This window comes from Triturus cristatus, chromosome 1_2 (assembly GCF_964204655.1).
Source record: "Triturus cristatus chromosome 1_2, aTriCri1.1, whole genome shotgun sequence".
NCBI classification, from domain to species: domain Eukaryota; kingdom Metazoa; phylum Chordata; class Amphibia; order Caudata; family Salamandridae; genus Triturus; species Triturus cristatus.
In genome coordinates, this window is record NC_140580.1 from 46,452,372 (window position 1) to 46,657,077 (window position 204,706).

Sequence of the window (204,706 nt, forward strand, 5' to 3'; positions counted from 1 at the left end):
TTCAAAGGCCGGGTTTAGAGCGGGCCCGTACATGCCGTGATTAATCGCAGCCAGCTGGGAGGCCCAATAATACCGTTTGATATCCGGGAGGGCAATCCCCCCGTCATACCACGGGAGCGTCAGCTTCGCCAGAGCGATACACGGTCTCCCCTCCCAGAACAGGCGGCGCTGCAAACTCTCTACTTCGCGGAAGTAGCGCGCCGGGACGACGTCCATTGTGTTCTGCAAAGCGTACAGGAAACGCGGTAGCGACATCATCTTAAACAATGCCGCCCGGCCGAGCGGCGAGAGCGGCAAGCGCCTCCAACGTGCGACATCCTCCTTCAGGCGCTGGAGGGGGGGGAGCAAGTTCTGACTATATCGGGCCTCCGCATCCAGGGTAATGAAGACCCCCAGGTACCGAAATCCCCGCGGGGCGATCTGGATAGGACAGCCCCGCGGAAGGATAGGATCCTCCCCAGAGAGAACATAGACGCACGATTTAGCCCAGTTGATGACAAGGCCGGAGTTAAGACCAAATGAATGCAATACATCAACCAGTACTATCAATGACTTACGTGGGGAAGCCAGGTATAGGAGAATATCGTCAGCGTATAGAGATACGCGGTCCTCATACTCGGGGGTCCAGCGGAGACCACGAATAGAAGGTTCCCACCGCAGCCACTCCGCCAGGGGCTCCAAGGCGAGCGCAAAAAGAAGCGGCGATAACGGGCAGCCCTGCCGCGTGCCTCTGCCCAGCTCGAACGGAGCCGATACTCTACCGTTCACGACCACCTGTGCCAGCGGGCCAGAGTACAACAATTTAACCCAACTGATAAACCCAGGGCCAAACCCAAATTTCGCGAGCGCTGCCCAAATATATGGCCATTCCAGTGTGTCAAACGCCATAGTGGCGTCCAAGGACGCCAAGATGGCCGGCTCCCGTATGTACGGGACACGTGCGAGCACCCCATGCAAACGCCGCAGGTTAAGCGCTGTGTTGCGATGGGGGATGAAGCCGGACTGATCCTGGTGAATCAAGTCGCACACTACGCCGACCAGCCGATTGGCCAACACTTTGGCAAGAATTTTGGGCTCCGCATTCAATAGCGAAATGGGCCGATAGGATGTGACCCGGTCCCGCGGCCTCCCCTCCTTGTGGATAACCACAATTGTAGCCAGACGCTGGTCTAGCGGGAGGGAACCCATCGAGTGGGCCGCAAGGAACATAGCACGGAGATGTGGTGCCAGCGTATCCGGTCGCAGTTTATACAACTCGATGGGAAGACCATTAGGACCCATGGCCTTGCCGGAAGCGACCGAACGTATGGCGAGGGCAATTTCTTCAGAAGTTGGAGCAGCGTCCAACGACACCCTGTCCGCCTCCGAAAGGGAAGGCAGCGCGATATTTCTGAGAAGGGCATGGGAATCCTCTTCAGACCGGGAGGACACCGGGGAATACACCCCACGGAAGTAGTCTGCAAAGCAAGAAACAATTTCTTCCGGTTCAGTGACACACACACCATTCTGTTTCTCAATCAAAGGGACAACTCGACTCGCTCTCTCCTTTTTGTCCAGCCACGCAAGCAATTTACCAGCCTTATCACCCACATCATACAGTCTCCCCTGTTGCTCTCTACTGAGGCCCCTGGCCGCCTCCGTGACGAGGGCCTTATAGGCCGCTTGCTTGAGTCGGAGAACATGTAATTTGTTATCCGTCACCCCACTTTCTAGATCACCCTCCAACTCGGTTATCTCAGCTTCAACATGGGTCACCTCCTCCTGCTCGCGCCTCCGGGAGTGGGAAATAAGGGATAGGGCCTCCCCCCGGAGTACCGTCTTGAACGCCTCCCACAGTGAGACCGCCGATGACACAGACCCCACATTCTCGTCAAAGTAGCGCTTAAGGGATTTAACCAACTCCGCGCGAATGGTGGGGTCACGCAGGTACCAGGGATTAATCGGGACCACCCTACCCTCTCCCCTCGGAAGAATATCAAAGCGCAACAAGAGCGGGGAGTGGTCCGAGATACCCCGTGCCAAATGGCTCACCTCTCCCACCCTCCCCACATGGGCCGCCGGAACCAGGACATAATCTAGCCGTGAGAGACTACCATGAGCCCCGGAATGGAAGGTATACTGAAGCTGCGTGGGATGCTTCAAACGCCAACAATCCACCAGCCCCAAGGTATCCAAGAGGCCAGGCAACCACGCCTGGGCCCGGGGGAGATCCCTAGGGGGGTGACGGTCCACAGTTCCGGAAACCACAGCATTAAAATCCCCCCCCACCACGAGAATCCCCTCCGGAAGGCCAAGGAGGAGGCGCCCCAGGTCCGCAAAGGTGGTCGTCTGCAGCCCCGGCGGGACATATACTGACACAAAAACGACCACTCTGCCCTCCATTCTGCCCACCAACACCGTGTAGCGTCCCCTGTCGTCATGGAGCACCTCATCAATCTCCAACGGGAGTGAGTTCTTAACCATAATGCCCACACCCCTTGAACCAGACGTGAAGCCCGAATGGGCCACAAGGCGGTAGCCCCGTCGATTCATAGCACGAAAGGAGTTGCCAATGAGGTGTGTCTCCTGCAGAAAAACTATATCGGGCAAAATTCGTTTCAAGAACTGCAGGACCACACCTCGTTTTATCCTGTCCCCCAGTCCATTAACATTCCAGGACAACAAACTCAGTCCCCTACCCCCCATCATAAACAGAAGCCATCACTCGTCCCCCAGAGAGCACTTTAAAGATAACACAATGATACATTTGCCTTGTGGTGTAAACGAAGAACACCCCACCCCAACCCACCCACCCCAACAAAACTCCCCCCTTCCTGCACCCCTGCATGAGCCCGGACAGCCCCCCCAACTTGCAGTGTGCCTGTCGCCCCTATATAGTGAAACTAGCTAGACCCCCTAGAGGAGGAAAGAGTACCCCTTCCAGACCCCATACAACCTCCATGGGAGAGGAAAGAACAATGACAGAAGCTTAGTCGAAAGTGGCATCATAATCGTCCAGAGTGAGGACCAATATCAACCCCTCAGTCCCGATCCAGTGGGCCATCTCCTCCCGCCGCCCCCCCCCCGCCATCCCGACCATGAACCCCAGACAGAGTATCCAGCCAGTCCCCGGCCGCTTCGGGACGATCAAAAAAGTGCGTGCGACCATCCACCTCCACTCGCAACTTGGCCGGGAAGAGCATGGCATATTTTAGGTTCATGTCCCGAAGTCGGCGCTTGACGCCCAGGAAGCTCAGTCTCTGTTTTTGGACCGCTTGGGTAAAATCAGGGTAAAAGTTCACCTCCATATTTTCCAGCTTAATCGGCCCTTGCAGTCTGGAGGCTTGCAAGATCGCGTCCCTGTCCCGAAAGTTAAAAATCCGGGCAATGCGAGGTCGCGGAGGGGCTCCGACCTTCGGCCTTCCCCCGGGAACTCTGTGGGCCCTCTCCACGGCAAAAAATTTACTCAGTCCCCGAGGCTGGAGATGGGTAGCGATCAGGTCTTCCACAAATAGATCCGCCGCCGCTTCCTCCCGTCCCTCGGGCACCCCGATGATGCGGATGTTGTTCCTCCGGGCCCGACTCTCGGAATCCTCAAGGCGCCGATCCATAAGCGCACTCGCCTGACGAAGTCGGCGCACCTCCGTTTGTAGGGCCGCCACCTCAGTCGTGAGGCCCGATGCGGTTTGGGCCAAAGAATCAACCCGGTCGTTGGTCTTGGAGAGATCAGCCCTCACCAGGCCAACATCCACGAGGACCGCGTCGATCTTATGTGCCAGGGTATCGAACCGCTGGCCCACCGAGGCCTTCATCTCGGCAATGGCGCCCATGACATCCCGCAGAGTCAGATCCGTGGGCAAGTCCGGAGCATCAGAAGGGCCCTCAGAGGACTTGTGTGGTCCGCCAGGAGATCCCCTCTGGAGGGTATAGCGGTCCATGATGTTAGCCTGGTGTACGGCGCCACGCCGGGTAGACTTGGTCTTTGATCGATCTCCATCTTGTTTCGTGGCCATCGCCACAGTTCTCACACTCGCACCAGCGACGCCGTAGAGGGCAGGCAATCGGGGCCACAAGCTCCGAGGGGGGCCACCCCAGATCGGCGGGGTGGATCACAGCCGGCAGGCAGGCAGGGTCCCCCAGCGAGGCCACGCCAACGCAAAGAGCTCCGCGATCTCACTCGCAGAGAAGGCGAGGGGGTGCAAAAGTGAAAGCGAAAGTGCGGGGTACGCGACCCACCAGGCCCAGCCCGCCGTTGTTGTTCGCTTTGCCACCAGGTCACCCCCCAGCGCAAATCCGGGGTTCGGCGAGGAGAAGGCCGCAAACTTCAATCGGTGCTCACTCCGGCACCCAAGGTCCGATTTGAGAACGGGAAACGGGTACCACCTCAGCTCAGGCTCACCAACACAGTCCCCTCAACCGAGGCAGGATGAATACAGGATAAATGTAGGAGGTTGCGGAGGTCCTCGGGAGCCTCGCACCTACGCGGCCATCTTGGTTGCGCGCTAGGCTCCTCCCCCCTCGAAATATACAATCTTAATGCAACCACAAAGGCAGTATAGAATTTACAGAAACATCTCGATCAAAATGCTGTTAACAGACAGAAGGGTGTGGGAAATCTTTACTAAAAAGTAACAGACGGGGCTTTCACTGTTGTATCGAAGCATTTATCTAGCTCTTACAACCATGATGTGGGGCGATGAAGTGCTTGTCTACATGAGTAGCATGCTACACTATGTAGGGTGTGTGGTTGGTTGTTGTGTTTCTTTTGATCCTTTGTTGGAAGAATTTCTATGTCGTGCAAGATGACCACAGAGGTGCAGTTATCATGTTATGGGACACATCGTGTTGGACAGTGGCGGCTGGCACGGATCGGAGGTGGCAGGGCGCGGGACGAGGAGGGGGAAGGGGTTAAAGTAAAGGAAAAAAATAAATTACCTTACCTCCTCCCTGCTCCTAGTCGTCCCTCCGCAGGAACCAGGAAGCACCCCAAGGCTCTCCTGGCCAATCACAATGCTGACTGACCTGTGATTGGTCTGAGCGCCGTGGTTCGGCGCTCAGCCAGGGAATGGGGGCCTAGGCATGTTCTCCACGCAGGCTGTAAAGCAGCCTGCATGGAGAACATGCAAAGTGTGTATTCCTGTTCAGCCAGCCAAACAGTCATTGTGCACTTAGGAGGGTGCCACTACTCCTCCCCTGCTCCGGGAGCAGAGCAGTGCCGCCCATAAACCACAGCAGGAACAAACAAAATGATGATAAAACCAGTTATTATCATTTTATTTTTCCATTATTTCCACTGCCAGAAGCAGTGGGGCGACGCTCCTCCGCCTTAGCGGAGGAGCCGCCACTGGTGTTGGATGGTGAAGTGTAAGAGACCGAAATGCTTCATTGTTTTCAGCATGCTGGGAGGTTTGAACAGCTGTGCAGGTCCCTTTGTGGTATTTCATATGATATTGTTTGTTTAACTGGTTGTCCAATCTGAGACTTTGTGTTTATTTGTGATCTTGAGCTGGCATGGTTGGGGCGAGAGAAAAGTGGAGAGATCTTTTGGGAAGAATTTGCACTACAAAGGGTCAGAGCTTGACAGATCCAGCACTAAACGTTTATATTAGTCCGAGCCTATCTTATTTCAGTCACTGTGCGTTGGGTCTGGGATGTTACCCATATGCATCCCACAAGGTAATTATGAATCACCACTTAACAAAAAAAAAAAGTGACCCCGCACCCGAGCACAAAAGCATATATGTATCTCTCTATGATTTTACTCAATATCCTAGTATGTGATAACAACAAAGTTCATAGTATCTAAATTGCTTTTAGCCCTGAAGAAGTCCCATGAGGGATGAAACACGTTGGCGGCAAGCAATTTCATGATGTTTTAAAAGAATAAAATGTCTTCAAATGAAAGACTAAAAAGAATAAATTTCTTTTTTTATAATCAAGTCGTGCGATTGTCAAACTTGTTTTTTTGGGAAGCAATCTATTTAGATACTATGAACTTTGTTGTTATGACATACTAGGATATTGAGTAATATCATAGAGGGATACATATATGCTTTTGTGCTCGGGTGTGGGGTCACTTTTGTTTTTTGAGATCTTTTGGGATGGACATTTTTATTAATATCCCATATTGGAGTGTCTTTGTGAGATGCAAAGAAGTGGTTAGATTGTATAGATATTTGGGACCTACGGTGAATAGACTATATTAATGTCCTCCAAATCGTCCAGTAGTGTGTAACAGATTTCTTCAGTTATTCCATGCCTTTTCATTTGGTGATGTTTGGTTTTCCAGCTGTACCGTGCTGGTGATGGAGAACCTTCATAGCAAATACGTCTTATGTGAATGTAAGAGGTGCAAGGTACAAATTGTTGCAGACCACTGCATATTATGGTTCTAGTATTATTGAGAGCCATGACTGTTATAAGTGGAATAACTATATAATGCAATGGTGAACCACGGATCAGCCCTTTTTTATTTACTTGCATAATGAGTTGCTGATAGAGATGTTTGCAAAGCGGAGGATTGTGCTACAGGGTGTGACTTTTTTCTGAGCTTTGTTGCCAGGTTGCTGGTGGTGCAGTTATCTAGGAAATAGCAGGTTTTCAACTGTCTTTGGAAGTGTATATGTGCCTGGGGGCTTCTAATGCTCGCTGGTAGTGAGTTGCAGAGCTTGGTGGCTTGTACTGAGAAAAGCAGTGCCTCCTACATATTTCTTATGGTAAGGTGGAACACTGTGCGCTAGACTTGCACCTAAGTGGTGCAAGTCTGGCGCGCAGAGTTCTGTTTGTATTGCTTGCATTTAACCTATAGAAATAGAGGTACTTGTCCTTGAGAGGCTCTGTGGACAATGTAAAGTGCCTTAAACATTGCCCTTCTAGCTATAGGTAGCCACTGGAGGTCTTGCAGGACTATGTGTTCTTTTGGATGAAGCCGGAGAAGAAGCGTTGCAGCAGCATTTTGGATGAGTTGTGTTATGCGAAAAATGAATGGGGATGCAACAAAGTATAGGCAGTTGATATAGTCAAGCTTGGAGATTACGAGTGTGAGGATGGTTTTCAGTTTATATTGGTATGGGAAGAGCAGACGTAGTGTTTTCATTGAGTAGAAGGCAATCTTTGTGATGTTGTTAGCCTCCGGTTTCAAGGATGGGTTCTAACTTCTCTCGATGTTGTCAGAGGGGCTCCAAGTTAGTTGTTACTTTAACTAAAACTATTCAAATATTCTTATGAAAAAGGATAATTCCTTACTTCGCTCCATCCTACTGTTGCAGGGATTCTGCTTATGCACAGAACTATGCACAGGAAACCAGGACCTCAGTGAATTGTGGTGTACCAAAAACTCACCTCAGAACCCAGAACCCCTTATCCGACCAGCATCAGTATCCCATTCGTTATCCGAGGTTTATCTTGGCGGTCCCAATGTATAGACAACCCAGAACAAGCGACTTAGGGTATTCTCAGGAATGGTGGGAATCAGAAATACCTGTTCGTAATTATTCTCAAATCAGTCCACAACATAATAAACAGAGACACGGTAAAGTTTAAAGAGTTTATTTTATAAACCTCGTGTCCTAAGATGCAGTACTTTGGCTAACATAAGCAGACAAATGATTAAGATCAAAACCAACAGCATAGTTACAATACCATAGAAAATGAAAGGAGCAATCATACTAAAATGACAGTGGATATCAGCCACCTTCCTTTCACTAGTAAACTAATATTATTAGACTAATAAAAGGTCTCTAGACTTGAATGGGAAAATCCCATACCGTAAAGATCAGCTCAGTGAGATCACATCACAGGATCAGCTAGACTCTGCTCCTGGGAAAGCTCTTCTTCCGAATGTAATGTAAAACATGCAACACTGCAATATTAAAAGCACCCGACTTTCAGGAATTTGCAGCTGCGTGCGTGTTATGGCTAAATAGTGGGCCGATCAACCTGAACCCAACAACATGCACCGTCTAGCGACCCAGACTGTTTCTTTACACGATGTCCAGACCAAGGTTGCAGCTCACTGTTTGGGATGTGAACAACAGACAGTTCTCATGTGAAGCAAAGTCGAGCAAGCATTTCTCAATTAATAACATGCAACTACAGTGTCGTGTGCAAAAGCGGCAAAAGCGGCAAGATGGCTTTCTAACATCTAACGCGGCTGTGCTAACTTAGCATTGTACGTATATAGATAGCAATCTTCACTACACCCCCCCTTGATCGGACTACTAACCAGTAGGGGCGCACTTGCAAGAACGCAGAGTTCAAGTTTGATAGAACGGAACCAAGGGAATGAATTATAAGTCCATATAAGGTAAGTGAAAAAGTTCAAAGAGAAAAAACAAAGAAGAGAGAGAAAAAAAATAAAAAGGATTGAAAAAAACCATTTAAAAGATAAAAAAACATCATTGAAGGACGTGTGACGAAATGAAGGTGTACAAAAGTCAATCCATCAATGTATAAGCACAATAAGTTGCAACAGCTTCCAAGAGGAAATCATTGGAACGTTCTGCAAAATTATCTGCCATCCAGTTCAGCAAGGGGAAGGAACACACATGCTCCTCGACAACCGGAGCCTCCAGCACCAATCGAGGACAACTGGCGTGCTCTTCAAGATAACTTCTCGCCAAGAATTCAGTTGCAGCCGTTCCGATGTCCCAATTCCCAAGGACTCCATGTGCTGCTCCACAGGCCATAATCCTGACGCCAGAACAGTCCAACTCATGAGCCACTAAGAGGTTCATTAGCCGATCATAATCCGGGGCAGGAGACACTGAGTTCGACAGGCACAAATCCAGAGCCCATTGGAATGGAAAATCTAGGCAATGAAAGACAGGCTGTACACAAGTAAAGTAGGGAAACCGGAAGGACAATCCATAGGCTATGCTTAAGGTTGCCAGTGGTAAAGTGCCATAGTATTCAAGCATCCGGTTACAAAGATGGAGCAGCCGGGACCTGCTGTCGTGAGACGTAAGTTGTGCATCCATAGCGTAGTACGCAGATCAACAAAAGTACCCCAGCTACGAGGGCGAGAAGCAAAGGGAGACCTCCGAAGATGCTGGAAAAAATAGAATGAAAAAATGCCGGGATGACATCAAAAATAGTTTGAAAGGAGGTCACGAGGCCGGAGTACACAATTTTAAAAAAATGAGCCAGGCCACTTGTTGACGAGGCATTAAAGATAGTCTGAATCAGGGCCCCAAAATGAAGTGGGAGATCAGTATTCAAAAGCGCTTGCACCTCAGTGCGCGTGTTTGCTATGTGAAGGACAAATGTTTCCCGGGATGAAGTCCACGCGACTTCTTTTTGAGACAATAGAGCCCTTATTCTGCTCATCTTATTGAACTCTGCTTTCAAGGTTGGAATGGAAGGCCAGATGGATACATCGAGCCGTCCATGCGGGGGTGGGAAAAGGACGTTATTACAGCAAACTACTCTCTGTGATACAGTCACTATGTAGGGAATTCCCACTAACATCCCACAGCAAGCTTCATTATTTAATAGCAAATAACTACCGTTAGCAAGCAGCGTAAAAGACGGTGTTATAACTGGCACAGGGATCCCTTTCAGGACGCAAGCTAAATTAGGAGCGTGCACATTACATGCACCATGCAATTGAATGTGCCTACACACTTCAGAGTGATCCGGAGTGGAAGTGCACTCTTCACCTTTTAAGTATACTTCTTTTCCGTCTCTCACACATCTATACGTGAATGGGAGTGACCAAACTTCGTGTAGGAAGGCAGTACCAAGTTTTTCATATCTGCCAAGGGCATAATGTTTCATGCACGAACTGAACTTAAACAGGGGGAACGGTAATGTGATCAACCCGTGGATAAGCCACACAGCGGAGTTTAATTCGGCAACAGAGAAAGGTAAAGGTTCTAACTTTTCAATGTGCAGCAATGAATATGTTGCATCTTTCATGGACATAAATTGTTGTTTCGCAGTTAAATTAAAAGGGAGGAACAAAGATGAAGTATTCATGTAATCCCAAGGGACTTTCCCGGCCTTTAACGTTTGCAATGTCCATGCAAACTGCATAATGGAACGCAATTGATTCTGACCATGATACAAAACAGACAAATCATCCTCCACAATGTCTACCACAGATGAAACAATATTATCTAAGGTATAAATTCTGGAAGACAGGGTGTTAATGCTATTATCTATTACACCCAATACCTTTTCCATCTTGGCTTGATCAATAGCACGTAATCTGGATGCAGCCTCAATCTGTGATAGCTTCCAAACTTCGTTGTAAACAGCATATACCCATCTTTTGGACCTGCCAACCGCAGGACCCTTAACAAAATCATTCAAATCTATTTTGTTGTTTAATTGTGATAAATGAAGTTTAACAGATGCTAAGGTGGAATGTTGCAGCCAAGATTGGCATAACTTCCCTACTGAGTAGGTAGTTACAGTGTGAGAAGACTCAAAACAGGGGTCTACACGAACTTCTGTATACCCCGGTGCTAAATCCAGAAACCGATGTTGACAGGAATCTGAACTCGTCTGCCATACCAACCACCCTTCCGGATTCAATTCAGAAATATTGAAGGATGTGTTTGAAATGTATGACTGCAACGTAGCAAGGGACAGATCCGTATGATTACCCCAATTAGGATAAGCACCCAGACCCGGAATGGAGGGAGAATTTAATTTTTTAGAAGTAGCCAATCCAAAACAGGTGGTCTGAAAAATTGACGAATTTAAAAATAACATGTGGTTCGGGATGAGGCAGGCACGATGCAAAGCTTCTGTTCCCTGTACCTGCCACGGTTTAGAACCCCAAACCAATTTAAGATCGATAGTAGCTTTCCACAGATCATATCCTCTAATTGCCAACTTGTCCATAAAGGACTTGGAATACAACAATTTGGTGTGTGTCAGTCTAACTTTAGAAGCAGACTCAGCCGCAACCTTAAAATAAAAGGAGGCCGGATTTGACACACTGAAGTCCGAAAAATATGTGAATTTGTCCACTAATGTGGTGGAGCTGCCAAGCCTAGGGGTGGGACAGTGTTCCCATTGTGTATAATTTACGAAATTTCTAAACGTATTTGCTTTGTGTAGGAAATGTGTGCCATAATGTTGATAGCAGAATTGCTCATCATATTTGCTTGTACATCCCAATCATCCGAGTGGATGTTCTGCTTAACTACATCACCCATAGAAACACGAAATACATTTGGCACATTGATTACTTCAGTGGGGCCATGAATTTCAAACTTTACAGCATCCCAAGCGATCCCATCACGTACAGGCCAGGCAATAATGTTCACAAAAGTCTGGTCCCTTTTCATGATATGTGATGAGGAGTGGGGGGCCAAAGTTCCATCAATTAGTCGAATTGTAGATCTTTCTTTCAGGTAGTGTCCATTGATAAGTCTAAAAAACACTACCACAAAGCCAATGGACATAAACAAAAAAATACATATGACCACCAGCCAAATGTAAGTCCAAGGGGGAATTAAAAAGTGTCTTTTGAACCAGGCCACAAAAATCGAAACTTTGGACGGGGCAATGGAAGTCATTGAATTGGAGTCAAAAGAGTATCGTGACTGGGTAACTGTGGTGGATTGTAAAACAGGCAATGGAACATCCGCAGGATAAGCATACTCAAAATCTTCAGGTAGACCACCAGGTGTCGGTGGCAATAAAGGACCAGTAACTGTATGCATCTCGACGGCAACATCAGGCAAGGTGTTAGAAGCTGGGGCCACAACAGAATTTCTCAGCATCGAAGGGCAAGAAACTGCCGGTGTCATACTAAGAAGAATCGGCCACTCGCTGTAGCTTGACATTGTCAATAGAGATGTACATGTTATCCTTTCGACCAGGAAGTGGAGGTAAAATGACTGTACGTGTACCCTGTACTCCAAGCACTGGAACTGGTGTACGATAAGAGGGGCCAAACTCCTTCTTGTTCTCCACCTTCTCACGGACCAGATCACCAACTCGAGGTAGCCAGCCGACTACTGGAATCTGAAGCGCAGCATCAGATGAGGAGGGTACGTGTTCCTTCGCTAGACTGTCTCTGGCTTCTTGAAGATTCTGCAATACAGCACAGCGATCATCTACGTCAAAGGGTGCGGCCGATGCCGCCATGTCTAGACCATCAAGGTCCGGGACAAACATTCGTATGCCAAAGAGCATCATGTATGGGGTCCGCCCACCCAGAGACCTTCTAGGGAGATTATTAAGTGCACGTTGCACGTCATATAAGTAGGCTAGCCAGTTCCGGCCAGTACCTACAACCCTGGCTGTCAAAGATTGCTTTAAGTCACGGTTCATTCGCTCCACTACACTATTACCCTCAGGTCGGTATGGAGACGAAAATTTGACTTGGACCCCCAAATTTCTCATGGCTTCTTTGTACGCCTTAGAGGCGAACGCAGGGCCCTGATCAGAATGAAAGGTACCACATGCAAAACTTCCAACAAAGACACGCAAATCCTTAATGACAGTACGGGCATCAGCACTCCTTTGTGGCAACACCCACAGAAAACGTGTGCACGAATCCACTGCAACCAAGATGTATTTGTACGCAGTATCAGATGTAAATGGACCGCAATGATCTAAATAAACACAACCCAGTGGTTTATTAGATATGTACAACTGAGTTTGTGGTGGGCGCGCCGCAGTTGAAGGTTTTATCTGCTGGCAAATGTCACAATTAAGGACATAAGCACAGGCTTGTTTATATATACCGCACCACCAGTAACGTTGTTGTAACAGAGATACAGTAGCTGCAACGCCGGCATGCGCGGACGCCATGCCCTCGTGAGCTGCTAATATCAAAGATGATCTGCAGTCCGCGTTGGGAATCAATCTGTCACCAACGTCATTAATTCTCACTAATGGGACGTTTTCAGGACTTAAGCGATAATGGTAACAAGAAGGGAAACCTCTTGGATATTTTGTTCCCTTCTCTGTAGCAGCAATAGCTGCCAAGATGTCATCATCGATCTTACTTTTGGATCTTGTAACTGCTGCTACTAAGTATGTTGCCACTGCTGTTTTTGCTGCCTCGTCAGCTAGGCTGTTGCTGACAGCATGGACACCAACTCGTTGGTGACCAAGAGTGTGAATAACATTCACGAGAGGCAGATGTTCTTTAAGTTCTGCCACTCGAACCCAAAGCGTTTTATGCTTAATCGTGCTACCTTTGGAATCATGGTAGTCATTCTGAGACCAAAAATGTAGATTGTCGTTGTATGATTGGACACAATAAAATGAGTCACTCACTATAAGAGTAGTGACTCGGGGATCAGCAAACTCCAGTGCAAGCACCAGAGCACGAAGCTCCGCCAACTGTGCGGTACAATCACCCAATGTCTGCGTATGCACGACATCGGATTGGAATTCACCATTCACGAAAGTACCGACTACAATTGCGCAGGCCGCTGAATAGGCATGCTTCGATCCAGTTGCCGGTTGCGCAGAACCGTCAGTGTAAATGACACAATGGTAATCCTCGAGCGGGCGCAAAGACAGAGGAGCTGGATGAACGAATTCATACTGCAAAAACTCCTAAGTCTGAAGTGCCGCGCCAAAGATATATGTGACGTCAGGCGATGTCAAGGAAGTGACCCATTGTATCCACCTTGGATGCAAAGCCTTAGAATTTGGTACACTTGCTTTTGTCACCGCCTCAAGGGCAGGATATGGTGTTACCACCAACATGCGTTTACCTTGCGATAGCGCTCGCTCTTTCAGAATCGCCATCTGTACAGCCGTCAGAACTTTCTCGACAGCAGACAATCGCAGTTCAGCCGAAGTGTACAAGTGTGATTTGTAGGCAATGGGGACGGTGTCGCCCTCATTGAACGTTAAGTATGTGAAACCCACTGCGCCTGGCACAATTCTTATTACCAGGTTAGTGTGGTTATCACGCGTCAGTAAGTATTTTGAAGCAAGAAGGTCAGCTTGCAATGATTGCAATATAGCTGAATGCTCCGGCAGCCAACATGATTTGGAAAAAGTAGGTTGTATCAAGGCATAAAGCGGCTTGATACGCTGGGCATAATCTGGACTGTAAGTTCGACCGAAATTCAGAAAACCCAGCAGAGATTGTAATTTCTTCAGTGTCGTGGGAGCACGTAGGCATGCGCATTTCTCTAGGAAGTGCGGAGCCAATCCTCGACCTTCATTGTTGAGTTCGTATCCCAAGAACAACACTGTATATTCCGCAATGTGAGACTTCGCAAAGTTGAATTTATAACCGAAGTCTGCAAACAAAACAATAATGCGATCAACGCGACTGAGATGCGGTCCCAACTCGTCATCTGTGAGATAAATATCATCCACATATGAGTACGCATCAGGGTCTATGCTCTCTATCAGAGAGACCACGCGAGCGGCGAAGACACCAGGGCTGTTTTTATAGCCCATCAGTAATCTTTTGAAAAATGTTTTTGTTTGCCACCCGAGGTAAATGCCGTCCACTCACTACTAAGAGAGGACAGATTATGGCTGTAAAAGCCATTGGAAATGTCAAGTGTGGTTTTAAACCGTTTTCTCACGAGACTATCGACGGCAATGAGAGTTTAAATGCCGGTAATCCAAAACGAGGCTGTACGACCCGTCAGGCTTCGTCACAGTGGATAAAGGATTATTCATTGGTGACACACAAGTTTCAATTACCCCTTGATATTCCAATTGTTCAAGGATAGCCGCGACATGAGGTCTTGCTTCGCGACGCATGGGATATTGGGGTTGTGGCTGGGGCGTGGACCGCAACGGAATGGGGGACAATTTATCCCAGCCCACCTGATTACGATACAGCGCAGGTGCAAGCACTAGAGCCCACTCCTCGGCAAACTTTTTAGCTTGGTCCCTTGGCACTGTGTGCGCAAAGGACGGGAGGATTACCTCCTCCCCTCTAGGAGCATCTAAAACGAAAGCCGGGGGCCAATCTGCCTCTGCCAATAGAATATCATATGAAGTGGTCAGATGATCCCAAAAAATCCCTTTAATCGTGCCTTGTATGTCACCTTCAATTAAAAGGACTATGTTATATAGTCTGTCAGGGGGAGCCACTCTAGTGTCAGCTGTTTCTACAGATATGAACGTATCAGTTGCTGTCGCCACCGGATATGGACGCAGTGCTTGTCGCACTACTGTAACTTCCGCCGCGCTGTCGAGCAGCGTTAGTGCCCATGTCAGGTTCTGAAGCTGCGTCCGCACCATCTGTGGCATACCTCACTGTTAGTGCAGCAACTTTCTTCTTCTGAAACGGGGGTCGTTGACATGCAGACTCGTCCTGCTTGCCTTTGCCGTCAGTCTGACGGGGTTGCTCACGACTTTGGGCACCCCTTCCTTTCCCACGGTCTCCGCCACCGGATTGTGAAGCCGATGTTTCCTGTGAAGAACGAGTAGAGCGTTGTTCAGAAACCTGAAATCTATCAGGTGACTTAATACGAGATCGATCGCGCAGTTGGTCAAATTTCTCAGCAAGCCAATAAGGAAAATCATCCTTACTCTGTGGGCGCTTGCCCATTACCGAATTAACCATAACAGGACTAATAACCACCGCGTGGTGGTCCGTTGGTTGTCCCGCAACAGCAGGTGTCCCCACCTGCACGTTGCGTGACACGTACTGCACTAAAGCCCTATGAATTGTAATCAGGGCTGTGTTGCTTTGAGCGGCATTTTAAATCTGCCTGGTTTTGTATCTTTGTTCATTATTTGTTCATTGTACCCTTGATTTTAATGACCTGCCCCTCACTTGCACCATAAAAACATTTTAAACTCACCGCTGTTTTGCGGACCCCTTCACGGAGACGCGGAGTTAATCGAGCGGCCATATTGAGTGTGTATTGGGGTGGACTGTGACGCCTGGCGGCGCCATTTTGGAGGCTTGACGTTCTAGTCGTCATAAGGACGCTAGACGTCTACATAAGGGGGTCATGCTTACGCGCAGCGGTATCGCGCAGCGGGGTCGCCGGACTGACGCCGGAGTTACGCCTGAGTTCAGCCCGTCTGCGCCCGTCCGCGCTGTGGACGTGCTGCAGGGCGGGCTGGACTCAACGGGTCAGGTAAAGCTTGCGTATTCACATTTTGATATGCGTGCTCTGAAACCTCGGCCTGAGCCCTGTCATCACCGATTTTCGCCTAATGGTATTCGACATGCCATAGCATGTCACTCGTGTAAGGTATGTCTGAAATTCTGCCGCCCCAACTATGAGGTTAACCATATCCCTCGCACCTCGCCAAATACACTACCATTGGGTAGTGGGTTCCTAATTAATGCAAGATCCCTAATTAAAAATAACGTTGCTTTCCATGACTTCGTGACTGCTAGGGATCCCTCTTGGGTGTTTGTCACCGAAACATGGGCCTCGGATTCTTCGGGCCATGATCTGTTGTTGGCAATTCCTGATGGTTATGCTTTCCAGAGACTGGATAGAACTAGATGTAGAGGGGGTGGGCTGGCCATTCTCTACAAAAACTCACTCACCTGTAATATAAAGGCCTTATCCGAGTCCTTGGATTCCTTTGAAGCTTTATATTTTTCTATTTCTTGTTCTGCGTCGGTCTCCTTTACTGGCATCCTCATATATAGGCCTCCGGGACCTAGATCCAATTTCAGTAATGAGTTGCTCAGGATCTTAGAACCTTACTTTGGCAGGCCCTCTTTTACCATACTCGGGGACCTGAATTTTCATCTTGAGGATAAGGGCTGTAATGATACTCACGCCTTGCTGGATTCGCTTAACGCATGTGGCTTCTCCCAAATGGTCAGTAGCCCTACTCATCAGGCCGGTCATATTCTTGATGGAGTATTTACCAGTGATCTGAGACTGTCGGTCGATCTACCTATTCGCCTGGCCTGGTCTGATCATCTGGCAGTACCCCTGGAGTTGAAAGCCCCTCTAGCATGTGTAGCTTTACGGAATACCTGTAACAAACAACTTAAAAGGAATTTCAAGAATATTACTAATGAATCCTTATCCCCTTTTATAAGGGCTGGGCCGTCTTCCTCTTGTGGGGAAGCTGAGGAAGCTGCACAAGTACTTGCTAACTCTATTTCTAGAGCAGTAGAAGCATTGGCACCTGCTTCTTTCCGGTACATAGCAAGGCGCAGCCCCTCGGCCCCCTGGTACACTGACACACTAAGACTCCTGAGGCAGTCCTGTAGGAGGCAGGAGAGAAGATGGCGAAAGACATGGGATCCTTCTGAAGGCGAGGCTCATAAGCGTTTGCTACGAGATTATAAGGCTAGGCTAATAAGTGAAAAGCAGGAGTTTTTCACCAACCTCACTGCCTCCCTTACTTCATCTAGGGAGCTTTTTAAAATTGTGGACTCCCTTTGTTCTCTACAAATGCCTGATCCGGTGGTTGGATCTCAGGAGCTCTGTAATAACATCTCAGACTTCTTTCATAATAAAATTGAGGACATATTCACTGCCCTGGAAGTTCAGAGGAGCACTTTGGGTCTCCAACCTCCTTCGGCCCATTTAAGCTCTGAAGCCTGGACGAGAGATCCTTCTAAGACTCTCTCCTGTTTTCCGCTACTATCCTCTGAGGAGATGGATCTTCTCTTAAATAGAATAAAATCGGCCTTTCCTTTGGATCCCTGTCCTTTGAAAGTGCTGAAAGCATGTAAGGATACCTTAGCACCCCCTTTGATGGAGGTGATGAATAGTGCGTTAACACAGGGAGTCTTTCCGGCGGTCTGGAAAAAGGCAATTGTGAAGCCCTTGCTTAAAAAGCCCACCCTGGATCCGGAAACGCTTAAGAACTTTCGTCCGATATCTTTGCTTCCAGCACCGGCGAAAATGCTAGAACTCCATCTTAATGTGCATTTGTCGGCCTTTCTAGATCTTTCTGGATATCTGGATGACTCCCAGCATGGTTTTAGGAAGTGTCACAGCACTGAGTCAGCACTCACTATGGTGACGGACTATATTCGAGGAAAGGTGGATCAGGGTCAGACCACTCTTTTGGTCCTCTTAGACCTCACTGCAGCATTTGATACTCTTTCTCCCTCGACGTTAACATCTCGTCTGAGGGAGTTAGGAGTGACGGGTACTGCCTTGAGTCTTTTGTCCTCCTTCTTAGAGCAAAGAGAACAAAGGGTTAAGCTCGGCGAGTTTCTCTCCCCTGCTAAAGCCTTGCAATGCGGGGTCCCACAGGGTTCGGCTCTTAGCCCGACCCTGTTTAATATCTATATAGCTCCTCTGGCAAGGCTTGTGAAATCGCAGGGGATGGAGGTTGTGTCATACGCCGATGACACCCAAATTATGGTGTCCCTGACCCACTCGAAGAATATCTCAGCGTTCAACTTTAGGAGCTGCATGCAGGCAGTCTCCGAATGGATGATTTTAAACTCTCTGAAGTTGAACGGTGATAAGACCGAAGTCCTGATTTTTGGGAACAATCAGGATTGTTGGTCTGATGAGTGGTGGCCCCCTTCTCTGGGTTCTTGTCCTATTCCATCTCAGTCCGCCAGGAACCTGGGCGTCATATTTGACACTTCACTGTCAATGACCCTCCAGGTTAACAGAACGGTTTCTACTTGCTGGGGGATCATTAAGATTCTGAGGAGAATTGTTCACTATCTCTCTCCTCAATCACGTATGCAGATTGTGGTGGCATTGGTTGGATCAAGACTAGATTACTGCAACTCCTTATATGCTGAAATTAATAGGGGCTTGATCCATCGCCTTCAGGTGATACAAAATGCGGCAGCGCGATTTGTTCTATCTGCTCCTGCTGCATCTTCGGCCACCTTAGCCAGGAAAAGCCTCCACTGGCTCCCCATCCAATACAGGATTTCTTTTAAACTTCTGACTCTGGTTTTTGGAGCCTTAAGGGCAGATCCTCCTAATGCTCTGGGCTCTCTCTTGACTTGCTACGCTCCTAGCAGGGCTCTTCGTTCTGCAAATATGCACTTGTTAGTAATTCCTCGTTTTAAGAAAGTCAGATGGGGAAGTAGGGCTTTTTCTGTTGTGGCCCCACGGCTGTGGAATGCTCTCCCCTTTGATATCAAGGTTCAACCCTCTATGACCATGTTCAAAAAAGCACTCAAAACCTGGTATTTCTCTAAGGCCTACCAGTAAGCAACTGTGACTGAAGATCCTATATTTGGTTAGGCGCCTTGACGCCCATTGGGCTAAGTTGCGCGTTATAAATTAATTTTCATTTCATTTTCATTTCATTTCATTTCATGTGTAGTACCCGCAACTCAGCCACCGCCACCGTGAGATAGCGGGATGAGGCGTAAAACCGGCCAGCACCGGCCATGTGGCCCCTGCAATAGACAACGGGCCCATTTTTGCCGGTGCAACCGCATGGGGAAGGGCGCCATTAAACCAAATGGTATGCTGCCAGGCAGGGATTGGAATTTCTTGTGTCCTATACGGGGTATAGACCGCAGGTAGCTGTGTGGCAGTAAAGGAATGAAACGTATCATCGTCATCCACCGCCGGAAAAGTCACCCAAGAGTAAAACAACTCATACAGGTAAGAAGCATCAGCGCTCACCACAAAAATAACAGCCATCCCATCATCTGGCACCCCATACGTCGTCAAATGACGGCGTAGAGGTGCATGACTATGCGCGGCTATCTCGACCGCCATAAGGACACACTAAAGAATATCAACGATATCAACAGTAGCACTGGCCTGAACATTCCTAATTTGCTATGTTATGAGTATGATACAGTTTGACTTTTCCTCTGCTCCCGGGCCCCCCCCCCTCCTCTGTCACAGACCATTCATGATTATTATATAAAGTGGAATTTCCTGCCCCGGGGAGCACGTACTGATACTTAGAATTCTTATTGCCTTGTTTGTGTGAAATGTTTATAAGTTTAAAAAAAAACAAAAAAAAAAACAGTAGCACTGGGGTTCAGTAAAAATAACCTTTTTAATGATCAAGCTTGAATGAACCTATTAGTCGAAACACAGGTAGGTTAAACCGTCACTCCCGTCAACCGGAAACTAGAGTGAGGGTGTTGTGGACTAATATAAGCACTACTAAGGCGTTTCAAATCAATAGACCAAACGTTAGGTGCGCCATGTTGCAGGGATTCTGCTTATGCACAGAACTATGCAAGGAAACCAGGACCTCAGTGAATTGTGGTGTACCAAACACTCACCTCAGAACCCCTTATCCGACCAGCATCAGTGTCCCATTCGTTATCCGAGGTTTATCTCGGCGGTCCCAATGTATAGACAACCCAGAACAAGCGACTTAGGGTATTCTCAGGAATGGTGGGAATCAGAAATACCTGTTCGTAATTATTCACATATCAGTCCACAACAGAATAAACAGAGACACGGTAAAGTTTAAAGAGTTTATTTTATAAACCTCATGTCCTAAGATGCAGTACTTTGGCTAACATAAGCAGACAAATGATTAAGATCGAAACCATCAGCATAGTTACAATACCATAGAAAATGAAAGGAGTAATCATACTAAAATGACAGTGGATATCAGCCACCTTCCTTTCACTAGTAAACTAATATTATTAGACTAATAAAAGGTCTCTAGGCTTGAATGGGGAACCCCATACCGTAAAGATCAGCTCAGTGAGATCACATCACAGGATCAGCTAGACTCTACTCCTGGGAAAGCTCTTCTTCCGAATGTAGTGTAAAACATGCAACACTGCAATATTAAAAGCACCCGACTTTCAGGTATTTGCAGCTGCGTGCGTGTTATGGCTAAATAGTGGGCCGATCAATCTGAACCCAACAACATGCACCGTCTAGCGACCCAGACGGTTTCTTTACACTATGTTCAGACCAAGGTCGCAGCTCACTGTTTGGGATGTGAACAACAGACAGTTCTCATGTGAAGCAAAGTCGAGCAAGCATTTCTCAGTTAATAACATGTAACTACAGTGTCGTGGGCAAAAGCAGCAAAAGCGTCAAGATGGCTTTCTAACATCTAACACGGTTGTGCTAACTTAGCATTGTACGTATATAGATAGCAATCTTCACTACACTACCATTTACCATGGAGAGACCAGGTATGGAGCAGTTACATGCATGTAGCATGCTTTTCTGTAACTAAAACATTTGGTGCAATGTTTCAAACGATCGCAGAAAGGGAGACGGACATCTTCTGTAAACCCACAAACTGGCACAATATTTTACATTACCAATCGTTTCATCAACTAACATTAGGAAACAAACCTTCCCTACTCATAGTTCATAAGAATCAAAAGACTAACACCTCAATCAGAACCATTAGAAAAAGAAAAAAATATATAGCAGTTTGAACAGGGAGACTATCCCAAAGCACGCCTCAATAGAGCCACTAAAAGAATGAACAAAGTTGACCAGAAATATCTCCTAAGTGAAAATGCCAAAATCAAAACTATCAAATGCTCCCAACAAATAAAAAATAGGTAGTATTATCCTCAAGAATCAGAAAGTCCTAGAGACATACACCTATCTAAGAACAGCATTATGAGTCTGACCCATGTTTGCCTATGGAAGAAGTAAAAATGGGAAAGAAATATGCACCAGCAGAAAATGAACAAGAGAGGCAAACAAAGATAAAGGGACCATGCCATGTTACACCTGCACATATTGCAACAGCATTATCAAGGCAAATATTGTACACCATACCTCTACAGGCCCAAAAATTAAACTAAAAGTTTATGCAACACTTCCTTTTGCTTATACTTTACCAAGTGTCCTTGCAGATTACAGTCCATGGAGAAAACGGAACAAAAGATTAAAACACAGATACATTTTTTTTAAAAAAGAGTACAAATACAGTCGTCTCAAACAACTTCAAAGAAAAGGGCCTTTGAGTGTCTCAATTACATACATACACATCAGCATGGAGCCAATATCAACTAGCTACTTATTAACACATACACCTTCACTCTTTTTACTTTTTCTTTTATTGAAAAACAATTTTCAATTAAAAATCCTCTTTCACACTTTTTACTTGGGTTCTGGTGTACAGGAGGGCTAAGAAATTCACTCTCCCCAATGGCTTTGATGAAGCAGTGCTGCTTCCTTTACAACTTAAAGGAACAGCTACACAAGAGTATAAGTAAGGTCCATACTGGACTTTGTATGCCCAGAAGGCCTAAATTAATCATCATCATAATCTTTATTTCGGTCACTTGGACCATAAAAGATGCAAACAAATACAGTTACTTATTTGTACAGCAATGAAATAGACAAAAAGATTACATATAGATGAATTTAAAAATAAGCTAAAAAAAGCCTAAAACATTCAATTAAAAACATTCAAGATGTACATGTAGTCATATTAAACTTGATAAAATGATTACGAATAGACCACATTACTGTAAGAAATCTAGCGACTACAAATACAGTTAGGGCAGATAGATCTGTTTTTAAGATTCTATACGCAGAGGGATAGTTCCTGAAACCAGAATTTTTAAGAAAATGGATGAGCCAATATTTCCGCGCTGCTTTATAAGCTGGGCAAAAAAATATAATATGTAGGTCATTCTCTTTGGGATAAGCACATGCTGGGCAATGAGCCGTAGTTTGTGTTTTTGTCCAGCATTCAGTGTGTGCCCTCAAAGCGAGAGTGCCGTATCTCCACTGCATATATAGCTTCCTTGTTATTTGAGGGGCCATGTCGTCAAAGACGGACTCTAGCCGGTAAGAATCTTTAATCGCAAGGAAGTTATTAGATAGAGATCCCTTATGCATCGTCTCAATAGTAATCTGCAGTTTGTACTCAAAATAGACTTTTGCCAAAGATTTGCGGGAGATTCTGGGGCATGCATTTTCCGGGTTAGACCACAAATCTGGTCTTCCCAGGGCTTGAAAAGTGAGCCTAATATATTTAAGCCACGGTATTTGTGAGGCCTTGGGTATACACAAGATCTCCGCAAGTTCAGCCCTATAACTTGCTAACTCAGGTACACTCCATATCTTACGCCAAAAGGTCAAAGGTTTCAGGCCCAACTCCTCCTTAATAGATCTTAGGCCTAAGTCAAATCTTAAGGGGGGAAGTGGTGTACTGAGTGGTAGTGCTGTCAGTTGTCTTATAAAACTATTCTCAGTAATCTGGAGTTTCTGATCAGCAGTGTGCCCCCAAATCTCACCCCCGTACATTGCTGCCCCTCTGGCCTGCGTTCTATAAATTTGGAGTGGTGGGCCCAGTGGTTTATAAGTCGACCTGGTTAGCATCCTGCATATCCCACCCGTACTCTGCACTAACTTCAAATTTGCCTTAATTCTGTGTGTGTCCCAGGTCATGGATTGGTTTAGGGTTACCCCCAGATAATCAAACGTGGTAACCCGCTCCAGTCTGACAGACCCTAGGATTGGGTTTGGGCGGGTTGAGGGATGCGGATTGAAGACCATATATTTGGTTTTGGACACATTGATTTCCAATCCGCGCCCCTCACAAAAATTCGTAAATCCGTCCAACACCCGTTGTATGCCTGTGGGTGATTTGGATAGCAGTAGGGTGTCATCGGCAAACATAATTGCCGGCACCCTACTGCCATTCAACTTGGGGGCATCAATGTTATTTATCCTTGTAAGGTGATTGATTACCCCGTCCACGAAGAGGCAAAACAGGGTTGGTGCGAGCACACAACCCTGTCTGACCCCAGTTTCTATGGGAAAGCTATCCGAAAGGGTGCCCCCTCTGCCGCACCTTACCTTGGCAAAATTGCCCTCATGTAGTCTCCTTAACATAGATAAAATATCTGGAGGGACACCTAGATCCTTTAAAACATTCCATAATTTGTCCCATAAAACTAAATCAAATGCCGCTCGTAAGTCGACGAATACCGCATATAGAGTGCCTCCCTCAATTACCACCGTCTTCCAATATAAAAGGTTAAGACGGAAGATCTGGTCCAGAGTTGAGACACCTTCTCTAAAACCAGCTTGATAGTTGCTCAATATGTCCCGTTCCTCAATCCAATCTTGAAGGCGGTTTAATATCAGTCTTCCAAATAACCTTTGGGGAACATCTATAAGACTGATTGGTCTATAGTTGGCTGGGAGCAGAGGCGATCCCTTTTTAAATATTGGGACGATCTCCGCGCCCAGCCAAGTATTTGGCACCTCCATACCGCCGAGTATGGAATTAAATAATGTGTGTAAATAGGGGGCCCAGACATCAGGTTCTTGTTTGAATAGGTCTCCTGGCAATCCATCTAAGCCAGGTGCCTTGCCTGTTGCGAGTCTTGCTATAGCCTCACGTACCTCAGTAAGTGTGAATGGGGCCCCTATTATTGCATTCTTATCAGGACTAATGGGATTGGATCGGGCTTCATTGGGTAGTGTATATAGAGACTGGAAATGATTTTGCCAAACGTTAGCGGCAATGTTGGGTTCGATTGCATTAGGCAGGTCCTCAGTTCCCGTATTCACAAGACGCCAGAATAAACGGGAGTCTTTACGTGCCAAGGTTGTTGTAAGTTTCTCCCATTTGCCCTGTTCCCATTCCTTTTTAGCATGACTGATTAATGACCTGTAGGTCGATCTTTTTGCCCTGATTACTTCAGTCCCCTTACCCTCCTTGGTCGCGATCAGGAGATCGGTTTTAGCCTTGCGGCAAGTAGGGTTGTACCAGGAGGGACTGAAAGCACATCCACTCCCCCCATTTGATTTTGGACAATACTTGAATAAGGTCCTCATGTAGCAAGCCCCTTAATTTATATATATCCTGTGTACTCTCTTTTTCTGATAATGCAAAGACCGTTGAGAGAATAGGGATAATCTGGGAATAGAGTCCGGGTAACTTCTCTGGGTCGGAAACTAGTCTTTCCCACTTCACCGACGTCTATTGTTTGTGAGGGTTAATCCCCTCGCGGGTGGTACCCTCAATGTACTCCTTGCTACTTAATCAGGCAAGTTATAATCCAATTCCAAGGCGTTGTGGTCACTATCTGATCTCGGAAATACCCGGAAGTCATTGATAAGTGGCCACAAAGCCAAAGGAACCAGGATATAATCTAGTTTAGATTCTCGACCCTCTCTATTATATGTATTTTTTGGGGGAATGTCAGATTTAATCCTACCATTACAAGCACGGAGTCCATATTTTAGAGTTAAAGATGTAATTTGGACAGCGAGAGGCGTCCAGGTTTTTGGACCCGGTGCCTCCAGGGATGGTATGGCCCAAGACTCATCCTCTTCTAAAGCTAATCCATCCAGTGAGCTAAATAACGGCTCATAGTGGCAATTTAAATCGCCTCCAATTAAGAATGGAATTCCATCGGGGATTTCGCTTAGAACGTCAGCAAGGTCCTCGATGGTGCGGGACTCTTTGGTAATATTTGTTGGCCTAGAATAGATGTTTACCAACATAAGGTTGATTGAGTTAGGCCATTCGAGCAGGACTACAAGAATATCCTCCCTACTAGATGGTAATAGAGTAGCCTCACATCCCAGGTCAATGGCCACCCACGTAGCAAGTCCTCCCAAGGGGCGTCCCTTGCCCCCCCATTTCGCATTTATAGAAAACGTTGCATAGCCCTTGTGTGTTAGTTCTTGGCGTGCCCAAGTTTCCTGGAAGAGGCATATGTCTTTGCCCTGGATGTATGAATTCCATTCCGGGCAATGCAATTTATTAAAAAGACCCGCCACATTCCAGGAAAGTAACTTAAGTGGAAGGGTAATGTCACCTTTTTTTGATACATTTATAGGCAATCCCCTACTTGGTTGCGGCCTCCACGATGTGTTAGTTCGAGTATTACTGTTATGGTGTAGCATGACCTTACTTCTACTAGTTGAGGAAGGAGCAATCCCGGTAACTAACTCATCGTTAATATAGTTCTCCTCATGATTAATTTCTATGGTGGGACTGGGTAAACAGGGTTTGATAATCTGAGGGCCATAGTGGCCACGCACCTCCTCATTTATCGCCTTGGTCAGTCAATCGACCATATCAAGACTGCTATATCGATTGAAGATTGGGAGGTAGTCATAATGTTGTCTTCTAATTGAGTAGGGGATCCTAGGTTCTCTGTTTCCCCATTTACCCCTTGTTCTCCGTACTAATTCCCAACCTTCCTCAGCACACTCTTGTATTGGAGGTGGATAAAAGAAGGATAATGGTAGGGCCTGAATAGAGGTCCCCTTATCACGGTAAGGCCAATTACATATATGGGAAACAGTCCGGGGATCTCTAAAATTGACCAAAACACAATCCCCAGCAATAGATTTCCTGGTGTCGCCAAGCCATGGAGCTCTTCTTACCATTAAGACTTCACTATTTATTCCATCAGGAAGAGGTCTATTTGTGGAAAGCCAATTGATGACCTTGTTTTTAAGTGCATCCACAGGTTCCCGCGAAGATTGCTTTAATTCGGGAATACCTGCCAGGATAATTGTGTACGGACTTGCCTCTGGTGGTAGGTTCACTGTCCTAATTTTAATATCATTGCCGTTGTTTTTGGCCTTACTTTCGATCATAGACAGATTCCCCTGTGTGTTTGTGCTAGCTAAATGATCTAAGAGTGGCTGATTGGAGTGTGATGAAGGGAATTGTGATTGTGCAAGGTTTAACTCAGGGGCCCTTTCTTTAACTGGAGGTGCCATTTTAATTTTCTCACCACTAGTGGTCAGACCTGTTCCTGGCATCTCAGTATTTTTCATAAGGGCGACTGACTGTTGTAGAAATCCCTTTTCAATATTAATTAGGGAAATTTCCATCTTAATTAGTCGCTCCTCCAAGGGTTTAAGCATTGTCCTCAGGAGGGTGCGAATATCAAGGAGAGTAATATCATCCTCCCCAGAATCTATATTAATGCTGGGGGATTTCTGCCTAGATGGATTTGGTGATATTGTGCCTTTATATAGTGACACTTTTTGCCTATAATTTTGTGTGACATTTTTATTTCCCTCGTTCAAGGAAGAAACCCTAGTAGTTTTCGTCTTCCTTCCACGAGAATTCTGGGCCTTCCTCTTGTTTTTTGGAATGGCTCCCTCCCTCACTCCCTGTCTTTGCAGCGTGAGCTGGTTTGCCTCCGTGGTAGTTGCTTTTGGGGCTGGCATATTACAGTTAGGAACGGTGTGAGATGGAGGGGGCTCTGGATGGGGTAAAGATAATATGCTTGAGTCTAACAATGCCGAAATATCACAGTCAGTATCGAGCGCGGTAGGCCCATTTGAGCCTAAAGTAGGGTGCATGTCATCAGTTCCCTTTCCCCCAACTGACATTGATGTACATTCCAATCGTTGCACAGGGGAAATTGCATGTGCAAGGGGGCCCATAGATGATCTCCGTACCCAATCAATTTCCTGTGAAATACGACGTTCTAATGTAGTTATATCCTCGATCAACAGGGAACCAGCCTTTGCAAAGTAAATATCCAAAGTACCTTTGGGCTTCCCCGCAGCCTGCGAGGTCTTGCTTCTTGTCTCTCTCGCAGTCATGGTTCGGATGGGCAGGCGGGGGATTGAGAACCAAAGGGGGGGGGGGGGGGCGGACCGGGCCCTGCCTCGCCCATCCTCGAACGGCCTCAAACGGCCCACTCTTTGCCCGGTCTTCGCACCGCGCTTCGTTCCGCGCGCGAATCAAGTGGGCAGTATTTGTAAGGAGAGAGAGACAGGGGAGTGGCTGGGAAGAGGACCCAGCTGCGCCGATGGTGCTCAGGGCACTGGGGAAGCTGGTCCTCGCAGTCCCACCCTCCGGTGATTAACAGTCTCTATCCGGCGTGCAAGTGCAGGGCACAATCAGGACACCAACAGTTCGTAGACAGAGCAGGTATTTAAGTCCGAGCAGCTCCCGCGAAGCGGGGGCCGCGAGTCGTTGCTTGCCGATCAGGGGAGTGGCTGGGAAGAGGACCCAGCTGCGCCGATGGTGCTCAGGGCGCTGGGGAAGCTGGTCCTCGCAGTCCCACCCTCCGGTGATTAACAGTCTCTATCCGGCGTGCAAGTACGGGGCAAAATCAGGACACCAAATTAATATGTATACCAGCTACGATTCCAGAGGTGGTACTCTGTTTGTAAAAATAGTACAGAGGTTCAGATCCCTCCCCGTTCTGCCTTCTAGGCAATCAGAAACTGCACTCTGTTATTATATCAGTGGCCCAATGCAGAACTAAGAATCCAATCAAGTTAGTTACAGTATCTCCAGACAGCTGTTGGTTAGATAATTTGGTTCGTAGAGTTTGTTTGTTGGTGTCAACCTCAATCAAAACCGCAAATGCGTAGGTAACATTGGGCCTTTATGACTGCCAAAAGTGGCATAACATTTCGCCAGTAGTCAACATCATGCCTGAAGATAACTCAGACTGCTAAGGCAATCATCAAGGAGGGAGTAAGAACATGTGCAGCCTCAATGCTGCAATAGATATATCCAATCGATCAATCATGGGTTTGTTAAGAGCAACTACTCATCCGTAAGGGTCTCAAGGCGCTGGGGGGTAGGTAGGAGGCGTAAGGTCCTGTCGATCGAGGAGGAGCTCTATTGAAGAGCCATGTTTTGAGGTCCCTTGTGAAGTTGGGGAGTGATGTTGTCTGTCTGAGGTGGTGTGGGAGGGAGTTCCAGGCCCTGGCCGCGAGGAAGGAGAAGGAGCCTCCTCCTGATCTGGACTTCCCGGTGCAAGGGACCACAGCGTAGGAGAGCTGGGCTGATCGTAGGGTCCTTTGGGGTGTGTGGAATGTGAGTCGCTATTCAGGTATGCTGGTCCGGTGTTGTGGAGGGCTTTGTGTGTTTAGGTGAGAATCTTGAAGGGGATTCTTGCCTCGATGGGGAGCCAGTGGAGTGTGCCCAGGTGCAGGGTGATGTGGCAGTGTCGTGGCAGGTTGAGGATTAGTCTGGCGGCAGTGTTCCGGATGTTTTGAAGTTTGAGGGTGAGGTTTTGTTGATTCTGGCGTAGAGCACGTTGTGACGAGGGCGTGTGTGACGGTCTTTCTGTGTTCGAGGGGGATCCATTTGAAGGTGTTGCGTAGGGGGCGGAGGTTATGGAGGCAGGAGGATGCAGCGGAGGTGATCTGGTGGTCCATTTTGAGTTCAGAGTCCAGGATGATTCCAAGGTTGCGTGCATGGTCCGTGGGGGTGGGTGGGCGGGCTTCCGAGGGCGGGGGGCCACCAGGTGTCGTTCCAGGCATCGGGTGTGGGCCCATGAGGAGTACTTCTGTTTTGTCCAGGTTGAGTTGTAGACAGCTGCTCTTCATCAATTTGGCGACTGCTTCCATGCCTTCTTAAAAGTTGTGTTTGGCTGCGTTGGGTTCGTTGGATAGGGAGAGGATGAGTTGGGTGTCATCTGCGTATGAAACAATGTTGAGTCCGTGTGTTCTGATGATGGGGGCAAGCGGAGCCATGTAGATGTTGAACAACGTGGGGTGAGGGAGGATCCTTGGGGGACTCCGCAGGTGGTTGGTGTGGGGTCCGAGAGGAAGGGAGGGAGTCTGACCTGCTGCGTTCTGCCGGACAGGAATGAGCGAATCCAGTCGAGGGCCTTGTCCCGGATCCCTGCGTCGTGAAGTCTGCATGTTAGGGTGGGGTGAGAGACTATGTCGAAGACCGCTGAAAGGTCGAGGAGGATGAGGGCTACTGTCTCTCCTCTGTCCAGGAGGGAACGTTTGTCGTCTGTTGTGGCAAAGAGGGCGGTTTTCGTGCTGTGGTTCTTTCTGAAGCCGGATTGGGAGGAGTCGAGGATGTTGTGCTCTCCGATGAAGGTGGCGAGTTGGCTGTTGATGGCTTTCTCCATGACTTTCACTGGGAAACGGAGCAGGGAGATGGGTCTGTAGTTTATGCGGTGGGTGGGGTCTGCTGAGGGTTTTTTCAGGAGGGGGATGATCTCAGCGTGCTTCCATTTGTAGGGGAAGGAGGCGTTTGTGAGGGAGCGGTTGATTGGGTGGCGAGGCATGGGGTGATGGTGTCAGTGGCTCTGTTGAAGATGTGGTGGGGGTAGGGGTCTGTGGGGGCCCGGGAGTGGATTGACTTCATCGTTTTCAGTGTGTATTTCGTGGTGAGGGCTATCCAGCTGTCGATCGTTGGCTTCAAGGTGTCGGGGGAGGTTGGTGAGGGTTCTGTGTGTTGGCTGTCTTCGTCGAAGTTGTCGTAAATGTTCTTGATTTTGTGGTGGAAGAAGGTGCTGAGTTTGTCGCAGAGGTCTTGTGAGGGAGGGATGTCTGTAGACTCGCTGATGGGTTGGGCAAACTCCTTGATGATGCTGAAGAGTTCTTTGCTGTTGTTCGCATGCATGGAGATTCTGTCTTTGATCGCTTTCTTTCTTGTATTTCTGATGAGTTTGTGGTGGGCTTTGGTGGCGGCTCTGAAGTTGTTGTGGGCTTCTGTAGATTTGGAGTTAACCAGGCCTTTTCGAGGCGGCGGCATGTGCGTCTGGACTCTCGGATTTCGGTGGTGAACCAGCTGGGTGTTGTTCTTCTTGAGGGGGGCTATGGTGTTGGCGCAGTCGGAAATCCATCTGTGCAAGGTTCGGGCTGCGGTGTTGGGGTCGTCATTGTCCGCGATGGTTGGGGTGGAGTTGCCAAGTGAGGTGGTGAGCTGGTCGTCGGTGATTTTAGTCCAATTTCTGAGCGGAAGCAGGTGCTGGGTTCTGTGGATAGTGGGTGTTCTTAAGGTGAAATGGATTCAAACCCAATTTCTTTCTATAGAATAGCACAAGTGCTGTACTAGGAAAATACACTATATATAAAAGTGTTTATTTTAACAGTTTAATACTGATGTTTAGTACATGAGTAATAAACACACAGAATATAATTAAAACAGCACAAATACATGTAACTAACAGCGGGATAATATGAACAGTTCTAACATGATTAGAATGTTTCGAGCATGCTGACACACTAAAGACTACGTCCTTGCGCTAAACTTACAGCATAGAGTGCACTGCATACCTGTTCACAGCAGATCGGCTGTAGCTATCAGATTTCAGCCGGGAAAACACAGATTAGCTGTCTCAGCTCCTCTCCTCTCCTCTCTGTATCGGCTCTTGCCATAAGAATGGATGATGCGGTAATCTGACAGGACCTCTCATGATTTTCAGGGTGAAGGCCTCCCTAATTTAGAGGTCTATCATGAGGTTTATTGGGTTGACCACTGTCATTTACCCTACATCAGCAGAGTTTCCACTAATCCGAGACATAATTGGTATGAACCAGCATGATGAAAATACGTCAAATCGGACCAGATGCTTATTTTGTACATCCAATGTGAGACCTTGAAATGTAGATATCATGTAGTTTGTAGCAGACTTGAGTCGTCTTGTATATTACCAAAGTTTAGATGAATTTACATTTTCACAAGTTCTGCGAGAGATGCTGAATGTGGACCAAAGGCAGACAGGCTCAATATGCTCAAAATAGAGTCTGGCTTAAGGAGCTTACAATAATTGGTATGTCAGATCTTCTGCATGGAAGAGGAGTGCCTCTGCCAGGCTCCCAGGACAACCAAGAGAAACTTAATCTTTACAACTGCCCTCATACCATCTCAGCAAATCGACCAATCAGGTTTTCAGGGAATGTCCAAGTGTCCCTCAGAGACATGTCTCTTGATGGCTCTAGACTGTTTAGAGAGGAGGCCGATTTTGTGCTTAAACGATTTAAACACAGTGAATCCACAGCCTGATCCTTGGGACTCCTGTCTCCCACCAAGCACTTCCACCAACAGTACAGGAAGTTTAGGGATTATCCAGGGGGTTAGTTTACAGACAGCAACAACTCGCCCAACCTGTGCAGCAATGACAGGGCTGCTATTTTCTGGGTAGGGTTCATGGTGGCAGCCGACGCTTATCGCACCAGCAGAGACAGCTCTCCTTTAACTTTTTTTCCCCTGCTGCAACGGCTGCCAAGTTGCTTTAACTTCCACTTGCAGGCCCATAAGCAGCCGATATGAGGCAGAATAAGACACTTCCTCTCTGGGTGGAGATCCATCATGTTGGACAGATGGGTCTTGCAAATCATTCAAACGGCATATGCGCTGCCTTTCAATTCCTCCTTGCTCCATTTTCGTTCAACTTGAGAGCAACTGTCAGCAGACCATTCCGCAATATTGCTGCAAGAAATCAACCTTCTGCTAGCCATGAGTGCCATCATGCATGTGCACCCTTACAAGAAAGGAGATGGGATATATCCATGCTACGTCCTTGCACTGAAGGACGGAGGCTTTAGACATATACTGTACCTCTGCACACTGAATGCCTTTCTACAGAAGATAAATTCAAAATGGTAATTTACTCCATTGGGGCTGTCCTGGAGATGGTGGCATTCAAGGTCTTTCCTTAACCGCAGGGAGTCCAGGACATGATCGCTATGTTTAAGGCTCAATGCTGGGTTTTTAGTGAGGTCAGCCCTGAGGCTACTTGGACTCCTAACCTAGTACATCTTCTTCATTCTGAACGCAAGATGGCATATGTGCGCCCTAGAGTGAAACCTCTGGTTTCGGTAGGTTGCCAGGGCTGCCTCTCTGACTTTATCCAGATCTTGGAGAAAACAGCTTGGGATCTTCTGAGCTGGTAGACATGAGCCAAACCTGATTGATTACTGTTGTCCTGCTCCCTAGCAGTCAGATAGTCTCTCAGTGGTTGCCAAATGTCTTTAGGCCTGTATACAATCGGCTGTAGCTCTGCAAACAGCTCTCTGTAGGTATCACAGTGCATTAAGCTTTTAAGCCAGTGTTCTATAGCTGATACACTGCTGCGCCCCCAGTGGATAGCTAGCTCTCTTTTAGCAATGAGGAGTGCTATGCCTACCAGTCTACGCTTTGCCTTGGGGATCTCCGCTGTGTAACCCAGTAACGCCAACAGAGGAAGTGGCCTGATTGTGAGACTTGTCATTTGCTGCAGTTTCTTCAATATGTGTGTCCAGTACCCCATCACCTTAACACAGGACTAAGTCGTATGTATATAATCTGCCTCCGGACCCTGACATTTGGTCCCCTCTCTTTATACCATAACTTTCTCCACTTCACACCTCTCTCTGCTTCATCTCAGTATCCTCACCAATCATAAAAAGTCCCACTTTGCAATTGCTGGGGGTACTCTTCACTGTGCAGCAAGAGGGGATGGACTGTTTGGCAAATCCCTGGTAGGATGATCAAGGAGTACATGTGTGGAATTGTTTCCCCTTTCCGGGATGTGCCCCTTTTCTACCACTCCTACATGATTGTCAGTTTGGTGTCCAATGGAGGGCGAGGCAGGCCAGAGGCAGTCATTCAACATGTTTTAGCTAGCAGATGGTGAATAAGCCACTTACCTCAATGTTTCCAAAGATTTTTTGCCATGGGTTTTAAAACATTTTGAATCATAATCAAAATTTCGCTGTTACTTCTGTCCAAGAAAGATGGGTAGAGTCTGATAGGAATGATGCCCTTGATACTTCAAAAGCATCAGTTTGCGATTGAACAAGGACGTAATGCACCACATGAATGTAATATGCCTAGAGGCCATAAAATACAGATCACAGTGAATACATTATGCAATATATAGTAAATAAATCCACTGGTAAAGTAGCGGGCAGGCCTTTTTAGAAGAGTCTGCAAAATTGACCTTTTGTCCTGAACTTTTGTTATGAATTTTGATAATTTGTCCTGCATTAATACAGTCAATGCCCAGATTGGGTTTCTTTGCCAGGGTGGTCACCTCATCTCCTTCCTACACTAGCTGTGGCAGTCCAGTTTCAGTCAGTCAGTCAAAAAACAACTTTATTTGGTTAATCACAACCATAAAACATGCAATAAAAAATGTATGACAGTCAAAATTTAAAAGCATAGTGTTTCCAATAAAAAAAATAGTTTGAAATATTTACAAATTTTATAAAATTTCCAGTCCTGTTCCAACCCCAATCATTTCTTCTTTGACCGCTTTCAGTAGGAGGTTGTCCACCAGTGTCATGAATTTTACACCACGGCGAATTAAAATGTTTGATGAGCCCCCCATCCAGCTTGTTACGGCCTGCCTGCAGGTGCGGATATTTAATTCATTTAAGAGTTGCTTTTAGCAACTTCCTTCTTTCATCTTTTAAAGTGGCGCAAACACACATCAAGTGGCATATGGATTCTATGCAGTAGCCACATAGACAATTTTCAACTTGGTGTTTGCTTTTCCAGGTGGGGACCAAGTCCTTTGAGTTATAATCTCCTAATCGGTACAGTATAAACCTCTTTTTTAATGTTAGTCAAAAGTGAGCCGCTAAGTAGGCTTGCGGTTTTGTATATGAGTTTATTACAGCCCAGGCGTGTCGACGTTTGGTTAATCTTCTTTTATCTTACATAAAGGATAATTTCTTGGCCGTGGCATTGCACGCTCTGTTAAATGCAAAATCCAGTGTGTTGGATTAAGGACTGTATAGACCAGTGTCGGGCACCTTATCCATATACTTCTGAAGTTATGGGCATTGTGTGCTGGATGGCGGGCCAGGGAGGAAATATGGGTACTGGGGGTAAAAGCTGAGGATTGGGCTTGTCGGAAACATTTTGTATCAGAAGCCACAGGGAAAGAAACTGGTTATGACAATGAAAATGTATTGCTTGTCGAAACCCATGAACATAACTTTAAATTTCAACGCTGTTATTTATATGAAAATGCTTTAATGATGTTGTACAGAATAATGTGACAATGGTACTACCGCACTGTTGCTTGTGCTCCTAATGTTACAAAAAAATAATAATAATAAAGTTACAAAAAATAAATAAAAGGTACAAAGAGAGGGGAGAGAAGAGGTTAGGTAGGGAAAGAGAAGACTGCAACAGGAAGGAACATAACTAGGAGAGGAGACAAAGAGAAGGATATAAAAGAAAAGAGTGTTGATATACGGACAGGTAGAGAGAGACAGACACAGATGTGGAGGTAGGGCACAGCGTGGTTGAGGAAGAGAAATTGCGGTGAGAAAGTTCACTTTACCGGGGGTCCCTTAAAAGTTTGAGACTTGGCCAATTTTCCACTTTCCACATCCGTTAAAACAGCTCTGCGGATGATCCAAAGACAAACCAGGGGTCTGAGTCACCTCTAACAGCCAAAAACAGAATATTTGTGCTGTAAATTACATAACAAATAGGTAAAACATGAAAACGCGGATGAGGTTATCAGGACCATCAAGAGAATGAGGAACGATGGAGCACCAGGGCCTAACGGGTTACCAGCACCAGTATTTAAAACAGTGCCTGAGTTCTGAGCAGCAATCTTAACCCCCGCTTTTCAATAACATATTTTCAACAGCAAAGACACCGGATTCCTGGAGGGGTACTATACTCTTCCCCATCTTCAAGAAAGCGACTGTTCCAAGCCATCAAACTATAGGATTGTCACCCTCCTTGACCTCGAAGCAAAGTCCTATGCTCGACTTCTTTTGAAGGATCAGGAGTCCTGGGCTCACGAAAAAGGTATTATACCCTTCTACCAAACAGGCTTCAGGCCACACTCTTCAACTATGAACAATATAATGGTGTTAGTCCATTTAACAACCAAGGCGGTGAAGAAAAAGAGCCTCCCATTGTTCTGCTGCTGCGTCGATTACAGCACAGCTTTTGACAAAGTGGACCGCAAAAGGCTATGGTGGAAATTAAGAAGTTGGGGAATTCCACCCAAACTACTAAAAGCAATAATATGGCTATACGAAGACACCTGGGTTCGGGTCAAAACAAGTGCCAACACGGTGACCTCTAGAATCTAACAAATAACAGGCTCAAACAGGACCATGTGTTGGCCCCCCTATTGTTCAACCTTTAAACAGCAGACTTAGGGGACGCTCTGAAAGGCTCCAGCCTAGTTTCATAATGGACCACACTAGAGTGGGCCTACAGAGAGCCCTACTTGCGCTGGATTGCTTCAACCAGGACAACTATCTACTGGCTAATCAGGGGAAGACCAAGGTAGTAGTGTTTGGGAAACATCAGCACAAAAGGCAGGCTCACAATTACCTTGGGGTTTGGCTTTCTGAAAGGACCAACATTCATCGAAAACATTTCAACTTTAAGGCCAATAACATCACTCATTTAATAAGGCAACTGAGTCACCATTTGCAAAGTCCATCAACCGAGCCGAAACTGACAGTTTTAAAAACAAAACTGCTACCTGCCATCAGTTACGGTCATCAGGCCTTTCTCAGAGCACTGAACAAGTTCTTAAACACAATCCAAGCCAAGGCATATAAAACTGTGCTGCTTTTCCCGTGGGCAGAAAGGAGATAAAGGCTGAGACAGGAGCTAGGCCTTGGGAGGCCGGACTTGACATGCCAGGGGAACCTGATAAAGCTGTATCTTAGGATCCTGAGGCCACCAGCAGAATCACTAAGATACCAGTTGAGGTCAGTTTTTGAGGTGGCAGGTTCAGCCTGGCACGCCACCCTTGGCCAGGCCATAACTACCCTGAGGATTGAGGTGGAAAGTGTACAACTACTAGAAATTCCTCTTCACGTCTGGAAGAAAGCAGTGAACAAGCAAGTTCTTGTAATATAATTTGCTTAAGACACAAAATCTCTTCGCCCTAGTTTGATAACGGAACCCTTGGATAAATCATACATTTCGGGCAAAGCTCAACATTATATTTATGAGGCATTGACGTTACAAGTCTGCAGGAAAATTCTCTACATGAGATTTATTACGCTTCCTATCACTGATTTCAATCCAGCATGGGCATGCAAGGGGGAAAACACAGAGTGCAGGCTATGCTCCTTTTACAGGGAAGTCTGGCTGCACTTCCTGTTCTGTTGCCCCAATCTGAACAAAGAGCGTCAAACCTGATTTTAAATTTTAGTTTTTATTTATCTTATTTATCACACTACCACAAGCAGAGCTGCAAATCTGTAAGAACTTGTAAAGGGCAAAAGACTGAGCATAAGGACAAAGACAGGGAGGGTGCAGGGGGTACTGGGGGATTGTTATTAATATTGTTTGATTTCTTCGACTACTGTAATGATTTTATTTAATCGAAAAGTTAATAAATAACTAAACTGTAAACATGAAAAAAACTTCAAAATATGTTTTTGGGGAAGTATTTCAATTTGGTAAATTAGCTAACGTTGCGGTATGGACACGTATTCAAAGTGAAACTTTCTTCACATGAGCTCAGAAACTTTAAAAAAAAAAAAACCATTATTTGTAATTTTGCCTAACAAAAGACATAACAATACACAAAAGACAATAAGCGGCCATAACGCTAATGACACTCAAATCGACATAGAGCAGGTCACGTAAGTACATATGCCGAGCAGGAGTCCCTTACAGTGCAAGTAATTGAAAATTGCATAATTCCAATTAACATAAACAGTCTGCATAATCATGATCTTCCCTTTCCATGAGCAAGTGTACACAAAAGTACCACAAGTAACCGCTGTTATCATAGCTGTATACATCACATGAAAATAAAACACGTTACAAACCTCCTGATCATACCCGCTCATCCCACTCCCTCCCGATCCTGCTCTACTTGGGAGTCCCCCGTAGCTGCGTTATCTAGCAAATATTGACTGAAAGGCCCCCATATGTCTTTGGTCGTACATTTTATCGGCATAAAAGCATTGTAATTCTCAGATTGTGTTGAGCAATACGCTAAGTCAGTGTGCCATTCGACTATAATGGGTAAGGGGCCTCTCATCCATCTCATCGCTACTCTGTGTTTAGCTAGAAGAAGGCCTACAGCAGCAAGTTTCTGCACACCCTTGGGTATCTGTTTATCAAACCCCAGCAAGGCCACAATTGGCGAATCTGGAATGGTAGAGCGCTAATTATCTCAGTCCAGAACTTCCGTATACCTGGGTAGTCCCAAGCCAAGTGTGTGAAGTTAGCGTCTGTCCCGGAACATCTTAGGCATTTACTGTCTTCCCTCAAACCATACCTGCACATCCTCGCTGGAGTATAGTAGGTTCGGTGTAAAGATTTAAAATGCAGCAACCAGTGTCGGCCATTTAAAGAGATTGATTTGGTTTAGTTAAAACATCATGTCCATTGGGCGAGCTAAAGTTCTGTGCCTAACTCCTCCTCCCATTCCAGCTGGAACTTACCCTGGACTCTAAAGAGTGTATATAATATAGTTATTCCATGTTGCGGGGTCTGTGATTGCAGCAAGTATGTTAGCGATTGTAAACCCATTGGTTCGTGCAATTCTGGGCCCAACAATTCGCGCAAAGCGCTGCGAAATCTAAAATACTGAAAAGCATCCAGCTGTGTGACTTCCCGTTCCGGGACAGCTACCTGATCCCATGATTTAACCTTCTCTTCCTGAAAAATATCTCCCAACACTTGCAAACCTAATTTAGCCAAGGTGGCCAGGACAGCCCCGCAATCCTTAAGGAGCTCAGCAACATTTATGAACCCTCTCTCCAGCCTAACAATGATGCCATGATTGAACCAATTTTCATGTGCACCTTACATCATGGCCAATATTTTTATAAATGAAGCAATATTACAATCTATTAAAGCAGAAAGTGAGGTTTTGAATAGCACCCATATTGAACTGAATTGCTTGACTTTACTCTCAAATGTGACCATCAAGGAAAAGGCGATGTAGTGAAGAAAAGTAATTTTGCTAAAAGAACACAATTAGGTCATGCTGGAATGCTGGGATTCAAATCCTGTTTTCTAGTTGCACATCGTACAGTTAACTACTGACTTGATTGGTTTTGTTTTTCTAGACCTTTAACAGCAAAGAGCACTTTGTATACAGTTCTTGCAGGCGCCAAATAGCACACCTGTTATAAAGACGCCTGGAACAAGTAGGTGAAGTTCAAGTTACTCTTTTATTACGGCCTCCACTCTGGAACCTCTAACACGTCGCTATCAAGGCACAGCTCACGAACTCTGCCAGTCAGGCTGCACTTGTCAACATTCCAAGGCAGCCTCTGGCTCAACTGTAGGAACATTCCAAATGGTAGAATGAGGAAGGGGGCACAGAAAGAGAGAGGGAGAGACCAAAGAAGGAACTTTATTGTGGAGGAGTGGACCAGTAAAATGGGAAATTCATATGTTTCAAAATTTTCTGAAAAATCTAAAGGTGCCCTCGAAAGGAAGTCAGCTGCGGTGTTGAGGTCACCCGCGACATATTCAAGTTTAAAAACAAAGCTTTCCAGGCCTAATACCCATCTAGCTACCCTAGGTGTACTATTAGCTGAGCCTTTAGAACTGAACATGTAAATAAGGGGCTACGAACTTTAGACACGCAAAATGGTGTGCGCGTCACCGGTGGAGTGAATAACAGGATGGCAGCTGAGCAAAATAAAAGAAATAAAGAGCCAAGATAAGAGCTGTGCCAGTCAGCGAACCGGCAAAAAATACCCATATAGACTGCACGTCCAGCACAGGATGAACAAGGAAGATGAAAACCCTAGTGAAAGCTGTGCCTGTCAGCGTGGAAGAGGCTGGCAGGCAAATAATTAAGAGGAAGAATAAAATGCAATCCACAGAAAGGCTCCACACACCGCTGTGAAGATAAGACACTGAGCACTATGTTCCTTGAAACAGCAGTGAGGAAGGCAGAGGAAAGGTCATGGCACCTTACATCAGATGAGGGAGTAAAGTAAATTAGCAGATAGCAGCAATGCTTTAAACTAACAAAAATGACTGAATATAGTCATTCCCACGATGATCGAAAAGCAGCAGCTGTGCTTGTCAGCGGTAATACCGATGAAAGACAGTAGGTGGCAGTGGAGACCTATGAATGCTCCCAGGAGACTGCAAATGCTGAGATCTTCATGCAGTTCGTGATGCAGTGAACAAAAATGAAGAGATTTATCACATCCGATGAAGGCTGCCCAGCGCTTCCAGTTACGTGCCTTCCCACAGCTGAGGGAGAACAAAGTCAAACTGAATTCCTCACAGGGACGTGTGCTTCAGTACTCTTAATGGGTGCTGGCACAGAGGCAGTTTCCACACACGGCTGAGGAGATCAGTTATTGTGCATGACTGAATCTTCCATAACACCGCTGGGAACTTGAAGCAGGAAATATGACACTGCGCCCTTTCTGTCAGCTGGGAGCTGAGTCACCACGCACAGGATTCCACATACAGCTTAATGCTTATTGACACCTGGCTCTACCGCCAGCTGGGAGCTGATTGACCACACACCGGCTATTCTGAGGGAAGTTTCAACTGTGAGGGCTGAACACAGGAGAGAAAGTGCCCAGAATCTTCAGATGGAAGGCAAAGAGCTGTGCCTGTCAGCGCAGAAGACAGCTGGTAGGCGACACCATCCATATCCACACGCCCACAGCACAGAAGAAACAAGGCTCCAGGACTGATTTAAATGTGCAGAAAGCTGGTTGCGGAAACCTTTGGCAAGAGGAGAGCTGGTCACGCAAAACGCTGGAAAACAGTACCTTAACCTTGTGGGCCACAAGGTAGAAAATACACTGGAAGTAGAGGATGAAGACAGAAGGGAAGGAGAGCCGTCCTGCTCCCTTACACAGACCAGTCGTCGCCAGTGTTATAAAGACGCCTGGAACAAGTAGGTGAAGTTCAAGTTACTCTTTTATTACAGCCTCTACTCTGGAACCTCTAACACGTCGCTATCAAGGCACAGCTCACGAACTCTGCCAGTCAGGCTGCACTTGTCAACATTCCAAGGCAGCCTCTGGCTCAACTGTAGGAACATTCCAAATGGTAGAATGAGGAAGGGGGGCACAGAAAGAGAGAGGGAGAGACCAAAGAAGGAACATGGAAATACAATAGTGCAAATAGTAAGAGTGGATGAATTATAACAACACCGATTTAAATAAATACACAGTTCACATGTAGATCAATCTGACACATCTACAAAGCAAGCATTTACAAAGGAATAGGTCTCGCAATTACATTGTTTTGAGCTATTGGCATTGAAAATGTTATCGTTTTTTTTTCTCCCTTCGTGAAGCATTAATCAAGTAATGGTGTTGTATATGACAATGTCTTTTACCCCCTGTTGACCCCCGCATACAGGCATACATAGAAACCGCACTACAAACGGGCACACATGCATGCACATACTGAGAAACACACGCACCCCGTGAGACAGACACACTAATACATAGAGACACACGGGTGCACCGAAGCACCTGCGTGGCTTCTCTAACCGTTTGCAACAGAAAACTGATATATTCGTTCATTAATACGGCCTTGTGCGCGTGGCATGCACAGCACGATTTCAAACAGAAAGTGCACTTTGCTAATCCTTGTATTCTAATCCTCACCCGGTGGTCAGGGGCACTCCATTCAGTAGCGACGTTTTCCCCCTTTACAAACGCCTGTGATCCTGTGTAAACGACTGCATTTCCCCATGCCCCATTTCCTACATCTACAATGATGGAGGCACTGCTAAATGCTGGGACATATACATTTTGCATAAATGCAAATCACTCCTTTTTGAGAGGCAAAATCATGGCTATTCACTGAAATTGATAACAGTGCTTAGGAAACAGCAACATCTGCGAGCACTTAAAAAAGCAAGTTATGTTATGATCATTTTTACTGTTTTAATATATTTGGGGGGTTTCGGGGCTCATACTGGAAGCTGGATCGTTAACCCTTTATGTGCTCACCTTGAAAAAGTCTCAATAGCGCATCTATGCGGAAGCTTGCGCTCTGGGTGGTAAAGCGGATATAGGCCGGGGGCTTGGCGCTAGTCGTCACAGTGGACCCCACGCAGCTTCCCTCGAGGGCAGCCTGGCTCCACCAGGGTCAGGGTGTGCAGTGTACGTGCATCTGCGGCAGCCGTTACAGTGCTCCAAAAGGCGCACCTGTCTGCTGGAGGCGGGCGCACCTGCAGCCAGGAGCATCTGTGCGTCTATGGGAGTGGCCTGAGTGACAGGTGCGCGCCTCAAGTGTCTTCAAGAAGAGCCTTATTCCAAATGCGGGACCCACTCAGAGAAGGAGCTTCGCGAGCCGGGCCGACACCGCACCCGAAGCCCGACTCTTGGCGCCAAGCCAGATCTCCCCTATGTAAATGACTTTCATTTAAAAATCTAGGCAAATCTAGTGCCTGGTAAGATTCTGGAAATGTGCAGTGGCTTCCTCCATCTCAAACAAATGCAGGACGAAGGCAGCACAGACGGCAAAGACTTCAAATTCAGATGTGATTGCTTCAAAAAACGGAGAAGCTACGCAAAAATCCAAAAGCGCCAACTCACAAGCGAGCTTGGCTACCCAGAGGAGTTCAGCGCAGACACATCCGTAAAATACCACTGCTTCTCCCCAATCAATGACCATGTATGAAATCAGATCATGTGACATGCATAACACAAACTCCATAACACACGTAGTGTCGAATGCATTACACAATGTGCAGAAACCTAACCTAACATTTATAAACGATCACACATAAAATAACATTAGAATACAATAATATACACAAATGTGTGTAAAATTACATGCAAACGGAGCATAACACTAGTTGCTAACATGCCTTCATAATGTAGCATGCATAGAATAACCAGCATATCATGTATAGCCTGCCTGAGACAAAGTACCCTGCGTAATGTATTCTGCTTGAGGGAGAGCACATCACATAACATAATAAGACAAGCGCTCGCCATCTGTTTTCACTCAGCCACTTGTTTATATTTGCATCGCGTTTTCACTTTAAGTGAAAGCGCGATGCAAAAATAAACACGCGGCAGAGTGAAAACAGATGGCCCCCTAAAGATAACAAATTGCTTTGCGACAGCAGACGATCCTGTCCGAATGGGCCGAACGAAAAGGAGAAAGGGCGGCAACAAAAAAAACTCATTTCAAATGGCAGGCCACCGTTTAGCATAAAAGGTGACGCCAGCCAATAAAAAAGAGGGGAGGGACTTCAAGTCCCCTTCTGAAATTTCATCCTTAATGTCTCACCGAGCGAGCAGCACATGTGCTGCAACGCTAGGCGAGACCTAAAAAGTAGATAGTAAAGTAAAGAGAAGGCAGAAAACTCTACGCTAATATCAGTGACTTTCTTCAACTTAACATAGTGGCACAACACTTCAATAAAGGCAATTAAACGCATTAGTCGATGGATGAAAAATGACATTAAAGGAAAGGAAACAGTTTGTTTTCCTGTACAGCTATTCGCCTGAAAGCCAAAAGTCAAAATTGCTGGTTGCAGACCCACAACCGCCTACGCGACAGTGGCGTAGCGTAAAATGATGGGGCCCCCTGCAGAATGTGAAAAGGAGCCACCGAGTCTCCAATATCTCACAGATATTCATTGTTCTTGGGCGGAATGGGCAGCCTCTAAAGCATTTGGGAGCCCGAAGGGTTTCGGGGGGCACCCTGTGGCAGATCTGAGTCAGTGTCAGAGTAGCCCGAGTGACAGACCGTCTCTAAATCAGACTGTTGCATAAGCACGCGGCTTCTAGAAGTGCCTTGCTTTCAAAATGTATACAATTTCAGACAAATGTCTTTTGTTGACACAACAGTGATGGAAAACGGACTTTAAGCTACAAATAGTACATGTAAAGAGTAAATGAGTTCTGATGGACCAATCTCTGCTACCTAAGCACCTACCACTAACACTCTCCTCTTTACATAGTCTCTTCCTCACTTTCCTCAAAAGGACAGTAGTGCCTTAAAAGTAAGTAGCCTTACACTCCGGAATGGACGTCATACACTACTGTGTAGAAAATAGGTTGCATGCTTCTTTTTCGGAGCTGTGCTTCCCGAGTATAGACCTAGGAGTACAGAAGGTGCTGTAGGTGGAGGGGGAGAAAATGATGGTCCAGGAGGCAACCAGATTTTGTGACATCATATGAGGATGTCAGGGTCTGTAGACTACCTGGGGTAGCTAATCAACTTTCCTAGAAGCTGTGGTGCAGGAACAAAACCTACACAAGTTGGCTCCATACTGAACCTGGGTGGAACTTCGAGACTAAAAGGACATTATGTTATGTGTATTTGTAAAACGCACAATCACCTACAAGGGTATCCTGGCGCTGAGTAGGCGTTTGTCTAGTCCTACCTATGGTAGGTTGGTTAATTGAGAAAAGCCAGGTCTTCAGCTTCTTGCAGAATTCAATAAGAGAAGAGGAGGTTCTGATGGAGGGGAGGTTGTTCCACGCTTTAGGAGCGATGTAAGAGAACACTCATAATCCTGGTCTGGATCTGATTATGCATGGGATGTTAGTCAATAGGAGTCCTGCAGAGCAGATGTGTCTTGAAGGAGATGGGACTGTTGAGGTAGGTGGCGCTTGAGTTGGAAAGGGCCGTTAATGCCTGTGTGAGGAGTTTGAATTGAGCATGTTTGTGTATTGGAAGCCACTGTAGTTCCCTGAAGTGTGGTGCCACGTGAGTTCTGTGTAGGAGGTTGAGGGTGAGTTTGGCAGCCGACTTCTGATGGTCTGTAGACATCTAGTGAGTTTCTTGGTGATCCTGTCATAGAGGGTGTTCCTAAAGTCCAACTTGCTGGTGACTAGGGTATGAGTATACGTTTTTCTTGTGTTGCTTGGGAGCAATTTGAAGATATTCCTCAGCATCTTAAGGGTGTGAAAACAGGATGCAGCACCATCCCTCTAACTCAGGTACTGAGTTTCGGTGATTCACACCAACGAAAAAGCAAAGTAAACCCACAGGCTGCAACTTGAGAGCTGTCTTTCCTTGGGACACCTTAATGTTGTGGGCTAACCTCTAGAAAACTAGTCAGACCTGACCTCTGCTTGCAGAAGTGCACCTCTTTGGACACAACTGTCATCCTCTCACAGCCCATACAGAAAACAGGTGGTGATTAAAGGCACCAAAGTGCACATACAAACACCTAGAATGAAGGCCTCACCAGCCCCCTCCCCACTTCTTTCCCCTCCTTCTTCTTGTCATTAACACTGCCCACTTCACTTACTTCTGACACATTCCCACCACACTTTCACATCTATGCACTACTGCTCCTCCATCACCTTTTCACAACCCTACACATCCCATTGTCTTCACTAGGACCATCCTTTCTCTAGAGGGCACTGCACTCCTATCCACACAGATGAAGTCAACACTGAAAGAAGCATCCCAGAATTGCATACAACTCACAGTGAACCTTCGTAGTCAAGGGAGATCAAGAAAAGGTAAGGCTTGGCTGATGCCGTCCCTTGGATATACAAGTATGAAAGAGTCTTAGCACAATGTTTTAAATGTGTTGTAACCTGCATTTTCTTGAAGAAAGTGAATGGGTCTGGATCAGCTGGTAATTGTGCATTGTGGCTGGAGTTGATTAGGTCTGAAAAATTTACCAGTAGGAACAAAGAACGGTGGAGACAGGAGGAGACGTGGTAGCACATGAGTTGTGCTGGAAGTTGTCTAATCTTCAAATTTTTCCAGGAATTCAAGTAAAGCACCTTTTTTTTCAAAGCGGTTATCCACCTTGTTGCAAAAGAAAGTGTTTTAATATGATGGATTCAGATGTGAATTCTTTCTTCTGGGTTGTGGCAGTCAGACAGGCTCTCAAGCAGTTCCTTGGTCGTGTGGATGTTTGATCTTATCTTCATCTGGTGGGGGCATGGACATATGTTCCCTGGGGGAAACGCTGTCCAATTCCATGTAACGCACAATGGTCAGTGCATACGACCTTGAAAAAACATGTAGCACTGGGCGTATGTAGTTCCTTTGTTGTATATATAGGAGAAATTATGCAATTGCTTTTTTAACCTGCAAACCAGACATTCAGGTGAACCGAGGTAGAAAGCTTTTGTATAATCCAGGCACAATAACACAACACACTGAAACCAGGAGAGGAAAGCCCATGTATCGTTGATTTGGGTGAATGCAGCAATTTCTATGAGTTTACCAATGGCAGTTGGGTATACCGTTTTCCAGGTTGTTTGCATGGCACAAAGACCTCTTCATAATTGGTTAGATCACCCCTGCCCCCGTTTATCATGGAGGGAGTCAGGATGTTTCCTATCATGGAGGAAACTGTGGAAAATGGGAGGCACTTTCTTGGGAAAAAACGCACTGTAAAGGCCAACTGGTAATCCTGGTTTGTGGCTAGATTTGATTAGGTCCTGGAAATCGGTACCTAAAAGTAGCAGAAGGAACTTCGTACAGGGGAGGCAAGAGGGGCTTCTAGTTTTCTAGTCTTTTCATTGTTTCAGCAAAGTGAGATTTAAGAAAAGCAGGGTTTTTGTCGAAGTTGCTATCCAACTTGCTGGAAGATTGTTGTGATATGATGGATTAAGCGGTGTCCTTTTTGAACAGCTCCATAGTGGAGCATCAAGTTTGAGTCTCTGTCACATAATTATTCTTTTTTGCATATGGCGTGTTATTGATTTAGTTGTCTTTCGTATAGCAATTTGTCTTTTTGTTCAGTGCTGTTCTTCCATCTGTATTCCAGGATATAATATTTAGATTTTGACTACAGAAAGCTGTTTGAAAACCTACTTCAAGCATTGGTCGTGGGGGCACTTGTCTGATCCAAGGGATGAGTTTTTCAACAGTGCTTCCAAGTCCTAGGGAGGCGTTCTAGGCGGGAGTAGTCCAGGAAATTCCAACATCGAGTCAGGCTTATCGTGGAGATATTTCTATTTATAATCTTCGAGAAATCATAGCGTAGAGGTTAGTCCAGACAAGTGACTGGGGCTGGTGAATCTCTAAAGCCTTTCTGCCTGGAAAAGGTGGTAAGAATGTTGTTTATCATAGAACAGTGCTTCTATGCAGTGGACAGGGTCCACAGTGATATTGGGAGCCGGGGTAGTGAGGGTCTTTTTCAGAGCTTGCTAAAACCCTGTCTCCCATTAGCTTAGGTTCAGATAAACAAGGATTTAAACAATACCACCAAAGAAGCTGCTTATTCTCAGCAAAATTATTCAATTCTCTTAACATCCTTGCTCTCCTGCCTCTGCGTTGGCCATTTTCCCCATCAGACTTGTACTTTATTTATTGTATTTGTGGAAAAAGTACACTAATTATTTGTGGAGAGGGTGTACTGGAACTAAAGAACAAACACTGAGGCCGAGGCTCGGGGGGGGGTGGGGGGGCGGGGGGAGGTAGAGATACAATCCTAATTGGCAAGAGAAGAGACGAGGTAGTTTTTAAACTGCTTCTTAAAAATAATCAGATTGGTGTTAGATCGCATAGCAGATAGAAGGAACCTCCAGGCAAAGATCTACCGTCCAGATGTGATCGTCAAGAACATGGAACAGTGATAAGGCATTGGTTGAGCAATTGGATCTACTAGCAAGCCTCTAAAACAGCCTGCAGAAATACAGCAGAGATGTTCCATGGCGTGCTCAAAGAACTTTCAGAAGGCGTCATTTGCAAAAGGGCAGCCAGTGAAGGAAGCCAAATGTGAAGACATCCACACTCTCTTGTTCAGCCCGAGAAGGAAGCCGATGCAGCCTGTATGCGCTTGAGTCAAGCTGAGAGAGAAGGGCAGGTCAGTAGTCCAGCTTCCGAACATCAATGAGTATGAGAGAAGGCCAGAGATTAACAATTATTTTGGTGATGCATATCATGAAAAAAACAGGTGCTAGACAGCTTATCTATTTGAGCTGTTAAAGAAAGATACAACTGGACCAGAATACCCAAAAGCAGGCACCCCTGGCAGGGGCTGGAGGACGACCAAGCTCGAGGATCAACCATCTGGGGGTTCGTGGAGATTGTTTCCCAAAGACTACTAATTCAGTCTTGTCAGTGTTTAATGTTCGGGAATTTCAGTTCACTTAGTTGACAATAGACTCTCGGAAGTTTATTTGAATACATTTGGTGCTCGTCCACTGCAGGGGCAGCTTCCTTCCTGTGCCCCGCTGGTTTTCGATCTCCAGAGGCTGATGCTGAGGGATGTTAGGAGACTTGCATTTCAGGGTGGATTGTTTCAAACAGGATAGCGCGTTGGAGCTTCTGAATATGTGATCTTTATTGGGAGATGGATCAATTTGTGATTACCAACACATATTCCTGGGCATTCACTATACCTTCCCTTTATATTCCTGCCGATGGCATGGACGGACCATTATGTAATATATTTTTCCTAGTTTATAGGGTTTGTGCGTCCTAACAACACCGACAAAGGCCCATACCTGGAAGAGCGTTACATTAGACTCGCTATCAGCGGCCTTAGAAAACGGGGCTCCCGACCTCAATCTTGAGATCAATAATATGGTAATGGAGGATCCGAACAACATGTTCAATCGATAGTTCACTAAAGCTCAGGATGTAGTAGCGCCAGTGAGAATACTAAGACGCCACCCACATAAGCCATCCGCCACCTTGCTTTCGAATGACACCTGCTACGGATACAAAAAAAGCTGTAGTACTTTGGAAAGAGTCTGGAGAGAGAAAGCACTAGGATGACAGCAAAGTAGCCTTTTTGACATGGCTAACAAATTATAACAAACAGATCAAAGTGGCAAAAAGAGAATATCTTAGAGGGCAAATTCAGGCCTCATATAATTTTACTAAGGAGATATTCAATATTTTTAATCTCATTAATCAATCCTACCTGTCAGTAAGGTCTGTCAGTCATTTGACACCTCTTCCATTCACCCAACTAGTTACAAACAAGAAATTGAAGGATTAGGCAATTCATCTCTATGATAGGGAAATAAACATATTAGCATATTAATATAGTGTTGCAGAGACTATAATAGAGCTATTGCTCTAAATCAAATCAAGGTCCTTATGTGACCCATGTCTGACTAAAATTTGACATTTGGATTCTAGCAAACTATCTTCATTGATAACTAGGGTATGTAATGCCTCACCTAGCCAAGCCCCAATTCTGATAGCCTGAAAGCATGTGATTATCTATTGGTGGATCCAAAGGTCCTGGTTAATGTTATGCCACTTTCAATACTTCCGATACCTATTAAATATTGGCAAAAACATGTAAAATCGCGTACTATCTTCTCTCCTACATTGGAATGCCATACTAGTCCTACCTTGGTCTCGGTTTAAAGCTATATACAGTACTGAATCTGCTTAAGTATCAACAGTAGACAAGGTTAGGTGGACACTGGATGAAGGGGGAGCACATCTCCATTGCTCTAAGATCTATCAGCCTCCATCGACACAATCTCTCCTGAAGTGCTTTTAGCTCAGTTAGGCGTGATTGGTACTGGGGGTCGAGTTTTTAGATGCATGCGTTGCTCCCTTCATAATTGCGCTAATAGAGTATAATTTGATTCAGTGATATCTGTAGTCTTCCCAATCAAGCATAGAGTTCCCCAAGGGTCCTCTTAAGCCTGATAAATAAACAATATATATCATCCAAAGATTCTCTGCATTGGCAGACTAATTCACTCTCAGAAGCGGATTGTTCTGAACTGCAAATTTGGATCTGTGTCCTGAGAGTGCATTATTCCGCCACTGCTGAGAAACTTTGGATGATTTGCGAGCTGGGCGCTCTTCCGGCATATGCACCACCTCTCATGGAGTTTGGAGTGGAGCGTTCGTGGCATTAAGATTATATATATATATATATATATATATATATAAATAATCCACATTTGTAAAGCGCAAACAATCACCCGTAAGGGTCTGTAGGCGCTGGGGGCCGTCGGGAAGATTAAGCAAGCTATTGCCCAGAGTCACATGGTGCTGGGTTAATCTACCCCGCCGGCGATCGACCGTGATCCCCAGGTTCCGAAGTCAGTCGCCCTGGCCGCGGCGCCACACCATATATGTATATATATATATATATATATATCCAAAAAACAGTTTTCCGTTTCTGGAGCCCAAGACCCTTCAGGGCGGCCTCATTGGCAGTACACGTACACGGAGACGGTCGCATTGACGAAGTGCGTACCCCCGGAATCTTTCAATTAATTTTCACGTTTTTGGCATGGAATTGCAGCAAGTATTTTGACGCCACGGGGCAGATCCAATTCATTATCTTTAAGATTACGCTGGAGAAACGTATCCCTTTTCTGTTGGATTCTTTAACAGGAACCACGGACCCCATTCCTTCCCTTTAAATAATGGGTTGCCCCGCACAGTCCTGATGAAGATCTGCAAGGCCAAGGAATTAACGCCCCTTTTGGCTACAACTCGGATCGAAACGTCGACGCCCTTTTAATTCTGCCTGGACCCTGAGCCCTAATCCCACGTGCCATCTTGGAATTTATTTTCAGTCTGAAATTAAATACATTACTGTGTTATCTTGGCCAAGCAACTCTAGGACGGTGATTTACAACCAGTACTCCTGTGTTATGCTTTGACATATTAAGTCTCTTACGTATTTCTGTGGAAATATCTACCTCTATCACTTCACTCTTGAGCACCCTGTCTTCTGCACGTCTCCTCCTGGAGCAACCCCTTTCCATTTGAATTGAATACTGTTTTGGGTCTCACCAATTGATTCTAATAAATATATGCTGATCCAGAATGTTGTCTGTCTTGCACTTTTTTAATTTCATGTTGTGTACTTAATTTATAAACATGCTAAGTCATAATCATTGATTGAGTTGAAATATAGGTCCAGGACCACTGTTTTTTGTATCGAACATTACCCAGGTCCTTGACCAATTTTGTGTTACCCCGTTCTTTGTAATGGCTCATTGAAAATGGGCACGGAACATCCCACAAAAGCACTTGCCATGCAAAACAACATCATGAGGCCCGATACTGCAACTCAAGCTCCTGCACAGTCCTGCAGCGCCATCTTCCCTTTTCCTAACGTTTCGGCTGTGTAGCCTTGATCACAGGAGGAAGGAGACACTGAAGTGCGCTTAGGTGTGCTATTTCAAAAGTTATTCATTAATGCTCAATGTCTGCACTGATGTTCAAGTGGTTTAAAATATAAAAGCAGTCAGGTGAAAATGCCGCAGTTTTAATTCTGCGTGCGACCAGCAGAAACCATCTGTTGCAGCACGATCTTCACAGGAATCATCCTGCTCGAATCCCTTCCATACGCATCACATTTTTGCTCATTAGCATAACCTGTATATATATACACAGACGCACAGACACACACACACACACATACACACATTTAGTTGGGTCAGCATTTCCATAGGAAATGCATTTTTTGTGTTGCTAATAACTTTAACCCCGTTTGGCGAATCTCCGCTAAACTTCCAAAAAGTTGATACTTTTTGACTTATTTGTGCATGGAAAGTTTCAGGGTGATCTGTCACGTGGGGCTGAGAAAAAATGGGGGGCCCCGAAACGCACACTCTCCATGCATTTTCCAAAATCGTCTTTGAAAAGCGCTACCCGAAATACTGCTGTATGGAATTACACCAAATTTGGCAGGAAGCTAGATCTTGGTCAGCAGATTGTTCTTTTTGTGATTAGGTGTAAATCCGTTCAGTAGTTTTTGACAAATTAAGGTTTAAAAATATTGGATGGTTGGGTTCACACGAGGCTTGAAGGAGCCTCAATTTAAAATGAGATCACTCGGATTGGCCCAGGGAGCTTTTTTTCCCCATGGGCCTTCTCGCGAGAAAAATGTTGAAGGCTGCCAGAACAGGACTCGAGGACTTAGAGCCCTGTCCTGAAGTGAAGAAAAAAAACATAAAGAAGCAGGGTAGGGATACCAAAGGGACACCCCCGGGGCCAAAATACAAATCAAATCTGCCATTTTGTGCTGCAATCATGTGGAACTTCAGTGGGATTGTGACAATATTTTGTTTTTAAATGGCGGCCCAGGGCCACATTGTTTATTTAAGGGAAGGGGCGCATATACCCCCCATCTTCGAGCCATTAGAAGGCTCCCCGGGCGATTTATTTATTTAAGGGGAGGGAGCCATAAGGCTCCCACCCCACCCTGAGTCTTCAATGGCCCAGGGACCCCATCCCCTGGAGTTGGCGCTCTTGTGTGTCTCATGGAAACCACCCCAGGACACAATTCTTTCCTTGCCCGCACCTGTGCTGGAAGGGAAACATGTTTGCTCTCGTCTCGTGGAAGCATTTTTAAATCTCCTGCCAAATGGGAGCAAGCACAAAGTCTGCTCCCAGTAGTCAGGAGCTTTAAAAATGCTCCCACCAGCTGGGAGCAGACTTGAGATGTGTTTCCCTGCCCGCACAGATGCAGGCAGGGTAACAGATCAACAGATTGCTCCCACCTGAAGGAAGCAGTATTAATAACTGTTCCCTCTGGATGGAGCAATACCGGCTCCCGCAGCATGTGAGGAGCAGACTGGGGCCGTGGGGAGCAGACTGGGCCATAGGGGCCCTGGGGCTCCACCCATGTCCCTCAACATTGTACATGGTGGGTGCCCTGGTTGGGCACCCAGCTTTAAATAATGCGGGCCCTGGAGGATGGGGTCCATAGGGCCTGATGAGGCTCGGGAAGGGGGTCCATGCGGCCACCTTTAAAATAAAAAAACTACCCTGGGACATGGGGTCCTAGGGCCTGATGAAGCTCGGGGAGGGGAGGTCAGGCTGCCCTCCTCCCCTTAAGTTCACTGGACCCCAGGGGATGGGATCCCTGAGGCCTGAGAGAGCGCTGGGAGGGGAGCCACACGGCCCTCCTCCCCTTATAATGGAAAAATCGCATGGCCCTAGGGGATGGAGTCCTCAGGGCATAATAGGGCTCCGAGAGTTGGGCCACATGCCCCCCCCCCCCTTTTTGGGTTTGGCCCCGGGAGATAGATCTCCCGCGGCCTCAGAAGGCTAAGGGAGAGGGGGGGGCCTCTCTTTTTAAGTGAAGTGTATGGCATAGGGTCAATGCTGCATATAACACTTGCTTGCCACACCTAAGGGAGTTGTATCTGTAATAGCATTAATGATGCTTCATATTATTCTGAGCTATTTTGTACTTACTTTCAGGCCTCTAGTGCCATACTAGTTTATAGAGTAATGTGTACAAAAGAAGCAATGTCATTAGTGATGTCATCATTGATGTCATCATTGATGTCATACATGATGCCATAGAACATGTCATGAGTGATGTGATATGTGAGGTCATAAACAGTGCATGGCGGGGTGCAAGTTATAATTAGGTCTTCCAACTAGAACTGGTGAAGTTCTGTTTTTTTAGTTAAAAGAATGAATCTTGTCACTGACATAGTCACCTAATAATAATGCTTTCGAAGAAGAAAACCCAGTTCTTTTTATGACACCCAACTATAATGTTACTGAAAGCTTTGGTTTTCTCAGTGAATATATATATATATATATATATATATATATATATATATGTCCCAAGGTTGCCTCTGGATAAAGGACGCACTCCATGGAAAGGTGGGTTAACAAACCATTTATTTGTGAAAAGATGCACAATTCGGCTTTTAATTTCCAAATCCCCTACGCGTTTCGAAGCCGCAGGCTCCTTCCTCATGGGGTGACAAATCAGGAAATGGCAGAAACACCACAGCCATCTTTCTCCATTATTTACGTGCTCTCTCCTGTGAGAGCATGCTGGTAGCTGTAGTCCAATCCTTCTCCACCAGTGGAGTCCGTTCATTTCCCCCAAATTGTCTTTGCCTAATTAGTTCATTTATTTCATTGCCCTCCAGTGGGCTACAGACGTAATGTGCACCTTTGAAATGTTGAAACCTTCCCGCGCCGATTCCGCTTGTACAATGACAGCGTCCAGACCCGTTACCACATTTCAAACGGGCGGTGCATCCTTCGCGGCTGAGGCCGCCGCTTAACACATGTCCCAAGGTTGCCTCTGGATAAAGGACGCACTCCATGGAAAGGTGGGTTAACAAACCATTTATTTGTGAAAAGATGCACAATTCGGCTTTTAATTTCCAAATCCCCTACGCGTTTCGAAGCCGCAGGCTCCTTCCTCATGGGGTGACAAATCAGGAAATGGCAGAAACACCACAGCCATCTTTCTCCATTATTTACGTGCTCTCTCCTGTGAGAGCATGCTGGTAGCTGTAGTCCAATCCTTCTCCACCAGTGGAGTCCGTTCATTTCCCCCAAATTGTCTTTGCCTAATTAGTTCATTTATTTCATTGCCCTCCAGTGGGCTACAGACGTAATGTGCACCTTTGAAATGTTGAAACCTTCCCGCGCCGATTCCGCTTGTACAATGACAGCGTCCAGACCCGTTACCACATTTCAAACGGGCGGTGCATCCTTCGCGGCTGAGGCCGCCGCTTAACACATGTCCCAAGGTTGCCTCTGGATAAAGGACGCACTCCATGGAAAGGTGGGTTAACAAACCATTTATTTGTGAAAAGATGCACAATTCGGCTTTTAATTTCCAAATCCCCTACGCGTTTCGAAGCCGCAGGCTCCTTCCTCATGGGGTGACAAATCAGGAAATGGCAGAAACACCACAGCCATCTTTCTCCATTATTTACGTGCTCTCTCCTGTGAGAGCATGCTGGTAGCTGTAGTCCAATCCTTCTCCACCAGTGGAGTCCGTTCATTTCCCCCAAATTGTCTTTGCCTAATTAGTTCATTTATTTCATTGCCCTCCAGTGGGCTACAGACGTAATGTGCACCTTTGAAATGTTGAAACCTTCCCGCGCCGATTCCGCTTGTACAATGACAGCGTCCAGACCCGTTACCACATTTCAAACGGGCGGTGCATCCTTCGCGGCTGAGGCCGCCGCTTAACACATGTCCCAAGGTTGCCTCTGGATAAAGGACGCACTCCATGGAAAGGTGGGTTAACAAACCATTTATTTGTGAAAAGATGCACAATTCGGCTTTTAATTTCCAAATCCCCTACGCGTTTCGAAGCCGCAGGCTCCTTCCTCATGGGGTGACAAATCAGGAAATGGCAGAAACACCACAGCCATCTTTCTCCATTATTTACGTGCTCTCTCCTGTGAGAGCATGCTGGTAGCTGTAGTCCAATCCTTCTCCACCAGTGGAGTCCGTTCATTTCCCCCAAATTGTCTTTGCCTAATTAGTTCATTTATTTCATTGCCCTCCAGTGGGCTACAGACGTAATGTGCACCTTTGAAATGTTGAAACCTTCCCGCGCCGATTCCGCTTGTACAATGACAGCGTCCAGACCCGTTACCACATTTCAAACGGGCGGTGCATCCTTCGCGGCTGAGGCCGCCGCTTAACACATGTCCCAAGGTTGCCTCTGGATAAAGGACGCACTCCATGGAAAGGTGGGTTAACAAACCATTTATTTGTGAAAAGATGCACAATTCGGCTTTTAATTTCCAAATCCCCTACGCGTTTCGAAGCCGCAGGCTCCTTCCTCATGGGGTGACAAATCAGGAAATGGCAGAAACACCACAGCCATCTTTCTCCATTATTTACGTGCTCTCTCCTGTGAGAGCATGCTGGTAGCTGTAGTCCAATCCTTCTCCACCAGTGGAGTCCGTTCATTTCCCCCAAATTGTCTTTGCCTAATTAGTTCATTTATTTCATTGCCCTCCAGTGGGCTACAGACGTAATGTGCACCTTTGAAATGTTGAAACCTTCCCGCGCCGATTCCGCTTGTACAATGACAGCGTCCAGACCCGTTACCACATTTCAAACGGGCGGTGCATCCTTCGCGGCTGAGGCCGCCGCTTAACACATGTCCCAAGGTTGCCTCTGGATAAAGGACGCACTCCATGGAAAGGTGGGTTAACAAACCATTTATTTGTGAAAAGATGCACAATTCGGCTTTTAATTTCCAAATCCCCTACGCGTTTCGAAGCCGCAGGCTCCTTCCTCATGGGGTGACAAATCAGGAAATGGCAGAAACACCACAGCCATCTTTCTCCATTATTTACGTGCTCTCTCCTGTGAGAGCATGCTGGTAGCTGTAGTCCAATCCTTCTCCACCAGTGGAGTCCGTTCATTTCCCCCAAATTGTCTTTGCCTAATTAGTTCATTTATTTCATTGCCCTCCAGTGGGCTACAGACGTAATGTGCACCTTTGAAATGTTGAAACCTTCCCGCGCCGATTCCGCTTGTACAATGACAGCGTCCAGACCCGTTACCACATTTCAAACGGGCGGTGCATCCTTCGCGGCTGAGGCCGCCGCTTAACACATGTCCCAAGGTTGCCTCTGGATAAAGGACGCACTCCATGGAAAGGTGGGTTAACAAACCATTTATTTGTGAAAAGATGCACAATTCGGCTTTTAATTTCCAAATCCCCTACGCGTTTCGAAGCCGCAGGCTCCTTCCTCATGGGGTGACAAATCAGGAAATGGCAGAAACACCACAGCCATCTTTCTCCATTATTTACGTGCTCTCTCCTGTGAGAGCATGCTGGTAGCTGTAGTCCAATCCTTCTCCACCAGTGGAGTCCGTTCATTTCCCCCAAATTGTCTTTGCCTAATTAGTTCATTTATTTCATTGCCCTCCAGTGGGCTACAGACGTAATGTGCACCTTTGAAATGTTGAAACCTTCCCGCGCCGATTCCGCTTGTACAATGACAGCGTCCAGACCCGTTACCACATTTCAAACGGGCGGTGCATCCTTCGCGGCTGAGGCCGCCGCTTAACACATGTCCCAAGGTTGCCTCTGGATAAAGGACGCACTCCATGGAAAGGTGGGTTAACAAACCATTTATTTGTGAAAAGATGCACAATTCGGCTTTTAATTTCCAAATCCCCTACGCGTTTCGAAGCCGCAGGCTCCTTCCTCATGGGGTGACAAATCAGGAAATGGCAGAAACACCACAGCCATCTTTCTCCATTATTTACGTGCTCTCTCCTGTGAGAGCATGCTGGTAGCTGTAGTCCAATCCTTCTCCACCAGTGGAGTCCGTTCATTTCCCCCAAATTGTCTTTGCCTAATTAGTTCATTTATTTCATTGCCCTCCAGTGGGCTACAGACGTAATGTGCACCTTTGAAATGTTGAAACCTTCCCGCGCCGATTCCGCTTGTACAATGACAGCGTCCAGACCCGTTACCACATTTCAAACGGGCGGTGCATCCTTCGCGGCTGAGGCCGCCGCTTAACACATGTCCCAAGGTTGCCTCTGGATAAAGGACGCACTCCATGGAAAGGTGGGTTAACAAACCATTTATTTGTGAAAAGATGCACAATTCGGCTTTTAATGTGCATCTTTTCACAAATAAATGGTTTGTTAACCCACCTTTCCATGGAGTGCGTCCTTTATCCAGAGGCAACCTTGGGACATGTGTTAAGCGGCGGCCTCAGCCGCGAAGGATGCACCGCCCGTTTGAAATGTGGTAACGGGTCTGGACGCTGTCATTGTACAAGCGGAATCGGCGCGGGAAGGTTTCAACATTTCAAAGGTGCACATTACGTCTGTAGCCCACTGGAGGGCAATGAAATAAATGAACTAATTAGGCAAAGACAATTTGGGGGAAATGAACGGACTCCATTGGTGGAGAAGGATTGGACTACAGCTACCAGCATGCTCTCACAGGAGAGAGCACGTAAATAATGGAGAAAGATGGCTGTGGTGTTTCTGCCATTTCCTGATTTGTCACCCCATGAGGAAGGAGCCTGCGGCTTCGAAACGCGTAGGGGATTTGGAAATTAAAAGCCGAATTGTGCATCTTTTCACAAATAAATGGTTTGTTAACCCACCTTTCCATGGAGTGCGTCCTTTATCCAGAGGCAACCTTGGGACATGTGTTAAGCGGCGGCCTCAGCCGCGAAGGATGCACCGCCCGTTTGAAATGTGGTAACGGGTCTGGACGCTGTCATTGTACAAGCGGAATCGGCGCGGGAAGGTTTCAACATTTCAAAGGTGCACATTACGTCTGTAGCCCACTGGAGGGCAATGAAATAAATGAACTAATTAGGCAAAGACAATTTGGGGGAAATGAACGGACTCCATTGGTGGAGAAGGATTGGACTACAGCTACCAGCATGCTCTCACAGGAGAGAGCACGTAAATAATGGAGAAAGATGGCTGTGGTGTTTCTGCCATTTCCTGATTTGTCACCCCATGAGGAAGGAGCCTGCGGCTTCGAAACGCGTAGGGGATTTGGAAATTAAAAGCCGAATTGTGCATCTTTTCACAAATAAATGGTTTGTTAACCCACCTTTCCATGGAGTGCGTCCTTTATCCAGAGGCAACCTTGGGACATGTGTTAAGCGGCGGCCTCAGCCGCGAAGGATGCACCGCCCGTTTGAAATGTGGTAACGGGTCTGGACGCTGTCATTGTACAAGCGGAATCGGCGCGGGAAGGTTTCAACATTTCAAAGGTGCACATTACGTCTGTAGCCCACTGGAGGGCAATGAAATAAATGAACTAATTAGGCAAAGACAATTTGGGGGAAATGAACGGACTCCATTGGTGGAGAAGGATTGGACTACAGCTACCAGCATGCTCTCACAGGAGAGAGCACGTAAATAATGGAGAAAGATGGCTGTGGTGTTTCTGCCATTTCCTGATTTGTCACCCCATGAGGAAGGAGCCTGCGGCTTCGAAACGCGTAGGGGATTTGGAAATTAAAAGCCGAATTGTGCATCTTTTCACAAATAAATGGTTTGTTAACCCACCTTTCCATGGAGTGCGTCCTTTATCCAGAGGCAACCTTGGGACATGTGTTAAGCGGCGGCCTCAGCCGCGAAGGATGCACCGCCCGTTTGAAATGTGGTAACGGGTCTGGACGCTGTCATTGTACAAGCGGAATCGGCGCGGGAAGGTTTCAACATTTCAAAGGTGCACATTACGTCTGTAGCCCACTGGAGGGCAATGAAATAAATGAACTAATTAGGCAAAGACAATTTGGGGGAAATGAACGGACTCCATTGGTGGAGAAGGATTGGACTACAGCTACCAGCATGCTCTCACAGGAGAGAGCACGTAAATAATGGAGAAAGATGGCTGTGGTGTTTCTGCCATTTCCTGATTTGTCACCCCATGAGGAAGGAGCCTGCGGCTTCGAAACGCGTAGGGGATTTGGAAATTAAAAGCCGAATTGTGCATCTTTTCACAAATAAATGGTTTGTTAACCCACCTTTCCATGGAGTGCGTCCTTTATCCAGAGGCAACCTTGGGACATATATATATATATATATATATTCAATGAAAAAACCAAAGGTTTCACACATGTTATAGTTAGCTGGACATTTCACTCGTAAAAAACCATTGAAATTCCCCCGTTATAGTTAGTTCAGCTAACTATAACTCGCGCGCCCGCAATGCACTACTGATGACGTCACATATTACATCACTCATGACATGGTCACTGACATCACTCATGACATCACTGATGACATCTCAAATGACATCACTGATGACATCACTGATGACATCATCCTTGTGATAGAGTGGCAGACCTCCTCTCCCCCTAATATAACCATTGAAACACACATTCAAAAATAGAAACTAAAATGTTCAAAATAATGAACATATCAATATCAGTTACAACAACCTATTCAGTAATTCTAAGAACCACATACACATACAGTAATTCACCAACAGTCCTCTACAGTCACTCATACATGTACTCACTCATCATATGTACTCATACACCTGTACATCCCGTTACACAATGCCACTCATCCATAGAGTAACTCACACATAGTCACTCATGCTAATAAAGAATCAATCATCCATTTACTTGCATATACAGTTATACACACACCACCACACTTACTTCTACAGAAACTTACATATACTTACTCTTTTAAACAATCACTTATAGAAACACATACTTATTCATACAGGAACTCTTCCAATCTTTCACTCTCACATATACTCACTTATATACACCAATAGTCACATATACTAGTTTAAAACATATGTAGTTACTCATAAAGACACTATTGAGACAGTCATTCACTCACTAACACACCCATGCACACACTCATCCACCCATACAGTCCTGCACACATGCTGTATTCAACACATACAAACAGTGAGTCACTCATTCATGCACCTATGCACTAAGTAATACCCCCCACCGAACCATACAGAAACTCAGACACTCATAGTGATAAAAAACCAACTAATAACCTATATAGACACTCATGTAGCTACTCACCAACCCATGCAGCCACTTATACACAACGTAAGAAACTGATACAGATATTTAAATATTTAAAGATTACTCAGTAAGCCATGTATTCACTATGATACACTTAAACAGTCAGTTACACAAAAAAAATTCCAAAAAAGTATCCATTTAGACACCATTTATTCTTCCTTTGACCTTGAGATATACATAAATATAAAAAATATATAATTTTCATAAAAACACACAATCACTGGATGATGTCATCAGTGATGTCATCAGTGATGTCATTTGAGATGTCATCAGTGATGTCATGAGTGATGTCATGAGTGATGTCAGTGACCATGTCATGAGTGATGTAATATGTGACGTCATCAGTAGTGCATTGCGGGCGCGCGAGTTATAGTTAGCTGAACTAACTATAACGGGGGAATTTCAATGGTTTTTTACGAGTGAAATGTCCAGCTAACTATAACATGTGTGAAACCTTTGGTTTTTTCATTGAATTTCTAAGGTTTTTTAAATGCTAATTCCTAACTATAACGTGTGTGAAACCCATGGTTTTTTCAGTGAATTTCAAAGGTTTTTTAAATGCTAATTTCTAACTATGCCTACAGAGATAGGACATGTGAAGAAAGAAGAAAAAATGCACAGAAAGAAACAAAAGAAGTGCAGAAAGAAGCAACAGAAGTCCTCAAATACGAAGATAAGTGCAGGAAGAAGGATAACGTGCAGAAAGAACAAAAAGAAGAGCAGAAAGAAGCCTTGTTGCAAAATCATCCTGTACCCTCAACTTTTTCAGACGGATACTGGTGGTAACTGAGTCTGACTAACCAGTCCTAGAGCCAGTGCTATGTTAAAAGACACTTAGAATACAGTGAAAACACCTACATACACTAGGGAACATTATGCGTTGGGGTCCCCCTGTGATTAGCATGACCTCCTCTGTAAGCCCCTAGTGTATAATAGGGCATGGGGATTAAAACTACCTCTTAAAACAGGCCACAGGGCGTTTTTGCACACATTAACTCAGGCCCCGTCCCCTCCCTTCACCACTGTGTAAACACGCCCTGTGTCCATTTTTAGTTGGGAGATTAAGTTCATTTGAATCCTGAGGGTCCCTAGGGTCCAACTAGCCCACTAGGTACCTCCAGTAAGTGCCACAGAGCTGCGTTGCAGAGAGGTGTAAAAAGTGGCACGGCCTGGACCACCTCTCTGCAATGCAGCTCAGTGGCGCTTACTGGAAGCACTTGGTGGGCTAGTTAGCCCCCAGGGGCCCTCAGTATTGAAGGGAAATTATATCCCCAATTTAAAACATGCCATAGTGCGTGTTTGCACACGTCACCTCAGGCCCCGTCCCCTCCCTTCACCACTGTGTAAACGCGCCCTGTTGCTGTTCTAAGTTGAGAGTCCCCCTGAATCCTAAGGGTCCCTAGGGTCAAACTAGACCACTAGGTACCTCCAGTAAGCGCCACAGAGCTGCGTTGCAGAGAGGTGTAAAAAGGGGCTTGGCCTCAGAACACCTGGCTGCAGCGCAGCTCCCTGGCGCATACTGGAGATGCCTGTTGGGGGCGCGTTTGCAGAGTGCTGCACGGAGGGGGCATGGCCTCCGGCACGATGCCAGTCTTTTATTTATTTTAGTTTTTTAAGAAGGGGGGCTGTTTGGTTCCCCTTCTTATTCTAATTTATTGGCCCTGATGACCCCATCCCCCAGGGCCAGTCTCCTAATTATATTTTTTTGACCCCAATCCCCAGGGCCGGCCACTGTTTTTTATTATTTTTAAAAAATATATATTTATAGACACACCTAGGACATGCTGGACAAACCGTACGTACCTATCACCATGACGATTTGCGTGATATTCATTAAATGGCGACTATGCATGCAATGAATCCACGTGGAATGTATTTACACCACTAGTGAAGCTCTGACATGTCTGATGCCCTACCGTGCCTAATCCTGGTAGACACCCTTGTCGTTTATTTATACAAACATGGGTAGCTATTGACGGGCACATTTAATACACATGCACACCAAGCCATTCAAAGGGGATTCGACAAAAAAAATCGACCAAAACTATGCAAGAAACCCCCCTCACGGTTAATAAAACACACATCCACTGCCGGATGTGTAATACTTTTTATTTTACTCTCTGGAAAGGGGACGAACATCACTTGAGAGTCGCAGCGTGCTCCTGACAGAGCCCAATGCTGTGTTACACCCACCATTGCCTGCCGAGTGCCACACACCTCTGTGTTGTATTCCACTAGCTAGTGCATATGCTATGACACTCTCTAGCCCATGTGCACTGTAACACCACCCCGTGAATATGTCATGCCACACTTGTCTTCGCACGGGTTATATTGCCCCATCTAACGTGCCTTTCTCGATGCCTATGTTATAACGCACAGTGCTATGCCATACATATTACAATCTGGGATCCATATATTTGTCACAGTGCATATGCAACGTTACACTCCCCAGCACATATTTTATATTACAACTTTAGAGACTAGTTAGGTTACACAACACTGCCCTGTGCATATTACACTCCAAGGCGCATATCGCATAGCACGCGCTAGTGCCTGTGCTATCTCGCGCTCTCCAATGAATCTGTCATTGCGCACAATGTATTGCAAATTATATTTCACGCCCGGTTCATCTTATATCACACTTTTTGGTGCATAGTTTATACCATACACTATATCTAGTTTTCATTTTCAATCGTGCTCTCAGGACTATGTTCTATATAACACTGTGTTCACCTACCCTTTTCACGGGCATTACATTTTGCGATAGGGGGTGGAGGGTCAGGGGGTGTTTCTGCCAAGTGAGCCCGGAGTCACAGTCACAAACGCCCTCTTCTTCCTGAATAAAAGTGAGATTATGCTGCATACTTGTTCATATTTTAAGTAGTTGGCACAGACACAATGTTTTAAAAACAATAAAGTTCCTAATACCCGCCTTCTCTGAACAGTTAGCTTGCTGCCCCATCCCCTTCCTCCCTATCCTCTGTTGTGTGAATCCATGGACTAGCCTCCTCCCTCCTGCCATGCATGGTCTGATGTGCTGCCACTGCCCTCAATTTAGTATGATGTACCAGTCCAGTCCTCCTGCCCTCCATTGCCCAATTCTATGCCCCATCATTGACCTCCTGCTTAAACTCTGTGCTTAGCTTGCTGCCCCTATTCTCCTTCCCCCTGCCCTCCGATGTCTTTGTGCATGCCCCTGCTCCATCCTTTTTGCCCACCATGTCCCATGGACCTGCCACTCCTATCTACTCTGAGTGTTCTGTTGAGCTGCCACTCCCCTCCCACCTGCCTAGCATTGTCAGATGACTGTAACCTGTCCCTGCCACCTCCACCCTGCCTGTCCACATGCCATGCCCCTATCCTCTTCCTCCTGTCCTACATGGTCCATTGTACTGCCACACCCTTCTGCCCTCCCTGGTCTGTTGTGCTGCAACTGCTCCTCCTGCCTGCCCCGTGTGGTCTGTTGTGAGGTCCCTTCCCCTGAACTTTCTTGTCTGTGCACAGGTCCTGATCCTCCCTTCTATCCTCCATTGTCCTTTGTGCATGCCCCTCCACCCTCCTTCTTGCCCATCATAGCCATTGTGCTGCCACTAACCCTCCCACTTGCCATGCATGGTCTTCTGTGCTGCCATGGCCCCTCCCACCTTCCCTGTGTGGTCAGTTAGCTGCCCCTGACCCCCTCCCACCTTCCCTCCATGGTCTGTGTGTATGCCATCACAGTCTCACTGTTGCTCTTCATGGTGTGTCTTGCTTCTAGTGCCCATCCTGCCTCACCTCCATGGCTATCTTGCTGCTCCTGCCCTGCCCCCTTGCCCCCAGCCCTACTCCCTCCCTCCTGGCTTGTCTGTTCCATTGTAATGCCCCTGATCCGTCCCTCCTGCCCTTTATGGTCTGTTATGCTGCAGCTTTCTCTCCTGTCTGTCCATTATGGTCAGCTAGCTACCATTGCCTCTTGCCCCTCTGTTCTCTGTTGTCCATGTGCATGGTCCTGTCCCCTCCCTCTTGCTTTCTATGGATTGTTGTGCTGCACTCCCGTCCTGCATGCCCTGTGTGGTGTATTGTGCTGCTGCAAACCCTGATGCCTGCCCTGCAGGGTCAGTTTGGTGCACCTCTCCATGTCCCTCCTGTCCTCTGTTATCCAAGTCCATGTCCCTATCCCATTTCCTTCCATGATCCAATGTACCATACTTGCGAACATTTTGAACTTGGTAAGAGGGAGATTTTGAAAAAAAACTGGGGTATTGATTTTCCCCTTTGAGTTACATTGAAAAAGAGGATATTGTAGACAGGAGACAGATCAAATAAAGCCCATTTGAGCTTAAAAACATTGGACGTTTCCTGGCTGAATCGGGTCTGTTGGCATGTATGGTTGTACTACCATTGCCTCTTCCTTCTGCCCACAATGGTCTATTACATTGCCACAGCCTTGAAGGAGGGTAGATTTTGTATCACAGGGGGCCCCTGGCCCGTTCTGTCCACACCTGAAGTATGAGACCCTTGTCCTTGCCCTGCCAGCTGCATTTGTAGGCCGTATTAAATTGACCAGCGGGTCCTGTATTGCTATATAATTATCCTGAGACATCCTTACCACTCAGCCAGCATAAAACCCCTGTGTAGGCCCTTCTGTTCAATATGTAGGCCTCTTTGTTAAATTGACCATAGCTCTGCAATTTTAGTGTATAGCAGTCTGAAGGCAGGTCTGCGAGGCCTTCTGATCCAAACTAGTAGCCCCCACCCTACCCGAGTGCTCAGTGCTCGGTATCAAAGTTCAACATCCCCCTGAAGCTGTCGACATACAGTAGGCTGCATCCTGGACTGGTACTTGCTTCCTGGGCAGGTTTCCCGCTTTTAAGGAAGTGGCAACCGCAGAGCGTCAAGTTAGGAGAACTGAGGAGATTTTATACATGAATATATTTAATTCCCGTACAATACCCATTATTTTCTGCTTGCTCTATGGAACTTACGATAAGCGATTGGCCTGAGAGACTGACCTTTTCACCCAGTCCATTGTCAGCATTAAGTGGGTAAATGACGAAATGTCTGGTAAAATCTGCAGTCGAAGCTTTTGGGTAGCATACGTAGGTAGATGTAGCGTGCAAAGGAGCCGACAAAATGATATAAAAAGGGAGCACCCACAGATATCGACGGACTACCTCGCCGTCTGTATGTAGGTTAACAGGCAGTGCAGGTTTTCCCCAAGAGCTGGGAGCTCTTGTCTTCCTTTGCTTAAAATGTCTTGCTCTGCTTTGCTTGAAGTATCTTATTCTATTTTACCTATATGAAATGTCATGTTATGTTTAACCATTGTTCTCTTTACTTTTGCATTTAAAAGATTTTGTATTGTAATTGCAGGAATGCTTGCTCTAAGAGTAAACGTGAGTGTTCCTAGGTAACATTTTCCTTGGTGTAACTTGTTTCTCATGATGCATTTATAGATGTGTTTTCTCTCTCTCTCTCTGTCAGTACATTAATTGAGATACAGAGAATATTATGACAGCTGTATGATTATCTGGATTCTGTTTTTTGTACTTTATGTCTCTATTCTGCGGTTTCTTTGAAGTTGCATCTTCTCATTAAACTGCCATTGTATTCTGCCTCCAATTCCATGTCTCATATGTCTGTTTTCTTCATTTTTGGAGCAAGCGTTCCTAGGCACCCCGGCTCAAATTAAGGTGCCCCTTTTGTCCCTGACTCACTCTCCTGCTCAGTTCTGTGGTGGCTCCCGGGGATCTGGGGACCGCCCCTAGCTTCCTTGACCCGTAATAGATCTTCCCTCCAACAGCCTCTCTTGCAAGTCCTGTATTGTTGGTTTGTTGCCCCTGCCCCCCTTTCCACTGCCCTCCATAGTCTGTTGTGCTTCCACGGCCCTTCCTGCCTGCTCAGTGTGGTTAAATTGTTGCCTTTGCACCCTCCTACCTGCCTTCAATTTTCAGAGTCCGTGCCCCTGGCCTCTGCCTCTCAACAGTATCCTAATGAACAACTAGATTGCTAACATTCTATATTTATTACAAAAGTGTGGAACGCCTGACATCATCTTGATGTAATCAAAACTGTAATAACTAGAGCATTTCCTTTAGAAATTACATATATGAGAGGGTCTTATTGGCATCAAAATTATGGTTAGTGCTCTAAAAGACTAAAATAAGGACATATTTTCTGAGTTTTCAAATAGCGACAAAGCACTTTTAAATTATTTGTTATCTTTATGTTTTTTTATCCAGTTGACCACTTGATTAAATGTTGCACTTAGGGGAGAGGATGTGGTGTTACTTCCAGAACTGCAGACTTTGCAACTGGGGAACCAGGTTGAAGTTTCTGCTTCAGCTCGACATACTGTGATTCTGGTCAAATCACTTAGTCTCCCCATGTCTACAACCAAAATGAATTTGTTCTTGTGTGATGTAACCAATGCTCATGTAAAGCACTCCAATACCTGACAAGTCTGCACTATATAACACTGCAAAAACACAAAATAATAAGTGTTTTGCACACTTCTGTCATTGGGCTATATTTGGGCTACATCTGGTTGATTTTGGGCTACATTTGGGCTCTTTTGTCTCCGGTGGCCATCTTGGGAGATTTGTTATGAAGTTTCCTAATTTCCTCATGTACTGCAGTCTCCTCAGTAGGAAATGCTTTCAGTTTTTTACTTTGATTCCATCATGAAGGTATTCAGATATGTCACACATTTGCCATAAATTCTGAATGTTAGCACTCTAGTTGCTCATTAGATCACTGTAGTAAAACTACTCCACCATGGAAGTCTGCTCCTGGTATTAAAAGTGCATGTTTCAGTCTGCATGTCAGAATTTTTTAATGAAATAGAAGAGGATTTGAGAAGTCACTCAAAATGTGCCCTCATTTTCTTTCTTCAGTATTAATCATAATTTCTATGGCAAAATGAACCTCCTCATTGTGTTCCTTTTTAAATTAAATGTTTTAAGTGTTACCAGTTTATTCCAATCAAGATGGCTTCAGGTGTGCCATACTTTTGTCATAATGAAGACAGTAAGCGCTCTAGTTGTTTTTAAGAACATTCTGGGACATTCTGTCATTGGGCTATACTTGGGCTACATCTGGGTGATATTTGGGCTACATTTGGGCTCTTTTGTCTCTGGTGGCCATCTTGGGAGACTTTTTGTTATGAAGTTTCCTAATTTCCTCATTTACTGCAGTCTCCTCAGTAGGAAATACTTTCAGTTTTTTACTTTGATTCCATCAAGAAGGCATTCAGATGTGTCACACATTTGCCATAAATTCAGAATGTTAGCACTCTTTTTGCTCATTAGATCACTGTAGTAAAGCTACTGCTCACCAGGGAAAACTGCTGCTGGTATTGAAAGGGCATGTTTCAGTCTGCATGTCAGAATTTTTTAATGAAATAGAAGAGGATTTGAGAAGTCACTCAAAATGTGCCCTAATTTTTCTTTCTGCAGCACTAATCATACTTTTTATGGAAAAATGAAGCCCCTAATTTTGTTCCTTTTTAAATTAAATGTTTTAAGAGTTACCACTTTAATCCAAGCAAGATGGCTTCAGGTGTGCCATACGTTTATCATAAGTAGGACTGTTAGCGCTCTAGTAGTTCTTTGGAACACTCTGGGAAGCTGCAGTAGAACACAAAGGAATCAACTGACAGTCTCTGCCCTTGTTGGATGTACATGTTTTACTGAGAATATCAGACTTCATTCTCACATGACTGAGAAAGATAATGTGAATTTACAGAAAATAAGCTCTCAGTTTAGCCTATAGATCACCTTCCAAACCTCTGTGGGAAAAGCATGAGAAAATATTTTTCTCTCAATCATGATATCCCAGCAGAAGGCTTTTTCACATGGTGAAATCACCTTAGAACATACCACAATTCCTAAAATGAGTATGGTACCATCAACAAATGATTTATAATGTAACTAAAGTCTTAAAACCTTCTATTAACTGCAATGCTTTTTAATGAGGTGCTATCATGTATATTTGTCCCAAGATGGCTGCCAACACTTCTTGGATGAAGTGCTGACAGCCAATCAGATCTCAGGATGAGATGTGTGGTTAGGCTCCGCCCACATATATATATGCTTTTAAATGCTATTTACTCAGGAAATACTGAACAGATTTACACCAGACCTGCAAAAGGCACTTCCTTGACCTTATGGCTACCTCTCTGCCAAATTTCTAGTAATTCTGTTCAGCCGTTCGGGCTGTAGCTCGTTCTAAAGGTCCTATGGAAAAATGCATGGGAAAAACGCGTTTTGGGACCCCCCTTTTATCTCAGCCCCCGCTTGACGAATCCCCCCGAGACTTTCAGGGTAGGAGCGGAGCGTAGCGCCCCACCTATTTTGAGAAATTCGCGAGGATTCATCGACCGGCGCCAAAGTTATTCAAAATAGAATGTTGCGGATTTCCTATGGAAAAGGGGTCCTAACTATAACTACCTACTGGCGACCGCCAGTAGGTAATATATATATATATATATATATATATATTACCTACTGGCGGTCGCCAGTAGGTAGTTATAGTTAGGACCTAGTTACCATAGGAAAATCATAACATTGTTTTCCCAATAACTTTGGAGCCGGTTGACGAATCTTCGCGAAAGTTTCAAAACTGGTGTGGCGCTATGGTCAGCTCGTATCCTGAAAGTTTGGGGGTGATTAGTCAAGCAGGAGCCGAGAAAAAAGGGGTCCCAACATGTGTTTTCCCCATGGGATTTCCCATAGGAAATTTTAGACACGGCTACAGCCCGAACTGCTGAACGGAATTACACCAGATTTGGCAAAAAGGTAGCTCTTGGTTCAGAAAGCAACCTTTTTTTAAATGGTGTAAATCCGTTCAGTAGTTCCTGAGAAATTAAATAAATAGAGGTAAAAAAATCCATTTACCATAGGAATTTTTAGACACGGTTATAGCAAAAACTGCTGAACGGAATTACACCAAATTTGGCAAAAAGGTAGTGCTTGGCTCAGAAAGCGACATTTTTAAAAAAGGTGTAAATCCGTTCAGTAGTTTTTGAGAAATGTAAGAAATAAAGATAGTGATATCTAGAGGCACGGAGGATCCGCGCACCCTCCCAATCACGAGCTTAATGCTAATTGGCTGTCAACTCTAAAACCAGGAAGTTTTGGCAGCCATCTTGTGCCTCGGTAGAACCGAGGGACCAAAAAACAGAAAAAAAGCGAAAAACAAGAAAAGGGGGCAGGGTACAAACCCCCTAGGCCTGCTCAGGGGGTCCCACAAGGACCCCCAGGGCCAAAAAAAGCATTTAAAAAAAAAAAAAATCGTCGAGATTCGCGCTCCCAGCGTGAATTTCGGCCAAAAAAAAAAAGAAAAAAAACGCGGGCTCCCGTGCTTTGTTTAATTAAGCCCCAGGGTGGGCCAGGTCCTGGGGGCAGTTAAACAATGTGTGAGGGGGCCCCAGTCCCTGCCACACTGCCCCGGGGACCGCCACCCCCGGGGCTTTTCAAAAATAATTGTGGGGGGGCACATGGCCCCCCCGCAGCCCCGGGGACCACCACCTCCCAGGGACACTAATATGTAAATTTGGGGGTCCGTTAAGGACCCCCGAGCCCCGGGGACCACCACCTCCCCGGGGCTTTGTACAGATTTGGAGGGGGCCGCGTGGCCCCCCTCCTGGAGCCTGTGGTGGCCCTGGGGGCCGCCACCCCCCGGGGCCGGCTCCTGCAGTGTCCTGGGGTGCCCACCCCCGGGACACTGCTGTTTGCAATGACAGGGTGGGAGCCGCTCGGCTCCCGCCCTGTCATTGCAAACTGCTTTGCTTCATTGAAGCGAGAGCAGGGAAGCCTGCTCTCTTCAATGAAGCAAAGCAGATTGCTTTTCCCATGGGGAGCTGCATGTTAGCAGCTCCCCATGTGGAAAAGCAATGCCGGCTCCCGCAGGACGCGGGGAGCCGGCAGGGACCGCGGGGGCATTGGGGCTCCCCCCACGGTCCCTAAAGGAGAGGGCCAGCCCCAGGGGATGGGGTCCCTGGGGCTAGGAGTGGCCGGGGAGGGGGGACACGCGGCCCCCCTCCCCTCAGTATTTTTTATATTTAAAAAAAATGAGAGGGCAGGCCCCGGGGTATGGGGTCCCCGGGGCCATATTTGGCCTGATGAGGTGGCCCACGCAGCCCCCTCACAAAAAAATAAAAAAGGATGGCCAAGCCCCCACCCCCAAAAGGATACTGCGGCATGGATCAGGACATTTTGTGGCATAAAAATGGAAAACTTTGCGACAGACTTTTGTGTTTTTTGCAGCACCTTAGTTTAGTGACATTTCAGTTATGACCTAATAAAATGGGAATATGCATGAAGAAAAAAAAACATGGCATATGCCCTCCTAATCACACATGTTGTCTGTCACCTACGCTGTAATCTCATCCTGCAAGATTTAATGACAAAGTATTAATCTTGGATGTCAGAAAGAGATACCCATCTACTCGCTGATTTGTACAGTGTGAAACTGGAAAAGAAATCAGGGATCAATCCTGGTTTCTTGTTTGACCAAACTGTGTGACCTTATGCAAATGCTTTATTTCACTTTTTCAATGAATCTCATTTATATTCACTACAGATATGAGAGCACCGTCAAACATGCAAATTAAGGATGTGCATTATACCAAAACCTCTCTTGTTTATGGATTGATTGATTATAATGTGGTCCTATCTTAAATAACTATATAGATCACATGTAGTGGGCACATGACAGCTGGCTAGTCTCTTGGTTCACTGATGGTATCATTGTAAGGAGACGGTGGGTTCATAAATGTTTCTGAAACTACTACTTTTGATAAATGTTACTCATAGCAGTAAAATAATTGAATGCACTTAAGTGAAAAACATCAAAATATTCAAGAAATACCACAGTGTTGACTGGCCTCAATCTATTAATTTCCTGGCCCCCCCTCTATAAGCAGTACAGCTACAGAGCAAATACTTCATGTTTGTAGAAAAGGAAGGAAAGGTAAATGCTTTGTAAATGAACAAGTGCAGTTTATACAGCACTACCATTAGGGAGAGCATTTAATTTCCATTCCTGTTACACTAATGCAAATTAAATGGTTTACAAAAGGTACTCCTCTTAAATAAATCAGCACTGTTGATGACTTTACATGTAATGCCACTGTATTTTCAAATATGTGTGTGTAATTGTTATTGACAATGGTGTTTTTAAAACAAAATAGGTGACTCTTCATTCACCCGACAGTCTTTCTTTGGACACTGCCAGTAGGGCATTCCACCACGGACAATATTATTTTCCTTGGTGGTGGGGGGGGGGGGGGGGGGGGTGATGATGGCTATAAACAAGCTAAGCATCACATGCCTCCGTGCCCTAGGCAGTCAAATGCTAGGGCATATTTCAGCAAGGAATTTGCTTTCTTCCATGCCTCGATCCGCATAGCTCCTCTAGGGACAGGCAGGGGGTATTCCTGCTGACAATGAAACTTTCAGCACAGCTAGCTCATCAACAAGTAAAAGCCAAGTTTAGATTGCGGTTTTCCTGATCCAGGAGGCCATAAAACTGTACATAAATCAGGGAAGCAACACTTTTATTTTTTGTGACACCCTGGTATGAATTTGTGGGCATTGTGCACTTTGGTCAATTTTGAAGTAAATATGCGGTTTGGGAAATCGCGAAAAGTTGGGGGGGGTCTGACTCAGAAGTCTTTCATTTATCTTCAGGTGTAAGCGGTCACTTTAACAACTTTTAAGATTGGGAAAATGCCGGCCCCTGAACAAGGCTTATACTTAGGAGCCGAAACGCATTTGGGGATGATGGCTCCCTGCCACATATTGTGGATTAAGAATAAATCGCTTTGACTGCGCACAAATGGTTTTCTTTTGCTGAGGAAAGTGCAATTGATATAGAGATATAAATATTAATTAAAAAACAAAGGTTAACGATAAGTTATAGATAGGAAAACTTTCTTTATGTTTGGTATACAAACCCAATTTAAACTACACAAACATTAGAAATTCTACAGTTATAGTAATATTTTTAATTTATCATGTAAGCACCACTCACAAAGTTCTATAAGTCATATTTATAACTCACATTTATACTTACGCACCACCTTAAAATTCAGATAATTCGCGGACATCCGTACACAGTCTTATCAACTAACTTGCCACACTACATTAACTATAACTCGCTACTGTACCATGCAGTCTGTTCAGGCAAATTATGTCATTTGAGATACCATAAGGATTGCTATGAATGCAGTGATTTCACATGCTCTAACCTTCATAATTTGCAAGGGTATAGGTAGTACATGGAGAAGGGGCGAGTTATGTCCTATAAATATTGTAGAGTGTATTAGTGTAGACTGAAAAGGCATAGAGTGGAGTGTATAGGACGAAGTGTTGTATAGTGTAGGGGCATATATTGGAATATCATATATGAAATTAGCGTATGGTCCAGTGGAGTAGCATAAACTGGAATAGCGTACACCTGATTGGGGTACAGAGAAGTACCATACAGTGGAGTGGTGTACAGTTGAGTGGTTTACAGCGGGCTTACATAAAGTGGAGTGTCATACAGTGTAGTTTTGTAAAGTACAATTGTACTGCATCCGCAGAACCACTGCTGGAGGAAGGTCCTTCTCCTACCTGGCCGCCAAGACCTGGAACTCCCTCCCGGCCGACCTGCGCCTGACCCAAGACCACCTCTCCTTCAGGAAGAAGCTCAAGACCTGGCTGTTCGAGCAGTAGCGGCACCCCCCCCCCCCCCCCCCCCCCCCCCCCCCAAGCACCTCGAGACCCTACGGGTAGGTAGTGCGCTCTATAAATTTCTTTGATTGATTGATTGATTGTAAAGTGGAGTGGCATATATTGAAGTGCCGAACAGTGCAGTGGTGCAGAGTGGAACAGCATACACTACAGTAGTGTACAGTGTAATGGGGTACAGTGCAATGGCATATACTGGAATAGCCTAAAGCAGGGGTCTTCAAACTGTGGGGCGCGACCCCCAGGGGGGCCGTGGAGTGATGCAAAGGGGGTCGCGCCTTCCCAGTCACACTTCTGCCCAGGCCCAAGGGCTTCAGCCCCCCCCCCCCCACACTTCCCCCGTCCTGTGTCTCAGCCCGGGCTGCTGCAGTGAAACTTGAGCTGCTGGGGGCTCAGCTGGGCAGTGTCTGGATTCCTATCTCCGGCACCCCCGTGTTTTTTCACAGGTCTTTAAAGACCATTTGCATTTTAACATGCCTTTGTAAACTGGTTACAGAGGCTTAGGTTTTTTTGCTGGTTCCACTGTGCCTATTCCTTACATTTGGATTTTACATTCACTGCCGTAGTGTGAGCATGCATTTCATGGAAAGGAATACAAAGTTGGCTTCCTGGGGGCCCATGTGTGAAAGTTTATTGTGCTTTTGAAGCACCTGCTGCAGCATTTCTTTCCCCGGCAATTACCAGGCCTCACATAAATGTCAAGATAACTTGTGTGATTAATTATCTTCCTGGAGAGAGATCAGAATTTTGTATAGTTGAGGTTTTGACTTAGGTGAAGTTAGTGCAGAGGGTTAATATGCCTGCTGCAAAGAACGTGTACCAAGTAGATTACAGTGTGTATGATGTGAAGAGATCAGCAGGTTACTGCTTTCAAAAGAGACATCCTTTTGTTACTTGCAATTTATAACTTAAAGTCCTAATATAGAATAGTGAGCTATTAACTTTCATCCTAGAACAGCATGCACACTACAAAAAATACATCATTAGACCATTGATTAATGTTGCAAAAAGGGTTAATTTGGCTAGAAATCAATTCTTATTATTAAAGGAAACTCCCAACTATGCTGTTTCTTTTTCGACTCTGAGTTTGTGCTTCTCCACACCAAGCACTCTTGAACTATACTGCCTACCAGTATGGATGACATGTGACTCCTATACTTTTAGTCCTTTGGCTTATGTAACATTTCCTATACACTGATTTACACACTTATGATTGATTGTCTCTGTGTAATGTGTGTGTGTGATGCAAAGTGCTCGGACACCCTACACTGGTATGAGTGGCACTATATAACTAATTCAATGCATCTGAGAGTGTGGGGTTATGGAGACTTGGTCACTGTTAAAGGGTGCTAGTGAGAGAATCCGTGGTGGGGGTGGTCATTGGGGGGGCACCAACAAACATTGTCGCACAGGGCACCACCAGCACTAAAGCCGGCCCTGGGAAGTATGCACAGATAAGCGCTGAAAATACCGCTTTAGGTGACTGCTTTTTTTTGTACCGACTGGGCCATCAAAATAATCTGCTGGTAACCCTAACCGTAGGACTGGAAGTTTGTTGCAGGATCAGCACATTATTTATTTCCTTCACCCTCGATCCCCGATTAATGCCGCAATAGTTTAACTTAGATCTTAAAGTCTACGCCCCCGTCAATAACATGCTGAGTTACTTCATGGGTCTGGGAATGCACCCTGCATTCAGACAACTCATTCCTCATTCTCGCCCTTTATTGTCACGCTCACCTTGCACTCACAGTGATCACAATGCACTCACACTGATCACCATGCACTTGCACCATTCACCCGCTCACCTTGCACTCACAGTGATCACTCAAAATGCACTTGTCCTGCTCACACTATACCTCAAACTGCAGTCACACGAGTACACTACTCATCCTGCACTCATGTGACACTTCACTCACCTGTCCCCCTCACTACTCAATATGCAACTCACTCAAACAAGCCCATCAGTAATCATACATTCATTCATCCCATTCTGAACTTGCATCCGCACCCAAAATGAGAGAGGACAGCAAGGGAGTGAGAGAATTTGATTGAAGAGGTCCGGGATGAGGAGAAATGTGAATTGCCGAAGAGAAGTGTGGACACGCATGAAGTGAGTGTGATCCAAAGGTGAGGGCTTCTGTTAGAACAAAGGGGAGATGTGAAAGAGGAATGGGGGGACTGGAGAGGTGTAAGATACAAATAGACAAAAATTTGAATGAAGAGACGAGGTGAATGAGAAGTGCTGAGGGGCACGGGAGGTGACAGGGCCAGAGAGGCCATGAGATAAATGTGAGAGACTGTTAGAGATGAGGGCAGTGAAAGGACAGAATGGCAAGAGGTGATTAAAGGTGAAGTGAGAGGTTGAATGGGGAGAGTTCAGAAGTTGTAAAAAGGGGTGAAAGAAAATGACCTGCAAAGTGAGAGAGGGATCCGGGGTTAGGAGAGGAGAGAGGGATGGAAGGGAGGGGGTGAGAGGAAAGCTGCATGGGTAAACGGCTTAACTCTACACAAAACCACCAGGGTTTTAAGGGACCCCTGCTTCTTCCGGTCAGGGCCAGGTGAGCTTCTAATGTGGCAGCACGTATTGCTGCAGAGTGGAAGGCCCTTCACAAAGGTTGACTTGAAATCTTTCTGATGATAATTGCTGTATTTTGGTTATAAATGGGTACTGATTGGGTGAAATCTTTTCTCAGCGTTACTGTGTGTAACAAATATCAAAATAATGAAGCAATGCTATCCCAAAATACGCGGCATCACATAACCTCATTTACATTTTCATCCCACGCAATTTAGTCAACAGGTTTAGACATTTTTGTCAGGAGGGGGTCCTTACGCCTCAAAATGTTGACAGGGGGGTCTCGGCATCCAAAAGTTTGAAGACCTCTGGCCTAAAGTGTAGTGCCATACAGTTGAGTAGAGTACAATTAACTAGTGTTTATTGTAATAACGTAGAGTTTAGTGGTGCTAAGTCTTGAAGCATATTTTGGAATGGCATATAAAAGTAGCGTACAGAAGAGTGTCATACAATTTAATAGGGTAATTATAGAAGCGTAGAATCTAATAACATACACTGAAGTGTTGTTTAGTGGAGTGGCGCTGAATTTATGAAATAGCATGGAGTACATTGTGCTATACTGCATTTTAGTAAGACTGAGTGCTATAGAGTGGAGTAGCGTACACTCAAAAAATGCACCATAAAGGGGTGAATAGTGGAACACCATATAGTGGAGTAGCGTACAGTAGAATAGTGTACAGTTGTGAGCAGTACAGTGAAGGGTCGACCAGTAAACTGGTATACATGAAAGTGTAATAGAATACAGTGATGAACAGTATATTAGCATAGAATATAGTGGTGTAGACTGGAATAGCATACAGTGTAGATGGGTGGCGTATAGTGGAGTAACATACAGTGGATTAGCATAGAATGTAATGACGTATACTGAAGTGTCATAAAGGGGAGCATATAGGGGAGTGCTATAAAGTCAAATCTTATACACCAGAGTGGCGTAGAGCGTGTAATTAAAATGTCACTGTAAAATGATGTAAAAACATGTGAATGTTATATCTGAAAAATATGTATTTTATTATCTAAATGTTAATTTTCCAGCTGTATATATAGTGTAAGTAATTGTAAATGTATACGTTGTATGAAGCATACTTGTATATTGTGGTATGATATACCGTGCAGTACCCTTAAGTCAAATCTTATACACCAGAGTGACGTAGAGTGTGTAATTACAATGAAAGTTACCATAAAATGATGTGAAAACATGTGAATGTAATATCTGAAAAATAGGAATTTTATAATCTAAATGTAAATTTTCTGGCTGTATATATTACTGTGAATATGTAAATGTATAAATTGTATGAAGCGGGAGGATACATTGTGGTATGGTATACCGTGCAAAGTTCACGATATACCACAGTACATGGGGGTTAGAACTGGTGATATCATTGGTTGATGGCTATGTTTACGAAAGGGAGAAATCAGCCATGTTATTTTTATAACAATTTAGCATTATTGCACAGTCAGCGTTTCGCTAAGTTGTGGGTTAGGATGTTACATATATTGAATTATTACGTTTTATTTTTGTTACCAACCTATTACCACTTTAATGAAATAGTAATAGGTCAACATTCTTGTTTTGAAAATTATATATATTATAGACCTATGAATTATTGAAATTTTATATCTTTACTGTGCACCCGTTTGAGGAATGTCCGCACATTTTAGCAGACTTATTCCACTGGTTTAATTGTGAAAGGAGTAAAAGTTTTGCGGGGTTGGCTGAAGTAGTGTAAAGAAAAAATGGGGGGGGGGGGGTCGAAGAATGTGCATAAATCAAACATATTTAAGATACACTTTTATATTTTGCGTTGTGCGAAACCAGGAGTTGTATTTTGTTTACATCTGGCAGGATGACATATTATGGTGCACACATGTTTATTTTGTGTAGTGCAGGAAAGTAATGAATCTTTTTTTAAAGTTTTAATTTATTTAAAGTTAGTAATATTGGTTATTGCAGTATTTTGCTTAATGTACATAGTTATCACAAGTCATTAGCTCATTAGGTGTTCATCGGCCTTACAAAGGTTAAAGGTAGACATGTTGTTTTTAGGTACACTTTTCCTGATTTGTACTTTACACCTTCAGATGTAGAGAAGTATTACATTTGTTTTTTTTTGCCCAAACTATTACCAGTTTAGTAAAGTTGTAATCGGTAGAGCAAAATATTTACAAGTTTCTAGATATTTGTGTCAAAAACTACAGAGTATTGTGGGAGTTCTGCAGTAGCCCAAACATTTTTTGTATGTTTAAAATGTTTGTTTATAAATTTCTCTATATTTTTATACTGGAGTGGAGTGATCTGCCTTTATTATTTTAAAGTAGTGTGGTAATTATTACTAATTAACATGCTACCATGCACACTTTTTTGTGCATATTTAAATATGTAAAAAATTGAAGAAACACTTAAGCACATTATAATATTAAAGTGTCTTTTAGTGTATTCCCAATTTCTCTCTTTCTTTCAGGTACCATGGTACTCTCAATTTGAGAAACAAATATATATAAGCTATACAAACTTATAAATATTTTTCCCTACCTAATAAGTGTAGAAAATATACCAAACTGAATACTTCCTTACATAGCGTAATGCAGGTCACAGGGAAACTTGAGGTTTAAACAAGATGACTGCCTTTAACTTTTGTAAGGGCAGTTATTAGCCAATCAGCTAATGGCATGTCATCACTATATACCTCTGGAGTACTAATATATAATCCTTCCAAATTTAGTCAAAATACGACCGACTGTTTTCGTGCCACGTGACATACAAAAGTCTATTCAAAATGCATTGGATTTTATGTCGTTTTGGGACTCCCATTTTCTCTTTCCACCCCTTAAATGATATGTCGCAAAGCTTTCAGGACTCCAAGAATAAAACGGGGGCACCAGGCCTGCACAGCTTAGCGGACATTCGTCAAATTGTTGCAAAGTTATTAAGGGACAAATATATTTTACCCTCCCTCTGGTCACCCTAACTAGAACTACAGAGTGGCTACTGCCACTATGTAAGTTATACATACATAGATACACACACACACACACACACACACGTTACTCCACTTGCTCAAGTAATACAGTCTTATGGTTACTGGTTTATGATGTATGCTGATGATACATAGTTGGGGCTTCGACTAGATGGAGATAATAAGCAGAACAGTTCCGCCTTCAAAGAGTGCATCTCTGCCACTGCAAACTGGATGCACAAATGTTCATGGAAATTCAATAAAAAGGAGGCATTGATTTTCAGCCCAAATATAGATTTCTAGTCAGATAACTGGTGGCCCATTGACCTTGGTTCTCCATCAGTTCTTCGTTCGGAGGTGTGAAATCGGGCTATCCAGTCTGATGAGACATTCACTTTTAAAGACCAAGTAAACATCAGATTTTTCCATCGTAAAGCATTAGAAGAAAACCTTTGCCTTTGTGTCTCAGGAATATAGGATTATAGTAATACAGGCTCTGATTTCATCAAGATTAGATTACTGCAATACCCTATATCTAAGCATGTCAAAAGGCTACCTAGCAAAGTTCAGCTCCTTCACAATTTGGGGCACCTTTTGATATGTGGGCTGAGGAGAAATGTTCAGGTGTCTACATATAGGAAGAACTTATACTGGCTACCCGTTATAAAGAGAATCCGGTTCAAGGTCTTTTGCTTGGTACACCATGCAGCATACAAAAGAGGTCATATATCAGTGGCGGCTGGCACAGATGGGGAGGGGGGGGAGTAAGGAAAAGAAATTACACTTATTTCCTCACCGCATCTCTCCTCCGTCATCCCTCTGCTCTGGCCGAAACAAGAAGCACTTAGGCTCCCCTAAGCCAATCACAACGCTGCAATGCAGTGTTGTGATTGGTCTGAATGCTGTGGTTTGGCGCTTGGACTGGGAGCATGGGCATGTCCTCCAACCAGGCTGTAACACAGCCTGGGTGGAGAACATGCAAAGTGCGCATGACTGTTTGGCCTGCCTGAGACGTCTGGTCAAACATTCATGCGCACTATCAGAGTGCTCACCACTCCTTCCCCGGCTCCTCTGTCAGCAAAGCAGTCCTGCTCTGCCCACAAAGTTGCCTAAGCAGAAAAAAATTAATGATGATTAGTTATTATCATTTTATTTTTCCTTTATTTACACTGCTAAAAAGCAGACGGGGCGAAGTACCTCCACCTCAGCAGAAAAGCTGCCACTGTCATATATTCTGACAGAATTTTTTTTGAAGGTACACTCCTTGTCGTACACTGGTCGGGTTGATGCCAGCACCAGGATGCAATTTCTTGGTAGAAGTTATGCTTTAGAAGTCACTTTAACATAACATCACATTACCTCATATATGTTTTTCAAGGCAGCCTTTTCATGATTTTACTTTGTCTGTGTTCAGCATCAGCATGATTCTTTCACTAATATATGGCGTGGGGTCTTTGCTGCTTTAGCAGCAGGGATACATGGAAGGGTCAGGGTTCCCTGAACATGGCCAACTTAAAGAAACAGCCAAATAGTGGCAGGTGGTGCTTAATATCATAAAAGAATAAGCGCTGCGCCTCAAACATTTGCTCAGAAGCCTGCGGCCAGCACTGTTAAAAGTTGGTGGTGCAAAATACCAAGGCTAGGTAGGCTTCATTCTACCTCATGCCTCTTTCATCCACCACCAGACACTCCCTCCCCTATATCTCACTCTTAGAGGATCGTTTTCAACACTGCTTTCTTTCTTTTTTGATGTTGTTCCATATTTCTCTTCCTCCTTATTTTCCCTTTCTTATGTTTTGTCTCTTGCTCCAGCTCAAAGTCTCATTGGGAACAGCAAGTTCCAGTTCCCAAAACTGAGTGGCCTACCTGCAACCACTAGCTCAAATTAAGCAGTGGAGGCAGGTAAAGGTGAGCAAATATATCTAGAGCCATCCTTCCCCACCCTTTATAGACCAATCGAAACGAGATCAGGGTAAATACTCTTTGTTCCTCTCATCTTCGTTTTTTTTTAACCAAGTTAGGAGAAGAAGGGGAGGGTTGCACAGGACTGAGCTGTGCAAATAATGTCAACATTAGGCATAGTGAGTAGACTCACAAGTAGGTCATGCTAGTTGTATACAGTTGCCTTCTGAGACATAAATCCAACCTCTCAGGTGAGGAATAAATGCAACCACAGTCAGTAGAATTGAGATTGAATGATATGCAGGTACATATTCCCCACCTTAAAAATGAGCAGGCAACTAAATATCAGATACTGGTATTGACATTACCATAAACTTAGATTGCTCACCAACGTCCCATCTGTGATTTGTTTCCTCCTACTGATTCTGTTTTTCCTAAATCTTCAGCTCCTATGTGTTCCCACTTGCACACCAGATAAATGGAACTGACCTCGTAATAGTTCTAAATATTACCCAACATCATGCTTTAGCTCATTACTAACCGCACTCTCCTATTACTCTTCAGTCTTGGACTTTAGTTGCCTTATCAATTGCCCCACTATACACTCATTACTGCCGCTGTCTCGCTCAATCTACCCTCCGCAATTAAATTTAAAGCAGACATGTGCGTAAAAAGACCACAGCTCAGAACAGTGCCCTATAATATTCTGTCTTTGAAATACTGAATTCCTCTGTAACAAATCTACCTACATTACTGGTAACTTTCACTCTCTCCCCGGGCTCCCCCACTAAATATCGCTGAGACCTGTATCATTCCAAAAGACACTGCAACATCACCGGCCCTTCATATGGAATTTTAACATTCTCCTAAACGCCACACAACAATAATAGGAGCGGAGAGGAGTCTCCTTCTCAACAGCTCCCTCTCAAACACACCCACCCCAACAGTAGCCTCCCCCAGGGCCATAGCCTGGTGAATGTGTTTCGGGGGGCATGCCACCCAGGACTGACAGCATGAACAGCCAGTTTGGATCCTTGGGCCTGGGGGGTCTCTCTCCTTGTGAGAGAAGGGACATTTACATTTGCACACTTTACTGCATCTGTATCTCTTGGCCTGCAGTCCTAACAATACTAAGAGGTTGACGAGGCTTTAAGGGCCCCTTGGGTACTAATCTGTAGGAACATTGGTAGGTATAAAACTAGACGGAGCTTTGATTTTAAATGACCCTTTAAGAAGATGACCACAAGATGCATAATAATCTACAACTAAGTGACTTCTCCAGGAGACAGTTCAAAACGGTTTATGACATTGCTTCTTTGCCTATTCTAGTCTACACCTAGTTTCACTACAAATCAGCTTTCATGATGACTTGTATAGGATGCTGGGCGCATCATTAATCACTGTATTAATAGTAGAATGTATCCCAGATGCCACACACTGTGCATCATGATGGACAGGACAAACTCTTCCTTGGTTCTCTACGCATGCCTGACACAGGTTATTTCAATACAACATTACACTTTGTATAAGGAATGTGATTCTCACATCTTCTGATGTTCCGTATGAATTTATGCCAGCACAAACCGAAGCTGCATACATATACATCTGCACTCACTTTGTTTGTAGGCATCACAACAACTGCGCTGCCCACCTGCAGGTGGAGGAAAGTGTGCAACTTTCTATCCACCTCCCTGAGGTACTGAAAAAGTCAGGCACAATGGTTTTACTCAGAGCTGAATCTTCTGCAGCAAATTTGCTACTTTTGGTTCAGAGACACCATAAAAAAATAGTTCACTGTTGAATCCTTTATCCTTCTGTATATGGAACAAAATAAAGTACTGCACACAAAACAGAGGGCAGAGTGTAGAAGTCCGATGTTGGACTACAAAACAAGAATGCCATTTTTCTTATGTTGGGATGGATTAAATATCCAGAACTCTAAAACAGGATCCTTTTGTGATGTAGCTGTCCGTAATGTTATAGCCTTATGCCAACCTGTGATACTTTCTGTGTGTGATTCATTTGGAGGCCTAAGCTCTTAATTAGAGATTAGCGGATAGGATACTCCATCACAAACATGGTCCCGTCTGTCCTCCATATTGTGTGTTATAGCCTATGGCACTTGTAATATGGTGGACTGGATAAATGGCACACGTTGACGGAGTATTCCATCTGCCAAACTCTAAATATGGGCCAAAGAATCCACAGCTGTCTTTAGATTAGGTTTTTTCTCAAAGTTAGTAAATTGTAACTTTTAATGAGATTGTTTGAAATTGTATTGCATGCCCAGAGAAAGCACTGGGACAAGGCAAATTATTCTGATAATTTTGAGCAGTTGATTTCTTGTCAAATCTTTACTGGACTCAAAGTTTTGGAGCAGGCTGGGGTTGGCCAGTTGGTATCTGTTGTAGCAGCCTAGCATCTTAACAATCTAGACCAAATCAGGGCAGACTGACTGCCAACAGGCTAATGTGTCTTTCCCTGATTGCACAGCGACAAATCCCCCAAAGTAGAAGCTGGAGTATCATGCAAAGGGGGCTGCGGCACTCTTTGCTGCTGCTGCTGCTGCCTCTGCCCAGTGGTGCTCAAGGGACAGGTGAATACATATGTAGCAGTATGAATGATTCTGGGTGCTCTGCTCCTCCTGAATGGCTTTCTGGCAAAAGGGCCTGTTGTAGGACAGCCTGTGGCTGGCTTTGCAGGTGTCTAGCAGTTGGTGGCACATGATGCCACTACCTGTCAAGCTGAGTGAGTGCATGTGTGTATGAGTGAGTGTGTGTATGCGTGTGGTGCGTGCGTGTGTCAGATGAGGGCAGGAAAAGAGTCCCACGCAGTTATAGTACACTACGCAGCAGTGTGACAAAACAAAGGTTGAAGTGTAGCAGGATGTTTTGCTAATCATCTTCCACACTTTAATTTTGTACTAAAACGGCATTGAGTTGCCTTGGGCTTAAAGGAAATTAGAGAGTCCCTGTATTCTGAAGCAAAAGTAGGAACAGACAGCTAAAGAAACAAGCCTTCTCTCCAGGGTGCTGTGCTACCTGGAAAAATGTACATGCGAAAAATGTACATGTGTGCAATTGGGCAAACAGCAAATCTAAAAGGCTGCGTGGTGCCAGTGTAGGCTTTTATTGATGGCGTCATTTATCCTTCCAGTGCATAACCTATCCTAGACATCATACACATTCCCTTGCACTATGGTACAAAGGTATGTGAATGGTGCAAGGCAGGTAATAATGCATCAACGCTGGGGAATAGAGGTGCAACATCAAATGTAAGTAGATATGATGCTGTTCTACTTTCTTTATGCAATGCATTTCAGCTACTTCAGTTGCTGCGCTGCGTTCAGTCAAATCTTATTAAATTTGGCAACACATCTTTTTGTGCATTTTGCACCAGCCTATCCTATACTGTGTGCAATATTTTTTTAATGCAGCAGCTTATATTATACTGTGTGTAATTCTTTTGTTAAACTATTGACTTACATACTCACAGTTCTTTCTGTCACAGGCAGGAGCATCATAGCACTGTAAATATACATGTCACTACAGTGCATCAACCAGTACTCAAATCAGTGACCCTCTAATTTGACAAATTGACATCAGAACGCATTAGTTCAATTTGCATTTAATTTTCTGTTAAGGCGTGTGCATTACATTAGATTTTCTTCTATTAAGCCCTGGTTGACACGACTCTTATCCAGCTCAAACAGTTGCCACAGTATATAGCAGAACTGAACACAGTTCTAAAAATGAAGGCCAAAATAAAAATACAAATCTGAGGCCAATTATTTCACGGAGGGCAGAAACAAATATAGACTGGAAGTGCCCTGAGGGGCTCCTGTAGCTATGGTCCAGGCCACCCTCTTCTATTCTTTGATTACCACTCGGTTGCTTCTATTGCACCATTTAATGCCCATATTGTAGGAATTTACCACCTTCCAGTTAACAATGGCGCTTTCTTTAATAACTCAATGATGTACTACAATCACTCTTCTCTTCTCTGTTCCTCACCATTCTAGGGGACCTCAGTCTTCATCCAAGCCAACTCCAACAGAACACACCTTTTGCCAAATTCCCCTTAGACAAGATTGCAAATCACCTACTCTTACTCTATACACTCACATGTGACCCCTTCTCGAGCTAACTTTAATCTCTACAGAACTCATTTCTCAATCATTATCAGATCATCTTCATTTTCATTTTGTTGGGTTTTATATAGCGCAAACTAGACCCGAAGGTATCGTAGTGCTTTACATGAGCACCAGTTACATTACAGACGGACAAATTCATTTTTGTTAGGCACAGGGAGATGAAGTGATTTTGCCTAAAATCACAGAATGTTGAGCGTCCCTGCCGAGATCCGAACCTGGTTCCCCAGCTCCGAGGTCGACCGCCCTAGCCCTTAGGCCACATTCTCACATAAACCTGCCAACCACAATCGTTCCGTCTCATGCCCACTACAAAAGACTCACTTCACCACTCCTCAAATGCCCAGCCAACATTCTTAAATCACATTCATCCTGACGCCCATATTGAACACACTAAAAATAACATTTGGCTCACATTATCCACTCCAAACTTTGACCATGCAACTCCCAGGATTACTCCTGAAAACCAACATGCATTAATACTCCTCAGTAAGTAGACAAAATACTACTATGAAACTTCTTGAGATCCTCCCCACATCTCATACATGCCTAAGTGAGTTAATTTCTATTTTCCCAAAGGACATCAGCATGCTCACCACCTGAACCTTTCTGCCCCCACATAAGCAAACCAGCAGTGGTTCAATAGGAAACAAGACTGCTCCCTAATTGCTTGCTTACTAGTGCCATGTTGTAGGAAAGTGCCTCTTTTGGACCTGGTTAGCCCCCACTTCATGCCTGGAAAATGATGTAATTTCGACTGGCAGTGCCTAGAGTTCCTGCCAACGAGGTCCCCTTTGCCAGAACCTCTTTCCCTAAACTGTACCTTTTGTTTCCCAATTGGCACAACTTCAGTGCCCCTTGTACGCCCCCACTAAATGGTACCCCTGGTACCTAGGTCATTGGCACTGAAGAGGAACCCCAAGGGTAGCAGCACAAATTCTGCCACCCTAGGGTCCCCTCACCAAGGCCATGACCGCTGCCATTGGAGACTGTGCCTTGGTGCAGACAAAACCGAAGAGTCGACCTGGCACACAGCCCTGTGTGCCATACCCACAGACACTGCATGGGACATAGGTAAGATACCCTTCTAGCAGGCCTTTAGCCATAAGGCAGGGTACACTATATCCCCTGTGATGACATATCTGCATGAGCAGATATGGCCGTGCAATATCCATGTTGATTCCTGGATATTGAAAGTGTGCAGGGAAGCCATGAGGAGTACATGGGCTGGGCACTCGTCATTACAAGTTCCCCAGCTCCATGATGGCTTCACTGAATTAAGGTATGTTTGGTACCTAACCTCTCCTCTTAATAAACCTGCACGGATTCCAGTGTCAGATTTATTAACAATTGCACACAGAGGACCCCTGCCCCCTGAAACCTACCAACCCTTAGTGTGGTCACCCGCTGGTCTAAGCCAGCCTGTCACCACCGGACTGAGTTCTGACTTCATGGGACGAGCGCCAGCATGCTCAGAGGTCGAGAGCAGAGCCTGTCCTGGGCAGAAGGTGTTCACACCTCCCCCGCCTCAGGAAGAGCCATCTGTGACAGGAAGCTTCAAAGGCATTGCCACCTTTGAAACACGACGTGTCTCTCCTTTTAGAAGGAGGTGTGCCCCCCTCTGCTAACTCCACCCCTCAAGTGTTGAGTCGCACATTTTTCAGTATCCACCTTCTTGAAGAAGGTGGGGCTTCACCAATCAGAGCTAGGGCTATGTCCCCCTCCCAAAGGAGGTGGGCCTAATAGAGGGTGTAGAAACCCCAGGTAAGGGGCCCATTGGCCGCTACCTGTCACTCCCTCGTAAACGCCCCTAAATTTTGTATTTAGGTGGCATCCCCAGGCTCTGAACTTAGATTCCACAGACACAAGAAGATGACTAAAGAAAACGCTGTTGGACCGAGAACAGCAGACCTCGTGGTGGACTTTTGGGCATGAACTCCTGCCTTCCACACAGAACTCAACTATCTCCATCCTGCAGTTTGTCTCATTGCTGTGTGGCCTCCACAAACCCCAGAGGGTCATCAGCACTTCGCAAATTGCCAAAGAACTTCCTCGAAATAGAGGTACTACCTCCCTGCAGCCATAGGCACCAAAGACAGCAAAGTCTGGTCCAGCGTCGTCCTGCTCCCCACCCCAACCGATGTCTCTGAGTGCCATCTGAAAGTACGCCTGCTCTGGAGGGTCAGCTGCGCCTCTGCACCAAACTGTGAGGACCCCAGGATCCACTGGAGCTTCGAAGCCCAAATACTTGGGGCACTGGACCCCGTGCTGCAGAAACCTCTAGAACCGATTCCAGGGGGACTCCAACTTAAAGCGAGCCAGCACCCAACGATGGACTTCAGCACTCCAGAGATCCACCTCAGTAATGGCTCAGCAGCTCCTGAATCGTCGCTCCAAGGTGCCAGCCTCAAATGCGAGGATCAACTTAGCACGCCTTTGCCCATCTGCATATCTTCACTGTGCCCAGCCCGCCTGGCAGGGCATCTTCAAACCAGCTGTGCTCCTGAGGCCCCAGAGCCCTTGCGACCTCTATTCTCCCTTGAGAGCCATCGGACTTGCCTGCAAGTCCCCCTTTGCTTTGCTTTCACAGGTGGCCCTCTCGCTTCGTAGCGCACCAGATACCAAGTCCCCTTTTTCCTTGTTTCCTGGGAAACCCGGGAAGCTCCAGAGAACTTGGCCATGGCACTTTGGACCTTGGCCCCAAATCTTCCGATTTCTGTCAGGGTAACCGCACCACAACTGTATTGAATTGCTTTTTCTACTTGCCTTTTTCCTCCAATAGGAAATGTATTGTGCATAATTGCGCAAAACTGTGATTATTGCATTTTACAGTTATTCATCGTATTGCGAAAAGTATTTACCTTGTACCCGAAGTTCTTGGTCTAATAAAAAAAGAAGTGCTATTTTTCTAATTCTGTCTCGACTTCATTCATTGAGTGAGTGTCTCATTTATTACCTTGGTGTGTACAACAAATGCTTAGCACTACCCTCTGAAACTCCTAACTGCTTGCCCACACACAAAATATAGCGTTAGTATTATCTACTTTTGCCTCTGTAGACCAATAAAAGTCTCTTTGACCTCTCTGCATAGTGTACCCCATTTTGGTGCCTAATATAGAGAGGTGGGTTTCCTACACATGTCCTGCTACTTCCATCCAGGATCTCCCCTAAAGTGGTTTGCAATGCGTCGGCTTCCACTATATAGGGACAGTTCGAATCTGGATGCGCCACGATGGGTGCGGAAGTGAATTGTAATTTTAGTTCTTTAAATGTTTGTTCAGCATCTGTATTTCACCCCTTTTCAGAGCAGATGTTTGATTGTAGCAATGATTCCAGAGAATTTTTGCATGAATTGCGTATAAAAATTTGCGCATCCCTCAATCTGTGAATTTGTTTCTCATTAGTGTGGAAAGGCCAATTCAGAATGGATTACACATTTTTATGGTCCATACAAACTCCTTCAGGACTGATGATATAACCCAGAAATTCCACCATGGTTGTGTGGAATACCGTTTTCTCTAGTTTGACATACAGGTTATATCTCCTGAGTTGTTGAAGGATGGCACATGCTTGCTGTCCATGTGGTGACACTGAGTATAAATACATTAAGATGTCATCAATATACCCTACAGAGCAAATATCAATGAGTTCTCAAAGGCCTTAGTCAATAAAGAACTGAAAGGTGACAGTGTTGCAGAGCCTGAAAGGCATGACTTGGTACTCTAACAATGCGAACTTAGGGGCATATTTACAAGCCCTAACTGCCAAAGGAGCGACACTTGTTTTGACCCTCCGGTGGCACAGCACTATCTTCCATATGTACAAGATGGTGGTAAGCCACGTAGTGTGGCTTAACGCCACCTTGTAAATATATCCCTTTCTGCCATAGTCCTCTGTGGCAAAGGGGCGTGAAATGGGTGTTGCTGTGGGTGTTCCACCGCAACACCCATTGCTTTTTGACACTGCCCCAGATTTACAAGGATGTGTAAATCGGAGGCAGGGCCAAAAACGAACGCAATGGTATACAAGGCATTAGAATTGTGATTGGTATGCAAAAGAATAGGTTGAGTTTAAATTGTTCTTTTTTGCACTGCTACTGGGAGACAACTAGTTGTGCAAAACTCGAAAGACAAAGTGATTTTCCACTCTCCCCAGTTTATATGGGGATTGTGTTTGACAAGCCACGGGAATCCCAGAAAATTGCAAAGGATGAGAATCAATAATACCAAAAGTAATATTTTCCACCTCATATTTAATTTCTACGGTTTTAGTTCTGAACTGAATTAGACCTGAAGTCAACCTCTTGCCATCTACGGCCTTGACTACTTCAAGTTTGTCTTGTCATACTGTAGCTATACCTAAGGAGGGAAGGAAAATGTAGTGTCAATAAAATTGGCTGTGGCACCTGCGTGTATCGGAGCCTGAACCTCTCAAAATGTTCCCGAAATGGAGTGTAGAGTTATCTGAACACTTAGATGATGGTAACCGGCACAGGTAGAACTTTAAAGTTCAAACTTAACGACAAGGTTGGCCTCTTCTTCTACTAAAGGCATCGATTTAACTTTCTTCTCTTTCTCCTCTTTTGCTAGAGGACCTCTGATACTGCCTACTTACATAGGTGCTGGTGTCTGATGATTTCAAGGGGGGTTTCTGCTCTGACTATTACAAAATAGTATGACCCTGGTATCTGCACCTTTGCCTTTTTCAGTCTTCCGTTCAAGCAACTGGGGATTTAGGTTTACCACTAGATTGATAAAATCAGCACAATCATTTGGGGGGGATCTTTAATTTGGGACAACAGGTTCTTCACCCATCCTGTAATCCTCTATAAAACAATAAGGCTCTTTTGGATTGAAGCAAGTTGGTTTCGATTATTAGTCAGCAGAATGTGGAAATGTACTGTATCAAATCTGAAGACCCTTGCTTAAATTCAGCAGCTCATTAACTGCGGCTTGTATGAGAGTTTGATGAGCAAACAATTTGCTCATGGCTTCTTTGAAATTCAGCAAATTTGTACAACAAAGGATCATCTTGATCCACCAAGGAAATGGACCGGAAGGCCGCATATCCATCTAAATAGGAAAGGATGAATATGCCACCTTTGTGGCATCATCTGAAAAGGTTGCTGGCCTGACCATGAAATGTGACATTGATTCATAAAAATATTAAGTGTACTACAATCTCCTAGCCATCGTTCTGGAGGAGCCAACAGAATCGGAACAAGTGTAACCACCTGAATCTAGGCAGGTTCCACAAGTAACGTGGTAACAGGGATAGCAGTTGCTTCCTCAGGACCTTGGAATACTGGCTTCTCAAACTAGGGTTTTCCTTACTTGGTTTGGAAGGGGTCGTCACCCACGTTGCCTTGGGGTCTAGTAGATACCTGCACCTGTTGGGCAGTCACATCTTGTCTCAGAATACTATTCCCGGCTTGCATGGCCACCAATATGTTGGTGATATCTTGCAAAGATTGAGCGTCCATGTAGTCTAGCAGAAGTGTTATTCATGGGCTTTGCCTTCCGTCTGGGGGAAATGACAGACTTACCTTGAGTCTGTATCGTGGCTTTGCAGAGATGATATGGGCCCTATGCCCGATGTCCAATATTTCTTACTCAGGATTTTGTTACACCAAGGAAGAGTGATCAGACCTAGGGAAGTTTCTCAGGTTTATTTGTTCTGGTGGTCCAGGGTGTGTTCAGGTGATACTTGGAATCAAATTACTCAGTTCTACATGGAATCTTCTCCGCTATGAACAGCAGATACACACTCTGTTACTTCACATAAAAAAAATTTCATCTGACATTATGCTGTACAATTCTTAATTTTACAATGCAGTTATGAAGTTACAATCAGCTGAATAATTCTATATTATGCTTCAATCTTGATTATACTGTCCAAGGTGTTGCTCCTTACTTCATGTGAAATACTATCCGCGCATATTCCTACAAGTTTTAGGGTCTTCTGAGTCTATTCAGTGTCAATGTTGCAGTTTTAGGTATTACTTTGACTTCTGCACAATGTTCATTAATTTAATGTTTTGCAGTAATGTGTTTGGTAATTGCTGGTTGTAGCGCTGTTCTGTTAACATTCACTTATCTGTTATCTTTCTTATTTCAGAATAGCACCTTGAGACGCATGCAGTTGATTAGTTGTGCTTTACAAACCCCTGATTGGTTGATTGTGGATCATCGGAGACGATAAGATGCCAAAGGATGTTGACCGAAGGAAGCTACTAAAGCAGCAGAACCGTTTCCAGGTAAGTTATTCTCAGGACAAAATACACAGAGCTCTTTTTTCTTGTGTTGGTCTCGAGGTAAAGCAGGATTTCGAATGTGGTTGTAGTTTAAATAGATGTATTTATAATATTAAATTGTATTGCTTTTAGTATATATTCAGGTGCAAGAGTTGTTTATAAACTTGCTAATAAATTTCTTTACAAAAAGCTTTTTGAGAAGTGAAGTTTTTTTTTTTGTTCCTTGTATAGAATAAGAAAAAGTGACACAATCACAACAAAAAGTATATACAGAGAAACAGAAAAACGGGTGTATATAAAAAATAATTTTATCTTTTGAAATTCATCAAGGGTACTACACAATTACATACACAATGTAACAAGAGGGAAGCAAATGCGATTATACAGTCCTTCAATGTCACTATTGTAAACACTTTTTCTATCGAAAATGATTTGCCAGAAAGAAGTATTAAGGTCGACGTTTCGGTCTCTACGCTTTCGTCCATGAGACCATCTTCAGGACTATCATGTAAAACAGTTGACCCCTGCACAGTGCTTCAGGCGATTCAAAAAGTCAAATGTATGTTTTATCGGCGACTTCTGAACCTAGGCAAGGTCGATCGTAACTCTGCTTTATTTAAAAGGACAAACGCCTCCGAAAAAGGGATATTCAAGTTATGGCACTTCACGGGCGGTGTTTCTCAATTTACTGTCCGCAGAGCCTTTTCAATCATAAAGATTTAATCTGTTATATCGACGTGTGCGAGCAAGATTCTCAATCGGTTGTAGGATTTGCTGCAAATCCGACAAACGATGTAGACAGGAAACAGAACAGAAGGAAAACAGAACTCTTGATACTGAAGTTCCTCTACATAACACACAGACAGCTGATCACATCAACTAAAGCAAAGTCCTATACCAATACCATTAATAAAGCCACCGTGGTTGGTTGGCAGTGTCAGCCACCCCAACTCCCCTCTTTAGAGATAGAGTACTCTTACGCCTTCCAGGTTCTGGGAATGTACGTTTATTTATGTCACTTCCTTTCTTGGAGGGTACCAACAGTTTGTGGGGCATAAGCACTGGTTAGCTTCTCAGTCTCTTCAGGAGGACAACAAAGTAAAAAGAATAGTCTCAAAACGAAAGAGGGGTGCTTTGCAGGCGTCTTCACTCTTCGCCTTGTCCCAGGATTTTCCTCAGCGCAGGGCTTCTCCTCAAGAGGGAAACAAAACAAATAAAGGGGGTCAGGTTGATGTCCCAGTATGTCAAAGTGGACTAGTGCTTCCTTCACCACACCAGTGTCCTACCTAAGTGAGGTGCCTAATGCAGGGGTATCGAGAATCAGGTTGGTGCAGCCGCAAACCCGCCCACCAACCTTTAAATGGAAAAACATGTGAGCAAAGCACTTGCCTGAACCCACAACCCTCCTGGGCCAAGGGGAGTCCCAGCGTCTGCGTCCTTACTTGGAGCACTGAACTCGTTCGCATTGCTCCAAGAGCGTTCTCTTGATCTTCGGGCGTCCTCCGTTCCAAGCGGTCCTTCAGGCAGTCATGACTTCTCGGCTCCCTCCTGCGGCGTCTCGTCTTTTCCCATTGCGTTGCTCCTCTTCAGCTGTTACTCCAGCTCCGTCTTCTCCGGGATTTCCTCCTCTTCGCGGGATTCAGTCTTCGGCGGTTTTACGTCATCCTAGGCTGCACCTCTCAGATCCTGGGATGCAGTTTGCAGACTTCCAGGTTCCAAGTGCTAAACTAGAGCGGGAAGTCTATTTACTGTGTGGAAAACCATGGCAGCCATGTTGGGGTTGGTGGGACCTTCGCCAAGCTCCCCTTGAGATTGGTTACAGCCACCAACAGAAGCAAAATGCTTTTCAAGATAATCAAGAACAGCATCAAGCCCCTGTCAGACCCATCTATTTCTCACTCCACAGAAAAGTTCAATACCATCAACCTCTTCTTCAGAGGAAAAAATAAAGATCAGACAGCACATCAACACCACCAAACCCGCTTCATCTCTTATGCACACCCCTTCCTGTAGAATCTCACAATCAGCCTTCAATGCTCTCACAGATCTCACTGACATTCTCAATTCCCTAAAAGCCACTTCTTATGAAGAAAGCTTCAATAAAGCTCTCTTTGGGGATGGTCTCTCACCCCTACTCACCATTGTCAATGCCTCCCTCACTCCAGGCATCTTACCAGAAGCTTGCGAGACAGGCTAGATCCTCCGATTTCTAAAGAAACTCTACATTAGATCCTGATGACCTCACCAATAACCAGCCAATCCATGACCTACCATTCATCAGCAAGATCACTGAAAAAGCAGTTAATGTTCAGCTCCAGGATCAATGCTAACCATCTCCTGCATGATCAGCCAGGCTTCAAATCACATTGCAGCATGAACTCTGCTACTTTACACACTGTAGACAATTCCCTCTTGACCACAGCTGAAGATGACCCCTGCCACCTGATATTGATGAACTTCTCAGCTGCCTTTGAAACAGTAGACCATCCCTCCCTCAAACGCACCCTGGAGTTTCAAATGCCATTTACTAGAAATGTCCTTCACTGATTCTCCTCCTACCTTTACAACCGACCCCAGATAGTTCACACTCCCCTCCAGGAGTCCCTCAGTGTTCCAAACATATTCCTCTCATCTTTAACCTCTACATGGAGTTGCTTGGTGCTCTACTCTACTGATAATAGGATCAAGATTCACTAATATGTACACATATTATGGGAGTGTCCTGAGGTGTCCACATTCTGGCAGAGGGTCACAGGCGTAATGTTGGAGGTGGTGGGAGAGCCTGTTCCACTAGATCCAAAATAGCTGTTATTACTGATTTGTGGTGATGCAGATTGGTCCAGATACGTGGGTATATGGCTGGCCCTATCAGCGGGGGTGGCAAAGTGCAACATCGCCAGAAGCTGGGGGGCATTTGCACCCCGCAGGTGGAGGAGTGGAACCAAGAACTCGATTGGTGCCAGAGGGCCGAGGAGACTGTGTACAAAAGTAGAGGGTGCGCAAAGAAATGGGAGAGGGTGTGGATGCCATGGAGAAGGTATAGAGGGCTGGGGACGGCGGAATAGAGGCAAGCTGGGGGGCAATAGGCGGGCCTGCGCTGTCCATGAATACGACTTCATTGATTCTCTGTATATGACAACTGATGTACTTATGATACTGTTTTTGAATGATGTGGTCTCTCGAGCTTTGTTAATAAAAAGTTTGGGGGAGAAAAAGTAGCTTCACCGATATGCCGATGATACATAAATCTACTTGAAAATTTGCTCTGCTTCAGACATCTAGCATCAGTTGCTACCTGCACATTATCCATATCTAGTTGTCGAGACCCATCCTGGAGCTCAATCCAACCAAAACAGAATTCTTGTCATGTGCCAAGAACTAGAAACAGTATAAACCTTGCTCAATGACGCAAACCTTAATGGTTTCAACCTCATTTGTGACCAAAAATCAAGTCATTAGGATTTACCCTGGACAACAACCTCACCAGAACAAAAACATTGCCAAAAAACACAAAGATAGGTTGGTACCAGCTTTATCTTCTTGTTGGACTTGTTCCTTTTAGCAGGGCTATCCCCTAACGCTTTGCCTTCGTCCTCTTATTTTTCTGACCTGTTTTTGTTGGTTTTGGGACTCTGGGCACTTTATTACTGCTAACCGGGGTTAAAGTGCAAATACTCTGTGTAAATTGTATTGGTGATTTGTTAAGCCACGATTGGCATTTGATTTACTAGGTAGTCCCTAGTAAAGCGCACCAGGTAAGCCAAGAGCCTGTAAATCAAATGTTACTAGTGGGCCTGCAGCACAGATTGTGCCACCCACATGAGTAGCTCTGCAAACATGTCTCAGACCTGCCACCGCAGGGGCTGTATGTGCAGTTTAAAACCGCCATTTTGACCTGTCAGGCACAAACCTTCCCTTTTACTACATATAAGTCATCCCTAAGGTAGGCCCAAGGAAGCCCCTTGGGCAGGGTGCAGTGTATTTAAAAGGTAGGACATGTGCTGTTGTGTTTTACATGTTCTATTAGTGAAATACTGCTAATTTAGTTTTTCACTATTGCAAGCACTATTTCTCCCAAAGGGTAACATGGGGATTGCCGTGAAATATATATTTTTTTTACATGACCAATGTTATTGTGTTTATACAGCAAGTACATCCATCATCGTAAGCAGTAAGAGCTGTGCATTGAGAAACATACCCATACATGTCATATTCTCAGTAAAAAGAATCAGTTACTTTACATCGACAAGCCACTTCCCCCCACACCGTATCATGTTTGTGAGGAGGCCCACGAGTAGCGTAAATAGATTTATATAGTTGTGCACACCAGTCTACTCCTCAGCACCAGTGCTGGATCGGGGAAGGTATGGGTTGTTTCCACGTGCTGGCCACATGTCTCTTGGCCACTAGGCATGCAACCCCGACAAGGCAATTCCTCCACCATCACTAGTAGGGCAGTACGCAGGGTCAACGCAGTCCCAAACCATATGAAAGAAGTCAGTGGCGGGAACTGCGCACTGCATACAAGCAGCCTGGGTATCAGGTGATATTTGATGTGGGGGAGATTTCGCTTATACACTTTGCACTTTCTAGTGGCATTCACGCGTCAAATAGGGTGGGCTAATAAGCTCATGTCGGGGAAAAGGGTCCACAGGTGCTCATACAAATTTACACCAGTTACTGTAGTATTGGGTTATTACACATATCCTGCGGTGCATTCAAAGAGGGGGAACATCCACCCTAATTCCCTAAAGTTTCAATCTAAGATTGAATAAACAATTTACAATTTCTGAAGCACACGCAAATTATAACATCAGGTCAATACAATAATATAAAGGAATAAGAAAGTAGTATGTTGGGCTTTTTTCGTTCTTTTATTTAACAAGGTCTTCCACTCCCTTCTACCAATGCGTTTCGTCATCTATGGGTATGAACCCTACGACTTCCTCAGGGCTGGAAGTAATACAAATATTGAAGTTGTAATATACGGTCAATTGAACAAACATTTGCTTTACATAGTGTAAGCCCAAAACACAACCTCTGTGCATCAAGGGACTAATCACTTCACAGATTAGGATGATCACAGACTACACTCATATCAGTACTGCATTACGTAAAAGTCTGAACAAACATTGGCACATTTTGCAGGCAGATAGGACATTGCAGGAATTTTTAACAGAAAAACCCCGGATTACATTTAGAAGGGGAAGAACACTGCGTACATTATTAAGCCCCAGTTATCCAATCAAAACAGAGTTGGAACCATGGCTAACACAATTTTCTAAAGGCTTTTTCAAATGTGGTCATTGTGGGATGTGCAGATTTGCCGTACACAAGATTAAGCAATTTAAAGACAAGGTTGGTAAAGTGTATACTATATTGACTAACATTAATTGTGGTACAAAATATGTTGTTTATATAATTACTTGTAAGTGTGATAGAATCTACTTAGGGAGCACCATAAGAACACTAAAGGACCGTGTCAGTGAAGATATGCGAGCGATAAAAAACAATGATATGAGATACCCTATTGCTGAACATGTTTATAACTGTACTGCACAAGGCCCTAATAAGACATTTATGTTTTATGGAATAGAACATATAAAATTAGACCCACGTGGTGGTAACAGGGAGCTGAAATTACGTAGGCACGAAGCGAGGTGGATCATGCGTCTGAGGGCCGTGGAGGATGGGCTCAACTATGATCAGGAGCTGCAATATTTTTTCGGGGATTAAAGGCTGTAGTATTAATGGCATATATTCATTTACATTGACCTTATGTGGTGGATACAGTTTACTAGTTGGAACTGCAATTAATATGCAGTATATTAATGGGCGAGAATTGTAGAGAATGAGTCAAGAGCAGTATGAGATTGACAAGAATTTACACAAATATTGGCAGTCAAGTGACTATAAACGAGTGTTGAACATTTATTTTGGTTAAGATTCATGATAGTGACTCATCTGATTCAGGTAGGTCACTATGCAAATGGGCCGTTTATTCCTGCAACCTGATATTTGGAGTTATTGTTGCTATAGTATAAGTAAGAAAGTTACCTTTATTGTCCTACTGATGTACGTTAAACAGAGGTTCTATTCTTTGAAGGTTAACCATTCCGAGATAGCGCTGATGTTTTTATTTTCACCTTTTTACTTTCCACGAATACAAATGTTTTTTTTTTAATCCTGCACTTGATATTTGGAGTTGTCTTTGATGTAGTATAGTTGGAAAGTTGCCTTCATTGCCCTAATGATTCACGTTAAATACAGGTTTTATTCTTTTTAAACTAACCATTCCAAGATGGCGCTGATGATTTTATCTAATGTAGTCCCCTTTTCACTTTCTACGAATAGTATTTGAGCAACTGACGAGGCCAGTTGAGTGCCTTCGTGCTATCCGGGTGCAGCACTGAACGCTGTGTGGTAACAGGTATGTTAAGCGATACTTACCTGATCTATTCGTTCGAGGAGATGCTATTTCTGGTCGGTACTAAACTCGGCCATTCTTTAACCATTTTCGCAGGTTGCCCCGTACTTCAGGGACCTGTCTCGTTCATCGGAAATATTGCTTCCGGTTTTGCCCACAGTTTGCTTACACTTGAAAAGGACTTGCTGTGATATTACACAAGGGGTAAGATCGGAGGATTTTGTGAGCTTATTAAAGGCTAGTAATTTGATATAATAGTAACGCTGACAATATTTTATTTATTTTTGCATTTAACAGAGTGTCCCGTACTTCAGGGACCTGTCGTTTCAATTTGGAGTTGGTCTTTCTATAAATTTTGAATACGGTGATTGGATATAATAGTATTCTAGGATATTGACACCTCGTAGAAATTGGATACTGCGCAGTACTCACTGGTAAGATTTATTATTGATAGTGCGCTATTGTAGGATTTGTAAATACAATGGAATGGTTACATGAATATTTGGCGTTTCTTCACAGAGTCCCGATTTGATTTCTTTTATAAGAGGATCAATACATGAAATCACAAGTCTCAAAATAAAGGGTACTTTATTTTGGAATTATTGTTGAATAGTGAGGTAAGCTTTACCTTATCCTAAAGTAAGAGTACTATTAGGATTAACAGTGGAACCTTCTATCTGACAGCACCTGTTCTAATGTCACCCTTTAATGTGTTCTCCCCAATAGAGTGTTATCACACATAAATTAAGGAAGTGTGTGCATTCTGGATAGCACCCACTGTTACAATGCTAGTTCCCTAGGGAACTTAATCAAACATGTCAAATAGAAGCCAAGATGCACCACACATTTGTGAAAAGCAATCAAATAAGAACAATATATGTAGTTCAAATCCAATTCAAAAGCCAGAAAAATGTTCCTTGATTTAGTCTTTTTATTCCAAGTTCATTAGGCAATGGACATTACAATGCGACACAGCCGACGCGTTTCGTCCTGAAACAGGACTTCTTCAGGGCAAGTTGTATGAAAGATCCTTTGTATACGTTATGATTGTTGTTAATACGATGAGGAAAAGATTTTCTATGTAGGTTCTTTTCTTCCATATAAGGTTGTCTTCTCTATATCGAGTATGTCCTGGACCGTGGATTTTTCATCAGTTTGATAGCAGGCTTTTTTAGAATCATATATTTAGGGAAAGTATTTATCAAACCGCAATATGCTAGTCGCGACTAGTAACGAGAGAAGTATGCTCACAAAACGGGTCCTCCATTTGATAAAGGTTTCATGTTTATCTAATCTTTACAGCAATGGATCTAGATTAATTCATCAGGATACTACATTCTTCCAAGGTATCAGTGTCGTAGGGGAGCGTAGGGAAGCGTGGAACTCACATGGGTTCATTAATATAAACTGCACATGGGTTGTTTTTATTGAATGTGCAGATTCACATTCACAAAGGTGATAGCATGGAATTGGATGTTTGTGTAGATACTGAATTTAAGTTTTAATTGCGATATTCTGCAACAATCAATGTTGAATGAAATTTATATATACGTCTTGTATACTTTTGTTTAAGCATAATTATTGTCTCACATGGATGATGCGCACAATTGTTTGTTTTGATTAGTCCCTCGATGCACAGAGGCTGTGTTTTGGGCTTACACTATGTAAAGCAAATGTTTGTTCAATTGACCGTATATTACAACTTCAATATTTGTATTACTTCCCGCCCTGAGGAAGTCGTAGGGCTCATACCCATAGACGACGAAACGCGTTGGCATAAGGGAGTGGAAGACCTTGTTGAATAAAAGAACGGACAAAGCCCAACATACTACTTTCTTGTTCCTTTATATTATTGTATTGACCTGATGTTATAATTTGCGTGTGCTTCAGAAATTGTAAATAATAAACTCATGCCTTGCTGGTGTGATAATTCGGCAAACCAGAGCATTATGCACTTTATCTTATTCTGCCCCCTATATAAAAATGCAAGGAAACATTTTTTAGCCCCACTTTTAAGGGAAATCCGCCCCTGTACATATATATTGACACACTTTGGCCACTCCTGTTATTTGCACTGCGGGATCCAATTATATAAAAGTTACTATGGCGATCAGAAAGCGTTATGAGCTTTGGAGACTGAAAAAGAATGTCGGAATTGCTCATTGTCCATATTTACATTGTTGGAATTTTTTACAATATGTGTAATACTATGGTGTCCTAAACCTTTTCACTGTATGTACTGAAATTTTAAACCATGGAATATTATGATTTTTTTCTTTCTTATTCTATTTCCTGTGATGTTTTACAAAGGTGTTACAATTCTTTTTTTTACCTGTGATATTTTTATTTGTCAAACTTTTATGGTTCGTGGAAACAAAATAAGGAAAATGCTACTTACCAGTATGCATCTGTTCCTGGCATGTAGTGCTGCAGGTTCACAGACTGTGCATAGATCGCCATCTGGTGTTGGGCCCAGATGTTTGCACTTTGTTGTTGTATTGGACTAAGTCTTTGGAAGTCACAAGATAGGTGACTCCTCCTTTGGACAGTAGTGCGCATGGGCATTGACTCCATCTTCAGATTGTTTTTTCGCCAAGAAGGGAAATGATGGAGTTTTGTGAGAAACGGAAATAGATGTCCATGTATGTTGTATCTAATTAAGATAATACTGAAACAGATAAAGGTAGCTGGGGAGGTGGGTGGGCGTGTGTGAATCTGCAGCTCTACATGCCAAGAACAGATGCATACTGGTAAGTAGCATTTTCCATTCGAGGCATATGAGCTGCAGATCACACACTGTGCTTAGATTGCATAGCCGTACTCTTCTTTAGCGGCGACCACCAGTATCTGTTGCAGTAGTTTGAAATAGTGTTTTGAGTACAGCCTGGCCCACACTAGCTTGTTGCTTTGCCTGCACATCTACACAGTAGTGTTTATGAATGTGTGCTGTGTAGACCATGTAGCTGCTTTGCAGATAACATCTAAGGGAATGTTCCCTAGAAATGCCTTTGAAGCCACTATTTTGCGGGTAGAGTGGGCTTTAGGGGGAATAGACAGTGTACGTTTTGCTTTGTGATAGCAAATTTGTTTACATTTGACAATCCACTTTGCACTCCCAGACTTTGATATGGGATTGCCTTTATTTGGTGGTGAGAAGGATACAAAAAGTTTTTTTGTTTTGCGAAAAGGTATTGTTCTGTCAATATAGTAAAGGAGTGCTCTTTTTATGTCTGTTGTATGAAGAGCTCTTTCTGCTACTGTTTGTGGTTGCGAGAAGAACACTGGCAACTCAACAAATTGGTTGAGATGGAAGGGAGAAATACCTTAGGAAAGAATTTGGGATTTGTCCTGAGAACCACTTTGTTATGATGGATTTGTAAAAATGGTTCTTGAATGGATAGTGCCTGTAGCTCACTGACTCTTCTGAGAGATGTAATGGCCACAAGGAAAGCGACTTTTCATGTAAGAAATTGTGGCTCGCATTTATGTAGAGGTTCGAATGGAGGACCCATTAGTCTAGTGAGGACGATGTTTAGATTCCACACTGGCGAGGGTGGTACCCTGAGAGGAATTATTCTTTTGAGGCCTTCCATAAATGCTTTAATGGCAGGTACCTTGAACAATGACATATGTTGTCTATTTTGTAGGTAAACTGCTATGACGGCGAGATATAATCTAATTGATGTGTATGCTAGATTACATCTTTGAAGATGCAGCAGGTAACATATGATGTGTTGAATGGACACATCTAGAGGATTGATGGTGTTACAGTATATAACAAATCTTTTCCACTTGGCTGCATAGCAGGCTCTAATGGTGGGGCGCCTAGCCTCTTTGATAACATTCATACAATCAGGTGGAAGATTGAGGTAACAAAATTCTAGGACTTCAGGAGCCAGATTGCTAGGTTGTGCTGTGCTGGATCTGGGTGTCTGATCTCTCCATGGTTCTGTGTTAAGAGCTGTGGGGAGAGGTGTAGTTTTTGGTGTGGGACTACTGATAGTTCCAGCAATGTTGTGTACCATGGTTGTCTGGCCCATGTTGGAGCAACTAGGATCAGTGTTAGTGACTGTTGTTGCAGCTTGCGCACCACTAATGGTGTGAGTGGGAGAGGCGGAAAAGCGTACGCAAATCTGCTTGACCAATTCATCCATATTGCATTGCCTTCGGACAATGGGTGTGGATATCTGGCGGCGAAGCTTGGGCATTTTGTGTTGTAATGTGTGGCGAAGAGATCTATCTCTGGCTGCCCCCACATTTGGAAAAACGGTTGAAGAACTTGTGGATGAAGTTCCTACTCGTGAATCTGTTGTGTCTGACGACTTAACAGATCTGCCATGTGATTCTGAATTCCTGGAAGATGTTGGGCTAAAAGGAATATGTTTTGAGGAATAGCCCACCTCCATATGCTCTGTGCTAGTTGAGAGAGCTGCAGAGAGTATGTCCCCCCCCTGTTTTTGTAAATAGTACATTGCTGTCATACGGTCAGTGCGGACTAACAGCTTTGCCTGATATCTGTTTCTGGAATGTTTTTAATGTTAGAAAGATTGCTAGTAACTCCGAATGATTGATGTGGAGTAGCTTTTGCTGAGGTGTCTATAAGCCCGGTATAGTGTGATGTAGTAGATGAGCTCCCCAGCCGGTGAGCGATGCGTCGGCTGTTAGCACAATCTGTGGAACCGGCTCTAGGAACGGTCGCCCTTTGGAAAGGTTTTGGGTGTTCCACCACTGCAGAGAGCGATGTGTGCGGTCGTCCACCAACACCAGATCTGTTAGCTGACCTTGAGCTTGGTTCCACGGACGTGCTAAGCATTCCTGTAAGGGGCGCGTCTGGAGTCTTGCATGAGGTAGTATGAATATACAAGAGGCCATCATACCTATTAGTTGCTTGAACACTCAAGCTGGAAGTGAGTGTTGCGGCTGGAATTTTGTTATAAGGGTTTGCATGCATGCTATCATGGCTGGACTGGGATATGCAAGGCTTTTTTGAGGTGTTTATTGTGGCACCTAGATATTGTTGGATGCGAGACGGTTGGAGATGAGACTTTGTGAGGTTTATGGTAAACCCTAAGTCGTGAAGTAGTTGGATTGTGGTGTGTGTGTGATTTACACACTGGGTATGCGACTTGGCTTTTATGAGCCAATTGTCCAAATATGGGAAGAGATGATTTTGTTGCCTTCTTAAGTGGGCTGCTACCTCTGCCAGACATTTTGTGAAGACTCCGGGTGCTGTGGTGACTCCGAATGGGAGAACCTTGAACTGGTAATGCTGACTGTCCACTACAAATCAAAGATATTTCCTGTGAGCAGGGTGAATGGGAATGTGGAAATTGCCTTGTTTGAGTAGAGGAAGGACCTGTTGAAGAGTGATCATATGAAAATGGTCTGATTGTATGTAGAGGTTTAATGGTCTGAGGTCCAAGATGGGTCTCAGGGTTCCATCCTTCTTTGGAATTAGAAAGTACAGGAAGTAAACCTCGATGTTTTGGTGATGCAGGGGAACTGGTTCTATTGCATATTTTTGTAGGAGGGAAAGCACCTCTTGTTTTAGGAGCGTTAAATACTCTGTTGACATTAGACGCTGTTTGGGTGGTATGTTTGGGGGAGTTGAAGTGAGTTCTAGGCAATAACCGGATTGGATGATTTGTCTCACCCACCTGTCCGTGGTATTGGTGTTCCAGACAGGTAGGAACTGTAGCAATCTTCCCCCGACCAGAGTACAGTGGTCCGGGGGGAGTGGAGGGAAGTCATTGTTTGGGGTGGAGGCGGTGCGAGTATTGGTAGTTTTGCCTCTACCGTTGTTGTTATTGCCCCTGTAGCCTCCTCTGTAATAGCCTCTGGTAAATGAGGTCTGGGTGAGACTTTTGTAGGAAGTGGAGGGGTTATCAGTGGTAAAACCTCTAGAGGCGCACCTTTAAGAGGAGCGACGAAAGGAACTTCTGGGAGCTTGCGATTGCAAAGCTCCCATTAATTTGGCAGTATCCGTAACTTTTTTCATCTTCTCCAAATATTAATCTACACTAGGCCCAAATAAGTGTTCCTGGTCAAACGGTTGGTTTAGTATGGTAGTTTGAACTTCGGGTTTGAACCCCGAAATGCGTAGCCACGAATGTCTGTGCAAAAGGACAATGGTATTAATAGCTCGGGAGGCTGTGTCTGCAGCATCCAGAGCACATCGAATGGAGGTATTAGTTATGAGTTTGCCTTCCTGGATGAGATCATTGGCCCTTGTTTTATATTGATCTGGAAGGTGTTGTAGTAGGGTCTCTAGCTGGTCATAGTTTGCCCTATCGTACCTAGCCAGCAAAGCCTGTGTGTTGGCAATTCTCCATATGTTGGCTGCTTGGGACGCTGTTCTTTTACCAGATGCATCCAACAGTTTTGACTCCTTATCAGGAGGTGGAGCATCTCTGAGGTTTGGGAGTTAGCCCTTTACCTGGCGTTGGAGACTACCAAGGAATCCAAGGGAAGCTGCCCTTTAATGTAAACAGGGTCAGCGGGGCAGACTTGTATTTCTTTTCAACCCTAAGGTTAATGACCCTAGCCCTTACACGATCCTTAAAAACTTCAGGAGCGTGTTTGATTACCCCTTTTAACATTGGGAGAATGGAAGTGGACCTTTGAGATGGTGCAAAAGTGTCCATGAGGAAATCTTCTTCTACAGGGTCTGTGTGCAAATTCACACTATGGTATTCTGCAGCTCTGTGTATGAGCTGAGTGAATCCTATAGTGTCCTCTGGAGGGGATAGTCTAGATGGGTAGATATCATCTTGTGGTGTATTAGGAACATCTGGTGTGCCATAATTGTCCCATAGGTCCTCTGGGGGTATTAGGATGACTAGGTTCATCATTCCCTTCCTCCCCAGAGGTGCCCTCATCATCCTGAGGTGAAGGAGATTGTGAGGGTACTGGAGATGGGTCAGGAGAGATGTGGTGTGGAGGAGGAGGTGGAGAAGGAATTCTTAAAGGAGAAGTGGCAAAGTTCCTCTTCTTTAAAGGGCGTGGAGCTGGTACAGGCTTGTCAATTTTCCTTTTCCTGGAAGGACTAAGTATAAGTTGACCTGTCTTGGGGTATATTTGGAGAGTTTTTTGGGTTGGATCAGGTCGAAAAAGCTCCTCCTCTGGAGTGTGTTTCGGTACCGATTTTTTCGGGTCCAATTGTTTGTGTGGCACAAGTCTTGGAGTCGTTTTATGCTCCTTAGTTTTGGAATCAGGAGTTTTCCTGGGTTCCGTTGGGGTCTTTGGAACTGGTTGTTTCTTTGATTCCGATGGTTTTTTCGGATGCGAAGGTTGAGCGCCAGTGGTCTTTGGAACTGGTTGTTGGTTTCCGATGATTTTTTGGGATCCGAAGGCTGAGCGCCAGTGGTCTTTGGAACCGGTTGTTTGCTCGGTTCTGATGATTTTTTCGGAGCCGAAAAGTCAATGCCAGTGTATTTCAGTGCCGAATGCGCCGATGTGGAAGCAGGCGTCGGTGCTGACGAAGACAGTGGTTTCTTTTTTGGTGCCGGGGATGGGGTTTCGGTACAGACGGTAGGCTGGCTCGATCCAGAGTGGCCTGAAGGCTTATGTATTGACTTCTTTGCCGAGCCCGAAGGCGGGGTGTAGGAAGTTTTGTACCGGTGTGCACCTAGGCCCGAAGGTGAAGGTGTTACCGAAGCCTTTTTGTGAATGGGTGGTGGGGAGGGGTCGATGTCAGTACTTACGACCCGCTGCCCTGGAGTGATGTCTTCGAAGTCGGAGTCGTCGGCTTCAGAGGCGCTAATGTTGTCCTCTTCGATCTGCTCCTGCTCTGGTACATTGATACCTTTTTGGAAGATATCGTCTGGTATCGATGTTGATGATCGAGCCATGCTTCTTTGAGCACGACGATCCCGTATTGTTTTCTTGGAGTGGAAAGAGGCGCAAGCTGGACAGTCTTTGGCCTCGTGCTCGGGCAAAAGGCAGAGGTTACGCACCTCGTGAAGATCAGCGTGTGGAAACTTGGATCCACATTGAGGACACTTTTTGAAAGGAGTCCTTTCCATGAGCCAAAGGCCTAATGGCACAACTATGCCCGAAGGCCTGCGTCGGCGACCGGAATCGAAGAATTCAAGTTTGTTGAGATGCGCGTCGAATACTTGAACAATACCGAAGAATGGGTGAAGGATTGCGCGTCGAAAGGTAGAACGGTAACAACACCGAACTGGAGCGAGACAAACACATCCGAACCCGATGGCGGAAAAAAACAATCTAAAGATGGAGTCGATGCCCATGTGCACTATTGTCCAAAGAAGGAGTCACCGATCTCGTGACTTCCAAAGACTTATTCCAATACAACAACAAAGTGCAAACATCCGGGCCCAACACCAGATGTCGATCTATGCACAGTGTGTGATCTGTAGCTCAGATGCCTCGAACAGTAAATTTTGACTAGCATAATCAAAATACGTGCACAACAGCTGTCTGTTCTAGAAAAATAAAGTTATATTTAACACAAACATGAAAAACACTGAGTGTGAGTGTTAATTGTTAATGGCTGAGTGTGTGCTCGAGCTAGACAACTTTTCACTGTGTCTTCAGAATTTTATAATGGCAAGTAAATTAATGCAGTGCTTTGTGCACCTTGAGCAACATGTAAATACATTTAGTAAGTAATCTCCTATGATTGCAGGTAAGCAGAGCTGGCACAGGGGAAAGTCATTATCGTGGGGTCTGAATAACTACATTCTGATACTGGACTAACAGATCAAAACATATAATTAGAAAAAGAATTACTGTTACATTTTAAATGTAAAAAATATTGCATGAGAAAACATTTAGATTGGAAGAAAAAAAATTACATTAGACTATAACCAGTACAACAACTTGCCATTACTTTACGTTGGTTCTAATGGATTTAGAAAAGTAAATCTGCTCCTAAGAGTTGCTAACAAGTCAAGGTAATGGCTATAATTGAAATTATGTCCAGATTGAGGTTGTTAAAAAAAAACACAAGTATACTTTTTCAAACTTTTATATAAAAGTTTTTAAACTAAATGGAAAATACAACACACATCATTCTGAGTGATAGAATGTAAATGACTAGCGATTGATATTAAATGATCGAATTGGTTCACATTCACTTTGTCCTCTGTTTTTGCATGTATACTTTCCTCAATGTAGATGGGGCAAACAATGTAGTAAACAACATGTCCACTCTTTATTTCCTTTTACCAGAAGAAAACAAGAACAGGATTTCTGCGGGCCCTCAGAACAAACATTTTACATACCTGAAAGAAGTCTCCTAGCACTGGTATCTTTCATCAATTCACATGCTGGAATCACTCGCCTTCATCGAGATTGATGTACTTTAGTAATTTCCAACAGAAATCACTAGCATGCCTGAAAGAAGAGTATATTTAGCAAACTAATCACCTTGTTTAAAAGGAACTAAACTTCAGCCAAAAAGGTGACAGCAAGCTGAATTCCATTCCGCCAGAGACCACCATACTTCCCAGTGTGAAGGAAGACACAAGTGAGTCTCTAAAAAACAGATGATGGACGGAGCGTTGAAACCTTTCAGACACTCAGCCACAGTCACAGATCAGGATTTAATCCATCATCGTTCTTTAGCTCACTTCCCCACCTCAGTTCAGACCCAGCTATATGCAAATCAGTCTTGACCTTGTGCCTCATGGGAACAGTCCAGTCCGAACTGCCAAGCCAGGTTTTCCCTGAACCAGAAACAAGCATCCTGGGGCCAGTTTCAGGGTAACACACCTCATCAGCCAGGCTCGCTTGAATCCAGTGGCAAAGTGAGCAAGGGACCCATATCTGGGCATACCCTGCCAACTTAGGGTGAACAAATCAAACACACGGAGATGATGGACGATGTGCTGAAACTTTTCAGTCACTCACCCCCAGTCACAGATCTGGGTTGAATCCATCATTGTTCTTTAGCTCACTTTGCCACCTCAGTTCAGTCCCAGCTATTTGCAAATCAGTCTTGACCCTGTGCCTCATGAGAAGGTTTGACGGCTCTTCCATAAAGCCACCCTGTAATTATGCATGCATGTAAGTGGTATATTTATAGTGCAAACCTAGCCAAAAGGCAGTGGAGCACTCTACAAGGTCCAGTAGATAGTTCTAAGCATTTAAGTTGACGGCTAATGTGTCATGATGTACAGTGCTTTAAAGAAGTGTGTCGTCAGCTCATTCATAAATTGTATCAGGGCAGGGGCAGTCCCAATATACATGGGGATGTTCCAATTCAGATCATGAGTACATTATTGGAGAAGGCATGTTGCCATGCTTGATTCTAGCACTTCTACATCTCCAGTCTGATGGTGTGGGTGTGCCAACAACCACCAGAGATGGTGAGCTTGTCAGCAAAACAGGCATGTACCAGTCTTGATGGCACCCTGCCTATGTCTGCCAGCAGGAGCCAGGTTATAGGGCTGCCATGCCTCGCATTGAACGCATTGGCATCCTTTCCCAGAGCGGAGCATGAGGTTTGTCTTAGTGGCAGAAGGTATTGTCTTCACCTAACAGTACCTTGTACGGAGAGTCGGTGACCCCTTGAAGTGTGCATAATAGTCATTAAAAGCTTGTCTGTCTGAAGTGCACTGTCTTTTCCACATAGAAGCTTAGGCACTGATGTATACCTAAGGAAAGCAGCACCCTCTCTGCCGTAGTAATAGGATTGGAAACAAGGAACTAAGCATCACTGGTTCATTCTGATGGGTCAATGGGAAGAAACGTAGGGTTCGTTTGTCCTTGTGGACCCTGAGCAACACTTGTAACTCACTAACCCTTCTTTATGCAAGCTATAGCACTACTATCCAGGAAACGTACGGTATTTGTATTGTTTCAAAAGGCCTCTTTGTGAGTTGGGAGAGCACTCTTCAGCTCCCACTGAAGAGCCCCACTGAAGGCGCAGCAGTGGCAGGGCCCTAGAAACAACCTTGAGAAACACCTTGATGATTCTCTGGGAAAAAAAAATAAGTTACTACAGTGGATCAGCAAAACCTAGAGTGGCAGAGAATGGGCATGGGTCAAGCTATGCCAAAGGCCTGCCTTGGCTAAATGGGTGAGATTCACTATTATCTGGTACGGCTGTGATGTATGCAGATGTAGGCATTTTGGACCCGCAAGGCAAAGAACCTTTCCCACTTACTTTGGTATGTCTGTCTGGTTGAAGACGCCCTGCCTTGGGCCAGGATGTGACTGCACCACACTGGGTTATTGAACTGTGCAAACGCAACGTATTAAGGCTCAAAGTCAAAGATAGAGGGTTTATAAAAAAGCACTGGACCCCTGCGCTGGGGCATGAGTTTCCAGATTCACATAAAAGTCATGCAACGCAGGCAGCAAGTAAAGTCACCGGCTGTTTAGCATGAACAGGAGAGAGCAGAACAGCATCATATGTCTACTAAGATGTGGCTCTATTACACTCTCACAATATCTTGGCTGCCATATGCCAACACAAACACATTTGCGCCATGGAGCTAGGGTGTCTGTATTGTGGGAAGAATACGTTTTGTGCTAGAAGGAATCCCTTCCAGTACACAACTATGCTTTAAGGCGTTACCCACTTTGCATGAGTGCTGTGCAATGCAGCACGCATGTGAAAAAAGGGAGAAATAAGGAAAACAAACATTTTCTCCTCGGTATGCCTGCCTCGAGGAGGCACAAGATTTTGGCACAAATCCCTGTCTGCAGATCTTTGTAGATAAGGATTTGCTTCAAAACTAATGGGTGGTTGCAAGGAAACACTCCTTTGAGGCAAAGTAATGCAGGGCAGCCCATTGTGAAGGTCTGCATTACTTTGGGTTACAATCCAACACAAATCAATATGTGTTGGATTGTAAATCACACCACAACACTTAGAGCTAGGTTTGCATTCAAAAGTAATGCAAAATGTTTGTAAATATGGGTCAAGGTTTGGATGTCTGTGGCTGAATACTGCCTTGGCTATGCTAGTGCAATGAGGATAATCTAGCACTGTTCTGATGTAATTTTGCAAATTATTCTCAGTATTAGGGGGAATGGCAGAAATGCGCAACGTAGGCAAACATCCCATCTCATGCAATCAAAAGGCATCTCTCCTCGACTTCGGTAGCCACTGACTGCTGGCACAAGATCTGAATCTTTTGTTGGATTCATTTGCGATGAGATCCAAGCTCGCTGTGCCTCGGAAGCTAAACACCTTGTATAGTTCTGACATGTTTCGCTCCTGGAGTTCTCGTAAGGATTTAATATGTTGTGAAATTCATCCCAGATTTCTGGCAGAGGTTTTGCCCTAGATGAGATGCTATTCATCTAATCATCTAGTTCCAAATCAACTGAGCTGCTATTCATGCTAATCATCTAGTTCCAAATCAACTGAGCATTACCAGAGAGTGCTAGTGATCTTGTACTCCCTTGCTTGTTCACATGGAACATTGAGGGGTCATTGTCTGTATGAGTCCTCATAACTGCACAGAAGGGAAAGTGGGATGTAGGCTTGAGTGCGTCTATTATTAGGAAACATATGAAGAACCATGACAAAACACTTCATGTAGAAAGGAGCTCACAACAAATGGTGTTGGGCGTTATGAATAAACAAGAGAAAAAACAAGAAAAGCAAACTTACCAATACCCACAGCAAATGAATAGTCACTTTCAAAACCTACACCAGAGACGTCCAGGTAAAAGATGTTGACGAAACAAGGAACTGCGGTCAAATTTGTGTTGAGGAGGAAGTTCACACAAAAGCACATTCAACAAGATTCACAGCAGATGATCAGTTATTTTTTCCTATACAAACCAAACGAAAAATACACAAACATTAGAAATGATAAAGTTATAGTTATTACTTTCAAATACAATTTATCCACCACCTTCAAAATATTACAAGTAGCGCACCTCCAAAAACCCTCTTTTCAGCTCTCTAACCAGACGATCTTAACTATAACTCACCATTCTACCATGGTCTTCATTGTGACAAATAACATCATTTGAGATGATATACGTGTTGTTATAAATGCTATAAGTGAAGTCATATACAAGTGTATGACCACTGCATGGAGAAGGCATGAGTCATAGTGAATGTAGTCTGGCGAATGAGGTAACAACACTTTGTACGGAAGTGCAAGACAGTAAATTGAAGGTGGTCCGTAAATTATAAGTTTAAGTAATAACTAACTTTGGGATTTTTGATGTTTGTGTAGTTTAAGTTGGGTTTATATCGAAGGAATAAATGATATTTCTAACTATAAATAAACCTTAACCTTTAGTTTTTTATTGTATGTCAATTGTTATTTTTTAATAAAAAATGTGTTTCAAATTGTAGTATCATTCAATGGAGTATTGTTTATTGGTCTGTTCTACAGTACAGTGAAGGATGGTGTCAGAGTGAAATAGAGTGGAGGACAGCGCATTGGTGTAGTGTACACTGGAGTGAAGTGTAATAAAGTTTAGTGGTGTGACATAGTTTAGTATGGTAGAGTGGAGTGGCATGTTGAACATTAGAGCGGAGTGTTATACAGATGAGTGTCAGACTGGAGTGTCACAAAATGGAGTGTGTTGGAGAGGAGTGTTGTACAGTGACATACAGTGTAGTGGCACAGAATAGAGCGTCATATAGTTCAGTCTTGTTGAGTGCAGTGTTGTACAGTTTAGCCTTGTACAGTGGAGTGTCATCATTTGTAAGAACACAGTTCATGGTAGCGTGGTAAGTTATAGTTAGGGTGGTCTGGTTAGCGAGCTGAAAAGAATGTGTTTGGAGGCGCTACTGAATATTTTTAAGGTGGTGGATCAATTGTAATTGAAAGTTATAACTATATAATTTCCAATGTTTGTGTATTTTAAGTTTGGTTTGTATAGGAAAAAAGAAAGTTTCTCGAACTATAACTAAGGTTTGACATTTGTTCTTGTTTTCTTAAGAGTTTTAAAAATAAATAAAGATGTGTTTCAAATGATAGAGTCCTGTGTTGTCGAGTGGAGTGCTGTTACGTGGAGGGCTATATAGTACAGTGGAGGAAAGTGTTGTACAGTGCAGTGTCGTGGAGTATTGCAGAATGCAATACAGTGAAGGGGAGTATGGTGGGGTAGCGTACAGTAAAGTAAAGTGTGATAGACTGAAGTGGCGTCTCAGACGGTAGAGTGTAGTACGTAACAGTTGAGTGGCATAACATGCAGTTGAGTAAAGTGTCATAAATTGGAGTGGTGCTTTGTACAGTACAGTGGAGTGGTGTTTTGGAAAGTCCTGTACAGTTGAGTGTTGTGAGATATAGTGGAGCATAGAGTGAAGTGTATGCGGAAGAAGTGCTGTAGTGATGTAGAGCAACAGAGTGTAGTAGAGTTTTACAGATTACAAATGAAAAGAGTGGAGGAGTGTGTGCTAGAGTTGAGTAGTGTAGAGAGGAGCGTTGAACAGTGGCATAGAGTGTTGTAAAGTATTGTATACTGGAGTATAGTTTAGTGTAGTCGATTGGATAGACTGAATTAAAGTGTGATAGAGTGTAGTGTTATGTTGTACAGCAGAGTGAAGGAAAGTGGAGTACAGTGGGCTGTTGCAGCATAGAGCTTAGCAAAGTATTATAGGGTGGAGTGGACTGCAATTTGGTACACTGATGGAAAGTGTTGCGCAGTTGAGTACAGTGTGGTGGCACAGAGTGGATTAGAGTGTTGAAGGGTAAAAAGCAGTACAGTGTGGTAGTGGGGAATGACACGGAGTGTTGTAGAGTTGATTATCAGAGTTTGGTAGTGTGGAGTGGTAGAAGGTGAAGTGTAGTAGAATGGAGTCATATATGATACAGTTGAGTGGAGTAAAGTGGGGTGGAGTGGCATAGAAGGAGTTGCGTAGAGTTGCATAGAATGTTATTTAGTTGCTTAGAGTAAAGTAGAGTGTTGCAGAGATGCATAGAGAGCAGTAAAATGTTGTGGAGTGCTATAGAGCGGAGAAACTCGATTTTTATCGAGGAGCAAAGATTGTCATTAAAGTAGAGTGGTGTCGTACAGTGGAGTAGATTTGAGTAGTGTGGAGTTGGGTAGAGTGGAGTGGTATCAACTGGAATAGTGTAGAGTAGAGTGTGATAGACTGTTGTACAGTCTAATAGCATTAAATTGAGTGGAGTGACGTGCAGTTGACTTGGGTAGAGTGGAATAGCATTCAGTGTAGTAGCGTAGATTACAGTGGAGTCCAATGGAATAGTGTACAATGGATTAGCTTAGAGTGGACTGGAATCAACTGGAGTGGAGTTCAGTGGATTGGAATACAATGGACTAGTACAGGGGAGTGTCAAGAGTGCAGTCGCATACAGTGAACTAGCATTCTGTGGTTTGGTGTACAATGGAATTGGGTAGAGTGGAATACTGCATCGTAGAGTAGAGTAGCGTAATGTGGAGTGACGTGGCATACAGTGGTAGCGGTGGAGTTGAACACCATATAGTGGAGTGGCCTACCGTTTAAATGTGTACAGTCTAATAGTGTAGAATTGATTGGCATAGAGTGCAGTGATGTACAGTGGAATAGCGTGGAGAACAGTGGATTGGCATAGAGTGGAATAGCGTATAGAGCTGTACCATACAGTAGAGTGTGGGGGGGGAGTGGAATCGCATACAGTGTAGTGGTGTACAGTGGAGTGGCATGTAATGGAATAGTGTAGACTGGAGAGGTGTAGAGTACACTGAAGTGGCGTTGAGTGTACTAGTGTATAGTGGAGTGGAATACAGTGTAGTGGAAAAGCGTTCAGTGTAGTGGCATACAGTGGAACAGCATTTAGTGGGGTGGCATACAATGGAGTGGCTTATAGTGGAGTTGACTGTTGTGGTGTACAGTAAAGTGAGATAGAGTGGAATACCACACAGTTGAGTGCCATGGAGTGTCCTCCAATGGAATAGCGTAGAATGTAGTGGGGTACAGTGAATTTGCATACACTTGAGTGGTGTAGGGAGGAGTGTTGTACAGGAAAGTAGCCTAGTTTGCAATAGCACAGAGTGTTGTGGCGTACAGTGGAATAAGGTACAGTGGAGTGGATTACAGTGTAGTGCGGGGTACTGGAATACCATACAGTGTAGTGGCATACATGCATAGAGTGTAATAGCATCAAGAGGGATGTTGTACAATGAAGTGTCACAGTGGAGTGCTGTAGAGTGGAATAGAGTACAGTGGTGTGGCGTAGTGCACACTTGACTGTCATGCAGTCGAATACTATAGAGTGGAGTGAAGCATAGTGGAATGGTATAGAGTGGCATGCATAACTATGCAGGTGAAATTGACCAGGAATTCACATTATGGTGTTCAGAGTAACACAAAACAGTGAATTTTGCTGCTATGCCTTTCTCAAGATTTACTAAGTTACACGGTGCTACGAATGGTGGCTTTGCATTGTTTTGCAAATATGCCCATGCAACACCATACGTGATGCAAGTGTAACACAATACAATAGTACAGGTAGGCCTTAGTTATATCTAGTTTTGTGGCTGGTGGGTGTTTCCAGGGTTCACACACAATTAGTCAGGACCCAATTAGGGTTATGGCACAAATCAAAATGGTGCTTTCACCCAGATACCACCTGTTCAAATTGATTGAAATGTGTGATTGGTTCTGTGCTCTTTTTGTTCATGTAATTTATAGGGTGAATAAATCCCTCAATCTTATTCTAGACGTCATATGAATAAAAGGATTCAGTACTTGTTTGCAGTGGTCTTTTTATTTGAAGACTGTTTAGAGACAAGGGAACAGCCGACACGTGTTTCGCCCAGGGGCCAGCAGGCCAGGGCTTTCTCAAGGCAGATCAATCTCTTTCGGGTTGTTGTGTTAATATATTAGGTAAACCGGAGTGGCGGGTAGGTATGTCTTCTGTAGAGCCGGTCAATGCTGTCTGAGACCACAGAGACAACAATATATATATTTTTGCCCCCAGATGGAGAAGCACTAACAGGTAGGTATTGAATTTCCATTAATGGAGACTATAGCGATGCCAGTATCAAACATTCAATCCATTTCAAAACAGTCTTACACGTTTCAGGCATGGCGCCGTTGTTCACAGGCAAAGTCGGAGTGTTCGACATCAAGTTGCAGTCACCTGATATACTTTCAAACACTAACCTAGTGGAGATATATATATATATATATCCACCGAGCGCATGTACTGTGGCAATTTACTCTGGGTGATTGCCGGTTGCTCCGCCGGCTCACGTGCCACCTTCCCCAGGGTCTTCAGTTACCGGAAGGAGTGCCTATCGCTAAAACACGTCGTTCGTTGTGTGCACAATAAAAGATATTATGCTGTCCTCAGGTGTGCTGCTGTGTTCCTAGATTATCCAGAATCACCCTGTGCATGGATATATATATATATATATAGATATATATATATATATATATACATATACATATACATGCATACACACACAAATATCCATAACCTACTGGTGGTACTTAGCACTTATTTTCCACAAGAAAAGCGTTTGTTGTTTTGCAAATACCTTACGTGCTGTTTTATCAATCTTCACAACATTTTCAAAGCTAGTTTTCCACTCACTTCGCTGCTGTTTGGAAAGTTTTGTGGTGATACATCAAGCAGGAGCTGAGAAAAAGGGGGGTGGGTCCCAAAACACATTTTACCCATGCAATTTCCCATAGGGATTTGTTGGAACTGCCATTTTCTGGTTGGCTGAGGCAGTACCCCAGCCAGGCAGAACCTACTACTTCCGTCAGGGGCGGTTGATTACACACACCTATCTATGTAAATAACGTTTGTATTCAACATATATAATAATGAACCCAACATGAACATCTTGTATTTGTGGGCATACATTATAATCAGAATTATTACTAGCAATACTAGGCCCAGCCATGTTCAAATGACATCAGCAATATGCACATTTGGGAAAGATCCTATTCTACACCCCCCACCCCCAGAACCCTTATGCGGTGCAACATGCTGTCCACCCTAGCAATTCTTATAATTCAATACCACACAGTTAGACGGTGCGACCCGGGTCACAACAATATCAGAAATATGTACATACACAGAATTATATCACTTTTTAGGCAAGAAATCAACGTTATCAGGCAAACAGCTATTCAGCGTTGTGAATCACAGGTGGTTCCTCACTGTGAGACAGACAGACAGACCCCCCTCCCTCTATAAGGAAGTGCTCGGACAAATTAACACTCAGCACTCTAATGCGGTGCCACTGATGCCCAGCATGTCAATTGATTACACACTGCAGTCCCTGTGGTCCCAAGCCTCCCTCCAACTCACCCAGACTATCCCACAGATTTGAGACACCCCGTCCTCCCCCCGGGCACCAGGCTGCACGCGACTGACGTCACTCTTAGTCAGGGTCCCAGGAAAGCAGGTGGGAGTAGGCAGCAAGGTCAATTAGGAGACAGTCGGCAAAAGGACAGTTGATCCGACGCGCTGAGGGCTAGTAAGAGAACAGTCGATAAATGGAGAATGAAGCAGGGGGGCCTCTTGAAAGGAAGCACCCCACAAGGTACACATTGATCAGTCGCACCCAGACAATCCAGGTACAACGTTGGGTGCGCGAGATTACAGGTCACACCAGACCATTCCGGTCACACACACAATGAAGAGCTGCAAATTCCGTACCCTCTGGAAATGAGACCGCGCCAGTCACACACACAGATGCAAGTTCAGAAATACCCCATTGGGTAGAATGGTGCACTACTACGGTAACGCCTCCACTTTCGAGGGTCAAAACCTGTGAAACAGACACTGCATGCAATGAGCATGCAGTTGGCATGTCGCATGAGAGAAATGCACTTAATGCTCTACCCGAAGATAAAGCATCTGGTCCAGACGCCTTTTCTGTTGAATTCTACTCCGGTTTTTCACATTTTTACCTCCGCAATGTGGAGATGCTGCCGATAGGAGGCCGGTGAGGGACGCTGTTAAGGAGCTGCATTTTGAAATCAGATATACCACACAAACACGTCCCCAGCTGGGTATCACGTTATCGAACAGCAGGAATTCAGTGCCACTGACAGAACGTGTACAGTGCCGCACCCCTTGTATTGATTTTGGAAATTGATTAGACCGCAAAAACTTTAAGAAATATATGAGGGCATCTCCCACGGATAAAATCAAAAAAGTGAGGCTGTCGCTCAAGCCCTATTCCACACAACGTTTTGCTAAAACTTATCAACGGAATCATCATTTGACACTTCCCGGTACCGGCAAGAGATTTTTCTCTACACTACGTGGTTTTCCGCGCCATTAATTGCTAAACAGCACCCGTGATCACCATCTCTGAATGTGTACGACCTGTCCTGGTCCTGAGGAGAACTCAAAAAGAAAAGTAGGGTTCTGAAACGCGTCGACCCACCCCAGCTAGCTGTAACCACCATCCTTCTACTGAATAATACAGTGTACAAACTGGTGTAATTGTTGCATTGGCTAGCTGTGTATGGCAGGCTGCAGGAGTGTGAAAATGTAAACAATCTGTGCCGTCATTGTTTCGTTGTCAAATTTATGACTGGTCAATCTTTTCTTTTGTCAGTTTTTGTCACGTTTCGTCATTTTATTGGTTATTTACTCATCGAACGTGAATTGTGTTATTTCTTGATGTTGTGTTGAATATTTCTAAAAATTATTGTTCTTCTCTATGACAGGACTTAAATGTTTAATGTACTATATAAACAAATGAAAAAATGAAAGGTGGAATAAAGACACCAAACCACTCTAGTTGTTATAGTGGTTTTGTTGAACCCATTAATTCATAACGCACGCCCAAATGTTTTTGTTCTAAAGCATGAGAGAAATGCATCACGATCAACGAAGCGGGCCACACTGGGTCCCGCAACCGCGGAATCCTCTCATCATCGTGACGCTTATGCGTGCTATGGTCCCCACGATACAGGGGCAACATGCCTTAAATGCAGGCCAGAATTCGAAGCTCTGCACAAGGCAATCCGGTCTCCAGGCACAATTCTTAGTTCTACGCACTACCAGCTAGAATCCAACAGATGATATGGACACTTGAGGGCACCACACTTAAAGTGTCACAGGTAGCCAGTGTGGGTCACTCTTAGGAGATCTTTGATGTCCCTGAGACCCCCGAAAGAACAGGGGGTAAGCTCATCAATACCTTGGAGAGCACACTTCATGGTGCCACACAGCAGCAGGTAGTTGGCCTAGACCACCCATCATTCAGGAAGGCCACGCTGTCCCTTTAAATGGCAGTAATCCTACTTGTGTACAACAGAGTCCTCTGGCAATGTGCATGACTTAGTTCCAGGGTCTCCAGTTTATTTATTTATTTATTTAAGTATTTATAGAGCGCGACAGCTACTTCCAACGGAAGTGTCCCGGCGCTAGCGTCCTACAGGTGCAAGGGATAGAGCAGGGAGAGGATAGCAACGATCTCTAGGGCATTCTGAACAACCAGGTCTTAAGTGCCTTTCTGAATGGCAGTTCCCTGTCCAGCTGTCTGATATCATTGGGTAGGGTGTTCCATAACATTGTAGTTTTCACTGTGAAGGCACGTCCACCTGTCCTAGCCTTCCTAAACCTTGGAATGATTAAAAGATTTTGGTTGCAGGATCTGAGAGTTCTTGCGGGAAGATAATTCTGAAGTCTCTGTCTCAGATAGTGGGGACCAACCCCTCTCGTTGCTTTGTGAGCCAAGACAAGGGCCTTAAACTGCACTCTTTTCCTTACCGGCAACCAGTGCAGGCTTTGCAGATGAGGCGAGATATGATACCGTAACGGCACATTCCTCAACAGCCTGGCTGCTGCGTTTTGAATACGCTGCAGTCTACCCATCAAGTAATCCGGAAGGCCAATATACAAACTGTTGGCGTAGTCGAGTTGGGACGTGATAAGGGCATGCACCACTGCATTCCTACAGTTCATAGGAAGGAAGCGTAGGAATCTTCTAAGTGTCTTCAATCTCCAAAAGCATTGAGAGGAGATATGCATGACTTGAGCCTTGCCAGACAGTTGCGAGTCAAACCTGACCCCTAGATTCCTAGCCTCCGTTACCGGTGTTGGGGGCGGATTCAGTTCTTCAGGCCACCACAGCTCCGCCCGGGGAGGAGCGGATTGGTTGAAGAATAGTACCTCCGTCTTATCAGCATTTAGCTTAAGACAATTTTCCGTCATCCAGGAGGAGATGTTAGAAAGGCATTGCTTAAAGTTGATAAAGGCAGTATCACTATTTTCCTTAAAGGAGAAGATCAGCTGCGTGTCGTCTGCATACGAGACAACTCGCACCCCCCATTTCTCAATAGTGGCTGCAAGGGGTGCGAGATAGACATTGAAGAGCGTTGGACTCAATGCCGAGCCCTGTGGCACCCCCTGCGCCAAAGATCTAGGACTGGAAACATGAGGGTGCATAGCAACCTGTTGTGACCTCCCCTCCAAGAAAGACTGAAACCAATTCAACACGGTCCCCGTCACTCCAATTCGGTGTAATCTATGTAGGAGAATCTCATGGGAAACCGTGTCGAACGCAGCAGATAGGTCCAACAAAACCAGCATAGAGCTTCTGCCTTGATCCAAGGTTTCACGGATCGACTCGGTGACTTCCAGTAGGGCAGTTTCTGTGCTATAACCCGCCCTAAACCCTGATTGTGAATCATGAAGGTGATTATTAGATTCAAGGAAGTCCGAGAGTTGTCTCTGGACTTCTTTTTCAAGGATTTTAGCCGGGGCTGGCAATAGTGAAATGGGCCTGAAATGTTTAAGCTCCGAAGGGTCAGCACCTTCTTTCTTAAGAATTGGTCGGACCAGTGCCTTTTTCCATTCCGATGGGACGATACCCGTCTCCAAGGAAGAGTTCCACAGTGAATTCAAGGAATCGTTAAGAAGAGGAGCTAGGAGTTTAAACACTCTGGCCGGGCAGGGGTCCAGAGGGGAGCCAGACTTAATTTCCTGAAGTTCCTTCAAAGAGGCTGCCTTCTCAAATCTACAAAAAGATGACCAATTGGCTGCCGTGCTGGTCAGAGGTAGATCGCGAATACCTGTTGAAGGAAAGGTGGAATGGATCGTCAAAATTTTGTCCTGAAAAAAAGTGGCCAGTTGCTCACATAGGTCCAGGGAAGGTGTGATAGTACTCTTGATGGCTGTAGGTTTCAGAAAGCCCTCCACTATCCTAAAAATCTCTCTGGAAGGATTATCAGTGTTCATAATTTGTTTAGCCATGTAATCTCTCATAACCTTACGTTTTAGAGTATGGAATTTTTTTAGGGCTATCTTATAAACTTCTTTAGCCGTGGAGTCATAATGTTTTCTCCAACTCCGCTCAAGTCTCTTACAATGACTCTTTTCGCAACGAAGCTCTGTATTGAACCAGGGTGCAGATGGTTTATTCCTCACCACCTTACAAGGTTTAATCGGGGCCAGTATGTCTAAGGCTTCCTTGACCCATGTACTGACCAGGGAAGTGTCCAGATCCGGGATCCCCGACAAAGTTGGGGAGGTCTTATCGAGTTCTTCTCTCATGGATTGCAGCGTAACTTTCTTCCAGTTCCTCCTGTTTTCTATCATAGGTTTGCTAGGATTGTTAGCATACTTATAACTCATCCTAAACAGGACTACCATGTGGTCAGACCATGTAACAGGAAGCAACTCTTCAACTGTAAGAAGGGGATCATTGGTGAAGAGAAGGTCTAAGGTATGACCGGCTGCGTGAGTAGGAGAGGATATTTTTTGCGCTAAGTTAAGACTACTTAGGGATTCTTCTAGTTGGTTGGCTAGAGGGCAGCTGACATTGTCCATATGGACATTAAAATCACCAAGAATGGTGAAATTAGAATAACGTAAAGATAGGTTGGCAATGCAGTCAAATAACATTTGCCAATAGCTGGCCAATGTATTAGGGGGTCTGTAGACCAATAATCCCGCCATTGAGGAATTGTTGGAGAATTTGATGTGAAAGGCCATGGCTTCAATAGGTCCCAGGCCTTCAGTTACCATGTAGTTTATATCCCACTCTTCCCTTAGGATTATAGCGAGCCCTCCTCCCAACCTATTGTCTCTCCTATTTACATTACACAGCCTATAGCCCACAGGGACCGCTAAGCTAATATCAGGGTTGGAGCATTCTCTTAGCCACGTTTCTGTCACAAACAGTATGTCCCAATCATGGGTCTTCAATAAAAGCCAGACGTCCGCAGCATGTTTGGGGAGCGATCTGCAGTTGATCAGACCGGCCCTAATCTGCTGATCGTCCTTCCGATTGTGAGAAAAGACAGCACGAGGTGGTCCCATATCCCTCTCACGAGTCCTGACCTCCCTCCTAACACCTCTCTCAAACTTAAAATTGCAAGACTGACAATGAAACTCTACCTGTCCTCTGCCTGCAAATGATATGGTGTCTAGATCGCAGCGCATAGGCGCGGAACATTGAGGCATTGACAAGGCGAGCAGCTGGTTGCGAGTCCAGTGCCTCATCGGTTGGGAGGGCTGACGAGCAGCATGACTGGCACTGAAACTAGGTGTAGACTAGAATAGGCAAAGAAGCAATGTCATAAACCGTTTTGAACTGTCTCCTGGAGAAGTCACTTAGTTGTAGATTATTATGCATCTTGTGGTCATCTTCTTAAAGGGTCATTTAAAATCAAAGCTCCGTCTAGTTTTATACCTACCAATGTTCCTACAGATTAGTACCCAAGGGGCCCTTAAAGCCTCGTCAACCTCTTAGTATTGTTAGGACTGCAGGCCAAGAGATACAGATGCAGTAAAGTGTGCCGCTTCAGTGCCATAGAAATAGTCTTTTAGCCCCGATAGACCGCCCACCTAACCTCCCACCAAAAATGGCCGCCGTAACCCCGAGCGCCCGATCCACAGGGAAGCGCCTGCTCGGGACTGGGATGGCTGTGAGGCAGGTTAGTATGAGACTAAAATGTATGTAACTGACCCAGTGATTAAAAATGACAATCTTAAAATACTTGTGTGCAAAAACAGCAGATGTGCAAAATACGCGTGTAAACGGTAAAACAGTTTAAAATCACCTATAAACAGTCAGTCACCACATAGCATACAGTACAGTAGTTCAGTAGATTCAAAAATGATAGAGAAGCGCTATCCTGCTCTCGGCTCAAGAGCGAGTGGACGCTGCGCGACCGCTTCAGTGCCATAGAAATAGTCTTTTAGCCCCGATAGACCGCCCACCTAACCTCCCACCAAAAATGGCCGCCGTAACCCCGAGCGCCCGATCCACAGGGAAGCGCCTGCTCGGGACTGGGATGGCTGTGAGGCAGGTTAGTAGGAGACTAAAATGTATGTAACTGACCCAGTGATTAAAAATGACAATCTTAAAATACTTGTGTGCAAAAACAGCAGATGTGCAAAATACGCGTGTAAACGGTAAAACAGTTTAAAATCACCTATAAACAGTCAGTCACCACATAGCATACAGTACAGTAGTTCAGTAGATTCAAAAATGATAGAGAAGCGCTATCCTGCTCTCGGCTCAAGCCTCAAGAGCGAGTGGACGCTGCGCGACCGCTTCAGTGCCATAGAAATAGTCTTTTAGCCCCGATAGACCGCCCACCTAACCTCCCACCAAAAATGGCCGCCGTAACCCCGAGCGCCCGATCCACAGGGAAGCGCCTGCTCGGGACTGGGATGGCTGTGAGGCAGGTTAGTAGGAGACTAAAATGTATGTAACTGACCCAGTGATTAAAAATGACAATCTTAAAATACTTGTGTGCAAAAACAGCAGATGTGCAAAATACGCGTGTAAACGGTAAAACAGTTTAAAATCACCTATAAACAGTCAGTCACCACATAGCATACAGTACAGTAGTTCAGTAGATTCAAAAATGATAGAGAAGCGCTATCCTGCTCTCGGCTCAAGCCTCAAGAGCGAGTGGACCACATCCCCACAAGCGTATCTCACCCCGTGCTGAAATATGACACCAGTATTTACACTGGAGTGTGCCTCTGAAGTTGGGGGTGGTTCAAAGGGCAGTTTGCCATGAGGCCTGTAAAAAGCAGATCTTTATCTTTAGTGGGGCCATGATCTAGTTCCAGAGGAAAAGTGTGAAAATCTCTTCCTCCGATCTCTCCTGCCGGCCCGCTAATGGCAGAGATCTGTGTTGTTCCAGTTGCATGCCCAGTCTTTTATAGCTGTCGCTGGGGAATTCCCAGATGTGCTCCCCCAACCTCCAGTGTGGACTGGAGCCAAGCACCAGGGCACACAGAGTTTTAGAGCACAGAAATGACCACTTTCTGAAACTCCAAAACCTGGCGAAGGATGCTGGTTTCCGGTCTAGTGAGGACCCGACTTGGCAGTTCGGGCTGGACTGTTCTCATGAGGAGCAGGGTCAAGACTGATTTGCATATGGCTAGGTCCAAACAGGGGTGGCTTAGTGAGCAAAAGAACAATGGATTTAACCCAGATCTCTTGACTGGGGGTGAATATTTGATTTACTCAGCATTCAGTCGATCATAATTGATGCTGCAGCACTTTTCACCGTCAGTGAGATGGGTATGCCCAGACGTGGGTCCCTTGACCGATGTGCCACAGGATTCAAGCTAGCCTGGCTCAGGAGGGGTGAAACCCCAAAACCAGTCCCAGTATGCTTGTTTCTGGTCCAGTGAGGACCCGGCTTGGCACTTCGGGCTGGACTGTTCCCATGAGGAGCAGGGTCAAGACTGATTTGCATATGGTTGGGACTAACTGGAGTGGCGTAGTGAGTAAAAGAAGAATGGATTTAACCCAGATCTCTTGACTGGGGGTGAATGTTGGACTTATTCTGCATTCCGTCCATCATTTTTGCTGCAGCACTTTCTAGCAGTGGATGTGGTAAAATTACAACAAAGCAACCTTTACCACTGGAAAAGGGTTGTCATTGCAAATCCAATGATGGGAAACATCATGAAGCTGCTTCACTGCAATCCACTATTGCAGCCTGAAGTGATTTCAACCATTTCCCCATGTTAGCCTATCGGAAGAGCAAATCTCACAGGTAGTGAAAACACACATGGGTATTCCTCATTACCTGGACATGTGCACCTGCTCTGCCTTTCACCTACCACTTGCTTCACCCCTTAAGACGTACCCTTGGGGTACTCGGTGGAAGTGAGAGGTGATCTCAGTGTGACTAGTGACTGAACAGGCCAGTCCGAATAAACACGCAATAGCGTGCATCTGTCTGCAATGGCAGGCTGGACACGTACATAGGAGCACTATTGGTGGTAGGGAACACACCAGTCTACAATGGCAGGCTGCGCACATGCTTAACACACCCTCTATGCCGAGCACACACCAGCCTGCATTGGCAGGCTGGACACGCATTGAAAGACACCATTGGTGCAAGTGCGCACACCATCCTGCCAGGCTGGTACCAGGTCTTAATACATAATATGTGCGAGTGCGTACCAACAGGCCAGCCATGGCTGACCAGACGAACGTTTTAGAAACGTTCGGTGAGCACCACTTCCTAACGTATATAGGAAGGGTGCACACACTTTCATACTGCACTTACAGTGGTAAAGTGCCCCGGACCCTAATGCCCTAACAAGAGAATCAGCCACACCCGGTAAGTGTCTCATAGGGAGAGCCGACTCCCTAGGTAGGGAAAACCCATATAGGGGTTTATCCTTACCTGGGCAGTCCTAACACAGATGTACCTACCTGGCCACTCACCTACCCCAGTTTGATGGTAGTGAATGACCCTCTCAGGTTTGGCTACAGAGTGATACTGGCCAACCGGAGTACGAGACATTTTTGACAGCCTATGCAGGAAGGTGGCACAACCAGTGTGGTGTCACCCTATTAGCCAGTGTCGCACCTGCCCTGGGTTTTTGCTGCATCCTCTTACAGGGCACTCACAGGTACAACACCTAAACCAATCAAAAGGGCACCTATCCTGACATGTGCAGGAAGGGCACACACTTTTCCGCTGCAGTACAGTGGAAAAGTGCCCAGAGTCCTAAGGTCAGGGAAAGAGCTGGCAAAACCAGGAGAACAAAAAGCAAAAAGGTTTAGGGGTATCCCCCTAAGAATGGCCAAGTTAAACAGGATTTTAAACAAGTCTACAGCCCAAACCGCTAAATAGAAGTTCACCCAATATGGCAGAAAGCTAGATCTTGGTCCAGAAAGCGTGCTTTCTGTAAACTGGTGTAAATCTTTTCAGTCTTGGAGTTTTTAAAGAAAACAGATTGATATATATCTAGAGACACAAATCATCTGCTGATCCGACAGATCTCAAAATGAGATCGGATTGGCTGCCACCACTTCAACCAGAGTCCTAAGAAAAAAGGCACAAAAAAAACCCCAATGTGCAGGGTGGGAATAACCTGACCATGTAGGCCTGGTGGTGGGGTCCCAAAGGGACCCCGCCGGGGCCAAAAACTTTTAAAATAATTTTGTTTTTAACTTTGCCGCTAATTAGCGTAAAACTATATATATTATTTGGGGGATGAGTGGGCGCACATGATTCTCCCTCCTCAGGGAGATTTCGGCCTCCTTGGGGCCTGGCCTTTAAAAAAAAAAAAAAAAAAAAAAAAGGGGCAAACTAGATTTATAAAAAATAAAAAAAAGAGAGGGGGCATGCAGCCACCCTCCCGGGGCCAATTACTGGCCGGGGGACCCCCTTGTCAGGACAGATTCAAAAAGAGGGAGGGGGTACGCATCCACCCCTCCCTGGGTCGATTTTGGTCCTGGGGCCCGGCCACAACTAGAAAGGGAGAGGGGGGCGCATGGCTCTCCTCACAGAGCCATTAATGGCCCTGGGGACCCCATCACCCAGGGTAGCATCAGGCTATCTCCCAGGTAGCCTACCGCGGGACATAGAAGTTTCCCTGCCTGCACATGGGCAGGGAATCTTGTGTTTGCTCTTGCTTGGAGGAAGCAATTTAAAAACTCCTGCCAAGCCGGAGCAGACACCAAGTCCACTTCCAGCAGATGGGAGTATAAAAATGGCTGGTATCCTAACAGGATGAAGTCCTGAATGCAGTGCGCACTGTGCCTATTGTAGAACCAACTGTTCTATATATTGTAATCAATCAAACATTTTTTTGCTACCATTACCTCTAAGAAAACAAATAACCAAATATCACTTATTAAAGGATTATTGTTCTTCATTAATTTTACATGTGAATATTTTTTACAATGCATATTTCCATAATACGAATATCAAATTAATACATTTCCATGTGTTAATGTTCTAATTAACACAAACAAAATGTATGCTGGAAAAATTTCCAAAAAACTTGACATTTGACACTACTGTTGATGCAAAGCCCAATGCATTTCGGGACTCCTAGGTCCCTTCTTCAGGGACGAGATCTGTAAACAAAAAATGCTATTTACAATCATGTCACGTAATATATGTCTGTATTAGTAGAGGAGAGACCCATTAGCCAACAGCGGAAAAAGTGCCACATCTTCATAGTGTTGAAGAAAATAAGAAGACCCTTTTTATCTATGAGCCCAAATGAATGATGAATTTGTAATAAAAAAGAATTGAAAGGAACTAATCACTTAGGTGTGTCTGTGGAAACAACAAATCCAACAGAATGTAGTGGGGTTAACATGAGCAACAAATATCCGATACCGTATCTTGATGTGAGAGACAAAATTAGGTGCTACTAATAAAAGAGACCTTATATAAAAGATATATCAAAAGGAAGGAGGTGCAACTTGAAGTCTGTAGACCGGATGGTGCTTATACCTGTAGTGTTTAACTGTGCTTGCTGCGTTGTGTACCTAATGCCTGTGGATAACCATGGTTTGCTTGTTAATTGACGTAAATCACGGTAGTGTTTGCGAGTTCACACTAAAGGACAAGGTGTCACTTACCAAAAAATCAAGCAACAAACGTGTGATGGTGATTCCTAAAGAGCAAGTTACTTACCTTCGGTAACGCTTTTTCTGGTGGATACAGTATCTGCCTGTGGATTCCTCACCTTGTGAATATCCCCTGCGCCAGCAACATTCGGAAACTTTTGTAGCTCTCCACGCCAACGAGGACGAAGACGACTTCACAAAGGCACGGCTCCGTTCGCGGCTCCGCTGACGTCACTGGATCCATAAGAAGACCTCGTCGGCATGATGACGTCAGTTCCGCCCTTTTTTCCGTGCCTTCGAGGCAGACGGACGGACAGTAATATATATATATATATATATATATATATATATATATATATATATATATATATACAGTATACACAGTACATAATATACAAAACAACACACATAGTGTGGAGATAATATAGGAAGGCAAAAGAAATAACACATTGCCTTTGACAGTAACAAATTTTGAAACACCATCATCAGAATTGTAGGTATACAAGGGTGGACAACGGGGAGGTGGGTGGGCCAATGAGGAATCCACAGGCAGATCCTGTATCCACCAGAAAAAGCGTTACCGAAGGTAAGTAACTTGTTCTTCTGATGGATACATCTGCCAGTGGATTCCTCACCTTGTGAAAAGTTTCCCACAGCAGTCTCCACTCCCGGAGGAGGGTGTCCACCCTTCTATACCAAAAAGTCCTGAAGGACGGAACGAGCAAAGTGACCGTCCCTCCTCAACTCGGAATCCAAGCAGTAATGCTTCGCGAAAGTGTGGAGGGAGGCCCAAGTTGCCGCCATACAAAGGAACTCCACAGGAACACCTCTAGATAAGGCAGATGTAGATGACTTTGCCCTGGTAGAATGAGCCCTTATACCCTCTGGAGGTTCCTTACCGGCCAAAGATTAACAAATCTTGATGCACAAGATAATCCATCTGGAAAGGGTGCGCTTGTGCACCGCTTTGCCTTTCCTGCAGCCAACAAAGCCCACGAAGAGCTGGTCGTCCACTCGAAAGTCTTTAGTCCTATCGAGGTAGAAGCTCACCGTCCTCTTAGGGTCCAAGCGGTGAAGCCGCTCCTCCTCCTTGGAAGGGTGAGGGGAGGATAGAAGGTAGGAAGGGTAATGGATTGCCCCAGATGGAAAGGAGTTACCACCTTAGGCAGAAAAGCAGCCCTGGTCCTGAGAACCATTCTTTCAGCATGAATAGTCAAGAACGGGGGTTTTGAACTCAGTGCTTGAAGCTCACTTACCCTCCTTGTCGAGGTAATGGCAACGAGAAAGACCGTTTTAAAAGATAACAACCTTAAGGGACACTTGTGCAAGGGCTCGAAGGGAGAACCCATCAAGTAAGTGAAGACAAGATTTAAGTCCCAATGAGGCCCAATAAAAGGAGAAGGCGGAAACTTGTTTGAAAGGCCCTTAAGGAATCGTAATACAATAGGTGACTTAAACAGGGAAGGCTGATCCGGCAAGCAAAGAAATACTGACAAAGTCGACAAATATCCCTTAACAGTAGCCACAGCAAAGCCTTGCTGAGCAAGAGAAAGAGCAAACTGAAGAATGTTGGATAAACAAGCCCTCAAAGGGTCAATAGACTTCTCTCCGCACCAGAGAACAAATTTGGACCACCTATAGGAATAGATAGATTTGGTGGAATGACGTCTGGCAGACAATATTACATCTACCACATCAGGCGGGAGAGAAAAAGAATTCAGGTTGCCCTGTTCATTCTCCAGGCATTAAGGTGTAAGCTCTGGAGGTGGGGGTGTAGAACCTGCCCCTCTGACTGTGAGAGGAGGTCTACCCTGAGAGGGAGACGGAGCGGAGGGCACCAGGAGAGGTGGAGAAGATCTGTGTACCACACCCTTCTTGGCCAATCCAGGGCGATCAATATGACTTGGGCCCGGTCTTGGTAAATCTTCCTCAGTACCCGAGGAATCAAGGGTTCTGGAGGAAACGCGTAAAGGAGTTGTGAGCTCCTACTCAACTGAAACGCGTCCCCCAACGCTCCCTGCGTCGGAAACTGGAGACTGCAGAATGACGGGCAGTGAGCGTTCTCGTGAGTGGCAAACAGGTCCACCCGAGGATTGCACCACGTCCGAAAGACGTGACAAACCACCTCCGGATGGAGCCTCCACTCGTGGTCAGCGGAGCACTGCCGAGGCCCAGGACCAGAGACGCAGAGCCTCTCTGCAGAGACACTGCTACCCCACTCCTCCCTGCTTGTTGACATACCACATCGCGGTAGTGTTGTCCGTCAGGACTTGAACCGACTGACCGCGAAGGGAAGGGAGGAAGGCATTGAGTGCCAAACGTATCGCCCGCAGCTCCAAAAGGTTGATGTGAAGCAACCTTTCCTCTGGAGACCAAAGACCTTTGATCTCCAGATCCCCCAGATGCACACCCCACCCTAAAGTGGATGCATCCGTTATCACTGTGGCCACCGATGGAGGCAGATGGAAGTGCTTTCCTTGAGACAGATTGCCCTCCACGCTCCACCAAGACAGATCCGCCGCAGCTTCTCTAGAGATCCTCACAGACTCCCTGAGATCTCCCTTGTGCTGATACCACTGCCTGCGGAGGCACCACTGGAGGGCCCTCATGTGCCAGCGTGCATGGTTGACCAACAGAATGCAGGAAGCAAACAGACCGAGCAGACGAAGGACCTTCAGGACTGGAACGACCGCTCCATTGTAAAACAAGGGAATCATTTCCCGTATTTCGAGAATCCTTTGTGGAGGTGGGAATGCTCGACACACAGTAGTGTCCAGTACTGCCCCTGTAGGAGAGTAGGGTCTGCTTTCTATGTTCACCCCCACTTTTTGCTTTTGCTTTACTGGTTTTCGACTTAGATGTGGCTGTGGGCCTGCTAATCAGACCCACAGCCCTGCTGTTCTCTCTCTAAATTGATACTATGTGCTTTAGGTGCATAACCCATTTGGATAGGATCACCTTATTGGCCCCTGTACAGTGTACCTTAGGTACCCAGGGCATAGGTGTACCCTAGGCCTACCAGGGGCTGCAGCATGTATTATGCCACCCCTGGCCTGGCCTTCCATTATGACACAACTGGCTGATCACTCAGCTGGGGCAAGGTCGTGTAATCACTCCTTGCTTAGGTGTAGTATTCCTATACCTAACTTACATATAGACACATGTGTACCTATCAGCCACTCCTATGGCAGGCCTTTACAATCCTGGAGGCAGAGTGCTTGGTAACATGTGAGATGGTGCTCTAGCATGAGCTGAGCCTGTCTGCAGCTTTCGGAACCATGTCCTTATAGCTGTTCTATGATATAGCCTACCATATACTCTTAAAGTGCCTTATAATCTTAAACGGTTATGGTAACTATGGTTTGGCTTTATCAAAACATGTCGTGTAAGGTGTCTAACACTTTGGAATAATACTCCCATCCCATTTCTGGGGATGAGGATATTATCCCTCCCTTCTAGAGGGAGAAGACATGTTGTAACCTACTTACCCGGTTAAAGTTAACCAGAGCCCCAGCATCACAAAATGGATGCTGCTGCCACAGACACGAGTCTGACCTCCTGCTGCTGGGAGATCCCGGCAAGGGAGGCTTGGACAATAGGTTTCCTGCCTTGGGAGGTGCGAGCACCACCCCAGACAGGCCTTAGTGTATTGGGGCTGGGAGGGATGAAAAGAATGAGACATGCCTGGGGCACACAAGGTGTCCCGTGCATAGTCCAGTTCAAACCGGTGCTGGGGCACTCCAGCCCCAGTCCTGGTGCGAAACTGGACAAAGGGAAGGGGGTGTAACCACCCCCCTCCCAGGTCCCACCCATAAGGCGTGACCTAGCAGGTAACCCAGCCCCCCAGATTTGGATAAGAGTGGTAGCTGGGCCCCAGGAGATTAGATTATCCTGAACCTGCAACTTGAACAGAAACTCTGGACCTTCGACATTCGACGAAAGAAGAAGACTGAAGAATCTCCCTTGTGGCCAAGGAGTGGCTACCCTGTGCAAACAGGCACCATCAAGAGACTACCATTTGCTTTGCTGAAGTTCTACGAGGGACCGACTGCAGAGCCCGACCAGAGCCTTGACTTCCAGTCTTCTCCGACCCTGATCCACATCCACAGCCGAGCTGAGATCCGTGGAGGCGGCGAGAGACGTGGGACCGGCTACCTGGGAAAAGTGGCTAGTATCTTCCAGCGCAGCTTCTGAGGCACCCTCGAAGTTGTGCACCGGGGATTGAGAAGCCCCAACCCCAAGCACCATCTGCACCGAAGATCAGCCCCCCACACTCCACGAGTCCTGCGTGGGGCCCTTCTGCATTTTCCTGCTTGCCGCGTCTGTCCGGTTGCTTGCCCGTTGGCTAGCGGCCTTTGTGACGACACACCTTGAAATCTTCACCGCTGGTTTGGCTCCTCCAGACTGGCTCCCGCTTCTTTGCAAAAGAGAAGCACCCCAGACCTCCCTGGTGTGCACCAGAAGCAAGTCCTCCGTTCTTCGTGGGTTCCGCTTGCCAAGGCTTGGTGAGTCCTAGTTCGACTTCGACGCCGCCGACAGCAAGAGACTTCGTGGGACAGCTCGCCTCCTGGTCCTGGTCCTGGTCGTCCTCGACGTCTCCTGGTACCCGTGGCTGCAGCGACAAGCTTCACCTTTCACCTGCAATCTTCACGACATCGCCTGGTTCCTTCCTGGTTCCACGTGGTCACTGGCTAGTGAACTTGACTCTGTCCCTTCTGCTTGCAGGTATCCCCTCTTCTTGATCCCAGCCTTGGGATCCACCGGATACTCTTCACTGACTGCCTGTCAGCAACTTTCCTTCAGGCATCCATAGAAGTCCACGACGAAACCCGACGCAAGTTCACACCTATGCACCCGCAGTCCGTGGGCTAGGTAACTTGGGTACTTCGGTGCTCACAAGGGTAGTGACTATCCTAGGGTCTAGTTTCCGAGTCTCGACTCTCTAGCTGCTTCAGAAGTGTCCTTAAACTGTTAATTTCTAACTGCTAGTAATTCTATCAACTTTAACGCATTACGCGTGAGTGTTTACACTCTGCACCTGAATCCCGTTGGCCTCCCACTTCCTAACTGTTGATAGTGTAGTGTAGCCCCAGCGATTCCCTAGGCCTAGGCCTATCCTATTTCCGTGACAGTGGCCCTTATACCACTTCTTTAGTATATGGTTTGCGTGGTCCCTAGGGCCTAACTGTATTACTTACCTGTGTGACTTAATGTATGCTTAAATAAGACTGTGTTGTACTTACCTCTAATCTCATAAAGAGTGCTGAGGGTTTGACTAGAATAAATACACTTTATTTTATATATATATCTGTTGTGGTGTCCTTTCATTTGGTATTCAAGGGATTATATATGGTATCACAGCTGGCTTCACATGCCATTCAGAGTTTAGCCTAAGACTGCTCTTGTCCATGCTACCACTAGGATAGCTGGTCTATAAGGTTGACTTTACAACCAATCACCATAAGGGTTGTTTGGACTGATATAGGGTGTACACTAGAACTAGTGACATCATACATCAGGCCAACTTCTCACATTGGTGAGCAGCGGTTGGGATCTGAGCTTGCTGTTGTAATACCATTGTAATCTTGAGATACTAAATTGAAAGATCACACAGATATTGTTTAGGTACATATAACATAGATTATAATACTTAAGTCCTACTGGACTTAGTGGTTGTAGGTTGAAGGGAGTAACACACCCGGACTACAACTACCAGAGAGGTTTAGTAGAAACAACTAGTGTAGGTAGGTGCACACACCACACCCTCACTAGATCATGTCTCTGGGAGGAGATCAAGTAGATGCTCTCTCAGGAGGGGCAGGTCTGAAGAAGACCCCCTCTAGATATGATACCCTAACTTTTCAGGAGATGAGACAATTGTGTACCTCCAGAAAGTTAAAACAGGGTGCAAACCCTACCCTCCTTCAGCTAGTACAACTCCTAGAGGAGTATGATACACTTAGGGCCTCACAGGCCAGTACCCTAGGTACAAAGGAGGGTCTACCCACCACAGATGAGTCAGATGGGACTTCAGATGAAGAGGTAGACAGCCAGGGCCAAGTAGGAAGACTTAGCCAGGCTAACCTAAGCTTACATGGGAGTTTGCATGGGATCCCCCCATACAGACCCCCAAGTGGGCTTAACCAGAGAAGCAGGAGAGACAGATCCCCTTCAAGGGAATCCATCCACTCCCATGTTTCTAGCATCTCTAATGCCTATTCTCACAGGGGAATGACTTCACCTGAGAGAAAGTAGCATGAAGCCAGAATGAGGGAAGCTAATCTGAGGATTCAGAGGGAAGAACTTGCCCTTGCCAAGGAGAAGCTTGCTCTGGCTAGAGAGCAAAAGTTAAGTGGGTCAGAACCCACTGGTGGCAGCAATATCCCTAAGGATAGAGACAGGCACTATGATAATAGAAACCTGAGCAAAATTGTCCCTCCCTACAAGTGTGGGGATGACATCCACAAATGGATAACTGCTTTGGAGAGAGCTTGCAAAGTACAGCAGGTACCCCAAAGTCAGTGGGCAGCTATCTTGTGGCTCTCCTTCTCTGAGAAAGGTAGAGACAAGCTCCTCACGGTTAGTGATGAGGATGCAGACAATTACACTGTCCTGAAGAGTGCTCTGATTGATGGGTTTGGCCTAACCACTGAACAATACAGGTTGTTGTTCAGGGATACCCAGAAGACACAGACTCAGGACTGGACTGACTTTGTAGATTGTGCCACTAAGGCTCTGGAAGGCTGGCTAGTGGGAAGTAAGGTTAAGGACTATACAGGATTGTATAATTTGATCATGAGAGAACAAATCCTTAACAACTGTCAAAACCAGCTACTGCATCAACACCTGATTGATTCTGATCTGACTTCTCCCCAAGAATTGGGAAAGAAGGCAGATAGATGGGTCAGGACTAGAGTTAAGCAGAAAAACCAGAACCAGGGCGGTGATCAGAAAAAGGCAGACCAGAAGGGTAATGATCAGAAACAAAAAGACCAGAAGTCTTCACCAGGCCCCCAAAAGGCTCAGGGGGAGGGTGGTCCCAAAAAGGATAAAAAGAAAGATGGCCAAAAGAAACCATGGTGCAACTATTGTAAGTCCAACTCACATTGGTTTAGTGAGTGCACCAAAAAGGATAAGCCCCCAGCCACCATTGCCCCTAAGGCAACTGTACCCCCTAGTCCAGCTGTAAGTGGTGGTTCCCAGCAAAAGGGTGTAGTAGGGTTAACCCTGGGAACTGAGGAGGATTCTGGCCTAGTCAGAATACCTACTCAGGCTGTTCTGATCTGTGATGGGGACTTAGCTTTGTCCTCTACTGTAGGCCCCAGTAACCTGGGCAAGTACAGACAGACTCCTTTTATCAACCAAAGAATGGCTCAGGCCTACAGGGACACTGGGGCTAGTGTCACAATGGTGACACCTGCCTTTGTGGACCCTGGACAGATCATACTAGGTGAGAATTACCTAGTGACCAACGCTAGCAATGCCACTACCTCCCATAGTGTGGCTATTGTTAACTTCTCCTGGGGAGGGGTAACTGGCCTCAAGAAAGTTGTTGTTAGTTCAGACCTTCCTGTAGAGTGTTTATTGGGCAATGATCTTGAAACTTCAGTTTGGTCTGAAGTGGAGTATAGGACCCATGCAGAAATGCTGGGGATAGATGCACATGTCCTTGCTGTGACCAGGTCACAGGCCAAAAAGTGCACCACTGAACAAGTGCTGGATCCTGAAACTATGGACCAGTCACAACCCAAGAGAAAGAGCAGTAGGGTTAAGGCTGTGCCTTCCCCCCCTGCCTCAGGTGGTGGATCAGCCCTCCCAGGAGGATGATTCTGAGAGCCCTGAAGGAACTGTCCTAGAAGAACTTGAACCTGATCAGGTTGAGTTTCTTGGGACAGGGGGACCTTCAAGGGCAGATCTGAGGCAGGCTCAATTAGACTGCCCCTCTCTTGAACCTCTCAGACAGCAGGCTGCTGCTGAGGCTGCAGGGAATGCTCAAGGTACCCATAGAGTGTATTGGGATGAAGGGCTACTGTATTCAGAGGCTAGTGACCCCAAGCCTGGTGCATCCAGGAGGTTGGTCATACCACTGAAGTTCAGAGGCTTCCTTCTTACCTTGGCCCATGATATTCCCCTTGCAGGACACTTAGGCCAGGACAAGACCTGGGACAGGCTTGTCCCTCACTTTCACTGGCCCCATATGTCAGAAGATACCAAGGAGTTTTGTCGCTTCTGTGTCACCTGCCAAGCCAGTGGCAAATCAGGTGGCACCACAAAGGCCCCCCTCATACCACTACCTGTGGTGGGGGTTCCCTTTGAAAGAGTGGGCATAGATATTGTAGGACCAATGGACCCACAAACAGCATCTGGGCACAGATTTATACTGGTGATAGTGGACCATGCCACCAGGTATCCAGAAGCTATTCCCCTGAGGACCACAACAGCTCCTGTTGTGGCAAGGGCCCTGCTTGGAGTATTCTCCAGAGTGGGCTTTCCAAAGGAGGTCATTTCTGACAGAGGTGCCAACTTCATGTCAGGATACTTGACTGCAATGTGGAAGGAGTGTGGTGTGAACTACAAGTTCACCACACCCTATCACCCACAGTGCAATGGGCTTGTTGAGAGATTCAACAAGACCCTAAAGGGAATGATAAAAGGTTTACCAGACAAGCTTAGGCGAAGATGGGACATCCTTTTACCCTGCCTTCTGTTTGCTTACAGAGAGGTCCCACAAAAGGGGGTTGGCTACAGCCCTTTTGAGCTTTTGTTTGGGCATCCTGTAAGAGGACCCCTATGTTTAGTAAGGGAAGGATGGGAGAGACCTCTCAGACAACCCAAACTTGATATAGTGGATTATGTACTTGGTCTCCGCTCCAGGATGGCCGAGTATATGAAGAAGGCTTCTAAAAACCTTGAGGCAAGCCAAGAACTCCAAAAAGCTTGGCATGACCAAAAGGCTGTACTGACTGTTTACCAGCCAGGGCAGAAAGTGTGGGTGTTGGAGCCAGTGGCCCCAGCAGCACTCCAAGACAAATGGTCTGGACCCCACACTATTGTTGAGAAAAAGGGAGAAGTCACCTACTTGGTGGACCTTGGGACTCCCAGAAGCCCCCACAGGGTGCTTCATGCCAACAGATTGAAGGCATATGTTGACAGGGCAGACATGGGCTTACTCATGGCTACAGATGAGGGGCAGGAGGAAGAGAGTGACCCTCTCCCAGACCTGTTGACTCAGAACCCTGATGATGGCTCAGTTGATGGTGTGGTCTTTTCTGACAGCCTCACTGTCCATCAGCAACAGGACTGCAGACAAGTTCTGCAATCCTACAGACATATGTTCTCTCTGACCCCAAGTAAGACAAACTGGTGCACCCATGAGGTGGACACTGGTGACAGTCTGTCTGTGAAGAGTAAAATCTACAGGCAACCTGACCATGTCAGGGACTGCATAAAAGTTGAGGTACAAAAGATGTTGGAGCTGGGAGTCATTGAACCTTCAGAGAGCCCTTGGGCTAGTCCTGTGGTCCTTGTGCCAAAACCTCACACCCAAGATGGTAAGAGAGAGATGAGGTTTTGCGTGGATTACAGAGGTCTCAATGCTGTCACTAGGACAGATGCCCACCCAATACCTAGGGCAGATGAGCTCATTTACAGACTGGCAGCTGCTAAGTTTTTGAGCACATTTGACCTGACAGCAGGCTACTGGCAAATCAGACTAGCTGAGGATGCAAAGGCCAAAACTGCTTTCTCGACCCCAGGAGGACATTATCAATTTGTGGTAATGCCCTTTGGTTTGAAGAATGCACCTGCCACTTTCCAAAGGTTGGTGAATCAAGTCCTTACTGGTTGGATGATTATTGTGCAGCTTATCTTGATGATATTGCTGTCTTTAGCTCCACCTGGGAGGATCACCTGGTCCACCTGAGGAATGTTTTAGAGGCCCTGCAAAAGGCAGGCCTCACTATCAAGGCCACTAAGTGCCAGATAGGGCAGAGCAAGGTTGTATACCTGGGCCACCTAGTTGGTGGGGGGTCAGGTTCAACCACTGGAGAGCAAGATCCAGACCATAAAGGACTGGACTCCTCCAACTACCCAGACTCAGGTCCGAGCTTTCTTGGGCCTGACTGGGTACTACAGAACGTTTGTTAAGAACTATGGGTCCATTGTGACACCACTTAATGACTTGACCTCCAAGAAAATGCCAAAGAAAGTTCAGTGGACAGTAAGCTGTCAAAAAGCATTTGATGACCTGAAGCAGGCCATGTGCAGTGCACCTATTCTGAAAAGTCCAGACTACTCCAAAGAGTTCATTGTCCAGACAGATGCTTCTGAGTTAGGTGTGGGAGCTGTTCTTTCACAACTTAATATAGATGGTCAAGACCAGCCCATTGCTTTTATAAGTAGAAGGCTGACCCCTAGAGAGAAACGTTGGTCAGCTATTGAGAGGGAGGCCTTTGCTGTGGTTTGGGCCCTGAAGAAGCTGAGGCCATACTTGTTTGGCACTCACTTCAAGATTCAGACAGACCATAAGCCCCTCTTGTGGCTAAATCAGATGAAGGGTGACAATCCCAAACTTCTTAGGTGGTCCATTTCCCTACAGGGGATGGACTTCACAGTGGAACATAGACCTGGGACTGACCATGCCAATGCAGATGGACTCTCCAGATATTTCCACTTAGAACATGAAGACTCAACTGGTCAAGGTTAGTTTAATGTCCCTAAGTTTGGGGGGGGGGGGTTGTGTAGAAGAGTAGGGTCTGCTTTCTATGTTCACCCCCACTTTTTGCTTTAGCTTTACTGGTTTTCGACTTAGATGTGGCTGTGGGCCTGCTAATCAGACCCACAGCCCTGCTGTTCTCTCTCTAAATTAATACTATGTGCTTTAGGTGCATAACCCATTTGGATAGGATCACCTTATTGGCCCCTGTACAGTGTACCTTAGGTACCCAGGGCATAGGTGTACCCTAGGCCTACCAGGGGCTGCAGCATGTATTATGCCACCCCTGGCCTTCCATTATGACACAACTGGCTGATCACTCAGCTGGGGCAAGGTCGTGTAATCACTCCTTGCTTAGGTGTAGTATTCCTATACCTAACTTACATATAGACACATGTGTACCTATCAGCCACTCCTATGGCAGGCCTTAACAATCCTGGAGGTAGAGTGCTTGGTAACATGTGAGATGGTGCTCTAGCATGAGCTGAGCCTGTCTGCAGCTTTCGGAACCATGTCCTTATAGCTGTTCTATGATATAGCCTACCATATACTCTTAAAGTGCCTTATAATCTTAAACGGTTATGGTAACTATGGTTTGGCTTTATCAAAACATGTCGTGTAAGGTGTCTAACACTTTGGAATAATACCCCTATCCCATTTCTGGGGATGAGGATATTATCCCTCCCTTCTAGAGGGAGAAGACATGTTGTAACCTACTTACCCGGTTAAAGTTAACCAGAGCCCCAGCATCACAAAATGGATGCTGCTGCCACAGACACGAGTCTGACCTCCTGCTGCTGGGAGTGATCCCGGCAAGAGAGGCTTGGACAATAGGTTTCCTGCCTTGGGAGGTGCGAGCACCACCCCAGACAGGCCTTAGTGTATTGGGGCAGGGAGGGATGAAAAGAATGAGACATGCCTGGGGCACACAAGGTGTCCCGTGCATAGTCCAGTTCAAACCGGTGCTGGGGCACTCCAGCCCCAGTCCTGGCGCGAAACTGGACAAAGGGAAGGGGGTGTAACCACCCCCCTCCCAGGTCCCACCCATAAGGCGTGACCTAGCAGGTAACCCAGCCCCCCACATTTGGATAAGAGTGGTAGCTGGGCCCCAGGAGATTAGATTATCCTGAACCTGCAACTTGAACAGAAACTCTGGACCTTCAACATTCGACGAAAGAAGAAGACTGAAGAATCTCCCTTGTGGCCAAGGAGTGGCTACCCTGTGCAAACAGGCACCATCAAGAGACTACCCTTTGCTTTGCTGAAGTTCTACGAGGGACCGACTGCAGAGCCCGACCAGAGCCTTGACTTCCAGACTTCTCCGACCCTGATCCACATCCACAGCCGAGCTGAGATCCGTGGAGGCGACGAGAGACGTGGGACCGGCTACCTGGGAAAAGTGGCTAGTATCTACCAGCGCAGCTTCTGAGGCACCCTTGAAGTTGTGCACCGGGGATTGAGAAGCCCCAACCCCATGCACCATCTGCACCGAAGATCAGCCCCCCACACTCCACGAGTCCTGCGTGGGGCCCTTCTGCATTTTCCTGCTTGCCGCGCCTGTCCGGTTGCTTGCCCGTTGGCTAGCGGCCTTTGTGATGACACACCTTGAAATCTTCACCGCTGGTTTGGCTCCTCCAGACTGGCTCCCGCTTCTTTGCAAAAGAGAAGCACCCCAGACCTCCCTGGTGTGCACCAGAAGCAAGTCCTCCGTTCTTCGTGGGTTCCGCTTGCCAAGGCTTGGTGAGTCCTAGTTCGACTTCGACGCCGCCGACAGCAAGAGCCTTCGTGGGACAGCTCGCCTCCTGGTCCTGGTCGTCCTCGACGTCTCCTGGTACCCGTGGTTGCAGCGACAAGCTTCACCTTTCACCTGCAATCTTCACGACATCGCCTGGTTCCTTCCTGGTTCCACGTGGTCACTGGCTAGTGACCATGACTCTGTCCCTTCTGCTTGCAGGTATCCCCTCTTCTTGATCCCAGCCTTGGGATCCACCGGACACTCTTCACTGATTGCCTGTCAGCAACTTTCCTTCAGGCATCCATAGAAGTCCACGACGAAACCCGACGCAAGTTCACACCTATGCACCCGCAGTCCATGGGCTAAGTAACTTGGGTACTTCGGTGCTCACAAGGGTAGTGACTATCCTAGGGTCTAGTTTCCGAGTCTCGACTCTCTAGCTGCTTCAGAAGTGTCCTTAAACTGTTAATTTCTAACTGCTAGTAATTCTATCGACTTTTACGCATTACGCGTGAGTGTTTCCACTCTGCACCTGAATCCCGTGGGCCTCCCACTTCCTAACTGTTGATAGTGTAGTGTAGCCCCAGCGATTCCCTAGGCCTAGGCCTATCCTATTTCCGTGACAGTGGTCCTTATACCACTTCTTTAGTATATGGTTTGCGTGGCCCCTAGGGCCTAACTGTATTACTTACCTGTGTGACTTAATGTATGCTTAAATAAGACTGTGTTGTACTTGCCTCTAATCTCATAAAGAGTGCTGAGGGTTTGACTAGAATAAATACACTTTATTTTATATATATATATATATATCTGTTGTGGTGTCCTTTCATTTGGTATTCAAGGGATTATATATGGTATGACAGCTGGCTTCACATGCCATTCAGAGTTTAGCCTAAGACTGCTCTTGTCCATGCTACCACTATGATAGCTGGTCTATAAGGTTGACTTTACAACCAATCACCATAAGGGTTGTTTGGACTGATATAGGGTGTACACTAGAACTAGTGACATCATACATCAGGCCAACTTCTCACAGCCCCTATGAACAGGTTGCGCTGAGAGAGCACCAGGTGAGACTTGGGCACGTTTATTGAGAAACACAATTTGTACAACAGCTGGGTTGTAACTTGCAGATGATGAAGCACCTTCTCTGCTTTGATCAGCCAGTCGTCCAGATAGGGGAAAACTGGAATCCCCGACCTTCTGAGATTGGCTGCCACAACTGCCATCACCTTGGTGAAGACTCAAGGTGCGGTAGTAAGACCAAACGGAAGGACCGCAAACTGATAATGTTGCAACCCTACTGTAAAACGGAGATACTTCCTGTGCGACTTCAGGATGGGGATGTGTAAATACGAATCCTGCAAGTCGATGGACACCATCCAGTCCTCCTGTTGCAGCGCTTGAAGAACCTGCGCAAGTGTGAGCATCTTGAACTTCTCTTGCTTCTGAAAAAGATTCAAGATCCTGAGGTCCAGGATTGGACGCAGCCTGCCATCCTTCTTCGGAATCAGGAAATACCGGGAGTAGCATCCCGGTCCTCTTTCCTGCTCTGGAACCGCCTCTATCGCACCTTTTTTTCAGTAATGTTAGGACCTCCTCCTGCATGGGAAGAAGATGGTCCTCCGAGCAAGCACCTTGACAAGGAGAGTAATTCGGAGGAAATTCCCAAAAGGGAAGGGCGTATCCATTTTCTACAAGATCTAGAACCCAAAGGTCTGTAGTAACCGATTCCCAATCCTGTAGAAAATGGGTAAGCCGGCCCCCCACAGGACCAGCATGATCCAGAATGGTGGATCTAGGGCTGCTTTGCAGTGGTGGGAGGGACGGAGGAAGAGGAGAGCTGCCGACCTCGAGCCCGACCTCTGATTCTGCCCCTGTAGCTTTCATACAGGGTGTTCTGTTGCTGTTGCTGCTGCTGGGGCTGCCTGTAAGTACGAAAGGACGATCTTCTAAAGCCCCTCTACCTCCTAAAAGAACCCCTAGGTTGTGTCTGCAGACCCAGAGATTTGGCCTTGTCTTTTCTTTCTTTAAATCTCTCCAGTGCAGCATCAGCTTTTTTACCAAAAAGCCCAGAGCCGTCAAAAGGCAAGTCCAGAAGAGTTGCCTGCACATCAGGGGAAAACTCAGATGACTTCAGCCACGCACTCCTCCTTGTGGCAACAGAAGAGCCCACGATTCTAGCGACGGAGTCCGCAGTATCCTGGCCGCTCTGGATAACTTGACACCCAGCCGCCTGAGTGTCTGATCGCACCTCATTAAAGTTCTGTCTATCCTCCTCTGACAACTTAGGGTCCAGTTGTTTCGCTGCATCCATTAGAGCATGGATATATCGGCCCAAAAGACAGGTGGCATTTGTTGATTTTAAAGCCATACTGGCAGAGGAGAATACTTTCTTGGCTGATTGGTCGAGTTTTTTAGCACCCCTGTCACTAGGAACTTGGGGAAAGGCACCTGAAGATCTTTTAGAACAAGCAGCCTGAACCACCAGACTCTCCGGAGAAGGAGGGGAAGTCAGAAAGTCTGAGTCCTCTGGAGCCGCCCTATATCTTCTTGCTACAGTTTTAGAGACCGCAGGAGCTGAGAAGGGCTTACGCCATACTTCCATGACCGGTGCAATAATGGCATCATTAAATGGAAGCAAGGGTTCCAATACAGAGGAGGGAGAATGTAAAAACCTCTGTGAGGATGTTCAGATTAAACTCAGCAGATGGTAACTGCAGATCCAAAGCTCAGCCCCTTTTTTAATAACTGAGTGGTAGGGAGCCACATCTGTTGAAGGGGTATCAGCCGGAGGAGTAATCTCCCACTCAGGTGACAAGTCCAGGCCACTAGCCTCTTTCAACTCCTCAAACAGATCATCAGTTCTAGTACCTTTTGAGCTTCTCTCCTGGATCTGATTCTCACAACAGGAGTCAGTGGTGTCGTAACCGAATCTGACGGCGCCGGAGTCGGCGTCAAACCCGGATCCAGAGGAGCAGCCGGAGTCGAACGAGGTCGAGCTGGAGCCGGTGAAGATGGAAGCGGCGTCGATGTCCTCGGCGCCGGGAAATGCCAAGACGGCGTCGCCGGGAAAAATGGCATAAAAGGAGCTTGAGGGTAAGCTTGAGGAACTCCCAAGTTGAAAGCCATTGGACCCATGGGACCCGAAGGCGCTCCAGACGGGTACATTGCTCTAGTAAAGACCCCATACATCGCATTTAAATAATGCGTTGGATCTTGACCCGGGCCTGGAAAAGGAGGATATGGCTCAGGCTGAGGCATAACCGGACTCGGGCCGATCAGCGCAGACGGTGGAACCAGTGGAGTCGAAGACTCGTCCGGAGCGAAGACTTCCTCAACTGGAGCTGGAGAATGAGCCGGCGTCAATGATGGAGCCGAAGCCGGAGAATGCTCCGGTGAAGCCACAGACGAGGTCAGGCTAACAGGAGAGACCGGAACAGAGACAGGAGAAGGAGACAGGAAGTCCTTACAACGTCGAGAAGGTGAGGTCGACCTCAGAGACGCATCCCTATCCAACGATGTCGAGATCCATGCCTCTTCTTTTTCTTGTGCTTCTTGGACTTCGAAGCATGCCCCGACGTCGACTTCGACGCCGACCTTGACCTCGATCTTGATCTTCTTCGACCTCTCTTCTCCTTTTTCATTCTGGCAATGAATAACTTGGCCTCTCTTTCCTTCAGAGCCTTTGTACTCATCTTGCGGCAGCAAGAGCATCACTCAACATGATCCGATGAAAGGCACCAGACACAGTCCTCGTGCGGATCCATGATCGACATTTGCTTACCGCACTCCCTGCACGGCTTGAACCCGGACTTCTTAGTCGATATCTTCTAACTGCAAACAAGTAGAGAGAGAGACACCAGCAGAAAAACAAAGTAACCAGCCAAAGCTACGGAGAGTACCAGAAAACCGTAATGCCGACGAGGTCTTCTTATAGATCCAGTGACGTCAGCGGAGCCACGAGCAGAGCTGTGCCTTTGTGTCGTCGTCTTCGTCGGCGTGGAGAGCTACAAAAGTTTACGAATGTTGCAGGTGCAGGGGATATTCACAAGGTGAGGAATCCACTGGCAGATGTATCCATCAGAAGTCTCTATTATGCAAATGTATCAGTCGAAGCACGTCTAACTGAAAACAGAAATAGGAGTTCTATCCGATGGTCCATCAAATGTAAAGACACTAATTAGCGTAGTGCTGTCAGTCCATCCGTATGCCTCGAAGGCACGGAAAAAAGGGCAGAACCACCAACATATCGGCAAGCAACCTTGAAACTACAAGAGCACACGTTATATGCTCTACTTGCCTTAAGCGATGGTAAGCACTACGCATCTCAGCGTTCTCATTAGTGTTGTTACATTTGATGGACCATCAGATACAAGTCCTATTTCTGTTTACAGTTAGACGTGCTTCGACTGATTCATTTGCATAATAGAGACTTTAGGAATCGCCGTCACACGTTTGTTGCTTGATTTTTTGGTAAGTGACACCTTGGCCTTTAGTGTGAACTCGCAAACATTACCGTGATTTACGTTAATTAACAAGCAAACCATGGTTATCCACAGGCATTAGGTACACAACGCAGCAAGCACAGTTCAACACTACAGGTATGAGCACATCCAGTCTACAGACTTCAAGTTGCACCTCCTTCCTTTTGATATATCTTTTATATAAGGTCTCTTTTATCAGTAGCACCTAATTTTTACGGCATCAGATATTTGTTGCGCATGTTAACCCCACTACATTCTGTTGGATTTGTTGTTTTTACAGACACAGTGATTAGTTCCATTCATTTCTTTTTTATTACAAATTCATCATTCATTTGGGCTCATAGATAAAAAGGGTCTTCTTATTTTCTTCAACACTATAAAGATGTGGCACTTTTTCCGCTGTTGGCTAATGGGTCTCTCCTCTACTAATACAGACATATATTATGTGACATGATTGTAAATAGCATTTTTTGTTTACAGATCTCGCCCCTGAAGAAGGGACCTAGGAGTCCCGAAATGCATTGGGCTTTGCATCAACAGTAGTGTCAAATGTCAAGTTTTTGGGAAATGTTTCCAGTATACATTTTGTTTGTGTTAATTAGAACATTAACAAATGGAAATGTATTAATTTGATATTCGTATTATGGAAATATGCTTTCTAAAAAATATTCACATGTAAAATGTTTCATGAATTAATGAAGAACAATAATCCTTAAATAAGTGATATTTGGTTATTTGTTTCTTAGAGGGAATGGCAGCAAAAAATGTTCGCTTGATTACAATGTATAGAACAGTTGGTTCTACAATAGGCACAGTGCGCACTCCATTCAGGACTTCATCCTGTTAGGATACCAGTATCAGTTGAATGTGAGGTGAACACATTGCAGCAGTGCAGCACCCTTGGTTTTACATTGTATGAAATTGAGTACAATCCAATAAACAGTAGGGAGTGCTCCTCTGATTTCCAAGTTCTTAGCATAAAAATGGCTTCACCTGCTGCGAGCGTACTTTTCATTCTTTTCCCTGTCTGCACTGAAGCAGGCAGGGAAACAAATGAAGATTGCTCCTGCCTGTTTGGAGCAGCATTTTGACTGCTCCCTGCGGATGGTAGCAATACTGGCTCCACCACGGCCCCCAACCTTAGTGTGGTGGGCACCCACCCTTTGTTGGCCGAGCCCCAGGTGATGGGTTCCCCAGGGACGAAATCAGCCCGGGGAGGGTGGGGCGACCCCCACCCTCCCACTTAAGACATTGGCCAGGCTCCGGGCAGAGGGGGGGTGCCCGAGGCTGATACCCACCCGGTAGGGGGGTTGCGTGCTCCCTCCCCCTATTCAAATACTACCTGGGAATGCGGTACCTGGGGCCAAAATTGACTTAGGGAGGGGGTACATGGCCCCCTCCCCCACAAAATGTGATGGGATGGGGTAAATTGGGTTTAAATCAGCCCGGGGAGGGGTGCCGCGTGTCCCCTCTCAATTAAATATGTTTCTGGGGCACTGGGGCTGAGCTAGTCATGGGGAGGGGGGTCTACTTGCCCCCCTCCCCCTGAAATATGCACCTTTGGGCCCAGGGGATGACAGCCCGGCAAGGGGCAAAAGACACACAATTGATGGACGAAATGCAGAACAAATCAAAACATTCACCCCCAGTCAAGAGATCTGGGTTGAATCCATCATTCTTTTGCTCACTGTGCCACTCCAGTTTAGACCTGGCCTTATGCAAATCAATCTTGACCCTGTGCCTCATGGGAACAGTCCAGCCCAAACTGCCAAGCCAGGTCCTCCCTGGACAGGAAACAAGCATCCTAGGACCGGTTTCGGGGTTTCACCCCTCTTCAGCCAGGATAGCTTGATTCCAGTGGCACAGTGAACCCAGGACCCACGTCTGGGCATACCCGGCGCACTTAAGAGCGAGAAAGCAAAAGACACACAATTGATGGACGGAATGCAGAACAAATCAAAACATTCACCCCCAGTCAAGAGATCTGGGTTGAATCCATCATTCTTTTGCTCACCATGCCACTCCAGTTTAGACATGGCCATATGCAAATCAGTCTTGACCCTGTGCCTCATGGGAACAGTCCAGCCCAAACTGCTTAGCCAGGTCCTCCCTGGACCGGAAACAAGCATCCTAGGACCGGTTTCAGGGTTTCACCCCTCTTCAGCTAGGATAGCTTGATTCCAGTGGCAAGGGGGTCCGCGAGTTGGCAGTCTTTAAGGTGTTGGCCGCAGGTCAGGCCTTGTGGAGAACCCCCGCTGCAGCATGGGGCTGGTTGCATGCAGTTGGTTGGCCACAGGCCCTGCCTTGTGCCCAACCCCCTGCTGTGCACAGCCAAAGGCTTTCTACAGTGTGGGGCTGAGTTGGCCACAGGTAAAGGGTTGGTAAAGGGTTTTTATCGTTCAGGGATGGATGGTAGTAAGGGCTTTAACTAGGTTGGGGTTAGGGTGGAATGGAGGTTTTAGACTTAAGGAATGAGAAGGATTAATGGGTGGTAAAGGTCTTGTAGGTGGGTAGGGTTAATGGGATTTTAGGTTTAAGGGGAGGCTAGGAGTACAGGGTGGTAAGGAGTATTTAGGTTTTAGGGTGTGTGAGAATAAATCATGGCAATAGACTGGGGTGGGTAGGGGTAGTAATGGCTTTATGGTTTAAGGGATGGTAAGGGTTTTGTTTTAGGTTGAAGGAATGGGTAAGAGTACCAGTTAATAAGGGGTTTTTAGTGAGAAGGTAAGGGTAATGTGACAGTTCTTTGGAGTGAGGGGTGGGGGAGAGGGGTTTAAACTATACATAATAAAAATGGGGTGCTGGAAGGTTTACTCCAATGTACATTTACAAAACAAATTATATAACACCTACTGGTGATAGCCAGCAGGTAGGTATAGTCAGGACAAATGATTCCCATAGACTATTTGTTTTTTTGTTTTGCAAATCACTTTGGTGCTGTTTGACGAATCTTCACAAATTTTTCAAAACTAGCATAGGAGTGACATCAGCTGCTGTTTGAAAAGTTTCTGGTTATTCGTTGCGCGGGTGCATGAAAAAGGGGGGAGGGTCCCAAAATGCTTTACCCCCATGTAATGTCTATGAGAACTCTGCATTTTGTTAACACGACTACAGCCTGAACTGCTGAATGGAATTACACCACATTTGGTCCAGAAAGAGTGCTTTTGTAATGTGGTGTTAATCTGTTCAGTAGGTTTGAAGTAATAAAAGAAAGAAAAATATAGATATCTAGGTACACGGAGTGTTTGTAGATCCACCCGCGGATCCGGGGACCAAAGAAGGCCCTGATTGGCTGCCTGCACCCTGAAAGGTTGTGGCCACCAATTTGTTTCTCGGTCGGCCCGGGGTAAAGGGGGGAACAAAAATGAAACATAACATAAGGGGTCAGGATAGAGCTATCCTGACCCCACAGGACACATGGAGGGGTCTGTGTGGGACCCCTCATGGGCAACTAATCGTCCGTTTTTGGAGGGGGGGTCGAACTGCGGATCCACAGCATTGTTCAGCGTAGCCCCCAGTGATACTCCACGGCCGATCTGCAGATCTGAAACCCAAGGGGAAAAAAATACACCCCCTCCGTGCTCGATGTGGGTTTGGGTGCATGTGGAGGCGGGGGAGGTTAGGTGGGGGGGGATTTGGCCGGAGGGCCTTGTGCGACTGTGGTTGTATTAACGTACGGTAATTATATATTACTTATTGTAAAAAAAGAAACCGACATTCACTGAAAAAACAAAGGTTACAGGGACGTTTTTGTTGAGTTTTACACAAACAAAAGCCATAGAAATCCTGCAGTTATAGTTATATGTATCTGAAGAAACTATAAATTGTGCCATTAAGTAACTTCAGGCCACGAGTTATAGTTTCTTAACATAAGTATAAACTATAACTGTAGAAAAAAAAAATATATATGTATTGTTAATGTTACCCTGTAAGCATCTGTTTGTGGCATGTAGTGCTGTAGATTCTTATGATTAGCATAAGTACACAATCTAGTGTTAGGCTCGGAAGTGCTGCTAGTTGTTTTTCTTCAAAGAAGTCTTTCGAGTCACGAGGTATAGTGACTCCTATTCTTGCCTGTAGTGCGCATCGTCATCAACTCCATTGTTAGATTGTTTTCTGCGAGGCGGGTGAGGATGGAGTGAAAGGATAGCGTATCGTATGTAGATGACCGTGTAATAATGTAACTTGTGATGTATATAAACGAAAGGAGCAGACGTCACTGGAAAGGAGGATGGGCGCATGTCACAGACAAATGCTTACAGGGTGTCACGTGCAAAGCCAGCACTAGCCTGCGTCCGATCCGATTCCACAGGAAGGAAGAGGAGTTCCTCACACTCCCAGAAAACAGTGTCTTGACGAGTTAATATCAACACTCAATCAAAAATCACTTTCTTAGGGGGGGATATGGGGAAAGATTCAGAAAATGGCCACACCACTCTTCCCCAGCAAGAAAGACAGGTCACACCAGGAAGGAAAACAGGAGGTGTTGGGAACTGAAAGGGAACAAGGAAACCTATTAGTATTTCCCACTACCTTTATGCAGTATAGTAATAAGACCGTTCTAATGCATGTCCTGTATAAGAAGAGAATCATCTTACCAATGTATCACTCTCCCAATCTATATTTAATTTGAAGAATATTAGGAGTTAACATCACTCCCAGATAACTTGCAGGTAATTGCCTCCTCACAGAACAATGTTACAAACACGATTATCCAAAAGAAATTGAGACCGTCCTTAAGAAAGCCAAGTGCGAGTTCACTACTCAATGTCCATGTTTTCTTTTTTTTACTGTAGTCCGAAATTGCACCCAATCTCCAGAAGAGAATCTATACTCAGCAGCGTAGACACATTGGCGTGGAGTAGCAGTTTATAAAAAAAATGAAACGGAGTCTCACGTTAAACAAAAATAAAGTTTACAGCAGGTTTCAAGGTTTGTTGCCGTTCGAGAACTAAGTCTGTGAGTAAGGACACGTTGCAACCAAAAATACAAGTAGCAGCAGCGTGTGGGGGAGACAGGATGCCGGTAGCGGTAAGTGGAGATGTGGCTTCCCGCAGGAGGAGCAGAGTTCGGGGAAAGCGGGAAACCGTGATAGATAACGGTTGTTCTGACGGAGACTGAGTCAATCCACAGAGGTCACGGAGCTTTACAGATTACTCCGAGGACAGAGAAGGGGGGGGGTTGTGGTTACAGGTCAGGAACAGTAAGCCAAGTGAGGGCTTGTTCCGATTATGCTTTTTTAAACTAAAAGTGAAAGGGAGTAAGGGTAGTTGCCCAACCTGGCTATACCAGTGCAAAGTAGGAGATCCTCTCAAAAGTGAGGGTATAGACTTATACAAGACATGCATCACAAACTCATATATCACAAACTCATATATCCTGTTGCAGGTTATCGAACAGGAGGCCTGAGTCCTGACACAGGGTAAGTAACATTTACCATCTGATGGTGTGTGTGTGTCCGTAGATACATAAAAAGCAGTTCTCCTTGAAAGCGGTGACTAACTTGTGCCTGGTGCATTTGTTTGAAATAATGTACATAGTACTGCTTGACCAACATTTGCTTGTTGTCGTGCCATAACATCTACACAGTAATGTTTTGTAAATATATGTGGTGTAGTCCATGTAGCTGCTTTACATATGTCAGCTATTTGGAACATCCCCTAGAAATGCCATAGAAGCCCCTTTTTTGTATGTCGAGTGTGCTTTTAGCGGGATAGGGAGTGGGCTTTTGCTTTAGCATAATTTGGATACATTTTACTATCTAACGTGCAATACCTGATTTGGAAATTGTTTTACCTTTATGTGGTTTGGAGAATGACACAAATAGTTGTTGAATTTTCCGGATTGTGTTCTCTCTATATAGTACATAAGTGCTCATTTAACATCTAATGTGTATAATGCTCTATTTGCCACTGAGTCAGGTTGAGGAAAAAATACACACAATTCAATGGATTGAGCCATGTGAAATTGCTATACTACTTTACTTAGAAATTTAGGATTAGTTCTTAAAACCACTTTATCTTTATGTACTTGGAAAAATGTTTCCTCTAGAGTTAGTGCTTGAATTTCTCCTACTCTTCTGAGTAATGTAATTGCAATAAGAAAAGCAAGTTTCCATGATAGAAATTGCAGTGGATATGTGTGCAATGGTTCAAATGGTGGACCCATTAATCTTGTTAGCACAATATTAAGATTCCACATTAGTGTAGTGGAGCTCTAGATGGAATTACTCTTTTAAGGCCTTGTAGAAAAGCCTTAACTACGGGAATTCTGAATATAGAAGTTTGTTCTCGATTTTGAAGGTATGCAGCCAATGCTGTAAGATGTATTTTTATAGAAGGAAAAGCTAACCCTGCAGCCTGTAAGTGAAGCATATAACATAGAATGTTTTGAGGTGATCCATTTAGCAGATCAATATCTTTTGAGTGACAATAATGAACAAAGTGTTTCCATTTTGCTGCATATAATACCAGTGTTGTGGGTCTTCTTGCTTCTTTTAAAGCAGTCATACATTCTTGTGGTAGATTTAGGTGTCCAAATTCTTAGACCTCAGGAGACAAACTGAGAGATTGAGAAATCTAGGGTTTGGGTTTTTTACTGCTCCTTGGTTCTGACTGTTGGAGGTCTTGTCTGTTGGGAAGTAGTTCCTGTGAGACTAGACTACTCTAGTAGTGTTGTGTACCATGGTTGCCTGGCCCATATGGTAGCAACTAGGATGATTGTCAGGGAAGTCTGCCTCACTTTGTGCATTACAAATGGAAGCAGGGGTAGATGTGGAAAAGCGTGAGCAAATAGATCCATAGTGCATTGCCTTTGGACTATGGGTGTAGGAACCTGGAAGCGAAGTTTTGGCATTTTGCGTTCTGTGGTGTTGCAAATAGGTCTATGTCCGGTTGTCCCCATTGTTGGAAGAATGGGTTTAGCACTTGTATACGGTGTTCTCACTTATGGATTTGTTGGCGTGTCCTGCTGAGGAGATCCGCAAAGCCGTTGTCTAATCCTGGTTTTGTACTGTGCGCACAACAGAATGTTGTGTTGTAGAGCAAACTGCCAGTTTTCTTGTGCTAGGAGAGACAGCTGTAAAGATCGGGTGCCCCCGTGTTTGCTAATAAAACATGATAGTAATGTTACCTGTTTTTATTGACTACTTTGCCTGTGAGATGAGGAAGGAATGCTTTTATCGCTAGACGAACAGCTAGCTGCTCTAGGTGATTAATATGTAGAAGGGATTGACTGTGTGTCTAGTGCCCATGTACAGTCATTTCCATTGAGTGCGCTCCACATCCAGTCATTTAAATGTCTGTAGTTATGGTAGTTTGGGTCTATAAAAGGCCGCCCCTGTAACAGACTTTTGGAGATCCACCAATGCAGAGTGTGGCAAACTTGACGGCTGATCAACACTAGATCCTCTACTTGACCCTCCGCTTGAGACCACTGTTGCGTTAAGCATTTTGTAGAGGGCGCATATTGAGTCTGGCATGAGGTACTATGGCTATGCATGATGCCAAGGTCTCTAGGAGACGCATAACTGTTCTCACTGATATTTGTTTTTGAGGCTTAAACGGTGGCACCAGGGTTTTGAAAGTTTGCATTCTGGCTACATTTGGGTAAGCTACTCCTGTTTGACAATTCAGGATGGCTTCCAAGTAAGGCTGTATCTGGAGAGGCTACAGGTGTGATTTTACTGCATTGACTTTAAAACCCATTTCGTGCAGTACATTTATTGTTGTTTATGTTACAAAAATGTGTGATGTGTTGCTTTTGATAAGTCAATCGTCTAGATATGGAAAAACTTGTATGTTCGGTCTTTACAAGTGGGCTGCTGTAGGAAGCTGGGTTTCTGTTGCAGTAACATAACCACTTTTTTACAGACTACTGATGCACTGTGACTTGATGTGCCCTGGGTCCCTGCCAATCAGGTTCCCAGGGCCTGTGTTCTTAACCAAAACTGCACTCTGCACCCCTAATTGGTGCCTCTCTGGCCACGTCAGTGCCTTGTAAAAGGTACCATGGGTAACAAGGGTACTATGGCCCAGGAAGGCCTCTAAGAGCTCCAGCACTTATTGTGCCACCCTTAGAGGCCCTGTACCTTTTAACAAAAACATACACACACACACACACACACACCCTTGTTTTGGTGCAGAACCAAGTGAAGACTCGACATGGCACTCCTGTGTGCCATGCCTACAACCCACTGCCCTGGCATAGGTCAGCCACCCCTCTAGCTGGGTGCACTGTCCAAGTAGTGAGAGCACAGGTGCATGAGAACTGGGAAGTTTGGTATCCAAGGTCTCAGCACATTAAACCCACACTGAGGCTAGTGTGGGATTTAATGAAAAATGCACTCGGAGGGCATCTTAGAGATGCCCCCTGAAAAACGACCAGCCTCTGGTAGGTTCCCTGACTGGTACACAACAGACATGTTTCTGGACCCCGGGGGTGGGAGCCATCACTCCTTGAGCCTAGAAACAAAGCCTTTCCTGGGCAGAGGTGGTCTTACCTCTCCCAGGCCAGGAAACACCATCTGTACCAGGGGAGCTTCACAGGCCTTGCCACCTTTGTAACCCGACTCCCAGCCTCTTCTGCTATCAGGAGCAGCCCCCTTCCTGTATCCCCTTCTTTTCGGCGGGAAGACAAGCGGGGGAGGCTAGGTGAAGCCCACTCTTCAGTGACCGCCATCTTGCAGATGGTAGGCACTTTCCAATTAGGATTAGGGATTGTGCCCACTCACCAATGTGGGTTGAGTACACCAAGGGTGTAGTCACCCTAAGGTCAATAGCCCATTGGCTACTGACCTCAAGACCCCTAAATACAGTATTTAGGGGGCATCCCTGAACCAAAAAAACAGACTTCCACAACCTAAAAAAGACCAAAGAAGACGACCAGCAGAGGAGACTGCTGAGAAGAACTGACATGACCCCAGCCCTACCGGCCCATCTGCAGTTTCCAGAGATCCTGCGCCAAAAGTTGCCTTGTTCTGCAGCAAACAGCCTCCAGAAACCCTGGAAGGACTGACTGCCTTCAACAAAGGCCAGATCTCCTGTGAACCGCTGCTCTGTTCAAAAGCATCACAAAATAAAAATAAAAAGACTGCGAACCTGCTGAGGACAAAGAAACACGACAGCTGGAACCACCACTGCACCCAATGCCTACAGCCTCAATCCTGGTACCCCACTGGTCCCAGCGAGGTCCCCCTGCGTTCCAGAGTCCAAGTCCACCGTGGGTTCACATCTCCAGGACTCCCCGACATCACCTGCAGCCTCTGCATAGAGCGCCCCCCAACTGCGAATGACCCGGTAAGGTGAAATCCGATCTCAAAAGACACACGTGCATCCAGCCGCCATGCACCCTGTAGAGGAGAAGCCGAGATGCACCTACGTCTCCGAACGCTCCAACTTACCTGCCCAGCTGTTGGTTTCTCCTGGAAGGCTTTCTGGACCAAGCCTGCAGGCAAATTCCAAAACCGGCCATTTCCATTGAAAACAACAGGGCACCCTATGCCAAAACAGCACCCCTGTGCTGCTGTGGGTGCACGTTGGGTGCTAAACTGCATCCCCTTTTGCCCTGAGCTTAAATCCAGAGCTTTGCTCCCACAAACTTGTGGCCTGCTCGTGAGCAGCCAGTAACTGGAGGCCCCCTATCCCCCATTGGATAACATTGGGCCTCAGCACACTGCACCCGGCCGCCCTAGTGCCACTGAGGGTGTTCTGAGAGTGCATCCTTGACCCTGGGGGAACCCTGGTTCTAACCCAAGAATACCAACTCCCACAAATAACTACGTGCCTGTATACTGATAACTCAATTTCCTCCCATAGGATTGCATTGACTGCTTTTCTTGAAAATTGTTCTAAGTGTGGAGTTGGTTTGTGTGAAAACCTGAAAAACTGCAAATGTAGTAAAAGTGAATTGCTCGCAGGCGTGGACTCTGATCCTTGTTCTCTTGCTGTTCTTAACCCTTGGAGGAGTTGCAGGAACATTTTAAACAGCGCTACCTACCCCGAGGCTGCCATTGATGCCGGGACTGCGAGGCCCAGGGTGCCCTGCATCACGTTCGGACATCGCACCTGGTGCCTCTTCCCGGCCCCTCCTTTCATCAACTCTCCCTACTTAACGCCTCGCGGCCCCCGCTTCGCGGGAGCCGCTCGCAGGCGTGGACTCTGATCCTTGTTCTCTTGCTGTTCTTAAACCTTGGAGGAGTTGCAGGAACATTTTAAACAGCACTACCTACCCCCGAGGCTGCCATTGACGCCGGGACTGCGAGGCCCAGGGTGCCCTGCATCACGTTCGGACATCGCACCTGGTGCCTCTTCCCGGCCCCTCCTCCTCCTCCTGATATAAAGGTTACACCCTCTACCGCGCAAGCGGGACGCGAGCGGGGCGTTGGCCGAGGCGAAGACCGGGCAAAGAGCGGGCTGTTTGAGGCCGTTCGAGAACGGACGAGAGTGGACGGGGGCTTCCGTCTCTTTTACTGTGTCCACCTGCTTCATTTTGCACATAGCCAAAGATCATACTTGAAGAATGACCTCGAGAGAGACAAGAAGCAAGACCTCAATGGCTGTCGGGAAGCCTCAATGTACTCTGGACACCTACTTTGCGAATGCAGATTGTACAACCTTGTCCCCGGCAGATCTAAGCATAATACCATTACCTTTACCGAAGTCCCCACTATCCAAAACCGCTCCCAAAACCACTCTGTATGCTAGAGAGGGAAGTACCATAGGGGCTGACACACCTGTATTGCATAAGTTGGGGGAGAGAGAGGGAGCTATCCCGAAAAGAAAGAAGAGGGTACAGAGTCCACGGGGGAAAAAACGGAAAAACGCTAAAAATGCTAATTGCTCTATTCCATTAGAGGGGGAGAATGATATAACTAACAAAAAGAAAATCCCACCTCACAAAAAGGGGTCTTTACCACCTCATGTACCTAACAAGAAACCCCAGGATACTTCTTTAATCTCTGGGGAGGAGGACATTACCCTCACTGATATTCGTAATTTGATGAGGATAATGCTCAAACCATTGTAAGCAAGGTTAGGAAGGATCGAAACTACCCTACAGAACATTGAAAAGGAAATGGCTTATATATTAGCTGCCTGTCCTAAACACAATAGATTGTTAGACACAGGGACAAGCAGCGAGACGATAAACCCCCCCCCCCAGCTAAAAATATGAGCCCTGCCAACGATCCCCTAAAGTACCATCCCTCTACCCTACATCCTAACCCACCAACTGCAGGCCAGGTTCCAAATAGAAGTGTGAGGGAGAAGATGACCACGCTCGGAAATGAGGGTTTGAGCAATGGTAATGAGAGGAAGCAAAGGACAATTAATCTACCCCCTGAGGCCAGCCCATATATAATTATTTTGGCAGGCATTCCCGAACTAAAGGAACCAAAGCAAGAATCAACGGAAGCCCTCAAAAATAAGGTTATTAACTGGCTTTCTGTTAATAGACCGCTCCCTGTAGGAATAGGGAGTGAAGTCTTGATGGTCAGAAGAGCTCCGTGGCTCTGCAGTACAGGAAAATCCATAGATGGAGACTGTGTACTGGTTAATTTTAGGGACCCGAAGACCGTCTCTTATATATCCAACTGGCCTTACCGTGACAGGGGAACCTCAATCCAAGCCCTACCATTATCTTTCTTTTATCCGCCCCCACCACAAGATCAGGTAGAGGGAGGTTGGGAACTAGTGCAGAGAAGAGGTGGTAGGTGGGGCATTAAGGAAAGGAGAATCCCTTGCCCGATTGGAACATCGCACCTAGACTATTTCCCCACTCAGAATAGATATAGCAACTTAGATGGGGTAGATTGACAGTGCAGGAAGGGTGGCAGAGAGGATAGTGCCATATCTTTCCCAAATGAGGAGGCTAATCTTGGGAAGGATGGTACTATTATGGATACAGCTAACTCCCATGCTCCCTCCACTGTTCTAGCTGGGGAGGCGGAGATTTCCCAAGTCATTAACTTTAATAATAGCATACTCCCGGCGCAACAATCGTGCAGGGTCTCTTCCCCGAATGAACTTACTGATAGTATTTCCTCCCCCCCACTAAAACTGCTATCGTGGAATGTGGCGGGCCTAAGTAATAAGTTATATTGCCCTGAATGGAACACATTTGTCAAGAGCAAAGACATATGTATGTTCCAAGAAACCTGGGCACGTGAAGAGGTGACATACCCAGGATATGCCAAATTTACTATACAGGCGAAATGGGGGGGTAAGGGACGCCCTTCGGGCGGACTTGCAGTTTGGGTGGCAGTAGATCTAGGATGCAGTGCTGCTTTACACCCACTTACTAAGGAGGATATCCTTGTTGTACTACTGGAATGGCCAAATCTAAATAAACTTCTGCTGATAAATTTTTACTCTCGCCTTGTCAAAACCGGGCATGAATCACGCACAATAGAGGAACTCGCGGACGTCTTAAGAGAAATCCCTGCAGGCACTCCATTTCTAATTGGAGGTGATCTAAATTGCCATTATGAGCCACTGTACGGCTCATTGGACGGGCTGGCTGATGAGGAGGATGCGCTTTGGTCTATACCCCCTCTGGAGGCACCGGGCCCAAGAGCATGAACACCTCTTGCTGTCCAAATTACAACATTAACTTTAAAATTTGGTGTCCGGGCCTGCAACGGCCGGATAAAATCTGACATCCCACCAAAATGTACATACAACAGAGATGGTAGGAAATCAAGACTGGATTATATCCTTGTTCCCTTAGCATCGTGGCCTCTTATCAATGATTTTCGGGTTCTTTCAAGGATGGATAGTGACCACGATGCTTTGGAAATGGAATATAATCTCCCAGTCCATGAGGCAAAGAGGGAACAGAGGTCGACATCTCAGATAGGACTAGTTCTTACGAGTAACAGACGCAGAGTGAGATGGGAGAGACTAGTCTCTAACCCAGAGAATTTACCTAGGCTTTATGCCCGGGTTACCCCCACACTTGAAAAAGCTTTGGTAATATTAGAACAAGACAGCATTACCGACACCCGGAAAGTATGGGGTACGTTGCACAAAGACTTAATTTTAGCAGTGTCTGAAATTCTTTTTTCAACATAACAAGGGACTAATAGACGCCCTCCCTGTCCTTCTTGGTACAACTCAACATGCCGGAAGGCTAAAACGGATCTTCTGGACGCAATAAAGGAGGGGAAGGGGATTAAGGATATTAGGGCCAGGCGATCGGCCTACAAACACCTGACCGGTCACGCTAAAAAGGAATGGGAGATTGATAAATGGGAGAAACTCAAAACTACTTTGGCACAAGGAGACTCCCGCACATTTTGGTGCCTAGTGAATACAGGAACCGTAACACAGACTAGTGCAATTGAGCCGAACATCTCAGCCACCGTCTGGCAAAATCATTTTAAATCCTTATGCAGTGTTCCTGACGGTGCCCGACCTAACCTAAGCATTCCTCTCAGCGATGAATCAAAAGGGCCTCCATTTACACTGACTGAGGTCCAAGAGGCAATAGGCAGGCTAGCATCAGGTAAGGCACCCGGTTTAGATGGTCTGCCTGGCAACCTATTCAAACAAGAACCTGTCATTTGGGCCCCATACTTAATTACCCTTTTTAATTCTATTTTGGCTGGCATGGAGGTTCCAAACACTTGGTTGGGCGCAGAGATTGTCCCAATATTCAAAAAGGGATCTCCTCTGCTCCCTTCCAACTACAGACCTATCAGTCTAATCGATGTTCCTCAAAAATTGTTCGGTAGACTGCTATTAAATCGCCTTCAGGCCTGGATTGAAGAGCGGGAGATATTGAGTCCGTATCAAGCAGGGTTTAGAGAGGGCGTATAAACCACAGATCAGATCTTCCGCTTCAACCTTTTATATTGGAAGACCGCGCTAATTGAGGGCGGCACTTTGTATACGGTCTTCGTGGACTTACGAGCGGCGTTCGACCTGGTACCAAGGGACAAATTATGGACAGTACTAAAAGACCTAGGTGTCCCGGTTGACATTTTATCAATGTTGATGAGACTGCACCAGGGCAACTACGCCAAGGTTAGGTGCGGCAGAGGAGGAGCCCTTTCTGATGGCTTCCCCGTAGACACGGGGGTCAGACAGGGTTGTGTGCTTGCACCGACCCTGTTCTGCCTCTTCGTGGATGGGGTCATAGATTTTCTGACAGGGCTAAGTAACACCGATGCTCCGAAGATGAATGGCAGCAGGGTGCCCGCAATTATGTTTGCGGATGACACCCTGCTGCTTTCTAAATCCCCTATGGGCCTTCAACGGGTGTTGGACGGGTTCACGAAATTTTGTGAGCAACGTGGATTGGAAATTAACGCGACTAAAACTAAGCTCATGGTTTTCAACCCACCTCTCTCATCCCGTCCAAACCCTACGATAGGGCCCGTCAGATTAGACCGGGTTTCCACTTTTGAATACTTGGGGGTGACCCTAAATCAATCTATGACCTGGGACTCGCACATAACCAAGGCGAACCTGAAACTTGCCCAGCTAACTGGCGGCATATGCAGGATGATTTCTGGGTCCTCTTACAAACCCTTTGGCCCACCACTTCACATCTATAAAACTCAGGCTAGAGGGGCAGTAACATATGGGGCTGAGAAATTACAGATAACTGAGAATAACTTCATCAGACAATTGGCTGTATTACCATCTAGTACCCCTCATCTCCCGCTAAGATTCGATCTTAGCCTAAGACCAATTACCGAGGAGTTGGGACTTAAGCCTCTGACTTTTTGGCGCAGAATATGGAGCTCGCTGGAGTTATCTAGTTATAGAGCCGAACTGGCAGAAATCTTGCGTCTTCCCAAAGTGCTACAAATACCTTGGCTTAAATACATCAAGCACACTTTTGAAACGTTGGGGAGACCGGACCTGTGGTTTAACCCGGAAAATGCTTGCACTAGAATTTCTCGTAGATCCCTAGCAAAGGTATACTACAAGTACAAGCTACGGGTAACAACTGAGTCTCTACGCCAGGAATCCCGATCCAAACGCTTCCTTGATATTAAAGATCATTACCACTTGGTACTAGTCTTTGATGATGTAGGCCCACCAATAACAAGAAGTTGGATATGCAGTGGCGTTATGGAACTCTTCCCTTGAGGGCATATACCGAACACAGGTCTAAAACACACTGTACAGTGAATTGTCAAGTATGCCCACTTGTGCGAGAAAATGAATTACATGTTATTTTCTTTTGCCCCGCATATAATACACCCCGGAAATTTTGGCTTGTCCCACTACTCAGAAATCTAGGTTTTAGGCGATTTCACCATGCATATAGAATTTTAAAGTCAGACTTATCCGCCCCTGCTGTTTTTGCAGTCTCTAAGTTCTTAACAGCAATGTGGTATATCCGTAACCAACTTATTATGTCCATCAACACCACGTGTTAAATGAAAAATGTCTTTTATATGACTGTTTTATGGCTTACTAGTCACCTTCTATTTTACTCTTTTATGTGGAAATTATAATTGTATTCATGTCGCATTCTTTTATGGTCCATAGTGACCGAAATAAAGATTTTGATGATGAATTGCTTACCTTTTGTCTAGATGTTGTCTCAGTGTGATATCTAGGCATATCTCACTAATTAGCAAAAGTAATCTAAACAGTAACGGTCACAGTAATATGTAAAGTAACTGAAAAGTAATTTCGAACTGTTGACTTGTAATTCAACTAACTGCATTTGAACCTGCACAAAAATGTAAATAACTGCATAAGAATTTGCAAAGTATTATTTCACTTACCTGTACCAGGCTTGGCTTGGTTCTAGAAATAAAATAACTAAATGATATTTTTTATACAAACAAATTGGCTTGAGTTCAGCCTATGAGTGTGTGACATCATTTGCTGCCTGAGTGTGTACAACAAATGCTTAACACTACCCTATGATAAAGCCTTACTGCTCGCCCACACTACCACAAATAGAGAGCAAGGTGCTATCTACTTTTACATCTGGCTTCCCTTTGGGGTATCACTGGACTCTGTGCACACTATACCTCATTTTGGTATAGTATATATAGAGCCAGCTTCCTACAGCTGCTACTACTGCCATGCATTTGGTAAACACCCTGGTGGCTGTGGTGACCCCAAACTGAAGCACTTTGAATGGAAAATGTAGTCCGTAGAAAGCAAAACTGAGGTATTACCTGTGTGCTGGGTGAACTGAAATGTGAAAATATGCATCCTTTAGGTCTAATGCAGTCATGAAGTCTCCCTGTTGGAGAAACGGTATAACGTCCTGAAGAGTGACCACATGAAAATGTTCTCAAAGGATGTATCTGTATAGAGTTCCAAGGTCTAGGACGGGTCTTAGAGCTCCATCCTCTGGGTATCAGGAAGTGAAGGGAATAGAGCCCTGTGCCTCGTTGTTGTTATGGCACTAGTTCTATTGCTCCTTTGTGTAGAAGAGCTTGAATTTTCACTTTTAATAGCTTTTAATGGGCTGTTGATAGTCTGCGGATGTGAGGTGGAATGTTTGAAGGTGTTGAACTGAGCTCCAGATAATAATCATGTTGGATAATATCTACCAACAATTGATTGGATGTGATATTTAACCATGCGGGAAGGAACAGTTGTAGTCTTCTGCCGACAGGCGTTGTGTGATCAGGGGAATGGTTGGCGAGTCAAGGCAAGGTGGAGAGTTTGTTAAAACTTCCTTTACCTCTTTATAGTTTCCTATATAGGATCGCCTGCAGTATTCTCTAGGAGATGATGCTTGATTTTGTGTCTTATTATAAGAGGTAGATATCTCTGTGGAGGTTGTTTTAGATCCTCCATAATATGTGGAGTGACGAAAGGAACCCCTTTGTGATTGTATAAGAAGGGCTCCTATTGCTTTTGCTGTTTCATTGTCTGTTTTTAATTTTTTCTAGGCAAGTATCTACCTGTGGCCCAAAAAGATGCTCTCTATCAAATGGAAGAGCTAGCAAATTTTGTTGAACTTCTGGTTTAAAACCAGATACCCTTAATCAGGCATGTCTTCTTAATATAAGGCTGGTATTTATACCTCTAGCAGCTGTCAGCAGCATCAAGGGCATATCTTATGTTTGTATTCGAGACGAATTTTCCTTCTGATGCAATTTGGTATGCCCTTTTTTTACGTTCTTCTGGGAGGTATTGTAGAATTTCTTCTATTTCGTCCCAGTGTACCCTATCATATTGTGATAAAAGACTGATAGAGTTGACAATTCTCCAATGGTTGGATGATTGTGCTGCTACTCTTTTTCCCGCTGCATCTAGGAGTGTGCTCTTTTTGTGGAGGGGGAGCTTCACCAGTTGCTTGAGAGTTTGCTCATTTACTGGCTTTAGCCACTAATAAAGAGCCCCTTGTGCGTTGACTCAAAATGTATGTAGAGTCCGCTGGGGAAGGTTTATATTTTTTATTAACTCTATAATTCTATATTTAACTGGGTCATTAAAAATATCCGTAGTATGTCTGAGCATTCCTTTAAGCAAGACAAAATATTGCGTGAAGCGTTGGGTAGAAGAAGAAGAAAGAGTTTCAAACAAAATATCTTCTATTGCCTGTGTGGGTAGTGGTACCTTATAAAAATTAGCAGCCCTACTGATAAGGTCATGGTTAAGTAATGGTGTCATCAGGTGGGGAAGGTTGGGATGGATAAATATCAGGACCACTGTCAGCTGGTGGGTCTGTGTCAAAATGTCCCCATCATCTTTTGGGGGTAATGAATGTTGTTCACAGCACCGCCCCATCCCCTGTAAAAGAATGTAGTGATTCTTCTGGTGAATCTACAGTGTTATGATTAATAAAGGACTGTTGTGGTGTCTTCCTTTTTTGCAACAATAGGAATATCTATTGTGTGTTGAAAAGAAAGTTGTCTTTTTGCTGGCTGCTCATGTTCCTGAGGTGGCCTGAAGAGGATTCTTCCTGTATCTGCACGCCAGGACTTCAAGGGGCATCAGGTCTCACGCATGGTACACCTAAAGTGAAACAGGCAGGAGTCTGCTATAGCAGAGCCCTCTGTAGTCTGCTCTGCCAACAGCTCAGAGCGACAATCCCTAGTATATGTGGTTTTCTCACCCACAGACTGATACTTAGGGTCTTCTTCATCTGGAGGAGGAACAACCCGCCCACTAGGTTGGGTCATGGCAGGCTCACCTGCCTACTGCATCCCCCGCATTACCCCATATCCAACTGACCTACCCCACTAGACACCAGGCTGGGCATCCCCATAGCTGCCACCTCAGAATCTGGCAAAACAGTCTCTAGGGTGACATCCTTCATTGTACTTGGGCAGTCCCCTACTCAACCTGAAATCTCAGAGTTCACGCCTAACCCATCAAGGGAATGTAGGAAGTCCACCACCCCCTCTCAGATCTCATCTGTGTCAGTCGCTAGCCCACCTAGGGTACTCACTACCCACTCTTATGTCCTCAGGAGCTACTACACCTCCTGCCTTGGGAACCACTCCCTTACTGTGCCACCCACCACCATGGGCCACTCTTGGACCGTTCCTCTTTCCAGCAGGTGACCTATTTGGACTTCTGGAGGTACATATCTTTCTTGCAGCCCCCACCTTGGGGAAAGGCCTCCAGGATTACACACACCCTGCTGGCAGAAATCCCCCTAGGGGTACCATTAACCTCCTGGTACTCTTTCAACCCACTCTTCCAGTAGGTTTTGGCCTACGCTAATGACGAGAAAATCTCTGCAAAAGGAAAGTCTCAATGTGGCCTTCCACACATAAAATTTGCCTAGCCCATGACAAGCACGAGAATTTCCTGGGCCACTTCAATCATCTCCTACCACCCAAGAAGTAGAGCTCACACTATCTTCCCAATTTATGGTGTGGGTACTTGTCGCAGTCTCCAAATCTATAGAGACGTGTTCTCTTCATAGATGCTGAATGTGTGTAGTGTTGGGGTTCAAGGGTCACTATGGCCAAGGATCCCTCTGAATAAATGCCCAACCCACCATCACATCACTTCACTTCACAAATGAAAACTGGTCGCATTAAACTAGGGGTGGGCGGAATTTGCGAAATTCACTTTTGCAAATTATCGCGAAAATGTTAAAAATCTCCGCAAACACGCGGAAATATCGCGAAGATGCAGAAGTTTTTTTCCCGCCCATTCGCGGTATTTTCTGCGTGGTCGCGGCTTGCCAACTTACCCATGCGGCTGCTCGTGGGCGCGGCCATCTTGTTTTTACTTGTCTCGCGGTGCATGATCGCGAGAAGAAAGACGTGATCGCGCGACGAATGACGTTACTGCGGGCGCGAACTGTTGCGAGACAGCGCAAATGGCTACCAACAATCCAACATCTTGTGGAGAACGCGACCGGACCGGGAAAACTTGTCAGCAAACGCAGGGATTCAGGTAAGGCGATCGCGCGCACGTGAGAATGTATTATTTTACAGCGCGAGCATGCAAAAAATTTCCGGTAAATTGCGGATTGCAGAAATTTTGACATTTTCGCGCTCTCCGCGGAACGCAAACCTGTCAAATTATCGCAATTTCCGCAAGCGGAACGGAATTTTAGGCCAGGCCTACATTAATCACAGTTCATATATCAACAATAATGTCTTCACATAGAATATGTGTGTATGGGCTTTCCTTTACTCTCTCAGAGCCTTGCGCTCAGATATCTGCCCATTAAAGCACAGGTAATGCACACCAAAACAGAACATATCAAATATTAGTGCATTACGGAACTGGATACCATTGATCCCAGTGTTGGCAACTAATGCAAAAGGATAATGTTACTTACCCAGTAGTTGTGTGCACTACATCGTCACTTTGTAGTAATGTCGGATGTTTATGCGCTGTCTACTTTGCATAGAAGGATGTAATCTTCCTATTGGGGGGTGCCTTCTGTTTTTTAATGGCCCCTTCTATCATGGTCTCTACCTCCTCTATTAAATTGTCTATCTCAGCTATTGTGCAGTTCCCACCCACACTCTTAGTTGGGAGTTTTTCCCTTTCCCCATAGGTGACTCTGAGGCTTTCCGCTTACCCATAGACAAGCTGGTGTAGCTCCCACAAATTTATTACTTTTCACTCTTATATATGTTCAGGGGAAAAGGTCTTGGCATAGGTAGCTTCAATACAGAAGAAGGATAGAAGAACAAACGGGAAACAAGTGGGGATAGCAATATGGAAGGAGAGTATTCTATATTTTGTAGCCCGTTGGAGTCGGGATTAATGTGGTTTGTTCGCCCAATTTGTCCAACTCAGCCTAGTTCAACCTTTCCAGTTCAGTTTGTTTCCCTAGTTTTTTCGTCCTTAGCACAGTACCCCAAGTAGAGTCTTTATCAGGTCTTGGAAATCGGTGGTGTAGATGCTGGAGAGAGCAATACACTCCGTGACCATGGGTCTCTGTATGTCAGGGCCAAGAGAGGGGCCCAGCCCCCCCTCCTCTGGGCAGGATACATGCGGATGATCTATGAGGGATGTGGTCCCATGACAGCAAAGGCAGAGTGCCAGTGTGGCAAGAGCAATGACAGGCTCCAGCGCTGTGGGAGCCCCGAACAGGTTATATGCGCTTTCAAGCGTCGTCAGCAGCTCCAGCCGCGAGAGAAGATGGCGGATGTAGTCCCCTAACAGCAACAGCAGAGTGGCAGTGTGGCAAGTGCAATGACGGGCTGCGGGAGCCCCGAGCATGTTATATGCGCCTCCTGGCACTTCAGAGCATCGTCAGCGGCTCCAGCCGCGAGGGAAGATTGGGGATGTAGTCCCCTGACAGCAACAGCAGAGTGGCAGCGTGGCAAGTGCAATGACGGGTTCTGATGCCTATTGTGGGACTCGTTAAAAAAACAGTTAGTCCCTCCAACCCTGATTGCACAGATAATAAGGCTACACCACGTTGATTACGCAAGAGTTTGTTGGGGCATGAATGGGGAGCTCACGGAACCGATCCCAACAGATAGAGGAGTGAGACAGGGGTGCATACTCGCCCCCACCTTGTTCTCACTCTATTTTAATGACGTGTTTGGCTAATTACAAAAAAACGAAAATGATCTTCCCAAGCACAGCGGGAACTTGGTTCCAGCACTGGTATTTGCAGATGATACTTTCCTGATTTCTCAGACACCATGGGGCCTACAAAATCTAATGAACGATTTCAATAGATACTGGGATGCAAAAGGCTTAGAAATAAATGCTGGTAAAACCAAGTACATGGCCATAAATCCCCACAAAGGCTTTAGAAACGACTTTAGGATGAACAATCAAAAGCTAGAACACGTCCCAAACTTGACTTACTTGAGCAAATTGCTCGACTCGAAATTATCGTGGAAACCGCATGTAAACCACTCAGCACTGCGCCTTGCCCAGGGAACAGGAGCCATCCTCAAAAAATACAACTCATCGTCAAGCAAACCCCAAACGCCAGCACTAGAGCTATATAAATGTAAGGCGCAGGCAGCAGCATTGTATGGATCAGAACTTTGGGACATTAGTGATATCACACAATTAACAAAAGGGAAACAAAAGTTTGTGAGGAGACTAATGGGGCTACCACCATCAACGCCACTTATCCCAATGTTCTATGATCTGAATAAGAAGCGCATAGGGCAAATTGAAATACTGCGACCACTGCTTTATTGGGTACGCCTGTGGACAACATCAGAGCTAGTGGTGTACAGAGAGGGTGTAGGAGAACTTCTAGCCATTGATAATTATCCTACTTTCCCTTGGCTAAGATTTGCAAAGAAATGGCTTACAGAATTACATCTCAGTTCATACAGGACTGGGCCAGATAATCTAAGGCCAAGTTGCAAAAATATACTGAAAAAAACATACAGGCTATACACTCTGAATGTCTTTTGTTGCGATCCAAGCCTGGGAAAGTTAACAACTCAATTTCTTATGGTGAAACCTAACACAAGCTTTGAAGAATTCCTTGACTGCGTACAACCACATCTAGTAAGAATTCTGTACTTAAAATTAAGATATGGCACCTTGCAGATCAAGAGTTACGCAGCAAGCTGGGGGGCAAACGGGGGTTGCATTTGCACTTTATGTGCTCCTTGCACTTTAAGGCCTATTGAAAATATTGCACATATTTTATTTTTCTGCACAGCATACATTTGGGCAAGGAGGAAATGGATACGCCCGCTCTGCAATACTTTGGGTTTCAGGAAGCACCAAGACACTCTAAGGGTGTTGACAGCCAGTACCACACCACACGTAATATTCGCCCTATCGAGATATTTGTTTGCAGTAGTGATTATAAGAAACAAACTGGGACTAAAACTGTGACGCTGCAACAAATAATGCACTTGACTTGGTAAAGAACCCTGAACATTTAAACCAATTTGTTATTTTAACTGTACACAGAGTTTTAGCTGTTTTTAAACATGCATATAACAGTGGGTTGCAAAGAAATACTTAGTCAGTGGCTAATACAGCTTTTTACTTTTTGATTAATAATGCTTTTACTGAGGACTATGAATATAGAGCTTGATGAATTTTAGCTTATTTAAAAAAAATGTTTAATAAGTGTATACAATATTGATCTTCTGTTGTTGAGCGAAACTTATGGCCTTTGCCCGAAATAAAGTATTTCAATTAATACTTACTCAGTAAACATCTGTTCTTGGCATGTACAGCTGTAGATTCACATGCTTTGCATACTCCTGCCATCTAGTGTTGGGTTTGGATGTTTGCAAGTGGGTTTTCTTCGAAGAAGTCTTTTCCAGTCACCGGGTAGGTAATTTCTCCTTTGGGTGATAGTGCACATGGGCATAGACTCCAATGTTGGATTGTTTTCCTGCAGAGGGTGAGGATGAAGTTAGTGAGTAAAGAACAGAGATGTCCATGCGTATGTATGTAAAATAAGATACAGAACTGCAACAGCTACAGGTACCCGAGGAGGTGGGTGGGCACATGTGAATCTACAGCTATACATGCAAGGAACAGATGTTTACTGGGTAAGTAACATTATCCGTTCGAGGCATGTGAGATGTAGATCTCATGCTTTGCAAAAGATTATACAGCAGTTTTCTCCCAAAGCAGTGGCTAAACTGTAGCTGTTGGAGTTGTCTGAAACAGTGTTCTAAGTACTGCCTGGCCTACATTAGCTTGTTGTCTCGCTAACACATCTACACACTAGTGCTTGGTGAATGTGTGCAGTGTAGACCATGTTGCAGCTTTACAAATGTCAACTATGAGGATGTTTCCTAAGAAAGCCATAGTAGCCCTAATTTTACGAGTGGAATGCACTCTAGGGGGTATAATTAAAGTTCTTTTTGCTTTTGCATAACAAGTTTAAATGCATTTAACAATCCACCTGGCAATACCCGACTTGAATATGGGACTGCCCTTGTGTGGTGGTGCACAAGCAACAAAAAGTTGTTTTGGTTTTACAAAATGATTTTGTCCTTTCAATGTAATATAAAAGGGCTCTTTTGACATCTAAGGTGTATAGAGCTCATTCTGTCACTGAATCGGGTTGAGGAAAGAATACTGGTAATTCAACCGACTAATTGATATGAAAGGCAGAAACTACGTTAGGTAGAAACTTGGGGTTAGTACGAAGAACCACTTTGTCTCTGTGAAGTTGGAAAAAGGGTTCTTCTATGGTTAGTGCCTGTAGCTCACCCACTCTCCTTAGTGAAGTGATTCCAATGAGGGAAGTAGTCTTCCAGGAAAGAAACTGTGGCTCACATTTTACATGGTTTCAAAAAGTGGGCCCATTTAACCCCTTCGCTGCCAGGCCTTTTCCCCCTCCTGTGCCAAGCCTTTTTTTGGCTATTTGGGGTAGTGCGCGCTTAGGCCCCTGTAACTTTTTGACCACATTAGGTATCCACGCCAAATTTGCGTCCTTTTCTTCCAACATCATGGGGATTCTAAAGGTACTCAGCGTTTGTGGATTGCCCTGGAGGGGTCACAGAAATGAGCCAAAATACAGCAAAATTGTTTTTTTTTGGAAAAATTGGAAAAACGGGCTGCAAATGAAAGCATCTGGGTTTTTCCCTGCAAATGTTATCAAAAAAGGGTTTGTGGGGTTGAAATCACCATTTTCCCAGCTTTTCGGGGATACCAGACTTTTGTCAGAAACCCAACATTTTTTACACAGTTTTGGCATTTTTCTGGGACATAGCCTATTTTTGCTATTTTTTGTGCTTTTGACCTCCTTCCAGTTAATGGCAGAAATGGGTACAAAAGCAATAATGGATCCTGGAAAGCTATACATTTTCGAGAAGAAGACAAAATTCTGAATTCAGCAAGGGGTCATTTGTGTAGATCCATCAAGGTTTTTTTATAGAAACAAACAGTTAAATTTAGGATAAATTAAAAATTAGTTGAAAAAAACAGCCTTTTGTGTCAACGTTTTCACCTGTAACTTCTTCTAATTATGACAGCTCTTTGAAAGCAATACACCGTTGCATCCGCTGGACATTACTGGTTGTGGGGATATATAGGACTTGTAGGTTTACCAAGAACCCGACGAGCCCAGAGCCAAAAACCGAGCAGCAACTTGCAATGGTTTTTTATTATGTACCGGGTATATGGTAATTATTCTGTAAAAATGTGTACATGGAAAAAAATCGGTATGAAAGACACCTATGTATTTCTGAAATGGGAACAAAATATAGAGTTTAGAAACAGTAGATATTTGCACATTTCTAAAATTGGGAATACTCATACTAGCATGAGAATTATCAGTCATTTTTTAGAATGACTTATTTTTTACACAATGTCTTTCATTTGGAAGGCAGAAATGCATCGAAAGTCAATAGATAATAACAGTTCCTTTACAAATCTGAATTACCCTAAGTCTCCCGATAAAAATGGTACCTCACTTGTGTGGGTAGGCATAGTGCCCGTGACAGGAAACGGCGCAAAACGCAACGTGGTCACAACTCAATATCGCAGTGAAAATGTACCCTTTTTTGGCAAAGTGCCTAGCTCTAGTTTTTTAACCCTAGCTCTGCGGGCACCTTGGGAAACCTAGCAAACCTATACATTTTTGAAAACTAGACACCCAGGGGAATCCAGAATGGGGTGACTTGACTGCCTCCCACCAGGGTCTGTTACCCAGAATCCCTTGCAAACCTAAAAAATTGTCCAAAAAAACACATTTTCCCCACATTTCTGTCGTGGAAAGTGCCGGAATCTGTGTGGATCCACAAATTTCCACCCACCCCGCGTTCCCCAAAGTCTTACGAGAAAAACGGTACCTCAATTGTGTGGTTCGGCCTAGTGCCCGCGACAGGAAACGGAGCAAAACGCAACGTGGTCACATCTCAATTTCGCAGTGAAAAATGACCCTTTTTTGGCAAAATGACTAGCTGTAGTTTTTGAACCCTAGCTCTGCGGGCACCTTGGGAAACCTAGCAAACCTATACATTTTTGAAAACTAGACACCCAGGGGAATCCAAGATGGGGTGACTTGACTGCCTCCCACCAGGGTCTGTTACCCAGAATCCCTTGCAAACCTAAAAAATTGTCAAAAAAAACACATTTTCCCCACATTTCTGTCGTGGAAAGTTCCGGAATCTGCGTGGATCCACAAATTTCCACCCACCCCGCGTTCCCCAAAGTCTTACGAAAAAAACGGTACCTCACTTGTGTGGGTCGGCCTAGTGCCCGCGACAGGAAACGGTGCAAAACGCAACGTGGTCACATCTCAATTTCGCAGTGAAAAATGAACCTTTTTTGGCAAAATGACTAGCTGTAGTTTTTGAACCCTAGCTCTGCGGGCACCTTGGGAAACCTAGCAAACCTATACATTTCTGAAAACTAGACACCCAGGGGAATCCAGGATGGGGTGACTTGACTTCCTCCCACCAGGGTCTGTTACCCAGAATCCCTTGCAAACCTAAAAAATTGTCCAAAAAAAACACATTTTCCCCACATTTCTGTGGTGGAAAGCTCCGGAATCTGCGTGGATCCACAAATTTCCACCCACCCCGCGTTCCCCAAAGTCTTACGAGAAAAATGGTACCACACTTGTGTGGTTTGGCCTAGTACCCGCGGCAGGAAACGTCGCAAAATGCATCGTGGTCACACCTCAATTGTCAGGAAAAAGGCAAATGCCGTTGCTTCTTTTAATCGGAATGAGAAAAGATCTCGAGTAACGGTTAAGCCCTCCTGCTGCAATGTCTGGATGACTGCCTATTAGGTCTAGCCACACCATTTCAAGATGGCCGCTTGTTTCCCCAAGATCTATCCACATGACTGATTGACGCTCGAGATCTCGTGAGAAACGAGGTTTCGTGCGTCGGCAACGAGCGTTCTAATGCGCACTTCAATTTGACTCCAGTGAGGGAAGCTGCATTTTGGCGCGCTCTGCAGAAAATGAGTAAATTCTAGTGCGCGACACGTTCTTTCAGCTGAGTTACTGTCCGCTTGCGAAGGAGTAGTCGTCCTTGCAAGAAGGAGTCCAGAGTCAAGGTATTGTGGGGAATAAATTCCTATATTCCCCTAGTGGAACTATTCTTCAGAGGAATTTCGAGTGAGGCAAAGATTCACCCCAGAAGAGAGCAACAATCTTCCTGGAGTTCAGGAAGCCGAAGAAGATTCCAGAAGGTATACAGAGGCTCTCACTCTGCTCCGGTAGGATTATCGTCGAGCTAAGGGAGGCCAAGAACTTGAGACTGAACAAGAAAGGAAACAAGTAAGAACGATTCTAATTGAGATTTGAATTCATGTATTAGACTTTGCTGACAGAAGAAAAGACTCACGCACACTGGCTTCTTCCCTGTCCTTCCCTGGCGTACTTACTTGTTCTTTCCTTCCTTGTTTTCCTATACTTCCCTTTTTGCGCGTTTTCCTCTTGAAGCCAAATATTTCCAGTTGTTCACACCGCCTTGACCAGAACTAAGGTTCACTAAAGACTTTGAGATCAACTTCTCAACTGCTACGCAGTCCTCTCTGGCAGGAGTAACTAATAGCCATTCAGACAGACTAACACAAGGTAAGAGAAGAGTTAAAGGGAGGTAGATCAGTTAGAATACAGAGTGAGTAGAATAGGTGACCACATAATCAAACTTATATCTCCTTTGTGCATTAGGTTGAGAATCACACCTACCAGAGGTTAGTCAGCTGAATCAGAAGAGGAGCCCAAACACCAGCGAATCTGGGTAGGGGAGGTAATAAAGATGTTTAGAGCAGAGACGGCCAGGTAATTAGAGTAAATAAGATTGAAGTGATATCTCCCTCTGTGCATTAGGTACTCCAAGACAGTTTCATCAAGAATAGAAGAAGGAGTCCAGAAACGCTTGAGTGTCTCTTCTTTGTCCCATTCCCCTTTCCCCCTGCCTGGAGCCATTGTATTCACAGTGCGTTCCGGGAAGTGGGCATTGGGAGCTAGCAGCTTTCTGCCTCCGTGGGATTCTGGCGCAACTTCTCTGACAGTTTGAAGTGCCCTCAAAATTTCCCCACTTGGGCAGAATGGCTGAGGGTTTTAGTTTAAAGGCATTAGGAGAAATGTTAGAGGGAATTCAGTGGGAGTTAGGGGCCCTAAGTGAAGAAAATAAAAATTTGAGACAGGAACTGTTAACTTCCCGTCAAGCAACCATGCAATTGTCCCAGAGAGTTAGTGAAATCTCCACCGGAACACCTCCAACTCCAACTTTTTCTGGTAGTTCCCAGCCAGCTCAAGATCCGCACACTGTAGCTCAAGTAATCCATTCGGTTTCCCCCTTGATTCCTTTGGCCCCCCCTGAAAGATTTCATGGCGATCCTCAAAAGGCTCAACTCTTTCTAACACAATGTTCATTACACTTCATGTGTCGCTCCACTCTTTTCCGTGATGCCCAGTCACGAGTTGCTTTTATTTTATCCTACCTGGGGGGCGATGCCGCGAATTGGGCCATGCCTTTAGTTTCTCGAGATGACCCCTTCCTATATGATTTTGAACGTTTCAAGACAGAATTCCTTAGAATTTTTGATAGGCGCAGAATTTCGCAGGCCACTGATAATGAGTTGTTAGAACTGCGCCAAGGGAACAGGGATCTTCTTACCTACCTAACCCAGTTTAATAAATTATTGGTTGAAACCAACTGGCCCGAGGAGAAGAGATCAGCCTTATTCTATCGGGGGTTACGAGATGAAATCAAGGATACTCTGGCACAGATTCCTAATAGACCCACAGAATACTCTGAGCTGGTAGATCTAGTCCTTGAAATTGACTTTCGAAGTTCGGAAAGAAGAGGTGAAAGAAAAAGAACAAAGAAGACAAAAGAAGTTATGCATGTATTGCGGGGGCTCTGGACACTTTGTGAAAGAGTGTCCGAAAAGACCGAAGACCACGAATTCGGGAAACTCTCAAAACCATCTGTAGGCGGAGTCGCTCAGGTGGCGAAAATAGAAGACCAGACTCCAGGAATTCATCATATTATGAATACCCTTCAGACCCAGACACCACATTTAATATTGCAAATGATTTTGAAGTTCCGAGATCAAGAGATAGATGGAGTGGCCATTATGATTGATTCAGGCGCCACAGGCAATTTTTGCGACATTAAATATGCAAAAAGGATGGGAATTCAGGCTATGCGCAAGGAACAAAAGGAGTCCGTTCGAGCAGTGGACGGGACTAATCTCTCTTCAGGCCCAATCACGCATCACACAGAATTGGTGGAACTGATTCAGGCAAATGGTCATCATGAGATCCTTCAATTTAATTTGATTGGCGCCCCACAGTTTCAGATAATCTTGGGTCTTCCTTGGCTTACGTTGCATAATCCAACGATAGATTGGGAAAATCGGACGGTCGATATGGATTCGATCTTCTGCTCTGAACATTGCTTCGCTTCCCCGTCTAAGGTTCCAGAACCATCCATGGCCACCTTGTTATCGTTCAGTGGAGAATCAATTGGGGTCATAGACACCTTAGATGTTCCAACAGAATACCTAGAATTCCAAGAAGTTTTCAGTGAAAAAGAAGCGGAAAGACTTCCGCCACATCGTTCTTACGATTGCACCATTGATTTGGAACCAGGAGCAGCACTGCCCTGCAGTCGAATTTATGCATTGACGGAGGCAGAGAATGGCTATCTCAAGGAGTATTTAGATCGCTATTTGGCCAATGGGTTCATCAGACCGTCACAGTCTCCAGTGTCTTCTCCACTCTTCTTCATTCCGAAGAAGGAAGGTTCTCTGAGGACGTGCATCGATTATCGTGCAATCAATCGGGTCACTGTCAAGAACCGTTACCCGCTGCCACTGATTTCCGTTCTCCTAGACCAGATAAAAGATGCTCAAATATTCACCAAGTTGGACCTTCGAGGGGCATATCACCTGATTCGCATGAAAGAAGGGCATGAATGGAAAACCGCTTTTAGGACCAAATATGGGCTATTTGAATATCAGGTCATGCCCTTTGGCCTATGTAATGCCCCGGCCGCCTTTTAACACTTTATTAATGACATTATGGGAGATCTGGTGGATAAGGAGGCAGTGATCTATCTAGATGACATCTTGATATACTCTAAGAATACTGAAGAACATCCCGAGCACGTCAAGGCCGTATTGGAGAGACTTCGTAAGCACCAGCTCTATGTAAAATTGGAGAAGTGTGCTTTCAGTGTCCGGACGGTAGAGTTCTTGGGATTCGTTTTATCTCCAGGAGGAATCTTGATGGATGCTAAGAAGGTTCAAGCGGTGGTGGATTGGCCATCACCAAAAGATGTAAAGGAGATTCAACGATTTCTAGGATTTGCTAACTTTTACCGTCGATTTATCCAGAGATTCTCGCAGAAAATCATCCCCATCACAAAATTGCTCAAAAAAGGAGTGAAGTTCTTTTGGACGACAGAGGCGGAACAAGCTTTTGAATATCTTAAGACCAGCTTTACTTCAGCACCCACCTTGCTTCATGCAGACCCAAGTGAGCCCTTCTTTGTGGAAGCTGATCAAGCTATTGGAGGAGTCCTGTCTCAGCGGCACAAATCAACTGGACAGCTGCACCCTGTGGCGTATCATTCTCGGAAACTGAATCCAGCCGAAATTAATTATACCATTGCAGAAAAAGAGCTGTTGGCTGTGAAGGACGCATTCACTGAATGGAGACATCACTTACTCGGGGCCCGACACACAATAACAGTGTTTACGGACCACAAGAACCTTCAATTTCTCAAGTCTGCAAAGACACTAACCCCACGCCAATTGCGTTGGTCCCTTTATTTCGCAGATTTTGACTTCGTGATCACATACCGCCCCGGGAGTAAGAATGGCAAGGCGGACGCCTTGTCCAGAATCCAGACGGAAAGTACTGAACATTTGGTAACTCCACAACCAATCATTCCAGAGTCTAAGATAGTGTGCACCCTTTCTCTTGCGAACTATAAAGTAGAGATTAGCAGACAGATGTCAGCAGCAGAAATGACCGAATGGGCAAGTCAAGAGGAAGGAAGAGCCATCAAGGATTCCTTGCCTTATCGACGGGGAGCTCTGTACTTGCCCACTAAAGAGATTCAAGAACAAGTTCTAAGAGACTGTCATGATCAACCTTTAGCTGGTTATAAAGGTACCTTGAAGACTATCGACCTAATCCAGCGTTATTTTTGGTGGCCAAATATGAAGCCTCAAATTCAGAAGTATGTGGAGTCTTGTGGGCTCTGTGCCAGAGGGAAATCAAGTAGACAGGCCCCTCAGGGGTTTTTGCAACCGTTACCCACATCCAGACACCCTTGGCATACGGTCACGTTAGACTTGATCGTAGACCTTCCACGGAGTAAGGGATATGACACGGTATTGGTAGTGGTAGACACCTTCACCAAGATGAGCCACTTTATCCCAGTAAAAGGAGTTCCTTCCGCCCCCGAGTTGGCTAAGCTTTTCAGGGAAAATATTGTAAAGATTCATGGGGTCTCCAAGATCCTGATTTCAGACCGCGGCCCTCAATTTGTGTCTCACTTTTGGAAGGCTTTTATGAGAGGGCTGGGTGTAGAAGTCAGACATTCTACCAGTTACCACCCTGAGACAAATGGCCAGACTGAAAGGGTTAACCAAGAGTTAGAACAGTATCTGCGTCTGTATCTCTTGGATCGGGGTGGTGAATGGTCAGATTTACTGTGGATGGCAGAATTTGTACACAACAATGCAAAGAATGTTTCAACGGGTTACTCTCCATTCTTTTTAAATTCTGGGAGACACCCAAACCCCTTCTGTAATCAGGGAGATTTCGGGGTTCCTGCGGTTAGTAACCTGTTAATGGAATTGGCTTCTGCTCGCAAGGCTGCGGAATCCAATCTATTGAAGGCAAAAGAGGGTTACAAGAAACAGGCCGACCGACATAGGAGAAAGGCCCCACAGTATCAGGTGGGAGATTGTGTATGGTTATCCTCCCGACATCTTGGGTTGAACGGGAAATCGAAAATTTCAGCCTCGATTTTTAGGCCCATTCCCTATAGAACAAGTTCTGGGCCCTGTCACTTGTAAACTCAAGCTACCCAAGCAGTTGCGGATTCACCCAGTTTGTCATGTATCCCTCTTAAAAAAGACAGCTCCTAATCTCAGAGTAGACAGACCGCCACCTCCTTTGCAGATCAAAGAGCATCTCGAATACGAGGTAAAAGGGGTTTTAGACTCTAAGAAGGTGAGAGGCAAGTTAGTCTATCTAATAGATTGGAAAGGTTATGGACCAGAAGAACGAACCTGGGAACTTGCAGAAGATGTACATGCCCCAAGACTGATACAACAATTTCATTTGCGATACCCATTGAAGCCAGGACCGATAAATCGGTCTTTGAGAGGGGGTACTGTCAGGAAAAAGGCAAATGCCGTTGCTTCTTTTAATCAGAATGAGAAAAGATCTCGAGTAACGGTTAAGCCCTCCTGCTGCAATGTCTGGATGACTGCCTATTAGGTCTAGCCACACCATTTCAAGATGGCCGCTTGTTTCCCCAAGATCTATCCACATGACTGATTGACGCTCGAGATCTCGTGAGAAACGAGGTTTCGTGCGTCGGCAACGAGCGTTCTAATGCGCACTTCAATTTGACTTCAGTGAGGGAAGCTGCATTTTGGTGCGCTCTGCAGAAAATGAGTAAATTCTAGTGCGCGACACGTTCTTTCAGCTGAGTTACTGTCCGCTTGCGAAGGAGTAGTCGTCCTTGCAAGAAGGAGTCCAGAGTCAAGGTATTGTGGGGAATAAATTCCTATATTCCCCTAGGGGAACTATTCTTCAGAGGAATTTCGAGTGAGGCAAAGATTCACCCCAGAAGAGAGCAACAATCTTCCTGGAGTTCAGGAAGCCGAAGAAGATTCCAGAAGGTATACAGAGGCTATCACTCTGCTCCGGTAGGATTATCGTCGAGCTAAGGGAGGCCAAGAACTTGAGACTGAACAAGAAAGGAAACAAGTAAGAACGATTCTAATTAAGATTTGAATTCATGTATTAGACTTTGTTGACAGAAGAAAAGACTCACGCACGCTGGCTTCTTCCCTGTCCTTCCCTGGCGTACTTACCTGTTCTTTCCTTCCTTGTTTTCCTATACTTCCCTTTTTGCGCGTTTTCCTCTCGAAGCCAAATATTTCCAGTTGTTCACACCGCCTTGACCAGAACTAAGGTTCACTAAAGACTTTGAGATCAACTTATAAACTGCTACGCAGTCCTCTCTGGCAGGAGTAACTAATAGCCATTCAGACAGACTAACACAAGGTAAGAGAAGAGTTAAAGGAAGGTAGATCAGTTAGAATACAGAGTGAGTAGAATGGGTGACCACATAATCAAATTTATATCTCCTTTGTGCATTAGGTTGAGAATCACACCTACCAGAGGTTAGTCAGCTGAATCAGAAGAGAAGCCCAAACACCAGCGAATCTGGGTAGGGGAGGTAATAAAGATGTTTAGAGCAGAGACGGCCAGGTAATTAGAGTAAATAAGATTGAAGTGATATCTCCCTCTGTGCATTAGGTACTCCAAGACAGTTTCATCAAGAATAGAAGAAGGAGTCCAGAAACGCTTGAGTGTCTCTTCTTTGTCCCATTCCCCTTTCCCCCTGCCTGGAGCCATTGTATTCACAGTGCGTTCCGGGAGGTGGGCATTGGGAGCTAGCAGCATTCTGCCTCCGTGGGATTCTGGCGCAACTTCTCCGACATCAATTTTGCAGTGAAAAATGACCCTTTTTTGGCAAAATGACTAGCTGTAGTTGTTGAACCCTAGCTCTGCGGGCACCTTGGGAAACCTAGCAAACCTATACATTTTTGAAAACTAGACACCCAGGGAAATCCAGGATGGGGTGACTTGACTGCCTCCCACCAGGGTCTGTTACCCAGAATCCTTTGCAAATCTAAAAAATTGTCCAAAAAACCCACATTTTCCCCACATTTCTGTGGTGGAAAGTTCCGGAATCTGCATGGATCCACAAATTTCCCCCCACCCCGCATTCCCCAAAGTCTTACGAGAAAAATGGTACCACACTTGTGTGGTTAGGCCTAGTACCCGCGGCAGGAAACGTCGCAAAACGCATCGTGGTCACACCTCAATTTCGCAGTGAAAAATTACCCTTTTTTGGCAAAATGACTAGCTGTAGTTTTTGAACCCTAGCTCTGCGGGCACCTTGGGAAACCTAGCAAACCTATACATTTTTGAAAACTAGACACCCAGGGGAATCCAGGATGGGGTGACTTGACTGCCTCCCACCAGGGTCTGTTACCCAGAATCCCTTGCAAACCTAAAAAATTATCCCAAAAAAACACATTTTCCCCACATTTCTGTGGTGGAAAGTTCCGGAATCTGCGTGGATCCACAAATTTCCACGCACCCCGCGTTCCCCAAAGTCTTACGAGAAAAACGGTACCTCACTTGTGTGGGAGGCCCAAGTAACCGCGACAGGCAAGGGCCCAAAACGTAGTGAGGTGACATCAAAATTGCCTATCTCAAAACCACCTGGCTTTGCAAGGGGGGTCACCTGGTTTTTTGGCCCGGTGCTCGGCGGCCATCTAGGGAAACCTACCAAACCCATACATTTCTGAAAAGTAGACACCCGGGGGCTTCCAGGGAGGTATGGCTTGCGTGGATCCCCCAACGTTTCCTTACCCAGAATCCCCTGCAAACCTCCATTTTAGCTGAAAAAATCACTTTTTTCACACATTTTTGTGTGGGAAAGCTGTGGCATCACCGGGCTCACTCAAATTTCCCACCACCCAGCGTTCCCCTGGGTCTCCCGGTAAAAATGGTGCCTCACTTGTGTGGGAGGCCCAAGTACCCACGACAGGCAAGGGCCCAAACATTTTTTTGGATAGGCAATGTTGATGTCGATGGATTGCGTGGAGTGGCACTCAGCTAGCAGTGTGTGTAGTGACCAGCAGCAAGTCACTACTCACACACCGCCAGCCAAGCACCATTCCACGCACACCGCCAACCAAGTGCCAGTCCACACACACCGCCAACACATTTAGGATTTTTATTAAACAAAAATAAAAACACAAAAATCGCAAATCGATACAAATCTACAAACACAAAATCAGAAACTAAATACATTGCACTAACGCCAACCTTGAAACAGAATCAAATTTTTCAAAGAATACAGACCAGGCAGTTCACTTTACCACTCATGAATACTCCCAAAAATTCTTTTGCGTGTGGTACGCTCTAAAACAAGCAGGGACACACAGCCCAGGTTTAGAAGGACAGTCGGGGCAGTACATACAAATGTCCTTCCGCGTACCTCTTCGCCAACAGACTCTGCATCTCCTAGTGGGAAAATCTTTTGCCGGTGTGGGAGGGATGAAATCAGGAAAGTGGCGATCTTTCAATCAAACCACATCCTCCACCACTCCAAATCTAGGAACACTTGCATGTTCCACAACAACAAGGCTAGCTATCACAGAGTGCTGAAACTGAAGAAATGTCAAGTTTGACGCAGGAGAACACTCCTTGAACACAATAAAAGCATTGAAATTTGCTAATTCGAAGAAATGGATGGCCAACTTCTTATACCAAACATAAGCCTTCCGAATAGCAGAGTAAGGTTCCAACCTCTGATCTACTCTGTCAACACCACCCATGTGCTTATTGTAGTCTAGAATGCACACTGGTTTACGCACTTCAGCAACCTGACCCCAAACAGCCACAGGTGAAGTACTCTCATCATGGATGGTAGTCAGCATGTACACATCCCTCCTGTCCACAAATTTTACAGCTGGAAGTTCATCACTACGCAAGGAACTGCACTGCCCCCTCTGAAGTTTTTTGCAAACAAGCTCTTTCGGATAACCTTTACAGTTAGAGCGGATTGTGCCACATGCAAAAGTGTCCACTTTATACAATTCCTTAAATAATTGCACAGCAGTATAGAAGTTATCAAGGTACAAATGGTGGCCTCTGTTAAACAGTCTTCTAGCAAGATCCCACACAATTTTCTCTGAAACTCCAAAAGTGGACGGACAACCTGGGGGGTCAATAGTAGAATCTCTACCAGTGTACACACGAAAATTAAAAACATATCCTGTCCTACTCTCAGACAACATATACAGCTTAATTCCATAGCGTGCCCTCTTGCTAGGGATGTACTGCCTAAAAACCAAACGGCCCTTGAACAAGACCAAAGACTCATCTATAGATATTTCTTTCCCTGGAGTATAGATCTCAGAAAATCGATCTACAAAGTGATCAAGAACGGGCCGAATCTTAAAAAGACGGTCACAGTCAGGGTGATCTCGTGGCAACGCCATAGAATTATCAACAAAATGCAGTATACGTAGCAAAAGTAAATACCGATTACGAGTCATAACTGCAGGAAATATGGCAGTTGCCAAAAAGGGGCTAGTAGACCAATATGAAGCCAAGGTTGGCTTCCTTACCACACCCATCAATAAAGTCAAACCCAAAAACTTCCTCATCTCTTCCAGATATGTGGGAGTCCACCGGGTAGCTCTAGACTGGGGCCTAAGTTTGTCGCTGTTGTCCCTCAAAAACTGTTCAGCATACAAATTTGTATGCTCAACAATCTCACCCAAAAATACAACATCCATAAACAACTGAAAAAACTGTATAGGCAAAAAGTGTTCACAATCCACTGTACACCCTGCATCACCGCTAAAGGCAGGCAACACCGGCTGCACCATGTTTGGATCAACCCAAAGTCCAGCACTTCCAGTAGGAAGCCTAGCAGCCTCAGACTGCAATCCAGATGCCTCTTGCACCATCGGCACAGCAGTTTCCTCCTCTAAGACAGGCACTTCATCCGCACTGAGAGTTGCTTCATCCACACCAAGAGTACCTTCATTTGCACTGAGAGTACCTTCATCATCTGATGATTCCATGTTGAGAGAAAACTCACTGCCAGAATCTTCCCCTCCCTCCTCTCCCTCAGACGCACTGTCAGTCTCATAATCATGCTCAGAGGAAGATTCAAGAAGCATACCAACCACCTGTTGAGCAGTCATTCTACGGCTAGCCATATTGCTTACTAATAAAGGTAACTTGTCAAACAAGTCAACAACAACAAACACATTGTAAAATAAGTAATAAACAAAAAGCACCTTTATCAAAAACTCATATATACTCCAAAACAATACCACTCACTTGCCAGAGGCAACTAAACTACTCACCACCACCTACTCTGTACAGACACAGTATGGATCAACAATATCCCACTAAAAAAGAAAGAGAAAAGCAATTACACATAAGACTATGCAAAACACATTGCAAAGAATTTCATGCTCAAACCACTAACTAAATATGCCGCCATTATGACATCACTTACAAAAAAATTCATTCAGACATTACAATATTACTCATTTGGAGTAAATACAACAAAAAAAAAGTTCTTACCAAAACAATGCAACTACACAAAACTGCAGAACAACCACCGTCGAAACTGGAATCAGGAATCAAAAGCTTTAGACTAGAATAAAAAGGAGAAAAAAACTTTGTCACATATGCATATAATGCTCTAGACCATCACGTACTGCGCAAAATGTATTACTTGAACCTCCCACTTTCAAGAAGGAAAGATCGATGGCCCAATCCTTTACAAGCAACGCGGCGAGAATCTGGAACTCAGCCTCAGCTCCGGACCACCCCTCCCTCTTCCCAGTCCTTCAAAACTGACCTCAAAGTTCTCCTCCTGCAAAGACACATCCAAACTTAATTCACACCCTCTCTATTGTCTGAAGGAAGTCTTTACATTATAGGAAATTCTGTTCTCCATGCCCGTAGAAGTGCCTTCCCAGTGTGTTCCTGTGTTTTGAGTGTCTGCCATTTATTGCACTTTTATACCTCTACTTGTACTTTGTACTCTTTTGTAACTTGCACACATGTCACTTTTCCTCTTGTAACGTATTGTTTGCTACCTCTTGTATTTTGTTTGCTTATGATACATGCACAATTACCACCATTGCCTCATGTAACATAACGTTTGCTCTTGTTTTCAGAGTGTCTGCCATTTATTGCAGTATTTTACCTCATGTGACATCCATCAGAGAGCTGCGTGAATAATTACCTGGTAATCCCCTCAGCCCAATGCAAACACCCACCCGAAATAGGTACCCAGTGAGGTCACACCGTTCGCATCGCCCTAACCTGCTCAAGGTTCATGTGACCTCAGTGACAGTCACAGCGACTGGATCACTGTTGCTCTAGGGTGTGCTGCTTCGTAGGCCTGCCCGCAAGACTGGAGATGAACTTCAGTATGGATTGTGGTGGACAGGCCTTCAAGGTTAACCCACAATTGACACCACTAGGGTACACCTGCTTGTGCTAAGACATCAAGCCTTCTAAGGTCTAGTGGGGCCTTCTATGGTCTAGCATGGGAATGTGCTCCCTCAGTACAGTGGTGTGGTGGACTGGTCATGAATGCGGAACCCGGTTCCCCAGTTCCAAATTCCACAGCTCTGGCCATAGTGCCACATCCCCACTGAACACCATACTTGCCCACTGAGAGAAACTCGCACTGCCTTCAGCTATAACCTAATTGTGCCCGCTATAAACACTTGGATGTGGCTCAATTCAAATTATGCACTTGATAAGAGCAATATGCTGCCTAAAAAATAAAAAATAAAAGCAACCACTCATAGGGAATGCAATCAATCAAGGACATTTATAGAGCGCACTACTTACCCGTTGGGTCTCAAGGCGCTTGGGGGGGGGGGGGGGGGGGGGGGTGCCGTTACTGCTCGAACAGCCAGGTCTTGAGCTTCTTCCTGAAGGAGAGGTGGTCTTGGGTCAGGCGCAGGTCGGCCGGGAGGGAGTTCCAGGTCTTGGCGGCCAGGTAGGAGAAGGACCTTCCTCCTGTTGTCGCTCTACGGATGCGTGGGACGGTGGCGAGGGCGCGGCTGGCTGAACGGAGGTGGCGTTTGGGAGCGTAGAAGTTGATTCGGTTGTTGAGGTAGCTCGGGCCTTGGTCGTGTAGGGCTTTGTGTGCGTGGGTGAGGAGACGGAAGGTGATTCTTTTGTTGACGGGGAGCCAATGCAGGTCTCTCAGGTGTCCGGAGATGTGGCTGTTTCGTGGGATGTTGAGGATGAGTCTGGCTGAGGCGTTCTGGATCCGCTGGAGTCTCTTCTGGAGCTTGGCGGTGGTTCCGGCGTAGAGGGCGTTGCCGTAGTCCAGTCGGCTGGTGACGAGGGCCTGGGTGACGGTCTTCCTGGTCTCCGTGTGGATCCACCAGAAGATCTTCCGTAGCATGCGCAGGATGTTGAAGCACGCCGAGGAGATGGCGTTGACTTTTCTGGTCATGGAGAGGGAGGAGTCCAGGATGAAGCCCAGGTTGCGTGCGTGGTTTGTCGGTTTGGGTGCGGTGCCCAGGGCAGGGGGCCACCAGGAGTCATCCCAGGCGGTGGGTGTGGAGCCCAGGATGAGGACCTCCGTCTTGTCTGAGTTCAGTTTCAGGCGGCTGGTCGTCATCCACTCGGCTACCTCCTTCATCCCTTCGTGCAGGTTGGCTCTGGCGGCGGCGGGGTCGTTGGTCAGGGAGAGGATCAACTGGGTGTCGCCGGCGTAGGAGATTATGTTGAGGTTGTGTTGGTGTGCGATGGCTGCGAGGGGGCTCATGTAGACGTTGAAGAGGGTAGGGCTCAGCGAGGATCCTTGAGGGACGCCGCAGATTACTTCGGTGGCCTCTGACTTGTACGGTGGCAGGCGGACTCTCTGTGTTCTTCCGTCGAGGAAGGAGACGATCCATTCCAGTGCCTTCTCCTGGACTCCGACGTTGCTGAGGCGTTGCACTAGGGTGCGGTGGCAGACAGTGTCGAAGGCCGCGGAGAGGTCTAGGAGGATGAGGGCCGCTGTTTCTCCGTTGTCCATCAGGGCTCGGATGTCGTCGGTGGCGGCGATGAGGGCGGTCTCGGTGCTGTGGTTGGCTCGGAAGCCGGACTGCAAGGGGTCGAGGGATCCGTTCGTCTCGAGGAAGGCGGCCAGCTGTTTGTTGACGGTCTTCTCGATGACTTTGGCTGGAAACGGGAGTAGCGAGATGGGGCGGTAGTTCTTGAGTTCGGTGGGGTCTGCTGTAGGTTTCTTGAGTAGAGCGCTGAGTTCGGCGTGCTTCCAGCTCTCGGGGAAGGTGGCGGTGTCGAAGGAGGTGTTGATAATGTCCCGCAGGTGGGGTGCGATGACAGCGTCGGCCTTGTTGAAGACGTGGGAGGGCAGGGGTCAGACGGAGATCCGGAGTGGACGGAGTTCATCATGCGGACGGTGTCTTCGGTGCTGATCGGAGTCCAGGCGCGGAGGGTGGTGGTGGGGGGCGTTGGTGCGGTCGTGACGTGCGTCGGATGGGTGCTGAAGCTGTTGTGTATGTCCGCGATCTTGTTGTGGAAGTAGGAGGCGAGGGAGTTGCAGAGGTCTTGCGAAGGGGTGATGTCGTTGTTTCCGGCGTTGGGGTTGGAGAGCTCTTTCACGATGTTGAAGAGTTCCTTGCAGTTGTGTGCGTTGTTGTCCAGCCGGTCCTTGAATGCAGTTTTCTTGGCGGCGCGGATCAGTTGGTGGTGCTTCCGGGTGGCGAGTTTGATGCAAAGCATGTGAAATGTAAGCAGAAACAACATGGTTACCTAAACGATCTCTCACTAACTATTCAGAAATCAGCGAGTGGTTTCACCTGAAAAGTTATGGACATGACTAGAGGGCCCTGAAGGGAAGCGTTTCACTGTCCATTGCTTACATCCTTACAAAACGTAAGCAGTATGGAATAAAAAGACCACATCCATAAACACAGAGCCATGGTACACGTTGTGTTTTCCAATCCACCCATCAACCAGGTATTGCAGTACCTCCAGAAATGGTGCACTCTCCCAACATGGAAACAACAATGCTCTTCAAAGAAAGACGAGAAAATGAAAGTAGCACTTCACTGGCAAACTCTGTAAAGTGATGCTGGTGTATTTGGATGTAAAAAAACCAATCTGGCCACTTTGCAACCCCTCTGTCTTGCTATTAGTTAGGCATTTAATTCTCATATAAGAAATTCTATTTCTCTACATGCTGCTGCACTTTGGATTTGAAAAATTAAAAAGAAGGGCATTTCTCTGCATTTTTGGATCCATTTCACAGGGAAGCAACTAGAAAGACGAGCGTTTTTCAAATTTGAATCCATCAGGGAAGCAACAACAGGCACACACGAACGAAGCCGAGCCTCGTGGCATGCCTGGGCATACCAAAGTGCCCCCACCCTAACCAAAACCCACCGATGCAAAAAAAAACCCTCCCCAGCCCCAAAACTCACCTTTACTCTCCGACGCGCAGGAAGCAAATGGCTTCCTGCGCCTCGGAGAGCAAAGGGGAAACCTTCAATGACGTCAGCGCAGCTCGTGCGCTGACGTCATTGATGACGCGGCGGCGGGGGGGGGGCGGGGGAAGGCAGGGGAAGGTCTTCCCCTGCCTTCCCAGTAAAAAGAAAAAAAAGATCGACCACTCACGGGGGGGGGGGGGGAGGGGGGGTGGTGCCATGACGAGTTGGACTCGTCATGGGCACAGCGCGACTGTGGTCCATGACGAGTCCAGCTCGTCATGGGCACAGAAGGGGTTAAGATTCCACACTGGGGCAGGTGGAAGTCTTGGTGGTATAACTCTTAAGTCCTTCCATTAAAGCTTTGATTACTGGCACTCTGAAAAGTGATAAATGTTGCATATTTTGTAAATACGCAGCTATTGCAGCGAGATGTAGTCGGACAGAAGTGTAAGCTAATCCTGACTGCTGCAAGTGTAACAGATAACAAATGATATTTTGTATTGAAGCATCAAGAGGATTGATGTTGTTATTGCAATAGATAACAAAGCGTTTCCATTTAGCTGCATAACAGGTTCTTGTAGTAGGCCTTCTGGTCTCTCTGATGATGTTCATACAGTCTGGTGGGAGATTTAGATAACCAAACTCTATGATTTCAGGAGCCAGATCACGAGGTTCAGTTGTTTGGGATCTGGGTGTCTGATTTCTCCATGGATCTGTGTTAGGAGACTGGATGTGAGGTGTAGCTTTTGATGTGGAACTAGGGACAGCTCCAACAGGGTTGTGAACCACGGTTGATGGGCCCATGTAGGAGCTACTAGGGTCAGTGTGAGGGATGTTTGTCTGAGTTTCCAAACCACTAATGGAATGAGTGGGAGAGGCAGAAAAGCGCAGGCAAATATCCCTGACCAGTTCATCCATAGTGCATTGCCTTTGGAGAGCGGTTGTGGGTACCTGGAGGCGAAGTATGAGCATTTTGCGTTTTGGTGTGTGGTAAAAAGGTCTATTTGAGGGACTCCCCAACTTTAAACGTATGGGAGAACTTGAGGGTGAAGTTCCCATTCGTGTATTTGCTGTCTCTGTTTACTGAGAAGATCAACAATTTGTATGTTCACTGCTGGGAGGTGCTCCGCTAGGAGATAGATTTTGTGGTGAATGGCCCACCTCCGAATGTCTTGGGCCAAGTGTGGCAGTCGGAGAAAACGTGTCTCCCCCCCCTCCTGATTTTGTATATAATACATAGCTGTCATGTTATCGGTATGAACTAGGACAGCTTTGCCGACCAGGTGAGGCTGAAATGCTTTGAGTGCTAGAAACACTGCTAGCAGCTCTAGATGGTTTATGTGGAGATTTTTGCTGTTGACTCCACAGGCCTTGCACTGTGTTGTGTTGAAGAAGGGCCCCCCCCAACCAGTGAGGAGCGCGTCCACTGTTAGCATTGTCTGTGGAACTGGGTCTATGCTCACCCACGGACCCTTCACCTGCAGACAATGCTGCTACACCAGCCAGCGCACACCAGCATGCCCTGCCCATCCCAACACTGCAGGCCACAACCATCTCAGCTGCATACTACTCAACACCCGCTCAGTCCACAAGCGCGCCGTCGAACTCTGGGACCTGCTTGACTCCTCCGCCCGGACGTCGCCTTCCTGGCGGAGACCTGGATGAACACCTCCTCGGCACCAGACATAGCCATAGCCATCCCGGACGGCTACAAGATCACACACAGGGACCGGAACAACAACAAACCAGGAGGAATCGCCATCATCCACAGGAACACCATCAGAATCACAACCAGCACCGAACACCTACACTTCCAAATCCACGTAGATCATAACACCACCCTCAGAGGAACCCTCGTCTACAGACCCCAGTACCCCGACCACAGTTCAGCGAATCCATCGCCGACCTAATCAGCACGCACGCCCTCGCCGCCACAGACTACATCCTACTCGGAGACCTAAATTTCCACCTCGAGAACACCAACGACAACTCCACAACGTTGATTGACAACCTCGCCAAACTCGGACTCAAACAACTCGCACGACACCCACCCACTACGCAGGACACACGCTCAACCCAATCTTCTCCGCCAGCGACCACGTCACCTTCAACCACACCACCGAACTGACCACCACTGCATCCACTTCACCTTCGAGAAACACACTGCACACAAACAAGCGCAACGTATCCCACACCGCAACTGGAAAAAAAGTCACCGAATACCAGCTCATCACCACACTCGCCAGAGAACCTCCACCCGAGCCCTCCGAGACCGATGCAGCAGCCCTCAACTTCAGACAATGGATCAACGACTGCGCCAACACCCTCGCCCCGATCAGGAAACTCTCCAAAAGGCGCAACGACACGAGAGCCATCTGGTTCAAAGCAGACATCCAGAACTCCCAAGCACATTTGCAGAAGACTCAAGAAGCAGTGGCGCAATGACCAGACACCAGACAAAAGCTCAGCCCTCATAAACGCCAGACGCAAACACCACCAACTCCTCCGAGCCACAAAAAGAACCTCCTTCAAGCAACGCATTGACAACAACCCACACAACAGCAAAGAGCTCTTCAACATCGTGAAAGAGCTCGCCAGCTCCAGCGACGTACCGCCATCACAAGAACTCTGCGACTCCCTGGCCACCTTCTTCCACCACAAGATTGCAGACATCCACAAGCTTCGACAGACGACGATACCACCGGCTCAACTCCCACCAAACACAGCGACCTTCTGCTCTCCTAGCACAACGTCAACGACGGAGACACCACTAAAATCGTGAACACCATCCATTCCGGCTCACCCTCCGACCCCTGCCCCCACCACATCTTCATCAAGGCAAGCTCCAACATCGCACCCTAACTCCGAAAGATCATCAACAGCTCCTTCGAGACGCCACCTTCCCAGAAAGCTGGAAACACGCCGAGATCAACGCCCTACTCAAGAAACCCAAGGCAGCCCCAAAGGACCTCAAGAACTTCCGAACCATCTCCCTGCTCCCGTTCCCGGCGAAAGGCATAGAGAAGACCGCCAACAGACAGCTGACCCAGTTCCTGGTGGAGAACAACATCCTGGACTCCTCCCAATCCGGCTTCCACAGCAATCACAGCACCGAAACCGCCCTCATCGCCGCCACTGACGACATCAGGACCATACTGGACAAAGGCGAAACCGAGGCCCTCATCCTCCTGGACCTACCATAAGAGTCGAATTGTACTGGTGCAAGGTGTCTACTTTAACTAGTGAACAGCATATACATGGCCAACTTCTCGCAGTCAATATAATTCATTATACTGTAAAACCTTGCATTACAGTATTCTCATTGTTATTAAAATATTGAATTCCATAATATGGGTCGGAGTCTTTATACTTTCATTAAACTGCTGCTGCAGGCATAAGACCAACCAACAGAGGCCCCGATTCTCCAGAGCCAAGAAGCAAAAGCTCCAGCTAGAGAAGTGCTTTAATATCAAGGTGAACCACTCCTGCGTTCTGGGATTCAATTCCCTGGAAGAGGTAGGGTGTGTTATTTTAAAGAACTCTTTTGAGGGAAGCTACAGCTCTTGTGCAACCCCCACCACCCCACCTCAAAACATGTTTTGGGGTGGGAGGAGCAACACACTGCCATGCAGTGAGCACAGCAGCCCCCCACCCCACATTCCTGTGTCTTCTTGGTCGTGTGGTTGCTGTCCCTGGGACGTCCTCCTGTAGGGTCCCAGGGACAAAAGCTGGCTCAAAGTGGAGTACCTCAAACACACCCTCTCCCTATCAAAACAGAACTGAGATTGTGCTAACCCTTGGAGGCCTGGCCACCTCTGGAAAATCTTTCAGATGCAGCGTAAAGCTGTGCATTCTCTGCTTGGCCACCCAGGGGACCAGGCCGTATCGTAGGCCCTGTTTGGGCTCATTGTGCTCCAGATGGTCAGACGTAGCCACCAGGAGTATTTTATTCAGGCCTCCTGCCTTTAAAGGGGGATTTTCTCAGGAAACCTGCTTTTCTAGCATTCTGCACCAGACATGACCACTGCCTGCGCTCCTGTGGCTCTCTCCTATATGGGGGCATCCTCCACAGCTACGCCACGGTCAGTAAGTAGAACACCCTCCCTGCTAGACTTCCCAGGCCCCAAGGCCTCCTGGCTGTCTTTCAGGACACATGACTCAGCAGGGGAGTTAAAGAACTTTCCACAGATGCCCTAGTGGAAACATCCAGGGTCCCCCAGCAGGTCCATTCCCCAAACTGTACCTCAGAGGGACAAAGGGGTGAAAGCGTCACTAGACCTGGAGAGACTAAGCCTAGTCCTGGTGAGAAACAGGAGTCAAGTTCCAAAGTCCATTCTTGCAGGGTTATCAGGTGGCTTCTCCTACCAGCTAGGCATTCTTATGCTGTTAGCGCACCCAGGTCCAGTGTGTTCTCATCGGTCTCTCTTGAGCAGAGGTTTGTAATTCGAGATGGAGAGCTCTAGGAAGCCAGCCACCGCTGGTCAATCCTAGGGTGCCACATCATTCCACCCCTGTCCCAACCCTACTGCACAATATTCTGGGACAATCCAATAGGGCGACTTCAAATTGTCTGTGTCCTAGCTAAAACAGCTGGGCCGATCCCTTTTCATCAAAACGTCAAAGGCATGCCCCTTCTATGTTGGCTCCAGAGGTTTGGTCTTCCTTCTTTGTTTCTGTGGGCCTAGGCTGTCGCAGCCAGTGTGCAGTTTAACAAGCTAATTAACAGATGTAGGTTTCCTCCCCACTCTTTCTTCCCCCATGCACTGTTAATGGCTTTATTGTGTTGGTTGGCCTTGACTAGTAGTATAGGGGACAGCAGCCTGTAATCTGATTATGAGCAGACCCAGGGAAATATAACCATTTCCAAGTACCATAACGATTGTAGGTATTAGGGACTGATTGATTCCTTGCTGGGCCCTGTAGGCCACACCACACCACAGACCTTCTGTAAGACCTACACTAAGAATGCCCACTGACATTATAAGGCATAACCCAGATCAGTACCAATCGTTGACAAATCTGTTATGCGACAGGCAACATGTGCGCGGATACCGAACTGTGCAATTTGGTGGTCTCACAGTCTGCACATGTGTGTGCTTACGTGTAACCAGCCCAGAACCTTTTACTCTAGCTGCCCAGCAGCAGCCTCATCTTAAAAATCATACACTGGTGGTTAGCACCATTTTCCGTGAGTGAAACTCAGGTAGTGTAGGAAGCTGGCTCTGTATATACTATACCAAACTGAGGTATAGTGTGCACAGAGTCCAGTGGAACCCCAAAGGTAGGCAGAGGTAAAGTTAGATAGAACCTCTCTCTCTATTTGTGGTAGTGAGGTCGAGCAGTAAGGCAGTATCAGAGGACAGTGTTAAGCATTTATTGTACACACTCAGTCAGCAAATGAATTCACACAATCAAAGACTGAACTTCAGACCAATTGTTTTTGTATAAAAATATTATTTTAGTTATTTTATTTTCTATAGCCAAGCAAGCCTGGCACAGGTAAGCAATAAATACTTTACAGTAGTAATGCAGTTTGTAAACAGTTTGGATTGCAATAGTAAATGTACTTTGATTTGATTTAACAGTATTGTTTCAGAGAAATGCAATGATTTGTAAATAGAGTACATACACTTGAATGGGATTTTCAGTGAAATACCAGGTAAGTTACTTTTTGGATTACTTTTCTTACTCATAGTAGTATGCCTGGACACTACTCTGGGACATTTCCTGCAAACAGGTAAGTAAAATCGTTTTTGGTAAACAGTGTAATTTTAAAGAATTTCTTTAGGTTTTCAAACTCCACACTTAGAAACTTTTCCAAGAAAAACAGTCAATGTTATCCTACGGAGGAAAATAGTGTTATCGAATTTGAGGTAGTGGGAGTTGAGGTTCTGGGGGTAGACTCAGGGTTCCCCCAGGGTCGGTGATGCACTCTCGTTACACCCTCAGCGGCACTAGGGCAGCAGGGTGCAGAGTGTTGAGGCCAAATGTTATCCAATGGGGCATAGGGTGCCTCTGGTTGGTGGCTGCTGACTAGCAGGCCACTTGGCTGTGGGAGCAAAGCTCCTGGACTTTAGCTCAGGGCAAATGGGGAATCAAGCCAGCACAAAAGGTGCACCCTCAGCGGCGCTGGGGCGGCCCGGTGCAGGCGACGTCGGGGAGTCCTGGAGGGGTCAACCCACGGTGGACTCGGGCTCTGGAGCGCTGGGGGACCTCACTGGGGCCGGTGGGCCACTCGAACTCGGGCCGTAGGCGACAGGTGCAGTGGTAGTTCCAGGCGTCAGGTTTCTTTGTCCTCAGCAGGCTCAGAGTCTGTTCGGAGTTCATTTTGGACAGGGCTGCTGTTCACAGGAGATCCGGTCTTTGTTGAAGGCAGTCAGTCCCTCCCAGGGGTTCTGGAGGTCGCTGGCTGCAGGACAAAACTATTTTTGGCGCAGGATCTCCGGAAACTGCAGACAGGCTGGGAGCAAGTCAGTTCTCTGCAGTTTGCTCTGCTGAGCGTCTTCTTTCGTCCTTTTTCTTCTTAGGTTGCGGGAATCTGCTTTCTTGGTTCAAGGCTTCCCCTAAATACTGTATTTAGGGGGCGTTTTAGGGATCTCGGGGTCAGTAGCCAATGGTCTACTGACCTTAGGGTGACTACACCCTTGGTGTGCTCACCCCACGTGGGGGAGTGAGCACAATCCCTAATACTGATTGGGGAGTGCCTGCCATCTGAAAGATGGGGAGCACTGAAGAAAGGGCTTCACCTCGCCTCCCCCACCTGAGGGGTGGAGTTGGCCAAGGTGGGCACACCTTCTGGGCTGGCTAGTTTTTCCCACATGTGTTTCTGCCGAAAAGGAGGGGAGACAGGAAGGGGGCCTGCTCCTGATAGCAGGAGAGGCTGGGGGTCCCATTACAAAGGCTGCCAGGACTTTGAAGCTCCTCTGCCACAGATGGCTCTTCCTAGCGTGGGGGAGGTGTGAACACCTCCGCCCAGGAACGGCTTTGTTTCTGGGTTCAGGGAGCGAAGGCTCCCAACCTAGGGGTCCAGAAGTAAAAAGTTCCGTACCAGTATGCATCTGTTCTTGGCATGGAAAGCTGTAGATTTGTATACTTGTGTATAGATCGCCATCTGGTGTTGAACGGAAAATGCTACTTACCAGTACACAACTGTTCTTGGCATGTAGAGCTGTAGATTTGTATACGCCCACCGCCTCCCCGGATACCTCTATCTGTTCCAGTACTATCTTACTTAGATACATTACACATGGACATCCTTTTCTATTTCTTACTAACTCCATTATAACCCTCCTTGGCAAGTCTGGAGATGGAGTCGGTGCCCATGCGCACTATCGTCCTAAGGAGTCACCTACCTCGTGACTACAAAGACTTCTTCCAAGCCAAAAACAAAATGCAAACATGCGAGCCCAACACCAGATGGTGAACTATGCACAAGTTTACGATCGACAGCTCATATGCCTCGTACACGTCTCGTAGTGGCAGGCTGGTGTGTACCAGTCAGGGAACCCACCAGAGGCTGGTCGTTTTTCAGGGGGCATCTCTAAGGTGCCCTCTGTGTTCATTTTTCATTAAATCTCCCACTGGCATCAGTGTGGGTTTAATGTGCTGAGAAGTTTGTTACCAAACTTCTCAGTTTTCAGTGTAGCCATTGTGGTGCTGCGGAGTTCGTAATGACAAGCTCCCAGCACCATATACTCTTAATGGCAGCACTGCATTTACAGTGTCTAAGAATAGACTTAGTACAGGGCTCATGCACCTGTACCCTCACCACTGGTATAGTGCACCCAGCTAGAGGGGTGGATGATCTATGCCAGGGCAGTGGGTTGTAGGCATGGCACATACGGATGTGTGGCATGTTGACTTCACTTTGTTCTGCACCAAAACACGCAGCCTGCATAGGCAGTGTGTGAGTGTAAAGGTACAGGACCTCTAGGGGTGGCACAATAAGTGCTGCAGCCCTTAGAGGCCTTCCCTGGTCACAGTGACCTGGGTACCATTTACCAGGGGCTGGCCTGTGGTCAGGGAGTGCCAATTGCGTTTGGTACAGTTTTGGGGAAAGAACACAATCCCTGGGAGCCTGAATGGCAGGAACCCAGGGCACATCAAGTCAAAGTGCATCAGTAGTTCTGGCAAAAAGTGGGGGGTTACTGCAACAGAAACCCACTTTCCTACAGGTAGTGAGACTTACAGTAAAAGTCTAAAAACAAGATAGTCAAAAGGCAAAAATCCGGGGGGATTAAACAAGTAGAACCCATTTGTTTGAATTAAGATGAGCCCATGGGCCCATCAGGGTGAGTTACAGCTTACAAACTGGACCACAGCATGAAAGACTGGAACATTAATTCCCAGAGGGTACTCAATCATTAAAGATGAAGTATTCTGAGAGTGCAAATATTGCAATTTTTTTTTTTTAAACTGGCTATGACAAAGTTTTATCACCGAAGGATACTTGTAGCAAAAATCATGAATCTATGTTTCAAACTTTTGAATATATAAATATATCAAAATACATTACTTACCTGTAGCTGTGGATCTCCAGTATTGGGATCTTTCATAGATTTACATGATTCAATCATTCCCCGTCGTCGAAGTGGGACGCCCACGGTACATGTAAAGCAGTAAGTACTAACCAACATTGAAGTCAATGGAGAAATCTGCCACCAGAGTGCGTAGCTGGGCTGTGGGGGACCTATTTTTAGATGGGAACTTGGTGCCTCATGGAGAATTTGTGCAGGCTTACTCGGCCCCTCCTACATTATTTTTAACCTATGTTGCGGTTACGCAGTATGTAAGAAAATAATGGTTAGTGGATTGGAAAGAACCCCCGACCTTTGGATTGCTGCAGATGCTACATATAATGGGACATGGTAGTCATCTGGTTAGATGGCTATATCACGGCTTACGGTCTCATCTGGGAATCTCCTTGTTGACCCTTCGTCAAAGATAGGAAGCGGAGATGACTCGGAAATTTACAGATAAAGAGTGTATGCATGTCCTTGAATATCCCAAGCAGGTATTTCGCAATGTCCGGCTTAAAACAATACAGCGGTTTGTACTGCACAGGGCCTACCTCACACCTCTGGTGATACACCATATGTACCCCAATTCAGCATCGGAATGTCTGAGATGTCGTGGCCTAGAGGCAGATTTCATACATATGTTCTGGACATGCCCCTACCTTGTAGAATTTTGGACAGAGGTTCTACAGGGTCTCACAAAACTCACTGAGCGAGCTTCTTGGAATACCCCCGAGGCCTGTCTCCTAGATCTCTTCCCCTTCCCAAAGAAGGCAAAAGTACTGTGCTGCTTCTCAAGCCTTATCTTAATGCTGGCCAAGAGACTTATTACACAGCGATGGAAGTCACACAAGGCGCCACATGTGGGGGCATGGCGTGAGGAGGATATAAGGTGGGCCACTGCTTACAGGGAGGCGTTACACCGCAAAGAATACAGAGGCTTGAAGAAGAAACCAATATCCTTGGGTTGGGCGCAATTGCTAGAACATTTTAAGACAAAATGCAGTTGTGGCCGACGGCTGATGTAGCACTGAAGAAGTGGTTTGATGCTTCCCCCCCCCCCGCCCCCGTGCCCTAACCCTGCTCAGCTCAGCTCCCGCTGGGATAATGGAATAGACATTTAGTCATCTTGAGTAGCACAGTTCTTTATTGTTGTTTCTTTATTTTTGACACAGATCTCTGTTCAATAATGTGTTAACGGACAGAACAGATAAGATTTTACCCAGCATACTAAGTGCATAAATATGACTCCTGCATAAAACTGGATTATACTTTGCTTTATTCTATTTTCTGGAACTGTTTATGTAAACAAGTATTTTGTAGATACGTCATTGTAGTCCTTTAATGAAGATTGCTATTCTTGTTATTATCAGATAAAAGAATTGTTACTATAATACCGGACTATGCATTTTAAATGTAATGTATTTCTCATCAAAACTACAAAACCTGATGAACCCACACCACAGAGGCTTCAGGTTCTCAGATCTTCTAGCACAAGTGAGAAGTAAAACTAATGGAATAGCTAGGTGAGCATCTATGGGGAGGAGGGTGGGTCGCAAATGAATCTATGAAAGATACCAATACTGGAGAACCACAGTTACAGGTAGGTAACTTATTTTCTTCTCCAGCATTGGATCACAAGATGGAATTAGAATAGATGGTAGTGGTACGAAGGATATTCATATATTGGAATACATACATCTGTCTAAATACAAATATATATCTATAAGATACACACAATATATATATATTGAAGTTGTGCAAAATTCACACGGCACGTAGGAAGACCCAACAGCTCAATTCTATCCCCATGACACCAAGTACTAACGAACACGCATCTCTCGATATTAACGACTTAGAAATTCTAAACACCATACATGACCTAGCATATGCAGATCCTAACATATCATATCCCACCATTACCACCACCGATTGTTCCAATTCATGTGACACACAAACTGAGAGGGAGATAGATACAGATCTAGGTATTGATACCAACCAACCAGCGAGAACGAGTTTTAGAGCCAGGTCCAAATACATCCCACAAATACCGAGAGACAATATTGACGTCTTTCAAGACACCGTGATATGTGACTTAAATAAACTGACACAATCATACACACGTAGGAAGAACATCACCAAAGAACAGTGGGATGCAGTAATTTCCTTAGAAAATGATGACAACATTGTGATTAAGCCTTCAGACAAGGGGGGAAATGTCATAATCATGGATAGGGAATTTTACATCAAAGAAGCTAACAGACAACTTTCGAATAGCATTTGTTATGAGAGGGTTGACAAGAGTTACCTTGATAGATTACAGGAGAGATATCATGTCATGATCAACAAGTGGGCTCAGGAGGAGCTCATTAGTTGGGATGAAAAACAGTTTCTTACTAACACCACACCGACTACACCTACTTTCTACCTCCTGCCCAAGGTACACAAGGACCCCCAAAATCCTACAGGGCGTCCAATTGTCTTGTCCAAAAAAAGCTTATTTGAAAACACTTCCATCTATATTGACCATTTCCTGTTCCCCTTTGTCAGAGACTTAAGCTCCTACGTCAAGGACACCAAGGACTTCTTACAAAAAAAATCGAGAACTTACATTGGGGTCCAAATTGTTGGATGGTGTGCCTTGACGTAGAAAGTTTATACACCAGCATCCGCCACCCTGACGGTCTTAGAGCCTGTCAGGACTTTTTGAAAACTAGAAGCGCACACCTGCTGGGCCACACACGGATGATCCTCCAGATGATTGAAGTATGCCTTACACAGAATGTTTTTGTGTTCAATGGTAATTGGTACAAACAAACGCAGGGTACTTCGATGGGCACTTCCTTCGCTCCCAGCTACGCGAATCTTACTGTGGGCTGGTGGGAGAAGCAAATGCTCTGGAGTGAAGACTTGGACAGATGGACTAAAAACATTAGTCTTTGGCTGAGGTATATTGACGACTTTTTTTTCATTTGAGAAGGTGTGGAAAGTGATCTTTTTTTGTTCTATAATGCTTTGAATGAGAACTGTATGAACCTGAGGTTTACCATGGCACACAGCCAACAGACTGTAAATTTTCTGGATATTAAACTTAACGTTACAAACAACACCCTAGCCACCACCCTCTTTAGGAAAGAAACATCTGGGAACAGCATCTTGCATGCTGCTAGTTGCCATATGCCTAGTTTCAGGTGGAGTCTCCCTTACGGAGAACTACTTAGAGCAAAGCGCAACTGCAGCACAGAGGAGGCATATCAGAATACTAAAAAGGATATGCTGACTAGATTGAGGGAGAGAGGATACACCAACAAAATGCTGGAAAAGGGGGTACAGAAAGCAGATAACATCAAGAGAACTGAGGCCCTTTTCAAAAGTGCGAGAGCACAAAAAACTACTCCAATCGATACGGCACCACTCAGATTTATCACTACTTTCTCTACCCAAGCAGACCAACTCAAAAAGATTCTGAAGAAAAGGTGGGATATCCTCACACCTGATACCACATTATCAGCCAGGATTGGACCTAATCCATCTTTCTCATACAGGAAGAACCCATTCCTCAAATATCTACTGGCTAATAGTCATCTCAAACCTAAGAAAGGGACCTGGCTTGAACAGGGTAAGGGTTTTAAGCGATGCAGAAAATGCAAAGCATGCAGTCACTCTGATGATGTTAAAGAGGTCACCCTACAAAAAATAGGGAAAGTATGGAAGATTCCAAAACTGATCCACTGCAACACAGACTATACTGTCTATGTCATCACCTGTCCCTGCCCTAAATGGTACATAGGGTCAACCACTTTTCCAGTCAAGAAACGTATCCCGGAGCACTGGCGAGCAATTACCAACCAAGATCAAAGTTACAGCACTGCCAGACATTTCAGGGAACACCACTCAAGTGACTGGACTAAAGCGAAATACTTTGCTCTTGACACTGTGCCCAAACACCCTAGAGGTGGCAACAGAATACAGTCCCTGAGGAGATTAGAATCTCGCTTCATACTACAGACAGGCAGCCTTTTCCCGATAGGGCTCAATAATGACGAAGAAATGTATTCGCATTTATAATTTCTTGTATGCTTTTTTAGCCAGGCTTGGCCAGTTTTGAAACCAGTTGTTTTTCTATAAAATTGTTTTTATTCTCACTTTGCACATCATGGTTAATCTTGTAAAGGTTTCTTTTTCCCGTGTCTGGTATGTCGCAATTGTGGATAAAACGTGAACCTGAGTTACATATGCCACTTTGATTATTGATGTAAAAAGGTCATTGCAATAACATGATATACATTAAGCACTAATGTTACATTATTTTTCTTTGTCTCTACAGCTTGGGGGCTCACGGATAGACCAGTGCACTACAAATAGTCACGGATATGGCGTATTGATAAAGTTCTTGGTATGAGCACATTCCTCACTGGAAATATACCACAAATGCAAATACAAGGGTACTATACCTTTACTCTGCACTCTTATCATGGACCAAATTATCACGGTAATAGACCGCTATGCGCCAGCACCCCAATCACCACGCTATCTACTCGCAGATGCACTGACCATAGTCACCAATATTATCGTTTGTTTTACAACAAAGTAACCAACTAAATAACGACATGAAATACGCACAGGTTTCTCAGGTTTTTCAATTATGAATTGATTAAAAAGCTTATTATAGGGCAACAATGCTTTCCTGTATGTAATACTGTTTATATTAATTGCGACACAAATGTATTTCTGAAAGCCATGATTGACTGAGTCTTTTTTCACTTTCACTCCCCGCACGCTGTGACATGCAGGGAAACGCCCATCGGCAAAAGCAGCAGCCACGAACATCATCCTCAAGCGTTCCATCTGTCCAACGCGTTTCGGGCGTGCGCCCTTCCTCATGGACAGTCTTGAAAGAAACAAGGCAAGCAGTTAGCACCAGTACATCTCCTCATTTATTTCCTTTTACAGATATCACGCAGGTGAGTAGTGATGTTGCATTATGGGACTGGTGGTTAGTGAAAACCCATGTGGGCAGTGGCGTCACTAGGGGGGTGCGGGGGGAGCGGACCGCACCGGGTGACACCCTCACGGGGGGTGACACCAAAGGGCCGGTCCGGTCGGTGTGGTGTGGTAAATCTGAGGGACAGCTCTCAGATTCGACCCTGTGACTTGCAGGCGATACGCAGACCGCAGCTGTAGGCAGAAAGTCCCCCTGCCTGCCGCCCTCGCTTGGTTAACAGGCAAGCACGCTGTAGTCCAGGCTGCGGTGCGTGTGTGCTCTGCTCCGTCATGACGCAGTCCACGCTGAGCCACTTCAGCGACGTGACTCCTGTTTACCAGGCCTGCGGGGCACAAAAACGTACGTCTAGCGGTCTCCGTGCCTAGCTCCGCGCCACAGATAAGGTTTCTTTCCTTACGCGGAATTTTGTAATAAGGGAAGCAGCCTTCGGGGCTTGCTGCAGAAATTTCAGTGTTCCAAAGCAGCACAGTTAGCTCTGACTGGGAGGTAAAGCCTTGCCTGTGTGTGGTGCACCTTAACCTGTCCATGTCGGAGGCTTGCAGTCGGGCCTACCCTGCAGGAGTCACACTGTGGGTGAGAGGCAGCCATCTCCAGGTGAGGAAGCTGACTTTTCATTCACTGCTCACTCGGACAGCCAAGTGAAACTTGCCGGCTGCCACCGAGGAGAGGATTAGAGGAACGGTCGGAAAGCACTGTTCAAGGACTCGACCACCTCTGCTGAACCGCATCCCCGGCACTGAACAGGACGATTCGGTAAGTACCACTCACATTGCCCAGCCCGTAATGAATCTTGGAACACCGGTTTCGTTCTTTGAAAATGACATTGACAGATGTCCGTCTTTTGATATGTGTTGAATCTAAAAACAGACCATGGTTCTTTATACAGCCTTTTTCAGCTTATAGGCACAATAGAGGTCACTATTTAAAGAATTATGTGATACTTAATTGCCAAATATCAGGTTGTTATAGCTTGTCCAGTTAGGATAAGCAGGATCATTCAAGAAAGCAAGGAAATTACACAGACACTAATCATTTAGGTGACAAGCCTATTTATTGTAAAACATTCAGGGGGCATATTCTCAACAAACAGCAATGATTATCGCTAAGCGCGTTAAGCAAGAATAAAACACGTCCAGAGAACTGGTGATTAATGATCCTGCTGGAGAGCAGTCCTTTGCCTGTTGGTAGTTTTGAAATGCAGATAAACTGTATTTTATTTGGATAGCTCAGTGGGTTACTGCCTTTGTCACAGAGATTCTTGTGTTACTTGCAGTTCAAAAGTTACAATCCTAACATAGGACAGTGGCTATGAACTGTCATCAGAGACCTGCAGACAAACATGAACGGTACAGTTAGAACTTCACTTTTTTTGTGTTACTATAAAGTTAGAAATTCCCCAGTCTTTCATTATTTTAATGTTGCTAAAAAGAGTTTGGGCCGATATACATTTTTATTAGTAAAGCCAAGCCCCAACCACTACGGTATGCTTTAAATCCTGAGTTTGTGCTTCCCCAGCCCAAACCCTCTTTACATTTACTGCCCACCAGGATGGATGCTATGTGATTCCTACATCTTGTAATCCTCATTGGCTCATGTGACATTCCTTGTAGATGGAATTACATACTAGCGATAAAACCGGCCCTATCATTGCCTTTCTGTTTTTATTTAATTAGCAATCAGGTCATTAGGGCAACTGTGGAACATATTTTAAAGTGCCTGCTAATTATATTTACTGCTAAATTTAATGTTTTAAGTTTGAAGGTGATTTTGCTAATGTTTTTTACGGGAATAATGAAAGTAGAGCTGGATGGGGCTGATATGGGGCCCGAAGGTCAGCTGTGAGATAAGGTACACAGGAGCGGGATGGTCGAAAAGTGGATAATCGGGCCTGGAAGTAAGTACTTGTGTTAAAACCTGGCCTGTTGGAATTTGAGGGTTTGCACTTACATCCAGACATCGCTCTTACTTTCAAATAACTCTCCACATGCTCTGTATCAGGGCCGGCTTTAGGGTGGTGCGACCGGTGCCACCGCACCGGGTGCTGGCTTCCTGGGGGCGCCGTGTTTGCAAGTTTATTATGTTTTTGAAGCACCTGCTGCATTTCTTTCCTCCGGCAATTACCAGGCCTCACAAAAATGTCAAGATAACTCGTGTGATTAATTATCTTCCTGGAGAGAGATCAGCGTTTTGTATAGTTGAGGTTTTGACCTCTGTGAAGTTAGTGCAGAGGGTTAATATACCTGCTGCAAAGAACGTGTACCAAGTTGATGATTACAGAGTGCCTATAATGTGAACAGATCAGCAGGTTACTGCTTTCAAAAGAGACATCCTTTTGTTACTTGCAATTTATAACTTAAAGTCCTAATATTCAACAGTGAGCTATTAACTTTCATCATAGAACTGCATACACACTGCAAAGCATACATTAGAGCATTGATTAATGTTGCATAAAGGGTTAATTTGACTAGAAATCGATTCTTATTATTAAAGAAAACTACCAACTATGCTGTTTCTTTTTCTGAGTGTGTGCTTCTCCAGACCAAGCACTCTTAAACTATACTGCCTACCAGTATGGATGACATGTGACTCCTACACTTTTAGTCCTTTGGCTTATGTAAACATTTCGTATACTCTAATTTAAAACACGTATGATTGATTGTCTCTGTGTAATGTGTGTGTGATGCAAAGTGCTCTGACACCCAACACTAGTATGAGTGGTGCTATAAAACTAATTCAATGTATCTGAGAGAGTGTGGTTATGGAGACTGTTAAAGGGTGCTAGTGAGAGAATACGTGGTGGAGGTGGACATGGGAGGGGGGCGACAACAAACATTGTCGCACAGGGCGCCACCAGCGCTAAAGCCAGCCCTGCTCTGTATACACACAGAATTGATCCGTTGTATACTGGTGACTGTTTGCAAGTAGATATAATCTAATATAGGGCTTGTAGGCTAGCGGACTCGGAGCGGAGGAGGTCCATGCGGTAAGTCGTGAGGGGGTGACACCATGAGTTACCCGCACCGGGTGACACCAACCCTAGTGATGCCATTGCATGTGGGTCGCCGCCTTGAATCTCTTAATAAAGTTTTTTAACGAGGAAACAAATGTTTTTGTAGAGTAGCTCTTGCTAAATGAAAAGCCCCTCCTGCTCCGCATATCAGCTGCTTTGATCCGCAGCAGCGGACCCACTCGGGTCTCGTGGTGGTGCCGTCCCGTGACCGGGCCGGCCACATTAATGTCAAGAAAAAGAGTTGCCCCTCGGTGGGACAGCACACGCAGGCAGGGAAACGCCCATCGGCAAAAGCAGCAGCCACGAACATCATCCTCAAGCGTTCCATCTGTCCAACGCGTTTCGGGCGTGCGCCCTTCCTCATGGACAGTCTTGAAAAAAACAAGGCAAGCAGTTAGCACCAGTACATCCCCTCATTTATTTCCTTTTACAGATATCAGGCAGGTGAGTAGTGATGTTGCATTATGGGACTGGTGGTTAGTGAAAACCCATGTGGGTCGCCGCCTTGAGTCTCTTAATAAAGTTTTTTAACGAGGAAACAAATGTATTTGTAGAGTCGCTCTTGCTAAATGAAAAGCCCCTATACCACCAACTATGTGGTTGTGCCATGGGAATCTCCTTCTCGCCCAATTATGCTAACCTCACAATGGGGTGGTGGGAGAAGGAAATAGCATGGGGCCCACAGAACAACGGGGCACTAGACAAAATTGTTTTGTGGTCGCGGTATATCGACGATCTGTTCCTGATTTGGAATGGAAATAAAGATGAATTCATGCAATACTTCAATACACTAAACAATAACGATATTGGACTCTCCTTTACGTGTAATACAAGCCGTCACAAAATTGATTTCCTTGATATATCAGTATACTTTGAGAACGATCAAATTGAAACTACTCTCTTCAGGAAAAAAACTGCCACCAACAGTATTCTGCATGCAGACAGCTTCCATCCAAAAGCTCTATTGAGAAGCATCCCTTACGGTGAATCCATTCGCATGAAAAGAAATTGTTCAAAAGATGAAGATGCCAATAAAGAAATTCTTGAGTGTACCAAGAGATTACAAAAACGAGGTTATAAAATGAGACCTCAAGAAAAGTATGGACAGGGTAAAAACTAGGAGCAGAACCGACATCCTTGTGAAGAAACACTCACAATTGGCCAACCAGCCTACCACCATCCACCCAACGGCACCACGACTAATACTCACATACAGCAAAGAATCGTACAAAATCAGACAAATGATTCAGAAATACTGGCCAGTCTTACAACAAGACCAAGATCTAGTGAACATCATTGGAACACAACCATCTATCTCATATAAGAAAGTACCATCTATCAGAGATCTCACTACCAAGAGTCACTTTCAGACTATCCAAACTGCAGAACTAAACTGGCTTACAGCACAACAAATCGGTTTCAGGAAATGCAACAATTGCAAAGCCTGCAAAATTGGAATAAATATGAGAACGTTCAAAGACCCAGAAGGCAAAACCATTCACATACATCAAAAAATCACATGTACAACGAAATTTGTAATATATGTGATCCAATGTGATTGCGGCATGCTCTACATCAGCAGCACCATCTGCATGCTGAAAAAGCGAATTTTAGAACATATCAGAGCGGTAAAAAACAGAGATCTAACGTACGTCACCGCCAAACACATGCTTACATGCCAGAAAGGAAATTGGATGAACATGTCATTCTTTGCTATTGACTCTATTGAAACTAATGAAAGGATGGGTGACCGACAAAGGAAATTGCGACAACTTGAATCCCAATACATCATTAGATTACGAACCAAGAACCCGAGAGGGATGAATGCGGATGAGGAACTTTATGTACATCTCTAACAGAACATATTTTGTACTTACCTTAAAACTTTGAAATCAATCACTCACTATAAAGACATGGGCACACTTTATGATTCTATACGTTTAATTAATGTTTTGGCACAGACGCCTCCATCTTATAAATGCAGCTCTCCCCTTTTTGCGATACCATTGCTTTGCATCCGGTCACTGATACCTGCTCAGCATCCGATTGTAAATTGTGAAACGCATATACTTTTTGAACTATGAGTTTGGTCACTAATACCAGTTAATTTTTCCAATTGCTTTTGACAATAGTCTAAATGCCTTTGTAAATGAAACTAGATTAATAAGTCGTTTCTCACTGTTACTAGGTGATTTGTTTTGTCAAAAAACTAAAAACTACAAATCCCAGAATTCTATGGTTTTTTTTTCAAACATTGTACATACAGGAAATGCTTTATAAACGTTACAGGAAGTAATACCACCTACCGTGAACAAGGCCGACAAGGCTGAAACGCGTTGGTGTAACAGACGGGAATTCTGTTAAACAATAAATCCTGACAAGGTTCCAGAGTGCGAGTGTCCTTTGTTTGAAAATTGATTATTGGCCGTTGGCTTGGCCCAACACCCGTACCCGCTGTGGAGCGATCCGAACTAAGCCACATTGTAGGAAATATATATATATATATAAATAATTAATAATGCAAACATATAGGAAGGTGGGAAGTGAAAGTGGCTCACCTTATTGAAAGAGTATAGAGGACAGCAGAGCAGCATCCAGACAGTAATGCAGAGTAAAAGTGTGCCTGCTGGACCAGGTTGCTGCTCTGCAGATCTGTTGCATGGGTACACCGGCAAAGAACTGTTGAGAATGAGACAGCTCTGGTAGAGTGGGCTTTTGCTGTAGTAGATAACTGTTTGCCTACCTGTTGGTGAAAGAACTGTATGGCGGAAGTTATCCATCGTGCTATAGTCTGCTTAGTAACAGGGTATCCTTTTCTGATGTTGCCAAATGGTACAAAGAGTTGGTCTGACTTGCGTAGGCTTACAGTCTTACGCAAATCGACCTTAATGCATCGATTCAAATCCAGTGAAGGCAAGGACCTCTCTGCTGGCATTTGCGGAGTTGTAAAAACGTTTTAGAATGACTGGCTCATTAAGATAAAATTCTGAAGGGACTTTAGGGCTAAAGGAAGGATTAGTACAAAGAACTACACACTCCTCTGTGAATTGAAGGATGGGTTGTTTAATAATGAAAGCTTGTATCTCGCTTACTCGTCTGGCTGACGTAAGCGCTAGGAGAAGAGATGTCTTCCATGAGATGCATTTCAACTCAGCGCTATTAATGGGCTCGAATGGTCTTTTCATCAATTGCGCTAACACAATGTTGAGATGCCAAGGCGGTAGCTTTATTGGCTGAAACATCCTAAAGAGACCTTTAAGAAACTGTTTTATGATTCTTGACGAACAGAGTGAAGGCACATGATTATTTTGTCGAAATCTGGATATTGAGGCGAGGTGGACCTCTATAGAAGAATGAGAGAGACCGGATCTTGCTAAATGAAGGAGATATGGAAGTATTTGTTCTGGTGGTGACTGAACAGGATGCACCTTAGAGTATGAACACCAATGGCAAAATCATTTCCATTAGAGTTTGTATGTTTTAGTTGTAGACTGTGCTCTTGCATTAGCGAGGGGATTCCCGGCAATCAAAAGGGATGGCTAAACCAGCAAGCTCAGTGTTCAGGAGCCAAGCCGATAATCGAAGAGATGTCAGATCTGGATGATGGGCCTGGCCCTGATTCATCGTCAAAAGGTTAAGTATTGGGTGTAACTGAACGCATTCGTACTCAGAGAAAAAGGAGTTCCGTGAACCAGAACTGGCGGGGCCACCTGTGTGCTATGAGCAGGATCAGACAAGGTTCCTTCTTCATTTTCCTGACTGCCCTTAGGATTAAAGGAATATGAGGAAACGTGTAGGAATAGATCTTTGACCAACCATTCAATCAAAAACACATTCCCTCATGATCCCAGTTAGGTTTGCCAAGAATCCGCAAGAACATTGGCTACACCTGGAATGTGTTCCGCTGTCAGGTTTATATTGTGTTGAATTGCCCACTTCCATATTGTCTGAGCTTGCAGAGACAGTGAAGTCGAACGTGTTTGTTTAGTGCATAATTGTAGTATTTTCGGTTCGAATTCGCACCAATGCCCCTGCAATCTTTGAAGGGAAAGACTTCAGAGCCAGGTAAATGGGCCGAGTTCCAACAGGTTGATGTGTAGGGACTGGTGTTGTGCATTTCATTTGCCCTGGACTATAAATCCTTGCAGATGCGCTCCCCAACCTTCGAGAGGCGTCTGTGGAAATTCAATATTGCGATTAGTTGATCAGGAATGAACGGTCTATGGATACATTTGGGACTTGTGAATGATATCCTCGAAAGAGACGGAAACCTGTAACCACAGATTGTCCTGCTCTTCTTGCAGCGGTCTCATGAATACACGGCAGTTGGGAATGAGGGGAATGCAGGAGGAAAGCAATCCCAGTGATGACTTGTATCTCCGAACTGAAATTGACTTTATTGTAAGGAAGATAGCTGCCAGATTGTGTGTTCTTTGTCTCTCTTGTGAGGTGGAGGCTTTCGCCTGTAGGGTGTCGATAGTTGCATCTAAAAACGTTATGGCAGTTTAGAGTATTAGTTGAGTCTTTTGACAGTTGATTGCCGAGCCTGGAATAGAGACAGGCACGCTGTATAGGCCTTTGCCCTTGATGATAATGTTGTTTTTATAAGACAGTTGCATAGATAAGGTAATATTTGAATTCCTACTTGTCATAGATGAGTGGTGACTAGGGCTAATACCTTGTTAAACACTCGAGGTGCTGAGCGAAGGCCGCAAGGCAAGACTCGGAACTGATAATCCATGGCAGCCACCCTGAAGCGCAAATATTTCCTGTGTTTGCGATTAATGGGAATGGGGAAATAGCTATCCTGAAGATCCAAGGTCACATTGTGATCTCCCTGATTCAATAGTTTAAGAACATCTTGGAGATACTAATCACAAAAAATACTCCAATTGACCATCTAGCTATGCCTGAGGTAGGGGACAAAAGAAGGAGGGGGTGGGGGGTGGGGAGAAAACTCTCTAGTGAAAGGCTGTACCTAACCTAACCATGAATGTGGGGAAAAAACTTTTTTTAATTACCCTCACACACCCTAGTGGTTTCATGCTTTATCATCGGGTCACCCCAACCCCTAAAAGTCGGGGTGGGCTCAACCACTGTGTTGGGAGCTCTTTAGATAGACAAAAGACCAGGGGGTTTAAAAATAAAATACCTCGGGCAGATCCCCGGTTTCCCTTTATTCTTGTGTCGGTCTGGGAAATTCAAAATATCTCAAAAAACGGTCTTGTTGGAGGATATACTCCAGTTGAGATTACCTCTCAAACCCCCTAGGCACTGGGATACTTCCCAGCACCTTCACTTGTTGATATACATCTTGAAGAGATAACATACAAAATTTTTGTTTCTTTTGGAACCTATGGAGGTGGCGTAGGTCCAGGATAGGGTGCCATTCTCCTGATTTT

The 204,706-nt window shown here is 45.5% G+C and overlaps 2 long non-coding RNA genes across 3 annotated transcripts; both read left to right on the forward strand.

Moving 5' to 3' along the window:
* The first annotated feature begins 39,871 nt into the window (after nucleotides 1–39,871).
* Nucleotides 39,872–195,964, forward strand: LOC146866729 (uncharacterized). Of its 2 annotated transcripts, none has more exons than XR_014960552.1 (3): nucleotides 39,872–40,297; nucleotides 89,976–90,114; nucleotides 105,734–109,827. It is a non-coding gene; the product is annotated as an uncharacterized LOC146866729 (long non-coding RNA). The 2 variants fall into 2 exon arrangements; XR_014960551.1 differs by lacking the exon at nucleotides 105,734–109,827 and adding an exon at nucleotides 195,617–195,964 and having other exon boundaries at nucleotides 39,924–40,297.
* LOC146866730 (uncharacterized) lies at nucleotides 96,484–96,972 on the forward strand. Its single transcript, XR_014960554.1, has 3 exons — nucleotides 96,484–96,541; nucleotides 96,635–96,742; nucleotides 96,836–96,972. It is a non-coding gene; the product is annotated as an uncharacterized LOC146866730 (long non-coding RNA).
* Nucleotides 195,965–204,706: the final 8,742 nt, after the last annotated feature.